The sequence below is a fragment of the Anser anser genome, assembly GCF_964211835.1.
Source record: "Anser anser genome assembly, chromosome: 1".
Lineage (NCBI taxonomy): Eukaryota > Metazoa > Chordata > Aves > Anseriformes > Anatidae > Anser > Anser anser.
In genome coordinates this window covers 44,653,887-44,942,244 of record NC_139720.1, presented here as the reverse complement: position 1 = coordinate 44,942,244, position 288,358 = coordinate 44,653,887, and the positions used below count along the sequence as shown (strand labels likewise).

At 45.7% G+C, this 288,358-nt stretch overlaps 1 protein-coding gene and 1 long non-coding RNA gene across 2 annotated transcripts; one reads left to right on the top strand and one right to left on the bottom strand.

The window, feature by feature from the left end:
• Positions 1-76,774: 76,774 nt before the first annotated feature.
• GRIN2B (glutamate ionotropic receptor NMDA type subunit 2B) lies at positions 76,775-276,144 on the bottom strand. The gene is made up of 13 exons (XM_083844055.1): positions 275,422-276,144; positions 241,300-241,728; positions 192,507-193,105; positions 152,415-152,529; positions 109,574-109,782; positions 109,096-109,267; positions 108,263-108,416; positions 106,586-106,711; positions 103,298-103,527; positions 88,416-88,576; positions 86,117-86,304; positions 84,125-84,363; positions 76,775-82,249 (listed from the first exon to the last, which is right to left on the bottom strand). Exons 2-13 carry the CDS (start codon positions 241,708-241,710, stop codon positions 80,342-80,344), a joined length of 4,512 nt encoding a protein of 1,503 aa, XP_083700181.1. The 5' UTR covers positions 241,711-241,728; positions 275,422-276,144; the 3' UTR covers positions 76,775-80,341.
• Positions 273,713-275,841, top strand: LOC310902481. The gene is made up of 2 exons (XR_014586739.1): positions 273,713-273,851; positions 275,014-275,841. It is a non-coding gene; the product is annotated as an uncharacterized lncRNA (long non-coding RNA).
• Positions 276,145-288,358: the final 12,214 nt, after the last annotated feature.

The window sequence follows — 288,358 nt, the reverse complement described above, 5'->3', positions numbered from 1 at the left end:
GACACAGCTAGCATCTGCTACCCAGAGAAACAAGGAGGGTTCTGCAGCTGATAGTAAAAGTCTCAGAGGGCAGTATGTACCCTTTCTGGGAGAAACAAAAAGCATACCTGCTACCAATTTCAGTACATCTATGGGCTGGGCAAAGTCACTCATTATCCCTATCACTGGAGTCATTATAGAGAAGATGATGCAATAACAAAGCAAGAATTTCATACTAATGCCGCCATCAACCTATCTGAGACACGGCAAACCCAAAGCAGGCCTGCCCCAGGCTCCCCCATGGTCACAGTCCAGGCACAGAGAGAGTCCATGCAACAGCTTTGGGGACACGGAAAGAATTCCAAGATGGTATTACTCAATGCCTAATATTGCTTCATAGCCAATTAGATTTGTTAACTTTCCCTGCCACCCAGAGTCTTTTGTGTGATGCTAGACAGATGTTCCCCAGGTGTTCGCAGACTGGCTCAGCTAATACTTCCGATAACCTGAACCTGCACAGCAGATGCATTAACAGATTTTGACATGATGTCATTAGTTTTGCAGCTAATAGCAGGGAGGGATGAGGAAGAAGAGAGGGAAGAACAAATAAATAAATGTTAAAACAGAGAGAGAAAGAAAAACACTAATTTGTAGGTTCCCTTCTCTGCCCAGAACACAGTCCTGGCACTGGCAGACAGCACTCCCATCTGCACCATTCCTAGGGCAAGGGGGCAGATTCCATGACTGGCTCCACCTTGCCAAGATCCCCTCCTTCCCCCTCCCCACCTATCCCCCTTCCTTTGAAGTGTAATTGCATAGACTCCTATCTGACAAGGAAGCCTGCACTTCACGAAGACGAGCACGCCTCGAGACCACAGCAAGAAGGGCATCTAAGGTACAGAGACAGGGAAAGTGCATCGCAAAAGGCATAGTGGGTAATACAGAAACACTCCCTTTATCTGTTCCTTCCGATGAGTCAACATGATGAGTCTGTTGTGTAAAACATATGCTGCTTGTACATCTGCATAAAATGAGGCAGCGAGATCTAGGAGCGTTCATTAAGGGGCTGAATTCAAGCCTTATTTTTAATCTGAAACTTACTCCCTACCCATAATTAGGCCTCTAGTCAGTCATTGAAACTCTATCTGTGTGTCTTTCCTCATCCTTAAGAGAGGATTATACCTTCTACCCAAGGAGTTGTAAAGAACAGATTCTACGTCCATAAAGCCTTGTGTTTTACATCTGTGTAGAGATAGACAAACAGTTTACATTTGAGCAGGATTCAAAACAGACACTTTAAGCCTTCCAAAATAAAACAGAGAAAAGCCAAGTCAAAATGTCTCTTCATCTGTCTTACTCAGAGTCAACACCAAAAGCAGGGGCAAAACAGTGGAGACATGAGAGAGACATGCCACCACCTTCATCAAAAATCGCTGCTTCATGCTGGACACAAGTACAGGAAGCTGGTGAGAGCTGCCCGTTTCCCAAAGAAGCTCAACAAATGCAGCTCTGTGTCTTCAGTTTGCAACCTTTTTATAACCACTCGTAACATGTCATACAAATGAAACTCATGAGATCTATGGGCTCATTACTGGTTCTAGAACACAACTCTCTACAGATAAAGCATGACCATTTCTGCACAGAGATTGTGTAGGAAACTGTATAATCTCTGCCCATATGTCATACTACCAGATGTTCATCACACCAGCTAATGTTTCCCTAAACCCATACAACCACAAATTCCCAACCCACCCCTTCAGAGTAGCAAGAACTTTGATGAAAATCAGCAGAAATTCACTGAAGGGGACAGAGAGAGAGTTACCGTGCTGTGGCTGAGCCAGGATGGCAGCTTCCCAGTCCCTAGACTCACGTATTCTCCTCCCCACCAAGTCAGTGGGGTGGGAATCATCCTCTCCAAAAAGTCCTCTCCCTCCACCCGAAGACCACACAGTAACCAAAACTAATTTCAGGGATATCGGCTGAACCTCTGCAAAGGCTTTCTCTGTGCCTTTCATGAGAATGTCACCTGCACCATTTCTCCCCCGCCTGGGAAGTTAAGATCCTTCATTTATCAAGGGATCATTATTTCCAGCTTGCACAGCTTTGCCCAGGCTTTCAGGAAAACAGAAGAGCAGTTTAAGGTACATCTGATTTATACATTATCAAAGAGGAAGTCACTTAGTCAGGAAAATTATGTAAGCCTGCGTGTGTCTAACCGCTCCATCTCCATTACACAGGAGTGGCAAGCAGTGTCCTTCCCAGCGAGATTTCTCGCCGCTCTGGAATTAGCGCAGTTTGCTCATGTAAGGCATCTCCAGCGCAGAGAGGAGAAAGCAAAGATCTTACGGGCCAGCCCCCTCTGCCACACATCAGGGAACTCGGTTTGAGTGTTTTATCGTATTTCAGCAGTAATCCTAAAATCAGGGCAACACTTTCTCAAGGCAGAGTTATTTCAGATGCAGGGGAAACTTGAATAGCAAGAGCCTGCATTCCTATAGGCCATGAATCCAAAGCCTTTCCGTCTCTAACATTAATTATATGAAATCACCAATATTGGATGGAAGAGATAATTTATGGGAACAGATGATTATTCAGAAAGGCATGGCTGACTGCTGGTTTATTAGCATCCTGCTCCACAGTTTCGGTCAACCAGGAATGTCAGGCAAGGGGGAGCAGAAGGGCCATGACCTTGTTCTCCCCCCTGCATTCAGCTGACTCTGAGGCTTAATGTTCACAGCAAGAACTATTCTCCCCAAGAACTGTGTGGAAAGAATACTGAGAGCCTTGTGAGTTTTCCTTTGCTCACAGAAGGGGGCTGATCAGAGGAAGGGGAGGCTTTGTACCAGCCTTTGGAGACACGGTGCATCACAGCCACTATGAATTAGAGCTCTTGGCTCTAGCCCTCCCCTAATATATTGCACTGGGTTGGTTTGTTTGGCACAGCACAGACATTCAGTTGCCTCTTGGCTCCATATACCCTGTTATTTCCCTTTTATGCTACCCCTGGCAGAAACATCACTACAGAGAGGGAGAACAAATTATTTGTTCCTGCATTGGAGAGGATCTGGAGGGGAAAGTGGTGGCAAACAATTACTTCTCCCCAGATGATAAGCCAAAATTCTCTCCCCCAGCCAGGAGAATGATCTCTGTTCTCATCTCCAGGATGGAGGGCGATATGCCCTGCCACCACACGCTGCCCTCCAGGATGTGCCATCCCCCTTACAGGACTGGTAGGTGGGCCACAAGTCAACCAAGAGCAGCAACTTGAGAATAAGACAGCCCAGGCATCATAGATGAGACAGCTAAATGATTGTCCCAGGAAGCACCCCAGCAAAGTCAAATACTGGTGCACAGATGATTAGAAAGCTAGAACTAAAGCTTTGGAGAGTGGAAGAATGGAGTATCAGTGGTCACCTGTTGTCCTTATCACATCAGTAATGCTATAGCAAGTGGTCTCTGTTCTGCAGGAGAAAGCCCTGTTTCACCCAGCTATTAAGGCACAAACAGCAGAGCATCAAGGTGTCTGGAGGCAGTGCTGAATAAACAGCACAGTGGTGTTTTTTTCATGGCATAGGTAGGTTTAGGCTTTATCTCCTTACCTCTTGACCACAGCCACTTGCATTAGCTCTGCAATTCACCTGAAATATGGCTCTTGGTTCACATGGTACATGGAGTGTGGTGGCAGAAGGTCTTCCGTAAGAGTCTGCACCAATTCTCTTCCTACAAAGAATATGTCAGGGATGGTAGCAAGGCAGAAGTACAGAAGAATTCATCTGCTGTCAGTGTTTGCATTGCACACTGCCTGGGGGGAGACAGAAGTCTCTGCTGTCCTACTCCTCCCCCAGGTGGAGTGTCTCAAAATAAACACCATCAGCAACTCACCCACACAGAAAGCTGTAGCTGTGTTCAAGCGACCATTCATCTTATCCTCCTGCGCAACAGGAGGAAAACACGTCTCCCTCCAGCCCTCTCCTGATTGCAAGCACATCTGCACCGCAACACACAGGTGCAACTGCGACCCATGCAGAAGCGTCCTCGCTAATTTTAAACCAGGCTACGTGGGTGATGGTCTAACCCCAACAGCAAGCCCTCCTCCACCAGCAGCTGAAGGCCACCAGCCCACCACAACTGGGATCTCTGCCAAGGATGATAAGGACAGACAGAAAATGAGCTTACTTATCAGCTGTTGATGCAGACTGCTATGATATCACAGCAAGGGTTCTCTCCACAACCAAGCCACACACTTTCTGAGCAGAGGTGCTGATTGTCCTTGCATGCCTACCTGAACTTCCTGCTTTCTGTTATGACATATCACGAACACATCACTCTTGTTTGGCACCTTTCTGCTAGGCTCTGCTGCTCACTGTGCTGATATACAAGGACTCTGTAAAGGTTTACGCAGGAAAACCTGACTTGCTAGTTCCGGCCTATTGCAGATAGACCTCGTTCAGCCATATCTGCTTCAGCGTTAGCCATAGCAGCAGCTGCCCTGAGTCAGGAAGCAGATGACTAAAAGTTTAAGAGACTCAACTATAGCTGCAATCAGGAGGTGCACGAAGAGACATAATCCTGTCAAATAGCTGATCAAGTGACCTTTGGATTGTATAGCCTCTAATTTAGGGCTTGGTCTCTCTATCATTAGCTCTAAGAACCTGCTAATTACAGAGGTTTGTTTTACCAGTCAGTCCATCTTTGATAGACTTTTTTCTTAGCTAAAATATCTTTTTTCCCTTGAGATCCTTGCTCAAGCCAACAAGGTGCAGACCGTCCATCTTTGCAGCTGGTAGCATCAGGAGTTAACTGGGAAAACAAGAAATGTGTGATAGGAAGATTCCATAAACCTTAAAATAGACAATATTTATAATTATGAAAATTGTAGGTTTCACAGTGATTACACACATGACTTTGAAAAGTGATCAGGAGTCACTCAAAGAAAATGAAATCTACCCATTAGGATGCAGTCAAACCATACTTATTTTAGAGCTTTTGCAGCCAAAGGATGTTCATTTTGGAAGCGGTAGGAATAACATACACTGTGTTAAGCGTGACCTCATCAAAACCATACTGCTCTTTCAGGCTGTAGAGCTCTGTGAGGCTTACTGAATTTTTCAAATTAAACATATACCAAGTCAGCAGGCGAAGAATCAGCAAAGCACCCCCCATTCCTGGCATCCAGTGGACTCTGGCTGCCCCGTATGGTTTTCATATTTGATTTGGCAAGGGGAAGAAGTCACATGTGTGTTCTCAGCTCTTAAAGATCCAGATTTCCAAAGGGATCCAGCAGGTTTTTGTAATAAATATTACTCAGAGCCTCATCAATTGTGCTAAGTACAAAACTGACAAACATCAAATTGCAAAGCTCACCAAAAAAAAGGGGGGGGGGGGGGGTCCTGAAGACTTCCAGCACATTTGTGGTTTTTTTAGTCAAGCTATTTGGGCTGCAGCAGGAAGTTATTAGTTGATCTTTTAATAGGTGACATTTCTGGGAGCATTTGCTCCAATTTGAAAGGTAATTTGTATCAGCTGTTCTGGTTCCTGTTCGTGACTCTTTCCCCCTCCCCTGCAGCGGGCACCTGAGCTGGCAGCTTTTATACTTGCTCTGAGAAAGCAGGAGAGTGAAAAGGGTCATCTTTTATGCAGGATGAGAAGAAGGTTTAACACAACGGGATCCTGAAAATGTCTTTACTTAGGCCTTTACCTTTATTGAGGTAGAGCCTGACCTCAACACACATTTTGCAGAAAGGGCTACCAAAGTACATCTCCCTTTTTATTCTAAGACTGACGATAAGATTTTAAACTTGCAACAGTTTAATTGTCAGTGCCCTAAAGTTATGCTCACTTGGATGGCCTAGAGCATTCTTCGTTCCATTTACCTAACAGTTTGCATTTAACAATTTTGAAAGTTTAAGTGCTGCTGCTGCTCCCAGTGCTTGTAATAAACACAGAGACTGCTATTTGAATGCCCAGATTAACTCCAGACATTCAGTGTTTCAAGTAGATCTTGCAGGTTTTATTATACTGAGTGAGCATGATTTCCAGAAAATTAAAGGAATCCATATAGATATAGGATACGATTAAAGGATTTGCTGCCTGCATCTCCTGTCTTGTGCTGCGTGGCCACCCAAAGCCCAACCAGGACTCCCTTCCGTTCAGGGTCTGATTGGAGTCCAGGCAGCCGCAATGGCCAGTGGCCCACCTCACCTTCAGCTGGGTGCCTGCTGGGGAGGCAACAACTGAATTTTAGCCTACGGATAAACTGTATCCATGGGCATCACAGATGGATTTCTATGTGGGAGAGTTGCAGGACACTTAAATCAGGGAGTATAATGTTCTCTAAGGACACAAGAGTCAGCTTGGTGCAACTTCTTCCCAAGCAAATCTCATAGTTCTGATCAAGATCCTCTCTGCCCAGGAGAGCAGCGTTTAGAGCAGCTGAGAGCTTCCTGTAGATGTCAGAGTGACCTTACAGCAGCCACGCGAGGCTTGTACAAGGTACTGGCTCCCAGTACAGCTAGGTTCTATGCTCACCTGCTTGCCCTGCCTCAGCTGTGAGGGAAACAGCACTGCCTCGCCGGGCTCCTTTCAGAAGGGAAATGGCAGGAGTGGCCCGTGGCAGCAGAGGTTTGGGCAAGGCAGGAGTTAGGCTCCTGCTTCTTCTGTCAAGCAGCCAGCCTTCCCTTGGACTGTTTTAACGTCAAATATTTATTTAAATCTATTTAAGGTCATCTAGGCATCAGCCCTTGGGAGAGACTGTGCTAGCAAAATGCACTTTTTCTGAGGTAAGGCTGGGTATCCAGGATTTGCACTCAGACCTGTAGTAAGCGCACAGCGGGTTTTTGGCATTCTCAAGAAATGTCTGGGTTCCCTACATATAGGATCTGCTGGATGAATCACCACAGTTGGCAGAGATGAGCCGCACACCAGCTACAGATTCCAGGACTATTCACACTTAAGAAAATCCTGAAACCCCTTTCAGCTTAACATTCTCCCTCTTTAGTTCTTTAAACTGGGTAAGTTTGGCTTATGTTACCAGCATAGCCAGGACACAGCATGTACTCCCCTAGTTCCTCACAGGCAAGGTTTGACATTCACATCTGTCAGTAGCCATCCTCACCCAGGCAAGTCTGTGTGCCCCAGGCCTGGAGTGAAACCACACGTACCTGTAGGCACCCAAAGGCTGCCTTCAGACACATTTTGCTGGGTAGAGTTCAGGGAGACTGAGAAGCTGCCACCTTCAGACTTTCCAGCAGACCAACATCACAGCTGTGCTAAAGCAAGCCAGCATAACCAAACAAAGTCAAGAGATTTGCCTCCCCAGCCCAGGAGCAGTTTAGGCAATAAGTGCATATGCACACACACACACAGTTACAGCAATAATGGATCAGAGAGCTTGGGATGAATGGGTAGACACCATCAGTAGCTTCTTCAACCAGATAGCTGCAGCCAGCACTGCAGCCTCCCTCTCTTCCCCATTCCTCAAGCTCTGAGCCACTGGAAATACAGCAACAAAAGGCTGCCAAGCTATTAGCTCTGCAGGGCCCAGAGCAGCCTCCCATGGGGCTCCCTCACAGGGCTGCAGGACACTGGAGCAATGGACAAACTCTAGAATAAACTAGCTTCACGAGGCCATCAGCTGAAGGGTCACCTACTGCTGTACTGCTTCTCTTTATACCATCCTCCTCAGGTCACCTCTCCAAGATGGTTAATACCCCCCTGATTTCAGCAAAAAAAACCACCCCAGAAGTACCATAAAACAAGAGAAACAATGAGGATTTGCCTCATCTGTGCATTAGTTTTTCTCTTTCTTGGCCTGAAAAGGGATGGAAGGGCTTTAGGTGATCACATGGTTTAAATGCCTTTCACCAGGAGGACAAGTCTCTTCTGTAGTTGTTGCTGTGATGATAAAGAATCCCAGAAGGGTTTTTTTTGTGGTTTTATGGGTTTTTTTTGTGTTTTTTTTTTTTTTTTTGTATATTCTGTGGGTTGTATACTTGGTATTGAAAAGTTAACGGCATTAAGTGTGATGGATTATTTGAGTATGAAATATTCTTAGTCACAGTCAGAAGAAGAGCTGAGCAAACCTTTGCCATGAAATAATATAAATTGTTTCTTTTTTTTTTTTTTTTCTTTCCTACCCTCATCTCTATGAAATTTGCCTGTTTGGGAGCCAGGAATAGTTTTATCAAAGTTTAGACATGAAGTGAGAGGCTGTGCGTGTGCGTGGAGGGACGGAAGCTGGAGAAAGAACCTAGCGCAGAGCTGGGAAGCAGTAGATCCTAAGCTCTGCTGCTAGCTGTGACCTTGGTCTGCTTAAGTAACACATTGCCCAGCAAAATCCAAGACCAGCCCTGAATTTGGGTCCATCACAGATGCCAGGGTGCAGCTCAGAGGTTTGTCACAGGCATTACATGAGACAAACACACCCAGGACTCCTGCTGAGCATGTGTTCAAGAAATTGTTTCAGGGAAAGCGTTGCCAAGGGAGGCTGCAACATATGGACTCTGCTATAAAGCTTGCTCCTGAATGTGCTAGATGTGGATTTTCTAGGGGGCAGGGGAGCTTCACCCTTTCTGCCTGCAGGGAGCACACACAAGGTTTGCAGGTTGTGTTGCCATTCCATGGAGGTCACAATTGCATCTGCCCATGTCCATAACTGTCAGCCGGGAATTGCTAAAACAAAATTATTTCATAGAGGAGTGTATGTACAGCATTGCATAGTAAGGTTTGCTAAATCACATGCTTGTAGTTGATTATAAGTTATTCAGGAAACATCCAGAGATTAGTCTTTCAAATCTGCATCTTGTGTGGACATAAACATTTCAGTGTGCATAAATAGTCCTATGGAAGAAACTGGAGACGGAAACATCTTCGCCAGATGACGTTCAAGTGTTCTGCAAATTACCACGTGTGCATTATCGCCGCACCAAGAGCTGGACAGAGTTAGCTAATGGCAGATACTGCTGCATGTTTTATTAGGTCATTTATCAATCAAGTGAAATGTAGCAAGATGTACTCCATGAGTGTATTTTCCTGAGAAAAATCTATATTTTCTTAAAAGGTCTGTTTTCATTTCTCTCTGCTGTTTCTATAACAGCTATGATCCAGACTAGCTAATTTTGTTCTGCCAGTGGCTGTTCAGTTCTCCCACCTCCAGCTAATTTGTGGTTTTTTTTTTTTTTTTTTTTCACAGTTCACTATGTATAAGGGTCTCTTTGTTCTTGTTTAAGGTGATCTCCTCATTCTTATGCAAATGGAACAGCTAGAGGCAGAATGCTATCTCTCTTCAGTTAATTTAGAAATTACATTCATCACCACAGATCAATGTTTCCTTACTTGTGGCCATATTCAAGACATATGGATCAAAGGTCTTTCGTCTGTTTATCATCTCTGGTGATGCAAGTGCCAGTATGGTGCTCTGGGAGAGAGCCGCCATCCAGAACAGCATTATCTAATACCACAGTAATGCAGCCCCACAAGACGCTCGTATCTTCACCACAGTCCACTGTAGGCCCAAACATGTATCTTCTTTCTCACTGCAGCCAGCAGCCTCTCCTTTGTTGTCTGGAGACACTAGCTGTCTACCCACTGTAAGAGCTGGAACAAGATGGAATGGTTTCAAGTAGCTTAAACTGGGTTACTTCTCCCAGAACTGCACAAAGGGAATAATTAAGAGGCCTGATTCAGACAAGTAATTTCATCTGGGCTGGCAGAATCTGGACATAAATATAAAGGGGGATCTGCTGAGCTGGACACATTGGTTCTTACTGCACTGCTTTTCTCTGTCATCCTGAAATTAGAAGAGAGCTTCCTCTCTGGCCAGGCAGCAACCACTTCGCTCCCCGTGAGCCACCCAGGCCTACCCCACTCTTCAGCCCCTTGACGAGCGGCCTGGTTTGTTGGTGGTGCAGCAGCAGTGACTCTTAGGCCCCAGGCTCTGACCGTGAATTTGTACTCCGCAGGCAGAGAGGGTTGTTAGGAATGCATGTACATTTCTGGGCAGAAATCATAGCTATACAGGGTCCCTGATAGCTCTGTCTTTGTCGTGTGGGTTTTAGCCCCACCATGTCCTTTTTCACTTGCTTAAACAACAGGGCACGTGTACGGCAGCTATTGCAGGAGTGCCTCCTGGCCTAGGCACTCCCATCTAATCCAACCTGAGACAGCATGTCTCTTCGTTGTAGATAGACCCAGGGAAAGCCAGGATTGCTAAAAAATTTAGTGTACTCTTTCACCCAGGGATACCATTGCTGGGAGCCATGCAGTTACCTAGCATTCTCAATTGCAGGATCTTCAAGCATTTTTTTTCTTTTTTGAGCACATCTCATTAAATTTCACATCGCCCACCCCTCCGTGTGAAGATGAAATGCGTTATTGTCCCCATTTCAAAGCTGGGGAAACTCAGGCATGAAGGGCTAAGCTTAAAACAGCCTTTCTAAATGGATGCAGGAAGGCTTTGGCAGAGTTCTGGCAAGAACCTGTTTCTCCCTTGTTGCAGGGCTTATGATTTTAACCTAAGACCATTTTTTTTCTCTCCTGTAAAGAGCCCTGACAGTCCTGTGAGGAATACTATGTAAATACAGGTTGTAGCTGTTGATATAAATCACTGTAAATCAGTAGCTGACATCAAAAGCATAAAGCTGCTACTTCTTTCCTAATGGATGGGCATTTCATATACCTGCCAGTGCTAAGGATCACGTCTTCCTGAAAGAGTGCTCCCATCCCTTGCTTGCTCTCAGTGTAACCAGAGGCAGGGCTGCCCCATCCCTGCATTCAGCCATATCAGCTGCCTTCAGCCCTGCAGGGGCTGCAAATATGACCATTTGATCTTCCTTCCCTCCTAAATAGACTACTCCTGGGGCTAAAACCTCGAGAAACAACAGCAGAGCGTAGAACATAACTGGGTGTAGGAAGATGGAAGAGCTGGGCCTTAATTTTCTTCTTGATGAGTTAATGCTCAAATGCAAGTATACACCCTTCAACAGACTGCCTAAAATGTTTCGTTGCTTTTTTTTCAACTTCCATTGGAATACATATATGCCACCAACCCAAACAGCTTTCTAAAACATCTCTGGTGCTGACATCAGCCTTCACCCTTTAACATTTTTCCAGCTCCAAAGCATTTCCTTCAGGGTCTCTGGGCAGAATTAAGATGGGAGGAACTAACATTTTAAAATGTGAGGTGGTACCTGTAGACACATGGAGGTCAGTGTTTCAGAGGACATCCCAGTCAAGGAACCCAGATCTTTTCCACTTTCAACACCACTTACTGGGATGCCACAGAACAGGATGTTTTTGTCAAAGTCAGGTTGAATTCACCTGAGGCATAGACAGCACTGCCCTTTGGTGTTGGACTCAGTATAAGAGTATGTAAAGGGCCAGCCGCCAAGCTGTGGTGTGGCAAGGAGCCTTCCACATCCCATCGCAGTCTTCTGTGTCTTCAACGTCCTGCTCTGGCCCTGTCAAACTCTGAGCACAGTTAGTGCCCAGCGTATCCCACCATGGTACCCCGGGTCTGCCTGGAGCTGCTACACCCCTTACCCCTGCAGTGCTTCAGCATAGGCTAACACTTTCTAGGGGAGCCTTGGAAGGTGCTGGGTGTCCTCACAGAACAATACACCCTTGGTACTACTGCACAGCCATCCCTTGCGCTCACAGAAGTGAGTGTCTCTAACCAGCTGCACTGATATTTCAGCACAGGCACCCTGGCAGCACTGACTGAAGGGGTGAGTAGTTCAGAGGAAAATTGTCCATCCCTCCCTGCACCTGTGCCAGATTCAGAGCCTGCTCCTCAGCACGGGGTGAGGGGAGGAAGAGCAGTGGGGAGACGTCACATGCAGCCTGGGAGAGAACACAGCTCAGGTCCCGGACAGCTGGGTTGCTATGGCTGAATAAGCTAAATCTGGACTGAGGAGTGTGGTGAGAATAAATGCGTCAGCACCCAGCAGAACGGGAAGGCTGTCCAGGTAGATGTCCATTCTTTCAGGCTGAGCTACACGGCTTTGCTCCACTGACTTGCAAGGCAGAAATCATTGATTTTGGAGCTGATTATCCAGCTAAGAGATTACAGGGAAGAGAAGAGCAGTAGCTCTCAGCCCCTGGTAACCTATCTAGGGAGTGAATGAAACTGACAAAAATCTGACAGCACGCTGCCTACACGTAAAGAAATTCTGTTTCCAGTCCCCTCAGGGAAACTTCTGAAAATCCTTTTTTTTGGGGGGTGGGATGGAGAAAGAAGAATCACTCCATGTGTGTGTCTATACATGACTTTTCCATCTGACACAGTCCTATGCAATCAACAGCACTATCACAATCACCACCATTGTGTCAAGGGGATGGAACCAATTTGCTGCTGAGGACTGCGCTAGATACATTATTGGGGTGACTCCAGTGCAGGGCGGTACATTCGTATAGACCACCAGTGCTCTGCAGGCACTGAAAGAAATCCATCTGTAATTGCCATCCGTGGACATGGGGACCACGCAGACAGAGGTGCTGAGGAGCTGCAGGAGGAGGCCATGTGCAGAGCTCACAGTGTTCTCTGTGTTTTCTCTCCTAGAGACCGGGGGAGAGGAGCCCACCTGGGAGCCGAAAATGCAAGGGAGGAGCATGGCATAGATTTTCTCCTTCAGACACCCTCCCTCTTGCAGTGCTCTGTGCGATTTACATATGAATGCTGTGGTGTTCTTCATATGCAAGAATTAAGAGAACAAAAGGGAACAGGAAGTGAGGGGCAGGGAAAAGGAAAAAAGACATGACAGTAGCTGGAGGTGGCGACAGGCACCCAGAAGCAAGGTTACTGCTCAGTTATTCAGCATTGTCCCTGCTGACATGCACTACAAGGGTATAATTTAAGAAAGAAATGCTTCCTCATGCTTTGCCCTCTCCTGCCTGGCCCTCTGATGCGTTTTGCTCTGATTTCTGATACTGCTGTGCAGCACCCAAACCATCCTCCTGGGGTGAACATGGCAGGCTGGGCTTTTCCAACCCAAACAGTACTTCTCTTAGCACTGCAGCCCTCCCTCCTGTGTGTTATGGGTAGAGCTTTGGCATGTAACTAACAGCCAAACAAGAATTAAACTGATTTGGTGAAATTAGTTCAAATAGTTCATACATTTTTTGGATCTCCAAGGTGTCAGAGTATCTAGCACACAAGCTAAGGTGCAGATTCCTAATGAGACACACACAGATCACCATATTCATAAATTCAGTCTTATTTGACAGAAAATAAAATTGAAGACCTCGAAGGTACAAGCACATATTTTTACAGAGTTCCTTAAAAATATTTGCTGGTAAAACAAGATTTCTACAAGGAACAAAGAATCATATTTTAATTGGTCTTTTGTTAATTTAACAACTCTCAGTTTCATCATATAGGGACTATATTCCCAGGAATCCTCTGACAAAAGTGTCCCCAAGAGTCTGGAAGATTTTCCAATTTCAATTTAAAGAAACGTGCAGCAAGAGTGACTGAGTACAGATAGATGTCTCTGAGAGCATTGTGAGAAGACAAAGAAAGAGGGTAAGGGAGCCTGTGAGAGACTGAGAGATGCACTTTCTCATATGAGTGAAGTAAGGAGAATTATACCTGGCCTTAAGTGTTGTAATGAGTGGGATCAAGGCCTCCAGTGCCAGATTTGGACCTGCTTGCTTTCTTTCCTTTCGTTTTTTCTCTTTCTCTCTCATTTGTTATGTGCAGGCCCTATATTTTTTAATGAAAAACTTACATTGCTTCTTATAGAGTTTTTTTTTAGATTTACATGTGATAATAAAAAGGGACTCTTAACTTAAAAGTGCTCTTCATGGCATTACCAGCAGAGGATAGCAGATTGCTGTTACTCCTGGGCTGAGTCAGAGGCATGGTAGATGAATTCTCCTGGGAACACATTGCAGAGACCCATTACCTCAGAAAACCCACCCAGTGCAGGATCACCAAGAGCTAACAGCTCTTCCTACCTCTCTCTAGGTACTGGGAGTTGTCCACAGAAGGAGACTGTACTATTACGCCTGGAAGGAGAACTGCATGATAAGGCATTCCCACCCCATGCCTATCACAGGTATTATGATCCCTGAGCTGGCATGGGAGAGTGTTGAATTGATTCAGAAGCTCTTGAGATTAATTGCAGATCAAACCCATCTACTCTTCTACATCGCTAACAGCTCTTCCTGCCCAACTCACCTTTAGGCACGGCTGGGCAAACCCTACTTTTTAAACCTCACAAATTCAGATGTGATCTTCTGCTTCAGCAAACATGGTTGTGAGCCAGCAGACTGCCCAGGTGCAAGCGTGAGATGCATGTAGCCCTGGGCTCTCTCCATGCGTGGCTGAGCTCTGACTCTTGGTTCATGTAAGGAGTATCCACCACGAGGTGTTGCAAAGTCTGGAGGTGAACCAGGAGGTGGTAAAACCCAAGGAAGACTTGGAAAAAAAAAAAAAAAAGGCAAGTGATACTCAGCTGTAATCATTCATTTCAATTACAAAATCATCTTGCACATTAGTAACCCATCTATGGTCATTTTCACCAGGTTTCAGGGAAATCAGTTCACTCGTGTGTGTGTTTGCAGAAGCAGCAACGTTTAAATGAGTCCTGCAGGAGACATGAGAAGAGAGAGTTCAGACTCACTGTAGTCAGGATTTGCATGAGAAACCTGATTCCGGGAATTACATCCAACAAGAGAACAAAGACCTACTAAGTGACCTACCTGTCCAGTCTAATCAGCTCAAACACTGAATGAAATTAATTACAACAATTAGAAATTGAAATGAATATGCCAGTGGTTCTCAAAAAGTAGAACTTGGTAACGTTTCAATTATTTAAACATTTCAAAATTATGTTTTCAGTTCTCATATTTCAATTTGATTTCATTTTCCAGTTTTATATTACCTTTTATAGCTTTTAAATGTACTATGATGTCAGCACATGTAATCTTCACCTCAAAAAATAATGTGAAAAAAAGAAGTGAAGAATCTATATTCTAAAATCATATTTTCAAATGCTATTCCAGCATTTTCTGCAATTAAATCTTTTTCATCTTGAAGTTTTCTTTTCCCACATCCTCTCAACAAGAATTTCACAAAATTCATTCAACTCTTATCCAGGGAATAGGAAAACAACAGAGAAATAAGACCCCCAGCCTTCAAGATGAAGTTTTCAGTGAAGCAGTTCTGCCTAGCATTGCTCAATGCAAAGTCTTTCTGGATGAGTGACGGGTCACGAATTATCTATAGAAATCACATGCCAAATCATTTCAAATTAAGTGTGCAAGGAAACCATGATGTGCTCTTGAATAATTCACAGAGTCACCTCTGCTCTCCACTATCTACGACTGCCCAGCTGTAACGAAGGGAGCGGCCAGCCAGCACTCAGTCTCGCTGTGCTGGCAAAGAGGAATGAAGACCTGGGAAGGAAGGGACACGACTAAAGAGGACACAATGGAAGCGCCATTGGAATGTTGAGATGGGAAGATAAAGGCACTGGGACTGGGCAAGTGAGTTTGGGCCTGTGGATGAATGAGAAAGGCTGGGGTAATGGGTACATTGGAGCCTGACCCCGGTGTTGCCTGGCTTGGGAGCAGGACAGAAGATGTGGAGTTTGTGCAGCAATTACAGCCTCTCCTGCCACCTTCCTCTGGTGGCCCTCTACTGCCAGCCAGCCTGTGGTGCAAAGGGTTTCTGAGAAAGTCATTCAGCCCATTGCAGTCAATTAATCAGAGCAAGTCCTACGCCCTGTCTGCTGTCACAAGCCATTGCAAAAAGTTTCCGTAATCCTGCCTTTGAACTCCGTGGTTATTGCCGTTTACAATGGGTTTATTAGAGGCTTAATTGAATTGGTCCTGCTCGCAGTGTTCATCGCTAACACGCTGGCCATTAGCGGCTGTTAATGAGGGAATCCAGAGGATTACTGCATCAATTATCAGGCCTGGTTTGGACTGGAGGAGCAGCCTGCAGCAGGCTGCTGTGAATCCAGCTGAGAAGCATGACACAGCGAACGTGGAAGCAGAGAGAGGCGTTCGCTGGCTGACGACCTCCCGGAGAGGCACACGGTGCTACAACCCAGAGAGCCACGGCTGAGGCTCAGCCTTTCGGGTGCTCAGCCCCATCCTGTAGCAGGCATGGTGGAGAGGAGACGACTAGCACCCCATGCTGCCACTGGAGGAGGAAACCAACAGAAGGAGCACGCAAAACTGTGGAAAAAGGAAGCCAAATGACTGTAGTCTTTTAAAAAGTATATAAACCGTCCATAAGCCAGTGATTTTGCCAGAAATGAGTGGTGGAACCTTGTGTACAATGACCCAGTTACATCAGAGAGCCAGAAAAGTTGGAGCGCATCCCAGGTAGGAAAGCTTCTTGCAAGTGAAGCAACACTGTGTGCACTGCAGTATGCAGATTTTTATGTGCAAGGTAGGTGAACATCCCCATTGCCGGAAAAGGGCTGAGCCTGGCAGTCAGGTCACACCTCTGCTCTCCCACTGAACACAAAAAGGTGCACAAAAGCGCACTGTGTGGGGGAAAAATGTCAGTTCCTCGCCACCTCTATGCTGAGTTATGCCTGGACTCCTTCTGCCTAGTTATGGGCGTGAACGAATAACCCTGCCTGAAAGAGTGCAGCCCAGGCAGGCTGAGGGCAGGCACACACTCATGACTGCAATGAGCTGGAGGCAGCCCCATGGCAGAGGTCACAGCCTCCCAGGGAGGGGACAGCACCCAGCTGAGCAGACGTGGGCTAAGGGGCAGCCAAAGCTCTGCCTTCACAGAGCCATGGAGACTGGCAAAGAGATGAAGCTGCTAGGGAAAGGAGGAAAACAGGAACAGGAAAAGGGAATAAGTGAAAAAAGGTTTGGGGACATGGTAGAGGCAGAAAAGACCCCAAGAAAGACTCGGGTTATTGTCTCTTTCCATGACACATAGCCTGGGCCATCAGGAGCACCAGAGGTCCAATGACATATATCCTTCCCTCTCTGCAGTTTTAGCTAGTTTTATAGCTGGGGAGCTTTGGACCTGGAAGGAGTAAATAATTCCTCTGGGGTCCCACATAGCATCTGTTGTAAAGCTGGAAACAGTTCCAGATTGTCCAAGTCCCAACACACACATGGCAGATCTTACTGTGTCTCACACCAAGGCTGATCTAATGCCTCCATGGGGAACAAATGCATAAGGGGGACAACACATGCAAAAATAGAGGCTGAGCATCTTAAAGGTTGAAATCAAACGGTGGACACCCACCAAAGCAACCCATCCACTTCCCAGCATTTCCTGAAAGCACCCGAGAGCAGTAGGCATTGCCAAGAGGTGCTCTGGCCAAAGATGTGACCACAGAAATAGTCCAACCTCCCTTCCCTTGTCCTGTTCCCCAGTCATGCTTCATCCTCACAGGGACAGGACTGGCCAGGCAGCCAGGTCCTGGGGCTGCTGAAGATGCCCTGTGGCTTCAGGGGTCCTTGGGCTGGGAAACAAAGACCTGAAAAAAAGAGCAGGAGACAGGAGGAAACAGGAGGAGGTTAGCAGGAGATAGGACCCATGCATGAACATCTCCACAGCTGGTGCTCCTCAGAGAACTGTATAACTCATGTCCCCTGTAACAAGTATCACTGGTCCTTCTGTCCTAGGAGAGAAGGGACTGTCCTGGAAGGGAGGATGAGAGGGAGGGGAGGTCCCCAAAGGAGAATGCCATATGCAGCCAGAGCTTCCCAGCAGGAGGAGGCTGCAGTTGTACCATGCTTCACTGGGCAGCAGCCCATCCTCCAAACCTGGCCTTGCTCCCCTGAGGGGCATCAGGGTCTGACCCCACCTGGCTGTAAGAAGTGCTGGGGATGCAGCGCGGGGTGGCTGGGCTGCCAGGACCATAGGATGCTGGGCTGTCCGTCTGCTGCTTCGCCTCGCTGCCAAACGAAAAACAGGGGGAGGGATTTTTTCCTTTTTTTTTTTTTTCCCTCTCTCTGCTCTCTCCCTTCCCGCAGCTCATTTTTCTTCTGCCTTTCAGATAAGGGAGCATGCCTGAGCAGCGTTAATTATGTTCTGTGGAGGTGAATACGGGGCTGATGGCTGGTGGCACCACAGCCTCTCTGCCTGCGTGCCCAGGGCATTGCCTGCCGCTGCTCCCCTCTGCTGACGTGGAGGTGACACAGGGAGATGTGAGCTCACGCCTGCCCGAGGAGACCCTGCACATGGACCTGCTGCAGAGCTGGGGCCAGCTGCTGGGAGGGACCTCGGGGTGCCTGTGCACCAGCCCGTTTTCTCCCTCACCATGGGAGCTGTGGATACCACAGAATACAGCTCCAGCATCCTAGGGGGTGAAAGCTACAAGGAGAAAGAAGGGGAAGATATTAGTGAGGGACAGGCAAAGAGGTGAGTGGGGTGGGAAGGAGATGACACCAGCGTCAGATGGGGATAAAGGAGTGCACACCCCTACAGAAACTGAGAAAATGATTGTTTCACATTAGATGTTTTCAAATGTCGTGACAGTTCCTTCTGTCACAAAATGTTAAAGGTAGAAATTGAGCTCTGCTTCCCTGCTCCCCAAACCCGTTCCCTGCTCTTGGCTTGCAGCTGTGGCAGGAGGACTCTTTTGAAAGGTTGCCTGAGGGGGAGAGATTAACACAGAAAAGCATCTTCTCCATGCTCCTGAGCTAGAAGAATAAAGTAATTGGCCTGGCCTGCCTTCAGGGTCTGCTGGTGCCAGTTTCTGGTTGGAAGACAGAAAGGCATGGAAGATGAACAATCAACCACCCCCAGAAGGGACCACCTTCATCCTGTCACACCAGAAGTGTCCCTGCTGGAGATGAACACAGCAGTATACTGATGGCAGGTCTTCAGAGAAGTCCATGATGGCAAGTGAGAGGCAGGAACCAAAGGTCAATGTCAAGGGCAGAGGTCCTGGGCTGTCTGTGCAGCCACACACCAGGGCGGGGAGAGGAGGAGTGGGCAATGCACACCCCCAGGCAGAGCCCTCTCTCCCCATCAGCTTCCCCATGGGAGGAATGGGAAGGAGACACGGGGATGTGAGGTTTGTGTGCTGGATTGGACCTTCCACCCTGAGCACACAATCACCAGCAAGTCTTGGGATTGGGTTTATTCTTCAAATACTTACCTGCATTTATCTGCACTAGCTTCGGCATCCTGGAATGAACACAATACCTCAGTGTCCCACACTACTGACGCCTGGTAGCCGTTCCCACCTCCCCGCTGCTGCTCTCTGCCACTGCCTCACCGGGTGCCCTCCAGATGTCTCTGCTGACTAACCCTCCCCTCCCACCTACACGATGCAGGGAAAGAGAAGACCTCAGTAGAAGGACCCAGGTAGTCTCTTATTCCTTCACTCAAACAGCCCTGAGGAGTATTCACAGCCTAAAGGAAGGAAATTGTGAGTCTTTCTGCTCTGAGGGGTGTCAGAGCTAAGCAAGCCCTGAAGGGCAGAAGGAGCACAAAAAAAGGGGGATCACTGAATAGAGGAACTCATCGGCAATGAGTAGAGCAAGCAGAAACTATCAAATTTGGATCAAAATGACACTGGGAGAAAGGCAAAGAAGCCTCTCGCTGAGGTGGAGTGGGCTGGACATTAGCTCTCCCGAGTGGCAGAGGGGGAGGGAGGCTGCCGGAGGATCTGGTGGGATGATTACTTGGGGACCTGACAAACCGACAAATGCAGCGATTTCCATTTCAAATGGGAAGGCGAGAGGAGATCAAACACATTTCACAGTAATGATTCGGAGCCTTTCCCTGCACACTGAGACACACAAACACTGAGCGTAATTGAAGCCACACGCAGCTAAGATGGAGAAGCAGAAATCTGCTCAAGGGGACTGGGGTAAGAACACCCACAAAGCAAACACAAAATCCCGAACTGCAAAAACAAACAGCTCGGCTGCATCCACAGAGCACCCGAGGAAAAGCCATTCCCCGGCGTAATGCTTGCCTCCCTGCAGTTTGCCTACCACAGGCTGTCCGTACACGTCAAGAGGTGCTCCAGAAAATAACGCCACCCTGCTCGTCCCTCCTCAAAATCTGCCAACACCTATTCCCAAGCCCATGAGTGAATGAGCCAGCTGGAAAATAAAAATAATTAATTAAATAAATAAAAGTGATAGTAATAAACATTTGTTATTGGGCCTTGGTTTTAGATGGATATAGAATAAGAATGTCAGTACAGAAGAAGATGAACTTGAGCTCTCTTTATTTATTCATCCATTTTGTAAAAAGGATAAGGTGACTCCAGTATGAAATTAGCGAGGAATGTAGATCAAGTATTCACTGGTTTTCATTCCTTTTTTCTCTCCTGCTGAGAATGCCTTTAGCTATTCATTAGTAGCCTGATACGGATTCTTTCTCCCTGCCTAAAAACCATCCAGAGATCCATGAGCCTACTTCAGAGGGTGAGACCTGTTGCTATTGCCCCCCCTAACAAGCGGTTTAAGAAACTGACTGTTGCAAGGTAATAAGGACTGAATACCTTACCCAGTCCCAGATTTCCCAATGGCATTTTGAGAGAGCAAATCTGAGTGCTTCCCAAGCACCACCTTACAGCCTCAGTGCTTTCAGACAAGAGAGAAAAGTGTTTCCGTGTTGGAAAAAGTATGAGTCAGGTTTATTTCATGTAGTGTATTTATTTATTCAGTGAATCCAATTTTGGTTAAAAATGCCTGCCCCGGGCTAGAAATGCTTGCTTTGAAACAACAGCATCCACAACCTGACATAGTATCAGTCACCCCAAAGATCATCCTCCTTCTCCACGTTGCCACCTCAGCCAACCTACAGCAGAACATCAGGGCCCTCCACGCAGTCAGAAGAGCTGGGAACCCCCTCATCGGCAGGGATAAACCACTCTGCAGAGCGCTGGGTCTTTTCTCCAGCCTGAGGCAGAAGCTTGCATGCCTCCTGCTACCCACTGCTTAACTTGTGCACAGCCAGGGGAGGAGGAAGAGAAAAAACAGTTTCTAAGGTAACCGCGCACCCAGTGCTCAGGGCTGTACAGGAGAAAGCAGCTGCTGGGAACGGCTGGGAGGCAGTGGACAGCACACGGGTGGGAGCTGTCCCCTGCAAGAAGCCCCACGTGGCACAGGGGAGATGCAATGCTTCAGCAACCTCATGCAGTGGGGACCAGGACGAAAGGGCAAGGTGATACCACGTCATCTGCTCTGGACATGCTGGTGACACAAAACCTTCTTGGAGAGTACCACAGTGGATGCTCTCTTCAAATCCTGTGGCGTTTTCTCCCTCCTCCACCTGAAGTCAAAAGGCTGCTCATCATCCTGTCTGCCTGTCTCCTTCCCCACAGACCCACACTGTGGCTCTGGCTCCCAGGAGGGGTTTTAGTACTTGTAGCCTGGCCTTCTCCAGGGCTCAGCTACTGTGGTGGTGGGAGACAAGGAGGGGTCTGCGCAGATGGAGCAGTTATGTCCCAGGACAGAGATGGGACAGAGCCTGGTTGCACCATGGCTGAGGGATCTCCAGGTCAGACCAAGAACCTTTCTCTAATACTAGGTGATGTGGCTAGTCCCCAGTACAATTAAGGAGGTTTAGGCAGCATAGGAGTTTCAAACCCTGCAGGGCCGAAATGAGAGAGCTGAGGTAGCTGGAGCTCATGTGCATCACACAGTGAGGTGCAGGTCTGCATAGGGTGCGCTGGGGACCCTTGGTTTATGTGCTTTTGGGACAAGGCAGTGAACACCAAGAGCCTGAAGGGAACCAGGCCTTCAGCTACGGCCCTTTGTCTTAGCACAAGGTAGATGCGGTTTGGTGCCATCTCCAGGGGAGGTCACCCAAGCCACAGCATGCCCAGCCCTGGAGGGGTTTTGGTCCCTCCTCCAGGGCTGAGGCTTCTGGCTCTTGCAGTGCCAGAGAGGGTGGCCTGGGGGAAAGAGGTTGAAGAAAAGCTCAGAGTTGGTAGACGAAGCAGCACTGAGGCAAGCACGGAGCTGAGATGGCAATGGGCAGCATGGGCTGAGAGGAGCCCTGCCCCGGGGAATGAAAAGAAGCACGTGTGTGCACCATGGGGCTGCACACAGGGGACAGGCCAGTGCCCTAGGCATGAAGGAACCTCTGAAAATGGGCAGTGTGAGACTGAGCACATGTGTCCAGAACAAAGGAGGGGCTTTGACAGCCTTGGGACTCTCAAACTAAAGCAACCGCAGTAGGTAGCCCTTCTCCTGCACACACTGTGTTGGGCCCCACAGAAACCCTCTTGTGATGCACAGCCCTGGGCATCAGCACTCCTGGCTGGAAGAGTCTCCTTTAGCAGCAGTAGCATGTACGTGCATGTGCTAGAGGCAGATGTGAGCTCCGTGTGCATTCAGAGTGGATGCAGGGGCACAAAATGCATATTCTGTGGCACTGTGTGAAAGCCCAAACACCTATTTCCGAGCACATCCTATAGAACTTGGGCAGCAGAGCTTCTGCCCGTGCATTACACAGGAGCATCTCAGCCAGCTGGCAGCCCCACCTTGTGCTTCAGCCAGCACCAACGCAGCCTTGCCTGATATTGAAACCATTACTCTTCACCAGCCCCTCACCCTGTGCTGCCTCTTCATCCCCGAGAAGCTTGAAGCTAAAATTATACACCCGAATAATTATTCTGTGGCTTGGAAACAATCTCCCTTCCTCCCCACCCTTTTCTTTGACGTGTGTGTTTAATATCAAATTATTTATAACCCAGCCTTGCGGTCAAGTTTTTAATGAAAGAGCTGCCTGAGACTTTTAAAAGCATCGTATGCACTCGACTGGCCGCATTATGCTGAGTAAGGGCTGCAGGGGCTTTAGCGAGAGGAGACTTGCTGCCGAAAATCCCCCAGTCCATGTGCACACGTGTTTTACTTGCTCACGCTGCCTCTTGTTCTCCCCATGTCATTTGTTCTGTCTCTCCTCCTCCCTCTCCCCTATCTAGATCTGCAGTCTCTGCCTGGCTATCATGAAATTACTGCCAGCACTGATGTCTACAAATAAAAGAATGATTAAACAGGGATTCTTCAATACCACGTGGATTTTTCCTTCCCTAGGATTATGCATAGCATAAGAGAGGTCAAATAAATGCAGGAACAGTTCCTCTAACACTCCCTCCCTCCTTCCCTCCTCAGCTATATCTGCTTTTTTTTCACTGCACTAACCTTTTCCTTCCCTACATATATATATGCACATGTACATATTTCTCTTCTCCTTCAGTGTGAAATATTGATGAATTCTGCTCCCCCAAATGAAGGTTTGTTGGAGTAGCAGCCTGCAGTTCATCTTCAGAGCAGAAGGGATGCAAATTTGCTGAAATCCTGGGAGGGATGGGGCAGTGAAATGCAAGGGCTGCTGCAGCAGCTGCCAGCTCACGTTTGACTCTGCGCAGGGGCACAGGCAGCAGCAGGGCAGGGATCTGCCCGAGCAGCACCCACCCTCCCAGCTCCCCAGCAAGATGCAGAAATGCGGTGAACGAGCAGGAAGCTTCCTATAATATACCTTGAATTATAGAGGAGGGCCAAGCTGCTCTTAGCACAGATGTAAATCTGTGGCTACTGAAGCTAAAAAGCAGTTATTTCACATTTACACTGTCATCGGGGGGCTTATAAATGTAGTTTTCTGTGGTGAATTCTGCCATCTCAGGCACCACTGCACATGTCCGGCTTTTGGGGGCACTGGCAGGAATAACGCATGCATAACAACTTGGTAATCAATTCCCTCCGGATCTAGTGTAAAAGACCTGTTCCCAGGGGATCCGAGTACTTGGAAGAAGAAAACCAACAACAACCCATAACAGTTCGGGAGCTGCGCTTTTCTTTCCGTCCTCCAAGGAGCAAACTGATGCCTGTTTGTCTCAGTGCATAATTGGGCTCTGAGCGCTGAGTGAGGAACATCAAAGAGGTGGTGTTTGCACATAGGCCTCCAAGTGGAAGCGCTGCGGCCCTTCGTGATCATCCAGCGTGTAGGCAGGAGGAGATGCAGCTAGAAGGGCTCCTGAGTCCCAGCTTGCAGAGGTCCCAGGACACAGCCTTTGCCCAGGAGAGCCACCCCCACCTTGTGGGTGCTCTTTGAACCCCTGTGTCTGAGGAGGCAACCTGTGAGCCGTGTCAGAGGCCTACTGGTCAGGCTCAGGCAAGGCAGGAGTGAGAAGGAGAACAAGTGAGCAGGTACAAGGTGCTAAAAGGCTTTTCCTAGTCCCCCAAACCACTACTGGACTCTATTTCCCCAGATGCAAAGGCTTCTCCAGATCAAGAGAGGAGACTGGCAAGAATTTCAAGAATTTCACCCAGATAGGTCTACCCCCTTGGCTCCACAGCCCTTCCCAAATTGCAGGCCCCTCACACCACACCACTCCCTCGCTCTGGCTGCGGTGAGCGAGAGTGCCTCCTGCTCCCCCTCCGATCACTGCCAGCCTCACGCTTTATTTTTCCCCCTCGCTCAGAAGGCAGCTTGGTGTGTCCCACTGTGTGGCTTATCTTGTGCAATTAGCACTTCCCGCCATATCTGATACGAGCGAAGGGCTCAGCTGCCCCTGATTAATTGCCGAGTATTTGCTTTCTTTTCCACTTCTGTGGCCTGGAATTAATTAGTTTATCCCTCTTATTCCTTTCATGGGCCAGAGAATTCTCCTTTTGTGCAATTATATATAATAGCAACGCTCGAAATACCCTGGGGAACAGTTGAGAGAAGCTCTCAATGGGGAAGAAAGGAGCCTGAAAGCAGGGAGATTACTAAAGGTCATATACCCTACAGCTTCCCTGTGGTCTTAAAATATATACCATCCTCTCACTCCAGCACAAATCCCGCTCCTTGCCACCTGCCTTACTGCCTTCTCCAGGCTTCTCAGTGAGTTAATGTCCAAACAGTAGGAAAAGCTTGCAGACCCAAACCCCAAGTGCAAGCAAGAGATGCCAAGCAAGGGCCCCCTTGGCTGGACACCTCCAGGTGATGCAGGAAACACAGATCTCAGGCACAGTCGAGCAGTACCTACCTGGCTCCTATAAGCTATGCAGAAATAAGGACATTGGCTATAATTTAAAGGAGATGCTACAGCTCTGATGCAGTCCATCCCTTGCTAACGTGGGCTGTACTGGAACCAGTGCTCACATCCCAGTTCTGCTCTTGTGAACACTAGTGTAAATCGGGAGTAAATGAATACAAAAGCACTGTTACCAAAAAGCATTCATTGCTCTTTGGCCAAAAAGAGAACACTTTTCTGCTATTCTTTATTAAGTTCTTTATTTTCTGCTAGTCTTTATCGAGTCTCTCCAAGCCAGGCTTTGTCTAGAAATGACAGCCCATGGGAATGATTTGTGGGTCAGCCCTCCAGGTTTTGTGGGGTTGAATGAAAGCATCTGGGAAGGGACGAGACAGGATTTTACCTAATTCCCACAGGAGTTGGCACTAGCTCAATTTAAGCCCTTATTTACTGAAGTTTATAGACCCATAATTGTCATCTTCCTTCCTATCTCATTCACACCCCTCATTAGGCAATTTGATCTTTACAGTCTAAAGCTCCTGGGCCACCTCACTTACTGCTGCTTTCTTTAAGCTGGGACTTGAAGTGCCAGACAACCATGTTTGACCCAGAGCAGTCTGAGTCTCAGGGTGCTTTTCAGGTGTCAGCATTCCCATGCTTAAGAAATCCATTGGTATCTAATCTAACTCATAGATGTGGCAATGCAGTGCAGCCAGGATGCTGGAAGTGTGACACTAGCCTCATCTGAGAAGGCGAGGGAGGGATTCCAGAACACTTGCAGCCAAAAATTTGGCAAGAGCTTGTTTTCCCACTGCAATACCTGCAGAGCTAAAGCTGTTCAGCTTTGAGCCAGGAAAGAGACAGCAGGGTGACTCTTCCTGGGTGTTTGCAGGCAGCTGGGGTGGTGGGGCAAAATAGGGTGCCTAAGAGACCCTGGCAGTCTGCTCTTTGGATTGACATTTCTCTTCCCCTGTTCCCCTGCCTCCCCATATCCCTCCTATTCATAATTGTTTCTGCCTTCGTTTGGCTATGTTAATTATTAGCAGTGCTCGGTCATCTCCTCTGCAATCATTTTGGGCAGACTAATAAATAAAGGTGATAAACATGTGGAAGGTGAAGCCTGTGCATTGCCAGGGCTGCAAATCAGTGGCTGAGGACGGCAGCTGGGGCAGTGTGGCCTCTCCTCCCCCTCCCTTTTCTCCTTTTCCCGCTCCTGCCTAGCAGCCCTGCCTGTTCTGCATCACGGACTCCTCTGGACTTGTAATGCAGGCTGGGTACAAGCCGAGTGCATCCATGCTCCGGGAGCCTGTAACGACACCGAGATGTGAGATACGTGTGTGCCAGGGCAGGGGGAATGGGTCAGGGGCTGGCCAGGCACATAGCATGGAGCTAGGGAAATGCAGCCACAGTAGATAGATTACACACACTCACACCCCTGTTATTTGCATCACCATCTGCACCCCTCCCTATTTTGCATGCTCTAGAGAGCATTTGCTGAGCAAAAGGCATTAGCATACAAGAAGGAGGGAGCTTGCTTTAAAGCAACTGTATGCATCTATCCAGAGCAGTGCTGCGGCAGACAAGTCATTTAGGGGACATGGTTGCATCTCTCTCCTTGAGAAGATGTTTAGCTTAGCACTGGTGGACCCTCCTTTGCCTCAGCATGGTGCCAGAGAAACAACCATTGCTCTACTCACAGCATCAGAAGGCAAAAGCCACTGACAGAGCTGTTTCCTTGACCCATTTCTCTGGGAGAGGACAAGGTGGGGTAGTTTCTTGCCTTCCTCTAGAGGGTGTATTTCTGGTCCTTGTGCTGCAGGAGCTGCTGGGGAAGATGGGTCTATAGACGGGGAGAGCTGTGCCAGTAGTCTACTATGGCTCAGAAGCAGCTTCTGTGGCACTGTGACCTGTGTGTTGGAGTCCCCCACAGCAGTCACAAAGTCCTTTTTACTTCTCTGCATGAATTCTCATTTATCACAGAAGTTCTTGGGCTGGTATCCTGGTCCATCTCCTTTGACACATCCATCCTCCAACTGTGCTCTGCTGATGTAAAATGGCCCATCTGCCTTGACTTGGGCAGTGCTGCAGTCATTTACATCTCCTGAACCTCTCTCTCCTTCATAATTAGGGGCATAACTGGTCTTATATGAACACCTCTAAATGGCTTTAAATGACAGGACTGCAAAACTGAGGAGTATTTACATCCCAGCACCTGCAATGCAATTCATGCACGTACACCAAGCATCATCCTTCACTTAACCTTGCAATAATCTATAGCTTTACTAAGGTGGTGCTTGCAGTGGTGACTTGAAAGCAAACCAATAAATATGACTTTTGAATTATGTGGAAAAGCCTTCAGTTTTCTGTCACTTTGCTTCACGGCTCTGAGTAACAGCGTGCAGGGAAGATATGCAATGTGCTGGCTTTGAATGACAAGGAAAGGCAAATGCCTGCCTGTGCTGGATCATTCAGGTTTGTAGAAACAGAGCTCAGAGGCACGTGCATTTCTGCACTGGCATTTGCAATTGCAGATCTGCCTGTACAAACCAAGCGTTTTGCACAGGCAGACTGATATTTACTCAGCTTCATTTGAATGCAAAGCTGCCATCATTACATACATACAGTCGGCATGCGACTCCTCACAAGCGGACACACTACCCCCAGTGTTGATGGACAGCATTCCCTAGCTTCCCATCAGCAAATTCCTTGGATTTCAGTGCTAGGCACTGCTCAATAAGAGCTCAGCATCTCATCAGACTGCAGACTGTTGTTACACGCTGGCTACCTCAAATTCTCCCTACTGGTTTCCATGCAAAGCATTTTTTTTGCTTCCTTCTGTACATGCCTTTACTGGGTTTCCAGACATTATTAAGCATCTGCCACAGTCCAGCCCAGAGGTAGCTGCGTTTTAGCTGTGGCTGAATGATCGCTGTGTACGTAGTTTGCAAAGCACTTAGCGATTCTTCAAGATGACAGGCGCTGGGGATGTCAGTCATTTTCATTAACATAAATAAGATATGTTTCATTTTAGTCACTCTAAAATCATTGAGTCATTTATTGATGTCTCAGTAATTTATGAGCTCTCTGTCTTGGCTGGAAATCTACCCATGTGACTGTTTGCAGTAAGGAATGGGCACAGTACAGAGATAGATCTCTGTTTAGCTGAAGTTCAGCTATTTCTACCCTGGGTCAAAGTATTAAACAAACGGGGATGACAAGGCACATGAGCCTTTCCCCTGCAGCCCACACATTTAGTCACAAAACACTTTCACTGCAATGCTCTGGTGTTCTTATTGGTGCTGTGGCTTACTGTGGGCACCCAAAAACTGAATCTAATTCCCCTTTTGCTGGCAACCCTATCCCAGAAGGCAAAGGTCCCATTAGGACACAGACCAAATTCCCTTCCTGCTGCTGGAAATGGCCAGCCAAGAGGAGAGGTGTTGGTGGGATGCTGGCTCTGCTGCTGCCAGTGCTGTATCTGACGGGGTGATGAAAGGGAAGTGTCAGTCTCCCAGGGTGTCAGTCAGGCACTCTCATCAGACTAATTTCAGACAAAAAATTTGTCATGCAAAAGAGAACTGAGTGGGTTCAGATGAGCTCTGGAGAGGCATCCAGATTTTCTGCTGATGAGACAAACAAAAAAGGGATGCCAGCTCTTCGTGGTCCGGCTCTGGCCAAGAATTTTTCTTGGGGCAGGAGAAAAAGGTGAGGAACATATCATGGCACCAGTGGGGTGTGCCGAGAGCCCACACTGACATTTTTTCCCATAATCTCACCTCTCTTGCTGGGAAAGAAACCACTTTAAAAACAGAATTTATCAGGCGCAGCAAGAAGGGGGACAAAAAGCAACCCAAAGCCCAAGCAAGCTTGTGTCTCCCTTTGTCTCCTTCTCACCTTGTTCTTTTCCTTCCTTTTTTTCTTTTTTTTTTTTTTCCCTGTTTCCATCATGTTTTCTTCTCTTCTCCCTCTCTTGGTTTTCCTCTGCATCCCTTCCTGCCTCTCCTAACACCACATCTCCTTCTCCTTTTTTCCTTAGCACACCCACAGGGATCCTGCTCTGTTCACAGGACTGCAAAAGCATCCAGCTCCCTTAAGCTCTACTTTTAAACAGGTGGTGGCAGTGTTTCAGTGGCTAGTCAGAGGAACTTCGGCACCACTGTCTTGCATTTAGACTCCTCTGTGCCAGCACACCCCTTCCAAACAGCCCAGGACAGCTGGGAGACCCCCAGCCCCACACTCACCCAGGGACCCTTCCCCCCTTGAGCAGAGAGGAGATGGTCCTGTCCTCACTGCAGAGGCTCATCACACTTGGGGGTTGATGCTTTTTAGAGAGCACCACCAAGAGCTGCCACTTGCAGGCTACAGCACAGGGTAGTCCTTGGTCCACTTCAGCTCCAGAACCATTTGGACAAAAGTGCAGGGGAGATGCTCAGGCACTGCTACATCTTACAGCTGGGTCCCATCGGAAGCTCTCACTTTGCATGGGCAAGGCACACCCCAAAGCCCCTGTTTCTCCTTGCTCCCACCTGAATGTCACTTCTGTGATGTACAACCAAGCCTTGAGGCTGGAATTTGTCAATTCTGCATTTGTCAACGTGTCACCCAGGAATGTTAATGATCTCCATGCATGGCCTGAAGACTCCAGAAGTAAAATAGCTCATCTGGAACATCAGGACTCCCATTGATTTACTTTTCCTGCTTCCAGGCAGCAAAGTTCTCTTGTTTTTGACCAGCTAATTGTATTTTTCAAAGGGGTTTTATCTACCTGTCACGTGTCAGCGGGACGTTGAGGGCATACCTGGATGGGCTCACACGCAGACAGGCAGATGGGCAGATGGGCACACACCAGCGAGGGGTGTTTTACACAGGCTGTGAGAGCCATTTCATTTCAACAAATGGCACAGCTTTCTATCCAGTGGATGGTACACGGCACTGAGGGTCCAAGTGACCACTGAAGATTATGCTGCAGAAGTCTAGCACTCACTCAGTCCACTCACTTTTGTTTAAATAATTGCTCTTTTGCAAGCTACCTAGTCTGCTAACCCGAGCAGAAGCTCAGTTACAACTGATGGCACTGAAGCAATAGCACAGCAAGTTTTTCTTGGCTGCTTCAATTTTCTCTGGCCAGTGGAAAGTTGTAGCTGTGAAGGTGCATCTCCGTGCTGATGGCAACTAAGGTGCTTTATCTCCCATCCGCACTGAGCTATTAACATCCACACAATTATTTACTGTGGCCTAGCTATGAGCAGTAATAGCAGATATCATGGTATCTCTACTGTGCATTGGTATCTGCTCTTAGTCAAACAGAGCAGCCACTCTGAGTGAAAGTGATGCATGACATATAGCACTGCTGGATGAGTTTTCTCTGGCATCCGAAAGGCAGAAACGCAAGCGGAGCACAAACTTACAACCCAGCACATGAACACACATCGCTGAATTGTTAAAGGCATGCCTAAGCTTGTCATAGATGGGACACTTCTCTGAACCAGGGCATTATTGCTTTCTTATTTTTTCACTTCTCGTAAGATTTATTGAAACTCTTTCTCACTAGGCACAATAAAGGAGCCAAGGCTGACATTTGAAAGCCGAGGCAGTTGTCTAAATGTAAAAGGCAATAAATCTATACCAAGCCGAAAGGCCAGAACGATCTTAGGACATCTGAGAAGAGGGTATATCTAGGCTGATCTCCAGAAGGGAATCCAGACCAGTCCCTGTTGAGCTGCCACTGTAGTTGCTTGGCACTTCAGACCTTGTATTTTAATATACATGTTTTTTAATTTGTAAATGTAATTTTTCACAGTCCCTTTGAACAGGTTCCACTGTAGCTCCCCAGAGCTCTTGATGCATTTTGGAGACAAGACTTGGCTTGTGGCATAAAAAAGGTGCATGTGTGAGCTCCTATGCTCTGGGCATCAGGAGGAGGAGGTAGGAGCCCTCCAGCTCGCTTGCCTTGCCTGTACCCAGCAGCAGGGTCATTCACTGTGGCCCCTTACGAGGATGAAGGTCCTGGCTTCAGCACTGGTTTCCTCCCTCCCTTTGGAACACGTGCCAATGTGTTTGTGGGTGGAGATGAGAAGGAGCCCCTATGTCCACGTTGGCAATGACTCAATATGCTATTTCTGGAAGCTATTACATGAGATTTTTTTTTTTTTCTGCATTAACATTCAAGAGCCCAGGAAGGTTGCTCAGGGCTATACTCCAAGGTGCCAGATCCTGTAACTTAGATCGATATTCAACTGTATAATAAAATATATACATATAACATAGAAAGACCACCCTTCCTCGATATTCTTATAGTGAAAACCTTGCAAATCTCCAGGAAACTATTCAAAATAAACAGTAACCCAAATCTCCAAGGACCACACAGCCACATGCTGTGCTGGTGCACCCGCCTTGGCCTGGCCTTTCAAGTCGCCTCCCTGCAGCCATGCCAGGCTGCCCCCAGCACATGTCCTGCCATGGGACTGGGTGGGCACCCACATCCTCCTCTCCCACCACCCGTGGCTGGGCTGCACAGTGGTAACTCAGCCACTTGCACCGCTGGATAGGGGAGCAGGTTGGGGGGGGGGACAGCAAGCACCTCTCCGAGTCACTGCCCTGCCTCAGGGGCTGCAGGTGACTCAGTGGAGGGTGCTCAGCCCTTTATTTTTCTCTGCTGTCTTCCAGGTGAGCCACCAAGCCCCCAGATAGCTGTGGACAGTCCGTCTGCTTTCTTTTGTGTCTGAGTTTTGCTCTCTGTCTCCCATTCACTTTCCTGCTTCTCTGGTTAAGTAGGAGCTTCGCTCAGGGTTGGCCAGGGTTGGAGCAACCAGCCGGGAGCACAGGGGGAAGGAGCAGAAAGCACAGCGGTGGGGCAAAGGCAGGGAGACAGGTGGTGGCTCCAGATGGCAGGGAGGAGACACCGAGGTCGGGGGCAAGGGCTGGGGAAAGGAAAACCTGGAGGGAGGCAGGGGATGAAGAGATGGGGTGGAATGAGTTGAATGAGGAATCTCAGGAGAAAGAGACCCGGCCGTTTAGCTGGGCATCACACACCTCACAGAGCAAGTGGCTTCTCTCTGCCTGAAATGGTTTTGTTAGTGCTTGGAAAAGGAATAAAATGTGTGTATGCCTTATATATATATATATATTGGTTAATAACAGTGATCTATTTATAGGCTGTAAATTATACACCATGAATGTTGCTCAGAGACAAGACATTATTTTGCTGCCAACAGGGAAAAAGGAAGGAAAGGGAAAATGAGACAAAGGGAGAGAAAGGAAGAGAGAAAGAGAGAGAGAAAGCGAGGAAGTTGTGAGCTTCTGCAGCCGTCCCCTTCCCCCTGCTCCTCACTCACTGACGGCACAGCGCATGCTGCATGCAAGAGGGACGATTCAGAGGAGCTGTTTGGGGTCAGCTCTGAGATTGTTTCTGAATGAGTCAAGGCATTTTCAAGGGACTTCTTAGTGCCAGAGAGAAATACCATGAAACATTGCCGAAGGGCTGATGGCACGTGGTATCTGGCACCTTCCTGCCTGCTGCAGACACCAGTGCACGGGCCACCTGGCAGGCTTTCCTGGTCCCCCAGCAAGTCATTTGAATGCTTCAGAAAAAAATTCTTTGCTAAACACTCTCTCTTTTCAGTACCCCTGCCAGCAACCCGCTCCCTCCTTTTGCAATCACATCCACAGAGAAGGCATCTGAAGCCAAATTCGCCTCGCAGAGTTAGAAACCCTGTCACACTGCCTCGCTTTGCAGTCAGTAGTAAAAGGGAGAGAAGGCAATTCACTTGCCTGCCCTCCCCATTAACTGTAAGATGGTCCTACAGTATTTAATTGAGTGTAATAGTTAAGTACCTAACATTAGATGAGACAAGTCTAGGCCTTATGAGAAACCCAACGAATTGCTTCCATCAAGCTTGCTGTGTACAGAATGAAACCATTCAGGAGTAATCCTGGGTCATGGCACAATAGGAAAGATTTATTTTTTTATGTAGTTTTAAAAATGTAATTATTTTTAATGTAAACTTTTTTTTTTTTTTTTAACTGTAAACTTTTCCAAGAAGCCTGGGGTTTCAGAAAGGATCAGGGGAAATCTAACACAGCTTCCTTTTTTTTCCTGAATCTTCCTGACCTCTTTCTTTGGATATCTGAGCTTTATCACTTAATTGTTCTTTTCTTTCCACAATAATCTATTTCTTTTTTTTTCTTTTTTTTTCTTTTTTTTTTTTTTCCCCCATCTAGAGTTTACACTGCATTTAATAATCAATTTCTTTTGTTTTTATACATTGGAAAAGGAACAAGGGCTTTTGATCCAACTTGCCTATACTATTAAAATACCCTCTGTCATCTTTCAGGTTTCCCCATATGTATCCTATATGATGGAAGTGAAAAACCTGGAATACAAAACCCACTTATTCTACAGGCCCAAAGTGAAAAGGGCCATATACCCATCCTGCTGGCACAACAAACATGGCCTTGCATAACAATCCATCACAAATATCTGTAATATCCCCTCTGAGGGATATTACAATCCAGATATGGACCAGAATCAGGTACTAGTCCATGCACAGCCTCAAATGCAAGGAGTAAGTACATGTGTGGAGGCACGCAGCACTGACATCTGAATTCAGTCCACCTGTGTTTTCTCTGGTACTTAGTAATTGGCTCAGATTTGGAGTGTCCAGGGTCAACCATGCTCTGCAGACCAGGCTTCCTGCATTTCAGTGAGGACAAGGGATGCCAATATGCAGAACTGGAAAAAGATGAGAGAGATTTCTTTGACAGTCCACTGAATCATGAACAGCTGAGTAACAGGTGGCTGAATAACTGGCAGGTAATGCTTGACATTGTTTCAAGCCATGCGTCGCTCAAGAGGAAGGAACAATTTAAGGCAGTCATCCTTGGGGTAGAGCTAAAGTGGGTTTGGGTCTGAATTTGCAGGGCAAAAAGACAAAGTGATTATCTGAGCTGCTTGTTAGGAGCGTTGGCATGCATATGCAAGATGGTGACATGTTCAGTGTCACATGAGGAAATCTCCCGTGAGCCCCCTGGAAGCTCCAGCAAAGAGCAGAAGAGCATTACCACACTTGACACTGAGAGCCTTCCTTTGGAGCCGCTGTTACAAGCCAGCCTAGGACACCGTCATACAGAGCAATCGTTTTCGTGGTGAGTGCCTGTTTGGTGACCTGTGTGCAAAGGGTCTGTCTAGTTCCACCTGACGGGGCACAGAAACACTATCCCAGAAAAATTCAAGGGTAACTCTTACACAGCGATGTTCAAAGTCATCTGAGCAGGCACTTAGCAAAATGTTACATCATACGGAGTCCCATAAGAGCATTGTATAGAGGTGCTGACCTCTGCCCTGGAGGCATTTTTTGATAGGGACTCTCCAGTGGTGATGCCGTGTTACCAAACTGCCTTTGCACCCCAGTGGTGGCTGTTCCCACAGCTGGGAGAGGACATCCGTGCAGGCAGTGATGTGTGGGAGGGGAACTGGCAAAGCAAACGCCGCTGCCAAATAAATAGAAACTTGGATCTCCAGAGCTTTCTGTTTGGCCTGGAGGACAAGTCAACCAGCAGAACGGATCAGCCTAGCTACTCCTCATCCGAGCTCCAGGGAGCAGCCCTACCTAAGCACAAGGCACCCTTCCCCCGCAAGCTCTGATCTTGCCATAGCTCAAATACAAGCAACATGAAAGAAAATCCCATAGTTGCTGATGAATTAGTACGTGCTGCCTCATCTCCAAGTCGATGCTAAAGCTAAATCTGTCTGCATCAGATTAGAGAGCCACATTGCCTCCCCAAACCCCGACACCTCTAATCCTGCCTCGCTCCTATCCCCTGAAGCTCAGAACCGATTCCTGGACCAGTGCTCCCAGCAAGCAGACTGGCAGCCTGTACCTTTGGCAGGGTCTCACAGCCAACCTGTATTTTCACTGGTGCAGCAAATCAGAACTGAACAGCCTCCTGATCTGAGCCTTGCAGGGCACAGCAGTCTCCATATCTACTGTCTGTAGTGCCTGTGCTCATACCCTTCCCATGCCAGAGACCCCCTTCACCTCCGTGCCTCACAGCCCGGCTGTAACTCCTGCTCCAAGGGCAGACCCCTGCCAGGGAGACCCAGCAGGCCTGAGGTTCTGCAGAATTACATCTGCTCCTGTGTCCTGGTTTCCCCCATCTCATCTATGATTTCATTCAACTGAAGTCACAACAGCTTTTCCAATCCTACGTAGGCAGGGCACATCCCTTGACAGTTACATTATTTTTTTTTGTGAGCTTTATTTTGGGGTGGGGGTGGAGGAGAGGGTGTTTAAATGCGAAAGTCTGAACCTATAGGATAAAATCTCCACTCAGCCTAAGGGAAGAAGCTGCCTGATTGATGGGGAGCGTCACCGTAGTGGGAAAGAATAAATAGGGTGAAGATGCTGCCAGATGGGAAACTGAATCCTCCTTGGCTCAGTGAGCATAGAGATAGCTGGTGGTGTACGTACCGCTGGCACAGTCTGCAAACAACCTTTAATCCTAACGGTAGCTAACATCAAATCCTGCCACAGCCTATGAGCACCAACAAAATATTGTAACCTAGCGATCGGGGGTCTTCGAAAAACCTTTCCCTGTCCCACTCAGCAGATTCACACCTCTGCCCTTACACCTGTGCCTTGAGCAGCTACTGGTAAAGGAGACTGGGAGGCTGTCCTCCTTGCCCACAGCCCTTCCACCTCTCTGACAGCTGGGTCCTCCGTGCAGCAGAGACCTGGGAGGGGTGGCTCCCTGCAGAAGGCAAGATGGTTTCTACGTGGGTGAGACTGTTGTTGTGAGGGCTCCGGAGAAGGAGAAAAATCTCCTCTGTTACTAAGCAGGGATCTGAAGGCCGTTGTCGGGGGAGAAGCAGAAGAATTCCATAAAAGGAAGAATTATTCTGCCAGCAGCCAAACCACCTCGACTCCGATCTTGTCAGATCTCGCCGCAGCAGGGCTGGTCAGCACGGGGAGGCGAGTCCCCTGGGGGAGCAGGGTGTTGCTGTGACGCAGGGGAGGAGGGAGGGAGCTTCTTGTCCTGTGCAGACAGTAAACACGTTTCCCCTATGTATTTTTTAGGTTTTTATTTTCTGACCAAAAGGAAAAGAGACCCTTATGATTCAGAGGGCGCCAAGGGCACATCAGGTGGAGCATCTGATCTGGCTTTCTCATCTGGTTCCAGCAGGAGGAACTGGATAATGCCTGAGTACCATCCCTCTCTTTCCACCTTCTTTCCATCCCCAACACTGTTTGAACATCTCTGAGTGCAAAATGTCCCTCAGTTACAAGTGATGGAAGGCCCTTGGGAACACAGTGACCCCTTGCTTGGTGAGCAGGACACTCCCAGGAAACCGGCGTGGGGATGGATGTGGCAGAGGAGAGCTTAGAGCACAGGGCGTCCACCATCAGTCCAATACCAGAGTTAATAGGAATCCCTGTGGTCTAGGGAAAAGAGGCACCACCGATCCCTGCCCCTTTTTCCTACAGCACCCGGGGATTACCTAAGGGAATTTATTTCCCTCCTTTGCCTCTGGACGATGCCCTGCACAGCCAGCAGAGCTGCAGAGACTGACACCACAGCAGCACACTGGGAAAGAGGCGGCGGCAGGGTTAAGCATACCCGTCGCTGCTTCCCCTTGGCTCAAGCAAGTTGGTGTTGATTTCTCTCCAAATGCCGGTTGTTTAAATTCACTGTATGACAAGTAGGAGGAAAAGAATAGATGAGGGGAAGGAAATAACCAACTCTCATCCTGCTGCTGCTCTTTGGCCGGTAAAGCGATAAGGCAGAACAGAGAGAGGAGGCTTTTCCCCTGCTTCATTATGAAGCTGAAAATTGCAGAGCAAATGAAGAGTATATTTGAAGATAGCACAAATCCTCGATAAAGCCTCTCTGAAACTTGATGAAAATTTTCAAAGTGTATCAGGAAAGCTGGGATTCTGTAAGGGATAAACCCATCAGACAGGATGAATGGAAGAGAGACACAGATGGTTGGTTTGAGTTTTCCAGAGCAAGGCAGGGGTGTAGGATGAGTTTTAACCTCTTTGCAGCCTGCTGGCTCAATGTCAGGGATGAAGTGCTAGCTTGGAGATGAAGCGCTCGGGGCCCTCAGTCTCTGGTCTCCTGTCATTTCAGGAGACAGCCCCAGCATGCTGGCACTGCAGACACACAGACTGCTGGGGCAACATGAGTGTGGCATGCTCCCCATCCCACCTTGCTGTCTTTCTTCCCTGCCCCGGGGACAAGCTGTAGACAGTGAAGACAAGCGGCACATTTGATGGTTCCCTGCGTCTCCAGGAAAGCAGAGCAGCATGCTCTTCTCCAGTCAGGGAAAAGGCCATGGCCAGGGTGGTTGTAAATGTGGTGTTCAGGTCTTTGGGAGGAGCTGTAGAGGCAGTCACGAACTTCAAACCTTGTTTTTCTCCAGTGTCTCCTGTAGGAGAGCAAGCAGAAGAGGACTCTGCCTAGTTTTTCAGATCTGCACTGACCCTAACTCCCACAATATGAAATTATTTGGCCTAAATTTCCTACCAGTTCTTCAAAGATTTCTCTTCTTCCCTTTTCCATACCCAATAAATTAATTCCCTAGAAAAAGGCCTGTAATTAAAAAAAAAAATGTACAAGACATTGTCATCAGGTAAATACAGAACATGCTGCCTGGAGACAGAAATTATTTCGATGAAGATTAATTAGGAAGAGTTGCTGTCCCAGTCTGTCTGGCAGTGGGGAAAACATGGTTTGAACATGGGAGGAAAGTGCCCATGCCCTCCCCTTGCACATCCAGCACCATCCACACAGCAAGCATTGCTCAGGAAGGCTCCTCAGACGATATGGGTGGTTTCTCCCTTTGCACACTTGTAGTTTAGGAAGAGATACTGCTAAGACCAGCTCATACAGCAGCAGGGAAAAAGGCCAAAAAAATATGTTTATCCTTGATAGGAAGAATGTGAAAGGACTGTATTTACTTGCCCCATGTGCATCTATTTCCCAAGGGGATGGAGACAGGAACTAATATTTGTGATGCTCTCAGCACTTGGTGGGAAGGCAGGTCAGACAGAAGCAATAGGACACAGCTATGCCTCTTCCTGGCAGATCATTCTGGAAACAGATGTTTTGCCTTAGGAGTTTGTGCTCTTCAGTGCCCACCAGGCAACAGCAACCTGACTGCAACGGCCTGAGAGTGTGAAGGGAGCAAGAAATATGCAGGGATAAAGGCAAAGAGAGCAACTTTGCTGTATATGTTGAGTGGAAAGAGAATATCCCATACAAAGATGGATGGATGGATGGGTGGGTGGGTGGGTGGGAGGGTGGGTGGGTGGGTGGGAGGGTGGGTGGGTGGATGGATGGATAGATAGATAGATAGATAGATAGATAGATAAAGCAGGCCACAGCATATACAGCAAAGTAAAGCATGGAGAGATGATGCAGATGTAGAACTCAACCCAGAAGCTGTGTTAGAACAGTAAGGAGAAAAAAGGATGGAGAAAGGTGTACCAAGTATCCATTACTAAAAATAAATGTAGACAAAGAAGAACAAGGTCAAGGTAAGGCAGGGGAAACAGGAACAGATCCTGATGAGGAAAGAGAGAAATTGGTGTGGGTAGAGAGGGCTCGCTCTTCCACCATGAGACTTGCACACGTAGCTCTTGCTAAAGGACAGATGTAGGCAGGGGTGGATTACCCCAAGCGAGGAGGCTTCTCTGCAACCATCTTGCACATCCACGTATGAACCTTTCCCCTCTGCCTGAGTTTCATGTACCAACTCAACCATCAGCACTGTCAAAGATCAAAGTGAAAAGGTGTGTGTTATTCACAGTGGTCCCATCCCCATCACCACTCCCAGATAGGTAAGTAATGTGGATTTGGTGGCTATCAGCAGCAGGTTTTGATCCGAGATGAGAAGTGTTAGGCAGACTGGTCACCTCCAATCATCCACCCCTGCCTGTAGGAAGCCAACAAGTGGACCACACAGCTCTAGACAATGATCTTAGAAAGCTCCTGGTTATACATAATAACTTGTTCTTTTAGTAACTGTGACAATACCTGCTTTTCTTTTAATATGACATTTAATGGCAGAGTCCCAGAAAGCTGGATTAGCTGGCTGGGAAGGCATGGGCACTTCAGGGAACAGCAGGGAGACATGCAGCTTCCAAGTGAGCTCTTGGCCCCAGGTAGCGATGGAAACACTAGGGACTTTCCCAGGAAGGAAGGAAGAAAAAATGTATTATGAGAAGAAGAAGAAAGCCTTTGATGCTCAGTTTATTGGGAGGCATAATACTATATGTGAGAGATTTAGCCAGCATTATCAAGAACTGGAGACTGCCAAGTCCTTCAGAAGAGTGACACAGAGCTGTTCAGGACGCATCCAGAGAATTTATAAGAGGCAGCATCACTTCTGGGCTCTTGTAGGAGTGCTGGGCATCTCCTTTTAGCTTGACCCCACATTGACTTTTGCAAGGACAAAAAAAAAAAAGACAACCAAAGAACTATGAGAGCATCTCCAGACTACTGTGTTCTCAAATCTTTATCCCCCACTTACAGACACATCGTTCTTGTACTATATATTGATATACTGAAAGCAATTAGTGATACCTCACAATGCATTCAGCCACAGGTAAATATTATTTAGTCTTGGTTTAAAGGAAAATCGTATCACAAAGACCTTAAAGGATTTCAGCTGCTATGGTGAAACCTCAAAGGCAATTACACCTTGGATTGCCAGGAGCTCCCAACAGAGGCAGGAAAAAATTCCTACAACCTGCACCCACCAGGCTGGCTCAATCTTCAGAAAAAGCTCCCAGTTGGCATGAAGGAAGGTTGATTTTTTCTCCCCCCTAGATGACTTTGTTATCACCAGCTCCAGGCTCCATACCACTTGCAGAGGCTGGCTATTAATTCAATGTGCATATATAAAAGTTAGGCCTGGGACATTTTGCCTACAAAGCTTCTTCCTTAGCAGGCAAAGGTCATGTTGTCATTTGGAGATGAGGACAATAGAGATGGCAAGAGTTCCACTTCTGATGAGAGGAAGAAGTTAGATACCCAGGTGGGATTAATGTCCTCTAATTTTTGATGTCCAAATACAGATAAAAGGATAACATAGGAAATGGAGCTAGACCCATCTGCAGTCAAAGAAGAGACAGGTACATTTACACTGGTTCTTCTGATCTATTTGAGATAGGTACATAAGGAAGAGCTGAAACATGCTCTTCCTCCCCCGTGGCTTTAAAGGAAACCTGACACTGTGGTAGACATCTATCCTTAGAGAGAGAAACCCACCACCGGGTTTGAAAGGCTCCAGTTCCCAGGCCAAGGCACAGCTAAAGTGGCAGTAATGAATAGCCTCGTCCATTTTCTCCGGGACACCGGTGTCATGGGCCTTTTGCTAAAACTGATATACTTTGAAGATGTGCACACTTTGCTTGCTACAGGTACAAGACCTCTCCACCACCCCGCTCGCCCCAGAGTGAGCCCGTGGGGCTGCCTTGGCCTCCGATCAAGAGCTCAGGTGCTTTCCTCCCAGGGCCCAGCAGAGCCACAGTAAACGGGCAGCTGTGGAAAGCAGGGGCTCATCACCCTGCAGACACTGCTCCAGACACATGGGGCCACCACCACCTTCCACTGAAGGGAAAAATAACTGGCAGTTCCCTTTCCTCCATGAGAAAACTGAGCTTGTTTATCCCATCAGACAGATGGTCTCACTGCCAAGCAGGAGCTACTGCTCCTGTCTGTCCAGCGCCATCTTTCTCATTTCTCTGTTTCTCAGGGTCTGCTAAACTTGGCCCAGGAAGGCTGCAACAGGGTCTATTGCTGAGGAAAATAGCCCAAAATCACAACCTGAAGAAAGGGCAATTGAAGCAATTATCTGCCTTTTCTCTGTCTGACTGGCAGCTAGGTGCAGGCAAGGAGAGCTGTGCCATGATACAGCACCCGAGAGGTACTTCACAGAGAAACTGAGAAGATGCTCTTAGGAAAAATATCTCCTTTTCTGGGTGACTCAGAGAGTTCTGTTAAACAGGAGCCACATGCAAGTGAACAGCGACAGCTCAGGAGCTCCCTCCCTCCTCTACATATAAGCTATCTTGCTGATTTCCAGGGGGGAATATTTGTGTGTTGATGTTGGAGAGTGAAACCCTGTATTGCAGGCATGAAGCAGCTTCCTCCCCCCAGTTCTTCAGCATTGCTCTCTGAGGGAAGAAGCTGGCTTGCTCCATCTCTGGCATCTCCTCAGAGACTGACGACAAAAATGCAATTAGTTCCAGTTGCAGAAAGCTGACAGTTTTTCATGTGTGTGAGCACATGTGCTGACCACATAGAAACAAGCTTACAAAGCTGGAAAACAATAATTTCCCTCTTGCATAAATCTCCTCTCCGTCTTCTGTGCAGATACAGTAGTCTGGGCAGTGGCCACAAGTGACACAATTCAGACAGGACCTGGAAAGAACCCTGACGGTCTATTAGGGATGAAGGAAAATTTCACTGCTAGGATAGGGCAGGGGGAAAACTGCTTTTCAGGGGGAACGATACAAGCCAGGTTTCCTTGCATAAAGGTGTCCGTGGGGATTCTCTGCAAATTGTGTGTGCTGTCCAAGGTCTGGCCACATGCCAGCCTGAATTATTGCATCTCAGCTCCCCTTACAGTTCACATCATCTCATCTGTGCAGGACACACGTGCTAGGGGTAGATTATAGGTGTCCTATTTTCCCCCTCTAAACCATTCAGAAAAAAAATCATGGTCTGATATGCATGAGTTGTTAGCACTGCAATCACAACAGCCCTCCATTGAAACAAGGCAGATTGAGGCCATTCATTTTGGATGTGCTTAAGAAAGTTTTAGTTCTTGTTTTGAAAACACCAGATCTAGAAGCTTACTTTCCAAAAGCCTCCTGAGATTTCCTGAAATCACCAGAGCCCAAGCCTAGCACTTTAGTAAAATCCTACGCAAGGCTAGGAAGCTTACTTCAACAACTTTCAGCAGTCTCTGATGTTACTGCTATCTGTAAGGCCCTGGTTGCAGTCTGTAACTTCTACTCCAAACAAATTACAAAAGCAAGCATCCTGCAAAATAAACACAGACCAAATGAGGCTGTTTGCCTTCTATCCTGTCCACAGCACATGGCTTCTCTGCCCCATTATCTTTCAGCTGTTGCCTTCTGTGAGCATGTACCATCTTTGGAAGCACCTCACCTGCAGCACCTAGACCAAGAGTACAAGCACAGCACAAGAAATTCAAACTGGCCCCACAAACCAGCTCCATCGCCCAAAGGGATTGCAGAAGATGGCAGCAGAGATATAAATCATGACTGACACTAAACCCCAGATGCATCACTTCACAAAGTCCCAGGGACTGGTGTTCAGAGCAGAGGAATTAGGGAGTCTGGTTTGGAACTAAGAGGCAGAAGACTTTGTGCCAGACTGCCTGAAGGATACTAAGTACATTCATCTTGTCCATAGATGAATGAAATGTTATCAGTAGAGCCAGAGAGGATAATTTGACCTTTCTGTCTTTCTCTCTCCCTCTCTCCCTGCAGCTCAAGGAGAGAAAAAGAAATCCTTCACAAGTTCTATCAATAAACTTCAGTTCCCTTTCTGTTCCCTGGGGCCTGAGAGTGCAGGACAAGCCAAAATACCCCTCGCAGGCAGGAGAGGCTGAGGATGCAGCACAGGGAGACGTGGAGGAGCAGGAGCTGGCACAGGGTTGCCTGGGAGTCAGGGCTCCTCATATTCAAGCACCTCATCTCATGCCAGCATTGGAGACATACCAGCAACACGCTGCAGAAAGCATGGCACTGAGGGCTGTGTCCAGCCAGAAAAGCAGGGAAACCAGAGCACCATTGGGACTGGATGCTTCTTGAGCATTGGCAGTCCTACTTAAAGATGTTCCCCCATCCAGCCCTAGTGGGACCAAACACTTTCTGAAGCACTAGAGAAGGAAGTGCACAGTGCACACAATGAAACGAGGAGCCTGCCGTGGGAACGAAGAGCATTGGGGCCCACAGGACATGATGATAGCCTGGCACGGAGCACACTGCACTTTGCAAAGTCGCACAAAGGCCTGGCAACCAGAACTTCCCTCCTTGGCTCCTTCTTGCAGCAAACCTGACAGAGACACAGCTTCATTCCTCCCAGCTTCACCCCACATCTCCCCCCACGTCGGGGTCTCCCATTTGAGTATTCAGCAAGTTCTTCCGGTAGAAGTTTTACTCTAAAAGTTAGGATATATTTTTTAGTTAGTTAGGATACATCTTTTTGGCTGAGAGAGGAGGCTCTGAAATGCAAAGAAAAAGCAGAAAATTTGCAAGCTTCTCTGAAGTCCAAGAGTGGGAAAATGTTCATCAGGAGCAGTACAAGCACTGCATGAGTGTGTCTCAGGAGTGCTGGGGGAAAAGAAAGAAAAATCCAGCACATCATCTCTTCTATCAAGACCCAACACACCATCCCTCTAGTGCCGGCACTGAATGTGAAATCCACTTTTCCTCAAAAAAACAGCCTAATTGATGCACAGGAGTGTGAGCACATTACCAGGAGGGGGAAGCGCTGTGGGTCTGTGCATGTACAGGAATCAATGGGAGCAGGAGGTGGTGGGCAGGGATCGATGCCCCCCAGCTGGGGGCTGGAGGGGAGCAAGGGACAGTGGGGGAGGCACAGGGGCCACAGAGAGGTACCCTCAAAGCACAGGGCAATGGCCCAGACACCGCTCGAGTTTCCCAGCACTCAGCCGAGCACACAGCCAACACACTTGATGGGAGCTGCTATTTAAGCAAGCCAGTTGTTAATAAGTGGAGACTTTTAGCCCTAATTGTTGGAGAACCACAAGCCAGCAAACCTCCCGGAGCTCTTCAATTATAGATCGTGCCCCAGAACTGCTGGGAACAGCTAAGGCGTTTCACAAGTCACCGCAGCGCTGCTGCTGCCCATCCCTGCTCTCTGCCCTGATGCTGCTCTGGCATGTCAGAGCTGGCCATGACCGACGGGGGGCCTGCCTGTGATAAACCCCCATGGGCAGAAACACCTACAGCCAGCCAGAGGCTCTGGAATCTGGGGGAGAAGGGCTTTCTGTGCAGATGTTTGCAGCTATTCTGCACCCTGTCCGCTGCTGGCTTCCCCCCACCTCCCACCCATCAGCTCAGCGGATTCTGTCTGAGTCACACGGGTTTTGCAGCCAAACAACCCCCAAGTGTTTCCAGCAATGGCCCCTTTGCTTGGTTCCTACATCTCTTATGACTTTGTGGGTCCTCTCCCATCTGAGTGCTGGACAAGGTGTTTGTTTCCACACCCAAGCAGAGCCAGCTCACCATGATCAGAGATTTATTCCTAAATTATTGCCATTCCTATGCCTTCAGTCAGGCTAAGGAATCTTTCCTCCTTTGATCTTTCTCTCATCTGCAAGATACCACCAGTTTTAACTACCTTCCCCTGCGTAATCCTGAATGCAAAGCTTACAGATGGGGACCACTGCCAGATGTACAAGTGATCCCGTCCCACCCTGCACCGCATGAGGCAAGGAGCCAGCACGCAGCATGTTGCAGGGACACAGTAAGTGGTAGCAACATTCACAGGAGGCAGCAATGGGCTCTGAAACCCCCCTGGCTCCACTGTTTGAAGCCCATGTGGCTCCACCAAATGAAACGTTCAAAATGTTTAATTTTGAAAATGCCTATGGGATAGCTACAACTTTGGAAGCCAAAATAATAATAATAAAATCCTATCCTGGCTATAGCTTTTGGACTCCATGGTAGAAGCCTGGAAGCCCAGGTGAGGGGCAGTATGGTAGTTGTCTTCCTGCTATTTTCCTGTCCCACCAAACAGATATTTAATATGACCAAGCCCCATGTGTGGTTTGGGATCTGTGGATCAGTGTACTCTGCCAAACAGCAACAGCCTCATGAATCAGCATTTTCTAATTAAAAAAACACTCTGTCAGAAAAACTCACCAAGCCACAAAGCCTTGCAGATCCTGGGAGATGTTATAATACAGGAGAAGTTTCAGGAGCGGCAACCATCTCATGGGTTTTAGATCCATGACTTGGACCTTCCTCTTTCTCCAAAAGTAAATATGTTTTCTGTCTTCTGATACCACTGTGTGCCTTCATTTTCAGAGCCCTCACTTGTAACTCACAAAGATAAATGGAGGAGTAGAGGGAGGAGGGAGCTCTGAAGGAGCACAGCAGTGCCTGGGCTGCTTCTCTACAGCCAACCTATTTGTCCTGTTGCCAGTGTCTTGCAAGGACTTTAACTGGCTGCTCCTGAAGGCACCTAGATGCTAATAAGCAGAGTAAGGAAGGGAATGCTATTTATTTATGTTTAGTTATGCATTTTTAGACTCAAAAGTGAGCCATGCTCTGGGTGACAGCCAAAATCCTTCTTCCAGAGCAATCTCTATGCACAGGAGCTGTCTGTCTGACCCAACTGGCAAGACCCCTCAAGGCAAAGGCATGCCAGCAGGGGAGGCATTGTGTGAGCAACTGCACCAGGGAGGGATGAGCTCTGCAGGACTACATGTGGGTCGTAGCCATGGCATGCATGGAGGGTAGAGGGATGCTAAGTGCTGTTGGTCACCTCTGTTCCTGCTCCTCGGACTGTGGTGAGGAGCTAACCTCTCAGACATGTTCAAAGGGCATGTGAGCACACACATGAGCTAACGGGCAGAGTTACTCCTTCTTTTTCAATCCCAGACCTTTTCTCTATGGCCATATTTGGTTTACCTAACTCCATTATCTTCTCATAACTCTGCAGCAAAGCCCTTCTCTCTCCTGCTGTCCCTTTCTTCCTAGGTTTGGGCTTTCTTCCCTGACTTTCAAGCTTTCCTTTCTGCTTTGCTCAGCAGTCTGTAGATCTGTTCAGGCAGCACTTATGCCATGGGCAATGGCGTTGCTAGTGGCTTGAACAATCAATCACTAACAAGGTCCATGGCAGATTGCAAAACAACTCTGGAACATGTTCATGCCAGGTCCTTACTGGTGTTTTCTGTATGTTTGGTGGTTTTACCGTGCTGGGCAGCTGAACTCCACCATAGCCACTCTCTCACTCCCCCTCCTCAAAGTAAAAAAGGGAAGAAAATATGATGGAAAGGGATCAAGGGTTGAGATAAGGACAGGGAGATCACTCAAAAATGTTCATCAAGGGCAAAACAGCTTCGGATTAATGTAAATTGTTGCCTACCACTAGCAGACTAGAGCAGTGAGAAACTAAAAGCAAACTAAAAACACCTTTTCCCCATTCACCCTCTTCCACCTCCACTCCCCAGCCACGCAGGGGAACGGGGAATGGGAGTTGTGGCCAGTCCCTGACGCTTCATCTCCTCCGCTCCTTCACGGTCCCTCTCTGCCCCTGCTCCCCGTGGGGTCCCTCCCACGGGATGCCGTCCTTCCTGAACTGAGCCTGCGGGGGCTGCCCACAGGCAGCAGCTCTTCAAGAACTGCTCCCACACGGCTCCGTACCACGGGGTCCATCCCCCAGCAGCAAACTGCTCCAGCACGGGTCCCCCACGGGCGGCAGCTCCCCCAGACCCCCTGCTCCTGCGTGGGCTCCTCTCCACGGGCTGCAGCTCCGGCCCGGGGCCTGCTCCTGCGGGGGCTCTCCATGGGCCGCAGCCTCCTCCAGGCCACATCCACCTGCTCCACCGGGGGCTCCTCCACGGGCTGCAGCGTGGAGATCTGCTCCGTGTGGGACCCGTGGGCTGCAGGGGGACAGCCTGCTCCACCAGGGGCCTCTCCACAGGCCGCAGGGGAACTGCTGCTGCCTGCCTGGAGCACCTCCTGCCCTCCTGCTGCACTGACCTTGGGGGCTGCAGGGCTGGTTCTCACTCCTCTCTCCCAGCTGCTGTTATGCAGCAGTTTTTTCCCTTCCTTCCTCTGCTCTCCCAGAGGCCCAACCAGTGTCGCTCACTGGCTCGGCACTGGCCAGTGGAAGGTCCCTTTTGGAGCTGGCTGGAGCTCTGATCTGACATGGGGCAGCTGCTGGGCTCTGCTTACAGAGACCACCCCTGCAGCCCCCCCTGCTACCAAGCCCTTGCCATGTAAACCCTATGCAGTATGCAAGTCCTACACTACAACATGTTTTTACTCTCACAACAGAGAACATGACAAATTAAATTCACACAGATCATCTCCTGCTCTTAGGTTTACTTCCTGGCTCCTGCTGTGGTGTGCTGTCCCAGTCTCCCACACACCTGCAGGCCTTGGGAACACCAGGCTGGACAAGGCAGTGGCGCATCCCCTCCTAGCAACAAACTGTCTCCAGTAGCATCCCTCCAGCTGGGCTTCTCCACACCTGCTCCTTCCTAGGCAGGAATCAGCCTTCGTAGTTAAGCAGCACTGAAGAATGATAAAGAAAATAAAAGAAAACAAAACAACGAAGCCCTTTTGGAACAAATATTTTGTTTATAATGAAGAAGCCTGTCAGGCTGCTTTGAAGCAATTTTGCTAAAAGACTGTGTGCTGTAACTTTTTGCCCTTGGTCTGTCACCTTCCCTAGCCTCCAGAGAAAGCAGAAGACATTGGGCTGGGGACCAGGGAGGAGACTGTTCAGAAACCCCTGGGTGCTGCAGAAGGCCTTAAGCTGGGGCCTGAGGTACAGGCCTGCCTTACCTGACTCCACAGCTTAGTCCCTGGAAGGTTTGCCCCATACCTACTGCTGTGGCGTTGGTCTGTAGCAGACCCACAGACTGAGTATTACTAGCAAGGTAAAGGCCAGCCCCCCAGATTTGTGGGTGAGATAGGGCAGCAAAAGCCACCAGGGCTTGGCTGTAAGAGCATGGTTGCCAGGGGCCAGGAGGATATCCATTCCCAAGCAGCCTTTTATTCAGTGAAAGTTGTCGACAGAGATAGAAAGCTCAAGCACTGCTGTATCAGTGGGTTGGTGGCACCACACGGGAGGCTACAGGACCCCCCCAGCACCGTGGTGTAGGAGCTCCAGAATCACTTCCATCTGTCTGTGTTATCCCCACCCCCAACCCCCAGCATTTTCCTTCCTGCCCAGAAATTACACATTTCTTCTGATTGTTAACATTTGAGCTAATTTTATTTATTTATTTATTTATGGTGTCTTTGCCATGACAGTACCTCCTCCTGCAAGCAGCACTGATCTGCTCAGCCCTGTGCAGGAATGGGGCAGCCACGGTGGAAGGAGAACCTCAAGCCTAAGCAGTCTGTGTTCCTGCTTGAATAACAGCCTCTGATGCCCTGCACCACCTCCACCAGCACTGAGTCAGTGCTCCCGTGTGCCAGCATGCACAGTGATACAGGAAGGCAGGTCACCTAGGGACTTACTCCTTCACACTGCTGCTGATAGCAAGAAGTGTTGTAACACAGCACAGTACTGGTGGCCCAAACTTGTCTGAACTGCTGCAGCATGTAATGCTGCAGACAGCAGAGCTGCCCTTATTTGATGCTTTGCAGCTTTTGAAATCTGCCAACAGAGGAGAACTGCACGTCGCTGCTATAGCAGCTTTTCATGCAAGCAGGTGATTAAATCCTGCCTTTTCCATCTCTGAGTCCTGCAGCCAGCCACAGAGGTGACAGCCCACAAGGGAAAGCTGCTGAAAGGCTCAGAAGATGGGAAGGTCATGTAATAGGTGAACCCAAGAAAGAACTGGGCTTTTAGATGGTTCACACTCTGGGATTTACACATTTGTATTCCTATTTCACATCACAATAGGGGAACTACTTCAAAATGCACATGTGCAGTAACACAGAGGAGTTCTTGTCATTGCCTTGCCACATGGAGGACAGGTCATCTCTCTTCCTAGAAGAGTAGGGAAGAGATGGGGGAGCTGGTGTAAACCACTGGAAAGTTGGGGATCACCAACCTGAGTGCCACTGTACAGAAGACACAGAATGCTAGAGCCTCCTGTAACTCTCCAGCTCATGAAAGCAGTTCTGGATTCAAGCATTTGATCCCTGTACTGGTGGATGTAATAGCAAAGTTGTCCCACTTCCAGTTTCTCCTTATACCATGGAGACTATGTGAGTGTAACTACATGGACAGAAGTGAGATCTGGCAAGTTGAGAGGCAGCGGAGGCCTGCAGTATAGATCACATCTAAAAATGCATAGGCATTGTAAAATGCTGTAAATTAGAGATCAGTGCAAGTGTGTGCATCTGGCAGGATTACAGTTCAACAGCAGCTGCAACCAGCAAGGCAAAAAATCATTGAGAACTTTCTGATCTGGACAAGAATGCCACTTGGGAAAGATGCCCTGTTTCTGCCAGAGTCTAGCTGGCAGTCTATACATCGATCGTCCTGTTAGAGAGTACAGCGGGGAAATAGAACAACATTATACAAATCTGATCCGAAGTGTTTTAAAAGTGAATTATTTGTGTTATAATTAATGCTACAAAACAGCAGTTATTTCAAGAAGTGGACTTGACCACTTGACCTTGAAGTGACCGTGCGTGCTTGTGATGGCAGTGAGAGCTGAGTGTGCCTCAACGGGCAGGATCAGATGACTGCCAGGCCTGAGCTGCCTTGTTTTTGATGTTACCTCTCTCAGCTGAGATGTGTTTGTAGCAATGATCACAGCAGCACTTGTGAGAAATAAATGTTTATAATGCTCTGGCTGAAAACTGCTAACAGTTCCTTACTGCCCAGAATGAAGCACAAGCAAACACTGCAGGAACAAACATACATCTAATTTAAAAAGCCACAGTATAAAGGCCAAATATTGGGGCAGACAAACAGCAGTGACTAGACCGACTTGCAGTAAAGCAGAGACAATCTCAACACAACGAAAAGGCATCCAGGCACAAGGACTCTGTGCTGTGCATGCTAGAAAAGCATTGGAGAGAAATATTGTTCCCAGCAGACAGAAATGTAAAATGAATTAACAAAATGTCTCTGAAGGACAAAGCCCTGCTGACGATTTAAATAACTGTTTTGAAACCAGCCTTTACCACAAACTGGTTTGTGACTGACAGAAAGAAACAAACAAAAAGGCAAAGGAAACATGACAGAGATTGAGCCAAGCACAGCTACATCACAGCAAGGACCTATATTGATAAAAATAATTTTCTGAAACAGCCACCGAGGGGGTTTATGTGGCAAAACTAAGCCTGACATCTTTGCATTACCAAGACCAATTACACAACTAGAGTTTGGAGTTAAACCTCACCTGGGCCTAGTTTACAGAACAATGTGCCAGTGAAGACATCACTGCTTGACCCGAGATATTACCCAGAGGAACAGAACTCCCTTTGGCACACAGCGGAAGGATCACTTCTTTATTTTCTCAAAACTGCTTTTTTCCCCTTTCTTTAAATCAACAGAAGTTCATGAATTTTTCTCTACTGCATGCTAAGAAAAGAGTATTTAGTAGAGCATAAAGAAATGACTGAATTAGTTAAATAGAACCTCTGTGGGAAAGGCAGTTGAGAAAAATCCAGGAATGTTTTTACTAATGGGAAAAAAATCTGCTAAAAATGCAGGACTATAAATAATGGATAAATTAATACTTAAACAAAGTATTTCTGCTTTGTTGCAATTGAGTTGCTGCAACAGAGTTCCTCATATGAGGAGGGGCTGAGAGAGCTGGTGCATTCCAGCCTGGATAAGAGAAGGCTCAGGGGTCATCTCATCAGTGGAAGGAAGGTACAAAGAGGATGCAGCCAGGCTTTTCTCTGGGGTGCCCAGTGGCAAGATAAGAGACAATGGACACAAACTGGCACACAGGAGGTCCCCTCTGTATATCAGGAAGCACTTCTTTACTGCTGAGGTGACTGACCATTGGCACAGGTTGCCCAGATGGGATATGTAGTCTTCATCCATGGAGATCTTCATGTCCACCTGGATGTGGTCCTGGGCAACCTGCTCTAGGTGACCCTGCTTGAGCAGGGGGTTGGATGACCTTCAGACATCCCTTCCAATCTCAACCATTCTGTGATTGTGTGAACTGAACTAGCAAGCGGAAAAGCTTTGGGGATGAAAAATACGTTGTCAAAAATGGCTTTTTCAAGATTAATAGTCCAAGGTGTTAGCTAGTGTGAGATCACAGGGAAGGGGTTGTTGGAACAGCTGTCAAACTGTGGCATCTAGAAAAATGTCTAAAGACAAATTGAGAAAGGATCCACAGAGGTCTTAGAGATTACTCTTTGTCCGTGCTCCAGGTACTGTTAAGAATGAAATGGGAAAAAAAATTGCTTTCATTACTATGAAGTCACCTGTTGCTCTGGATCTAAGGTTAATTAATAATGAAATTGCTACTACAACAACAACAAGCCCCACAAAAACAAATAAACAAAAACCTATGTGCCAGGACATACAGCAAACCTTTCTAAAAAAGATGGTCAGACTGTTACTTGCTAGAAAAATGAGAAAGAATTAGATGTGTCATAACCCACTAAATGGCACCATGTGGCACAAGTGACTGTGACATGTTTGTATAAAGATAAATGACACCAACAGTGTTTGAAATAGAAGGCTGGTCATGAGTCTGGGTTAAAACACAGCCTGCCAGTGGAGCAATCACAGTTTGATCAAGGGTTCAAGACCAGTGCAAATAGTTTTGGAAAGAAATTGTAAAGGCTAACCGATAAAACACCTCTTCCTACACACATCCAGGTTACATGTCTGTGATGCTTCTCAGAGGCACCCACATAAGAGAGACAGAAAATGGCACCTCCTTTTCCAGGACACACACAATATTGCTAATGCCGTTCTGTGTTAGCAGAAGGAACTCAATACCTCAGGGAAATGAACAAGGTTTGCCAGCTACCAGAACCAGCCAAGTGGCCGAAGTGGACAGAAAGACATGCAAATACTTTGGTCCCACTGTCTGACTTTTGTCTGCTAGCAGGATTTTATCTCTGGTGTTCACAGATTCAATATGTTTGCTTTTATCAAGTTAATAGAATGCCACATTAACAAACAGGGATCAAAATATGTTGCACTGAGGAGTCACTCACTTGTACTCCCATAGTACTGTGCCTTCTTCTCTGCTGAAAACAGACATATTTTCAGACATATTTCACACAGATACTTTCGGGGGTTTGAAAGAAATAATGTTGAAGCACTTGTGTGTCTCAAGGCCTCTTTGCATCCCCTCTACAGGATTATGTAAAGATACAATTTCTCCCCCTGTCAGTTCTGCCTCCTGCACATCCATAGATTCCTTACCTTTAAAACTGAAGCACCAAGTAAATCACTCATGTACATGGCAGATAAAGCCAGCCATCAAAAACAGTCTGCTTGCACTGGGCCATTTGCAGCTCTCCTTGCACAAACCCTCTGTCACATCCTTGCAGCTGCAGGGACACAGAAGGCCGTGGAAATGGCTCATGTTCCCTCTGTCTGTCACAGGAAAAGTGGAGCGGTGGGACGCACTGGCAGGTGATAGTTACCTGTGAAATATTTCATTTGTGTTAAATGCCTCAGCGTTTAAAAAAGCAAAGCAGATGAACTCTAGGTCTAAGAACAGTACAAGAGTCCCAGTACCAAATATGTAGCTCTATCCAAAGCCGAAAACCAACCCTGGTGCTCACCAACTGATTGCATTTATATCCTGCCAGCAGGACGGATTCCTTGTTACCCCTGAGAGCAGGGAATTCCCATGCAGGGCTGCCTCTAGCTGCTAACCCACTCTGTGAGTTTACTTTTGATTTGGGATTAATTTTCAAGAGTGCCCATGTGGTTTTGCATGGCTGTTTGTTCCTAAGAGCATTTAGCCTACCCTTTATAGTTCCTCTTTTCTTTCTCTGGAAAAAGAAGCCTCACTGGAGATGGAGTCCCTGCTCAAGTACTTACAGAAGTGATGTAGGTAGTGAAAACACTTTTATTTTTTTCTTTTTTTCTTTTTTTTTTTTTTATGGGGCTTACTTACACTGTGTTTGTACTATGGCATACACCTTTGGAGGTGACCTTACTACAAACCTGAACCCCACCTGCTAGACCCTGTACAAGCATAAATGACAGGAAGGCCTGCCCTGTGAATTCTGCATACAAGACATGGTGAAAAGCCGCTGGCACAGCATGGCTGCCAGAGGAAGCACGGTCCACCAGCTGCAGAAGGGGCAGGAGAGCTGCCTCAGCAGCCCAGAGCGGAGATCCCTTCTCAAGCCTTGCACCTGTGCCCTACCAGCTCCTCTACCTCCCTGACCACTCCACAGCAGGATAACCTGTGGTCATGCCATACCCACTGTCAAGGACTTATTTAACCATCATGGTAAAGAGAAACTGGAAAAAAGGGAGACTCTGACAGTGAGATGGAAGCAAGAAGGAGTAGACACATTTGCCTCTTCCAGCTACCTTTCCTCCCTCTTCATGGCTGAAATAACTAAGAAGCATGAGTGTTTTTTGCTGGGTGTTCCAGCACCCAAGGGTCGCCAGAGCATCCTCTTGCTAATGTCAGCAGTAACACATCTCATTATGGGCACTGGTGTCTCCATGCACAGACTTTGTGGTGAAAAGGCAATGAGAGAAATGCTGTGTTTTTTGCTGAGGGTAACTAACAGCAGTCAGCCTGCTTTAGGTGGCTGCTTGGGCTCATCCACCTCCCCTCAGCAAGCCTGGGCAATCCCTCCTACTTCTGCAGCTTGCCTTTGCTATGGCATTAGATGCATCAACTGGAGATGTCGCAGTTTCTCTCCGCTATCTGAGCCTTATACTACTCATAATTGTGTAATCCTCTAATGTCTTCCCATCCCTGCCAGGGATTAATTTATGTTTTTAATCATACGCTTGCTAAATTTCAACCAAGTTCAACCTACCTGTTGGGTCACAGCACTCCTATATAAATGTCTAATCCTTAAATTTACTAGTCCTTGCGGTAGTCTGTGACAGTGGTTTTGCTCTGGACAGGTGGGAATTGATGAAGCTGTTCCCCTCTGAGGGGTGTTTTGAGCAATGAGAACTCCAGCCAGCTGGAGCGACGGGGAGAAGAGCTGTAAGTCTCTCTGAGGGCATTGCCCAGAAGCTTTGTTGTGAATAAATACCCTGCCTGGCTTTCCACAAAAGCTGTTGCATTATATATATTTGATGTATGAAACGAGCAAATCCAAGGGACTGATTAATTGCAGGGTGAGAAATGTAAGTCCTTTTAATCTATAAAAAGGGAAAGCATGTTGCCTTTAAGACTTCCTCTCTTATACCAGGCTAACTTGGAGTGTCTGTTGGCCTGTTCTTGATCATTCATCATCTACCTGTTTATTGCCTTCATTTCAGTCTCCAGCATCCCTAGTCTCTCCATGTATCAGATCCTTACTCACCCCCTGACAGCTCCCCAGCCCCTCTTGCTTCTGATCATTTGAATTGCCCTTCACTGGACCTCTGTGATTTCTGCACTCCTCATTAATTACACCACTCCTGTTTTCCCTCCTCATGTTTATCCTTCTGTTTGTATCGGCACACCTCTGCTTGTTTTACAACCACCTGGCAACACATGATGACAGGGTGTTGAAACAGCTTAGCTGGTAAGGGCTGGATAGCCGTCAAAATGCCACGTTAGGTACACAGGTGCTGCTGACTGAGGAATTGGCTCAGACACCCAGTCACCTACAACAGCACACATTCAGATTACCACATTACTGAGCTGAGGGAATGGGGAGACGCGCCTGGCCAAAAGCAGCACTAGCTCCCATCTGCGTGGGTGAGAGCAGAGCAACAGAAACACTGGGGAGATAAAGAGAAGAGCTGCAGCCTCCTTCCTCCACAAAGAGGAGGACACAGGGCTTGGAACAGATGCTTAAACCTCTTTGTTCCCAACATCAGCAATGGCATCACAGTGGGGCTGTGATCTCGTGACTGTCCATTTGCTAAGGAAGCCGGGCACGGATGCTATTTCTGCAACCTACAGCTGTATCGAACAGCCCTCCCAGCCACTGATGCCTGGTGGCGGGAGCTGCTGTGCCATTGGAAATACCCTCTGCTAGCTGAGCTGCAAGCCCAAGCACCTCCTGTGCTTGCAAAAGGGTCACTGGCAATTCTGCAGGCTCAAATTCAAATCCCGTGTGACAGGACACACATGCAGAGAACATTTCACTTGCAACTGAGATGCACCAAGCTCTCATAGTCAGTGGTACCCAAGCACTCAGGATATCACAGCCTGTTATCAGACAGAGGTGGAAAAAGGATGTACAGAAAGATGCATCTAATCGCTCTGGGAGAGCAGCCTCAGAGCGCAAGCAATCACTGCTTTCTGGGCACATGTTGTCATGCAGTCAAACAAGGCTTCCCTTCACTGGAAAATGTTTAATGCTATCACTCACAAAGCAGATGTGCTAATGTGGACAGTTTCAGTGTTGGCTAGATTAGCTATACAGTGCTACTGCTGTACTGAGCCGGGCAGAGCACCTTTGCCACAACAACTCCGTGCAACGTTACAGGCTTGGGACAGAGTGGCTGGAAAGCTGTGCAGAGGAAAAGGATCTGGGGATGTTGGTTGATGCTCGCCTGAACATGAGCCAGCAGTGTGCCCAGGTGGCCAAGAAGGCCAACGGCATCCTGGCTTGTATCAGAAATATTGTGGCCAGCAGGACCAGGGAGGTGATTTTCCCCCTGTACTCAGCTCTGGTGAGGCCTCACTACAAGAAGGACATCAAGGCCCTGGAGTGTGTCCAGAGAAGGGACATGGTTTAGGGGGTGACAGTGGTGGTAGGGGGATGGTTGGACCGGATGATCTTGGAGGTCTCTTCCAACCGTAATGATTCTGTGATTTTATGATCTGAGCTGCTGAGTTCATCCACAGTTACCGAAGGGGCTACAGCAGGCAGTTCCCCTGGGCAGGGTTTAACTAAGACAATCTGCACGGCAGCCCTTCAGTCAGGCCCTAGAACAAGGACTGTGCAGTAACATTTTGGTACATTTGGGACAGACATTTTCCTCCACATTGTTATTTGAAGAATATGTCTGCAAAGAATAGGTATCGTCTCACACAATAATCTTTCTGTGATTGCATCTCCTGAGCTCAGACATATCCAAATGAATATGCAGTGCTGTGTATGTGGCTGATTACTGAATGAAGAGCAGCATTCAGATAGTTGGTGCAAGGAACACTATGCAGTAGTAAGAAGTCAGTCTATAAGAGGTTTGGATAGTTCAGGGTGTTTTCAATATATGGATGAACATTCTTTTATATTTTCTTAGAAGGGTATTATTGCATATAGCCCTATATAGTACATTGCACAATCATACAATAATTTAACAAAAGTGAATTACATCTTTTGTTGCTGGAACAACACAAAAGATAAAAAGAGGAAGATAAATATGCATGCGCACATATATAAAGGAATGAAAAGGTATTTAAAAAGTCAAAAGAAAAAAAAAAAAGGAAGTTGGTGGTTTGAAGTCAGGGTTGGGAAAAGAAATCCAGCTATACCCATTCAAAATTACAGGTAGAATTTTTAGATAAGAAGAAATTAATTATACAAGCTGGAACTGGGCCAGGACACTGTCCTTTTCTATACTACACAACGTTATCATGTTTGAACATGCTCGTATCTAATTGAGACAGAGGACACAATGCTGAGCACAACTTTCCTCTGAGAGCATGAGCAAGCCATCACCCCCCCTCTGGGTCACTCTGGTCTGATTGTAATGGGACATCATGCATTTCAATGCATTTTTTCTAAGGCCCTGCTGACCACTAAATCAGTCAAGATCCAGGCTCTGACTGAACACAGTCATCTTCAAGCACCACTGTCCTTCATGCTCTTGCAGACATCTGTGCTAATGTTACACCAGCTGAGAAGATAGCTCCGTAGGATTTAGATATAGAAAACACCCCTGTGCAGTTTACACTGCTGAACAATGCATGAGGACCTGCAATCGCTCCATTTGCACAGTGCTTTCTTTACATCTCATGTGTCAGAAAATGGGGGAAAGAAAGAGAAAACACAACATCACAGCTGTCTGTCAGACCTCATTCGGCTTTTTCAGTCCTGGCTCAAAGCGTTAAGCACATCTTACACCAACCTGCAGAATCCTAGTTTCCCTCTCCCATTAAAGCTTTATCCTATGCAAAGCACCACAGCAATGACTTTTGCTGTAGGGTCCTCTAATAAGCCTTCCTAATTTGAGAATAATGAAGGCTGAAGGGTTCACATCCCGCAGGCCAGCCAAGGAAGAGGGCAGCCCAGGATAGTAGAGGTTGGGGAGGACACTAGTACATTTTAATTGCCTGCTAAACTCTCACTTGTCCTCCTGGGATGGAAAGGAGCCCTCTCACTCCACGAATTTTACTGATGGCACATGATGGAGTGGTTTCATTCCCCACACCTTGCACAGGAGAACATGGCATCTGGCACAGGGCCTTTACTGGAGCAGTCGCATTTCTGGATACCTTGGGATGAATGCTGAAAAGGTCTGAGTAGGCCGTGCTTATGGAAATGGAGGCTCCCAGTCGCAGTGAGGGAAGGAGTCAGGAAACCTGCCCCAATCCTAGTGGGGTAAGTCCATTTGCCAGCATTTGCTGAGGGATGCCCTCAAGAGATGCTGCACCCAGAAGAGGAGTGTTGTTCCCCAAGACAGGCACAGGAGCAAAGCTCCTTCCAGCCACAGCTGCACTGACAGCATGGTAAGGACTGTCAGGATTAGCCCCTGGAGGATGGCAGAGTAGTCATATTTTGGGACAGAGGTGCAGGGATCTCCTTGCTGTATTTGAGACAATGTCAGGTACTGCACTCATATATATCTTTGATTCCAGCTACATTTTTTCCCCAAACACACACATAATTTTCTGACTCCTTTTACTACTTATTGATCTGCTGTTGAGTACAGGCTGCCAAGAGATGCATCAGGCAGTAGAGCTCATTACACTTTCTCCTGCTCCGTTTTTACATCACTCAGCCCTCCCCTTCCATGTCCCAGGCATTTTCAGCCACTCCATGTCAGAGAATTTGTCCTAGAAAGAAATCTCAGCCCCTCTCCCTCATGGTCTGGTACTCAGTGCAGCGCACCTGCCAGGGAGGCATATCTCCCCTACCATCTCTGCCGCCTTAACTTAGATACCAGGAGTGAACTTTGGTTGGCCTACCTTTAGCTGTCTTCCAGTAAAGGTGTCCATGGATCCAGGCTCCCAGCAGAGACCTCCCCAAGCAATGAGTTTAATGGGAGATTTGTCTGAGCCGAAAGAGGCATCTGAGATAATATAAAAAATCTCTAGAGTCCATTGGCTGGACTGAGTCTGGATGCTAATTGGTTTCACTGAAAACCTAAGCATATAGTTGAGATTTCAAGCCCTAATGCTTAGGTGAGACCCTCCACATACACACACACACACACACACACACACACATGCACATATACTCACACTGGTCTCAGTTATCTTGGCAATTACCAAGAGAAAGGCTCATCTGGGGACAGTTGAACCCAGCCACTGGCTTTAGGCAAGGCATAGCTTATGTTTGAGAAATGCCTTCTGCTCTGCCCTGAACACGGAAAGAGGCTTGGAGACATCCCTTGCTGGACACCTAATGATAGGAAGGCACATGCTTACCTAGGTGGCAAGGGTAGCAGGCACTGGATGTAGCAGCCAATAGCTTTTTCCTATCGTTGTCATACTGTGCTGTGTTTAAAAGCTCTTCTGTAAACCTTGGCTTTAGAAGAACAAAAGGTGACAGTGTGGGCTGATAACATCAGAACAAACATACTTATGAAACCTGAGTATCGTAAGGTTAGTGATAATGCGATTATATTCCACGCCCCCCCCCCCCTTTTCCCATTTTTCCCATTTTTTTTTCATAGCTACTCCTGAGCTACAAGATTCTGGTGGAGGTGAAAGTAAAAAAGGAGGAAAACTAATAAATCTTTTTCCAGTTCCAGTCTGTTGCTGTGCATCTAGGAGATTCAGAAAGAACCTGACTTTTTTAATCGCTATCTCATTCACTGATAGCATCTCCTGACTTCTTAAAAATTATTTGCTTCAGCTAAAGAGCTGCCAGTTGAGCTGTTTAAGTTCTGCTTGGATTTTATTTCAATGATATTTACAGAAATAAAACTTAATGAGAAGAGTATTTTTTCAGACCCTTTGGATGATTATCTTTGCTTTTCAGTTATGCGCGCCACTTAGTTTCCTGCTGGATTGCTTTTACTCTATTAGTAGTTTATAAGTGTGCAGTATGGCCAAAATTTGAATTTTTTCAGACTGGAAACTGTAAATTGGCAGACATTTCTTATTTCAAAGCAGAACTTGTCAATTATTCATTTCAGTAACAAAAAAAAAGGGGGGGGGGGCATACTATGAAGAATATTGAAAAGGTAGAAAATTGGCCTTTTTTGAAAAGATAAAAGATTGAAACTTTTTGAAACTTTCAAACTGTGTACATTTCCCCTGCACCTCCAACAAGAATTTAATTCTGTCTTGCAAGTGAAATCTAGTGAAATACTCCTTCTCCTTTGGCAGAGGAACCTGAGGAAAGAACTAAATCTTGAATGATCTATACTATATTACAGTTATGTGTTGGAGTTTAGTTAGTTTTGCTGACAGCGTCCTGCATTAATGCAACTCTGTCCCTGACCTGTTAAGAAAACAAAAATATCAGGTTCTGGCTGAATTGGCCCCAAACAATCACATTTCATTTTTGCACTATCTAAGCTAGTGTCAAAAGGAAATAAATTTGATTCCCCATCAAAATAGGGATGTTTTGAACTCAGAAATACAAGGGTGAACACCTCTGCCTTAGTAGCTAGCACATATGGGCTGAGATTGAAAATAAATAAATAAAAGTACTGACACCTCCCCCTCCCTTTCTGGTATCTAGTGTATTTATGTAAATATAATCCTCTTTACCTTTACATCTAATAGCCATAGATTTTCTTTCCCTGGTTCATATTCTGCTCCCCTTATCAATTATCTGCATTTACTAATGTTTAATTTCCATCAGCTGTTGTGCTAAGCTTCCTCAGCTGAGCACTGCTTTCTTATACTGAGTCTGGCTTGCCATGTCTGAGTGTTTCTGCCATGTTCCACTCCTTTTAATTGCACCCCATAGTTAGTCAAACAACCTCTGAGTAGCTCATCTGGTCCATTTTATTTATTTTGATTTCCCCTAAAAATAACTAAAGGCTGACTACCCTCTTACCATTAAAGGTGACCCACTGCTCTGTGTTTCCAAAACCAGATAATTCTTAGCACTTCTTCAAAAATATCCTTCTTGTCCTTTTCTATTGGTTGGACCAGGGCAACCTCTGCAAAGGTCCACTCTTACCTCTTGCCCCAACTTCCCTGCAGTCTCAGGGGCCATGACTCATGTGGCTGGTGCCAAGACAAACTGACATGGCTGGACAGTTCCCTTTGCCACCCTGTCCTCCTCTATAGCCTGGGCTTTGTTTTATGAAGAATAGGAATCAACGTCTTGTCACTTACTGGCCCGACAGGAGGTGTTCAAGACAGCTCCAAAATATGACACTTTGTTTAGTGGTTTTACCAACAGCTTCACGCTGGCCTTCGGTGCTCAGCCCCCATCCAGTTTCCAGGCAGTGCATAGTGAGATAGAGCCCATGGAGGGAGTCTCCCATCCATGCATCTTCCTCAGCATGTGTTTGTGCTTCTTGACTGGGAAAGATGCCAGATGTTATGCCCTTATCCACTCTCACCAGGTAACCACAAGACACAAGGCTCAATCTACAGCTGCTAGTGAATGCCAGGGGAAGAGCCCCTCTCAGGTGACGTTGTAGCCTAACTTCAACTCAACCCCATTTAAGACTTTTTAAACACCACAGACACAGTGCAAAATTCCCAGGCAATCTCCAGCACAAGTGTAAAATGAACAAAGACAACAAATAAAATGTTCTGAGTATGGGTTCAGATTTTTTTAACCCTGATATTCTGTGGTAGGTTTCTTTATTTTTGAATATAAAGTGACAGAAATAATTTGTTGTTAGAAAAGAGAAAGTATCTTTGACTATTTACAGATTTTGTACATCACAAAGGTTTTCATGTTTTTTGTTGATTTTTCTTCTTTTTGTTTTTTCTTTTTTTTTTCTTTTCCTCCACATCCTTTAAACAACGCTGAACTGGAAATCTCAACAGTTCACAAAAACCCTCTTCCCCAAAAAACAAACCGCAATGAAAAACAAGAGAAATCAAAGAGGGGGAAAATCAACTCCTTTCATAGTTTTCCAGGAAATCCATTTGCTTAAATATATATATTTATATATTTATATATAGTAATTTTTTTTTCAAGTTCAAACACCAAAATTCAAGAGAGAAAGGAAAACGAAACGAAACGAAACAAGTGTCTTCCCCGCCCCCCCTCCAGAATCTGTTGATCCCTGCTTGTCCAAAATCAGAAAGAGTTATTTACAGAAAGAAGAACCGGAGGGGGGTGAGGGCATAGGGAAGAGAAGGATAAGGTGGTGACTGGTGGAAGAAGGATAGTAGGATTAGGGCCTCAGAGAGATGAGGCAAGCCTGAGTTCGACCGCGCTTTCCCTTAGGAAGACGCTACACTGAGGAAATATCCACAGTGTCCCCTTGCCCCCGTGTTCAGCGCAAGGGTGCTGCCTTTCTGGGTCCCCTTCTCAGTCCCACACCAGGTGCTTGGTGGTCATCGCTGTCCTTCTCTCTGCACCCTCCGCTGGTCATCCCCACGCCAGCCGGCTGTGCGCTGTCCTCAGCGCTCACCTCTGTCCCCAGCCAGAGGTGCTCTGGGGAGCAGAGCGGAGCACGTCGGGGTCTCCACTGCACCCAGCTGAGCCCCTTCAGGAGAGCCAGGGCCAAGGTTACGAGGCCATGACAGGCAGAAACGTTTCTTGGCCCTTTCCCTCCCTACTGTTGCTGCTCACCCATATCACTCCAAGCCTCAAGTCAGCTAAACTGCTTGTTCACAGCAGTCTGACCCCAGGGCCACAGCATTGCATGAAACTCATCCTGTTACCAGCTGTCCTTGGCATCCTCATCTTCTGTTTCACAGCTGCAGGGCATCGGCAAGTAACAGGTGCTAAAGAAAGATTTCTCCATGGAAAAGCCACCTCTGATCCCTGTCCTTCCTTCCCTCCCCATCACATCCCGACTCCAACAGCAACCTGCTGGAAAAGTTTTGCCAGACAAGTCAAATATTACACTGCACAAAAAGAAGTTCATGTTGCAGGTGTGAGCCTGCAATTTACACATGATTTGTGTGTATTATAATGTATTAATCAGGAAACACTATGTAAATGTGTGTAAATGCAAACCACGATCTTAAATCAGTTTTGCATAATACAAGTAAACAAATTAATCTCCCAATGCACTTGTAAATGTTAATAAAAACTTGACATTAACCATTAAGCTTAGATAATGTTATTGGATGAAAAAGCAGTGTTGTATGTCACATGTGCCCTTGAAGTGCAAATGAATAAAATTTACATGTCCAAGACATGCATGTTCTTAAGAACTCAAATTGCTGCTTGCTGCAAGTCATGTAAGCTCTACTTTTCCCATCAGCAATTTCTTTTAAAACACTGTCTCCTCCCTGGAGAGAGTAAACCATCTGAAATTAAATGTAAGGAACCCTTGAATATTTGAAGAGTGGCAGTGAATGTGTAAGCAGGGGTATGCATAATTGAAAGGGGCACTGGCAAGACAGACCTAAAATTTTGGTGTGATTATGAGGCTGGAACTTGCACTAAGCTGAACTGTAACCTTAGGAAAACTGTTTCTATCAACCTAGCCTTTTGAAGACGGAAGGAAGATCGGTCAACCTCTGTCCAGTTGCATATTTGTTTGCACTTCAAAGCATCCTGCACGGTTTGGAAGCAAAGCTGGAGAAGAAGCAGTCTGGGAAGTTCAGCCACTATTCAGAGACCAGGCTGTCTTGGACGAACTTCATCGAGAGTTGGCAAGTTGGATGAACACTGTGCATGGTGCAAAGAGGTTCTTGATGAAGCCTCGCCAATATGACAGCCTGAGGTGTTACTGCACATTGGTGGAACTGAAAAACGAAATTATTTTCTATACAATGTTTTGACAGCCTCCCTGTAAAAGCTGAGAGTTTGTAGCAGCCTGACAAAAGCAGAAGAGGGATGCTCAGAACTACCCATGAGGTGTACACTAAGATTTTGATGTGTGAGTTTCCAAGGAAGGGACATGAGTTGTGTTTTGATTCGTGGTAGAGCCTCCATGATCAGCTCAGAGAAGTCACCTCAGGGTAGCAGAAGAGGCTGACCCCATGCACAGCACGTCCTGGAGAGTCTGTATTGCCCAGCATCTCCCTGGGTAAGGCCCATACATGCCATTACTTACTCTGTCTGTAAGAGCAGAACTAACTAGAAAAAAAACCTACCATAGCCAGTAAAACCTCTCTTTTGGCAAGACTGGGATGAGGTATAGCACCCTCAAGGCTCTGCTCAATGGAAGAAGTGGAGAGAAGCTAGAAAACCAGAACACTGTCAGAATAGCAAGATTTCTCACAAAACTCACCTGAAGCAGAAGCTGATTGTTTTGGGCATGGCTTTGCAAATAGCACTGTCCTCCCTTCATGACCTCCAGAGGGGTAAGAAGAAGACGACGACATCCTGCCAGGTACTGAAATGGTGACAGGCAAGTCTGGTGTCTGATGTGTGGCCTGCTGCTCCTGTATGGGTTACACACTCACCTCCTCACTGTTCCCCTGCCTGAGTATGAAATTCTCACTCCCTTACCATGCGAAGGGAGCTCAGTTGGGTGATGTTTGCACAGTGATGCAAAGAAGTGAGTATTTCTTTCTCAAAAAAAAAAAAAATCACACAAACAGAACACAAAAACAGGCTGAATCCCTGATTGTCCCTTCAGGCTGAGGTTCCAGCATCTAAAATCACGTCTCCCAGCACAAGTATCCTGCACTGCTGCTAACAATATCCCACATAAATTTGTGCACTTTCGTGCACTGTTTTCTCCAAACAGCAACCATGAATGTAGTACATGAAAATGTTAGATGTCTTTTCCCCCTGCTCCTTGGCTTTACCACAGTTCATACAACAGGCCCCATCAAGTCACCTAGCTTATCAGATCTCTGGGTGCTTCAGTTATTTCCCCTATAATGTGTACACGTTTCATCTAATCTCAATTAGATGCAAATACATGCAAGATTTCAGGACATTTGCATAATATATGTAAACCATGGCATCTGTCAATTAACTTGTAAATGCTAATATCAATGTATTTTAGTTTGGCATCAAAACTGCAAACTCTTTGAAGTAAGGACTACAGCAGTGCAAAGCATCGAAGGGACAAATCTTGTTTGAAAGCAGCACCTAAATGTTTTTGATCAATTTTATGTCAGGGTTTCACCTTCCTGGCAAAGCATCTCACTTGACTTGGTACTTGCCAGATTAATGACTGATTCCGACACCGTCCAATTCTGCAGCAACACTGTTGTTGTTAGGAACGATGGAGTCATTTTGAGCAACACAAAGCTAGCTCTGAAGCCACCAGCCACTGCTTGCATGCAACGTGCATCCCCTTTCTGACGAAATCCCAGCCAGTATGCTACCCACTTCCGACTGTCGAGGAGGGAGCTCCCGCACCTTTTTAGAGTTGGTGGTTGAGATTATTACCGCAGTTTTGTAGGCTTAGGAGAGCTGTTAGTCTACCTGACTGTTGAAAACTACAGCTCCCTTATAATGGAATTTTTAAAAAGGATAATCATTCTTAAATTTTGTAGTGGAAATTTTAGCAAGCATCTGAACAGCTAAGCACTACTGGCTTTCAATTAAATGGGGTTTATTTTAGTGTCTCAAGTGCTTCTAAAAACCCTTCTCTATTTGCTGAAAATATGGCACAAACATTAGCTAATGATTTCTTCTTCGCACTCAGTGCTGCTGGCCCCCATGCATCCCCCCATCTAACCAGGGGGTGTAGTCAGCATGCCATGCAAGCCACGCAAGCACTAAGTGTTTAAGATTCTGGACTTGAAGCTCATCCTTCAAGGTCAAGGAGGCAGAGAAAATGCCCCTGCCCTTTTCAGCAGAAGCTAGATTTTTCCTCTGTGAAAGGCTGTAGAAACATACTCAACACTTATGTGTGGATACCAGCTGAAGATCTGCCTTATTCTACCCCTGCAAAACAATACTCTAGTTTAGACAAAGATGCAATAGTCTGAGTTTCAAATGAGGAAAGAACCTTCCCTTTCTTCTTTTTTTTTTAGGAAATTTTCTTCTGGGGGCAAGGGAAATAGACAAGAAGTAAACCAACCTCCTCTTTTCTGCTTAGACATAAGTCTACACACAAATCTTGAAAGAGTGGCAAGCGTGTGGTGGAAGTCATTTAACATTTCAGTGCATGTCCCCTCTGCTAATAGCACAGCAGCAACCTGCAGCCGAAGGGCGATCATTTACCCAAAGCTTAACCTTGCAACTGGCAGACCTTGGTCTCTAGCCTCCTCAGCGAGGATAACTAATCAGAGAGCCACAGAGACAGGTCCAAAACGTCATGCTTCTCCAATTTTAATCTAATGCCTCAGATAAGAAAGCGGCCATGAAGCTTTTACTCTCTGCATATAAAGGAGGGGAAGGTCAGCAGGGACAGCAAGCCAGGCTGTCACTGCAGCATGCAGAGAGCCCTGAAGTGGCTTGGGGAGAAAGGAGAGCATCTGAACGGTTAGTCCCTAAGCAATATGAAGATGCAGAGCCAGCAGAAGTGGCTGGTTCATTACAACTAGCTCTCTTTAGTCCCCAAATGGAATGCTTCCACCTGTGTCTTAGCACAGCAAGGTTCAGCTGCAATAGCTGAAAAAGGAACATTTTGTTAGAGGAAAGGGCCACCAGAGCCAGTGGAAGTGGATTTACCACTTGGAAAAGTCTGTACTTGTGGAAGGCCAAAGAGGAGCTCTAAGCCTGTTTATTCCAGTGAGTGAAATACATTAGCAAATACCCCATAGGTATGGGACCTGCATACTTGCAGGTATCTTTTCTTTAACTACATTTCTAGGTCCCTTGTTCAAATGCAGAAAAGACACATAGAAAAGCTCTTCTCCTCTGACAGAATCTTGGCTTTGTGATGGACCATGCAAATCATCTGTGAGGGCAAACAAATCTTGCAGCACTCACATTAACAAAGACAGAGAGATATAGATATTTCAAGGAGAACATCTAGGGCTGGAGCGCTCAAAAACTCCAGGCTCCTGCCCATGCCATATGTGTGTACTGGAAGGATATTTGCCCTTCTTCTAGCCTTGTAAAATGTCTACCTCTAAAAACCTGGGAGATCTGAGCAGTGAGGTGCAGAGATAGGGTGGGCAAAGTGCAAGCTGCCTCCAGTGAGATCAGGATGAAATTATCTGCTCCATCACTACTGGCACAGCCAGCCCTTGGAGTCTAAGGAAAGAGATGAGCCTGCTGATGCACTCTAGGGAAAGGAATATGAGTGAGTGCAGAGGCTGGAGTGCAAGAATGGCCCCTGGCTGAACTTCCAGCAAGCGTAACACATGGTCAAAGCCCTGGTTCCAGACTCTGAAACATTATGCTTGGAAATCCGAGTCTTCAGAGCATTTGCCAAACGTTTTGTTTTGGTTTTGTTTGCTTTGTTTGTTTTATTTTTCAGCTCTATTCCCCTCCAATTCCAGGCAATTGCTTTCAAAAAGTATTCCACCCAGATGCATATATCCAGGCCACATTTTTACTCCTAGCCACCTGTGTGGCAATGTTACCTATTTTTCTCCACTACACTCATTCTGCTGCAGACATTTCCTGAAGAAAGTCCCCAAAGCTGAGATTTTCATTGTGACTTTTCCCTTCCTACCACCAGAGCCAGCCATGTGCTGGCAGGCCAGCAGCCTGGGCTCTGATGTGCAGAATGCATTTTCTATGCTGAAGATGAGGTCCCTCAGATGCTCACTCCCTTGCCTGGTCCACTGCCTCACATCCTCCATGGAGCACCCTGCTGCTTAGAGAAGAGAGAGTGATAGAGCACCTCTCAGACGGAGGAGACAAGAAGGCCTGGGGGTCATAGAGTTACAGTGCTGCTCTCGCCCCATACCACATTCTCTTGCTGGTGAGCACACACTGCACACTAGCACAGCATCCCACAGTGTAGAAGACTCTCAGACAGAAAGGACAGAGGTAACGGAGAAGGTCCCCTGGTAGCTGATGGTGAAGCGTTCTAATGATTGAGTGGAAGATGAAATCATGATGGATGGAAGATGAAATTCATATTCAGCTCTGATTCACACAGGCACAAGGAGTGTTTTTAAGACAGAATGGGCAGAGGAACCCACCAGACTCCATGGGACAGTCCAGAAACCAGTATCTCCTGTCCTCTGACAATTCAAAGGACTAATCTCTTGCTCCTTGGCAGGGTGGGATGGCTGCTACCCATCCAGTGTTCTAGCACCTAGCATCAGAGCCTCCCAGGAGGCAAAGAGCACTAGCACCCCGCTTCCTTCAGGGGAGCAGACAATCTCCATCATTTCTAAAAGGGACTGGAGTGCTAAGAAAACAAACTGTTTTGTTTGGAATTGGGAGAGACAGACTACTTCCTTTATTTTTACACTTGTATTTTGATTTTTTTTTTCTAAGAGGAATGAATGACAGTGCCAATATAGCTTGCAAAAAGACAGTACCATTTTGCCTTACTCAGGAGGAGATATGAAGAATTCCATGCTTAACTCCTGTGCTTCGCAGAGCAAAATTCAGAACTTTGTTAACCCTTCCTTACTGTCTGACCTTCTTCACACTTGCCTCTGCAGTACTGCAACCTCAAATGCTCAAAAAGGACAAATCAAGCAGAAAACGAATCATGAACACTGTTAACACTCAAAAGCAATTCATTATTATTTTTAATTTGCCTTTTGTTTTTTGAGTCTTTTGGATTCATTCCATTCTTATTTTCAAGACTTTCTCCACAGCAATCAGAGATAAAAACTTCTTTTCATATAAAATGTGAGTTGTGATTTTTTTCTTTTTTCTTTTAACATAATCACAAAACTCCTGTAACCAAGATTGAAGAAAAACATCAAATATTATTAAACTTGCTATAAAAGCCATAGCAGTATCATCCCTCTCTCATATAACACTGCTTCTCTCTTTCTTTTTTCCCTCAAAAACTAAACAAAAACACCCTCTGCACAGCTTTTGTTCTTGATCATTTTATTTTGGTGGTTTTCATGCTACATAAAAATTAGTTTTTATATCAAAAATTATTCACAATATTTCCAAAATAGTTCAAGTTTTTTTTTCCTTTTTGTGTTTTTTAAATATTTTTAATTTATTTTTATTTCTTTTTTTTTTTACTGCAGCTAGGGTTACAAAACATCCCATTTCCTCTCGCCACCACCAATTCGCTGTCAGTTCCCTTTTACATTTGCATATGTAAAAAACAAAAGAAAATGAAAACGAAAAAGAACAAAACCTTTTTTTTTTTAATCATTTACTTGAGAAATAAAAAGTCATTTGGCACTCATGTCTCTGTGGCTCTGATTTTCACCAGTGGAGAGGTTGGAGGTGGGCGTGTGTGTGTGTGCACGCGCATGCATGTGCATATGTAAAAGGGGATGAGGAGGAGGCAAAATTTAGGCAAAGATGGTCTCAGAAGTGGATAGGGAAATATCTGCTGTGCACAACAGCCTAATGGGTGGCCAGTTCACCACAAGATACTAACAGCTCAAGAGAAGAGGAGGTAGCCGTGTTGGGCAGTAGAAGACTTACACTAGAGGTGAGTATTTCTTTTCCTTTTGGTTGATAAGACAGAGCTGATCAAACATGCGCTCAAAAGTAAATGTACACAAGTTAGAAATCAAATACAGTCAAAGCTGACCAGTGTCAGCTTTAGAGACGCTACCTGCCCCAACCCTAGTAGACACAGCAGTCCTCCACTACAGCTCTCAGCCACTTCCACATGTCAAAGGATGAAGGTGCCGGGCTTTCTGGTAGGTGGCATGGCATCGAGATCTGGGCAGATTCACACGCCCCACCTTTAAGTCCTACTTCATGGTCTGTGAGACTTTGTTCGGCCCTGAATGGCATTGTCCAAGCTGAGGAGCAGCCCTGTGCAGTTGCAGATATCTCAGGGGAGGCAATGCTGGACAGCTCTGGCCTGGGCAGGGTTATTCACCTGTCTCCATGGCCTTGCTCCCACTCTGGCCTGGGGAGGCCTGTGTGGGGAGGAGGAAACAGAGGGCAGTGAGGGGGTGGCTCAGGCCACTCCAGATCACTCGGCCTCTTTTCTGCCTGTTTGTCCTCTTTTCCCCTCCTCCTGCCCACACATGGGTGGGTAAGAGTCTTTTTCCAGCTTACCCTCTGGCCTGAGACCAGAGACCCATGAAAGCAAGGGTTCTCCCTTGGGCACCCATGGATTTTGGGTCAGGTCCCTCGGCAGCCACAAGGCCCCTGCCCAAGGAATCACAACAGAATCCACCCAAAAGGGCCTCTTTCCCTCCTCACAGGAGCAATTCCATGTGGCCTTGGGAGGGAGGGACCCAGGGGTCAGATTCCCTCCCCACTTTCTCCCCACCTTCTCCCCACCTCACAGCAGCCTTGGGGGCAACGGCCAAAGCTTACTGAAGTAATGCACATTTTTTCAGAGAAAAATAGAGAAAAAGAAGAAAATGAAGGAAAAGAGAGGGAGTACCAAGAAAAAGAAAAACAAAAGAAAAACAAATAAACAAATAAAAAACAAACATCTGTGCATCAGTGTAATAGTTTGCCTTCTGTGACTGCATAGGGAAGTCCGTGAAAAGCTACTTCCCAAAAGGCTGCTGCCTCCTCTATAGACCAGCCCTTGCCTCCAAATACAGATGGTGCTTTGGTCACTGGCAAAGAGACGTTTCAAGATAGCCCTGCCTTTCAGGAAAAACACATACAAAGGAAAGACCCCAAACACAGCTGAACCATACAAACAATAACTGCACAGAACTGAGGTCTCGGAAAGTTGTATTGCTGAAAACACCTCCCTGCTCCCACTAAAAGGACTGCGGAAAACAAACAAACAAATGAAAGAAATCAACAACTAATCAACAAAGACATTATTTCCACATTAGAAACTTTGAAAATGCAAAGCTAAAAAGAGCAGTTTGCTGCATTTCTGACCGCATGTGAGAGAGAGCCTGCTCCAAAGATAAGAAAAGCAACCGGACAGGCAAAGAGTCCTTCAAAGCTAACATCTTTCTTTGCTAAGGTCCACTCTGACCGCTGTCTAGTGGGAAAGTCATTTCCTACAGCACCTCTTGAAGGCTCCAGCTTGCTAGGAGCTTTTAGGTGTATAGCATGTTGATAACAGTAATAATACATAAAATACACACATACATATACTCATACACACATATATCTTCTCTTCCATAAAACACAAGCCTGGCAGAGCACAGGATACAATGGGATGGAGAGGAAAGAGCGGTTGAACATGGTAGAAAGCAAAAGAGGTGAATGGATGTGGTCTGATTGAAGGAGTCACTGGAGTCCAAAGATTATTCTGTTACATCTTATATATATACATAAAAAGAAACCATCAAAGAGGCGCAGTGACACCAACACTAATGGGCTGGTTAAGCAGACTTAAGATGGTGTATATGATGAGGGCACTAGTCACTACGTGTTGCTCCTTCCTCATCTGATTAATCATGGCATCTCTTCAACAGGTCCTGATTGTCTTTTCTGGCTGCAGACAGAGGACAGCAGTGTCTTGTCCAGCAGTTTGGCCAAAGCGCTGTACTGGTTGGCACTGTAGGGCCCCCCTAACAGGTTTTTCTCTCTGGTGCTACCAGTGTAGAGATCTCTCTGTGAAATGAATGGGATGAAGGATGGCTGCAGAAGATTCACTCCCTCCCACCCTTCCTATTTACCATCTCCTCTGAAGAGACTGAATCCCCTCAGAACTGGGGATTTGCAAGATCCTTACCCAGATCCAAGAAGCAATGGTGAGGGTCTTCTATATAATTGGGCATGGGAGATCAGGCTAACACAGCTCAGCTTGTGTCTGATCCAAAAGCAAGAAAGGACAGGCTAGTGCTTGCTTGCAAGTGGAATTACAGTGCTTGCACTGCCCTGGAAAGCAGCAAAAAGACAGGCAAGGAAGCCTCTTGTTTGAGTCACAGGGCAGGATTGACCAGATGTCTCGTGAAAGACTTTACCAGTCAATTCAGGATTGTCTTCCTGCTCCACTTGCCAGTTAAGGCCTAAGTAGGTAATGAGTGTGGCACAATGGTTTGAAAATGTGGCACAGTGGATTCAGCACAGACGTGAATGAAAGCATGGAATAAGTTTATGGTGCTGTATTCAAACCATCTCCAGGAGAAGTCTGTGTCCCAGCTTTGTCACTGATGCAGACTGGTCCCCCAGACTCCTAACAAAGCAGCCATGCCAGGGCCTACCAGGTAAGCAAGAGCAATAACAGGGCTGCCAAGGTACCTATGGGTGCCCATCACCTGGTTTTAGCAGCATACAGCTTCAAACACTTTTTGCTCAGCTCAAAACATGCGTACACACACCTAAGCACATATACAGGCTGTGGCATCACACATACGAATGTGCGCAGGCTGCATAAATACACATACAAATATGAACCCACCCTTGCCCCCACAAATAGACACATGCAAGAAATACAGACAAGTAGCAATAGGCATGCAACATACACATGATGATCCCAAGCAGAGGGAACCCCTCAAAGCTATGTTCAAGCACGGTGAGTTCCTGGGAGATGAGGCCTGGCAAAATGTATTGCAGGAAGAGGCCCACACAAGCAAGAGAATCCACAAAGGACATTCTAGGCATCTAAACCCCCAGGTAGCTTTTGAGAAGCTTGAATTTCACAGTTATCTGCCTGTGTTGATGGATCTGGTTCCAAGGCCTGGAAGGAAAACAGAGGGAGAAAGCACAAAGCTATCATCCTACCCCTTAGTTAATTTTTGTCTGTTCAGGGGCAGGTATAATCTTTCTTTGGGTGACATGGGACTTACCAGCCACTGCCCATGGATCTAGATAGAAGTCCCATGCAATAGATGTGCTCTCTCCAGACACCCTGCAGATGCTGCAGGTATGTCATGTTTATGGCACATTGAATAAGCAGTGGTAACACAGAAAGGAACCTAGTGACAGTGACAAAGGTAACTCAATGTTTTGGCCGAAAGCTGATTTATGGGATGTACTCCTAAGGAGATGGCTGCCATACAGATGCACATTGTTGGGGTAGCACCAGACGGGCTAGTGGTTTCTGACTTCATTTATGTTTAGAGTTCTGCCAGGAGTCACTCAGATGCACAGTCTCAAACATACACCTCCTCCCAGACTGACTGGTATTTGCAGTCACGTATTCACAAGTACACAGCCCACTGTGGACCATGCTGGGACAGCCATGCCAAGGTCACAGCAAAGGTACATGAGGGGGACATCCACCCTGCTCACTCCTCTGAGTAGAGCACCATTCCCACGTGGCTGTAGTGGTTCCTCCCACCCAGAAACCAGAGATGCATGGTGATCAAGAGTTGGCAGAACCAGCTGGGAGAAGGCTACTGCTCCAGATAACCTCTGGGTATGCTGTCTCTTTCCATTGCTCCTTTCACTGCCCATATACTTTCACACAGTACAGTTTGAACCCGCAGAGACCGTGGCACATGGCAGTACATTCACATACACAGCGAGGCTGACTGACCCTTTCTCAGACTGTGACCAGCAGACCCAAATGTCTTCACAGATGAGCAGCTGGCAGCATGCATGGCAGTCCCAGCCTGCAGAGGATGGTTGGTTGATGGTGATTCAATAAGGACCAATGCAAGTTGTCCAAAACGGGAAGGAAGGAGGTGTCTTGGCATCTGCCTAGAGCCCCTACCCGTTTCACACTGGTTCTGTTTCTGCATATTCACCATGTCACACTCCATCACTCTCTTTCCTGGTGCTAGACCACAAACCCTAGTTATCTAGTGTCAAGTACTAGCTCATATTGACTTGCCAAACAGAAAGGGACAAAATACTACCAGACACTCACTCCCAGGTTTGCAATGGCAGAACATCATGTAGGCATTTAGAAGCCAATGGTGTCTAGTCAATAAAGGGAGGGAGCCCTGTGCCTCTAAAAAATAGCATACTTCTTTCCAGAAGCCTTACTTCATTGATGTAGAGTAAAAGGGAAAGACTCCACTGACCCTGATATGGGTCAAACTGGATTGGATAAAAACTATAACTCCCCCTGCTATAAACTCACCAGTCAGCCATCAAGAAAGGAAAGGATATTCTCTCGCTTGGCTTTCTCAGAAAAGACAATTTGTTTACTTCATTGCACTAATTAATTTGCCAGACTGATTGTTTCTTATTTCTTGAGCAAGTAAGAGCAGAACTCCATCTCAGTGAAACTGACAGAAAAGTCAAAAATAACTACCAAATATCACCATCTAAAATCCTGGTCAGGGCTAGAATTTTCCAGGAGATGAGAAGAAGAGGCCTGGCCTTTACTCTTCTGCACAGCATTGCACACTCCAATGAAGACAACAGAGCAACAAGACAGAAGAGGAGCACAGTGGGTGAACAGCCAGAGTAAGTCACTCTGAGGAAAGAGGCATAGAGATGAAATGGAAAAATCAACATGAGTAAAATGGGAAATAAGCAGATAGAAGGCCAGGGAGATGATGCGGTAAACTGCTGAAGAGATCAGAACACCTGAAAATGAGGTTCTGCTCAGAAGAATGAAAAGAGTACCTAAAGCAGAGGAGGTAAAGTGGGTAAGACTGGCACAAAGGGTCCGAGATGGTGCCACCTCCCCTCCCACAGGTATTGGGAAGGCCATGAAAAGAGGGAGATGGAAGAGTTGGCCAGGAGGAGATGAAGGCCCAGAGAGAGATCCCTGTAGTAACAAATGTAGTCTGCTGACATCCCAGAGGGAAGACAATAGGGACCAGGGAAGAGAAAGTAATCAAAGAGCAAAGCACATAGAGAAGGAAACAGCCCTGTGCCTCACACAAACAGTCCCTAGCAATCAACACTGCTTTTATTACAGGAAATTATTAACACCCTCTGCTACCCACCACCCCTCACCAATCCCAAACCTCCCCTGTTTGGGGACCCTTTCTTGGCACACACATATAACATCCAGATAAACTTTCCAAACCAGCAAAAGCAACCACTGAAACAACTTCAAACACCACAGACCAATAAAACCACAATTTAGAAGTTAACTTTCCCACCCCCCCATGCCATTATTTAATAAGGAAATACTGTACAGATATAAAAACCACCCTTTTCCCAACCTGAATATAATTGCTTGAGTTAGTTTCTGTACATATATACACATATATTTACACAATAATGCTGCAGTCAAGAAAGCAGATATGTAAAAGTCACAAAGTGAATACATAAATTAAATAACTACCAGAAGAACTTTAGGAAAGGTCATGTTGTTCCTACTTGGCAAAAACACATTGTGGGACAGAGTCATTAAGTGTACTGCAATGTACCATATATATGTGTGTTTATGTGCGTACGAGCGCACAAGCCTCACAGCTTCCTGCTGTGCTGGGCTTGTTCACGTGTGTTTCACTTCCCCAGTATGTTTCGTATGTGTGCACATGCCCAGAGGAACCCCTGTCCCACAGCAAGGAATTCATCTGACCTGTTGGAGTGCATACCAGCGCTTGCTGTGAGCTTTGAATGGCAGGAGGCCAGCAGGTTAAGAGATCTGTAGCTACTAACACGTTGCAGAGACCTTCCTTTACCTCAGCACCCAGGAGACTGTACCCTTGGCATCGGCAGACCTGAGTCCTGTTCTCTGAGATACAGTTTCACCGCCTTTTTTTACACAAGCAGATTCATGCTGTGTCAGTTATGTTGTCAGCAATGACAGAAGGGTGCCAGAATTCACTCAAATGGCATGGCTAGGAGAGGAATTCGGGGATGCTGAAGATATGAATAAAGAACTCAAAGCCAATTGCTAAGTGTTTTTTGTTGTTGTTGCTGTTCTAATGGCAGACACCCAGGTCTGTCTGCAGTCAGCCCCAGGGAGGTCCAGAGAGCCTGTGATGAGGATGAAGCAATAGCATTCATATTGCCAGTGAGACAGTCAGCGCCCCAGCTTGCCTTTGAGGGGGAAGGAGGGAGGGAGACACAGGGAGTATAGGTGGATGAATGCAGCAAGGGTCTATGGCTTGGAAATCTATTTGGCTGCAAATTGAAAATAAGCCCTTGTGGGGACGACAATTGGGTCCCACTAGTTACTATCTCGATGTGCCCTGCAGCATCCAGCAGCATGGTAGGTGTGTTCCAGGTGGACACGCCAGGTGTGTTCAGCAGCAGGGAAGCACTTATGGGAAAGAGTGGGTGCGGGGATCGTGGCTTGGAGTCTGTCCCCATTTGTTGCCAGCAATCCAGCTCCTTTCTTGCACACAGCTCCCAGGGGCTCGGGTCATAAGCCAGGCATATGCCACAGAGAGGCAGCATAATCAGACCCTACCCTCTGCCAGCTTGGATTGAGCAGGAAGGGTGAAGTGTATAATTCCTTAGAGCAGTGGCGCAAAGAGTCAGCACAAAGTCCCTTCATCAACACTCGTCATCTTTATCCCCTCCCCTTTTTCTTTTCTTTTTGGCAACCAAAAATACACGGGGAAGTGCAACCTCCCACCCTTCTCCATGGGAAGGGCTCATCAAAGGTTGCTTGACTGGAGTGGAGGATGTGTGAAAGGCCTAAGTCTGATCATTGGCTGTGTTCCCAGGCTTGCTTCCATCCGTTGATAAGCCATGGAGGTGGGAGGATATGCCACATTTGATAGAAAGCTCTAAAGCAAAAACTTGCCTATAAAGATCCCTGAGGTATCTCTGATCACTCTAACCTGTCACCACCATCATATACATTCTCTGTCTCCCCCTCTCTTTTGCTGGCAATGTTGCTGTGAGAAACAATCCTGATTTGAAGGTACAAAGGGGCTTTTTTCAAAATGGATGCTAGAGTCTTCTTGGAGTGAGGAGCTCAACATCAGCATGCATTACTGAAGAAGTCCTAAGCAAAGAGGGCCAGCTTGGCAACTCTTAACTCCGCCACGAAATCCTTCAGGACAACATAAAGGAGCCTTCCTCCCCCCATGCACTGGACATCAAAATACCAATTCCCTATGGGCAAAGTTCATACTTGCATATTGCTGAGCATTTTGAACCCACTGGGGTTCTCACCTGGAGAGTTCTGACAGCGCATGCTGGATTTCAGAGGGAACAGGATGAGTTTTTGCCGAGGAGGTGGGGCTGGTGTGCTTCATTGTCTCAACAGACAACAAGTCCTGACTGTAGCTTTTCTTTCCTATTTGTGATGTGACATGGCAAGTTCTGATAGTGCCCTCACTGGAAGGCATGATGGGAGACAGAGGACTGCTACACCAGCATGTGTTGTGTTGCGCTACAGTAAAAAGCTGGTGTGAATACTCCAAGAAGGTTTATGATGTGGAGATCCACGGCTGCAAGGTCTACCTGCCAGCTGCTTTCCACTGTGCATGACACATCTCTGATATTTTTGGAATATTTCCTCCGTCTCCTTCATACACATCTTCCTTCAGCTGAGTACATACACTCCAGTACCACTTCAGAAGAACATGGTTCATGAAATACCTCTCAGGGAGACATGCCTGGGGCTAGATTGAGGGGGCAAATGTCAGAAACATTGCCAAAGACACCTAATCTTTCCCAGGAGGCTGGCTGCAAATATACAGTAGAGGTCAACAAACTGTAGAGGACACAATGGTTTTTGATCGTTATTCTTGTGTGCAGAAACTTTCATAAAGGGGAAATGTTCCCAGCCACTACCCCAGAAAATTCTGGCATTTCCACAGGAGAGAGAGAGAAATGGCAAAGTACAGGATATGGAATATTGTCAGGCTCTGGTATGAAATCCCATTCTTTTCAGGACAGGTAATAAACAGCACATGGGTGGTATTCTAGTATAGATGATACCTGCTGCTAATATTACCTGATTGATTCACTTGAATGCTTAGAATGAAAATACACCAAATCTAAAAGTCTAAATATATAATCAGAGTTTAATAACATCATTGATTTATTTTCTGGATTATGAATTACACCCTCCCCCACCCCTCCCTTCCCCTCCCCTTCACCTCTGTCCCAAAGCTTGTTGACCTGTCAGAACTAAAATAAACAAAGCAACCAGAAAAGATCACTTATAGAGAAAGAATTAACCTGATGGACACGTGGCCTAATTTATTATGGGAGAAGGCAAAATACCAGACTCCTGTAGTTAGACCAGTGGTTCAGTCCAGAATTTCCAGTTCTTCTTTTCTGGTTGCCCTAGAGCATTCATTTGAGTGGTTTGTGGCACAGTTAATATTTGCAGAGCACTCCCAGTGTTAACAGTGCTACACAGTATCAACACTAGATAATGATTTTGGCAAACTATCATTTGCCAATCAGTGGAACAAGGGACAGACCAGTTCGGAGAAAATACGAACCAACTTTCACCCCAGAACACAAAAATCAGAACCTTTGAGAAGAGATTTGAAAAAAGTTCCGTTAACTTCTTTTTGGTTTGTTTTCGGCTTAATTTCCCTGCAGAGCCACCCTCCAGGTTTCCTTGTTCCAGGTGGGGAGGGATGTAAAGTACTGAAATAACCACCAACGAGATTAGCTGCCCTTGCCAGCTGTCAAGCTCCCCCCCAAGCCCTTAGGAAATACCAGAAATTCTCACAAGCTTTCCCAGGTCCAAGATTTCTAAACCAAAGTAGCATTGGAGAAGTCTCTTAATGTCAAGTGATGGTCCAACCTGAGCGGCCAACTTGATGGTTCACCCCACCACTATCAAGACAGCGTAGTGCCTTGAGGCCCAAACTCCACAGAGAGATGCTGGTACAGAGAGTTTATATGCAAAAAGGAATTGGGGGTGTTCCCATCAAAACATGAAACCCTGCTGGCAAGGCTTGAAGTGACGTTCCGGCGTCTTCCATTCATGAAGATAAGGTGACTGGGCGATACGGGGGGCCTTGGGGGAACACAATACACACAGGATTTTCCTCTCTCTCGCTCTCTCTCGCTCTCTCTCTCTCCCTCATTCATACGGCCTCGACCCGCGTAAACCGCTTCCAAAAACGCAGCCTGAAAAGTTGTAGAAAACAAACAGAACGGAAACAAACTCCCCTCCCTCCCACCCCACGACCTGAATATTCACGAGAAGAGAAACACCAATTTATACAAAAACGCAATAAAAAAGAAATATTTACAAATGAAAGGAACGCCTTCTTGGTGGCCGCTGTCAGAGGCGTCTGACAAGCTGCCGTGTGTTCTGGATTGCAGATCGCTCTGGTAATTTGTTTGGTTTCTTTTTTTTTTTTCTTTTTTTTTTTTTCTCCTTTTTGTCCTTGTAATGAGAGAAGAGGGAAAGAATAAGAAGTTCCCTTACCCCAAAGTTTAAGGGGTGGTATTACAAAGACTCTCCCCCTCTTCCCTCTTCAATTTCCTCAGTGAAATCTAAGAAAATGTTCCCCTCACCAATCCTGCCCACCTTCTCCTCACACTCTTTGACTTTACAGGCAAATCCCACCCTCCCCCCACCCCAGCTTTAAAAAATAAATAAAATAAATAGGTAAATAAATAAAAGGCCTTCTGTTGGCTTAAAAAGAGAAAGATAAAATCAACCAGGGTGCGGTGACAAATGCGAGAGAGGTGGCTATCAGCTCCAAGAAATGTGGCTTATAAAGGGGCTGCCATCTCCATTCAGAGTCAGTCCCCTGGAATGTCCCCACGTCCTTAGCGCAGGGCTCTCTTGACCCTCCCCCTGGTGAGCCGTGGTAATTGTGACATTGGGACAGACCCAGGAGAAACAGGAGGGACTTTGCCACATCTCTCGGGATGGGACAGCTTGGCCCATGCCCCCACCTCAGGAAAAAGAAGACATATGAAGGGGGAGTTCAACTTCTCACTCCTACCATTGCTCCCTTTCCTTTAGTTTAACTTGCATCTAAAATGATACAATGGAAAGAAAAAATCACTCTTATCGATACTAGATGCACCAGGAAAGCTGTCACTACAACTGCAGGGATGGGAAACCCTAGGCTATTCCAGCTTTGCACTTGTGCTAGTATCTCTCTTGCACACAGAGGCACACGTACATGTACACACACATCTCAGCCTTGCACGTCTTGTCTTCAGCCCTCAGCACAAGTTTCTGTGCTCTCTGGCATTTATTCAAGCACACCCCTTGCCAGGAAGACAAGCCATGTACTTCCCTTGTACATTCAATAGTAAATATACATATGTATTTCCCATGGGTGTGCACACCCTCTTCCCACTTCCACATGTCCAAGAAGGCATCAAAACAGTCCACCAGCACCACCGCCACCACATGCACCCTTTCATGGTGTTTTTTTTTTCTCTCTCCAGCACCATGCCAGCATTGGCAGAGGGCAACCTGTTCCTTTTGTTCCATCCTGCTGGCCAAGGGTAGGGAGGGCAGAAGGATGAAAACCTTTCTTGTCCTGCTCTCCTTGCTGAAAGGACATGCCAAAACAAGGTTGGTGTCCCCTGAAGTGACAGTGACAAAACTCCCCACCTTTCCCTACTCTTTAGCTCTGTTCCACTGTTTGTTATCCAGACACCTTATAGGATTGTGGGTTTATTTTGCTTTCTCCACAGACATTTCAAGTATAAGATTATTGTATATACTCGCGTATAGGCTAACCCATATGATATACTGCTCCCACCCTTGAAATAAGCCACAACTAGTGAGCAATTCATAGCTAACAACTCAGCTCTGCACTCCTTTCTCCAAACTCCTTTCATTTCAGTGCAAACCTGCATCCTCTGTCAGAGCTCCCAGAAGCCTCCCTGACTCCAGGGTTGCTTTTCCAGACTCAGACCCCACTTCCTTTCCAACTGTCCCAGTGGTCTGTCACAGATTCAGTGGCTGTAATAGCCATAGTGAAACCACTAACCAGACCTGCAGACAAATCTTCTCTCCCTCCCCCCACACCCCCAGCAAACAATTCAAAATTTTAGAGTAAAATTTCTCAGCATATACGCAAATATATATATATATTTCAGCCCTAAACCCCCATAGTCTTCACAAAATAATGTAACGAGAACCTCAGTATACCTAACATATAAGTGCATCATCAAGTTAATCATGTTTTTCCCCCTTCACTTTCTCCACATCTTCAAACATTACTCTTTTCTAGGCAGTTTTAGGAAGAGTTGCCTGAGCAAGCATATGTTCCTGCATGTCCATTACACTGCTTCTGCTGTCTCCTCCTGCCACACACGTTTGTGCGTGCACATGCCTTTCTCTGCTGGGAGCCAGCAAAAGTGAAATACTAGAGTCACTGCTGCTCCCCCTCGCCCCACCCCTTCCCTGTCTTTTTCTCCCCCTCCTGAAATCACGAGCGAGGATATCCAACTCTGACGTCACTGTAAAGTGCAATGGCCAGGAATGGAGGAGAATGGGAGGAGCGAGAACATGGAAAAAGAGATAAAAGGGGAGGGGTGGGAAAGAGGAGGAGGAAGAGGGGAAACCAAAGAGGTGGCACTTGTCACCAGTGCTGCACTACTCAGAACTCCAGTATCCCACAAACTAAGGACGACCAGGGAGAGTAGCCAATGGGAGTGATCCCACCCCACCCTCCCATGCTCCACATCCACCCCCAGTCCCTCCCCGCGCTCTTCCCCTCTCACTCAAACGTCAGACTCAATACTGGAGAGTTTCTCATAAACATGCCCGTTGCTGGAGCCATTGAAAGCCCTGGGGTTTTTGTTGTTAGGCACACAGGGGTTGGACTGGTTCCCTATACAGATGTCCTTCTGGAAACGGGCTGGCACAGCCCCATGAAGGGCTGAGACCACCGGCTTGTTGGTGGTGACGATGGCTCGGAAGTCTGGCCTGGCTTTGGGCCCTCCTGCCACCACAGGCTGCCTGAAGAAATAAGATTTGCTGCCGTGGAGCAAGCATTGGTCATCCCCAAAAGTGGGGATGAAAGGGTTTTGGGTGACCCGGTCAGGGTAGAGCGACTTGCTGAGCATGTATCCCCCGCTGCTGCCGGGGTTGTTGTGGTGGTGGTAGCTGGTGGCGGGCACTGAGGACTTGTTGTTGGCAAAGGTGGTCTCACTGGCTGGCATCTCAAACATGTGGGCGTAGGGGCTCCCCTCCAAAAAGCGGCCCTTGTCCTTGAGGCTGACGCTGCGAGGGGCCAGGGCTGAGTCATCCTTCTGCAGGTCCACAAAGGTGTCGTAGGAGTGCTGCCGGCGGAGCTTGTTGCGGTTCTTCTTCTGCACCTTGGAGGCAGAATTGGAAGGGCTCTGAGGATATTTGGAGGAGGAGGTGGCACTGGTGGCCACGGGCACAGGGGCAGGTGGCTGGTCCAGCTCTTGGAGTGAGTTGTCCTCACTGATGTCATACAGGTTGCCCGCTTTCTTGCAGGCCTCACACCGGATGCAAGCCTGGCGGGTGGAGTTCTGCCCCACCACTGACGGTGTGTAGTTGTGCACCTTAGAAGGGCAACCACGGCAGAAATTAGTCCCAGGCCGGTCCTCCCAGTCTAGGTTGGTCAGGTTCTTCTCCCACGGCGCCGGGACCCCACTTACAACACCATGCTTGTGCTCATTGCTTCCGCCGAACTCACCCGAGCCATGCTTATGGTGGGCCCTGTTTGTGCAGGATCCACCCCCTCCTCCTCCTGTGTCACGCTTAAACTCATCTCCCCGCTCCTTGTAGATATCCGTTAGGTCCACGTGTTCCCAGTGCGGTGAATTTTCCTTGGTTCGAAACTGATCCAGGTAGAAGTCCCGTAGCCCTTCCTTGTCCCTGAAGTAGCGCTTGTGGTCGGGCGAGCGGGGTGGGCGCCGGCGGTAGGCCAACTCTATCTCATCGAACTCCCGCCGGGACTTGGCAGAGGCTGGACGTTTCTTCAGGCTGTCCTTGTACTGCTGCTTCCGCCGCTTGGCTGCGTTGCCTTCGATGTTGCCATAGGTGACTGTGTGAGTGGAAATGTCAGAGACATCCGAGCGGATCAGGTCATCGTGGGCTCCACTGCCCCCGTAGCGGTCACTCTTGAAGGAGAACTTGCCATAGAGGTCACCCAGCTGGCTGTGCTTGGCAGGGGGTAACCCCAGGTCCAATGGCTTCTTCCCAATGGACCGCGACTGGGCATTGAAGGGTGGGTTGTCACAGTCATACAGCCCATCGATGGAGCTGGTGCTGCCAATGCTATGGGGGCGGTGGTGGTGATGGTAGTGGTCCTGATATACATTGCTGTCCTTCAGCTGGAGGTTGCCAAAGGTCCTCTCTACCTCACTAATATAGTCACTAAAGAGATTCTCTTCACAGGGGGGGTTGTTGTAGGACTTGCAGTCTGAGTGTGTGAAGCTGCGGCGGTGCTCAGAGATATCGTAAACCGATGACTCACGACGGATAAAGTCCAGGGCACTCTGAGGCGAGCCATTGACCCCTGACAGGTTGGCCATGTTCTTGGCTGTCCGAAGCAGGCGGAGGATGTTGGAATGGGTGTTGTTCATAGTCGCCGTGGGGGAGTTCATTGCTGACTGGCGTTCCTCAATGGCCACACCATGGATGCAGCTGTAGATACCCTGAAATGAGAGAAAGCATGAAGGTGAGTGGCCCTGCTATGAATACACAAAAGGGGTTTGGGCTCAGAAGCACCCTGTGCATATACAGCACATTTCTGTAGTGTACACCTGTCAGCCTTCCATCATGAGACACACTCAAATGAAATGAAGCTAGATCAGTTCCACTAACCCTAGCTGCCCTGCCTCTCTTTCTTGCCCCTCACATTTTTTTTCTTTTTCCTCCACTTACCTTCCTCTCCTTTGCTTCATGTCATATCTGCAGGATGTAGCAATAACTGCTAGCATCGTAAGAGTTACTCAGATTTAGTAGGTGTAACACAGAATTGCAAATGGGGGAAAATAATATCCTTGGGAATGAAAGCACCTAGACAAAGGATTCTGTGTAGACAAGAGGAAGAAGGTCTATTTTGCCCCTTGAAATTCATCTGGGCATCAGTGAATCAACAAGACAAGAGCTATCTTAAAAAGGAAACAGCTTCATTTGTCATAAACTTAGCTACATTAATCACCAGTACAGATTAGAAAAGGAAACAGAGAAAGAGCAGAACTGCTGAACAGGTATTTGGTTCTTTTGCATCTGGTTGAGCAAGGTACAATAGAATTTTTAATTGCATTCTGTTAAATTTAACGGTGATAACAGCCTCCAAATTGACATCCCTGAAAGTGAAAGTTCTTGATTCAACCTTAAATCAGACAGCAGAAGTGCCTGATTCCTCCACCTTCCCCACTAGCTCACTTCATCCAAAAGATCACTTCATCCATGATAGGCGGTTTGCAAGGACTACCCCAAGGAGCAGAAGGAAAGGGGCTCATTTGTTACCTGGCCTACCAAACAGAGCCTGCTGATTAATGTCAATTGTGAAATGGACACCACCACATCATGTTACCATGGTTTCTCAGCAGCTAGCAGATGATTAATGCTTTTCGGACTTTTCACCAACCTGAGCCAAGTCTAACAGATAACCCCAGAATGAAAGGATCTGTATTCAGCTAAGGATCACCAAGCACAGTCCCACATCTCATTTCCAGACTAGAACAGGTTAAAAACTAATGGTATAGAAGAGAGATGTGTCCCTACATACAAAAGGCTTATCATTTCTCCTAAACAATATGTTATGCAGCAATTATATACTCCTAGTACAATCAAAGTTAGTTCTGCTACAACAGATACCGAGGTCAAACATGCTAAGACTTGACCTCACTTCAGAATGGATCAAGAGAACAGACCAGTGACAGAAAGAAGAAAAAGAAGCTCCAAATGGGATGCTGCTACCAACAGTAATAGCAGGAAGATGACACAGAAATTACTAGAATCTGCTTTAAATGTAAATAGTATCCCCTACGGCAGATTTGCATAGAGCAATTGCTAAGTTTATGTGGTCATCCTCGCTGGAAGGATTTTTGCATAGTTTAGCGCATGGCTTGTGGCTGGGGGCTTCTGGCTGCCCCTGGTAGCACAGTTCTAGTTAACACAAGTTCAGGTGAACAGCTGTAATATAGGGGACAGTGAAAAACTCCTGAATTTCTAATCATTATCCACTATTACTCGACCTATTGTCCCTAAATTTGGCCTGCTTACAACTCACATTGGAGGAGCAGACAATTACAGTTGACTTCTCTTTGTATTGCATTTTCATGTCCATGTGAAATTTCCATTTCTGCTATTATAATGAGGCAGAGACCAGAAATGTCAGAGAAAAACAGTAAATACTTTTGCAACATTAACAGAGGAAAGACACCAGCCTTTACATTGCAGACCATCACTCTATACCACCTGTGTGTTAGACAGCCTGGGTGGATTTCCCCATCTCCAGGACCTAGGACTGTCTGAATAAAGCCTGACCCTTTTCCCCTCTGCTAGCTAATGGCACTTACCCTGCTGATGGAGAAGACCACGCCAGGCTTGCCAGAGCAGACGCCCATGAAGCAGTGGCGGAATTGCCAGTAGAAGAGATGTTCACAGATGAAGGTGATGAGACTGAGGGCCATAGCTGCTCCCAGCATGTAGAAGACACCTGCCATGTTATCTATATCCAGCTGGCTGCTCATAACCTCATTCTTCTCGTTGTGACAAATGCCAGTGAGCCACAGTGCTTCCAGCTCCTCCATCTCCCCTGTAAAGACACAGAGATGGAAAGAAACAGGTTAACCCACCCTGCAATGGCTAAGGAGCTCAATCTGAGGTAGACTGAATACAAGAAGCTGATTTAAGGTAGTTTCTGGTGGCCATACTCTTTTTCCACATTTGTTACATCTGTGAAATATCCCAACTGCTCTTCTGATAGGGGCAGGTGCAATTAGTCACTGGGAAGGCAACAGGATTTTTCCACAGTGATGTTAGGCACAAAAATCTGTGCTGCATGACACAGCTATCACTTGCCAAATGTCTGCAGTAGGACCCTGAATAAGTTGTCCACCAGATGACTGAAGACTTCGTCTCACAAACTTCCACTTTCATATTAGGTCAATGAAGGGAAAATCAGTGACTGATAGTGGTAGACAGAAACGAGTCATTTCTAAATGAAAACATTGGCAGCTCAAAATTCAAAATGTTGATTTTTTACATCAAAATGACTGATTTTGAATGTGTTTTCATCATATCCATAACTCACTAAAATGAGGTGCTATGTTCTCCAAAATATTTTTGCATTTTTACCTGGTTTTCTTCCCTTCAGTTTTGCCCATATTTGACACTTCCAAGCCCGCTGACCAATCAAAAATATTATTAATTTGTATCAGCTAGGAACAAACGTTCTGTAGTCTAATTTCATACCCCACTTACTCCCATTATGGTATTTCATGAGGAGAGAGAGAAGCACACACGAATACACATGCTCATACTGAGACATTCAGAAACAAACTAATTTTACAGGTCGGCAATTCTTTTCATGCTGCTAGGGAAGTTATTTCAACCTCCAGTCCAGTGTCAGGGAAAAAAAAGATCCATATATTTATATGGCATCATAGTACACTCTTAAAAGCTTTATGAAGACCCCATGTCTTTTTCTGAAATAATACATATTAGACAGTTTAGACACGCTATCTGTCAGGTGATCAATAGTCTGCTGAAGTATATAAAAGCTATGTTCTTTACATACTTATTACACCATGTTATTTTCAGGTTTCAGGAAAAAAAAAAGAAATACTGATATATAAAGTAACCTGTGAATTTTATTTATTAAAAAGAACCCAGAAAGGTGTAATATGGAATGGAAAGGGAAAGCCAGGAAAATATTTACTAAAAAGAAATTCCTTACCCCATGAATAATTTTTAATAACAGCTCTTTCTCAGTAAATAATGAGATGAATGAGGTAACTATACTGTTCTGATTAAAAATTCATTCCAAAATGTTCTTGTGAGTCTCAAGATCTTCCTTCCTTGTTTGTTTGTTTGGTTAGTTGTTTTTTGAGATTTGGGGAAATCTGAGTTAACTTTTTCATCAAGAAATAATTAGTCTGTTATTTTCTAAACTCTGCATGGCTTGGTCATGTCTAGAACTATGAAGCATGGGGCAACCATGGGAAGTCCAGTACCGTTTGTGGGTTTGGTCATAGCTAGCGAAAAATTCACAAAAGAAAACTTGTTTTCACAAGACACTCTTCTCACAAGATATTGTTCAAACACACATCAGAGCTGATTCCATGAATCCCCTAATGCTTTTGATAACATTCTGCATCAACAATATAAAAACAGGTGACTTCCTGCACACTTCTGGTGCAATGTCTCCACCAAACCCTTGTTAATAATCTCCTGTTCTCAGCTCAGATCTGAAACACCAGATCTAGGGAGACAGAATTTCTACTCCATATATGCAGGGCTTGTTATTTCTTAGGAAAACTGCAACTCCTCTTCTTCCTGTCACTTACCATCTCCAAAAAGCTGTAGAATGGCAAGATCAACCTGGCGCTTCCAGCCTGAGTCCTTTTGGATGGCAATGCCATAGCCAGTGGAGGCAAACACTTTCCCACTCCCAATCGTCACCAGCTTGCAGCCTTCATCTCTGCCAGCCATGTAGTTCAGCACTGCTGCATCATAGATGAAAGCATCCAACTTCCTGCACAGGTACAAAAAACAAGAGATGTATAGCACAGAAAAGATAGTATCTATGAGTGCAAAGGTGTTCTCAGCTAATTAAGGCAAAATTAACCTCTTGTACATAGAGTACAATAGGTTGGCATCTTCACCTTCCTTACAGTTAACTCAGCTCTGAGGCTAGAATCTTTTTCCAGGTGAAGATAGATTATAAATGACAATTGTCTATTTCTCTCTGATTCTTTGATAATTGTCATTTCTGATCTGAAAGGAAATTTGGAAGACAAACATAGCACAAGATAAAGATGAATGAAGAAAAAGTCCAAGGGATCTATAGTCCTAAGAATAGCTTATATTTCTGTACTGCCTTTCATCTGAAAGGAACCTTAAATACTTTATAAAATTTATCAATATTAGATAGCAAAGTAGGGCTTGAAGTAAAGAAAAGATTTTCTCCAATTCAAAGTGCTGGAATCATTTAGCTGAGCAAAATATATTTTTTTCAAATTAAATGTAGCCAGGACACCACGTTTAACTCCTCAGTTACTGTGAAAAGCTCTACCAGTTATTTACCAATGTCAAATGGCCGTGATAACAGCTGTATGGCTTACCATGCTAAGTAGCTCTTTTGTAAAGACTGTTCAGCTGAAAACAACAAATAAGTGTCTATTTCAACACAGAGAAATACCCTTTATAGTTTGGGATGGGCAGACAGCACAACAGACTGATGAGAACCTTCCTTTCACCTCAACAAATTGATTTGGGAGTGGGGGATTAGGGGGTTGTATCTTCCATACAGCCAGAGACAGCCGATGAGTAAATCCTCCCACTAGACCTGAAATGAAGCTCTTTCTGGTAAAAGACCAAAGACCCTCCACCTCACACATTCTCACACCCACAATATCTTTTCAGTCCACCTCCTGAACATATATTTCCAGGATGGTGATTATCTCAGTTTAAGTGCATATCTGTAGGGAAGTTTGTCCAAGGGTGGATATGAAGCCAGGATGACATCTACCGCAAGTGACGAGCTTTATTTCATCTATATATTTCCAGGACAGAGCATATTTATTTCCTGGATGATGACTATACTGGCAAATGTACCTTCCCAGGATGGTATCCAAAAATGGTACAATCATTTATAATGGGCTGTGTGCCTCTGAACCTGGCAAACAGGTTTAGGAATATTCAGTCAATCTAGTAATTAAATTGGCTGAACATCTTCATTCGTGCTTTGGAATGAACTTTCTCATAACACTGTGACATGGGTGTAAGAGAGAATGGTTTTTTTCACTGGGGCTGGGTTCTGACAACCAAAATGGTCAGCTCTAAGAGGAGGCTTTTAATTAAAAGGGACAAAGGCTTACAAAGACTAATTGGGGTTTTAAGTTAGCTCCTCTACAGATTCACTGCTATTAAAATAGAGTGAGATGTTTGAAGATACTTTTTGCTAATGATTTTTCCCACATTTCCCAAATTACCCAAGGAAATACTCCCTTTTTAATATAGTTCCTTAATATTCAAACAACATTTTGGTTAGCTCTCGATACTATAATATTCCAGAGAGAAGGGCTACTTGCAAACTATTTGCTTCAAGCACACCTTCCATTACACTATATGAGCTAGTGACACACTGGAGTGGGATTAGTCTAAAGATTGTTTCAGCGTCCTGATTAAACATAATGTTTTTTATATACAGAAGGAGAAAAAATAAAGGAATTTCCAGATGACAACACAAATGCTCTGAAAACAACTTTGCCCACAGAGGTCTGTGAGCTTTTCCTGTTTATGCATAAGGGCCCATCAGCATGAAAGAGCTTGCTGAATACAAGTGTGCTAGTACACACAAGGCTAATATACACAAGGTACAGATCCTTTTTTTTTTCTTCTTCAAATGGTCTTGTAAGTATAGCAAAACCAGAAACTCTTATACAGATGTGAATAAAAAAAAAAGGAAAAAAGGCTAAGAGAATCACAAAAATATTCTCCTGTGGTGTGTGCAGTCTAGCTACACTTGTAATCATGGAATGATAATGGAGGTTCACTTTCCAAAACCCACAAAAATTTTCCCAGACAAGCATGATAAGAAGTCATATTTCTGTTGTTAGTAAGTTTGGAAGAAGAAAGTCTCACCCAGTCTTCAGTGAGAATAGTGCATCATCCACCCCTCTCTGATTGAACTTCACCATGTAGCTGTGCATTTCAGGGTAGTTGTTGCGGATGTTCCTTTCTGTGCTGCCATTGGGAACTGTCCCAAAACGGAAAGGGGGCGAGAAGTCATTGGGTTTCTGGAACTGGAGAAACAGAAAAAGAACATTTCTCACAATCTTTCAGCAAGAAGCAGTCATCTGCATGGGATAACACTCTCACCAGAGACCCTGTGTCCACTGCAACACAGAAGGTAGCTCTGATTTTATTTTACTATCAGGTGGAAAACATTATTGAGAGAAGATACTATACTTCACTGTTTTCAAAGACAAACATCTTCTGTTAGTGTCTAAGAACGAAGAAGCAAAACTGAGCAATCTGGTCTTTTGTCTGCTCTGGATAAAGTACATAGAATAGCCAGTGATCAGAGATTAGAAGGAGGTTAGATAAAAGGAAGAAGGGAAAAGGAAAAGAAAAAGGTAACAGTGGCTTTGGAACACAGTCAAAGAAAGATTTTCAATAAAATCTATGTGAATTTTATCAACATAGTGTCATTTAGTTTCTAAGAAGTATCTTTTTCAGTTTTATCGATGCGTTTGCACTTCCTGATTCTGACTGAAGTGGAAAAGCAATTAACGAGGAGAGATGTCTCTCAAAACACCTCCCACCCATTTCACCAAATGAAGTATCAGCTTTCAAACTTTTGGGCAAATGTCCCAAATGAAATCCTATCAGTGGTTGCAAGTCACCAGTAGCGTTTGATGCCCAGAACACAGCTGGCAGAATACTCAAAACCTTTTGCTGCTCCCAAGAAATACATTCATCATAACATTCCCCTACGGCTGCAAGGCTGTGAGATTTTATATGCCACTTGCTTAACTCCAGTCATAATCAATGCTCTCTGGGGTTTTATGAGCAGTAAAATTTAGACTGTCAATTATCAAGACTGCTTAAAACCCCTAGAACCAGCAGACGGGAAGGAGCACAGAACTGTAAGCCAGGAACTGAATAAGCAGTATAGGAAAAGATGCACAGGTAGATCAGATGGAGGGAAGCCCCCCTCATCTTTTGATGCATCTAACAGTGTTAGTTTTTCATTCTCAACTGTGACTGTATATTTGGGTAATCTTGAGAAGCATGCTAAGAACATGGTAACAGTCAGACCAAACCCATTTAATGGTAACAGTTCACCTGAGACATCAATACATACAGTCATGCACTGCTGTCTTCTATGGTGAAAATCTGGCTACTGTCTATAGCTATAGCTTCAAAAGCTTGCAGTCAGGCCTGGTTCTTGAGTTCTGCTCAAAGCCAGTCTAAACCTCCTCAACCCAGCTGCAGAGTCCAAAGCTGCTAAAGCAGTGTATCTCATTCACAGCATTTCAGGAAACAGACCAGTTAGGACCTGTGTCTGTAGATACCTGAAGTCATGGTTCGCATCACCAGAATGAATTTATTGCACCTATTTCTCTGTATCAGTTAACTGATCTGGCTGTGCAGGGAATCATCTCTCCAATTTGGATGAAGAGATGGGCTGGCTCATATGTGCATATGTGTGTGAGACAGAACACATGTCCTACTGCTTTAAGCCAGTAAGAAACATCAGATCTGTTTTTTGAAACATGTGTTGGCACATCAGCAAAAAAAAAGGTTTCACATAGCATAAAACAGGCAGTAAGGTGCCTCTTAGAACCTTGTCACACTCTCAAGGGATGAAGACAAATTCATAGCTATCAAAACCTGTACTGAAAGCAAACTTTGATGGGAGAAAAATCACTGCAGCATAAAAAGTTCTTTAGTACCAAGCTGATTATAGCAGCAGCTTAGGGGACCCCTCATGAGAAGGGCATTGCCATATCAGGCACAAAGAAACACAGTCTTTCTCCTGGCATGCTAAAACATGAGTTTCTAAAGTAGGCAACTTTGGAAAAAGTGGCAATTTTTTTTCCCAAGACACTGCAGAACCCAAAGTTGAGGGCAGATGAACCCCCATCCCACAGAACCCTCCAGCAGAGGCAAGACAGCAGGGCAAGCAGGCAAGCCTGACAAACATTGCTGTGCCTTCAGCTTCAGCATGCCCTTTGGAAGGGCAGCAGCTGTGAGAGCCTCTCTATGAGCCCAAAAAGTGTTAGGAGAAAAATAGGCTCCATGCAACATTCAGTGTATACCTCCTCCCTCCATCCTGTGATGCAATCTCTAGTTTTGTCTGCTTCCATTGCTTGACTATGAAATGGAGCAAAAAAGGATTATAGAGTCAGGTAGAGCTGTGATAGGGAAAATGACATCTCTGAATGATCCTTCATTACGGCTCGTCTTAGTATAAACCAGCCAGGGGCAAAAGGACCTATATTTCATTTTTAACCTTCCAGGCAACCAATAAATAAATGAAAGCATTTCTCCCGAGGAAAAAGACTTTTTCTGGCAACTGGAAAAGTGTGTTTCCAGAGAAGAAAGCCAGGCTGATGGCTTCTACAAACCCATGTACTGCACATTCACTTATCACCCCTTACTCCCTGTTCATTCCTCAGTCAGAGCAAATCTGCAAATGCAAATTCTTCTCCACACACCCACATGCACACACATTTCAACCATAGAGCGGTGGAGAACGAGACAGGAAACAGTCTGAAAGGATCCACATGGGACCTACACCATAGATCTTTAGCTTTAATGTCTAAGGGGAACACATGTACTCATCCCCAGCCTCCTTGATTTGTGTTCACAAAGCTGAAAGCAACTGATGCCCAGTTGACTCCACAGTCCATGGAGACACTAAAAAAGTAGCAAACTTCTCCATGTCTCAGGACTAATACTGGTACCTGCATGCAACTTCCTATCAGGAAATGGCAGCTGAAAATTACTGATATTTGCTGCTCGACAGTAGCTGAGCACAGCTCAGTCCAGGGATGAAGGGATCTGTAAAGAGCTCTCCAGAGACAGAAACTGCTGCATCTACCTTAGCTCACTTGTGCCCCACAAAACTCAACTCATAGTGAAGGAGCAGGAAGGCATGTAAAGGAAAATGTATGGGATAGCCAGGGATGTAGTGTGTCCTCTCCTGGCAACAAGGCAGAGGAACTTCTGTGGAGGAACTGGAGAAGACCCATAAGGAGGAAAGTCCATTGGCACTGCTGTCCAAGAATTTAGTAATGAGAGACACTCACATGGCTTCTCCCAAAGGCTGGGAGAGTGTGTCTGGATCAAGGGTGTCAGCCCCAGGAAGCAGGGTGCTTTGGCACACTGATCTAAAAGGAGTCTGAGAGACGTGAGGCAGGAGCTGAGGCACACTGCTGGGGCCATTACATGGAGACAGCCTGTGCAGAGGTAATCTCAAGGCCTCAGTAAATATTGATAAAGGAATTAACTGCAGATATTGACAGAAATGGTCAGAATTTAGATTAATGAGAGAGCTCTCGCATAATTTCATGTAATCATTACCACTGCCAGGGCCCTAAGTCACAGTTACCATGCCCCAGGCATCTGCAAACAGGAGCTATTTGAGACTCTTGCAAAAAATACAGTGATACCAGGGGAAGGGAAGATAAGCAACCACACAGGTTGCTGAGCAAACCTGGCTGCAGAGAGTCACAGGGAGTGGCAAACAAGGTCTGCTCGTGTAGAAGCCCCACCTCACACCTGCCTGCAGCAGGACCTGTCCTCCCACTCAGCCCTACTGACCTCAAGGGGACACTGCCCAGGGGAAACCCGCAAGGCTCCACGGCAGACCTGCACCCAAGGAGCCCTGGGTGGAGGTGCACCCCAGCTGCAGCCTCCTGCTCACTGTGGGATCTCAGTCATGAGATGCTCCCATCATACACGAGGTGATATGACAGCCTCTCACCTGTGAGAGAAGATCCCTTAGACAGCTGGCTTCACATTAAATTTAGGCGGGAGGTGGATGCTACAGATGGGTCCTTGCCTCATCTGACCTGGGGGCGGGAAGCAGACACTGAGCGTGCCTGAGGGGCAAGACTGAAGGCAGCTCTGGGACAGGCAGTGACAATGTTCAGAGCCTGGAGGCTGCCCACCTCCTCAACCCCTCACTCAACAAATCGAAATCAAGGAAGATTAAGTCCAAATCAGACCACAGCTTTGTGAATGTAACCCCTCGGAGTCAGAGGGCAGAGATCTCACTGCTCTGGAGAGCCATAAACACACAGGCTGGGGGCTATTAGCACGCTCCAAGTGGAGAGCCCCTTTCCTGCTCCCTCCCCGCGGCTCACCGTGAGCGCTGTCGGCAGCAGCAGTGGGAGCGGGTTTAAGTGACTTGTCTGGCAGAGACGTTTCATTAGCAATTTGGAGCCGTGCCGTGCAGAAAGCAGCATTGTTCTCAGATGTTCGAATATCAATCTGCATAATGAAACAGGTGATAGGAGCTCTTCCCGTTCAGGCAGCCAGGATTGGAGGGGATTCAGGAATGAGGGGAAAGGGTTATAGCCAATTGGTCACAATTAATCTGATGAGATTTTTTTTTAAAGATATTGTCTATCACCAAATGGTTCATACAGAAAAGCGCATCTGCACTTATTTATCTGCCTGATGTAGGCCCTGTTTACACTGTAAAGTGTTTGCCAATAGCACTGAATGCAGTTTCCCAAACTCAGCAGGTCTTACAGCAAAAAGGCTCCTTTTCATCTTTCGATCCACTTTTACACTTCTTAATAAAAATAATCCTCTGCTGCATAACATAACAAGCTGGTAAAACTGGGTAAGTGTGTGTGTGTGTATGTGTGTGTGTGTGTGTGTAGTATCTTATACCTACACAGCTTCTCTGTGGTGGCTCCTTTCACTTTGTAAGGCCCAGACCCTCAGATTAAATTTTCTACTGCATGAAGCTCCACAGCTCTGACCCTCCAAAATAAGGTCCCTAGGTTCAGCTTCACTGTCACCTGCAAATCCAAAAGAGCATGAGCCCATGTTAGATACTCTGGGTTCAGTTCATTTGACCAGGCGTGTAAGTGCCATTTGAAATGCCCCAGGGAATTTCACCCTGGGAGCAGGTCCCTTGTAGCCCCAGTGTCAGATCTGCCAGATACCTGAGGGTATTTTGGATACTCCAGTGCACCTATATCGGTTCTAGACATCTGCATTTGTACAACCAAATTTAGCCTCTGGACCATTTGGACAGCTTCTCCCACCAAAAGCATAGGTAGCCAAAAGATGTGGGTAGCAGACAGCCCAAAATGCTCACCACTCTCTTGAACTTGCCCATCAGGGCATCAGTCACAAGCTTTTGCGCAGGCACCTATAAGCAGCAATCTGCTTGTTCTTTTGGCAGGCTTACAACCAGCAGATATCTGTTGTGACACAGGCCAAATATCTCTAAAAAAGATGGCATTTATTAGTGAACTGTAACATAAGATTTAGTGACATAAGGCTAGAAAAGCATAGTCCATGCTCAAGTGCATAATTTTAGGACAACCTCTCTGCATTGCCCAAACATCCTTGATTGTCCCCTTTTGCTCTGGTTCAGCTGCATGTCACTGCAGTTAGCTTGCACCTTTTTCATTGCCTAAGAGTCCAGTCAGGATATTTGCACAGGAGTTTGACCAGAACTTGTTAAAAATTAAAGGCTAGGTCAGTGGTTTTCAGGTCTAACTCCAAGGTAGCTCTGTCTCTACATTTACATCTTGACAGACTACTTGTGACTGCGGCAGCACATCTTGCCCAGGATGTTGTGTTTCTTTATCCTTTGTTTCAGCCAAGAACGGAACCCCTTCACAGCTAATGAATGACTCTCAAAGAGACGAGCCTTGTCCTTTTCATATCCCCCAAATACGTTATTGTTGTCGCCCAAGCCACGCCATGAACAATGCCACAAATCACAGAGCTGGAATTGGCCTCGAGAAGATGTCTGCTCTGCCCCTTTTTTCTCTGGTAGGACTCTCCTAGACACCACCATTCCTGACAGCTCTTCACCCAGCCTTCTGTGGAAGATGGCCACCACTGGAGATTCCCCATTCCCTTGGCAACCTACCCCAGCTTTGCTATTGGGAAGTTCATCCAAGCGTCTGAACTAAAGCCTTCCTGCTGCAATCCAAGTACACTATTTTTCTGTGACCTTCACCACGGATAGGGAAATCAAAATAGTCTTTTCCTCTCTGAAGGTGACTTTTATGTTTTCGAACACCATTGAACTGTTTTTCCCCCATATTCTCACACAGAGGATAAAGAAGCCCAGTTCTCTCAGACTTTTTTTTGCTATGTTATCTACACCTCCACCTGTTCTTGCTGCTGTCCTTTGGTTGTATCCAGTATGGCTTTCCTTGACTTGCCTTTGGTCAGTGGACCTGCTCCCAACCTTCATTGTACCAAGAACAATCTGATCAGCATCCCAAGATGCTGAAAGAACATTACATTTTAAAAGCTCACACCAAAATGAAGCCAAGGAAATAAAGGCAAAGTAAGAGAGAATGCTCACTATTATTCTCCTATTTGCCTCTCTATATTTTATCTTTTCCACCCTGTCCTTTACTCTTGTCATCTGCAGCTTGCAAGGTCTTCAAAGCTGTAACTGTGTCCCGATCCGCATTCAGGTGGTGACCAGTTTGTTTCCAGAATGTCAGTCATCACTGCCAGCACCATCTGCAGGGCTTTTCCTGTATTCTTTTCATTATCTAGCTTGACCATGCACATAGGCACTTCCACCTAATTGTGTCCCATCACCTATGCTGGTAGAGGAAGTGCTCTACAGATTCCCAGCTGGCTGCTCTACTGGTATGTTGGTTCAGGGCACTTTTATATTGCCACGACAGCATCCCAGCTAGGCGTGTGCCAGCACAACAGCACAGGCAAAAAATCATACTTCAAACCTAAATCACAGCACTGGTACAATAATCTGTGAGGACAGCAGACTAAAGAGACTGTGCTGCTCTTTCTTCTATTACTCATGAATCTCTTGTACAGATGTTTCTCAAGCTTCACTCCTAAAGCATCTTTCTCTCCTCTGCACAGTCACCAAGCTTTGATGTTACTGACATTTTTTTAACTCCCAACATGGAACTCACAGCTGCTTCCAAGTGACTACAAATTTTCAGACCTTCCTTTTCTCCTAGCTCCAATTTCTCCTCGTCTTCCACGTTCCCTCACGATATGACTCTCCCCCCCCTCACCAGTGGCTGAGACTCCTTACAGGTCAGAATCCAGTGGCCTCATCAGCTCTTCCTGATTGTCAGGCCCCAAAGGAGAAACCAGCCCTAAGACTGCAGTGGCGAAATCTCAGTTTCTTGTCTTCACCAGTCAAACAACACCCCTTGACTTTAAATAAATAAATAAATAAATAAATAAGGAACGAGCAGCATAAAATCCAATACAACTCAGTTAGTTTCGGAAGGTCATAAAAAATCCTTGTGCTTCCTCAGACCTTGATTTTGTTGTTTATTGTATTGTTAAATACCCTGTGATGTTTCTTATTTTGCATAGCACTTTCACCCATGAATTCCTCTAGATAAGTCTGAGAAAGGAGTTATCAGTTATTGCAGCTGACCGCAGCAACGCTGGCAAAGAATTAGATTAAAGCCAGTTCTAAAGGAAGATGTAGAGTGGGTCAGACCAGCAAAAAGAAGAAAAATGTCTATGAATGTTTAGTGGTGAAACAGTAACACATGTGGGTCAGGGAAGTGAACAGAGCAACTAGGGACAATGCAGAGGTGGGGGGGGTGGGGGCAGGTGAAAGTAAAAGAAAGGATTTCAAATATAGCAGCTTTAAAAATAGTTGCCCTTGTAAAATAACTGAGATGAAAGCAGAAACCCAATTGGTGGAAGAAGCCTCCACCACATGCAGTTATTGCCAGAGCAGTGCACACTGTAGGACTGTGCAGCCTCTTTGCGAGCTGGATTGCTCCGTGCAGACCTGCTCTGTGCTGCTTCTGCACAGAGCAGAAGACTGCAAACCTCAGGCAGGGCAGCCTGATGCCTCACAGACGGCATTTAAGGGGTCCCACATCTTCCGCAGCCAGATCTACAAGCACGTGCTGGGACCACACGGCCCTTCTGCTGGCCCAGGCCCTATGGACACCCCAGGCCTAGGCCGCCATTCAGGGATCGCACCCTCACACGTGGACAGAGTCCACCCACTGCCAGAAAAACAGGCTTCTCCTGAGACTGTACCACCCAGCTGCCGAGTGTGTGAGCATTATGTGGAACCTGTGCAGCCTCTCTGCCCAAAAGATAACGCTAAGGCTTTAAAACTTCCTCAGGACACGTTTGGCAGGCTACGGGCTTCATGGCAGCCACACTGTTAGGTGTCTCTCAAGCTTGACCAGAAAACAGCACCTGTAGTAGAATCGCTGAGCTTCACCAGCCAGACATGAAAGCTCCTTGCACAGCCCCAATACTAGTGGGTGTGGTATTAGAGATACACACAGTCATATCTGTTACAATTATGTGGGCTACGTGATATTACCTACAGGACACTTAAGTTTTGCTTGCATGTATGTAAGCTGGAGATAACCTGTTTCTCCCAGCATCAAATCATGCCATGTATTTCATCCTTGGAAGTCAGTTTCTTTGGAAGTCAAACACAATGGGGCAAAAGGCACATTCTGAATAATCTCAGGCAAGCACAAAACAGAAATTAGTGAGGCAGAAAGATGCTGGTTAGCACGCTTATGTTAATACTGTTGGAAGTGTACCTGTTCATTCAGAGGGAGAAAATTGACTGATGAAAAAGACCTTGAGAGGAGAGGTGGCAGCTAAGTACAGAGGAATTTGAAATCTGCTTTGTTTGCACATGAGACAGCTGGTTAACAAATTATGAAACTCTCTGAGAAATTCAGATGATGTAGTTTGGTGGGGGAGGGAGGAACTCTGGTTTTCAGCCATCGTTACTAAGAAAGGCAGGTCAGAGCCTCTTATCTTTCAAGCACAAATAGTAGCCAACCCGCTTCAGCAACCTGATGCTAGACTAAAGCAATGAAATTTGCAGCGAGTTGGGTTGTTATATATATATTTTTAATCCTGTAGATCTCATCCTTCCATCCCTTTCCCACAAGGATATCATCCCTGATCTTTCAGATGAGGGAGGTCAGCTCTCACTTCTCAGGCTGCCAAATCCTGGCGTCAGGGCCATTATCTTTTATTTGACTGCAGAGTGCCAAGTACATTTATGGCACTGTACAAATAATAAATAAAAATATTCATCGCCTCTTTCTCTGCTGACTTACACCAATGCAAGAAGCAGGACAATCCTTTGCTTCCCTCCCCCCTCCTGTTACGCAACTCTCCAAAGACAACGTTTTCCAGGCTGCCAAGCAATTAGCACAGAAGCAACCAAGTTTTCCCAGCATCTCCAAAGGGCAAGCTGCGAGAGGTGGTGAGAAGGAAGATGAAAAGGAAGGGCTGGCCATGGCTGAGGCTCGGGAAACACCAGGAGGAATGAAAAATCTGGAAGCTAAGGAATGCTCTGTGGCTATGTAGCTGACCTCCCTCCTCCAGCAGCCTCCACCTGCACCATGGGCAAAGCCAGCGGGGTTGTGCTGCGTTCTTCCCTTTCCAGCAAGGATAGACTCAGCCTACGGTCTTGCTTTGTGTATCTCCTCCCCTTGCATTCTACCTGCTCAAGTTCCCAACTGCATTTAAACTGCCACTAATCCTGAAGAGTCCCATTACAAGTTTTTACTGCTGCTAAATCCCTCCTGATTGACAAAAAAAGAGAGTATCCTGAGAGGCTGAGCCGAAGCTAAAGCATATCGCAGCCTCCTTGCTGCTCAATGCTACACAGCACTGAGCTTAAATAAGAGGGGGAATGACAAAGAAAGTAGAACTGAAGGGGGTGTGGGGGAGCACACACTTGAAACCACACTGACTTTAAACATTTATAGATTTATAGCCATAAAACTACTGAATCACTTTTTAGCACATGGACATGGAGGTTTGTTGAAAGGATTTCAAAAAACATAAAGATTATGTCAAGCTGAAGAATGAAGGATGATTAAATCTATGATAAATGGACTTATCTACAATTATAAAAGATTATCTGTGTTCATATTTATGTATACAGTAAATGTAAGTCACTGGTTAGAAAGATGTATTACTAATGTGATAAGCTGTACTTATTTATTCCTTTGGAGATTTTAGAATAATATGCAATTAAACTGCATATACTGCACTATTTATTATTTTTATATGATGATTTACAAATAGATAGGGAAATCATCAGATTTTAAGGCATAAAATTTGAGACTTTCAGAGGTCTGAATTTCTGCACTTCACTATGAACCAACATTTGTCGTATCAACCACTAGTCAGTACCGCTAATGTTATATATAAAGGTCATACAGAAACAAAAGACTGAACGCAGTTCAACTTATTTACAGGAAAATGTTACCCCCAGAGAAGCACTGTGGAAAGAAATTCAACTTTATGGTGTAAGGTTTGGGGACACTATTTTGTTATTTTTTGGCCAAGTAGGATGTGTCTCAGGCTAGGACTCTACGGATTTTGAAGAAAGGTTCTGCTTTATCACAAGAGGACTGGGCATGGTCTCCACTGGAAAGGGCATGGTTTTACTTGTTTCTAGCTAATTTGTAATCTCCACAGAGGTTTTTACAGTAAAAATCATACTGCTATTGAGAGGATTACATATTTTCTGCTTTTGGACATTGCCACATAAAATTTCCTTTGTGTCATGCAGAAATCTGTGAAAGTACCACAACTGTCCATGGACAGTAAATGTGTAATCCTGTGGAAGATTTGTGCTGCCTCCAAGCAATACACTTAGACAGTCTTCCCTCTGACGCACCTTTCTGGGTTGAAGACCGAGCCCCACTTACGGTCTCTTTGGAAAAATTTCTGGCTGGCAGCTATATCTGCTCTGCGTTTCTCCTAGCCTTCTCCAGAGCAGGTATTTGTTGTACAAAAGCTGCAAGCTCAGAAAGGCATTTAACTTCAATCATGTGAATAATAGCCCATTGACTTTAATATCACCACTCATGAGCGCAAAGTTAAGCACACGCTTAAGTGTTCTGGATATCTAGGATCCTTGTATAATTTACATTTAATGTGCCGCAGAGTACAATGTGGGAAATAATTCATTTTTCAGTTTCATGGCCAAGCATCTATTAGTGCAGGAATAAAGCAGATTCATTTTTGCAGTTTCTTCAGCGAGATTTTTGCTTTGTATCAACCTGAAATGCTTAATTCACCTCAAAATACCGTGTTTCTTTGTCTTTCAGTTATCTCTTTCCATCCCTTTCCTTCATTACAGAAAAATCTTTTTTGTTTCCTTTTTCTTAAATATAGGTCAATTTTATGATTACTGCCTTTAGAAAATAAGTAAGTAAAAAATACACATCAGAAATATCAAACAAAATGTTTTGTTAAAAGTATACTAAAATGGTCTACTTTGGCAAATATCAGAATTTCTCTCTGCCTTCTTGCACACTCCCAAGATTTTTTTCAGTAATAAAATTTGGCCAGTTTAAACTCCAAAACTTTTTTTTTTTTTTGGGAAATAAAAGTTATCAATTCAAAAAAATCTGCTGACCTATGCTGCATAGAAACAGACCCATTGTCTCAACATTTCATTAACTTCTTAAAAAGCAAATAAATCAAATACATGTGAAATTCCAACAATCTGTATTAATTTGCAGGCATACAGAAATCCATTTCTTTCCTTTTTATGTCAATTACAAAATTACCATTTTAATACTTTATTAGCTTCTTTGGCATTTTCAACTAATTTATAGGCACGGATACTTTTTTTTTGTTATTATTATTATTAACCTACTGCATTCTAAATTATTTTATTTAAATGTCCTGCTGGCTGTCCACATTTGCTTTTATTCTATTACTACTGTATATGAATGGAAATTATGTATAGCTATTAGATTATTTCACACATTAGCTCATTTTATGTAATCTTTCCTGTATTTATTGCCTTCGTTAGACCGAAATACCGCAGGCACTTGTTTCTCTAATGTGTCTGAAGCTCTCCGGTTATAGGAAATTGGGTTACATCTCCTGATTACAGACAGACAAGATCCAGACCTGGCAGCTGGCCGCGGTACCCTGTGACAGGCCACCTTGCTGTCCAGGCTTTTGCAGGGGGTGGTGGCCGCAGCAGCCTCCGGACAGACACAGCCGGGACCACATCCAGCCACGCTGTTGCACAAGGTGGCCTGGAGGAGGTGACAAGCGATGGTGTGGCGTCGGTGCAGGAGGAGGGCAAGCCAGGAGGGCATGGCTGGAAGGGAGATGCCATCAGACCAGCTCTTCGCTTGCAGGACACGCAGGGCCAGCGCTGCTGCCCAAGAGGAGCAAGTTTCTCCTCCCTGAACCTGCCCACACCTGCACTGGCTTTAAGAGACACAGCTTGATGTGTTATTTAGCAGCTGCAAGGGTTAACGTGGGGGAACGTGGGTTCCTGGGCCCGCTCTGGCATCAATTTTTGGCCAGCTGAGCACAAATGTGTGGCACTGAGCAGGGTGAACACCACCAGAGCGCACCTTCAGGGCTGGGGGGGGAGCAGCAGAGGTCGTGAAGCTCAGCACAGCAAGTCTCCAGGCACCATCCATCCAACCTACCACCCTGTCTAGCTCAGACAGGTCTGTTCAAGCATCCCCATAGCACAGCAGGGGCTTGACGTTAGCCCAGTCTTGAATTAGGAAGGAAATGCTGGGGCACAGCCAAGACACCATCCCAGTTCTTAGACAGCTGAAGCGTTTCAGCCTGCTCTTGTGGGTAAGCAGCAGGTCAACAGCTGTAGGCAGCTCTTGGAGCAGCTCTTCCTGGGCAAGGCCCACAGCATCCAAGCAGACCGCCTTTGAAAATCTGAAGTGGCTAATTTAAGCTGGCAGGAAAAGGGAGGAAGAGCACAACACACCTCCATCTCTGGGGTATGTACATTGAGGGGGTTGCAAGCAGTGTGCAAGCTTTGAAACAGGGAAAGAGAGGAGATTCAGAAAGGTGAATTTCCCAACTAGGGCATCCTGAAGCAAGGCAATGTATACCTGAATGACTGCTCTCAAATTCTGCAAGGCTCCTCTGCATGTACATAGTGGAAATCCAAGAGCCCAGCAGATCAAGCTCGCTCACTCAGCCTTTTGGATGGAGTTTTTCCCACCTGTCTTTATTCTCCAGAGGCAGCAGTTGGCCTTCAGTTTTTACCAGCAAATTTTCATCTGGTTCCAGATGCTGTGGTAGATCATAATTTTACCCATATGCTGCAGTTGCACTAGCAGCCGTGTTTGAGGCACATCACAACCATCTGAGTATGTGCTGTGACCTTTTTCTTCCCCAAGACACCCAGCACGTGCTTTAGGTAAGCAAAAGCAAAAAGAGGTATGTAAGCAAAGAAAAGCAAAAGAAAATTACCTCCGTCCAATACACACAGACAACCTTACAGTGATATTGACCAAAATAGGACTAGAGACCTATATCCAAAGCCTCTGTGAAGCTCCAGGAGTTACCACTTTCAATTGGTATTTCACACACATATCTCTGCAGGTATGGAAAGTATTTTGAAAAACATGAGGATGAAAGCATAGCTCTCTCCATGAGCCTAGGCACAGCCTGAAACAATAGACACAGGTATGAACTACCTCATTTAGCTCAAACAGTTGAAAACCTAATGATGACAAACTAATGTTAACTCTGGTAGGGCTGGTTGGTTTTGAACAGCGTCTTTCAGTCTGAGGGAGTCCACAGTTTCTCAGGTGTCTCTGCTACAACCTCTGCCTGTCAGAAAAACATCCTCCTTCTCACCCCCCCCCCCCTCAACACAGCACGTTGCAATTGTGGAGACACTGTGGAACAAATTGAGGTTGGAATTAAAACAAATAACAGGAGCACTTTTGCATGGATTGTATTATCTGTGCCATATTTCATTACAGGAAAAAAACAACAAAAGAGGAAAAAAAAATCTCTTAAAAATGAATCCATTACGGAATTTCCATCCTGCTGCACAGGACACGGTACATACAGGAGGCCTGGCCGCAATTTATTTCTAGACTGTCACGGGGGACTCAAGAGACAGTAACTAAAACCAGTCCAGCAGCAGCAAACTGACACCTGCATTCCTCTTCTTGCTGCCATCCTCAACAGCGATGTGTGTAGCCTGTTGCCATTTGGTTGCCCTACAATGACATGACCCCTTAAGCAGCCCCAGTGACTGAGTAACAAATTCAGCATGGGTAATCGAGCCTCGCACAACTCAATTCCTTGTGAGTAACCTTGCAACAAAACAAAAATAAAGCAGTGTGCACAGCTTCAGACCCTCATGAGCCAGACAGTGCTACCCTGAATGCATGAGCAATCTCCTCAAAATCCTCGGTGTGCAAAGCCCAACAAAAGCAAATGCTCTGCGAGAACAAAATTCAGTGCATGTAAACAAGGCAGTGAAACACATTCTGAACAGGGAACGATCTCTTGTGCTAAGCCTCCAAAGGCCTTGAAAAAATGGCAGTATAACTTAAAATGCAAGCAACAGTAAATCATCAAAGCCAAGCTGATTTACCCCCATGGGCAGAACTCGTCCCCAGAATAAACTAACAGATCATATTTGCTAGCCTAATGGTCACAGTTCCCACACAGACAAATTATTTCATCCTCAAAAAACGGGTTACAGACATTATACACGTCACTTCCAAAGCAGCATTAATTCCTTTCTTGCTGCCAATCAAAGTGTTGTTTAGGATCATTCAAGTAAACACAGTTCAGTTCAGCTTCCATAATTCACTTCTGAAGTGCTTAAAATGTGTAAAAATGCAATTGAATACCAGCAAAGAGCAGTTGTGCTATTTAAATGAGGGACTACAGAAAGGTCGTAACTGACAAAACCTGGACATTTTCCCAGTAAAAGCAAAGGAGAAAGGGTAGAGCAGTCTCTTCTGTGAAGAAGGCTGCTTTGGGGGTTTGGGTGGATCCATTACCTTTTTGTCGCTCAGGCCAGACACCTGGTCCACGTATTCTTCTTGGATCATGAAGGCAGCCAGATTGGCAGTGTAGCTGGCCAGGAAGATGACAGCAAAGAAGGCCCACACTGACACCATGATCTTGCTAGTGGTACCCTTGGGATTCTGCACTGGCACAGAGTTGTTGAACACCAGCCCCCACAGCAACCAGATAGCTTTGCCAATGGTGAAAGAGGGACCTCCTGGCTCTAGAGTGATTGAGAAACAAGACCCCACAGTGAGTATCTCAAAACAAGTGAGAGGAATGCATTTCTCTTTACATACATGCTTTGACTTCAGAGTTAAGAGCAGAGATATTCCCACGTGAGATGAATGTCCACAGCTGTGCTCCCATGTTCAAGACACTATATCTAAGCAAACCATGACCCTGAAAAGTGATTTTTTAAAATATCCTCAGGCTTCTGTATTTATTCTATCTCACAGATTTCCAATGAAGCCTTATATAAGGATTTTTTTGTACCTGATTAGAAAATGTAGAATTTGAAACATTAAATTTCAGTTCAAGTATAGTCAATAGAAAAAGAGTTTGGTTAAAAACACTCTATCCTCATTTCTAGCTGTTCAACAGTGATGTTGTTCTTGAACTCTCAATACACACCTGTGCAAAATATGGCCACCACTGTACTTGGACAGGTGCATGAAAGAGCACTATCTGAAATAACAAGGCTCTGCAAATACCTCTGCAAGAGCATTTCATTACCCAGTCTGTTGATGATGCACAAGCTAGAGAAGAACCAACTCCCTGTCTCCATGTGCTGCATCTAAGCTACATGTGACATATACTTCAGTCTCTCGAGAAAATCAGCAGCTTCAAGAGCAGATACAATGTTTACGAAGTTGATATTTTCCCCTTAACTCACTTTTCAGAGTAGAAACTCACTCATATCCCAAAAGCCACGTGTGCTCATGAAGCACCATGCCTGAAACCTCATGAAATCCTGGCTGACTCTCAGCAGTCTCAGATCCCCAGCATACGCCAGTGCCATTACTGGGAACCAAAACCAAAATTTGTTCAACTGGAGCGCAAGAGAAGCTGTCAGGGAGACTGCAGCTGGAATTACTGTAAGGATCCTGCTTCAGGCACTGAGAAGATTCTCTTAGGACTGAAGCCCTCTGGCACAGTTCAAGTAGTGCCTGTCACTTTTCCAGTGGTGCTACCCTAGCTCTGCAACCCCTTGGTTTAGCATCCCATGTTTTACCTCCTTCCTTGGGTAGGCTGAAGCCTGGTGCTGCTGCCTGTGGTTACAGTTGGCTCCAGCGCAGAAACAAAAGGGAAGAAAGTCTATTGATAGCTCCTCTCCAAAGTGCTGAGCAGGGAACCTTATGGATCATCTCAAAGCACTAACTGTGTGCACTCTAAATGCAGTTGAAAGGTTCAAGGGGCTCATTTTTCACTCTGGGAACTGCACGCCAAGTTCTAAGTAGAATCATCACCTGGCAAAACTGGAGCCTCTAGATGCCAGGGAGGCAAAGTTGCTATAAGAAGCATGGTTTGACACTCCTTGCCTTTTTTACATTCTGGAGCGGTAGTTTTAAATTCTTCTTTACTCAAATGAGTGAGATATCTAAGCCACGTGCATATGTAAGGTGCAGTACTGCAAGGTATGGACTTGCCCTAAGACATGAGTGCAAGCCCTGCAAAACACTAGTGGGAATTGTGGAGTGCGAGGAAATCTTGACAAGTTCCTTCTCCACCAATCACCCCATCTGCTTTCACAGTTACTTTGTCAGCCACAAACCAAGACAGCAATGGGGGTCTCCAGTCCACACCAGGGACCCAAATCATTCTGAGCTCTCAAACTTTGAGTGACCCAACAAAAACAAACCAACATAACTGGGGGCTAAGGCTTTAAGGTATGCCTGCCTGTCTTGGAAAGAAATTCTTGGATGTCCTTAAAGAGAAAATCCAGGTGTGAGAGCAGGGTTATACCATGGTAGATTAGTTTGAACGCAGCCAAAGAAACATTAGCAAGAGCATTCATTACCAAATAGGCACTGCAGTCTCTGCAGCTGCTTTCTACATCTTCACGTTACGTCTGTCAGCGATAATATCTGCCTGATCATGCACTACCGTTCCTAATTACTCAGAAATATTGATACTGCAGCTGCAGTTCAGCTAACTTAATAACTGCATGACTGCACACCTGTGTTAAAAACTGTTTCCAGTTACACACCTGTATTAACACCTCCCAGGAGACTCACAGGTTTAACAATATTTACTTGTATCCAAAGATCTGTGTGGTTAAGAGTAGTTGCCATGAAGGCCTTACACAGTTCCACGATAAGGGAGTTCTCCACTTCCCTGTGTACGTGGTTCTGCCTGCATTCCTATTAACACTTGTTTGGGTTTTTTTTTTTTTCAGTCCCCTTTAATCTGATAGTATGAATTCACTCAAAGTACTAGACTGGGGAGCAAATGAGTGCATTTTCCAGTAACTGTCTCCCACCCATCATTCTGGACTCTCTCCCATCATTGGTCCCATTTTGGGACCAGTAAGTCCCAGAAAGGTTTGAAGTGCTGACTTGTCGGGGGTGAAGATAAGGAGACGACAGCAGGTTAAACTTGCTAATTGTCTTCATGCCAATAAGGCAAAAAATGCTGTCTATCAGGCTCTCTCTTCATCCTCTCTTTAACTCATTGGGCTGTCTTCTGAAGTTCAGAACCACACAGTTAGGTCACTCACTTGTTCCCATCTTTCCTCCTGCCTTTACAAGATAATTCCTCGCCCACGCCCAGGGAAATAAGCTTCCCACTTTCTCAGCTGGCCTTGGCAAGCCAGAGAGCCAAGCAGGGGAAGGACGTGCCCAGCTGACAGATGTGGGCTCTGGAGGACAGCACTATGCCAGGGGGCCGGCAGAGCTGCTTGTTTTCTGGGTAGACGTAGCACTGAAGGGCAGATTGACAACAGAGAGCCCGCTGATTGCCTCAGAGAGAGCAGCGCCGCAGGCACTGCCAGCACCAGTTACCAGCACCCATTTCCCCTCAATGAGAAACAAATTGGAGCTAGTGTGTGCTTTAGAGATGAAAGACGCCACATTCAGTCTCCCAAGCCAAGCAAATTATCTATTATCTACATCTGTTCTCTTCAGAGCCGTTTTCCACCTCCCTCCCTGTCCTCTTCAGTCTGAACCCACAGCTCAGAGTGGGCTGTATCTGCATCACATTTAATACAAAGGAAATGCTGGTGCTGAAGGAGCCGGGATTGGAAGCAAGAGAGGTTCATGGCAAGGAGCAGCTCCCCTTACCTCTGCCATCAGCAAGGCACCGATTATAGCCCACAGGGCTGAAGTACTCAAAGACAAAGACGGCCACTGCAGAGATGATAAGCAGCATCACAAACATCATCACCCATACATCAGCACTGAATGGCTCTAGAGAGGAAGAAAAAAACATGTTGAAAGGCCCAACGTAGCGCAGCCACCTCGCCCCTCCCTTCCTTTGCCCCCCAGAGCACCCCAGTGAGAGTGTGTGGCTTGGGAAATACAGGAGTTATGGAGATGCCTTCAACCCCAGTCTGAGAAATGTCCTGAATTAGTAGAAGTGTAGTTTCCTTTTCCTGTAATGACTGCATTCATTCTTACAGCTACATCTGTGACACATGGCTCCATCTGGAACCACATGCAGCCGCTGTGACATGCATTGATAAAATAAAATGCATTGATAAAAGATTGTTCCCAGGAAGTCCTCCAGCACCATCTGGAGAGAGTGGGGGAAAATCAAACAGAACTGGCAGAGTTTCAAACAAGGATCCAACTTTCAAGATGTTATTGAGCCAAAGAGCATCTCCAAATTTCTGAGGTTCAGCCATAATGATAGTAGTTTTTCAGCTATTCCATTCCTGTAGCAACAGGAACACTGGCTCATTCTAGAAATGTTAGCATTCACATTCTGCAAGTGCTTGATCTTTGCTAGGTTTTCTCCATCTGCAAGCACAAACAGGTGAAGATGGTACTGTACCAGATCAAAGAAACCTAGGACGTTGGTCCACACTATACTCAATATTGCAACTTGATTTTAATTTTAATTTAAAAATTTGGAGTTTAGTTTATTGTTGGTTTTACACACCCCAGTAATATGAATGAAATATTGGAAGCCAATTTGCCTTGGCTAAAGGCAAAAATTGCTGAAGAGTAAGCAGTAATGAAACTCCTTCTTCAAGAGGAGTTTGGAAAACTTTCTTTGACCATATAAAATTATTTCTGTAAGTGTTCTCAGGTTCCTGGCAGAGAGCAGACGGTAATTATATAACTCATATGCTGTGTTTGCTGCATCATAAAGCATTTTGTAAAGCCAAATAGTAGTTACTGGGAAGGCATGGATGCCTGGGGGAAATGCAGTATCACTTCTGCATTCTCCGACCACCCTCCACCACTGAAGAGCAACAGGAACCATTTTACTGGGATGCACAGTGTCAGCAAAGAACTGACGGCTCAACCCTTTTTCAAAAGCTCTGTTAGATCTCTAACTTCCTCCAGTTGCCTTGTCAAGGGAGGATCAAGCTAATATTCTCTTTACAAATAATGTCTCTGAAAGCGCAGCAATTCTTTGCTAATTGTTATCACTAAGTACAGTCACATACCAGCTCTAAGGTTTGAATCAATTTTTTTTTCTGGCCTACACTGTTTGAACATGCTATTAGTTGAGTCACTGGGATACCACATGCTGTAGGGTAGATGACAACCCTGAGCCCGTTCTTTGCTAGGATTACTGAGAAATGCCTTGGAACTTCTGGGCAGTGCTTGTTTGCGTTTGCCTGGATTTCGCTTGCTTGGGATTTAGAACTAAAACATCACAGTTTATTTTTATATACCTGTCCCACAGGTATTCCCAAAAAGGGACTTTCAGGCTAAGAATCACAAGTAACCTTCACCTAATTTTTTATGAACACTGGGTGAAATTTTAATTTTAGACTAAAATGATACCTAAGAAGGCAGAAGGTGAGACAGTTCCATTGCTACGTGACACCATGACGCTGATTCCCGTCTCTATGAAGGGCACAGAGAAATCCACCACTTCTGAACGTTCCTCATTAATCGTGAGGGATCCCACAGCCATATAGGCCCGTTTGGTGACAACCTGGAAGACAGAAAAGAAGAGTTCACATGCACAGACCCAAGGCTAGCCCCTCTCAAGCACCACAACCTAGCCCCTTCTTACCCTCCTTTCTCTCCATGCAGTCCTTTTTACTCCTGTAATCCCATTCCCTATATTGTTTCTATCATTTCTCCTTTCTAATCTTTCATCAGGACACCTTTTTCTTTCAGTGAATCTATAGACATTTATCTTCCCCTCAAAGCTGGTATGCGTATAAAAAATAAATCCGCAGAGGTCTTAGGATAAACACATCATCCACCGAGAAGACGTCTTATCTCATTTTTCTGTCCTTGCTTTCTCCTCCTTCTAACACTGCAAAGTCTTATTTCATTCTTTATACATCTTATATATGATCTAAGCTTAATCTAGGTTGCAGCCTCTTTGGTGCACGGATATCACACTCTTTCTTTGACTATAAAGGCAAAATTTGTGACACTATAGGGAATAATAATTAATCGTCAAACAGGAAAGGTGGTCATGGTCAGAGTGTCAGAGCAGATTAATTCACACAGCACCCAGAAAGAATCCAAGCCAATCATTTCTATAGAGTCACCTCTGTCCTTTCCCTGGCAGGGCACACAATAAATGATGGGAGATTGGACCTGACCTATAGCACCCAGCCCAAGAATGAAGCCCACCATGCCCTCCCTTTGCTGCTGACCTCTCCAATCATTCCATTCCATGTCCCATTGATTTTTTTCCCATGCTTGCCGTTAGTCACCAAGTAGAGGTCATAGGTGAACTTGACAGACTTTGAGATTTTCTTGAGGATGTCAATGCAGAACCCCTTGCAACATTTCTTCATGTAATCTGGCTCCTCATCAGTTTTGTTCCTGAACAATCACAACAATAATGGGTTAGAAGGCTGGTGAATATTCCCTTAATTCCCCTCTGCTGTCAGTATGTGCTCCCCCTCCCACAACACAATGTGGAGAACTTCACTTGTGATATCTGTGCTGGACACACTGCAGTGACTTGCCCAGTGGGGCCAGCCATGAACGGGCATGGGCCAGACTGAGCAAAGCGAGGTGACTTTTCTAAAAAGGATTATCAGGGTGTGCCAGTATTGGCCCAATAGGCTCTACTTTCTGCTGAGAAGGGAGAACCCAATGGGAGGAGAAAAACCCAGGGATGCATACTCAGTCACAATGCGTTTTTGGCAAGGGACAGTGTTCCTCATGCAGGTGCCACTTAGGGGGTCCACATTCTCCACAATGACGAACGGTGCCTCTTCCAGGGTCACTATACTCAGGTGGTCGTCCTCACGTTCCTCAGAGTCAGGATACAGCTCAAAGCGGGGCCACACATAATACTTCATCTGCAGCTTTTTTTCCTTCCATTTCCCCACCTGTGGAGACACACACAACACAAAATAGACTTCTAGCTGCCCCGTCCCTCTGTATCAAACGCATTCCCCCAGGCCCAGGCAGGAGAACCACTCTGGAGAACCCAAGTTCACGGCTGTGTTGGACAGAGATATTTCTGGGGGGAAGGCTCTGAGGAAATGGGTTCAAACCAAGGGAGAGGGAGAGAAAGAGAGCAAGAGTCTGGGGGTGTCTCATCTCTCTGATGGTCTCAGCCTCTGGGCAAGTGAGTGGATGACAAAGGGGATACCATCACCCTAGTCAAATAGACATGATGTCTTTGAGCTTTCTCAGTCAAGCAACAACCATGTAGCTTGTTGTCTCCTGAAAAGTTGATTTCACTCTGCTAGCCACAATAAAAATAGTAATTTTTTCTGTAAAAAAGAGGAGAAATATATGCCAAAAAAAACAACAACCCTGAAACAAAATGCAATTTTGAAACAGAGAAATTGAAATACCTCACTTGAAAAAGTCAAAACATTTTTTCAAAAAAATTGTCTTTGCTTGCTTTCAGTGAAATTAATCAAATTGTTTCATTTTAACCAAAGTTGCCTTTGTCCAGAAATAACTCATTCTGGAAAAAAAGTTGCCAACTCCTAGTCAGGACTGAGTTCTTCCAAGTGACAGAGGAGATAGGCAACCAAAGGAGATAGGCTCAACTGAAGGTGTTCAGCAATTTCAGGAGTATCTTCACAGGAGATGAACATAGACAGAGATGCTTGTTTAATAGTTGTTCTCCCTATCCCCAGCTAAGGGCTCATTAAAATACCTGCTCTTGTCCTTTCACAATGACTTGGTTGCATATGTTAGCTGAAAACAAGCAATTGTTCTGTTTCTGACACATGAAAATCAAGCAGCATCTGTTATTTCTACTTTTGCTATTTTTCCATAATGACATATTGCCATTTTATATCTTTTCATTTGCCATTTCTTCAGAAAACAGAAATCACACCTTCAGAGACCAGAGAAGGGGGATGGGGACCCCTTCACCTTATACCTACTGCCACAAGCAAGAGTTGTTTTGAAGCCACTCCGTTCCCCGAAGAGTTGATGCGTGTAGCACACCCACTGCCAGTGGTAGACTGCTCCTTGCAAAAATTCCAGGAAAAGAAAACACCTGAACAACCACTACACTTTGAACTATCAAAGTCTCGCCTCTGTTCTCATTTCCCCTCATCACAGCTGACACTAATTAGCACCTTGGCTCGCAGCTCAGCTGGGAGGGCAAGAAACTAACTGGGCTCAAGAAGGAACTTTCCTGCTCAATCCTCAAACAAAGCCTCCCAGGCCAGGGCTGAGACGCCTTCATGGGGACAGGCAGTGGAGGGGGGGCTTGTGTGACTGGTTTTGGTGATGTACCTGCTCAGTGGGTAAACAGAAAAGCTTCATTCCACTGCAATCCAACACCACCTCCCACCACCGCCAAATTTCCGTCATTTATTTATTTAAATGACAGAAAGGGAGGGAGAAGCACTTATTAGAGGCTCATTAGGTGTCAGCGGTTATTCTGTGAAACTCAAAGCCCAGCTGGGGTTTGGCATTTGAGAGCAGCCAGAATTCACATAAAACACTTGTCACCTTCAAAACAAACAAACAGCCGCTTCATCTGGCCATGAAAGAAAAACCCACACTGGGGGCTGGTAGAGGGAGAAGAAAGGCAGAAGAAATCACCCAGAGACAGCAGCCTCCCCATGCATCCCTGCAGTGTGAACATGGCACCCCGGAGAGAGCAGGGCTGCAGTTTTTGTAAGAAGCGGGTGAAGTGGCTGGGCAGCAGGCTTTACCCTCCCCATGAACCCTTACAAGCAGCAGCTGCCAAAAATTTTTAAGGGAAGTTTGCCCCTAATGCTTCCCCCACCACCGGAATCATCCTGCTTGGACCAGCAAACAGGGTACATAGCTATTTTTCTTCTTTCTCTCTTTTTTTTTCTTCTTTTTTTTTTTTTTCACTTGATTGGGCAGGGGGATGTTGTTTTAATTTTTACGTACACTTTGAGCAGCAGGTGGAAGTTGGCAGACTGGGAGCCCAGGGAACTGGTGGCCTCTTCCACCCACAAAAGGCAAGTAGCGTTGGCTACCACAGCAGACGGTCTGTACTCACACCCCTATCTAAGCCTGGATGTGCAAAGTGCATTTCTGAGGGTATAGAAAGCATACACTCATATGCTCACCCAGGGTTTGCTCAACCCTGCCCTTCCTGCTCATTGACAGAGCAGATCAATTTATCATCATCTGAGCCAGAGATTTCTGCAGTGCGATTCTAGTCTTCAAGTAACTGAGCTCAAATCCCCAAAACCCGTTCAATGAGGCCACCAGACAAGCAGAATAACTACACACACAGGGCTCAGGAGGGACCAATGATTAAGATGCTGCACAGAACAGCCCAGACTTCAGCTCAATAACATTAACTTATCATAGAAATAAGCAGTTGATGAAAGAGACATCTTGCAGTATCTCAGCAGCACTTAGATATCACAGTAATAGGCATGATATAAACCCTTAAGTGATAAATTAGATCAGATAAGCAAACCCAACTCGTAATTACCCAGAAGTTCTCTGGGACAGAAAGGGGACTTTGTAAGGCTGCGTGCCAAGCACGTTTCACAGTGTTGTACTACACAGGCCAACATTATGAAATTAGGACAACAATGACAGTCCTACCATGGCCTCCTGCGCGCTGGAGCACCTCACCTGTAAATACAGTAGTACATGTCCTTTCCTTATTATCCCAATAAAGTCCTTATAAATTAACCAAGAAGGAGGAAAAATAGGATGTAAGGAAATGTGCCGGCCAACATTTTCAAATGAACTACAAACTGTCTCAAGAGTATGTGCAAATATTACATTTCTTTGCTAAGCTGAACAATCAGGCATGCCATATAATTACTCACACACCTGCAGGCATGTATTGATATGAGTCAATGATACGAACAAGCAAAGTCAGAAAAGGTTTATGAATTAAGAGAGGGCAGATTTCTTTAGATGCTCATGCATGTAAGGATCAAACATGTGTATACATGTAATTAAAGAGAGGACTTAAGCAACATGTAGACAGGGACAGTAAAGATAATAAGAAACGCCCCATGTGCAGAGGACAGAGACAATGCAAGAGAAAGAAAATAAAAATGTGCATTGTATTCTAGATAATCTGGCATGAGAGAGAAGGAGCAATTCACTATGGGGACAGAGGTTAGCCACAACAGAATTAAATGTCACAGATTTGTCCAGGTAATGATGCCAGCTCTTAAAGAATATAACCTGCCAAGCTGTGCAGAGCAGAGCAAGGCACTTCTGAAGTCTCAGGGTATTTGGTATTAACAGCTTGTAAACTGTTATTACTTAGGTTTTGCTCAGTGCTTGCCTCAGCAAAAAGAGGAAAAATAAACCATCCTGGGCATCCTACATATTGTCACCCTGCAGTTTCAAGACCCACTGGGTGTTCTTTGATCAGAGCCCAGTTATCCAAACTCCCGCCAGGAGTACTGGAGGGTTACAGAATCAGCAAAAAATGAGGATGCTAGGGATCTTAAAAAAAAAACACCTTCTAATCATGTTCTCCAAAACCCAAGTATGATCCTGTATGCCAGGGAAGGGTTCCTAAGAGCCAGAATTTCACCTTAAATCCCCCCTTCTGTGTCTGTACCACATCTGATCTTATCGAGAAAGGGAAGTCACTTTGGTTTAGGGATTAATTTGAAGGCATTGAGGGAGGGGAGCAGCTAACTTTCACCTTCAAATATAGGATCCTACTTTGGATTAACAAGCTGTTGGGAGAAGTCCAACGCGTTTGCGAAACAAGAAAATGAGAGCTATTGTAGAACAAAAAGTTAATCATATATGCTATTGGTTTGCCTAAGTGTATAAGCTATCACGGACAGACAAAAGGTAAGATTGCCTACAAAAAGTCAGAGCCTTCCGAAAACCTTCCAGCCGGCTGGCAAATTGCCTTAAACACAGTATAATGCAGCCAGAATAGAAGTGTTCTGCAGTATGTTAATGCACATCCTTAATGAAAGGTGCTGTAGCATGTTAGCTCCCTGAAACTAATTCTTAACAGAAGCTTTGCTCCCCTACCAAGAGAAGCTAAAACTTGTAACAGGCATTTCTGACAGATGTTTGTCCAACCTGTCCTTTTCACCGACAGAGCGCCCATGATCTCTGTGGGCAGTCAAACTATCTGTCCTATTTAAAAGGTAAAAAAAAAAAAAAGAAGTCCTGATTTCTAACCTAAATCTTCTTGCTGCAATTTATACCAGGAGAGTGTATTTCTTTATTCTTCTGCATGTGCTCTTTTCAGTGTTATCATGTCAGTAAGATGTTTATAACACAAGAGCTGGTAGTCTCTTTCAGTGGATACCTTAAATGCTACATTGGCAAAAGCAACCACCAAATGACCAGCACCCAGTCTAAGCGTTTACAAAGCTTTCACTCAGATTTGTAGTACAGACAAGTACAAGCTACTCCCATGAATCTCCAAGGCTGTCTGCTGCAGCCAAGGCAGAAACCAACCTCTGAGTATCTCCTAGTATGCTAAGGAAGGATCACAGAAGAAAAAAAAGCATCTGGAGAAACCTCCAACTAATGTCAATAGGTAGAGAAACAAAACCTCACAGAAATATGGCTTTCAAGGACTAGGCAGCAGAGTACAATTCTGGATGAAAAAAGAAGAGGTTCAGATACATTGCTTGTACAAGATACTCAGAGGCCTTGTGTTCTGATTTGGGGTTTAGGAGAACTACATCTGGGTGAAGATTCTTGATTGTTTTTTTTTGATTCAGGCTCCTATTTGCACCACATCTTGCACTACTCTTTACATCTCTCACTTCCTTCCACTCTTGGTATAGAAGAGACATAAGAAAAGGAACAAAACTTATTTGGTCTCATTTACAAAATAAAAGACCACTCCAAACTCACTTAGAACTCGAATGCTTTCTGCTTTTCCCAGAAAATTCAGTGTTTCCTCCCTTATTACATTTTGTTTTCCAGGAGCTGAGGGGCTTGTTCATTGCAGTGGGGAAGCACAAAGACAACAGCACAGGGCAGGGATTAGAAGGCACATTCCTTGTTTTGCCAAGGACCTTTGGGACCTGATCTGCAAACACCCTTGTCCCTCCACTCCCCATTGTGTAAAATGGAGACAATGGTACATTCTCATGTCTGGGTGCACTGGGTGGATAAATACAGAAAAGGTCATGAGACTCAAAAATAATATTGAAATGAGGAGATACACAAAGAAAGATGTGTCTGACAGATCTAGATGAGGGAACTCTTATAGCAAGCATGGAAAGCTACCTGCCATTTACCTTCCTGTAATATAGTTAACTGGAAAGAGCTTATGTAACTTTTACATATGATTTTAATACACGGAAAAGGCAAAATCAAATATAGAAAAGGTAAAGGTAAGATGTTGGGCAGCTGGCAGAAAATAGCAGTGTTATTGGCAATAGAGCTGATGGAAAAGCATACCTAACCCCTCTGGGAGAGAGGGAGGGTCTAGGGAGAAAGACGAGCCTTGTCAGTACAATTCGTACAGCTCCTAAATGAGGACATAGAAAAACCAGAACAACTGGGCAGGACCTGAAAAGGACTACTGTAGGAATAACTGAAACGCCATAGAAATAACAATTATAACTGGGACACTGCCAATGGGAGGTATGTGCTGATTAGGGTACATAAAAGTAATGGTAAACCTTGGGGTGCTGTTAGAACCTTAATGCTGAAGTAGATTATAAAGAAGTAAGTCATGCATAAATAAAATCATTGGGGATAAAGAGTTTTTGGAAGGCTGGTGCAAGATATTCCACTGGAATTGAACTATTGTAGATCCACAGGCTTGGCTTTTGGGGTGGATAGAGATGTCATTACTGTTATTAAATACAAACTATATCAGGAACCAAGTCATCATAGGAGGCTTTGGCTTCACAGAGATACGGTAGAGAACAAATGCAAATTTTAACAGCAGAACCCTGATATCTTTTTTTTCTGGATCTGGTAGCTGACGCTTTTCTTCACCTCAAAATTACTCAACAGACAATAGGTCATGCTGTTTTACACTCAGTTTGGGTGAGCAGCAAAGAACCTTACAGAAAAGCTAGTTATCAAAAATAACCTTGGCTTGAGTGATTAGGGGAAACAGAGAGCCTGCCTTGAAGGAGGAGATTAAAAAGCTTGTTTAACCTAGATAAATGAAAGCCAAGAGGGGATATGATTGCTCTGTATAAATAAAGGGGGGACAGATACACAAGGGAGGAAGAAAAGTTGTGTTTTTTTTTAAAAGCAGAAAAACAACATTGGCACAAGAACAACTGGTTGTGAGAAAAATTGCCTTGAAAACAAGATGTTTTTTAACCATCAGAGGAGGGAGGTTCTGGAACAACAAATCAAAAGGAGAAATGAAAAAAACTAAAATGGGGTCAAGAAGAAGAACTACTGGTTTGTATAGGGCTACGCAATGTCACTGCCTAGAGTGGCAGGGATGGGACCAGATGAGCCTTTGTAGTCCAGTGGCTTAACTAAGCAGGAACAAGAGGAGTAATTCCTTTGTAGAAAGCCTTTTCTCCTCACCTTTTCAGTCTGCAGATGTCATAACTCAATCTTAATCATCATATATCTGTCCCCCAGCTAATCCATGTGAACACAAAGGCTCCTATTATTGATGTCTTCACCTCCTAAGCTCACATTTCTCTCATTCATGGAATGAGGTAACCTTCTCCAGGGCCCTGAGAATAGAACATCCCTCTTAGCCTTCACCCAAGCTGGTTAAGTTGTGACTCTCACACTTACACTGCTGACTTCCCAGCTATTTCCAATCCCTGGGATGCTATAGGTCTCTAGCCTTGCATAGGCTGGTCTGCAGCAGGTAAAGAGATGCCACGGAGAACAAAAAAAAAAATCTCCTGTTTACAGACACTTAGGGTGATTAATTAGCCACATCAACCAAAGCAGGCAAGAAATGGTTGTGAATGCTCAACATGCAAAATTAATTCACACAAAAACAACACTCCTTCCTGAACCTCAAGCTCACCTTCCACCACCACCTGGGGAAGGCTGCTTTCTCCACTGCACCTGCAGAAGCAGGAATTGCTTCTAATAGCCATTCAATTAAGCATGTAGATTACAAAAGATGGTGCAATTTTCTTCCCTGTATATTTATACAGCACCTACCATAAACCAGGGAGAGGCTTGGTGCATAGTACAGACAGAGTGAAGTATCTGCTCTGGCTTTACAACTCATTTCTGAAGTTCTGGGAATAAAAGCACTTTGCAGGAACACAGTTTCCCAGCTCACTGAGGTCTGGCATTTACACAGCTCTTGCTATTTTTGCTGAAACATTTCTTTATTGGTGCACTTATATGCTTTTTGCAATTGCTGAGGTCCTGTCCCCTGCCATGATTAGAATGAGAAGGTTAATGAGATATACTTTGAGTGCTTCTGTCTTCTGCAAAGTCAATGAACTATGGAGCTCCACTGGTGTCAAGGAAAGGCCAGGACTGCAAGGATGCCAAGGTGTTTGCCTTGGTAAATCATTCTTCCAAAACAGAAGTTACCAAGAGAGCACTACAGGCATAAAACCAGCTAGGATCAGCTGATTGTTTTCTCTAGGTGATGGCATTGCTCCTGGTGGTAGCATTAACTTGGTAGTCCAGAAGGGGTTTATCCTGACAAGGCTGACTCAGGCAGGAGCTGTATGGTTTCCAGAGGGACGTATTAGCTCAAGGTCCTCAGTACTTCACGATGTACAGGTGACCATGATTTATGGAAGTCCACACCGCAATCAGCACAGGCATAACTGGGAGACATGAGGGGAGAGGTTAGAGAAAGCTGTTCATGGTAGTATGGACTGTGATCTGAGTAGTCTCAAGGATGTAACTCAGCAAAGTCATAGTTTCTAGAGGGAAAAATCAGGCGTTACGATGTTGCAAGAATTAGAGGGGGGTAAAAAAAAGTATATATGACAAACATTGCAGACTGACTGTACCATCCAACATAAGCCACCTCCAGTTAACAGGCAGTGACAGCCCCTGACTCAGGCTCTTACTTGAGTAATATTGCATCCTTTAGAGCCATCAAGTCCTTCTGAAATGACTCTAGGTGAGGCGAGTGGAGTTGTCCTGATGTCCTAAACACCAACATCAGGCTATTCTGATTCAGGTCTGGCAAATAAAATCTAAATCCAGAGAGCTTATATTGCCCCTATCCTGCTCATCTAAGGTTTCACCTTGAAGATCTCTACTGCTCTCCTCTGCAGAACCATGGGGTGGGGGGAAATTTAGCAGGGATACCAGTAACGCTGCATGATTTGTGTGACAGGGGTTCAGGAGTCACAAAGGTTTAAAGAGAAGTGTATTTTTATGTGCATGTAAAGGCATCTGAATGCTTTATGGAAGCATTTTGCAGTCTCTAGGAGGGCATCCGCATTGTGCAGGTGTGTGTCTGCATCCAGTACGTGTCCATGCATGTAATGCCCTATCTAATGATTTTTCCCCTTGGCTTTCCCTGTTGCGTGCTGGGCTTGGGTTTGCATTTTGCTGAGCTTTCATTTCTTTCACTCAGGCTTTTTTTCTTCCCCTAAAACATGTTACACAGAGGGAGAGATGGACTTGCCAATTCACACCGCAGTCTGGGAGATGGGTTAGAGCTTCAGCTGATAAGTGGGTCCTGCACAGCAGTGTGCAAACCCCTGATGCATGTTCCTCTGTCCAGTGACACCTCCTCTTGACACAGAGCAAATAGCTCTCACAGCATCTCTTGAGACCTATGGCTGAAGGCATGTTTAAAAATGCAAATCCAAAGGCAGCCTTGTGCTGAGAAAATTTTGGTGTCAAAGCAGGCCCCCACAGGGGGAGAGGAGTCAACATGAAGAGAGAGGGGGTGGGTTGCCTGAACCTCACTGCTCTCTGAGCTGTGCAAGCATCGCTTTGAGAAACATCTCTGAGAATGTCAGAGAGATCCTTTAACTTTCAGGAGCAGGAGGCCAGGGCAGGTGCAGCACCACAGCACCCAGCACGCACCAGCCAGAGCCCCTTGCCCTCTGCGCAGCGGCCCCACATGCAGAGAGCCCGGGCTGGCACAGACACATGCACACCCTCTGAACGCATGTTCAGCTCTTCTCTCGCTAGTGACAAAGGGGGACATGGCTCAGCTGGGCCATTGCAAGGGGCAACCAGCTGAGCCACTGCCTGAACAGCAGCCTCACCTCTGTCCTGAAAGCAAATGGAGGCCCAAACCAGAGCAGTGTCAGCATTGCACATCTCCACCAGCAGTGAGCACCACCGGGGTACTCCTGTCTGTGTGCTCTACACTGACCCAGCACACAGGCCAGCTGCCAGCTGGGGGTCTCCCAGGCGCTGGCATGGGCTGTTCCCCCCAGCTGGAGAGTCCTGCCTTAGGAGCTCACGCTTCAGCCTCTAGCCCTCACGGTGCCACCTCTGTAGGGGGTGAAGGCTCTAGAAGGACAGCCTGTGAGCTGCAGGACCCACTGCTACAGCCAAGTACTGGGCTTTGCCCGAAAACCGTGGCACTCTGCCCTGCTTGGGCAGAGCAGGAGACAAGACCCGCCAGCTCTTACCTGCACCCTACAGGCAAGGCCTGACCCTTGGACGGAGTCCACCAGTGGGACAGCTGGTTCATTGCACATGTGTGTGTTGCTGCCATGCTGGCTGGAGCCAGGAAGCATGCTGTGAGCAGCAGGGAGCTGCTCTGCCAGATTTCACTCCTTTCCAACCCCATACACAGGTGCAGACACACACGCACACAGGTAACCCCAGCAGCAGTTATCCTAAGCTGATCTGGGCTTGGAGTCCAGACAGAGCTGCCAAGGGCCCAGCTGAGGCCATCTGGGCTACAAGTCATCTCTGCGCAAAAGGAGTGCAATCAGATTTGAGTAGGTTATAGAGAAAGGTAACCTTGAAATCAGCATTTTGGGAAAGAGGCTATCTGCCAACCCTAGCCAGCAAGGAAGGGTTAAGCCAAGGACTGCTTTCTTGGGAGCATGGCCTCAGGAAGATAAAATCCTCCCATTCTCTCAGCACTGATGGACCTCAGGAGCACCTATTTTTCAAAGGCTTGTCTGTCATTTCGTGCCTACAAGTGGCAACACAAAGCAGGTATTGTGCTATTTCCTTTCTGCAGCTTGGAGGTAGAACAACAGGCATGGCAGGCAGTCTTAGACTCATAAGATGAAGCTAAGGCCCTCGGCAGGTTGCAAAATGTCTTTTGTGACATGTGCAAGTCCACACAGGGAATGACTTCTTGCAGTCTGGAATTAGCTGGATGACTTTGTATGCAAATTTAAATGTGTGTGTACTGTGTAGTTACCTCTATTATAGGGAGAGTTGGTAGTAAGCCTGTAATTAGGTTCTCTGACACTTTCCATTACAAGAGTCTTTAGGCTGGTTCTCTGAGAAAAGCCAACATCTCCACATTTTGCAACAGGCATTTGAAAGTCAGCAGGGAAAAAACCCCAAGGCTAAGGACATGATTTTTACTTTGGCCCATCAAATTTCATTCAGTTTTAACTGCATTATAAACTGTTAAATAATCATCATTTCTTTTCTGTCACTTTCTTGCAGAAATTCTGGCAGATGGCCCAAATGCCATTTGAGCATAAATGTTCTAAGAGTTAAGCCCATCAACCCAGTAAACCAGTGGGGACACCCCTGCCAGTACCAGTCAGAAGAAGGAACACCCCAGCTTTAGCAGAGCAAGGGAAAGGCAAAAGCCAGATCAGACAGCCCACAGAATGGGGACAAACCATCCAGGTTCTCCTCTGTCTTTTAAATGTACCCCACTGTGAAAAGGTCACTTGCACTCCACCATTTAGGATGCAGAAGAAAGTCAAACCAGTTTGAGCTGTCATGAGTGTCTGTGAAATAAATATGGGTTAGTCACTGGTTTGAGCAGTCAGACTCAGTGCCGAAGGCTCAGCGTGTGTGAGAATGAACAATACAATTCTACAGAAAAGATTTGGGGTTTTTCCCTTAGAAAATAATAATAATAGTAATTAAAAAAATGACAACACGAAGAAATGAAAAGAAAAAAACATCAATCAAACTACACTGAAAGGAACTTACTTAGGTTGAAATATTAGGAAACAGCAGCTTTACGGTTTCTTTTTCAACCTTTCTTCCATCCCACTTGTGTGTGGACATTTCAATTCAAGTTTTAATTAATGAGTGCATACAACTTTCTCCATGGGGTCCCTGCCTCAATCCCTGTGCTGGGAAGGTACCTGAAGCAACAGAATTAAGGTGGCCTGTGAAACAAGACTGGCAGTTCCTAGCTTGGCTTTGCAAGCTACAAATGAAATCACTGTTCTTTTATTTTCTGTACGTAATCACTTATATAGCTCTATGAATGTGCTCGAGCCCTTACAAAACCAATAAGCAGGCCAAGAAAGAATCAGTGAAGATGGAGAAAGAGCTGTCCGTGAGGTACTGAATCACCAAGCACTGGCAGAGGAGAGAGCGATGGACGGCAAACCAAGGAACCAACACAGAGATTACACAACCCCACTTTACGAGAGCAGCAGCCCTGACCTTGCCAAGGGTTTGAAGGGGCAAAGAAAGCAGAAGCCAAACTGGAAGGGAGCGCAGAGGGAGGTGGAACAGGGTGAAGCTGGCAGGTGTCTCATGGCCATGGTGGCCAGAAGGTGAGAGGAAAGGAAAGCATTAAGACAGATTATGTTGCAGGCAGGTTTCTCACGTTGCAGCAATAGGTGTGTAACTGGCTAAGGGAGCAGGAGACCTGCTCTGTATGGCCCTACAGCAGAGGCATGGGGGTGGAGGTACGTGGCACATGGACACCAGGAGGGCTGGATGCAAGCCAGTTACGGTCCAGATGCCATCTAGCCATAGTAGCCCAGTAGAGCTAAGCTGCAAGCTGAGGCAGCTCGCCAGGCTCACACAGCTGCCTTGTACCCTGCTGTGCTGCTGGGTCCCTGTGGCACTGCTCTGCGTGGCGTGGATTTACCATCGCCAGCCTACGCCAGCACAGGCAGTTCTGTGCTGGGTTTCACAGCACAGACTTGCCCTGAGCAGCTGCAGCAGCTGCACAGAGCGCAGATGCTTTCTCCCCAAATGCCCTGGAGTGAAGGGAACCAAGTGCTGGCTGTAATCTTGTCCTGTGCTTGCTGTGTGACCTTAAGCAAACCATCTAAGCTTTCTGAAGCTCAGTTTTCCCCTCTACAGAAGGCTCTTAAGAACCCATCCTGCATTGCAAGGGGGCTGCATGTTGTTAAAGCACCTGAACAGAGACATAACAGTGGGGAGCAGCGACGTAAGCCAGTACAGTAAGGGGATGGCTCAGCTCATCCACCCCAGAGGAAATCGAGCAGCTCGGGGCTGTCGCTACAGCACCCTCACACTCCGTGTCCGAGGAAGGGGCTTTGCTGCAGAAGGGTGCCAGATGCTGCAGGGCAGCCGTGCACGTCAGCAGTCAGCCATGGAAATCGCGCTGATTATTGAGAGAACGGCCGTGAGCAGGGCAGGCATGTGGATTGACGGCTGTAAAAGGAACAGCAGGATTTCATGCAGCACTCGCTAAGAACTAGTTTGGGATCAGGAGATTAACTAAACCTCAAGAGCACGTACTTGGGTCCTCTCCAGCTGCTGGAGTGGCACAAGTGACCAGGCAGCTGTCTTTCCTGGCTCTAGAGACACCGTTCTTGGAAAAGGGAGCACAGCGATGCTTGAGCTGGCACAACAGTGCTCAGCCCTGCCCCTTCCAGCCTCTGGGAAGCAGGCCCATCTGACCTCTGTGCTCAGAGTAAAACTCAACCAGAGCATGCCTTGGGCCACAGATCTCCCTCACCGCTCTGCACCACCTCTCTGCCCCACCAGGACCCTATGTAGGAGTTTCTGCAACCTCCCCAGAAGGCAGGATTTCTTCTCCTGTCCTGCTCTCCTATGAGCACTCCTCCAAAGCTGCTCCCCAGCTGCAGCTGAGAGCTGTGGCTCACTGTGTGGTGCTGTCTTGCAGAAGCAAACAGAGGGAGCATCCAAAAGCTGTGCAGGAGAAACAGTCTTGGAGAAGGACCAGGTGAGCAGCTGTCCCTGGCGGTGAGATGGGCGCTGTGGTGGGGTGGCCCATCAGGTGCAGAACAGCCCCGTGGCCAGCTGGAGGCATGTACAAGCACAACTGTGCCCTGGTGCCAACTTTAGCCCTGGCTGTTTATCTGCTGTGCCAGGAATATCCAGTGAGCCAGGCTTTACTTCTCTTGCGACAGACAAGATCGTGCTTGCGACTGAACATTCATCACTTCTCGTCTTCTGATTATTTCACCAGGCAACCTTAACATTCCATTAATATCGGTCTTTGTGGAGCTAAATATATACACTAAGCACATATACAAATACATATAAATACATCTCTATCTAGCAGAGAATCCAATTAAGTGAATATGTTACGCCTTAGCAATTAATGAATTCAACAAGCTGAACTGCCTCTTGCATATGATTAAAGTTCAAGCAATACCAACCACAACAACAAAAAGAGCCCAGATTTTCCTGTGTCCTATCTACAAGCAGACTGTTAACACTTAAATCACTGGGTAAATTCAAGTGTGTTTGCAAGCCCTGGGAAACTCATCTTCCCATTGATGTACAGCCTGTCCTTTAACTCGTTGTAGCCTAGGAGAAATTCAAGTCCAGCTGTCCCTGCATGCAGCCCTCAGACAATTGCTGAGCCCTTATGTATCTTTCTGCAGCGCTTTCTGGATGGCAGGTCTGTTAAAATGCTGGTGTCCTATGAGTTAAAAGAAAGCAAATTCCGTGACTGAACAGAGCCGACTCTCTAGACAACTTGACTGATGCAAATACTGTCTTTCTCCTTGTGCCTTTTTTTTTTTTTTGCCATTTTTTGTTTGAGTTTGTGTTAAGTGCTTGTGTGCACATGCATGTGCATCTGCGTTCTTTTGTATGTTAATCTTTTTCCAGGACAAGGGTTTTTTTTCATGCAGTTTCTGCAATAGACAGAATAGACGATACTCAGCAATAGACAATACTGGCCCCTCTAGGGAGTGCTCATTCCCTCCTTCTCTCACAATACCCCTCCTCTGCATTCATAAGACATTCCCTGTGGGCAAGTTCTACAAAAATAAATATTTAAGTAGCCACTAAACCAGAAAAGATGCACAAAAGCACGCAAAAGACTTGGCTGCAGAATTCAGGGCATGAGGGGGAATGAACAGAGGCACGGCTTGGAGGGTTGGAAGAAGAAAAGCGTTGCGAGTTTGAATTGGAAACACAAGCATCCCCTTCTCTTCCCTGTTCCAGTGGTGCTTTTAACCCTGAGACCAGAGCTAACTGATGTAAGATAGGTGCTGTTTCCATATCGACAGCACTGTCAAGTGTACCAGCTTGTGGATGCTATACCCCTGCAGAATTATTTGTGCCTACGCCCACAGCACCACAGATTTTACAAGTCTCTCTGAGATATCAAAGAATAAAGCTTGGATCATTTCTAGACTATGCAAGAAACACTGGTTTGAAAGTAGGTATTATGGGGAATAGCACATAAAATTGGCCACTTATGTCACCCATGTAAGATGGTAGTTTGAGGGGTAATAAGCAGATAAAATGTGCCATACCCCAGGAAGCCACATACTACTTTTGTACTTCCCAACACATCCAGAAGAGCTAGAAATCCCTCAGAAAATCCAGTCAAGAGCCAGGTTCATGCTGAGCTGTGGGAGCACACTGTGGCATTCACACAGAGCCCACAGCGGGCACCGGCAGGCTTGAAGCACCCCTTGGATGGTCAGAGCAGGACATTTTCTGTGTCCTGGCATGCAGCTGTCAGAGGGTGATGCTTCTGAGGGATTTGGAGATCTTTCCTTCAGGAGACTGTCCCAGATTTCTCACTTCCCCAGAGAGCTGAAAAGGTCAAGCAAGGCCCCCTTGCAGGATCACAAGTTTTATTTTCTGCTCTGGGTACACAGATGCTGGCTGCTATTTGAGTTTTGGTAGGAGGCAAGCCGTCAACGAGAGCTTTGGGTCCAAAGTGAATGCAACCAGCCAAAGCCACTACTTCACTCTGTTTCAGCAGTTTCTGCAGGTTTTCTTCTACCCACCAGAGTGTATCATCGTTTTACCCTGCTTCCCATCAGCGTCCTTTGGGGATGTCCTCCTTGATTAGAAAATAACATACCCGCTCTGTTTATAGGCATCAAAAAACAGCCGTTGCACATATGCAAACAAGTGTACTCTACAGGAATGACAGAGGGGATGTTTTCTTACCTGAACTCTGTGCAGTAAGAAATGTACCTTCTCCCCTAGGCAGCCTTCTTGTATCGCATGGAGAAGCACCCCTTCCCTCCGAAATCTGAACAGTGAGAAGAGCCAGCAGTGTCCAGCACAGCAGGAGATGGAGCTGCCCTGCCAGTGTGGCATGTACCACGGAACACAAGAGACCAGCCCATTTCTGCCATCCATTCCCACTTTGTAAGCAGAACAGAAAATGAAGACACCCTTCCCACAAATAGTCATTGAGATGTCAAAGCATAACTGCATTTGCGCAGTTGGGATCCCTTGGGATTTTCACCCCACACAGCTGTCACAGCTGATGATTCCCCAAAGTGGCTGCTGTATTGTCAGGCTCCTTGTAGCTTGCTGTCGCTGTGGCATCGAGCCCTTTCCACCCATCACCTTCTCCCCGTCTGTGATTACCACTGCCTGTCAGCACTGCAGTAAATATGTGTATGTTTCCGGGTCTCCCATTTCTCACTTTACAGAACACTCTCTTAAAAAGACTTTCCCATCAGAGCAGACACTAAAATAGAGAAGAAACAGGAATTTCTTGAAAGGTTCACCTGCTCCACTCACTACACATAACATTACCTGCATCTAAGCACACTTTTCTGCTTCTTTCAGGTTATTGCACTTCTGCAGCTGTAACTTCTTAAAGCAGTTGTCATAGGTGCTTGTGGTCTCATAAATCAAGAAAAAGTCGGGTCTCATGTGAGGATTGGACAAGGTGTCTCCAAAAACATTACTCTGAGGAAGTACAGACAGCAGATCAGTGGGACTGAGTGAAGGAGACTTCCGTGCTCCAAATCCTCTGTGTAGGAAAGCAGCCACCATACTGCTGGACAGACTGGCTTTTGGAGAGGAATATAGCCAAGTTCCTGACACCACTTTGTCATCAACAGTGCAGGTGTGAGGAACACGTTTAGGATCGAGGACCTTCCCAGACTATCGTAATCCTGCTCTCTCCCTTACTCTAATATCTTCTCTCTGGCCATGACAAATGCCTCTCAGACCCCCTGCACATCCATTCAAAAAGCTGTTTCACAGATCATTTGCCAAAATATCATCTTTCCCCTTTCTTTTCAGTCTCACTTTACCTCCCCGCTCAGCTGCACCAAGCGCTCCTTTTCCAAGCGGCTTGATGCCTCTAATCCCTCAGTCAGTATCAAGATGTTAACGCTGACCTGCTCCACCTTCTCCAGTACATTTTTTAGAGACCCATGTAGGTTTCTTCCATTTTGACCTTCTTCCTGAGGGAGGTCCCATGAATACCGGTGAAGTTATGACATTGTTTTTCTTCGTACCCTGCCATAAGTCTCTCTTTTGCCCAGATGGCTGCAGATAATTGAAAACAGTCAGGTTGCTGACACATTAAGTCCACAAAACATACAAACACTGACCAATTTTCCCCTTGTAGTCCCCTAGCAGATCAATGCAAAAATGCTCACAGCCATCAGTGGATAAAAAAACACCATCTCTTTACAGATTCTTCCTAAAGGAAGCACAGCAAGAAAATCGTGGCTATTTACTACTGTTCTTAACCTGCCTGTGTTCCCTGTGCGCTGACCCTCTCATCTGTCTATATACTCATGTTTTCTCAGCTGTTACTTACAGTGTTTAGTGGCTATGGCCATCATCTTGGTCTCTCGGTGCTGCTCCCAGCACAATGGAGCACTGGTTAATGGCAGGGATTTTCAGAGACTACAGTAATACAAATAATTAAAGTAACCATAAGCTTGTTCTGCACAGTTCATGAATCAAACTAACCCAGGATGCTTTTTTTGCAAGACAGTGAATGACAGCCATATTGCTCTGCTATTCATTACAGCCTTTCTCTTTCTAATTACCCCTCCATTTTCACATGTTGCCTAACTGCCAGTTAGAATGGCTCTGCACTGACAAACAGCTGCCACATCTCATCCCAAGGAGGTACGGCTGCTTCCCTACAGAGGGGAAAGTGATGTCTACAAACAGAGCTTAACCACAGAGAGCTCAGGGACCCCCTAGGCTAGGTTTGCAGTGTCACAGATCTTCCTCTGCCTGACCAGCACAAGATCACAGCGATGTGGAAAGTCTGTCCTGAATTTATATTAGTCCTTTATATATATATATATATATAAAATATATAATTGTAAATGAAAAAATGGCAGAAACTCAATAAATGGATTTCTCTTTTCTTCCATTCATACCTCAAAATCTTCCCTCCCTGTCCTTCCTTCCCCCCATCCCAGCACAAAACACACACTTTAAGGCACTAGCTGCTCACTCCATGCATTTGACAGACTCTGATTAAACTCCCAGATAATAACCTTGCAAGGCAGAGCCAAACTTGCAGCAGTACAGGGTGTTCTCATCATTGGCTCCCAAAAATAGTTCCTTGCCAATAAGTGTCAATTGGTTCTGGCTTTGCCAACCTGCACATCTACTGTCCCCCACATCCCAGGGGCTGCTGACATAACTCATCCCTTCCAGAAGGGTTGTAAGGCTCTAAATATGGCCAATAGCTATGTATCAGTTGCTGAAAATACCTCAGGTTTGTAATATTAATGTAAATTAGGCTTCCATGGGTCCTTCCTGTCTCTGTTCCCTTGTATAAGGGAGATATGGGAGTCCTGGACTGCAATACCTGTGAGACAGCATTTGCAGGCTTTGGTCTACAACATCTTCCACAGCCGCCTGAGACCTAGTGGCAATGATCATCCTGGGATGGCTATTTCAGCTTTGTCCCAACAACACCTGCTGCTAGGACTCAGCAGAGCTGGCTGCAAGGAGGGAGCAGAGGGTTGGGAATGTGCAGATTAAGGGAGTGTGGGATTGCAGACAAACAGATCTAAAAGGAAAGAAGACAAGTACTAGGAGAAGAGAAGGTCCCTGGACAGAAGGAAACAGAAGAGGGGGCTCTTAATGTGCAAGGATGGAGTGCAGTGCTGTCAACAAGCCAAATCAAGCACAAGAACGGGTCACTTTTGGGACAGAAATCACTCTATTATGCCTTAGTATTGTTCATTTTGATGTCTACATTCCAAAAATTTACTGCTGACGTCAAGCAGTGAAACTATTCTGAAGTCAATGGAATTGCAGATACTTATGCCAGAGGTGAATTTGGCTCCCAAAGGACTTTTCTATGCAATCATTTAGATAATGACCCTTCAAAGCTTATGTTGCTGCCATAGCATGACAGTGGGAGAAAAGGGGCCAAAAAAGGCTGCAACAGAATAGCCATCTGTCATACTCAAGTCCAGAGCTCAGCTAAACCATATGGCATAAAAAAGGGCAAGAAATACTGGAAATTAATGAACCCTCCTGGAGGAAAACTTACCCCCATCTAACAGTACGAAATCACACAGAGTGTTAAGACAGGCGCCTTCATGCAAACTGTATCCCAGAATATTTCACAAAGTTAAATACAAGACAGCAAATGACATGCAGCATAAAGAATAGCTGGTGCACTGAGCAATCAAGAGGCAGTGCAAATGGCCATATAATTTTGCCTTTTAAAAGCAACTGCATAAAAGCTCATTCATCTGTAAAAATGCTGCGTTTCTGTTTTCTGCCTTCCTAGGAGCTTTCTTGCCTGCCCTCCTTATCACCAACTACAGACTTCAGATCTTCTGAAAAGAGTAAGAACAAACACCTGCCCCTCAATGCCCAAACACTGCCTCCACACTTCAAGGCTGTTTTATATAGCTTCTAAGTTTTATCAGACGAGGCTAATCAGAGAGTTCACAGGGTCTCAGGCTCATAGTATATTTAAAGTACTACACATGAAAAGGGGCTATGAATAGACACAACAAAAAACATGGATGTCAAGACATCATGTGGTGAATACATTTTGAATTTGAAAATTAGGAATGAATGGGATATGGTTTCAGGCATGGAAGAATATATTTATTTCCCACCTCCTTTGAGATGATAGATACTAAATCTGCCACTCTGGCATCCATATGAAACCTAGACATCATTTTAAACACCATGAGATTCAGCCTTCAAACTCTTTTCAGCTATGATATCTACAAGAATTGCCAGCCCAGCTTACAACAGCTAGTCAGGCAGCAAGTTACAAGCACCATTCTTCATGCTAGAGTACAGATATTTGATTTCCTCATTGCCCTCAAGATCTCCCACTCCCTCTATACCCATATTTAGTTTATCTACTTGTAGCGTGCAGCATCTTCACTAAACAGTTTGAGAAACTGATCTCTGGAAGGTGTTTTTGCAGTGTCTAATACGAGACACCTTAATACTAAATTGAAAGATATGAGAGTTGAGATTTGGAAGTCCAAGGAAATTACAGTAGCTCCGATGGAAGAGGACTGAAGACAAATACAGGAAGTCCAGGAGAGTGGAAGACAGACAAACTAAACCACTGTGAATGTACAGTGGTGACAGACAGATAGACAGATATATACATACATAAAATGCAGATGGAAGAAAAAGGCAAGGTCCTTGGTAAGACCAAGTAAGGCAATCAAGAGTGAAGCCTGGCTTAAAGAAAGAAATTGAAGAGATCATATGAAGCCTTTATCCCTCTACCACGGTTACAGATGCTGTACAGAAAATGGCGTGCCCTCACCAACCTTTCATCTTCACCTTGAAGACCTCAACTGTTGTGCAGAACACACTGAGTTGCTCTAATGACTCTTGGAAACCAAGTGGCCCCTTGACCTCAGTGCACCCACATGCTCTGAGTGGGAGAAGTTCCTCGTGAGCCTGCTCATTTGCTCCTTGCCCCTGCTCTCCTGTGACAGCCTCCAGTGCTATCATGCTGACCAGAGTCCAAAGGAGCTGTTCAAACAGATGGGAACCACCTGGACTTCCACCCACACAAACCCCATCATAGAAATTCTTCCTCCATCGGGGACCAGGTTAGAGTCCTGGCACAGGACTTGCTAATATTGTCACGCAGTGCTGTCAAAGGCAGCTGTCAGCAAGGAAGCTCGGAGACTCAGAGTTCTTTGCCTGTTACCCAGTTTGTCCACCTTTCTCCCCAGTCCTCTCAACTTATGACTAAACAATCCCAATTCATTAAATCACTGCTTGTTTGCCTTATTTTCTATACCCTTGATTATTCTCGCTGCTTCCCCCAGCCTTACTCCAGTTTGTCCAGACCTTTCTTGAAGTGCTATCTGCAAAACCGCACTGAGCTTTTCAGCCTTACCATCGCTGAGCAGAGCACAGAGATTACATCATTCGCCTTGCAGGCTGAACTCCTATTTATACATCCAAGTACAGCACTTGCCTCCTTTTCAACAACAAACAACCATGTTGAGCTTGTGGTCTTCTTTTATCCTGCCCAATCCTTTTCTGCAGAACTGCGATCTAGTTGATCTTTCTCTGCACTGTATTTATGTAGACCATTATTCCTGCCAAAGTACAATAGTTTGCACTTGTCGCTATTGAATTACATCCCACTTTTTCAGAGTGTATTTCCAATTTGCAAGATCATTATGAATTCTAATCCTGTTCTCCAGCAAATTCACAGTCCCCCACTAGCTTGCTGTCATCTTCAAATTTGATATTCAAATTCTTCACCAAAGCTGTTAAAGAAAACATTGAACTGAACTGAACACCAGACAGACCCTCACAGAACCCCATTCAATGCTCTCTTCCATTTTGACACTCTTACCCATTTTGCAAGCATTTTTTATTACCTCTCCTCGAGACCTTGCCCCTCTAGATTGCTAACAAAGTGTGATGAAAGAGATGGTAAAAAAACCTTACTGTAGTCAAAGCAGATGACACCTTCAGTTTCACCTCTGTCCACGATGCCTGTTACCCTGTCACTGAAAGATATTAGATTGGTCTGACATGTCTTGTTCTCAGCAAATTCTTATGCACTTTTACGTGTTTCCTTGTAATTGTTCAGGTGCTGACAAGGAGTTTGGTTAATTCATGTTCACATTTGATTCATTTCATATTTTTTCAAAGAATCAGGGTTAAGCAACAATGATTCCACAAATCTGCAATTCCCAAGCTCCTTCCTCCTCTGCCCACCTCTTCTCTCCCCCTGCCCCAGCTCTTTTTTAAAGGCAGGAATTCAGGCTTCTCCAGTATCTGGCAGATACTACCTGGGGACAGCTTTACAGGTGCAGATCCATTGCAGTTTGTTCACAGAAAACCCCTTCTGTACACTTCCTTTAGAAATAAAGGACCAGGTTGTGTATGTAATGTGCTGCTGCAACAGGAGAAAGGAGGAGGTTACCTTGTCTTGGGAAACATGCACCCTTGCCCTTGAGCACATCTCCCTTGTCACGCTGACAGCAGAATAGAGACTGGTATTAACATGCCCCAGACCTCCTGTCCTACAGTCCTGGCCTGCCGCATATCCTGCCATTTCAGCCCTTGACAGCAATAAGCAGTTTGGCCAGTGCACCTTAGACCCCATCTGTGGCACTTCAGCTATTTTAGTGCTTCCTCCCATTCCACACATCTTGTCAACACGCCTCTGCCCTTCTCAGCGGCACCCCAAGCTACTCAGTCTCGCTCACCCCAAAACCACCCATGTGTTCAGGGACTGAAGATAAACTGACGGCCTACATCTTCCCTGACACAACAATTCTCAATTCTTCTTCTTCTTTGCCCTCCTCCAGCTCCTCTGAGACATTTCAACCCCGACTTCCTGCTCCCTCCTGCACCCACAGCTAAGTCAGTGCACCCTCCATACTGATGGAGAGCAGCTAATCCCAGGCCAGCAATGACTTGTGCACTGTTTCATGGCAGTAATCTGGGAGGTGATCTGAGCCCTGCTGCACTTGTTTCACTTATGACAGAGGACAGGCTGGACAGAAGCGGTTGGGAAGCAACCTGCTGGAGGAAGAAGTAGTCTGAGCTGTGCTCTGGTGTGCCAAGTGGAATTCAACAACCATGTGCTGGGAGCACGCACAAGCTGTAGGCTGAAAGAAGTCAAGCAGCTGAGACCTTTGGAGGAAGGAAGCTCCTCTATAACTACTGAGAGAACAATTAACTGGTATCCTGGGGAAATGGTGTTGTTCCAGGGATGAGTTCTGATGGACAAAATAGCATTTTCATGTACTAAATACCACGTGCACTCTTCAGTGCGGACAAGGACCCAGGTGCTCATCAATTATTGAGCTTGCTTGAAAAGGCATTTAGGAGAGTGCACAAGAGGCTGGTCTGCAGCTCTACCTCAATCCCAGCTGTGCTGCTTTTAGAAACTCAGCCAGTGAGAAGGGAAAGAAAAAAAAAAAAGGGAAAAAAAAAAAAAGACTATAAGGAAGTAGAGATGGAGAGGCAGAGAAAAGGAAAGTATCTAGTAGAGCCTTCCCCTTGCCAAAGGATATCACATGTGGGACAGGAAATGACTCCTTGCTGCCTGGTACTATCATTCCTGTAGTATCCCCTTCATCTTCCTACTTTCTGGGACGAGAACGCCTTGGATTGGAGGCGGGGGAAGGCAAGGACACACTGTTGGCTCAGCAGCGCTGTTCCCACATCCCCACTGCTCTGCTGCCCCAGACCTCAGTGGAATTTGCAGCCTTAATAAGAGGGCAATGTTTATGCAATTCAATGTGCTATGAAACATCCCAGGTTCTTCTATGCCAACTCCAATAAGGTAAATAGATGCTCTTATCCCGAACCAGCTGCCAGTATTCAAACATATCTTCACATGGACCTGCAACAAAGACTGTGCTCTGGGTAGAAATGCCCCTAAATTTTTTGTTTATGTTGGCCACAGACAGCATTTAATCTTTATTACTGCTTTGGAGACATAGTACAACTCTCCAGAAAGTCACATGTCCAGGTGCAGCTCTCTAAGGAGATTCACAGCTGATGCACATTGAAAATGAGAAAATGAGAATGAATCTCAAGGAACAGCTGCAATCTCAAGGAACATTCATTCACAATCACTCAGAACTTTTCTATTTGTGAACTGGATTTCCTAAGATGTGAACAGTCATTTTCCACTGAACAAGAATGTAGTTAAAATGTAACCAACCATAGAGCTATCTTACCACTAAAAATGGTCTTTTTAATAAAAAGAGCTAGTTATTTCTTTACAATAATATAACTTGAAAAATACATATAAAGGTCAAATTCTAAGAGCTTTTTTTGTTTCAGATTTTTATTGTTATAGTTTTGCGTTTTTGAAGAAACTTTGGGTCAAGTGTGTGCTAAAATAAGAGCATTTTGTATTATCATGTAAAAGTGAAAATATGGCTTCCAGAAAGGAAGAGTTTTCTCAGCTATGAGCTTGTGGAGGACTAGATACAATTATGGCAGGCAATACATTACGTCTGGAGAGTCAAGTTGTTCAAAGTCCAGGAAAGAAATGCGAGTCTTATCCTCAGAATCAAGAACCTCTAAAAGGTAGCTACAAGATGCTTTTTTTATTAGTTTCTTTTACTTAGGATCACACATACAGGCTTTTGAGACCCGGGAAATACTTCTCCACACACAGGAACATCAGGTTGTGGAACTTGCTGTCACGGTACAACAGTGAGGGACACAGCTTAATGCAGGTGAGGAAAGGACTGGGCATTCCCAGCATCAAAGGCAATGCCCAAAGTTGCGACGTCAGTGATTAGAAAAAAAGCAAATAAAGAAACTTGGAGTTACAGAAGCAGTAAAAACTCTTGTGATACAGGTTATAAATCAAGACTGAAAGAAGTGAAGGTGCATTAGGCAGTGCATGCACACGCAGAGAAGGAGGCAGTGCTCTGCACACACTGCAATGGACCAGTATCTCTAACAAATATATAGTAATACATGCAGGACCAGGACAAGTGCTTGTCTCTATCACTAAGTTTTTTTTCTTCTCCTGAGCCCCAGGAGATCATACTCAAAATATCCTAGGGACAAGGCCTTGTCCTCTGAATCCAAATCACTGGACATTCATATAACTCCACCAGCATTTTAAACTGCTTTCAGGATCTGTGGAAGAGACTGGAATGACATCCCAGAAATCAAACTCACTTTGCTCTTCAGAGAGCATAAGGCAGTCCTACCTTGTTTTTGAGAAAACAAGACGTCTTGAACCGCTCTGAAGTCTCCCACATCATGTACTGGCAATATTAAAACACAATGAACACATAACCTGCTGTGGAGGTGCTACACTCATAGCCAAGGACAGAAAAACCTGTTGCATAGAACAGAGCTTTCTTAGCAGCTGAAAAAAAAAATCCCTATTTCTCATCATCACCAGTGAAAGCCTCCTGGGTTGTGTTCGCCACGAAACCAAATGGCAGAGGCCTTGCCCCAAAGGACATCTTTCTGGATTTGACATGATCTGTCAAATAGTACTTCTCTCTGTCACCTCTTTTTCTTGCAAGTTTAATTTCAGCCGCCATTTCTCCAAGTGCCTCTTTCTCAGCAGCCAGTAAAGTTGACTCAGTGTCAAGAGGAGGTTAAGTACTGGAAATTGTCATACAAGGATAGCTTCATCTGTCCTCTCACAGTTTCTCATGGAGAGTTTGTACACAGATTAGAGAGAAAGGAGGAATGAGTTGGTGTATAGCACATGCCTTCCATCACAGACCCCAGGGGTACTACCAGAAAGACCTCAAAAAATTTAGCATCTCCTTCGCAGAGTCAGCTGCCACTTACACTGTTGCATTAAATAGTACCACTGAAAAACATGCAATAAGAAAAGACACTTGCCCCAGTCCACGGGCCAGAACACCATTGATACTCAGCATAGCTTCAGGACAGAGAATTATAAAATGCCAAGACGTTCCTTTTTTTCAAATAAATTAATTTGTTGAGAATGGGAGTAGGTAGAAAATTTTCATTCTTGAACAATAAATCTTGAACTTATTTATCCCAGAAACAGGTCCTTTTGTAAACTTTATTGTCAAAGACTGAAGATGGAAATCAAAGTAAATCAAATTGTCTCCTTCAGTAGATTCAGAAAAGGGCTTATCAACGACAGCTTTGGTGAACTGCATCAAAACAGTTTAGAGGTTTACTCTGTATGTGGCAAACTACAAGGGGCGTCCTTACGAGCTTTCAGCCAAATTCTTCTTCCATAGCCATGGTTATGCAGGTGCAGGTATCTTCAAAGGACCACGATATAATGGGAAGGAAAGTGCTGTCTCCATAACATGAAGCACCTTTTTCAATGGCAAGTGATGATAAAAGCAATCTGCGTAGATCGATCCATCCACAATCCAGAAGGTTCAGCCAGATGTGATTTTGCTGCTGGTGCACCAGCAGAACAGAGGAAACAACTTCATGCACTGCTAGAGCACCTGGGCTTGAGGATTTCCCCAGGTTGTTGTGCTGCTCCTCACTTACCAGTCAAGTCCCATTCCCTGGGACTTTTGATGTAAGCTGTCTGCGGTCCATCAGTCATTTTGCTAGGAAAATCAGAGGCATTGACCTAACCCAGAAGAAGGCCACTTTGTCTGATTGCCTCCTCCCCTCCCTTCCCCTCACCTCTCTAGCTTTTGTCGTCGTAATTAACAAAGAAGTCAACAAATCCCTCAACTTTGTTCTGTCACTTCATATTGCACATTTCCATTTCCATTTCCTACCTCCTACATCCCCCCAAGTCAAAATATGCCTCCCTTGTTCATTGCCTGGCCTCTCAGTCCTTAGCAGCATTTCTGGTGTTCACTGTGTGTAAGAGAGAGATCCTGTGAGAACCCTTTCTCCAGAAGAGAAGCCAGAGAAAGAAGGACAAATAGTTTATTAACCAACAAGGAGGCTCCAGGCACCACAGACGTAAGGTTTGCCAAACCTCATAAGATCATTGGCTTTATTTATTTCCCATTCAGTACTATGTATTATTTCAATCTCTCCAAGTGCAATAGCAATAAAATTGAAAAACACCCATGAAAACACTTCCAATTAACACAAGGTCAGAAAATGACATTAGAGACCTCCACAGCCCATAAAGAAGAAATATACTCAACACCTCCCTGTACTACTATTCTCCTCAGGAACAGCCTGAGCAAACAGGCAGTGCTACTTGTCTTAAAGGTCAACAACCTTCATCTGCATTTTACCAAGGGCATGGAAGAATATATCAGTATCTAGCACCATGTGCCAAGATCACACCACTGGTAAGATACATGCACAAATACACAGATTTTTAGCTCAATTAACCTAGCTAATTTCAATGCAGGCTGTAATATAAAGCTAAAAAATACTCAGGTTATAACATCAGAGAGGGATTTGGAGAGCAAATTCAGCACCTTCAGCTGCACCCAGCAACACAAAAGAGAGTAGGCCCACCACTGAAAAAGGGATGTGCTGTAGGATCAGTGCATGAGCATCATTCATTGAAATGGATTAACCTTATTATGACTTCGACACAGGTTCTTGTACAGTGCTCTGTGGCACACAGTAGCAAGAGAGACAATCACCTCAGCATGAAGGGCACAAAACACAAATCAAAACAGAGATGTCTTTTAATAGCTATGGTGCTATTGTTTGTCTGCCCAACATCAAAAAGATGAGAGGCCCCTGTACCTGGAGGTGAGCCATACAGGCTACACAGGCAAAGTGGAACATTGGCCAGTGCTTCTGAGACTCTGTGCCCTCTTCCAGCCAAACCTTATCCTCCTAAACTACCAAAAAGGTGCCCCTAGCACTCATATGGAAGTCTTCTTCCCCAGACCAAATGCCCTTGCATAGATAAGCAATTACCTCAAACTGCCCTGCAGCTAATGCAGGGAGCAGAAAATAGGTGTTTACAGAAGGTGTGTGTGCGATCCAGCACCTGAATGCTGGTTATTACAACCTTTACAGCCTTGCCATTCCCAAACTTGGCCTGATAGAGGTGAAGAAAATCAGAGTTCTTCAGATCTGCTTCCACACAGATATTTCAGCAAGCACCTTCTCCTGCAAGGAAGCCCTCTGGCAGGCAAGCAGGCAGAGAGAGAGCTCATCTACTTTAAAAAATAGCTCTGCAATATCTCCTAGAGTTGCTCCTGTGAGGCTGGTAACCTGCCTCCTCCTCTTTCTACAGAGGTCAGGGTGATGTTAGAAAATCCTTGAAGCCAGTTACATTTTCTAGCACTGTTTGTATTATGCTGCAGGTAGATAGTTGACTGGCCACATGACAAGCATACATACGGTTCACTGCTCTGCAAACTGCTTTGGAAAGAAATGACCAGCAACAGAAAAATTCTAAGCAAAAATAACCTCTTTTTAGTCTCTTTCCCAAAACATGGGTTTGCAAACAATGATGTAATTGATCTGCTTTCAACACAGATCTCATGAGAGTTGTTTATTTTAACCCTTACACTTCTAGTTCCTTCTCCCTTTCCTTGTCTGCCTTCATGTTCTGGAGCTGCTGAGCTTTGCACCACTGTTCGGCCCAGCACTATTTGGAGGTGTAATTTGGAAACAATCCTGATAAGGCATCCCAGGCCTGCACACTTCACATGAAAGAGCAAGGCAAGTGGCGCCAACCCACCATCAGACAAAGGTGCTGCTTGGCCCCACAAAGAGGGGTTGGGTGGGCAACTGCAGTACCAGTTTTACAGCATCATTACAACACAGAATAGTCCAATTTGCAGCAGCATAGAAACTTCTGGAGTAAGGAAAGGGGAGAGAGAGAGGGTGCAAGGCAGCAAAGAAAAGATAAAGGCTTTGCATGACACTCTCTAGAGGTTCACATTTAGGTGGCCCATGAGAGGGGCCTTTCAAACACAGAGCACCATGTTTTTTCTTTAATTTTTATAAACCATCTTGTAAAGTTGTGAGGCTGCATAAATATTTATCATTAATTCTTATACCCCATTCCAACCATTTCTATGTTTTTCTGCCACTCAGTTGTGCCCATGCTCACCATACCCTTCATCAGCCCTCAACAGGAAAGAGATTGCAGCTTCAGGACCTTGACCTTGCACTGGTATCTATCCTTAGCTGTTTCTTCAGAAAGCAAGGTTCAGTTATTCCTGTCAGTGTCTGCATGGTTTTGCATTTATCATTGCATAACTTTCTGGAGCAGAGACGGTAATTTCCTCTGAAGGAGGTACACTGGCAAAGAGTACGTTCTTTCTTTTAATACCAGAATCATCTGGTTCTTGGCTTCCTGAAACATACAGAAATATTCATTTGAATATAAATGAGAGGAGGTCCGTGACATCATTTCTTTTGCTGAAAATTTTAAAATTGTATACAAAAATTTGAGAACAAAAAAAATATAATAATCAATTTGTACTGGTTGTAGCAACAAAAGACTCTAGAGTAGTTCTTTCAAACTCCTCAGCTTTCTCACAAAAAGTTGGAATGTCTCAAGAAAAACAAGCACCTCATATGAAAAAGGTATTTTTTTTTTTTCACAAAAAAAGTAATCTCAGTTACTTTTGGACAGAGTCACTCAAAAATGCATGTCCCCTGCCTCCAGAGGACTACATATAAGCGTTGTTGCACACCAGCATCAGCAGTTCATAGGATTGCATCACTGAGACAAGCCCCAGTGAGCATGATAGACAAATGAGTCTTAACCAGTGCTTCTTCCAGGATAACAGTTACACTTTCATAATATTAATATCTTCATTATATTCCATTTGGTGCATTTCTCTAAATTAAATGATACTAGGAGCTTGCCCGCAGGGGACGATTTACCAGTAGAAGCTGTATCAGTTGACAAGTCCTCAGCTTGAAGTCTCTTGCGGACCTTCCATCATTGCTTTAGGAAACCTCTACTGCCTTTCAATTCCCCTCTGCACAGTTGTAATTTTCTTAGAGCCAGCAACTGAGGTGGGATGCAGCATCCAGCATCCAGCACAGGGGCAGATAGACAGCATGCAATGTCCCAGGAGCTCAAGACATGGGCTTCTTCACTCTGCCTCTCCATCCATCCACTGCAAACCTGGCTGCGTTCCTGGCCAACTCAAACAGCAGTCCTGCAGCATTCTCCTGCCGATGGACTCTACAGAAACATTCAATGGTCCCCAGTGCTCTTCATGCTGTAGCACCCCCAGGGACTGTGCTCACTTTTGGGGTAGAACCTATCACTGCAGCTGGCTCTGCAATACCAGCAGGAGCCTTGGCTGTGGACACACACAGCCTACACAGGAGCTGTGGTGCCAACAGTAACAGCACTTTGGAGGCAGAGAGGAAACCTTGCTGGGATCCAGGCTTGTCCCCACTTGAGCCTGCTGGGGCTGGTCTCTGCAGGCTCCCTCTGTATCAGAGGAAGCAAAAGGGTTTTTGAGCAGGGGTCTGAGTTAGCCACTCTGAATTGCCTCCTGGAGCAATCAGTCCCACCACTGCTCATAGGTCTGACCTTACTAGTATCTCCTCCCTTTCCCCTCTGGTCCCAAGCTCTGATCCTGCCCAGCAGAATTGGGACCAAACAGTGCCCCAGCTGCCAGTGAGGCTTTCTGCTAAGCTCCCCTGTCCTGTGAGTTTGTGCTTGGAGGTCCTGTCTTTCTCAGCTTCTCTCATCATCTTCCTCACCCTCCTCCTCTACCCACAGCCAATGCACAATAAAGGCAAAGGTACCACGCGCAGTAAGACTTGCTTTCTGAAGCAGGACTGCAAAGCATCTATTCCTCCACGCAAGTTTGCTTTCATTTCAGATCCTAACTGATACTGTGGGGGGCTTTTTCTCTCCCTTATCTACCCCTCTCACTGCCCTCTATCTGAATTTTTTAGCACTTTGAAGCACTACCAGATCCATTATATATGAAAGATACGGCAGAAGAAATTAAATTGTATTGTTAGGTGTCTATAATTACCCCAAACCATTTTTTTTCCACAGTGCAGCAATTTCAAATCTCTCGCAGCACTCTCTTTGTAAACCAGATGTTGACCATGTCAGCTGTGTGCTAAGAATGCATTTTCATGAGTTGCGTTTCTGGAAGTTTGCAGAGGGGTGGTGGCAGCAGAGGGGGACGCTCCTGGAAAATTCCACCCGCGCAAGCGCAGGATGGGTGGTGCAGAGCTCTGCCATGCTTGTCAGGGTGCTGGAGGGCTTCTCAGCCCTCTCCCTGTGTCACAGCACAACCTGGGCTCCTTAGCTTCATGCAGAGGGTAAAGGAAATGTCCTCCATGCTTCCACTCGCAGGAGGGCAGAGGGGGTGCCTGTGGGAAGAGCGTGTCTGGGAGAGGGAGGATTTCCCTGGGGGTGCTGTGCTGCTGGGCCTCCGGAGCCGCACACAGAGCAGCCTGGAACAGTGAAAATAAAAAATGCAGTGGATGCCTCTCCAATCAGTACCACTATGCCTCCCTCCCATTTGGTCTGTCTCGTCCCATATTTGATAGCCACAGCAACCAGGCTCCCACCGTGCTCCCCAGACAACTGGTTTGCGTCTCCTAAAAGAACCCACCCATACCTGATATTCTGCCTGAATGCACTTTTGCTTTACCTCATGCCTCCCCATTACTCTTTAATTGCACTCACTTGAATTGTCCTAAAGAAGTCCATCCTTTTCTTATTGACTACACCCTTCAAACACTTGCAGAAAATTATCATACTCCCTGTCTGGCAAAAATATAGCCTCAGGAAAATCTGTCCTCAGCAACCAGCTGAGGGTCCAGTAAAACACAGGCTACCAAGAGAAAGCAGGTTTTAACTAAAGTTCAAGTAACATTACACAGGAAACCCTGGGAATACTTCAGTGTTTATCTGAGACAGGGGACTTCTTAATGGAGAGAGTCCTCGGTGTGGATTTCACCAGACTGTACTCTTTTAATCTTTATTTGTAAGACAGTGTCTCCATTAGTCCCAGGTTGGAGCAAGGTGTCTGGGCAATGAGCAGGAAAATATATACACACGCAGGATTTATTCTGGGACCAAACACAGGAGACAAAGGACGAATGAGAGCAACAGTTCAAATACAGACACGGCCTGGTATGGGTTTGTTCCTCACTCATCCCGAAAGCCAGGACCTTAAATACCAACCTGCTGTAGGAAAAGATATAAGGTATGGAGCTGGAGAAACCTGCAGATGCAGGCTGATCTATGCACAGGACAAGCTCATGGGAAACAGCTGTCCACAGGTAGCCTCTCAGAGGCAGAAAAACTGCAGAATGTGATGCTGCTATAATACCAATAGTCTTTAGAAAGCAAACACAATTAAATGCGGTGATACAAAGAACTCCAGCCTTAGTGAAAAGAAAGATAACTGCAGAAGAAAGGACTCTTTCTATTGAAATTCCTGAGTGTCCCAGCTTGGACAGTGAAACTCTCGTATGATGCTGCTCAGACTGGTAAACTTCAGTCACACTGCCCACTGCTGCACCCAATATAAGTTGATTTGCCAGCAAAAGCTATTTCTTTAGAAAATACATCAGATTAAGTAATACTAAGGTGCACTTACCAGGAGAATGAAAGGATCTGCAGCACCTATTAGCGCTGCCTGCTGCAGCATGTGTCCTGTTACACAGTGGGTAGCAAGTTTCCCCACCCTTGCAAGTACTGGCCCTGCATGCTCCAATACTGACCACGACAGCACTCTGATTAGGCAATTAGTTACGCAAAAACATATTTTTTAAAGTAAGGTTTGAACAACACAGGAAAAAAATAAAAATAAGGTATTGCTTCAGCATAAAGCCAAGTTTGTTTGCTTTTTTTAATTTTCCACTAATCAAACTCTTCCATTCAGCACACACACAAAAAAAAGTATTGTAATCAGACATTATTAATAAAAGTGGCATAAATTCGGATGAAAAAAATAATCTGAAAAGGCTTCCACCACTCACTAGGAAGGGAATAGCATTTTTTTAAAAAAAAAAAGTCCCAGTCCCAAGGGTTAGACCTCTGTCCTGAGAGGTGGTGGAGACCTCAGTTTCAACCTTGGTTTTGAATCAGGCAGAATGGATCTGAACACCATTTTCCCACTGCCTAGGAGCCTGTCCTCACCGTCTGGCTAACTGGGATCTGAGGGAGATGCTGCCATCTCCTCCTCCACGTCGCCTCTCTGAACAGCATCTAAAGACTTCTGTGAGCCTACACGAAAACACCGAAATGTCAGTTTTCATTTACAGCAGTAAAACTTCCAAAACAAATCCTTCAGATCTGACCAAATTTAATGAATATTTTCATTGATCCCAAACTATGTTTCTTCACAAAATCATTTGTTCCTCCCACCATATTTCTGAGGTTTAGGCAGTATCATCTGGAAAGAGAAGGACAAAGGCTTTATCTTTCCTGGTCTCGATCCACGTCACTTTTTCCCAAAACAGACTTTGGGGATAAAATTGGCCAGAGTCCATTTAAAAACCCCTCACCTCCTTCTGTTTGAGACTCCTCTTTCTTATTCTAGACTGCTTCACGGTGCTGCTTTGCATCATTAAACAGCCTAACCCCATTCCACCACATGAGTGCCTGAACGTTACTCAGAGTGAAATGTTGCTTGTATGTTAATTTTGTAAAGTGCTTAAGATCCTTCTCGAAGGAAGGAACAATAGAAATGTAAGTCATTATTGGTACAGGAACTGAGGAAATAAACCTAAGGAAAACAAGCACTAGAAACTGTCACACAAAATGCAGACCAAGTCGAAAGCTTAAACGGGAGCAAGAAAGGCTGTCAAATAATCTTCCGGGCTTGGCATGGTAGGAGACATTGCAGAATGCAGCTAGCCCAGCAGAAGAAAATTAAATAAACCTGGCAAACTTCTGACGCAGCAGAAGGCAGCACAACCCCCAGCACACCTTAGAAATAAACCAAGGTCTGTAAACGCCAGACCCTTTCTCAAGGAAGAAAGGCCAAGGGACAGTGACAAAAACTCAGACACCACGGCACAGCAAGGAACGAGTGAGCACTGGCATCTAACATTACTGAAGGCAGTCTGAAAAAATTACATACTCAGGGAAAACACAGTTGAGGCAGAGGGAAAACAAGCGACGCTGAACATATTGTACGCTAAAATCGATGGCACCAAGCGCATGCCAGAGTTCATGAGCAGTGAGAGCAACTCAAGCACACAGTAGCTGCAGTGATAACCACCGTTTTAACACCGAGATACCTTTGCAGAGCAGCGGAGAAGCTAATACATAACAGCGCAGAGAAAACCACGAGGGAAAAGACTGTCCTGGTCTTGTAAAAAATACTGCCAAGATGCAGGTCAGCTTTAAGCCAAGCCAAGCCAAGCCAGTGAGCACAAAGAGGATTCAAACCCGAGCGAGAAGCATGTGAGAACCGAGCACAGGAACACTGGCCAGAACCAACACCAGAGGATTGAAACCAAGCCAAAGACACCACAAACAAGCTACTCCTTACTGAATAAAAAGTCTGAGCGGTTTCATATTAAGAAAAAATTGTTTCAAATGCTCTCGGAAGTAAACGTGGTCTGGCTTCTACTCCAGGAAAAGCAGACTGCCAAAGCCCTTGGAAAAAAATGGGGAGAGAGGAGGAGGAAGAAAAAGAAAGAGAAAAACAAAAAGAAAGAGAAAAACAGAAAGAAAAGAAAAAGAAAGAAAAATGTAGGGCCATATGAATATGCAAATGAGGGCATAGCATCACCTCCTTTCTCTCAAGCCCAATGGAAAGAAAACAGAGCCTCCAGATCACAATATTCAGGAAATATAAAAATAGAAAAAGCAAAGGAATCGCAGGCCAAGCAGAGACATCAACATGAGACAGAGCTTCAAGCAAATGCAACCTAACAGATGAAAACACTCCCTCAGGCAGTGGGGACACTTCCACCCCCTGCAAGGCTCCTTCAGCAGAAGCTATGTTAGTGCTTTCTCCCAGCTCAGTTTGGTTGCTTGCTTCCTCTCTACCCTGATGTCTTCATGAATTTCAAACCTTAAAGCCACCAAAATTCTTGTGTTTTTCTCAACTGTCTTTCTTTTGCATATTTGGGAAGAGTTTTGGCCTAAAGAGAGTGGAAGGGAGAAGAGTCTTAAAATGTCAGTATATATCACTTAGATATATCACAACGAAATACTTTGCTAAAAAATGGCCGTGCACAAAATGAAAGCTTTAGAAATTTTCATTTTTATGTGACATTTTTCTGTCAAAAACTGTCTATGCTACAAAATGGTTTTGATACATTTAGATGACCTGAGAAAAAATATTTTTCAGGTCCAAAAATATTTTGTGTTGACTCAGAAAGAAATTTGAATCTTTTTCATCCACCAGAAAATACAAAACTACAGCTATGTTTCTTTCTTTCATTTCTAACCCAGTCACACCTCCCTTTCCGTTTTTTTTGAGGATGTCACTGATTGATCAGGAATGATGGACTGGATTCTTGATAAGGCCTTGTGATAGAAGTATTTAATTACTACACTCATTCTTTAAAGCTCATCTTCCCACGGGAGCTCAGCTACCACCTGAATTAAGATATGGGTATTTACTGTCAGCAACCTGGGGTAACACATCCCCACAATCAATGAAACGCTCACAATGAAGTGGACACAGGTACAGACCAGCAGGGGACATGCCCCAGAAATCTCTAAGCCAGTGGCAAGCAAGAGTGGTTCTGACCACAAGCAATGCAGTTCTGGCACCAGCTCTGCAAAGACAGGAGGTACTGAATCACAAGGTGTAGCCCTACCCTAGGTGGTTTTGGTTCTCTGTAAAGTTGGATGATAACTGCGTGTTAAGAAGATTAAAAACTTTCCAGCAACACTGAGTATTTTTGAGTTGTTGAACCCTCTCAGCATCATTGTGTTTAAAGCACGCAAAAGCACCTTTACTGCTTTTTCCCATCTGCCCTTCACACTCTCGACGAGGCCCCGTAAGCCTGCACGAAGCCCGTTATAATTCTCCTCTGCCTATCAAACCCTTCAGAAGAGTTAGGCAGTTGGTGTGTAAAGCCTGCTGCCTACCATGCTGACTAATGTTGTCTGATTGTTCCCTTGTACTCCCCCGTTGGTCCATCTGTACCCATCTGCTGCCTTTTGTCTTCTAATTAAAGTGTAACTGCTTTGGGGTAGGAGCCCCTTTCTGGTTAGCTCTCACGCAGCTCCCTGCAGAGCAGAGTCCCAGGTCCATAACTGGGTGCTGGGGACAGTGACGACAACACACAAGAGGTAACTGCACGTAGAAGCAGCAAGGGGGAACAGTGAGCCCCTCGCTGTGTGGCACGGGCAAGTCAGCTGGAAGAAAGCCCCAGACTAGAGCTGTCCTCCCAAATAACAAAGGCAAGATCAGCCTTCCTTCTCCTCCGGCTGGACAGTGTTACAGCACCAGTACACCAGCCATGGTCCTTAGGGTTGCCCTGTCCAAGGAGTCAGGCTGGCAACCCCAGTAAAGGTCAGACGGCTGCAAGCACTCAGATCAGCTCTACCAGCATGGAAATGATAGGCAGCATCCCAATACTGGCTGTGTTTAATAAAGATCTCCATATTTTCCAATATCTGATTTGCACTAAAGGACGAGGTCTCTCCAAGAAGCTGTCATTGTTTCAATGTAAGAATTCCCTCTGGTAGCCAAAGAGTAGGGCCTGGTGGAAAAGAGCCAGAATATTTTTCTGCAGGCTCATGAATCATAAAAATATACTCCAAAATTCAAGCAAACAAAGTCAAGAACTGCTTCAGCAAGAGGCAAAGAGAGCAAATAGCTTACACTGTTGTATGGTTAGGAGGGGGCATCCAGCGAGTGTCCTCTTTGCTCAAAGAGACGGACTAGCTCATTACTGCAGGACGCAGTAATCTAATCTAACACTCTGATACAATCAGTCAGCAAAGATACCATTTGATAAGAATGTCCACAAGATTTAAGTCGGAAGCTTTTTCAGAAAGATCGTTGCATTTATCACCTGATAAGGAAAGCTTTGTGTCGCACTTGCAGCTGCCCTTTTCCTTAAGAGTCAGTGTAAGATTAACATGGCCATAATTAGCCATAAATCCATACAGTTGCATCCTGGGCAACTGCAAGAAGCCAGGCCAAATCCTGGCAGTGGGTGCAGCATAGGTGCACAAGTAAAGCCATCTGGTTGTCTGACTGAATCAGGGTCATCAACAAAGCCATCAGATGTGACCTAGATCAGGTATCTAAGGGACGCTCACTTGGGAGTGGGGCATCCATAAAATATGTATTCTTTGATGCAAGCCTGCTGTCTAATGAGAAGCAGGGGATTCAGCAAATTATGATCTCTTAGAGAAATGTCCAGAAAGAACACTCCACAAATAAGGGGGAAAATGCATGTACAGAGTCCCATTCTAATTTCAGCTACGTGTGCTTAAATCCAGAGTGGTCCATCTGCCCTAAGTGAAGCTATATCCTTCTAAAAACTGGTTCTATGGGAACAGAATCAGTCACTAAATCTGAGTAGGTTTAAGCAAACTCCTATGCCATTTCTCTTCAGGGACAATGAGTCATAAATCCCCATGTACACAGGGAAATTAGCAAAACAAGACTGATTGGCAAAAACAATCCAATCTTGTCTCACCATAAAAGGAGCTGGTGGGATAAAAAACGTTTCCTCTGTGAAGTCCATGGACATCAAGATGCCAGAGCTCTGCACACAGAGCAGAACCTGGCCCAAGGAAAAACTTCCACCCCAGGGAAACAAGCATACCTGTGCACGCATGTACAAATAATCAGAAAGGCTTGATCAGGTGGACACCAGACAACACGAAGAGGAAACTGTCTCAAACGATCTAGTCATCTTTCCAAAGGCAGAGAAGGGCCTTCAGAGAAGATGGTTACATTTGTACAGCTGCAGATTTCACCTCATAGCCCTACATGCTTGTTCCTCTCTTATTTTTAAAGAGCCTTCTTCAGCACATGAAATAATTAAATAAATCTAAATCCTTCCTTCTGTTGGGCAACTTGACATATACATGATTCATATTGGTTCTTCATGAAGTGGCCAGTACCACACAGATCCTTACTAAAAGCCAAGACTACCAATCAGATTTTCAGTCCTCTTCTCTCCTTCTCTGTCATTTCTGCCACTGGAATGCTGAAGGAAATGACTGTGAATACTTCTTTTAATGTGCAGGAAGACTTGAGACTAGGCCTATACATCTTTTTCCTTAACAGAGAGAATAATTCTCCTTTTGAGCTTGTGATTCACAGAGAGATGCTCCCAAACAACATTAGTCACGGTCACTACTGTCTCCTGGTCCCATAGAAGCAGGTGGTGTCTAGTTTCTTACCGCTCTGAAGGCTGCAAAGCTATCAAAAGCTACAGCCTTTTTAGCATCTCTGTGGTGTTCATCAGACCTCCAAAGCTGCAAACTCCTGGAGGTGACGTGCCTTCATAAGGGCTTTTGTTTGTGGCCATCAAACAGCTGCCTGCTCATATAAAAGGTACATGATAAAGGGTGCAGAAACGACGTCCTCACCAGGTCAGGATTGAAGTTTTTGCTGATCAGTCTATCCATGACCTAGATTTTCCTTCCTATCAAACAAGAGGTCTCTTGTGAGACACTCTTCAGGTTCATCTTGCTCACCTAATCACAGAAATGTAGGCTGCCAGAGAACCACATGAGATCATTTACTGCATTCTTCTGCTCTGAGGCAGGACAAGATAGAGACAGAAAAATACCCAACAGTGCAGGGTCTGTGTGTCCTCCAGCAAATGAGCCTCACCAGCAAATGAGCCTTGCCATGTCTCACCATGATAATGATTAGACAGCTCCCTACATCTATAACTGAACTATTTCTGCTTGAAAATTTAGCAAGATTTCTTCTTCACCCTACTCACTGTGGACATGAAAGGCAATCAGCCATGAAGTCCTTTGTCAACAACGTTTTAGATGTCCAAAGATGTATCTTCTTCCCCTCTCTCTTTTTTTTTAGATAAAACAAATCTTATTTTTCCATTTTACTTTCCTCAATCCTTCTTCCTTTCTGTAGCTCCCTCCTACATCCCGAGGGAACCTTTCCTGAGCACAGATGTGCATAACACATCTCTGTGGTAAGCAGGGAACAGGGTCACACAAGTTCACTGATTTAGAAACTCACCTTATGTGGACTATGACCCAGGCTGAACACAGCTCTGGAAAGCCCATGCGGCAGCAAGCAGTGGGACCACTTTTCACCCTGTTGCAATGTTGCGGTCACTGAGACTGCCGACAGAATGTCACAGCAAATGGCCCCATTCCCAGGGAGCACTAACGCGTGCAGTGGTGTAGGGGAACAGGCTAGGAGCAGCCAGTCTGTGAACTTCTAATCATGGCTGCACCGATGGCTACAAGAAGTGGAACAGATGCTACTAATTGATTTTCAGGAGTTCAAAAGTCAGACAATGATAATTACAGGAGCAGTGGGCAAACATTTTATCTGCAGAAGGGGCGAGGGTTGGTATGGGCAGAGGATTAGTACATGCATCAGGGAGAATGAAGCTTTCGGCATAAGCTTCCCATCTGTCCCCTCTAAGATGTTTTGTAGTGCTACCCTGGACAAACCCATCACCTGGGACTTTGCATACCCAGCAAGGAGCAGGAGCTACTGGGTTATTCATGGGAAGAGATGCCCTGGGAAACTTGCAAATCAAAGGGATCTTTTGGGCAGCACAAGAGGTTGCTGTCATTAGCATGTGGAGAGGTGCTCCAAATCCCCAGTGACACATCAGAGAGAAGAGGCAGAAAAGCCTCAGCAAAATGGAGAAGCTGAGAACAACCGAGCGACAGAAGTGATGCAAAACTCACAATTCTCCTATGTTAATGACTATGCTTCAGAAGGGAAAAAGAAACAAAAAAATGTTTGATGGGTAGAAATTAAAGCAGAGAAAGAATCTCAAAGAGAGCCTCAGAGAAAGTGAGGTCTGTGTCATCCCCAAGGTCACTGGAGGAAAGGGAGGCAGCAGACAGGAGGAGCTGGGAGCTCATGGGACATGACTGCTGTGCGTTGCCTCAGCAGAGAAGGTGGATGTGAGCAAGAGCTGGAGAGAAGCACCTGCCAGCTCTCACAAAGGGATCACAGACCCCGAAATAAGTCCTCATCATATGTGGGATTATAGGAGAGTAGAGGAAAAAGGCAATCAGTAAAGAGAAAGCCTGGGTGAAAATTATTCCTACACAAACACCACAGACACAAAAGTTAGTGCAGTGCCTAGCCTTTGGCTTACCTTACAAGACCTCTGGCCTCAGCTCATTGCTGTAGTGAGGCAGGGCCATGGGGTAGATCTCCTTCACCAGTACTTGCATGTCTGTCCCTCTATAGTCAATACAACAGAGGCATCCAAGCACCCAAAAACACACCTAGACTACATCTGGCCAATGAAACCAGAGCTCTACTAATCAGCTAATTAAAAGCTAGTGAGAGAAGGCATGTAGCCTTCTGCCCCTAAGGAACAGTCATACTAAGAAGTGAATGAAGCGCAAAACATTTGTTATCATGAGATGAATTGTTACTCATAGCTGAAATAGCAGAAGACCTCGGGATACTGCCCCTTTCCAGAAAATGGTTCTTTTGTGATTGTCAGCTCTACAAGGCTTCAGTCTGTCTGAAGGGCACAGGAGATTTGTCAGCATCAGGGTCTGGGGACAGCCGTAGCTCTTCTGGAAAATGAAATCCTGTTCTGAAATGACTGGTGCATTTTTCAAGATTTTTCTTTCCATATTGGGATGAAAAATCAAAATCTCGGCAAATTTCACAGATCTGAAATATGGAAATAGATTCATTCACTGTCTGCATCTTTGCTGCTCAGAAAATGGAAGGCTTCACACCTGTTTTAAAGCTTTCTTTTCGTATATATACACACAGCATGAGACATACACCTCCCAATCTATTTGCCATCTTTCAAGAATCATCTGCACCACCCTGTACAGAGCAGCAAATTGTGCCACTAAATCCAGAGGAGACTAATAAAAATGATCAGAAGACTACAAAACATGACCTACCAGGAGACTGAACAAATTCTTGTTTAATCTACAGCAGAGACTGGGAGACAACATGATAGAAGCTTTCAAACATACATATGGAAGATAAAAAGAGAAAGAGAATAAACAATTCTCTGTGTCCACAAGGGAGATGCCAAGTAGTAATAGGCTTAAACCGCATTCAGGGAAATCTAGGGTAGACGTTAGAAAAACTTTCCAGAGTAAGGAGAAAGAAGCCATGGAAGAGATTGCCTCAGGATTTCACAGAGCATCGAAGGACTCTCAGAACAGGTGAAGCAAACATCTGTCAGGAATAATTTCAGTCTAGTTGATCCTTCCCTTGGGCAGAGGGAGGAACTAACTGACCTCTTGATGTTCCTTCCAGGCACGGCATCTGATAATGGATAAAAGTGTGCAGCGATGTAATTAAAGACTGAGCTATTGTGAATGCACACAAGTGGACTGAATCAGTGTTTCCCATGCAGCTGCTTTCATACTTCATCTCCTACTGCCTTAGTGTTTGGGAAACTCTCCTGTTCTTTGTGCAGTTTCTCCTATGTATTACCTAGAAGGTGCTAGGACCAAACACCTTGCTAATTTAGCAAAAAATAGTGAGACTTTGGATGATTTTACACTGCAAAGCAATGAACTTACAAACTTATTTGGATTGTGTGCCAATAATATATGAATAATTTATGGTTTGTATCATGGCATTGCCTGGGAGCTGCTGTTAAGGGCCAGCATTCCACTTTGTCTGACTCTGTAAACATGGAACAAAATTATGATCATTGCCACAAAAGGCTGTTTCACCCTTACATTTTAATGCTTGCATTTCAGATGAATGGAGAAAATTAAGAACAAGGCTATGATGCTCCAGCTATGAAATGTATTTTTCTGTGATCAGAGCATGATGGAGATGACTTCTGTGTTTTCCAGGAAGAAAACATTTGAACACCTCAGAGTTTGATTATAACAATCTGATCTTCCCACTGAGTGGGACCCCACTTCAAGGTAAAACATTTGTGTTTAGAAAGTGCTAAGGGCTTTTCATACAACTAATACCATAGCTCATTATGATCTCATTTCAGTCCAGCTTCTACAAAATGAAGAGCTGTTCTGGCTTAATGCACACCAAGTGGTCCCCATAGACAGCAGGGATCAGGCAGGTCCTAGGTCCAATCCCCACCACTCAAGCCCACCAGCATCTCTTCCACTAATTGTCTGGCTCAGCTCAGAGACCCCAGATATTCTCTCACAGACTGAACAGGTTCTCTTACCGCTAATGAAAGACCCTGAGCCCTCATTGAGGGTGCAGCAGGGTAGTACATGTGAGAAGCAGGACGAAAATAAGACTATGTTTATCTGTGCCTCCTCAGAGGCCTGCAATGCATTCCAGCAACCGATTGCCCACAGCCTGCACTGCTAACAGTCCCTAGCTGGATTCATGCTGCAACTGCCTTGATTTCCTGCTATGATAATGGAGTTTTCCTCTGTGAGAATAAATCTGATGCTAGCTAGAAACAAATCCATTTTGCCTGGTGGGCTTTAGTGAAGTTATGCAATGGGCAGAGTTTGACATGAGATGCATCCCGGAGCAGTCCGTGCAATATCCAGCCAACCTGCCTCCAAACATGTCCAAAGGTTGTCTGCACATGCTACTGCCATGCTGTATGTTTCCCCTTGCTCCTGTCCCACTGAGACCTCTGCTGCCAGGTACTAATGTGATGGCTCTTCTGCTTCCTTCAAAACTTGCTCCTCCAACCCTCTTCTGAATGCACTTCTCCTGACAGCCTTCTATTTCTTTCTCATTTCTCCATGAATTCTTCCTGACTTTAGCCATGCAGGTTTCTTGCAAGTCCATAGAGGAGACAAGGAGCCAAGGAGAGAAGGGTTTCTCTGCCTGGTGGGTCAAGGGGACATTTTTCTAAGCCATATACATTATCGCATCCAGGCTGAGCTCTGCTTCATATCTGTTGAGTGCGTTGCTGAATTCTTCTTAGTTTTGCTCTGACTTCTCACCTCCATCAGTTTTTTATATCTCATAACTACCTCAAGCTACCCCCTCCACTTAGCTGATTCAAACCCTTTGGGAATGCTTGTTCTGAGCCTGGACCACTGACACTTATGTGGGAGGTGAAATGAACCAAAGCTTTGCACTAACACAGAAATCCACACCATTTCTAAAATGGTGGTTTGGGTTACATGCAAATTATTCAGATATATGCAAATTTAGATCTTTGAGCAACTTGGTATGATCTCATGTACATATCCTACCTAATGCACCATCCCATTGCAAATGACAGTGGCCAGATATATCAAGCACAGTTAACAGCTGCATATTACTAAGTGTGGCTATAGCTCAGTCACAGCCATTTAGCATACATAACTTCACTGCCTTCAAGCCGTGCAGAGAAGTATTTTCTGTCTCTGCCATTGAAACTCATAGCTCAAAGGAGGTCTTTTCTCTGAAAGGCAGGGAAACTTATGTTCAGAGGTGACAGAAGGGAAGCTGATTAATTCTTTATGCATGCTAATGGAAGAATGTAATGGCATCCTGCATGGAGATGACAGCAGCCTGGGTATTGGAGATACCAGTGGCCCAGGATGCAAGGAAGAGATTGCCAACTCTTCCCGAGTACAGAAGGCAGAAGGATTATTTGCTCAGAGCCTTCCTCCATCTTCCTCCTGTGTGGTACAGTTTGAGAATTATCAAAGATATCCTACCCTCTCCCACTTCCTCTCCTTGGTCAGAAGGATGATCACCAGCTTGGGATGCATCTGGTATCCGTCCTCACTGAATGACAGATTCCTGCCTTCAAAGGTGACATTGATCAGGTACCTGTAGGAGAGAGAAAAGAGCAAGAAGAACATTAATGCTTGGGAACTGAACCCAACACAAGAGCCTGCTTTCCCCTCTGCAGTTTGTGCCAGGACAGTAGAAGCACACTACAAACAACTGTTGTCCAGCTGGGGATAGCAGAAGAAAATCTAAGAGGAAGTGGGTGGTAGAAACAGGACAAATACTCCAGAAACTGGGACCATCAGTTGAGGCAGGGCCTCAAAGGGCCTAAGTTTCCCCCATTTAGGACCAGGATAAAAAAGATGTTGGTGCTCACTGAATTCCTGAAAGCACAAGTCACATGCATACACATGTGCCCACAGTCCTTGATTTCCCCTTTCCACAAAGGGCAGAGGGATCCATAGCAATTAGCTGTGTCAACATGCTCCACAGCCTACATTTTGCTCACTGTCCAAGGGGGATTTCACATTGCATTTGAGGACAGTGATGGCCCACAGGTAAAGCAGTGGATACAGCCTCCCCTGTTCAAACATGAAGGAAGCTGCAGAGAGCAGAGGAATGAGCACCTGTGAGTGCTCTGTCCTTATTAGAGCCAGCATGCCTTAGGGGGCCCAATGTGATCCTCTCAAGCAGCTTAGGAATAGGGCCAGGGGGTACTGGGATAGCCCAGTGAACGTCCTTTTCCCTAGGGACAGAGTCATGCCATGTACTCTGCAAGATCAAACTACAGGGTGATCAGCCCTGCAGATCCCTGCAGCCAATATTAACGATTCCCTTTGTCTGGAAAGGCTCCGTCGCTTCTGTGCAAGGCACCCCGCTTTGGGCCATCTCATGTCAGCTGTACAAATGGACTATTAAACAGTCCGGGCTTCAGTCTCATTTATCCTCAGGCCTCTTCACTCAGCTCTGGCAGTGGGGAAGACCTTTAAGTGGACCAAGATTACAGCTACACTCATTTCAAGGCCTTTCTACATTGTGAGAGCATGTTGAAGCGGTGTTGCTGTAAAAGAGAATCAAGTCTATTGTTTTCTTAACTGTCAGACCATCCAGAATGACACTGTGGGGAAGAGGGGGAGGCAAATATACATTTCACAGTTCATTGGCTTATAAGACATCTCCGTGGCACTCTGACAGTTTCCCCTGTTCATATATTTCACTTCAATTCACAATCCTGTTGCATGAAGTAGATTTTGCCTTTGTACACCTGCTCTAGCACCAGTGGCATCACATCACTGCGAGAGGCAGAGGTGAGCGAGCTGCCTGCAGGGCTAGCCCCAGGACATCGCCCGCCCCTGCTTCGCCCAGTTCTCCTAAAATTACACAAGCAGCATTTCCATTGCAGACACGAGAAGCTCTTCTGCTCTATTACACCACAACAATAGGAAATATTTCCTGATACCCAGCTTCAGTTTGTCCCTTGTGAACTCAGTGTGAACCAATACGGGGGGGTGGGAGGGGGTGGCACTCAAATTTCTGTTCTTTCAAGGGGTTCACACATTCCACCCGTCTGCACACAGAGAAGTCCCTACTAATTTAACAAAAGCACGGGTAACAGGCAAACTTCTTCAAACAAATAGAAAAGCGGGTCATGTTTTCAGCCTCTTCCTTTTCCTGAATTCTTCTGTCCTAAGTCCACTACCCGACGAAACCCACCCACTATTTCCCCATACATGCTGTGACCTTCAGGGGATGTGTGCAATGTAGGGAACAGCCATACGGGAGCCTGGGGTGAAACACTGCAACAGGCCTATCTATTTTCACAGGCAGACTATTTGTCATTTCCCAAAAGACAGACCCATTCAGCACCCAAACACTGAGCAAACCCCAGATCATCAGCCACCTGGAAAATCTTAGCCATGCAACTGTAATGGTGTAAAACATCGAGTGTTAGGATCACACATGCTCTTCTGGCTCTCCCTTCCCAGCTGTTTGCATTACTCTGGTACAGTGAATGCCAGACACAGACCGCCATGGGTATGTGCAGCCTACCAGACCTACAAAAGGCTTTGGCAGTGAGAAAGACCTTCCAGGGGACCAAGATTACAGCTACACCCCTTTCATGACTTCTCTGCACTGGCGCTCAGAGTTAACAACAAAGCAAGGCTCCGAGGAGATGAGGATGCCATTAGCATGATGAGAATTGCAGCTTTATGTGTCAGTATTTAGAAAGCAGTGCCAATATCTAATTAAACAAACAGCAATATTAGACAATTCTCGGTCCTCTTTCCCTTCCTACCCAAGAATGATGCCACTGTGGGAATCTCCCTTGCACAGCCTGACAAGAGTTCACATAAATCAGTGAGAGAGATGACACAAGAGGGTGTCATTTCTGTTCATTTTCCACTGGAAAGATTAGAACCACTAATAATAATCAAGGAGGGATCATCAGTGCCTCCGATCCTTGGAGCTGCCTTGAGATTTACACTTAAAGCGGCACTAAAATCCCTCACTTCGCACCTTAATGACTGAAATTAGCCTCCAGATTTGGTACAATAACTCTTCAGAGGGTTTTCTCTGTAACCCATTAGCAACATGTTTACCAAAGTTTGCAGGAGGAGAGCAGAAAAAGCAGCTCCCCCTGCAGCCTTCCCACATTCCCGCAGCTCACAGGGTCCTAAATTCTAGGGTTTGGGGCAAGTGGCACCCAAGGAGTTGCTGGGCTTGCTCAGGTGCGCTGGGCTCCATCCACCCTCCGTCTGAGAGCCCAAGTTGGTGCTGGGCAGCAGAAGGCACGGTGTGTGGGTGCTGGGGGATGTGGGCTTCCCACAGTGAGATGGAGGCACACATGAACAGGCAACTTGCACGCCCATGGTGGCTACTGGCTATTCTAGCAGGGATGCTGGACGGGCCTGGAAGGTAGGTCCGGGAGTGGGACAGGGGCAGGCTGGAGCCAAAGCATCAGGGCTTGAAGGACTCCCTGGCAGCATGCTGCAAGGCAGCCCTGCTTGGGTGGGTCTGCCCTCCATCACTGGTATGCCAGCATGATCACTGCCTGCTCTGGCCGGGGGGATTTATTTCCTCCCTACAGCCTACAAGTGCACCAGTCCCTGGAGAGGCAGCCGAGGGGCTAGGAGACTCCCTGACACATCTGCGCTAAGCCACACTGCACTGGGGCACAGCACGGAGGCAGCAGGCTGTGCTCGTGGGTGAGGTAACGCAAGATGAAGCTGTGCCTGTAAAACGCAGCGAGGGCTTAATTTGTGATTTCCTGAGTGTATGCAACTCCGAGACGGAGAGAGAAAGAGAGAGATTATTTTAATTAATCTCATTTGCTGGAATCACCTTTCAGCAAAGATTTTTGCTTGCACAGGTGTTTCTGGAGCTGCTCACTGCAAGCACAGAAGGGTCCGACCCCTCCCCAGCCCAGCGGAGGTGCAGTGGCCACAACGCCAGCACACAGCCACGTGGGAGCAAGATGCACATGACACTGTGGAAGCAGAGTGACATTGCGAGTCCCATGGCACAGATGAGCAGGCAGGAACAAAGCAGGACAGGACATGTCCTTGGGCACAAAGCAAGTCAGGCTCAGGGGGACTGGGCTCTGTGTTCTGACCATTAGGTAACATCACTCATCCTAGATGTGAGGTTGTCAGCCCTGTGAGCGAATGGAGAGTGTTTCCAGAGCTGGTTGGCATAGGAAATAGAGCATTAAAACCACATCAGATGGCCAATTTAGGACCAGCAGAGAGATTATGACATTTTAAATGGTTTCAGCTAGTGATGGGGAAAGCCTGGAGAGGCAAATGTGGCAGGCTGAGGGGATGTGGGGGGAGGCAGGGAGGGTGTTAACTGAGTCTTTCTCTGCCCTAGAGACAGCTCTGAAGGGGATGCATATGAAATTAGCACGAACCGCTCTGACTTCTGCCTCCAGTGCACTGCAGGGAATCAGCTCCTCCTGAAGCTACTGAGCGTGTGGGCAGATTTAGGCAATGCCCTCGTTCAGTCCATAGAGCTCCCTGCCTCGCACGTGCACACGCACACACATGTGCATGCACACGCACTCCCTTGTGCCCTGTCAGTGCTTGTTACACTCCGATGCGACAAGCGGTCTGCCTGAAAAGGCATGATCATCCTAACATCGACCGCCTCCCCGAGTAAGACAGGTCATATAAATAAACCAGCCTCTCCACCGTCAGCATCAGGGAGTCATCTCTGCAGCCCAGCACACAAACAAGGCATAAAAGGAGAAATGGAGTGCAGGTGGAGGGTGGGGATGAAAGGCGACAGGACACCTTTGCCGGGGAGTATCTGCAGGGTAAAAGGCAGGTGGAGATTGCTGCGGGATAAGGGGAGGGGGACACAGACTAGCATCAGCCTCTTTGGAAACCCACCACAATGTGAAACACTGAGGCCAGTTCAGCAGCATAACAGCAGTGAGGGGAAGGCAGTGCTAGACCTTTCCCCAAAAAAATCTGCATGGTAAAATAGCCTTTTTATTTCCTGACAGACAGGATTAAACAGCCACTGGCCAGAGGTGCCTGCCCAGCCCCACTTCATGCCCAGGGAAGAGCACGGATGATGTGTTGCTGCATCCCAGCACAGGTGCCCCAAAGCTCCAGAGCACGTTCCCTGCCTGCCGCAGCTCCTGCCCGCTCCATACGCCTGCTGCTAGACCAGGACAGACAGACAGAAAGGTGGGTGGCTCAGTGGACAGGCAAAAGGGGGCTTAGGACCAGTGTAGTTATCTACAGATGGGAATTCTGATCTTCAGATGGCAAGTGATCGACAAACAGGTTTAACCAGCGCTAACTATGCTGTTAATAGCTTCTCTCATCTGAGACTGAAATAGTGTAGATTTTTTTGTAATGAGAAAACTGCAACTGATCCCTTCAACTTCTAATTTAAACCTCCGTTCTCCAAACCCATGGGAAGCTTAAAATAATGCAGATATTATTTCTCCCCACTGTTGCTTGGCAGTTCCGTGGCTGCCTGTGCCTCAGAGGACAGCCAGTACACGCACCGCAGCCACCCGGACCCAGCTGCGAGCACATGAGGTCCCTGAAGATACGGCAGTCCCCAGGGAACGCTGAATCCAATTGCTCATTCCCAAAAAGATGAGAATAGGCTCTTCATGTGCCCTCGATCAGACTTTCCCACTCCTGATACCGACCCTGGCCAAGCCTTTCAAAGGCTGTCCCATTGCTCCTTCCCCTGCGCTGCTCCTGCTGTTGCGGTGCTCGTGGAGCTGTGCGAGGCGGGCACATCTGGCCACATCCGTGTAACATCTGGCCAGTGTCAGGTACGATTTACAGTGAAAGGATTCCACGCAAAGGGCATGAGAGCAGCTGATTTAACATAAGAAGGGGCATGGACTCTGTTCTTTCTGCGATGATGAGAACAAATTCAAAACAAAATAGACCAAAAAAAAAAAAAAATAGAAGCAGCAGCTGACTGGAAAAACTAAAACTTAAAGGAATAGCATCCCGCTCTTTTTAATTTGCTCCTTTCTCCCTCACTGTCAGTGTTACCACTGACTCTGGGGAGATGTGCTGCAAGAAAGAAAGCAAGCGTAGAAAAAAAGACCAAACAAATTCCAAAATACGCAGGTATCCTACACCAGAAAATCTGTCCAGGCTCCAGCCATTTTGTGCTGCCGAGAACCAACCTGACCGGCAGGCTTAGAGAAACACACAGAGCTTGGGATTGTTTTCATTAAGCAAAAAGGTTAAGAGAGCAACTAGATTAAGAAATATCCCTCAGGCTATAAGATAACAGAGATATAAGAGATTAATATGGTTCCTTCTTGCCATCCACAACTTTTTAAAAGACAAGAGGGCACATACTGGGCAGGAGTAAATATCCAGCTGATATCAAGGGGGTGATACTGTTTGGTCTGCTGAGGTTCTGGCCTCTTACCTTTAGGAATGTTGAATTTTCTCGGTGTTTGGTTCTGACCTGTGAAATATCTGTTTCTGGTGGAAGAGAAATTTCTGGTGATCTGTCTTTGCTGTTTCTCCATCATATTCGGCAAAGTTGTATTGAAAACAACTTTTGAAACGTACTTGTGTGCTGAAACTTCCCAGTAACACCTTCCATATACAGTGGAATGGTGAAACTTTTTCATCATTTCCCCCTCTTAAACATAAATGAAACGGTGCTTACACTTTCCCTCCCATTTCGTCTATTTATCTGCCATGAATTTGTCACTTCAGAAAGACTCTGAGCTGACAGTTCCTGAGGACTGCTAATATATCTATCTGCAGAGTGTGCAGGGAGCCAGAGCAATGGCAGGGCCACTTTCCTACACGCATTGCTTGATCCTAATGAGTCAGGACCATTCCTGAGGATGAGAAGTTCACTTTCCACAGCCTATGCAGTCCCAGCTCCCTCCTGAAAATACTAAAAGGAATGTCAAGCACTGCACCACAGGATTCTGCAGCACAGGCACCTGTCCAGTCAGGAAGTGGGGATCACTGCCCCACACTGGGAACTTGGGGTCAGCTCCAACCTAGGGCAGAAATGACACTAATGACACTTAGGTGAGAGGCTGTTTGTCCCATTTCTTCGGTAAGCTTCAGAGTTTCCAAAACAACATTTTTTTCCATGTACCTAATACTGTCACGGACCTGATCTCTCATTTGCTTTTCATCCTCTGCAGTCAGTGTCTTTAATAGAAAGGTGGAAAGAGATGGTGTCCATCAGGTCCCGTGGCATTTCACACTCCTTTGCCAGGGTGCTGCTGACAGTACCAAGGCCATCCTTTAAGTGCTAGGTCTCTTGAAAGAAATACATGTATAGATTAGGATGAGGTGACCTGTTTATGAAGAAAAGGGCAGGACAAATCTTCATTTCCCTCCTGTTTGCTATGTCAGTCCCAGCAATACCTTGAAAAGCCAACCAAAGCCAAATTTCTCTTACACACTTCCTGACTAACCTATTTTGACAAATGCCAAAGCCAGAAAAATTATCTATCAAAACCACCTTTTTAATGGGAAAGGGGGATAACAACTTGGCAACAACATTTTCTCACGAGGAGGTTAACGTTTTGTCAGAAAGACAGAACCACGAGATCTGAAAACTGTAATGACATTGGACAGAAAATGAAGCTCCTGGCATAGTTGTGCCCTCATACAGTCTTGTCCTTTGTGTGACACCTTCTACCCTTTCTTTTTTTGGACAAGAGTCCAAATGCATGTAATGGGCCACCATGAAAGAGTCCGGCAAGGACTAGTACCCTCTCAGCAAGGGAAGGGATATCACTGGAAATTCAATCTGTTCAGTTTTTGAGAAGGAGAAATACGAGCATAAAATTCCCGTGCTCCTAATCACGAGAGAGAGCAAATAGGATTTCCATGTCAAAATATTCCATTTTAAACCCAAAATATTTGATTTACAACTTTTGTTCAAAAACTATCAATTTTGCTGGCAAAATGACACAGTCCCAACTAGCTTGAGAATACACCTCTACACCTTCTGGCCTCACTGGAAATAAAACTGAAACAAGGAAAAGTATTAAGAACATATTCTGGTTAAAGCTGAAAACATCTATAAATCTCATAGGAAATCATCCTGTTCTCAGAAAGTTTTTTTTAACCAAAAAGCTTTGATAAAAATAAATATACTTCTGAATTGACTCATCAAACCTTTAAGTAATATAAAATAGCTAATAGAAAATAGCTTTAAGGTCAAAATTGTTACAGTGACTGGATAAAATAAAAGCTAAACATTCAGACCAAAGTTGTATCAAGCCACAGAGCTTTACTGAGTTACTAAATTCCTGCCAATTACTGATTAAATATATTATTTTTAATTTCCACATTTTCCCATCCTTCCTTATTCATCAAGAATGGGTAACATACCACTTTTCTCCAAAGCAAAAACATTGGAGAAAATATTCCAATGTATTTCTCCTGTCAGAAAGGACTACAAATCTGCTGTGATAGATTTACATGGGGCAGTAAAAGCACAGAAAATTACATTTGTCAGAACAGCTGACAATAGGTCATAATTAGGTCTTGGCATCCACCTAACAGGTCACTGATGGAAGCCACACCGCTAGGAACATTCAAATACTGAAAGGTTAAGCACTGTCGATCAGATCTGTTTATCCGTCTTAGGGCACAGTCACACAAACATCCATAGGACAAGCAGTCACAGGACAGAAGTCACATGGGGCTCTTCCCCTCGTGATTTTTCACCCAGGATGATGGTTTTTTGAGCTTTCTCAATCTGTACTGCCTTAAAAAATATCCCTGTTGAACTGCTGGCCTCATACAGTGAGTTTAAACACATAGACAACAGTCTTACTTCTTTCTCTTAATCATTTTTGGTCCACATGGCTGTGGCCAAGCGGCCAAGTGAACGTATACCTCAACAGCCCCTTTCATTGTCTGAAGGAGACTTGTGTGCTGGAAGTTAACCATAAAGATACCTCCGTACGCACCTAGAGTTCATTCCAGTTTCTGTCCTGGAAGTCAAGACCAATAAATGGGTGAGCACACCAGTTTTCCTCTAGAGTTTTCAGGACTTTCTTGTTTGCAGAACCTCCCCCCAGATCTGCCTGAGAGGTCCCCGTCACTGCTGCCAGAAGCCAAGCAAGGCTAAACTAACTGGAGAAATTGAAATAAATCCATTTATTATATTCTTTGGAACAGCAGACTAACTTAACTTTTTTGACCCACTGAAAAATTCCATTATTTGATGTTTATTGAGTGTTGAAAGCATCCAAAGTACTTGCAAGAACTATCAGAAATATCAGCATAGTTCAGCTGGAAGGGACCTACAGGGACCATTAGGTCCAACTGCCTGACCACCTGAGGGCTAACCAAAAGTTAAAGCATGTAATTAGGGGCATTGTCCAAATGCCACTGGAGTACTGAGAGGCATGGGGCATCAGCCACCTCTCTAGGGAGCCTGTTCCAGTTTCTGACCACCCTCATGACAAATATTTTTTTCCTAAGAAGAGTGAATTTGTGGCATTTACAAGAGAAGAGTCATTGCCTGGAAGGACACTTGGTCTGAAAACTGGATTTTCCTCAGTCCATAGCAGTTCTGCCAAGACGGCACCCTATTCGTTTCTCCCCTCCCCATCACATCTCCCAAGGGGAATCGATTAAAACAAACAAACAAACAATCACCCCTGTCAGTGACCGTGTAGGGGTTCGTTTGAATTCTGCTGCTCCTCCATTGTCAGAGGAGCTGCTCTCTGCTCACTCCCTCTCCCTTCCCTTTCTCTCCTCCGTGGGTTGATGTTTCCATGGAAACATGTTCTTTAGTGCCACTGAAATTACATCGCGTTTAAAGCATTAACCCTTCCTTGGGCTGAGGAAGGTCTCAGAACAATTTGGGTCTTTTTTAATTTTTTCCCTCTCCTTTAAACTTCCTTGTGATTTTTTTTTCTCTTGCAGCATTAGGAAAACCTCATTCTTCCTGAGGAGACCTCCCAGCTAGCATCTGTCTGACGAGGGGTGCAGGATGCATCAGCACTGGGATAGCATCTAATTTAAGATTGCTATTTTCTTTTTCATTTATTTTTACACAAAGCCATTAACGCATTTCTCTCCACACAACCCGCAAACGGGGAAAATGCTGCAATAGCAAAGAAGCAGCAAGCCAGCCACAAGCTGGCCCATGGGAAGAACACAGCTCCAATTAATACCAGAGTCGAAGCACTGAAACTCCTCATAGCACCGCACTGAGCAGCAGCTTCTTCATTTTAAATGTCATAATCGCAGACCTCACCACTCCTCGTCGAGCCTGCCTCCTCTTCCTCTTCACAATCATGTCTGTAATTAGCCACTTTTGTCTTTAGCGCTCCAAACACCACTGTAATGCTTGACGCAATCAGTACCCTCATCGCCACCAGCACCCGTCCTTCTGCCGCTGCTTCTCCACCCAAATTGCCATCTCTGACATCCTTCCATCGGCACTTTAATGCCAGCCACCAGTACTTCCAACAAAGCCATTACAAGGGCACTGCTGCCTTCATTGCAGCCAGCTCAATCACACAACCCTTTCTGTGACCCAACTGTGGGCAAACAAGGCTCTGAAACTCAAAGAATTCCCCTCTAGGTACTTCCTGGACCCCATGTCCCTACTCAAAATTACTCTACAAATCCTCAGCCTGGAGCCTTTGTTTAGCCTCACCCCAGTCACAGCCATAACCTCTACAAGCCCTTCCTTCACTGACAGCATCCCCTCTTCAAACACTGGGAAGACCTAAAAAGGAGATAAATATCAAGAATCTCCTTCCAGTATTTTGCCAGGGTACCTACATTCATGCATGCCCCCTTTCTGCTCCAAAAGTCCCATGACTTGACAGTTTTCAACCCCCTTTTATTACCTCTACCTGCACAGCTACAGGGTCCATATTCCCTTCCATCATCTATTTTGGGTTGCCCAACTCACACTCTGAACACTTCGAGCATATCTCACCGTTCTCAACTCTTGCCCCAAAAGTCAGAGTGTGAAGCCTCCTGCTTTGAGCTGGGCGCATATGTAGTGCCGTGAGAATGGATCGGTGTGGGAGGAGGATGCTATTCTGAAGTGAATGATAAATATGGATAATAAACTCAACCTAAGTCTTTTCTGCCTGTCTCTAGTGGGTTCCCAATATGGGAGATAGAAATATCATGGGTACATTTTGAACATGGCTGGGAAAACTGCCAAAGTCCTACTCAGAGTTCACACATTTACATCATTTATATCACATCCGACTTATGCTTTGTATTATTAACTTTGTGGAGTGTTTTGTGATATAGTTTGTAGTCCAGACCCTGTTAAATAAAGTTACACACCCTTTCTACCTTCTTTTTGGTGAGAGGGTGATATCTGGGGCTACATAAGCTCTTTCTAAACCTAAGAGGGTGACCGTGTCTGCTGATGTGGTCGGTCCACTCCCAGGTTCTCTAGAAAACCTTTGGGGATCCTTCCCTGAAAAGTACAAAAAGAAAGACAATATTCAACCCTAGGTCACAGGTTCTACTCCTAGCCCAGAGTGGTAGTGACTGAAGAGTTATTCTCTGCTGCTGGATGTTCAGGAACCTCTGTGAAACGCACAGATGGGGTCTACCTGGCAGGTGCCCAACACGGCACAGTGACTACTCAGGCTTCTTCCTCAGCAGTGTCAGAAAAGAGGTTGAAGACAGAAGGAGACCAACACCCCAGTTAGCAGGACTGAAAAAATTATGTTAATCTAGAACAGAGTAGAGGTACATTGACAGAGGAAGAGGTAGAGCATTGCTGATGCATCAAGCTTTTTGCTTTCTGCAGGACAGACAACAATCTGTGGCAGCCAAAAATCCATCGCCTTCCAGGAATTCATACAAAAGGAGTTACAATGACCCAACACTATGACTTTATGGTTTCATAAATCAATAATTTTTCCAACAGTCTGAAAAGACTCTAGGTTATACCCCATCACCTACTCCGCATGCCCTATTTAGACTCTGTGACTATTACGGCATCTGAGGCCAGACAAGCAGCAAATGACTCAGATACCTGATACACGCTGACAATAGGGAAAGGTAACCACAGTGTGCAGGTCAGGTGTCTGCAGTACACTGCCTAAATGTAGTTGTATATATATATAAAAAATTGCATCCTCAGTGTTTCCTGAACAAGAAGAGAGAGAGAGAGTTAACTTCACCCCCACTTGCTGCACCTCCAATGAAGTAAATGTGCCATTTTACTCTGGAGCTGCATTTGATCCTGAATTACTTCTCTGCTTCTTCTCTTAGAAAAGGTCAGTTTAAAGAAGCCCCAGGCACGATGCTAACATCGCCTCCAATAAAAGACTCTCAGGAGGTCTGAAATAAGTACAAGGTCCAAATTTGGCCTATATTACCTGAATTCTTTCCCTTCTCCCTCCTGAACAGTCAGAGTGGGAAATCTCCCAAAAATATTTCTTTGCTCAGGAGACTTCCAAGACTCCTTGGGCATAGAAATACTGTGAATGAGCTTTTGCAACATGCATCTGAAATTCCCAAGCCACAGTGCCCACTGCGGGAAGCCTGAACACAGCACAGATGGAAACAGCAAGTGTGCTGAGAGTGAGACCAGAACATTTCCATGAAGAGTGCAACAGAGGGTCAATTCCCATGTCTAGCGCCAGTCCACAGCTCTCTTCAATTCAACCAACTAGCAGCAAGGTTATCAGAGCACCCTAGCATTTATCAAAGATATCTGGGTGGGTTTATTCAATTTGAGCAGAAACCTGCACTTCACTGATTTCACCTTTGACTGGTGGTTAAGTTAACAAACTAAAACATAACCCACAAACCACACACTCAAGTCCTGACAGAGCGTGGACATAGCCTGGCAGTTTGGGAATTAGCATGAGCACCAGGTGGGCTGACATGAGCTCTGGTCCTGGTCTCATTCAGTACCTTAGGCTGCATCATTTCCGCAGTTCTCACCATGCACATATTGTGGCAGTGCATGAGTTGTCCGCACCCTTTTCTCTTGGCAGCACTCACTATGATCATTTCAGAAAAAGCAGCCTCCAAAGGAGGCATCTCTCAGAAATCTCTCACTCCTCCTTTCACTCCAACATGACTTGGGTGCTTAAACATCACAGATCCATGCTCCAGGCTCCAAAAGATGCAGTGCCTTGAAAAAAAAAACGGTCACAGCCTCCAGTGTCACGTAAGCACTTCTCAAAGCCATAATCCTGCTGGGCACCCATCGGCTACAGCTTCCCACTGCAGCCTCCCACCACCCTCCCTGCAGGAGGACTTCACCAAGACGGAGACTTCCCCCTTGCCCAGGGACAGGGTTTCAAAGATGCATCCAGAGTCGCCCCCCCCCCCCCAATATAATAAGATTGAAAAGCAAACTTTTAGCACCAAAAAAAGGGGGGAAGGGGCCATCTGAAATTCTTTATGGATTATAACTTTTCCATGGCAACATGCTTCAGAAACAGGAGGGCTGGGGAGGGGGGCGAGGAGAAGGAGAGAGGCAGAGCGCCGAGGAGGGAGCGAGGAGGGAGCGCGCAGCACTGGTACATTGCCATGGAAACCCTCTTGCATCGGCAGCCAACTGCCAAAGTCAGTCAGGATCCCAGAAACGGGCTTGGAAGGGGGCCCAGGAGGGGCTGGGGGTGGCAACCATCGCCCGGTGAGACCCAAGGGTGCCCTGTCCCGGTGAACCCGGGCCCTGCTCCTCTCCCCCTTCCCTGCCAGCAGCACCGCCACTCCCGGTGCCCTCGCCCCCGCCAGACAGAGCCAAATTTGGCCCAGCTGAAGAGTGGGAGGAAATACGGCTCGGCAAGTGAAGCAACCAGGGCGGGCGGTAAGGAGCGAGGCAGAGAGGGATAATTTTTCTGGTAGCCGTTGGTTTGCTTTCCACCTTTCTGGATCGATTTGGTCCACGCAGATGTATTTGTTTTCACACCCCAGATGGCTGTAGAAAGAGGATGTCACTCCTAATCACCAAAATCAAGATGGAAATGTTACTTCTCTGCAAACTTAGCTACTGAGGCAAGAAGGAGGGCTGTGCCTGACTACAATTTGCTGGGTGCCCATTTGTGCAGGGGCATGTCACTTTCAATCGTGCCCATCCCACACGGTAGGGCAAATGTCCCAGCCTCCCTCGAAGATGTGACAGATGTCACCACATTGTGGCCGGGTGAAGAATTCGTGGAGATTCTGCTAATGAAAACAAAGCACGCTATGAAAACAAGTTAACACTGCCTTCCAAGCCTCTTCTGCAGCGCTCAGAGGGCAAGCAGCTTGGTGAAATGAATGATCAGCCATTCACACCCCTTTGCACATTGTGTTTCAACAGAAGCCTTTTGCTGCCATAAGAAACTGCTAAAGACAGATTTTGGAGAAAGAACTTAAAAGGGAATGGCAACTTCAATGAACCCTTGCTAGTATTTATAGTTGTACCCCTAGGATCGAAGGGATGGATGAGTCGTTTCAGGCTGCAGACGGCTGCAGACGGCAGGAAGGAATTGACTCCTACTCCAACCACACAACTGGCTATGCAAATTGTGGAGGAAGATTCCCTTCTCCTGAAGCATCTGTTATCACCCATCTGAGTGCACAATGAATCAGTAGTATGAGGACAGGGCACTCTGAGGGTGGGGGGAGAAGGAGAAAAAGATTGCAAATCAGACAGCTATAAAACGAGGAGTTGTCAGTTTCCACTTTGTCAGGGCAAAGGACATCAACCAGATGAAGAGAAAGGGCACAGTTTTCCTTCTTTTAAACTGTGTTTGGATAACTACTGATAGTATACCACTAATGAAGTAACTTACCTTTTAATGCAACAGTAACTCGGTATTCCCACATGTATTTCAGAGCAAAGGATCCCAAAATGCTCTGTACCATTCATCTCTCTCCGTCACATGCACTGATGAAATAATGCAGACATCTTGCACAGGCAATTCTACACGGCTCATCAGCAAAAGCAAAATCTTTACCCTTAAGCTCCATGCACAGTACCCAAACACAGCTCTGTTGGACCACCAAGTGATTCATCTGTACACCTCTGCTTGTTATTGATATTAGAGCCCAACCCCAGGCCACCACACCACTTCTAAGCTATCTTCACTGCTGGTCATGTTACCTGGGATAAGGGGTACCGCAATCGCTGATGTCTTCAAGAACTCAGCATCAGGGTGAAAATTGTCACCATTGTACCAGGTTCCTACTTGGACGGTTGGTGGGACCCGAAACCAGTCACAGTTTTGTGGAACAAAGAGGAAATAATAATAATGACCCATTATGGACTTGCATAGTAAACTGCTCAATGTGCAAAAAGTCTGCATGTTTTGTTTGTTGTTTTTTTTTAATATGGGCAGAGTTCAGGCGGTAACCGACACATCAAATCCAACTTGCTGTTGATTTACAGATCTCTGAGAAGATCCTGTTAAGCTGCTCAACTGGGAACAGCTTCAAACAGCTAATATCATAAGGGCTGTTTCTTCTCAGGCTGAGCTCATTTAAAAAGTTGAAATAGGGTGATAGGTGTTACTCTGCAGGCCAATATGAGGGATGATATTAAGCAAGGTAGTGGGCCCAGAGAAGTTCAAGTTCAGTGTCATAGCTAGCAGTGAGACAGGGTCTGATTCAAAGCCTGGATAAGGTAATGTGCTCTGTGGGCAGGAGAAAGCTGTGAGGACTCCTTCTCTGCCCTAATTCTGACCCAGTGAGGTGACACTGTGACCCCGACTCAAACAGGCACAAGCATCCTTCTCCAGCAAATCTGAATCTGATTTCAGCAAAGGAGAGGACAGTACCCAAAGGACACTGCTCTCCTGCAAGGACAGCTCTCACCCCACAACTGTCTATTGTGAATACAACAATGAACCATGCACCAACAAAAAGAGCTAATCCCAAATGTTTTCTCCTTGACCTCACCATCACAATTACTCTTCAAGAGATCTTCAGTATAGGACACATGAGCCAAAAGTGGAAAGAACCATTTCTTGTGGCCCAAAATCTGGTTCCAGAGACGTTCTACTTCTGAGCTCCACTGGCAGCTCACCGCCAGCACCTCTGTTCATCACTTACTGGTCGGAGTCAGGACCAAACAGAAGCCTCCCCATGGAAGCTGGACTCCCATGGACTACCTTGTCCCTGTATCTCCTGCGTCTGTCTCTCCCTTCGCAGAAATGACGGGACTATTAAATACAGGCCCGTATCGCTTACAGGAGCTTGGCTGGCCCATCTGTGAAATTGTTCTCCGTCTCTAGAAGGCGTACGTAAGAGACATTCTTCCCCCCCACCTCACCCGCCCTCATCCTCCACTGATGGATTGGGTCTGTCAGCTTGTCAGCTCTCATTGGGCACTGTTTGACATAAGTCCACATCAGGGCAGTGAAAATCTGTTTGCAGTCAGCTCTTCCAATAGCTCCTGCAAAAGAGGGGAGGCTGACCCTCTCCAAAAATTGCTGCCTATGCTGGCTATAGGAAGGCCACAGATGACAGATATGTTAGAAAACAGATTGAGCCAGGATGAGAACACTAAAGGTTTCTTTAGGGTCTGTTGGTACAGAATAGGGGGAAGGAAGGCTGAGACCTGGGAAGGGAACTTCATGGCTCTTGGATCCCACTCACAGACACTGCCAGCAAGAGCAGCAGCCAGTGACTAAAGAAGAGGAGACCTACACACTGGAGGTTGTGCAGGAATGGAGCTCAGTGGTGTGGGCCCTGGAATAAAATTCCAAGAATCCCTGGACTCTCAAGTTGCAAATGTCATCTGTCAATCCTACGCTCTCTCCTTCCAGAGCAGTTCTGCCAGGGGTAGCTGAGAAGGGACGTCAGAGGCTAGCTAGGCCTGCAGTGCCTCCAAAGGGTAAATTGCCATGCTACATCAAGGAGCCCGTCATTCAAAATATGGCTTCTTGACCCTGCTTTCTTAATGTCTAAGAAAATTGCACAGTTTGATATCCCTGGAAATCCTTCTCAGAGTCTTTATAGAAAGAGAGAATTGAGGTTATGATGGCCATCATGGTGTCTTGGAAGGAAAATGTTAGATGATTAGGACCACTTAAGTTGCCACCATGACCCTCACATCTCCACTTCCCTTCAGTTTATTCTGACATGGCAAAAACCAAGCAAGAATACCTGGGTTTCTAGGAAGAAGCTGAGGTACTACAACGGGCAGTTCAGAGACTAAAGAGACTGAGTGCAGCCTGCAGAGATTCTCAAGGGGAACCATTTTTGTGGGGAAAGTGGGAACTATGTTGAAAAATTTCAGCCTTGTAGTTCCACTTCCAACAGTAAGCCCTCATTTAGCAAACACTCGCTCCAAAAACAGAGACTTTAACCCCATTTAGCATTGCAGCCCTTGATAGGGAAAACACTTCTACAGATGAGCTCTTCAAATTGTCATTTTGTGCTCTCCTGCAAAGTAAGATTTGTTTAGGCAGTAAAAGGAGAAACACTTGATTGGATTTCTATGCCTAGAAGACAAGATTCCATATACCATCCATTTCCACCACCCCATGTTATGTGAGACAAGCAAATAAAAACACAGCTCAGGACCAAAATACCACTGCGGCAAACTTTTAGAGTAACATAAAAATTCAGGTTGGAAGGGACATCTGCAAGTGATCTATTATAGTCCTCCACTCAAAGGAGGGCCAACTTAGATCATTTTTTCACACCCACTTTCCAATGAAATAACCAAAGATTAAACTATGATAGTAACTTGCTCTTCACCTATTGTTTCATGTCACAGTCATGTATGTATTCTCATATACCTGCACAAAACATACACACACACAGAACTTTTTAGCTCCTTCAAACACATATGAATAGAATCAATGGGACTTTCCAGTCACTCTAATGAATAGAATAATAAAAAATAATAAACAAACAAAAACAGTAAATCGTACTGCAGTCAGGTATGATGGGTAAGAAGTAGGAAGGAGGCTGGGCAAATAAAAGAAAGAGTGAGGGGCAAAAACTGAGATTGCCTGACAGGGATGGATGAGGAGGTGGACAGTCATGGTGCAGAGAACCTCTGGATTTGTTCTAGCAGCAGCAAGAAGCACTGGGAATCTTTCAAGCAAGGTTTAGTTTTTCTGAGTTTCTTCGCTTAGCACTTCTGAGCCAACATGTACGAACAGTTGAGCTAAGCAGCCATGTTTTGGATACTGAAGGGAACCTCCTTGCTTTCAGATACTCCTTCCCATGGAGACTCGCAGGGTGCCAGCTGCCTATTCATACTATCTTCTCTCCACCTCAGTCAGGAGCTACCCTGGGTGTAGGCAGAGGGACCCATGGCAGAAAGGACTCAGGTGCACATATACGAAGCTGAGGCAAAAGCTAATATTGACATAGAGAAAGGAGCAGTTCCCGTCCTCACACCAGGACACACAGAGGAAAACAAAGAGGAATGAGAGACCCAGAGTAAGCGACGAACATATGGCCAGGCTGAGTCACTTAAAGACGAGCCTGTTCTCCACCTCACAGTCCTGCCCCGTGCATCAGTTTCATCATTATCCATGACAATAGTGACAGAGGATTCCCATCCTGGAACAGAGCTATGAAAGCATCTGTGACTTCATCCCATCACAACCCAAATGAACTTCTTCCTGTCTCTGCAGGATTGATGCATCAAGTCCTATCGAGCCTTGTGTAATAGCTGGGACTAGTCTTATTTAGAGAACTAGCTAATCCATGCTGGTATCTTTTTAAGTTATTTGCCATAATATTCGCTTAAGGCAGTAATTTCCATACTTTAACTAGACACTTTACGTCTTCTCCTTTTAGTCTTTTCCCTTTCACGCATTTTACATTTGCTTTATCTTAACCCCAGGAAATACTATTTGTTCTAGGACTATTGAAGAAGGCATGGGAGGGTCAGGGAAGGAAATCTCAAGAAATTAATACTGAGATGGAAGAAATATTAGCAAACTCTCTCAAAGATAAAAATGGACCCTGCTGAAGGAGTGGGAAACACATATGAAAGAAACACAATGCTTTGAGAGCACCTTGCCAAAGGCATAATCATGGCAGGGGGGAGTAAATACGTGGGAGAAAGGGCGCGCCTTCTTGGTGCATGTGCTGGTCAGTGGCACTTGATGGGGAGACATTTCCCCACTGCTCCCATAGGAGTCCTGAACTAGGTTTGGTATAGATATATCTTTGTCTATTCCCTTTAATAGCAGGGAGCTCTTATCCATGAGTTTATGTAGAGGTCCCTCACATCCTCCTCTCCAAAGTGAAGACCCCAGGTGTTGATCAACACTGATGATCAACACTTTCTTGGTGTTGGCCACCAAAGTGCACAGTGAGCCAGTATTTTCAGAAATCTTCTGGCAGTGACCTCAATATCTCTTCCCTGAGCTGCAAGAGTCAGTCCAGCAGTCAGCAGGGAGTAGGCATGGTTGAGATGATTTTTCCGTAGATTCATTACTTCACATTTGTCTGTGTTGAAGCTCGTTGCCATCTTTTTGCCTAGTCACTGAGTTTTTCTAGAGTCTTCAGTGTGGCAGCTGACTATACGAAGGAATTTACTATAAACCACAAACCTGGAGAGTTTGCTCTTCACTCCTATCTCCCAGTCACTGATGGCTAAGTGGAATAAAAGGAGCTGGGGTTGGAGAGGGCTGTGAGACCCCATGCACAACAGAGGGTACCCCAGCTCTGACTGGCTCTTTGGGGGTATGCAGCATGCCTGAAGAACCAGCTTGCTGTTTCAGAAGAGAGCTTCAGGCAACAGCAAGCCCTGCAGTGAAGGGCTTGGCACTCACTTGGGACTAAAAACAGAGCACTTCTTATTAAGGAGGCTGATGTAAAGCCCATAGCAGGGAGGCGGGGGGATGATGTGTGAAGGGAGGACATGTGATATTCATTCAGTAGAAGAAAAGCAACAGCTAAAAAATGCGCAAGGTTAATATCAGCCACTTTTCCTGCCCTAGAGCTTCTTGGTACTAGGAAGCCCAATTGTCTGGGGTGTTTTCTTCACACACACACCACACGAACACACACCCTATCAGACTCAGCCTCCCACATTTGGAGAGGAGCAGATATCTAAACCATAGACTAAAGGCAAGACCTCTGTAGGGAGGAGTGCTTATCTCAGAGCAGGACTGGTCCTAGCCCAGAAATGACGACCTCTTCCAGCCCCCAAGCAAGCACACAGCCAGTCAGTGCAAAATGGAGAAGGGCCACACAGCCCCCGTGGGAAGTGCACGCAGATTGGGAACATCTAAATCCTTCCCCATATCTACCTCCCTTCTTCATTCCTGCTCCCAGTCGTCTGGCTTTTGCACTCTCTGTCGGTGCTAGTGTCTCTCACATTTCAACAATCTCTGTGATTCAAGAGACTCAGGGCAGCACAGACTCCAGTGCCGATGCTCCAGCACAGCAACATCACCCAAGGCAAGGGTCAAAATGGGAACCCTCTCCAGGTCAGGACAGCTGCTAAAAACCCAGTCTCCTCCTTGTATAGCTCCAGTTCTGGTCACTGCTATTGATTTGGTTCCAGCACACATGCCCAGAGCTATTCTCACTGCTTTCTGCCTGGTTTCTACCCTGGTTTCTACGTGCTTATCGTCATAAATTGGTCTTGCTTTGCCTTCCCCTCTGTCCAAGGCACAGTGCAGCCTCTTTGCAGTGTTACATAGCCAAGAAACCAGGATCACTGCTAACCATATTTGAAAGGGAGAATCAATGGGGGTAACAAGACAGTCCATTTTAGCTTCAAGTGACAGCCAGGGAGAGCTAATGAAGACAAAGCAGCAAAGGAGGCCAAGAGAGACAGATGGACAGACAAGGAAGATGGCGCAAAATTTTTATTTTCTATTACCCACATGTAAATGGATTTGTTGCCATGCAGCAATTTACAACAGCTGGAAACTGGTCCTCAAAGGCCCAGAGGGAATTAGGATGTTGTCACGTCCCAGAGAGCAGAAAAAGTGGATTCAATGCTGAGCTATTGCTCACTGGAAGCCCTGCTATGTTCACCGCACATTCAAAATATTGGTCTGTATTTTCTTCACACTGTGACCAGAAGGACAGAAGAAATCTGCTCCACTGACCACCTTCCTCCCCCCGCCTGACTCAGCCACGTGCAGAACAAACTAATAATTCAGTCATGCATATTCACCACGCTCTCACTGCTGCCCACGTGCTCACCCACCTGCTGCCAGAATAGGCACCCCCCCATCGCCAGGGTTGGTCAGGCATGTTTCTTCTCCCACTCACGCAGTCCCACTCAGCTCCATCCACACCCCTGGCTCTGTCTGCCTTTGACAATTATCTCCAGCTCTGGGAAGGAGCGCTGCAGATTTCCATCCTAGCATTTCTAACTTCACATTCGCTACATCACAAAATGCCCTGAACTGAAATGAAATTTTGCCATGTTGGTTGCCTAAGGGATGGGAAGAAGGCAGGAGGGTGTTAACAAGCTCTTTAACATGATACATCTTAGAAATAGAATGGCTACTGCTGTTTGTATCGCTATCTTTTACTTGAGTGAAAATCAGGCAATGGACCTACTCCTGGCTAATTTTCTATGGCCACATGGTGCTATAGGGATACACCAGGAATTTCGGCTCAGGTGCTGATCCATCATTTCTAAAAGATAGTTCTCAAACATTAGTCTCAAGTTTCACAAGGTGTGAGAGAGAAAATGGCTTCAGACACACTTCAGAGCTCAACAGAAGGTGATGCTCTTGTGTAGACAGAGCCATTTACAATTTGCATCGTATTCACAAGTCTTCAGTTGCAAATGTCCTCTGCTCTCCCTGCTGCCTTCCTGTCACTCACTAACAACTTTCCTTCCTCCTCCAAAGGCTCCAGTAGTTAAAGACATTACCCAAATGCATGGGGACCTCAAATCAGAAATGCTTATCTGTTCAGATAAGTACATTAACCAACCTCTCCCAGGGAAGGTCCCCTAAATTTGAAGATATCATATATACTAATACAGTTTCACTAAATCCCACCTTCTGAAGCATTTTCATATCATAGAAAATATTTAAATATCCCTTGGAGCAGCACCTGGAGCCTGAGTCCGCAGTATCCAAGGAGAGTACCCCCACAGTGGGGTATACCGCCAGCCCCAGTCTGGCTAAGGATAGATGTGATTGTACTGATACAGAAATATGTGTGCCACCCCACAGCGGCTGTTCCTTGGGATGACAGAATTACAAAGCAGGATTTCTTCCCTCAGTCCTGCAAACATCTTGCATACATAAATAATACCAGTCCAGGGGACCAAATCAGTCTTTTCTCTCTAAGGCTCTTCCATCCTTCTCCATCAGTATGTAGCCCAGACTGCTCAGGAATGTGAGGGGAAAAAAAAAAAAAAAGAAAAAGAAAGAAAGAAAAAAGAAAAAAAAAAAGAAATGCTCCAACATTTTTCCTTGGATACTGGTTCAAGAATATGATGCTGAGAAACCAGAATGATATCCTTTCACTCAGTTCACTGAGTTCCCCTCTCTTCTGCTAAAGCCATAGAGATGGATTTTATCTCTGCTCTGCAGGTGTAAATCTGCCATGGCTTCACTTAGTTTTCCTCTGCTGCCCAGTTCTTCTGTGGGACTCAGTCCTCCTCAGCCTTCCAGGCTCTGGTGTTACAGATCTACATCACAATAATCAAGGGAAGAGCTTGAGTTTGTCTCCACTAAGGCAGGTTTCCTGTAAAAGTATATAGGGAATTGTACTTCAATGGGCAAATAGTTTCTGTGTCCCTAAAGAATCCCACCTGAGACAGAAACCGTGTTTCCAATTCATCTGATTGCTATAGTTAAATGTTCATACCACTCCATTACACACATCTTAATTAATCTGCTGATTGTTCCCATACTCTCCCAGATTAGGATACCCTCTCCTAGAAAACATTAGCTTATTAACCCCAGCCACTCCTTCTAAAGTAGTCCCAGAACAGAACATTGCCTACCCGCTAAATGCCAAGGTATTCATAATGTTCTGGTTTACCAAGAGGCATTGCAAAATCTCTCAGAAGTATCTGAGCGGAGGAACAACACACAGGCTCTTTCAGTAGCATCATTAAAACCAGACAAACCTTTCAATCCATTTAGTGAAGTGCCTGAAGGTTGCCTTTTCAGAGAGGGGAAACAGCACACTGAAATTGAATACACGCAGTGCCACAGGCACCAGCCCTCTTGCACATCATTTGAGATGCTGATGTTTTTTCCTGTTTCATCTTTTTCTTCTATCTATGCTCAGTACATTTCAGGCTCGTGGAGGAGGCATCATAACAGCCCTGGAGATTTTTATTTATTCCTGAGAAAGATATAAAGTGGGCAGCAGGCAGGGAAGTTCCCTCTGCTATGTTGAATGCCAGCCGGAAAGGATTACTTACCTGCCATGAGAAGGCAGCTCGTAGTTAGTCCTACTCAAGCCCCTGCCCTTTCTGCTGTGGACAATTCAAGTGAACTAAATGAGAAGGGAACTGGCTCAAGAGAAGGGTAATGTCATCTCTGAACTGGACAGAGACTATCTCGTTCATCTCACAAGTCCCACCACATTGCTGGTGGTGAGCAGGAATGAATTAGTCAAATAGGAATTAATTAGTCGTTGAACTAGTCAATGATAACGGCAAGGTTCAAGGCTCTATCACCCATTCTCCAGAACCATGGTGTTTCTGTTCCTGAAACCATCTTCTAGAGAAGAGAATGCCTATCCCAGTATCCGTGCAAATGATGTTTCCACTAGGCTTTCTCCAAGAGTACACCAAGGGAGGGTGTGCCACGTGTCAGAAGATGTCCGGCCAGCTGAAGCAAATTGTCAAATCTTTCTTGGCATCTTGACCCCAAACTTGTCCCCTCTTCCAGACCACCACGCTCTGTAATGTATAGCCATAGCTTTCAGTTGCAGTCTGTAACCTCATCATGCCACTTGTCTCCTAGAAATTTTGTACAAAACGTAAGAAGAAACAGTAGCTCTGGTATTGCTTTCTTTCCATGAAGGTTTCTCATGTTAGGGGACAAATCATGAGCTGCATGGATTAAAGCACTTTAGGTGAATGCAGGACTGCAAAATACAGCCCCGTAGCCAAACACCCATGGCTGAAGCAAAGAGGGAGGGAGAGAAGGAGGAGAAAGAGAAAGACAGCCTGTGGAGGACTGGATTTTTTCCACTCTTTCGCTTGTTTGTTCTAACTGCTTGGCTGGTTGGTTTTAGTTCCACGCTGGGGACTGGCACTGGTTTTCTTTCACTGTGTGACATGAATTTTTAAATGAGTATTAAAGGTGCTGGAAGCCTGGGGTAGGATTTTTATTTCTTTTTTTTTTTCAGAAATTTTGTTTTTAATTCAAATTCAAATAAAACTAATCATTTCTCTGCTTGCTGACTGAGCCCCAGGTTTGAGCCCCTGTGTACAAGGACATGTTCATCCAGTGAGACAACCTTCCCTGACCTCCTAAAAATGCCCCAGGAAGCCCACAGACATGGGTGAAACGTGCATTTGCTGGGGCTTGTACTATTGTCTCGTCAGGCTGCCCTCTGCTAAAGCCTTCTTCACAGATTCCTCTGGCTATGCCAAACTTTATTTTTTGGATTGAAATTTTCCACGTGAGATGCTTATCCCAGGTTTGATATTTGAGGAAAATGGATGCAAAAAGGGTCTGTTCAAGAATAGACTAGAGGAAAGAAGCTGTTTTACCAATGTTAAATTGTGACCTTTTTAAAAATCTCTAGCAAGCTCTCTGCTTTCAAGGGACTTGAATTTTTATGAGAGTAGAAAGAAAAGGTTCCGTTTGTGTCACATGCTGATTTTTGCCATACTTGTGAAAACCTAGACAGGTCATAAGTCTTTGGAAAAACTGCAATTTACACTTGTTCAGCAGGGACTTAATAGAGCTTTTCAAACAAAACCTTTCTAAAAGCTTCTCCTCACTGAGCCTTCTGTAGGCTGAGGGACTTTGTCCACACACCAGCTCCAGAAAGGTCTATCTCTAGACTGGGGAAGCAAGAAGAGGAGGACTGCACCTCTCAGGTTTGCATCTCCACTCATCCAGCCTGCTCCCCACACATGGGGACAGCTGAGAGAGGAGGCTGGTGAATTCCAGAGGAAAAGGAAAAAGAGCTGTGAAGGTAATCAGGACAGATTGACCTGGGGCACTGGGAGAAGAAAGCAGGTGACTGAAATGCTGCAGGGGAGAAGAAAACTGGGAGGTGTGACACCTGGGGTGTTTGGGCAAAGATACTGGGGCTTGCTGGGGCTGAGGGTAGGGGAAGACAAGGACAAGGAGACAGAATGTGAGATAAATGGAAATGGATGAAAACCAGGGCCACATAGTCCAGAATTAATTAGAAGCTGGATTTTTCTAGACCCAGTGATGGGACCTTAGATGAGACGCAAGTGAGGCAGATCCTAGGTTTGCTAGGTAAAAACCAGACTGAGGAAAGGTGCCCAAAGGATGGAATAGATGAGGCAAGCTGGGGGAGACAAGCTAAAGGATGTCGGTGGTGGAGAGAAAGGCTGAAAAGTCCTAAACCATTAAACCATGCCCTTTGCCAGATCCTGGCCTCCAAGCCTTGTTCCCACGTTTCTTTGCAACCAGCACAGATGTGAAATGTGCTGGTTATGTGTCCTTTTCAGGACCTGAAAAAAAAAAAAAGGAAAAAAAAACAACACAGGCCGACATTCCCCCTCTGCTACTGAAGCCAGTTGACTCAAAGAGAAGCTGTCTGGGTAAGGCACGTGGCTGCTGATGCATACAGGTATCAAAATGATGCCATGTGGTGGAATTTCTGAGAGTTTCTTTTTTTGCAACATTTCTGCAAAACATTGGAAATTGTAGGCACATACACAACAGATTCTACATGAAAAAGATTATTCATTACACAAAGTCAGGCACTGCAAAATGGGAAATGTCAGCAGTACAGTCGCTCAAGCAACCTGAATGCAGCCCATTTTGCATAACCACTGCGAGTCAGTCCTGAATGATATAATCAACTACATTTTTTCTTGCAGGACCCCTGTCTTGTTCGGTGCACCAAATGGATTGAATTAGGAATCAAACCTACTGTTTGGAAAAGTGGGCATTAATCAAAGGAGAGGCACAGAATGGCTGGAATAAACAGTACAATCAGATGGCTAAGCCAACTGAAAGCTGCATCCCTACCTCTACACAAGGATCAGGGTAATGCCAGGAAAACCTCTTAAACCAGATTCTTTGCAAGTAGACACTAAATCTGTACACCTCATTTTTTGGATGCTTGACAAAAGATGGACAAAGCCTCTGGTTTCCTTTTTGTCTGGTGGCAATTCCAAACAATAATAGGTACTGTATTGAGAGTTTGATTTTTGGCAAACCAGGAAGTATTAAGTTTTGACTCTGTTGAGAGAAAACGTCATTCAGCCCAGTATCTTTCAAATCTGAACATTTTCAAATATCTTTTTTCAAATAAAAAGAAGAGACATATTGAAATGATAAACTAATTTGAATAAGAAATTAAATGTTACATCTAAAATATATTGAAAGAAATCATTCAAATTAAAATTTAAAAAGGGAAATAGTTCGGAGACTGTTCTGTTTTTCTCTTGGGTTCAAGATGATTTCTGCAAAACAATTAAACAGGATACAAAAAAAAAAAACAGCCCGTATAACTTGCATGCCACCAAATCTCCATTTTTGCATTAAAAAAAATCAATGAAAAATGGTGCTCAATATTATTTAATATTTGGGGGTGGGGACTCAATTCAAGGAATTGCTGAGTTGAAGTCAAAGAGAAATTTGCTTTGAACTCAGGAAGCATTCTGTAATGATCAGTACTTTGAATAACAAAATTCTAGGTGTCTCAGATGGGCCATAAAAAATTAATAGACATTTTTTGACCTTAATCTTGCTGTACCTCAGTTCTCCGCCTATACAATGGATTTACATAAAGCAGCTTTTGTCCTCTCATCTCACAGGAGTAGGGTGAAAATCCACAAACTTGACGATGTACTGAGATACCACCCTAAGGTGTGCCGCAGATAACACCTTGAGACGAAGAATTCTCTCTTTGCAGCAGCCTGTGAAAGCAGGCACAATACAAAGCTTAAGGCTGCACATTAAACACAGAGAAGAAAACAAAATACTGAATCACTGCTCAGTCGGGAAATGTCACCCATCCTGCATACAAAAGCAGGCAGGGGTCCTGTGTTGAAAGATAGTATACAGTCCTGAAACCCTTGCTCTGTAACGCGTAGACACATAAGTGCCAAATTAAGATTGCAACCTTAATTCTGGCATTTTCTTCTGTTTGAAGTGCTTGCCTTCGCAACCTAAATAATATTTGTCTGACACAGTTGTGTGTGCGTAATATATGAAAGGCTCTTGGCTCGGGGGCCTTGGACTTCACAGAACATTGCCGCAGTCCCCCTGAGTTTTCCTCCCTGGTTATTTTGCTTCCAGCTCATACCGGTTTTGCAGCACTGTATTAGAGCCTGTCTTTTCTGTCTCCCTCCTTTACTACATGTCCTTCCTCAGCCCTGCTTTCTCACCTCCAGCCACCCACCCCACCAGCTTAGCTCTCCTGCGCCTTCACTGCTGCATTGTTAATTATTTGCTTGGGCAACCATGATCGTTGGACTCCAAGCAGACAGAGGTCTCACTGCATTAGATATAAAGCAGCAAATACAATAGTTAGAGGTTCTCTAATTACAGGACAGAACTGCAATAGTGTGTATTGCCTTTCTGCATCCTTCCCCGACGTGGTTAATGCAGCGGAGGCTCCTGCCTCCACCATTTGCTCCTTTGTGACCTTCTACCCAGTAGCTATACTGGTGGGAGGCAGAAAGAAAATCCTTGGCTCACCAAATCTGCCTGCAACTGCAGTTCTCAGGCTCTTTCCAGCCCCAAATCCCCATCACTGTCACTGCTATCCAGCTGCTAATGGTCGTCGTCCTTTTCCACATCTCTTTACCTGAACAGAAGCTAAACCATCCCCTACTCCTCACCTGAAGAGGACAAAACTCTGGGCACTCCTGAGGGGGTAAAATCCCATTCAGAGAACTGCTATGGTTTGGTTTATCCTGCAAATGTAAAGACTGCATGCAATACACTTGCATCAAATGAAACAAAGGCACCATTTACTTTTCAGATCAAAAAGCTCCAGAGGTATTACTTCTGTTTTTAGCCACATCCAAACACATCAGAATGGGAGACTGGAGAAGACCAAACGCTGTTTCTGACCTGCTCTGCTGACATCATTTGCATATGCTGATGTTATTCAGGAAGAAAAGAAGAGTCAAGGGAAAAGCTTTAAAAAGCCTTTGGGGGTCCCCAAGGCTTCCCCAAGAGATCTGCTAAGCTCACAGTCACAACCACCCTGCCTCTCATCTCCACCTGCTCTTGTGGCCCCTTCTCCTTTACCACTAAGTTAACATCCTGCTGTCAGCCAGGGCAATACAGACACCCCTCGTATACCTATTTCTCAGCAAGGATTGAGAATCGCCCAGCAATATATTTCTTGGCTGCAATTAGGCAGCTTTGCCAAGCCTGAACACATTAGGGTGGGAGTAGGGGCTGATGTTTCAAAGACTCTGTGCAGAGGGAAAGACAATTTGGAAATTGCTCCCACTCCTGCCCCCCCCCCCCCCAAAAAAAAAGGAGGGACTACTTCAAAAATATGAGTTTATGAACTTTAAATTTTGAACTTTTTTTCCATAAAGAATGTTTCGGAAGCTGCAAAGATCAAAACAATATTAAAAGACCAAACCAGCCCAAAACAGACACACGAATAATCCTCTTCTCCCTGCCATCATGATGCCAGTAAGCACATGTTCCTCCTTTGCTTACGTGCCTTGTCCAGCCCTGTTGTAAACTATTCTACCCCTGTTTTCTCCTTATTCCTTCTTTCCTTTCCTCCCTCTCTCCTGGCTCTCCCTGGTGAACTGTGAGCTGCAAGAAACATTCCTAGGCTAGAAATTAACATATTAATGAAGAAAGAGCCTTGAAGAAGGGCTGAGAGATGGGGAGAAACACAGAGGCGAGGCAGGCAGAACAAAATAACAAAGGGAAGATATAATGAAGAAGGGACACAGAGCCAAAGCACAAAGGGAGAAAAAAAAAATGCCTTTCTCAGGAACTTGTGCTACTTCAAACACTTCTACGGGAAGAAGAGATGAAAGAGAGGAAAGAAAGGGGGTGAGGAAAATGGGGTGGTTCTTCTGTTTTAAAACAAGATTTAATATTTCTGTAGAAGAGAATCACCTATTGAAGGAAGGATGAGAAAGATGGAGGATGGGAATGAGCGAGGGACAGAGGGGAGCAACAGAGACACACAAAGGGGATAGGACTGATAACAAGAACAGTGGGCTCATCCCTGGCGGTTTGCAAATCACCATAAGTATGGATGCATGGATACATCAGTGCAGTCTTTGCCTATGGGTTATTACCTCCCCTGCAACCCTTCTGCTCTTTTCTTCTGCAACATACTCCTGAAAGCCTGCCCCAAAATTATGTCAAAAAAGCAGAAAATGTCAATTAGCAAAGACTACCGTTGATCTGGCAGGCTCACAAGAGTCCTGCTCCCAGCCCCTCTCAGCACTCTCTCAGGCAAACAGTGGGAAACCCATTAGGATCAGTGGGTAGAGGAGGAAGTCACAAAATGGTTAGTTCAAACATCTACGCACTTGCTCAATCATCTGCTCCTCTACTTGCCTACCCACCATTTATATCCTTGGTTAGATGCACTGCATAAGTCACAAAATTGCTCGTTCAAACATCTAAGCACTTGTTTAATCATCTGTTTGTCTACTAGACTACCCACCGCTTACATCCTTGGTTAGATGAACTGCAGAAGAATGTATTCTAAATTTGCTCTTGCACCCACTGTCCAGAACAAGCCCACGACTCACATACCTGCTAACAACGCGGGAGGGAAAAAAAAAAAAAAAAAAAAGAAAAGAAAAAACCAGCCCCACAACTCCTTTCTTCTGGGACACAGTGCTTTTTATACTGGTGAGAAGAAAAGGACCAAGGACTAGTTCTCACTCAACCATCTCCATATGAGACCCTAGGTACTACCACTCAGCTTTCTTTTCTGAGGCTTAAAAAAGCTTCCAGCAAATCCCTCTGTCATAAGCATGACGAATTTATATGGCTATTTTCCCTTAACTTCTCCTCAGACGATATCAGAAGGCTGCAGAAACTTACTGGTGTAACAGTCCTCATGGCCCAGCTTCAGCAGAATGGCCACAGCCAAGGTCACAACATCTGTGCAGCTCCTGGCTTGTGGCAATCGAAAAGTTAGGCTACAAACCACATGGAGGAATAAAGGTCAGTGCCACCCCCAGATTTCAGAGCTGCTGCAGCTGAGCACTACCATACAGGATGCCTTCTCCGTGCCTTGCAAGGATCCAGAAGGAGGTGGCAAAAAGGAACAGAACCGGGCAAACCAGCCTGATTGCCAACGGAATATGGTGGGTGCCTCTTATGTAAGCAGTTCTCCACTTTCCTGTGGCTTGAAGGACCACATACCTCCATACTGGTTTACATGGTACTGCCAGTACCACCCACTGTTGGGAGTGCTGTGGTCTTCTCATTTGGCTCCCTCGCTCTGCCAAACTTTTGTGTTAAACAATTTCATGGAAAAATAATAAGCTACCCCAAATCAATTTCACAGCCTTGCTAAGCTTGTGCCTTCATCAATTCAAACTTGAGCTTTCCATGAAAAATTGCTTGGAGAAATAAATATGAATCAGTAATTTTTTTTAAGTAAACTCATTCTAGCCAGTCAAACTTGAGCCTTTCCCAAAACTAGCATCTTTCCACAGCGACCAGAGAAACTGTGACTTGGCACCATCTCCAAGGCGCTTGTTTCATCTGACCAGTCATCTCACATTAGCAAGACCTCCTCTACCTCACAGCTACATTAAAACCAAAACAGATCTGCAAGTAGAGTCCCCTCCAGCCATCTCAACTACCTGTCTCAAGGAAAAGGAAACTGAGAAGAGGACAGCAGAACATGCAGAACCCTGAAAGACTGGCCCTGCTGCACCTCCTGGATTTGGGCAATTCAAGGGCTGGAGAGCCCAGCATCCCACGCTCCCCCCCAGAACAGCTATTTGACAAGAATACATAGAAGGCATACTGAAGAGCAGTTGCTATATTTTCAGATTTATTCAGAGGCTGTAAGCGTCTGTACTTTGCACCTCAAAGTCTTCACAGTCCCTTGGTGATACTGGAGGGCATTCCTTCATGGCTTAAGCACCAGCTCTTCTGAGCTCTCACCGCACCACACGTCACCACTTAGATGCAGAAGGGCAGCGTCAGCATCTTCGAGAAGAGGGTGGAAAGCGTTTCTTGCAGCAGTCTGTATTTGAGGTACTTCATGTCACTCATCGGGCTTAATCTGTCAGTGTCGCATTATTTTAAAGGGGAAGAGTGCTATAAAAAGCTTCCTTTCGGGGGACCATCTTTTATTTACAGCATCTATTACCTACGTGGCTGCATCCTCCCAGAGCTGCATTACATCTGACCCTTTTGCTCCCCATCTGATTCTGTTTCTCATTGTCTATGCCCTGTGGCAGGTACACAGAAGTCTTGTTGGACCTCTCCCTTTGCCCAGGGCTGAGTTTCCAGGGACAATAAGCAGACAATCGGTGTAGAATCTAGATACATCTGTCCAAAACCTGTCACAGTCTTGTGACGAAGGAGGTCTCTGAAAGCGCATATCATCTGCTGGTGAACTCTGCAGGCTGGAAAAGCTGCCAACCTCCCCCCTGAAACCACTTCTGGAACTGCTGGCTGCCTGCTTCACACAGGCACATGAGGAGCATGTGTGGCACTGCCACTAATCTCTTGTGCTTATTAAACAGCCCCAATGTCTTGGCTAAAATCCACCTCCAGCAATTTCATTCTGCCAGCTGAAACGCCTCTTGCAGCTCCAGTGAGGTGCAGTATTCATCTCTGCTTCATACTATGTGCTGTTAAACCGTTGCTCTATTTCACCCCAGAGATGGTTGAATTTTAGTAGTGAATTAAGCCATCCCTTTCTAGTTTGTAAAGTGCTTTGGAATTGCAGATAAAAGATACTACAGCCTGTCATAAATAAATGTTAAGATGCTGACACTGCTTCTGGAGGTAGCCATCTTGCTGAAAAATGATTTCATTTGTGACACTAATAATACAGGCAAGAACACCGGGCAAGACACTGAAAGCTCATTTCCATCTCGTTTTAATACTGCTTCAGAAAACAGAGAAAAAGTCAGCCTCGAGTCAGCATTTGTTTTTAACCACTGTCAGGCCGCAGAGGTTTGTGGCTTTTCAGCCCAGTGTGGCAGCTCTCCTCCACACCAGCTATACCATCAGTGAGTAAACTTCTCACCGGATTACCTGCCATCTTGCCAGGTCCTTATGCAGACCAACCCAAATCTGTTTTTCAAGCATTTTCCATGCTGCGTTACTGCAGAGAGGAGCTCTAATCACCTTACAATCTTTACTCGATCACGACAGGTGTGGAGACCTGTTAAGCGTGATATAGCAAGCTCAGAAGCCTCTCCACAGGGGTGGAAAAGAGTTTTCTTTGTAGAAAGAGGGGTGGCAGCATTCAGCCTGATTGATCATTTCAAGGGCACTATGGTCAGATTTTAATATTCATTTTATATTAAGGTGCTTGCAGGCTCGAGTAGGGACAGTCTGTTATTTAAATGAGGAGATAATATGTTGTAGGAATGACAGAGCAGGCAGTGGACTGGGCAAGCTGGCAGGTCTCTGCCATTTCTAGTCTCTTTTTTCCTATTTCGTTTGCATTTAAGCATTTTAAATACCACATTTTTAGATTATCTGTCATTCAAATATTTTGTGAAATATAGTATGCAGTGAATGTAAAATACACAAGAATGACACTAAGGTAACATACACCCCCTTCAAATGTTTATATTTGTTGCAAAATCTATTTTTCTAGCCCTAACAAAACAAGTATTCCTTGTCCAACACTACATATTGATTTTTGAAGTTTGAAGTGCAGCTAGCTTTGAGTTATTTGTCCACACCAACAAAAATCCCACTGCTGGATAATTATTTGAAAGCAGAACAAATGCATTCATTTCACACTTTCACGACTCAAAATTGGAAGAACAGGTTTTTTTGCTCAGGTTTTCCAAAACGTTCACCTTCAGACTGAGGATGAAAATGAAATTTGCTACATGAAACAAAATGTATTTTTAAAATTGTAGCTGTTTGAAAATAGGCCAGTGCAGAGGGCTGTGAGCTACCGAGAGGTCTGGATTCTGCACACTTAACAGGTGTTTGAAGCCACAGCTCGGTTTGGTCTATTTGAGATAAGTATTCAGCTGTACCACAGATATGCAGATCCATGTTTTCCCAAAATTTGGATGCAAAACTCGAGTACACCCTTAAAGCAATGACTCTGAGAGGAATTTCAGCAGCAGCAGCTAGTCAACAGCACTTTAAGCCTCGATTCAGCAAAGCACTTAACTGCGAGCTTAGCTTGAAATGCGTACAATGATTTCTTAGACTAAGCGCATGCAGCAAAGACCACTTCGCCCGCCCCTGAGCTGCAGGTGCCTCTGGAGGGGAGCACACCAGCTCCTTAACAGGGTTTGGCACCATCACACAGCAGTGTAGGGCAAAAAGGGGAGAAGAATATCCCATCTGAAGTTAAAACCGCAGGGATTGTCTTAAGGCTGCAAAATGTCACCAATAAATCTCAGCTCGGACACGCCAGGGTTAAAGCTTAGACTCTCTGCCAGGAAAGGCCATCTGATATTTTATTTTTTTTTTCCTTTTATTCATGGATTTCTGCCAGGGATGAACGCTGCCCCAGCCCCCCGGGACAGAGCCACTAGGCGGCGTGCCGGGCTGGTGCCTTGTCACACCGCATCGCGAGCCCAACCTGCATCAAAGCGATGAGATAGCTGCTCCGGAGTTGCACAGGGAGCCATAGCAACGCAGCAGTTCCTATTTTTAAAAACTTGAAAGATAGTAAGAACATTAAGTCTGAGGGTAAAAAAAAAAACAGCATTTCTATCAGGGAAAAAAAAAAAGCACGCATTCCTTACAGGATCCAGTGATGAAACCACAAGTGGCTAGCCACTGATTTGCAGGTATGCACGTCTCCGAAATACCCACAGCCGCAACAAGCCAGTCCCTGAAGGAAGGAGGCTGTTTCTCACCTTCTCTCCCCTGATCTGCTAAAGCAGGTTTTCACATTCCCTGGGGCACTTTAAAATCCACAGAACCCCGGCTGTATTTTGTGATCGGGGGAAGATGCTGCTGTGGCTGATGCCAAACCACAGCCAAAGCTGGGTTGGTGGTTTCACACCGCTTCCTTCAGCTCCACCACAGAGGAAGGATTTTTATTCACTTTTTATGAAGAGCACAGAGAGCTTGAGTGCACAAGTGAAAGCATATTGTCACCAGCAAGTGAAGTTGCCACAGTATTAGCACTAATTGGACTTGGCTGTGGAGCAGGAGATGTCTCAGAGGGCTGGAAGCAGAACATGGACATTTTCCCATCTGGAAACTGATGGCGCATAATGAAATTCATTCCCAGCTGGTGGATTTTGGAGGCCTTTATGAAAGGGCCTGTCCTCTAATCAAAAGATAACCCTTGCCTAAAGCCCATCACTTCACTTGAATCCTCCCACCTTCTTTTATTTGCAAAGATGATGAAAAATCCAGCTGTCCACACAGAGCAGGTGCCTCCTCTCCCACTCACAGAAAGTCCAGCTCTTCAGGATCAAGGCATCCTGCTCCGTCTGCTGAGGAACAGACATTTTGCTGTCCTCTTGCCCCCTGAAGCCAGGGGTCTTCAGTCTCCTACCAGCATGCCACGCTGGCTTGCGTTAGACCTCCCCGAGCAAGACACCGAGCAGGAGATGCAAGGTGGAGGAGCAAAAAATAAAGAGAGCCACGGCGCTACGCAAGCAACAGAGACCAAGGTGACGTACAGCAGGGAAAATGGGGAGGCAGAGAGACCCTGGCAGAGGCAGGAGGCACCGGCCAGCCCCGGCCTCCAGCTGCTGCTGGAGCGGTGACAAGAACAAGCAGATTTCAGCAGCAGGGATCTCTAATCCGTCAGCAGCGCTCACGCCACGTGCTGCCAGCCAGCACCAGCCTGACAGCAGCCGGGTACACGGACCAGCGGGGACGTAACGAGCTGCTAACAAGACCCCAGCTTAAAGGCTCCGAAAGGTCAAAAGTTACATATGCTCCCGCACCCTCCAAGCTTCTGAAAAGGGCGATTTCCGCATCCGTGGGAACATGCCATTTATATCTTCCCTCTCCTCCTCACAGGAGTTAAGAAGCGAGTCTCAGCACTGTGCCTCCCACCACTGGAGCGGCACGGGGTTTAAGGGCTGGAGCACGGCTTCCCAGACACCGGGCAAGCAGGTCCCGCCGAAGCCAGTGAGACATCAGGGCTGGCCAGTGCTCTTGGTTATAGCACAAGGTTCACTCATTAGTCCTACAAATGGAGAAAGGGCGATGGCACAAATACTCCTTTCTCTGTTCCTGCTCTCAGCTGCCTTGCTGAGCTGTGTGGAGGTACGTGGCTCACTTGGCTGTGAGACAAGCTCCATGACAGTATCTGCAAATGACATATGATAATCCTTGCGTCTGAGGTGACAGGCAATACCTACTGTGGCCGGAGAAAAAAGGGCAACAATCCTATTGTACAATCCTATTGCAAGTACTTTCAGTACTCACCGACTCACTATTCGGCTGTCCCAAGCCCCAGCGACTCCTAATTTCCACTTGGGGAACATGGTCCTGTGAAAACAGAGCTTGCCCTTGATGTCTCAGGAAAAACGGTTTCCAACTGTTCATCAAGGGTTCTTTTGCATTTCTTAACTGGTTGACATGGAAAGCTCCAGATGAAAGTATTTCACCCAAAGTGGAAGTATCATGTCCAAACAATGCACCAAGCTAGCTTACCAGCTTTTTTCAAATTTGAGGAAGCTGAGGTGCAGAATTGAACTTACCTTTGTTCCCCCCTTAATTTATTTCTTTGCAAAGGCAGTATAATTCCACATTTGTATTTTCATTCCAAAGCAAATGCTTCACTGCACTTTTTATTAAAATGAAATCTGGTGTGTGCAGCCTGGTGTTAAATGAGAGACTATTAAAGCCAATCAGTGGAGAACTCATTAGTAACCCTACAACAACAAACTAGTAGTTATGGCCCAGCATTCACAAGCAGTCATGACAACCAGTAGGAAGAACCCAGGTCTCGTTGAAGGCTGTAATAAAAACATAGCTTATGTAGTCCAACGTCTGAATATCCATACAAAACGGCTGATCTTCTACTTCTCAAATGATATGTGCCAAAAATCATATTCTTTTCTCATGACTCATCCCTGAATACCTCTCTCAAGAATACTCCTGTCATTTAGTTATTTCTTCCCATTTCTAAAATGTAATGAGAAGCACCCATCCTGAGCTCAAGGAAATCTGTCCCATCAATTAAAATAACGAAATAAACAGAAGGCTGCCTATAAACACATCCACCTCTGCCCACTCACTCCTCAGCAGCCATGGTGAAGGGAGAATAGATGAGTTTTGCAGAATGCCTAGAAGGTTAGCAACTCCACTTGGAAGGGCCAAGAGGGAAGAACTCCAAATCTGAGCATCTCTCCAGAGCAAAACCCTGTTAGAAACTCCTTCCCTCTGAAACTCTGAAACCTTCTCGCTTGGCAGAAGAGAGTAGAAGCACAGTGATTTGCTGAATGGAGAGGGAAAGACCAGCCATCAAGATAACTATAAGCTTGGTAGACTGGAATATTCAAACCAGATCACTTTCTGGGACAATGGAGGAATAAATAAACGGATACCTATTAAAAACAAAATAAAGAGTTAAAGAGCACAATTGAACTGGAAAACAGCATGTGGATAGTTAGACTCCAACTGATCACCTAAGCCTATTATTAGCATAAATTGAGATATATCCCTCACAGAGGAAAACTTCCTCAAGAATCCTTCAAAAAAAAAATAACAATACTTGTAGCATGAACCTTCCATAATGTATCATACTCCTACTAGTTAGTGGAGTTATCTTGTCAGCAGGTTCTTTTCTAGGACAGAATCTGCAATGTTCAATGGTCAAGATCGCACTTCTGTAGTTCCAGTCTAAAACAAAGGAGTATCAGCTTCAAGATAGACAAGAAACAGTTGCTATGAGACCATTATTAATATGAGAAGATGCACACCAAACACCTACAATGGTGAGAAATGGCATTTAGATAACAGTCCATCTCAATTTATTTATATTTTTGTGCTTGCAGCCATACCTCAAGGAAAGCTTTGTTAGCCCAAGCACTTGCAAAAACAAACAAAAGTGCCAATGAAAGAAGGGGCAAAAACATAGAGAAAATGAGTTTTCTTTCTGAATTTCAGCAACATTCAGTCCAATTCCTCCTCAATCCATTATACACCCATAGAGCAGGACCATTTGATTTTAGTTGCATCCAGAACCATTGCATGTTGAGGAAGGAAAAAAAAAAAGAAGAAAAGAAAAAAAATGTAACAAATGATCAGGGTTCAAAGGCAGATCTTGGGAAATGACTAATTCACAGTGTTAGTGTATAATGTGCCCAGCTGAACTAAATTACACATTTTTTTAGTTGTATGTGTCACTCTCCAAAGAATAAAATGGGAAAATTCTTTTATTGTACTGCCTCCCAGCTATGGATTTGAAGCAAATCAGACCTCTTTGGATTAGCTTCAAGAGCTTCTGAAACACCAGCTACATGGTGATGTATTATCTGAGGTCACACACACTTTGCAGTCTCCCCAGACATCAAGCCCACGTACATACATTTCTCTATTCTGTGTAGGCATGTGGAGGGGGAACTGTAAGTTGCAGATGGCTGAATATAGTATTGCCAGGTCCGGGGCAGGACTATAATTAGTTTTCCAGAACCTTCATTCCAGTCCAAAGTATATCAGTAGAGGTTTAAAGCTTAGGATATAGTAAATTCCAGTGGTTCAAAACGACTTGAAGGTATGAACAAAGATTATAACCATTAACTTCTGTGGACCTTAGTTCAGGTAGTGAGGTGAACTCATACCTTCAAGCTTGCTTCTTCCCACTTCCTTCTCGCTCTCCTCTGCCTTTCCTCCTGCCCAGATTCAATCTGTGAGGCTGAGCTTGAAGCTATCACATTTCTATTGAAACTTTGGATTTGTAAAAGCAAAAGCTAATTTTGGACACCACTAGCTTTTATGTGCCAAAAGGTGCCTGAAAGTAATTTCATTTAAAAAGAAGACCAAGCACACAACCCACTAGAGATCACACTGTTTAACTACCTCACCCAGAAGCACTGATAGGGTGGAAACATTTGCAGGAAGCAGAACCCCCAGACTAGCAGAGCACAGGTCAGCTCTGTGCAAGGCAAAGAAAGTATTTGCACGGTGATCACAGAAGCGACTGCAACACAGTGTAATGACTTCTGAGCTAGTTCAGGTGCCTGCAGCAATCTAAGCACTGGCAGAATGGAGCTTGGCATGGACTAATTGACTCTGTTTCTCAGAGAGACTGATGTCAGTACCCAAACTAAGCTGGGTATATCTACACGTATCTGCAGTCATTGCTGTGAATGTTATACCCCAAGTAGACAAGGGAGAAGGAACAGAATGATTTGGGCCATGAAGGTGAGAAGAAATATAATTCTTTCAAAAGTGCCAAGAGCTGCTTTAGTGCGGGGTGCCCAGGCTTCGGGGCATATCTATGCTGCACAATAGTGCTGTCATATCTAGAGGCTCAAGAGTCTCTGAGCCAGCGCCTCCTATCCAATGCAAAGGAGTGCTATGCAGAATCTGCTGAGTCCTCACAGAAGCATAGCTATATGGGTGTGATATTATGCACAGGCTAATCAGTAGAAGGTCTCTGCAGAACACAGCATCACACAGCAGGGAACAACTTTATTTTTTTTTCTAAAGAAATGCTGAAAAGTCACAACACAACTCCCCTCCAAAATCCCTATCCATTTGGAAAGGTAAAAAGCAGCCTGCCTTTATGCTACTTCTGACAACTTTGTATATATTAAATATATTTTCCCTGTTTAATCATTCCGGGGATGAACCAAAGGAGCAGCAGAAAACACCCCTTTCCACTAAGCCTAACTGCGAAGGAATCTGATAAAAGTATTGGGTACCTTTGGTGATTCCAAGGCTTGCAGACAACAAAAAGACAGTGTAGGAAAGAGGAAATCAAGGCAATGAGACCTGGTAATATGTCAATGGATCACAGAGACAAAGAACAAATAGCAGACACAGTCATGGGCAATCTAATGGGTCACAGAGGAGACTTCTTTCAATCCCCAACTTTCAGGCAAAGCAAAATCACGTTCTGCTTTTTTTGTCCATCAGTCCCTCTATTTGCCTAGTACAGTTTACAGTGAGAGGTCACAGCACAGAAACCAATCCATCACATTTACACTATTCCATGATTCATGGAACAAATGAATAAAGATGCTGCACTCTCTGTGGCCACCACTCTCAACAGCTACTATGCGGATTCCCCGTATCCTACTGCAAAGGAACCGATGTGCCCGAAGATTTTATATGTAAAACATTGGAGAATGACAGCTGAACAGGTCAGGGGTCATCTGGCTAATTGCAGATATCACCTCCCCCAATTCTTCCCATGTCTAATTATCTGGGTTGCTTAGCTACACACTAAAATTCTAGCTGGGACAAAAAAGGAAGATCTAGCAATCAGAGGTTGTTCCACCACATGCTTCCTCTGTGGCCTCAAGCAGACATCTTAGCACTGTTTCTTCAGAAAATTTGAATCTGAATTAGACAAAGATGATTAATTCAAATAGGTTTTAATAGGTTTTCCTTTTCTTCTTCTTTTTTAATGTCCTTTGCCATCTAGAAAAACTCCCAGTCCTAATGGAGGTGCTTAGGCTCTCTATGTAATGTGCATAGAGAATGGGACACAAAACAGCAAGCAGACACCAGCCAGCAAGATGCCAATGAGCAGGATGCACAAGTCCATCCTCTGAGTAAACTGGATGCTTAAGGCACCTGAGGGCTTTAAAAGCTTCAAGGATAAAGCAGGCGCTCACCAGAGTTGTTGACCCTAGCTCTTTTTACAGCTCTAGTTCTCCAGACCACTATGCACTTCCTTCTCTCCTGCAACTGAGGGGTAATAGGCAGCAAGACACTCAGTACGCAGACAACAGGTGCCAGGAAAATATCCCAGGTGGGTCACACAACCATCACCTCTAAAGGACACCCATTCATGCATCACTGGTGCCTGGAACAGTACCTGGGGCCATCTAGATATAAATACAAAAATCCCCACTGCCTGCAGCAAGAACCCACCTGACACCTACAGACCCATTTGTGCAAAGACTCTCCAAGAAGTTCAGCACTGTTATGGAAACAAACCTGTTATACATCAAGGGGCACACCCAAATATTTGCATCATGCCTTCATTGTGCCTTTGCCATGTGTTGGCTTCCTCCTCGTGTGGTCTGGCTGCTTTCAAACAGGATAACAGTACTGGCATTCAGGACTTACAGCAAAGCAAGCCCCACCATTAGCACAGCTCCCCTTGTCCAGATTCTAGCCAACACAACGCACTGCCCCAGCACACCACATGTCCTAGCAAAGTTATTCTAGTGGTCAGAGGTCCTTTGTGACCCCTCTTTTGTAAGGGTAGCCCAGCCCTCTCCCTTACCTGTTGAGCATGTTTGACTGGTAAATCCTTTTCTCCTGGGTGTTGTAACAGCTGCTCTTGGGCTCAGGGATGAAGCTGTGTTCAGACAGCATATCAGAAGCAGCCGTGGTGATTATGGCTATTCCATCCCTCACTCTGGCAGGAAGACCGTAGTCCCATTCATCATATGAGACAGAGATGAGCCCAGTGGGGAACTCGGATGGCACTGTGTCTGTATCCCCTGCCACCAGGCTGGGCACGATCCACGTGTAACCATAGCCTGTCAGACCTACAGAGTTGGCCACCTCAAAAATGTAGGTGGCCTCTTCCTTGGTACAGTAGAGGAGGATAACAGGGCTTTGGAGCTTCTTGAGCTGGTTCTGGATCTTTGAGTCCCCATCGTCCAGGGACATGTCCAAGAGGAGGACCTCCTCCAGTTCCCAACCCACAAAGCTGTGTTCAATGGTACTGCGGATCTTGTTCACGAAGTCCTGGTAACCAGGGAAGTAAGTAGTGACAATGGAGAAGATGTACCAGTCATATTCTTCCATGATGTTGAGCATGACAGAGGCTTGCTGTTCTATTGATGGGCCAAACTGGAAGAACATGGATGACTCATCCTAGAATAGAAAGCCAAAGAGAAAAAGAGAAAGAGAAAACAAGAATAGGTCAAAGGAAATATACAACATTGCTAGTCAACCCACTGAGCATGTAGAGGGAGGCATGCAGTCAGAATCTTGCACTTCATGTCTTGGCCAGAGTTTAAGGATTTTTAACAAAGTGAAGCAAGTGGAAAGGAAATAAAAGCCTTTTTATGACCAGCTGTCCTTAATTTATTTTTAAAGGCAGGTTGCTGAAATTACTTAAAGGTTTCAAATGTTATGCATGATTCTAACAGACAGGGAACAAGTGGTGCACAAGTGAGGCCAGAAAGAGAATATATGCAAAGTATTCCATGTTTGCAGAAATTAACAGCTTTAATCCCAGGATTATCACAACCACATACATAGGATAAACAGGGTACATATTAATTACAAATGCATAACCACATATATGGGATAAACAGCTCTGATTTTGATTGTTTCGGACAGTCACTCTAGTCTGAATATCCAGACTGAAATATACCTAGAGTAGGCAGAACCATTGGACAGAAATAGATCTGAGAACCTCTATTGCAAGTTCCTCTCAGAGCAAGCAGTAACACAAGGTACTATGACTGTGAAGACTCAGTCTTAGAACAATATAAAACCTACTAAAATTGAAATAGAATTCTAAACCATCAAGGGTTTTGTTTATACCATGTTTTAGAGAAATGTTAGCTTAATATTTCTCTTGCTATTGCCTTCATATCCTTCCACCATGCCATGTTCATCTTTGCAAGAATCAGAACATGCACTTTTTTATAACTCCCAAGACTACAAAAGGGTTATATACAGATCTCATCTCTTCAATGGCATAATGCAAGCTTTCTTTGTCCTGAGATTTCACAAGATACCAGGCTTTCAGTTTTTAACAGATTTGGTAAAATCCAAATCCCACTTTTGCACGGTTCCTGGTGGAAAGGATTGGAAAAGGCACTTCCCAATATGTTATCCTATAAAGTGATCTCCGCCTTTTAAAGTCAACTGCAAATTCCCACTGACTTCTGTAGAATAGGATTTGATCACAAAGAAGAAAAAAACCAAGCAAACAAACAAAAAAATGTCAGAATTAATGTTATCTTTCCACAGAGATTCACATTAAGATAAAAAAATCCAATCAATACTTTTAGGAATAAGATAGCAGCTCTGCCTTCTCTCAGTCAGCCAGAAGAGTTGAACCAGAAATCCAGAACAAGGTAGTCCAGAGTTTTAGATCTGGGGGAACTCATTGTGAAAATGCCCCAAAGCATTACCTCAGGACATTCACATTTAGAACAGCTCTCTACCAAATTCACTCTCCGACAATTTAGCAGGTAGAGATGGTTTTCAGCAAGGGTGACAGTTAATCAGACATCCATCCATCCCTTCTTTAGTCATGTTTTTTATTACCTATTGTCATTTTCTCTATTGGCAAAACATGCCATTGCTCAGCAACTCCAGGAAAAAAATCTCTGATCTTGTAACCAGCCTTCAGCTGTTTCTCTTTCCTGAACTCCCTGTGGGTCACAACCTATACCAAAGAGTCCTTGCTCCCAGATCCCAGTGCCTTTCCTATGAGGTTTGGTGATGAAACTCTATTCACTTCCTCCACACAGCTCACCACCCACTTGTGAAAGTACTCTTGGGCTGCTCTTTGCTCACTGGAAAAATAAATGTACACAAAAAGAAAAAAAAAAAAGCAAATTGGAGATGAGACAAGACGACAAAAAAAAAAAAAAAACAGGAACAGCAACTGAGCCTCACAATCTGTGGAAAAGAGCTCATATTTTCTAATCATTGGAATTCACCCCTTCTCCTACAATTGCGCTCAGGAAAAAAAAATACTTTTTCAATAAAGAGATATGCTTTATCTTTGAAGCTCGTGGAGAAAATCAGGAAAGCCAGATGAAAGATTAAACAGCTGTCACGGCACCTGCCTGATATTGAAAACAGCCTGAACAAGCATCTCCAATGCCCTTCATTGCACTGCGCCTTTGAAAGCCACCTGTAGCAAACTGAATGCTACAGTGTGAAGACTCAGCTTTACCATAACATTAGAATGCAAGACACCCACTGTGGTAACTAGCATTTATTTATATATTAAATTCAACAAAAAAACTTTTCTATTCTTATGCATAAGAATCTCTGCACTGAATGCAAGTTTCCAGTTTCTAGCAGAGAGTCTAAGAGTTGAAGGACCCGGCTACTGAATTATGGGAAGATTGGACACACAGGATCTTGAAGTCTTGTCTGAAGAAAATATTGGGTGCTTTCTTCAGTGACAAAGAGGGGACATGAGGTGGTAAATCCACTAGCATGTCAAGGTTGTGGAGACACATGCGCATACAGTAGTTACTAGACGTGGTAGGGAAGTGCAGGAGGTTCTGCCCTCACTGTGATTCAAAACGCAGTCAGATGCTCCAGCTAAAGCACGTGCTGGCAGTTCATTCCACATAAGTGCACAGCACAGTTGAAAGAAATTCGGTCCCAAAGGCTCAGGCAGAAAATTGAGCACTCCTTACTAACCAGAGCATATCAGAACATCAAAAATCAGTACACCAAACAGATAGATAGCTTTATGACAATCCAGCTAAACAATTCCTCCCCATCAAGAAACATATGCATCCGTCCTTAAATCAAAGAGCACAGACCACTTGGCTGTGCATGTAATAATTGCTCTTGAGCAACTGCTTGCATTTTTATTACAGAAGCAGCAAGAAGAGGCAACTTTATTCAAAATTCGAGCATTAAGAAGGTGCAAGCCAGTCCAGCTTTTGGCTTGGCAAGATGTTTCTTGGCACTTAATCACCACAATAGTTGGGTAGCCAAATGTTCTTCATTCTCTAACCAACTCAGCACTCAGAAAAAAAGAGGGGTAAGGGAAGGAGGACAGACAACAGCATGGAAGAAAGTGTCCCTCTCATAATAAATCAGGAGAATTGCTGATGGAGCTGGATGAGAATCTCAGTGAGTGTATTTTGGGGTACAGAAAGCTAAGAAAGAAATATTCCTGAGAGCCACAGTTTCCTGATTTTTGACCACACCTGATGGAAATCCAAGGAAAAAGAGAAGAAGCTGAACTGACAGAATACCACAGGGTTATCAGAGGTGGAATTTGACCTCACTGTGGTGTTACGACGAGAGACTTTAGATTAGGAGGCAGATCCAAGTTTTTTTACCTATAGTTCATTAATGCTTTATTAGTCTAAAACCAGAAAGGAGTATCTTACCCCTCCAGATATTAAAGACTTTTATAAACATTGCAAGCCCCTATTTTTCTCCCGCAGAAATTTCATATTCCACCCTCCCCTTTTTCACCCTGGAACAGCCAAAATATGGTTCAACATCGCCACTGGAGACAGATTTAAGTTCGGATTGGGGTAGGTTGAGTTAAAAGGAGACGTCCCTCACACTGCACATACCTAGGTTAAAAACAATCCCCTGGCTACAGAAAAGAAAAGCTTGTCTTTCTCCTACAGCCCTCCACCTGCAAGCCTGGGCTCCCTCATAGCTAACTGCTGCAAGATGCTGTAAGATGCAGCGGAGGTGTCCCTCACCCAGTCTGGAGGAAGAGAGGCTCCATTACAGGATCTCAATCCTCCAGAGATCCTACTACTCCCCCACCGTAACCCTGCAAGGTCAGGGATCTGTGGTTTGCAGAGCTGAGCTGGAGGTGGAGCCGATCGACTGACACAGCACCACTCCCCAGCTGACAGATGGCTTCCCACAGAAAATCTGCTCGGAGTTTACCAATGCTGGGACAAGTATTGCCTCCCCCTCCAGCGTGTTTAACCCCTCAGGGAAGGAGGCTGGATTGCACGTGGTGAGGGAGCAAAGGCACGCACACTGAGGACTCCTCTTTGAGAAAGGTGCCTAGCTGGATGGATGTGCTGGATGGGTGTGGTGCAAGATTCAGGAAATGACCGAGTATTATCATCAGCACTTCTAAGTTGTCAAATGCCTTCTGTCGCTGAAGGGCAGACCCATGTCGATGCTGCACTGGGGGCCAGATGTGACCCCCACCCCAGACCTGGGGTGACAGCCCCTGACAAGGCTCTTGCAGGAGCCCTCCTGCAGCTGCACCAGTTGAAACCAATCTCTGCTGTTTAGAAAACCATTTACCTGTGCCGTGGCAGGAGAGGTCCCCAGGGTGTTTTTCTCACAAGTTCCTTCCTAACAGCCTCTCTGGATTCCCCAGACAAGCAAAAGCAATTACTGCCTTGCAAACAACATCTTACTATTGAGAGCAAAACTGCTGCTCGGCATGGGACAATCTCAAGAATACCCCTAAAGCAGAAGAATGCCGGATCCTCAAAAACAGTTGCAGTGAGCCAGTCATCCTGAGGAACTAGAGAGCCTTCCACTAAGCCACAGCTGCTGACTTAGGAAGTAAGGAGACTGGCATTTTATGTTTCCTTCTAAGGTTCCTCTGTGTAGATTATTCAAATATAATCTGGCAGTGTGTGTCATGCTGAGCTGACATGATGGCTGAGCCTCAAACAGATCTTCGGTACTGGTAGCAAGTTGCTTAGCATCAGTGCAAGTGCCAGAGCCCACAAGGGCCAGGTGTGTCAAGTTATACACAAGGATTAAGTGTGTGAGGAGCGAGTCAAGAGCATATCTTTGCAAAATGCCCTCGGCTGCTATCTTTGCACAGGTGCAAGAGAAATACAGTTTGTTCTGCTCTGGGAGTGGTCCCTTTTCATTAGGCTTTTGAAAGCATCGGTATACCTGATACCCATTTACCACTGTATTAAAGGACCTGTGCTGCCATAATTTAATGACTGGGATGTGCCCTTCACCTTCTTTCCAGTACTCTGGTTTGCAAACAGGATTCTGTAAGATCCTCATGATCTCAGGCCACTATCCCTTTTCAAAGCCTTGTTGTCGTTTTCCTGATTTAGAAGAAAAGCTGTGTGTCTTTAGTACTGTCTTGATTTGCAAAATTCCTCTACGACCTACAGACAAATCATATAGGGCTGCCTCTTGTACAGACTTCAGCCCTACCTACCACAGATTTTGTGGGGGCAAAAAGGAGTGAGCAAGCACCAAATAACTTCTGGGAAAACACAGACCTTAATTTCCCTACCTATGTATTTCTTTTCTTCAAAACTGAGACACCACTGTGTACCTATTTGTCACAGTCCTGGTGGGATACCTGATTCAGAAGGAGTTTTATTGTTCGTGATGGAAAATGCCACAACAGTTCAAGGTCTTATAATTAAATTTTCTATATTTCTGAGTCCATTTATTATAACAAATCTGACAGGAAATCAGGATCTTTGTTGCTTAAGTGTTCATTTACTTCTGTTTATTCTTACCACAAATGCATCACTGCTTCAGGCTAGCCTGGAGTCAGAATCTTCTGCCTGTTTGTTTTTCCTCTCCACGTTTAATTTTTTTATTTAGTTTTCAACAACTCAATACAATAAAACTCTGTTTTTAATATTACCCTACTGCCTCATTCTGTTTGAGTCCTCTTCTTGAATGCTTGCACTAGGGAGCATGAGAATATAGTGGCACTACAGCCCTAGCACAATGTCCCCATGGTGGGACTGGGGACTAGAACAGCATCTCTGCATCCATCACAAACATACACACTCACTTTTCCACAAAAACACACATTCACATCAAAGCCTACGCAAAGTAAGGCTGGACTGTGTCATTTGTTAATGACACTCTTCCTAGCTGATACTATTCAGCAGGATTTTAAAACTCTCCTATCTTGCTACAGTAGGTTCCCTGGGTTATTACTGATTTTTGCGTGCACAGCAGATGGAGCAGATGACCTCTTGCAGTCCCCTCCCAGTGCTCTGATTCTCTGATGAGCAAATCGTTCTTGGTGTAAATCTTCAGAGCTGCCCTGGGAATGTTCTGTCATTGGGAAGTTCAAGTTTGTTAGATGCAGAAATGTGGTTGACATAACCATATTTATCAGTTCCCTCACTTGTTCTAGTAATAACTATCGAATGCACTGGCCTTATTTGACAGAAAGACACATCTCAGAGATGATGGTCACAGAGAAATTATTACAAATATTGGTATATGACTGAAAGGGAGAAATGTTTCAATGTCCCCGCTGAGCGAAAGGCAAGCAGAACTCAAGACACCATCAGCATGGCCATTGGGCACACATGGCACAAGACAAGCCAACATACCAAGGGACATCATAAGAGACAGGAAGGAAAATGGAGGTTGTCACAGCTGGAGAAGGAGTGTTTCAGGCACATACAACACAAAAGCAGAGGAAACCAGGCCTCATTCTTTCCACTGTTCACACAATTTGAAACTTGTCATAGCAGAAACAAAGCCCAGACTGACAAGGTACCAGGAGGCTTTGACAGAATAAATACTGTACAGAACCATTAAGCCTGTGACAAATTAGTAGAGGGCAGTAAGACCCCTCTTTTACAGGCCAGCATTTTGCTATCCTTCTGGTCCCTGCTGGAGCGCACCCAAGTGGCCAAGAAATGTCTGCAGCAGTCAGAATGGTTGTTGACTCTCTAGGTCTTCTCTAGAAGTAACCATCACTGGTGGCTGCTGCGAGTAATTGTGATACGGAATCTAGAGTTGCCAGTCTAGCTCAGTTTTGTTACACTGGTAAAGAGTAACAAAGGTACCAAGATTCACATGTATGGTGATATTAACTATACTCTTAAGTATCATCATATACACAGCCTCCAATTGTGGTTTGGGCATTAATCTCTCTGTAGCAGTGAAACTGATTTGTTGCAGAGCTTTAGCCCAGGGGCAACTGTGTAAGTGCTCTAGCACCAAGGAGCTCCTGAGAGCCATAATGAAAAGGTCTTTGATTAAAGATGACTCAAGGGCTGAAAACAGCTAAGTGATTTCCAGTTTCCACTTAAGAGTCTGCAGAAATCATTCGTCCGAAACATTTTGCAACAGAGGAAACAAGATACACTAGATTTTGTTATCTTGATCTTCGGAATGTTTCACTACCACATGCATTTAATGAACAAAATGAAAGAGTCAAACACATCAGGACCATTGTCCAGTGGAACCCTGAGGAAACACCAAAGGTTGTTTGCCAACAGTGAGGGGTCCACCACTTGTGAATTTTATACACAGCCACTGGTCAAAGCAAACTAGTATATGATGGTATGACATACCAGCTTCTCAGAGCATCACATATGGATGCCAGCACTTTTCCACAGAGGGGAAATGTCAGTTAGCAAGCTGCCAGGATAAATAATTTTCACATCAGGCATGTTGCATTTCCATTTTCACCTCTGTATGTGTGTGCTTCCTTGTTTGATGAGCTTACATAAAATGGCTTAAGCCACTGGTCACTCTGGGTAGATTCCCCCTGTCAGGTGCCATGTTATACCACACTGGCAATCTAGACAGTCCCAGCTCAGACAAACCCACTGACTGGCTTAATATCCTGACATGGCGAGCCCAAAACAGCTAGAGGAAATCCAGACTGCCCCATTACTCATCCACCCAATTACATCATGGTGTTTGCCCAGGGATTCTTTTCTGGCTGTCTTATCCTCCAGACTAAGGACTGAATTTTGACTGTAAGCTGAATGGTATGTCTTGGTATAGCCATATCAATCAACAGCAGCCATAAAACTCTCCAGCTCTCTTTAAAAAAGTCCAGTCACAGTATTTGGCAAGATGTCATTGAATAAATTTTGCAAATCAACTATCCAGGATGAAATACTATTTCTTTTTGTCATTTCTAAATTAACTGCTCTTCCATTTCATCAAATATTCCTTTGGTCTCTTATTATAAGCAAACCTGATTATGAGCTGAACGTGCAAAGGTTCACAGAGTCTATTTAGATAAGCCCTGGAAGTTCAGCATTGTGTCCGATGCCATCTGAGCCTCTCAGGAGCTGAAGATCTCCCACCGTAGCCCAGCTGTGTACTGTATCCAGGGAGTGTCTGCGAGGACCCTCATTCCCCTTCTCAGCCACGAAGTAGTGATATCTTCCTTCCTCTCAAATTCTGCATTCCTTATTAAAGCAGTAACCTTTTGTGGGAAAAGCTGTTGGTTCCTCTGTGTCCTACCACATGGCACCTGCAGTCCTGATGATGCCAAGGTCTACTCAGCCTTTATGGACAGTGAAGTTGGCTGTGCCCATGCTCCGAGCTGGCCAGACCACAGCCGAAGTAAAGTTGTCAATTTAAAGTAATGCTGTACCAGGACTGAATCTTTTCTCAGAAACTGTCCTTTTTAACCAGTTTAGACTACTTCTAATGTTCTAATATAGCTACATACCCTTTGGATCAGAGCTAGCTTGCCTCAGTTAGATCAGTGTACAGCATGTGCAAGCAGCTGAAGGCAAAACCTGTGTACGTGTGCCCTCCACTTTCTTAAGCTAAGGAGCAATAAAAGGCTTCAGCCTTTAAAAAATAAGAAAATAAAACTTAAAATGGAAATGCTCTCTATCAAGGGGACAAAACCAAGAGCTGAGATCTGACTAGATTACAGACGCTCTAGATTTCCCACTGCCCTACACACCTAGCTGCCTCTTCTGAGGGTCATAATCAAGGCTCTAAATGCGAAAAGAAAAAAATAGAAAGAAAGAAAAAAAAAAAAAAAAAAGGAAAGAAGAAGTTCCAGCCCCCACCACCTTGGTTCCAGTTCAGAACTAGTGTTTCCCTGGCAACCACGCACACGTAATACAGCCGTGGCCATAAGCTCCTTAGAGCCGGTTCTGGCAGCCAGAGAGGACGGCACCGCATTGCTCCCTGCAGTACCGCACGGGGTATGGCACGGCCCGCTGGTGTCGTGGCTGTCACGGCTGGGGCCGGGCGTTGTTACCCACATCCACACACCCACCCTGGCTCTTCTGTCAGCCTGCTGGGATTGCAGAGAGGAGGAGGGGACTGACAAGCTACCCGTCTGGACCTCTTGTGCAGGGTGACTGAGGGGAGGTAGCACCTGCAAGGACTGCCTTGGGGATGGTCACCTAGGTGGTTGGTCTTTCACAGTCTTTGAGGTAGGGAAATGGGTCGTTTCTGAGGCTCCTTGGAGACAAGGTCTTGGGTGAGATAGTATCCCTTCTCTTTTCCTCTTGTCCCACTCTAACCTGGATGAGCGGGAAGAGCTGTTGATCCCTCTCAAAAGGGACAAAGCCCACCCAACACCTTCACTTCCCCCCACCAGACAGAGGGTGAAGGATGTGATCCAAGGCTTCTGAAGTAGAAGGAGACTGCAGGATTCTGTATTCAAACCCAAATCTACAGACAAGAAAAGGCATCGCCTCTTTCTTGCAGAAACCAAGACTTCCCTTCATCCTTCTGCCCACCCAGGCTTCCTTCTCCACAGTAGCTCCTATCTCCCTCTATGCTCCTTGGCACTGTTTTCCTGCGTGGTGGGAGAGGAACATATGGAGCATATGCACTGCTGCCTTTGCTTCACTTTATTCATACACCATTTATATCCAGGAATTCAGTCGCACAAATACAGCAAGGTTTATTCGGTTAGCCCAGGTCATTGGCTTCCTGCCTTGAGGTTGCCTCATGATTCAGAAAGATGTGAGGCTGGAGATCCAGTCTGTCTTTTCTCCTCTTGAGCCTGAGAGTAAGCATTCAGCCATTTCATATAGCGTTCTGAGACTGTGAGGATCTACCCTATCTTCACTGCATGCTCCAGATTAGATCCTATCACTTTGGTAAGGAGGTGCTGCTTGCTCAGAGTACACCTCCTCCCTGCTCTGAACTCTCCCAAACATGACTCACCCCGGCTCACTCCAACCTGTGTGTTACAGCAGAGGCTGGGACAGGAGCAGTGTCAAAGCCTAGCTGTGCACAGCAAAAAGGCCAGCTCCCTGTGGTATGCTTTAAGAGGGCTTCTACCACCTTCCTCATGCTGCCTGGGCATAAAATGAAGAAACAGCACCCCGGTCCGTTTTTGTTCAGACACGCTTCTGGCAAGCAGCTGCCTCATTAACACATAATGTGCATGTCTGCACCAGGCAACAGGAGGCACGGAAACCCTGAGCTGGCCTTAGGTATCCATGCATTAGCATTGCATGGACACTCCAGCACAGGCCCAGTATAGCTGCCATTTCAGGAGAGCTAACTAGTTCAAATCCCGGCCTGCACTGCCCCGTGACACTCCTCCTGGCTTCAGATCTGGCTGGTGACTCTCAGAGCCTTAGGAGAAGAACCAGAGGTGGATACCTGAACTATAGGGTCTGGACTCTGGATACAACCCCTGCTTTGGAAAGCCACCGTATCACTGAAGTGTGTTACAAGAGTCCTTGGCTGAACAAGCAATAAGCAGTTCAATATGCAGCCTCATTTGTCATGCCTGAAGGCCTGATCCCCATCAGAACAGGCTGTGGCCAGAGCTAGTTACCTCTCATGCTCCAGGATGGATGAAAGCATGGCAATACCTGCCTTCTCCCTGTCCAGATCTCCTTCCTAGTCAACCAATGAGCAGCACCCCTGTCAGAAAGCTGCTGTCATTCCTGTCTTGCTCATCTAATTGATTCACAAAGTTTTAAACGATTATTGATTCTCCTCCTACCCACTGTGGAGACTTTGAGACCAATAAAGCACATGGAGTTATTTACACGGATATTAGAAAGGAAAGAAGCTCCCTCTTCAAATGTTCTTCTTGAGCTCCCATCTATTAAGTCTCAGAAACTCAATAGGAGGTTTCCTACAGCTTTACAGACAAAAACACTCGCAAATATCTGAAGTCCCCTGCATGCACACATGCCCATCCAAACATTTGCAGGATGTTCTGCCAAATTCACACCTGCTGAATTATTGCTTCCTATTATTTTGTTTTGGGATCATAGCTCTTTAGTTCCTTTTCTTTGCACTGATGATTAACAGCCATTTGCTATACCCCTTGCTGCTATGAGAGTGAGACAGAAATTATGGCAAACCTGCTATTCTAGGAAAAGCCATTTCTGAACTCCAATGAATTGGAATTTGGTGTCGGTAAAAGAGTGGATCACAGGAGAGGTAAAGCTTGCCATCTCCCCACAGTTCCAGAAACATTTCATATTCATAGTTGCTACAGTGACTGGTGCTGGAAGGACTATTATACTCATCTCCATGATCTAAGCAGATGAACATTTACACTCCTCATAGCCTGATGAAGAGGATTTAGGGGAGCGAATCAGTCAGCCTGACTTTGCAATAAGGATGCAGTAAGTTTCAATTCTGCATTTCTCTTCAACTGAGCAACAAAAGTCAGCGAGCTCGTTTTCAATCAGCTTAGCTCTGTGCCAGAGTACATGTAATTGAATACACTGTTTTTTTCTATACTTACCTGCATATTAATAGAAGGTGCCATCTATATAATCATTGTGCCTTTGACATAACTTAAAAGCAGCAGCATAATAAATAAGATGTTCTTTTTGTACTTGAATTCAAGTTTTTCTATCTATATTAGGTTTTCTGCTTTTTTAAACAAAACCTGAGGCTGAGCTTGAACTGCCAAATCTTTTTCAAGATCACAAATGCACATGAAGCACTGAGATTTCTGTTGAGGATCGGCAGGGCAGAGAAAGGGATTGACAGAGCAGCAAAAGAATTTGCCTCTGCTGGCCGTTAATAATAAGAGTAACAAAAGCATCTGTGAGAATGAAAACCAGGGTGAGGCATGTAAGGTATAGAAATAACTCTTTGACTGACTCAAAGGCAAAGCCAATGCATCTTGTTTTCCTGTATCTCCCGTTGTCTGTCCTCTTTCTTAACCACACACTCCGGCACAACGGGGGAGTGGGAAGTAGATGGAAGCCTCAGCAGGAGCTACCATAAGCCAGGGAGAAACGAGCTATTCAGTCCGAACATTGCCCTGCCAGGGCTCGTGATAAAAGATGGACAAATAAAGATATGAGAAGGGAAAGAAAAAGCCACATCCAGCACTGCACCTCCTGCAAGCGAAGAGCCGTTGGCTGTGATGCTTTGTCTTTTCTTTCCACTTTGTCTCACTCTGTCTCATTATTTCCTGTCGTCCTCTACACTGCTGCCTCCGGGTTCTTTAGTGAATGCAGGTAGAGAGAGAGAGAGAGAGAAAGACATGGGCACCTAGGCAGCTCTACATGCACGATGGCTCAAGGTAGGCAAATTGCCTCATCTCCGATGTGCCAGTTCCACTCCAGCTCAGGCTGGCAGAGCCTGGAGTGGATTAGCATCTGACAATGATCCCTATGAAGTGAGGTGATGGTGCAGTCCAGCCTTTCCGAAGATTAGCGTCTACATCACCACACATGCGTTCAGAGTTAATTAAGCCTCTGGTTAGTGCTCTCAGAGAGAAGCCAAGGATTATACAGGCTGCTTCACTACACAGCCCTGGTCACATCCCTGTGGAAGAGAACTCGTATACCTTCAAATTATGGGGGAAAGGAACAGGGACATGCTTTTAACAGACCGTATTCTTCCCAACAAAGTACTGCCCTTCAGGACTCATCTTTCATGGAGGCAAGTAGTTATCTGATTGATATACACCAGGAAGATCTGGGTTTAAAAAAAAAAAAAAAAAACTATCTTTCCTTTAGACAGGTCAGAATAACCAATACTTGTGGGAAAAGAATAGCCACAGAAAGGTCTATTTCAGAGTGCAGCTAAGCAATTCTGGAAGCTGACAGAAAGTCATCAGTCTGGTCATCTAGCTTTAGGGTTATCTTTTCTTTTTTTTTTTTTTTCTATATACACTGTAGAAAGAAGTGCCTTTTCTCCTTTCCATGCAAAACATCTGAATATGTGACTCCTGAGAAGTACTCAGCTGAAAACCATTTCTTTCAAGTCTGTTGGCTAGTGTAAGACACCCTAACCTTTTCATTATCTCAACGGATGCAGGATGTGTACATCCCTACACTGTGCATCCATCTGCACTGCATAGCAGCCTGCAGTGGTAGCTGTGCACCCTTCATCTCAAATGACACCCTCTTCTTTTCTGTGCTAAGAGAAGAAGAAACAAAGTTGAAGAACTACGCACATTCATCATCTTGGCATCAGCACTCTCCAAGACATGCAACCTTGCAGAGTGAATGAGTATACTGCGTAGGAGATATCAGCCCAGTGCTCAAAAGCTCATGTGGCGTCCAGCTGCTCTTGCTATGTTATCCAGTAACTTCTAAGGGCTGATAATAGATCTCTTTCTCCTCTCACTCATCAGGCTAATCCCATTAACTTCAAAGCCACAATATTCTCTCAAGGTGGAAGTGAGAGTATGGTCAGCCTCCTCGTGCATGCAGCAGTAGGTTATGGATACAACCTCTGTATTTATCAGTGGCAAAAAAAGGCAGATATCCCTCACTGCCCCTCCTTCCCATGGAATCTCTCTAATGTATCCCTAGAATAACCAAGGAAGGAAATGTAGCATTTTTACATATTTGCGTATTTTAAAACGTACATACTTCATCCATAAATAGACGGCTGAGGGTATTAAACCCCCTTTATTATAGGGAGCTTTATGAGGGGTATGAGTTCCCTTTCGGCTGACCACTGTGTGAGACTTTGCACAGCAGACTGCATATTCCCCAAATTCACTGCTATGCAGCAAGCAAATTCTTGGGTCCTCAGAAGATTTTCACTTCACTCCATAAGCACCAGCATGTCTGTTTCAGCAGAGACAAATCATACAAGCCCTCCCGGCCTTGGACTCAACCCTTCTCAGGGCTCCTCTCCACAGGGCAGTTTACTTCCTCACAATTGTGCTTCTCGGACATCAGCAGAGGAAGCCCTTGGTCCTCCAGGCACACTGACAGCAACATTTTAATAGCACACAGCAATGCTGCGCAACAGTTAAGCATCTAAAGTAAAGGTGAACAACATTTCAAACAGAAACAGCAGGAAGATGTTAAGCAGGCTGCTCATAATCCCTACTGCTGGGATGTGGACAGAAGACACAAACCGGTCCCATTCCAGGTGAGTCTCAGAAAGAGATTTTTCAGGACTGTGAGTGGACAACCCTCTCCATCCTACAGCTTGCACCAAACCACCTCCTCAGAGTTTAACAGCATTGTGCAGTATTAACAGGCTCAGAAAGGAGATTATTGCCTCTTGAAGTGCCAAAAGCTTTTGCTACAGCTTCTAGGTTTTCCCTGAAGTGCTCCCCTCCAGGTATTGAAGGGGCTAGGTATTACAACTGAAAAGACTTTCACTTAGCATTTTTTTCTTCTCAGTAGATGTACTCAACGCAGAGGGAATACGCTACATGGGATCTTTTTGCTCCATCACATCTGCATAAGCTAGTTTTTATCACACTGTACAACTGTTTCAACTTCCCAGCAACAGCCTCCTCACATTTCCAGACCTCTTCAAGGCATGCCAGGATGGTGTAATGCCGAGCCCCGTTGTCAGAGATGCCAGAGCTAACCTACTAAGCCCACAAGGAACACCAGCACCTTGCAGAGGTATTAGCTTGGATCCACAAGGAGTGAAGTTGTCCTGAAGCTGAGCTACGTGTGCGGTGACATGATTGTACCACCCCTGGAGTCAGCCTGCTGGGCACTGCCTAAGGGCCTACACACTCTGCCACGCAGTAATGCTGTCTGAGAGACTCTCTCCTTTCCTGCAATACCTGGGCACCCCGGTGTCTCAAGGTGCTTCCCACCACAGCCGCCATAGGACTTAGGCTTGCTGCCTAAGCTCCAAGGCCCCAGGTGCCCCCATCACCTCAGCAGGGGTTGTTCTCCACAACACAGGAAATGGTGAACATCTCAACCCCTGGCTCTCAGGTGACCTGGCACCTTTCTCCTGCACCCCCCAACCCCATGGGGTCCGGCAGCAGCAGCTCCTCTCCCACCCATGCTCGGTGGTGACCGCACTGGGCCTAGGGAGGCGGGAGGCAAGGCCAAGAGGACAGCAGACGGTGCGGTGCGTTCGCGTCCACGTTAACGCGCGCTTCCCGATTAGGGATCCGGCTTTGTTCCCATGGCAACGGGCAGAGCCGCAGCAGCATGGGCCTTTCCTGCTCGTGCAGCGGTGGCCAGCCTGTGTGCCACTAAATCCTTGTGCCACCACCGGCCACCACCGCAGCGTGCTGGCAGTGACCCGCTCGGCCTGCCGCAACTAATTCAGTTCACACGCTTCCTAAAGCCCCGCAGATCGGGACACGCAGATCTCCTGCCTGTGACGTGCCGTCCTGCAAGAGGAGAGTGAGGACGCACTAACAGCGGCAATAGAAACTGTAACCGATGGCAGTGAAGCTGTAAACCCCTTAGGACGGTATTGCAGAGAAATGTGTTTTCTTCCCTGGAAGTTGGCAATGATGACCAATGTCCCACAAGGACAAGCCTGGGCTGCCTGGCCGCTCCGCTGGGCCCCCAAAGCAAGGAGGTGAAATGCACAAGGACAGCTCAGACACTGACTCTGGGACCCGATGACCTCCTCAGAGCACAGCCAGATGTTTCTTCAGGCTTCCTGCAGTCAGAAAAGCTCCTTGCTGGCTTAGAGCTGGATCACGAGCAGGACTGAAGCGCTCGTGATTTCTTGGCCATTTCTACTATATGTCTTAAGGGTTGTCTACAGAGGAATTATTGGGAAAATTAATCCAAATTAACTAAAGTTGTGCGTTTAGCATGTATTCATTAAATCACATTAGCCTTGAATGGACACAGTTCTTCCAAATTAAAGCAACCCTTAGAAGAAAATTGAACTAAACTGAATTAAGGTCCTTTTAATTCTGAAGAACAGAGTGCCTGCATGGGGCTTGATGTAATTAAGGAACAGCAGTCTGGAAGGGACGGCCCAGCCCTGCCAGACAGCCTCTCCATATTACTCTTTTCAGGAACCTGTCATGCTCTCACTGAAGAGGGGTTAGGTTCTTTGATTTCCTTACACAGTCTGGTAGCTGGGGCAGAACCTCTCTGGACTGATGACTTTCTGCTGAAGCCTGTTCCTGACCAGTTAATATGCTCTTTACCTCAAAGAACTTTCCAACAGCCTGAGTGCTTTACCCCACTATGTTTTAATGGAAGGCAGTCTTTTATATTCCCTCAGCCCACATTTTCCCAGGTTAGACAAGCTACGTTGTCTTAGTCTCCTCTTGTAAAACGTTCTCCCTTCTCTGACCAACCAGGTGCTCTTCCGACTCCTTTTTGCTTTGGTTGGGATAACTGGAGTTATACGCAGAATTTTACGCAGAGGAAATTAAGGTAGAGCCTTTTACATTGATACTGATTCTTCCCTGACTTGGCAGGGAATATCCTGCCTGGCACCTAGGAACATAATTGCCTTTTATGCTGATGTCTCATATCGAAGGCTCAGTCATCACACCAGTAAATAATACTCCCACTTTTTCTCTTCTTCATTGGCTTCCAACTGATAATCCCATTGTTTTGGATCAATTAGTAGGAGTAAAAAAAAATTCTTCCCATATAGGCCAGCAGAATGTGCAAAGTCACCCAGACCAGCTAGAAGAAATGGAATTATGTCAGTGCTGCATTCTCCAAACAATTTCCCTTGCAAGTCCTTCAGATCTAGCATGGGTTCCACCCCAGGGACCCCAACCAGGCACTGGAGACCAGTCTATCTGCATGTCCCTTGACTTCACACCAGTGCATTTCACCCCATTTCTATTACCATAGTCCTCAAAACTGTCCAGTTCTTCCTGCATGTTCCTTGTTTCACTTTGCACTGATCATACTGCTCACAAGTATGCAACAATGACCTCATGGACCTAATCCTTCACACTCCTACAACCATAAACCGGAGCCAGACATTTGGAAATGTTTAAAATTCTGGGCCTTAGAAAGTTTCAGATTAACCACACTACACTTCATCTCATTTCTGAGGTGGGAGGCGGGAGTGAGGGAGCCAGTTTGGGAATGGGTAACTAGTGGAAGCAAGAGAAACAGACAAGCACTACCCACTGCAGGTCATGAGCACATTTACAGTGGGTGTCACATGAATATAGCCAATTAAAAAAACAAACAAAGCAATAAAAATAAAAATAAAAAAAACAATCTTTGTATAATATAGATCCAGGCTGGGGTCTATATCAATACAGAAAATCATGGTACTGAGCAGCAGAAAAGAGAAGAAAAGAGGTAAATTATTAGGTTCTTATTCAACATAACATTATTGCCATTTACTGAGGACCAGGTTACTTCTGTGTAAAATCAGATTTTCGTCCTGGTAATTCAGGCCCTTTAAAAATATTCATTCACATTTTTTATGCAAAATTGCTTAGACCTGGCTTGTCTGTGTTTGTTTGCTGTCAGTGCTGCTGTATACAAGTTTCACCTGCATATTCATGAATGGAAATGTGCAAAAACTTGCAAAAGTGTACATCTTCCATGTTCCTATGCAAGTATTCATGCCAGAAGTGCTTGTGTGCTTATTCAACAAGGGAACAGAAACAATACCAAATAGATCTCTCTGACCAACCATAATTAAGTAATGCAGCCTGTATCAATCCATAGAGTAAATATTTTCCAAGAAGTTCACTGAATAAATTCAAATAAATTTGAGGAAATTATGATCTGCACAATTGATATTCCATGAGCAGAAAAAGAAGCTAAATTCACTGAATAAATTATGTGTTGTGAATTAGTCCCCCAGCTCTAGCAATTACTATGGCTAGATTATTAAAATGGATGGATAATTTAGCATCAATAGTACTATTTTTTGTTCTGGGTACTCAGATAATAATACTTAGTTTTTCTATTGCATTGCTCAAATACATCAGTGTTCCCCTTCTTTACAGAGGAGGAAACTAAAGTACAGAAGCAACCTTCCTGGTATGTACCAGCTTGGCAGACTAGAGGAAACACAGCCCACATCCCTGAACAGCCAGCTAGATCCTTCCTCCACCAACAACTGCCGCACAAGAACTAGTTAGGAAGGGATCCCTCATGCACATCCCGTCCCTCTGTAGAAGAAGATGGCTGCATTTGGGATGCAGGAAGAGTAGGGATCCTATTAGCCTAAAGCAACAGGCAACAGTTATTGTTTGAAAGTGTCTCACCACATTCAATGGGCTAGTGAGCACTAGATTTGCCCTTTTAGAACAGGTCCTTTGGGAAAATCCATTATTAATTGTGATCTCTTCTGTGGTGTCACTGAACTATGACGTTCAGTAAACCGCTCTCCAGTCTGAGGGGTAATTTAGTTATTTGGAGAGCTAGAAATAAGACTGAAACGAGCCCATTACTGCTTTGGGATGAAAATCCCAAATGCAGGATCTTTGCCTAGTTCCCTATAGATAGGTGTCCCCCACACCTCTTTCAGCCCTATGTACGCTGCTGGTACCCCTTGCAAGGAGGGAAAGGGTGGGTGAGGTCTGAGCTGCACTCTGCCTCCTGGGGGGGCTTCCTTGGAGCAGGGGACAAACAGGAGGTGGCTGTGGGCTGTCTTCATTCGTGCTGCACCTGGGATGGTGATTAAGAAAAGAATTTCATGCTGCAAAAGCCATCAATTCGGCATCTTGCACCAGCCTCAGAGCTATTCTGGTTAAAACAAACAAGGCAATTTCCCAACGATTTCAAGGCAGAGGGCACTAAGAAAAAAATCGTGAGCCCTCCCAGTCCTCATGTAAAGCCGTGGGTTAGCGCTTGTCCATTACTCCCTTCCCCAGGTGCTGTGCTGCTGCCACACGCGAGATTAACAAGGAGGTTATATTTAAACTTCCAAGAGGAGCTGCTGTGCGATTATGGGTCTATTTAAAATCCTCCGGGCAGCTGCAGTACATAATAACAAGTCAGCGGGAGGGAGAGGGAGAGGGGAAGGAGGAGAAGGAAAGGAAAGGGGGGTCAGGAGCGTCACGGATTGTCTCCAAAAAATCGATTGCCAGAAGATGGCAGGGGATGCAGTCAAGTTAAAGATGCCCCCCACGGAGAGGAAAAGACAGAGGGGGGGACGTGCGAGAGAGGTGCCAGCACCGGAGGAGTGCGCTGATGGGGGGATTGGAGAGACCGGCCGTGGAAAGCTGCCAGACCTGAAACCTCACTGCCTCGGGCAAGGACGTCATTCCCTTAAACCCACTCCGCTCGCTCTGGAGGGCTGTCACACACCACTGGGTGCCTGTCCAGGCTTCCACAGATCACAGGCGTTTGAATGAGTAAATAGCTATTATTAGACTGTCCTCTCCAGCCCGCCCACACACACACACCTAACCCTTCAGGCCAGCACAAAACTACCCCAGAAAACAATCCCCCCAGGGCTTTACCCAGTCTTATGCTTTGCTATATCCCCTGGGGACCTGTTCCCCTGTCTATATTGCAACCACGGAGGAAGGGTTTCCTCACGGGGCAGCAGCAGGGACCCAGCTCTTCCTGCTTCAGCACAAAGCACATTTTCTGGGTTATCTCCCAACCCTCTCACCAGCCGCCTCCGCCACCCTCTGTCACCAGGCTGGGGGCGACACCAACCTGGTGAGGCCGTCTAGGTGCTCAGGGACAAATGTCCTCGGGTCACTGTGACATCGGAGCTCAGTGACATCACGGCTGCCGAGAGCCTCGGGCAAGTCCCGGGGGGGAGGCCAGGGGCAGGTGAGGCAGCAGCGGCGGTGGCTGGGCTGGTGGAGGACAGCCAGGTCCCGGCACTGCAGGAGGCTGTGCTGGCAGCACCAGCTCCCAGCTGAGCACAGGACAGGGGCCCTCAGTGCTCTGCATCACTGGAGGATGAAGGTTAATTCTTTTTTAGTTGCCGGAGTGAGACCTTTCAGCCACAGGTGTATTTTAGGTAAGTCCCATCCCATCGCACAGGCTCCCGTCTAACCTTTTCCCTTTGGTGGTGTCATAGCCGCCTGCCTTCTCCTAAACTGTCAAATTTCCATGTCCTTTCAAAGACTTGCTGCAATCCAGACAAGATGACTGCATTTCAGTGCTGACTGGAGCCTTTGCGATGCAGTCTATAAAACACTTTGGGAGCTTTCCAGAAGGAAGATGGTCGAGAAACATCAGCAATAGCGGTCCATGCACCTTCCCTGACACCGTCCTTTATGACCCTTTCCTACTCCTCTCTCCTGTCTTCTCTCTCCTCCTGTCCCTACACAACCATTTTCTGAACTGGAGGGTGGTGCTACCACCAGGCAGGGAAGGAGTGTCTCTTCAGAATGAGATCTGCCTCATTTTCCATCAGCAACAGAGAAGAGGGGGGGAAAAAAATGTCCAAATTAAGCTGCTTGATTACTGAAATTAATCTTGTCACTTAGCATCCCTGTTCCACGGAACGGGGCCTTTGATTAGCCTCCTTGTTTCAGAATATTACAAGCAGACGTTATTAAGCAGAAGACAATTCCTCCGTGGGGGGAGAGGGGCAGCTGATTCCCAAGGGAAGGCTGCTCCCAGGATAAGATACAGCCCCGGCTTTGCCTGCAACCCTGGCAAGCAGGGGGTGCTGCTCTGACAGCACAGCCAAGGGCTCCCAAGGGTTCTCCCAAATCCTCCCCTCGGCATACGAGTAAGGCCCACCCTGCTGTTACCGCCATGATCTTGGTATTTATAAGGCTGGCCGCTTTTGCGGGAGGTTATCGCTTACTATCACCGTCACCCTGACAGCCCTCCAAGGCTGCGAGGTGCCGCGTCCTCCCTGCCTGCTGGCTCTGAGCGCTAAGGGACCTCCAGCGCCACGCTTCCCTCCCTGCTGCCTCTCCAGTACTATGCAGCACCGCAAACCACGCAGCTATGACTTTGCACATCCATGCTGTCACGGGCAGCTATGTGCATTTCCGTGCCATAGGGTACACACTCAGAAACCACTGCCTCACCGCAGGCAGGGGCTGCGCTCACTGACCCATCACGGTGTGCCAAAACTGCCTGGGTGGCTGAAGGGAGAGCTCAGAGAGGGCAGTGGGATGCCCCAGGCACACCCCCAGGGGAATTTCAGAGCCTGCCCTCCTCTGGGAGGTGCCAGTCAGGAGCTCCAGAGCCCTAAAATGGCACTGATGGTACAGAACTGGGATGAGAGCCGGTAGGAGGCTATCTCCTATGGCTTCTTCTGACTGACCACCCCCAGCCAAAGGGTGCTTGGACCTGGCAACTGCCATGGGGGCATGTTCACCATCATCTTGGGAAAATCACTGGCAAATTTTAAGTAAGCTAAACTGGGTTTAAGTAAAATAATTACTGGGTTTCAGGCTACACAGCCTGTCAGCAAGCACTGAACAGTTGTAAAATCAAAGATCAACCCTTATGCTATTTTCTTTCTCCTTCCTATGCAAAGGAAGGTAAAGGGTTTTGGTACTGCAGACCTAGCTCACAGTATTGCTGCTAAAATGACTACATTCCAGTCTCTGTGTGCTACAGTATCACACTGCCAGTGCTTAGTCCTGCAGGAGAAATACAGATAAGAGGGAACATCAGGGTAAGGCCTCTATAAGTTTTAACTACAACTGTTTACAGGCTGTTGTCCTGGAAGCTGGCAAAATTTGGCAGTTTTCTAACCACTTTCATCAGAGGGCCTCAAACTACCTTCCAAACATTAACTAAATGGGTTTCACAGTAGCCCAAATCCTCCAAGCTCTAGCTTGCACTCACTAGCAAAGTTAAACTTGCCCAGCCCCTGAGGAGGTAAGCAGGTATCATTATCAAATCTGTTCTGCATATGTGCAAACTGAGGCACAGGAACCCACATGATTCAGAGATGATCACATAGAAGAACCAAGAGAAGACAGCTTTTCTTGCTTTAGGTTTTCCACATCCCCACTCCTCATGATGCAGCTGCTCAGCTTCCAGGCTGCATTAAGTAGCCCAGGTACAAGAGCAGATCAAAGATCCTAGAGCTGACCAAACTTTGAACCTCCAAAACTATTCTGAGGGGCCCAGCTGGAGGCTAGGACACAGGTGTGTAACAAGGTCTAATTTTATCTAAGATGATTTGGGCTTGCTCGTTCTTTCCTCCCCCGGGGTGGTGGGCAGAGCGTATGGGCTGCGTGAGAAACGGTGCTCTGATGAGGCATCTACAGGTTTGCTGCGGTTTTGTTTGCGGGTTTGCTGTTTCTTGGGTACCAGGGCTGTGCAAAGCATTGAAATTCCACCCTGAGCAGCAGTGAGCGGCAGAACCTGGTTTCCATAGCACTGCCATGGAAACCGCGCTCTGCGAATCTGTGCCTCCAGGCCCCTCTGCGGCTGAAGCATCTCTCGCTCATCCCCAGCACCCACCTCCACATTACAAGCCCCCAAACCTCGCTGCATGTCTCAGATCACTAAAGGGCGCAGCACAAAGGAAAAGTGGACCCTGTTTGGCTCCTTCCTGGAATATAATGTGCAAATTTGTCTTTGGAAGAAAAATACTAACAGCATACTTGTTTTCCCCCTCTTCCATACATAAAAAGTAGAAAAATGTACAGTTAAAATTCCTCAACTTGCAATTGCATGAGTAAAATCTTGTCAGGTAATATATTAAGGTGCAAACCCAATAATCTCATGCAATGGGTTCTTTTATCTTCCTTTGTCTGCCTGGAACACTGGCTGAAGGATTTAATTAACTGTTGGAATGTGGAACAGGCTCCCCTCAATCTTCTCTTCCTTTTTTTTTCTTCCCATTCTATGGCTCATATTAAAAAATCTCATGACAAGGGCTTGATAAAATGGAAGGAAAAGTCATATGATGTATGTACGCAAGATCTGTGCTATTTCTTCCCTGAGTCCGCTGACTGCTTGTGGAAGTGCATGACAAAAGGTTCATGGAAATGGCACACCTCTAAGAGTTAGAGCCTACGAGCATTAGAAAGCCACCTCCCCTGCCTGGGAGGCCACAGGTCACCCAGCAGCTTGATAGGTCAGTCCTTAACCATCTTGGCCATTGTGAATGCTTGAATTGCAGTCCTCTGACCCTTTACGCAGGAATCGGGTCAAAAAAATTAAGGTCTAAATTTCAGAAGGAAAGCACTGGAAAAGCAAGTAGGAAGGAAGAAAAGGAGCAAATGGCAAAGGTTTCTGCTGATGTCCCTGCACCATGAATCTTCAGGGAAGAACCATATCCAGAGTGAGAGAAAAATCTCGTCTCTCCTCTGCCAAAATCATGGTGTCTCATAAGATTACTGAAAAGGGTATGTTACCAGGATAGACCATGCTCAGAAATTTTGTCCCAGGTGTGTTGGAAATCACCCACAGCCAACGATACGGAGCCGCATTATGTACTGTCAAAAATAGCAGCTCTCATCTGACATGCGTGGAGCAAAGGGCCCTTGGAGAGGAGAAGGATCAATTCTAACTGACCTAGGTCAGAGTCCACCAAGGGCGCAGACCCTCAAACCCTCCTTTCCCAGGCAAGCATCAGAATAACAGCAATCATCAAATATCAAGATAATACCAAATTTTGCATATTTATAACAAGCATATTGCATTGCCCTCTGAGGTGCCCCATGCTGTCACATGAACCAGCTTCTCTCCCTTTGAGACCCATGTGCTGAGCAGTGTTGAGTGTATCAATCCTGTTGTGAGCAGGGCCACATCTCTATCACCTGTCCTGGCTGTAGCTCATTTGAGGGCTTGCTGAGCAAAGTGACTGATTCGTTGCATTTCATTATGGAGCGCAAAGAAGTTCACCTATCTTCCATCATGTGTCCAGCTGACCTGACAGTCTCCTAAACAACAGAGTATTTTCCTGTGTTACTGGGCCTACCTCTAGCTTTTCTTCTCCAGCATGTATGTACACAATATCCTTCTAATGAAGAAAGGAAGCTTCTCAGACCCCAAATGCATTGAGCTTTTCTTTTTGCCTTACTTGTCCCTTTGTATAACTAACTTAGAATCCCAAGTGACTTTGACTTCAGTTCTGGAATCCTGATTTCTACTGGACAAAGAACCTGCAGGAGGCAGCTCTCACTCCATTGATACCATGCTATGATTTTAGAAAGCTTAATAAAGACCAAACTACAGCCCCCCCATCCCTTTCACTCTGTTCTTTATTATTTTAGTGAGGTTTTCCACACATCTGTTAAATCACGGATGAAGAAAACTAGCAGCTACATGTCAAAACGCATGCAAACTACTTAAAATTCATGCCTGCTAAACTAGCCTATTGTCAGATGCTACTAAGTCAGGTGTACCATGTCTGGAAAAACAAATTTGGTATGCATGATCACCTACTTAGCCAATGTGTCTTCTGATAAGGTTAACTTGAGGAATTGAGAATAACAGCTTAGGACAAGTACACACTGAATTGTTTTATTTTGGGTTTTGTTTTCCAGGTAGTATGTAAAGATCAGTGGCTACTTTGGTGCAAGGGGCCAATCTTCTCCTACCGCTAACTCTTTCGCTCGACCTAGCCTACATTTTTTCAATATGAATAAAAAGCTTTGACAGCCTCTTCAATACCACTGCTCTTCTGAGCTCAGGATAAAACCTCTTTGGCCCCTCTCGAGTTCCTTTTAAATCCCTAAATTACCCTCATATAATCTTCAGTCTCTCATCTCATATTCACTGGACATCTTTGCACAGAAGCGCTGTCAAGACCAAGGCTGCTGAAACCAAATGAGGCACAGATTTGCTTACAAAGATCCTGGTACATTTTTCCATGTCAGTGGGGCAGTATTGGTGATACTGTGATCTACCTGCATTAACAAATCCTCCAAGTATGTCATTTACACTACATTGGTCCTGGTTCTCCATAAAGCTTCTCAGATCCTCTGATAATAGATTTATAGTGGTTTAAGGCAGCTCAAAATCTCCACTGTCTAAATGTTCATGCCCTCAGTATTAGAATTCTTCCTCTTGCAGTGGCAGGAACTGATCTATTTATAAACATTTATTTATTCTTTCAGATCCTATGTGTCCAGCTTTACACACTTCCCTTCTTCACCTGATGATTCCCAGAGGAATAAACCTTTTGAATTACTCGAATCTCTCTCTACTCACTACCAAAAGGGAATTTTCTAGGATCATGAATCATTGGCTGACTTTGCTCCTCCCACTCTACCCTATAGCCAGGCAGCTTTCCTCACCCTTGGAAAACACCCTCATATGGTATCTTGAAGAGATCTCTGTTTAACTGATTTTAACCTTAGAATGACATTAGTACAGATCATTCCTTCTCAAGTTCATTGGGTTTTTAGCCATGCTTTTAGTTCAGTCACTCCCCTACAAAAAACTAACTCACCCCCATACATCCTGAATTTCTCTGCTTTATCACTTCCTTCCATTAGTTTTTCTTTCAAGGGTAATGTCATTTTTTTTCCTGGCATCAGACTAACATACTCCCATGCAACTTCACTTCAAGCAGTATCCCACTTGCTTTGAGGGTGACAACAAAATCATCTGCTATTGCAAAACTGTCTTTTGCAGCTACAAGGAGCTGCCCAGTTTTAATGATGTTGGCATCTTCTTTAACTATATTGGGAATGCATTTGCAAAGTATAGCACAGCACTGCAGTTCTTACACCCTTTTCTCAGATGTCAGCCCTGTGTTGGTTATTATTTGCTGCAACATCAGTAGTTCCCTGTGCCACTCTTGGAGGATGCTGACTTTGAAGAAGAAAGGTGGCCAAAGCTCTTTTAGCAGATTTCTCTTTTTGCAGCATATTGGATTCCTCACCAAGTCTAATCTCTCTCTGGACTTGGTGATTTCTCCCCTCAGGAAACTCAGAGTATTATTCCAAGGTTTACCATGGAAAGTCCTGTATTTGTGATCTCTGTCATCCACAGAGTTTTGTCCCCTCCTATTTCCACCCAGTCTTTTACCAGGGACTGGCTTAACCTCTTAGAATTGCCAGACTGGGCCTTCAATCTTTCCTCTTTCACAAGCCCTCTTGAGTTTTCCTGTCTTTTTAATGCTCTGTTTCAAAACCACAGGTTGAAATTGCACTGGTTGTTGGGTCATTCTATTTACACGCTCCCAGTCCAAATGTAACCTCATACTATGTCAGAAGCCCCCAAGAATAGCCAACACCCTAGCATGGGAACTGCTCCCAGCTACCTGCTCTTTTCATTTTGCTTGCAGGTTTAGCGCCAGTTACCAGACAAGTCTTCCCTTGCATAACTGCTATTTCCACTAGCAAGGCTTTTTGTCTGCTCTGTTCTTCTACTCATGTTTTCTCACCTCATTTTACTCCCGGTGTTATGTGCTTTCTAGCAGTTGCTCAGAGCCAAAGAGCCCACCTCATTCAGCATCTATTCACAGGCCACTCACAGGAGTATGGAGAGCATCCCTGTCATACGACAACTGGCTTCAGCTGGCTCCTGCCAAACCATCTTAAAGTTGCATGTTCCCACAAACCCTGGAGAATAAGTCCTTTGTGCAAGGACTTGCTCAGGCAGCTCAAAAATAACTACCTAAAAGGCACTCAAAATGAAGCAGACATTACAAATCAACATTAGCCGTATGCAGGGGATTTGCCCATGCATGGCCTGCTTTAGAATTCATTCCTGGTAGTGGCCAAAGCTTTCTTGAAAAGACCTGATGATCATCCCATTTTCCAAGGTCTTCATGCAGAAATACAAGCAGATGCTACTGGTGAGTGACCGGCCATCCTCATTACAAACTTTGGAAGCAGATTCAGTCACCCACGCACAGCTGCAAAATGTGTTCCCTTCACCAGGCACATCAGGCTCAATTATTTCATCAGCTGTACCCCTCACAGAGCTGCCATTACTGTGCCCCATATTTCCTGGGTATTATACATAGCAATGTCGTGTGGATCAACACTGCCTTGCAGGGTGATCAAGAGGACACCATGGTGCACGCAGTCACACAATGTGTCCAGTTGCAGGTAAGACCAATTGCAGGAGGTAAAATTCTAAGCATCTTGGACAATCAGCACACAAAGTCCAAGCGAAGCACCTCTCCTATGCACTCGGCTACTCATCAGGCCTTGGAGAGGAGAACACAGACCTATATGGGAAAAGAATGTACCTGTTTCATAGCTACAGTTTACAAATAGACCCAGAGAGCAGCATGTCATATCCAAGTCAGAAAGCATCCTTTGTAGCTATGCTCCCAAAAAAATATTTGCAGATGCAAATACACCAGCGTGCCATCTTGGACCCACACAAGCTCACTTTGAATGCAACAGAATGAGGAGTTATGCAGGACACCAGCACTGAGCACCAAGCTCTGCCCCTCTCTATCGTGTGTCCTCAGCCTTTGCTGACAAGGGAGGACCCCAAGCAGCTTGTGTGGAATTTCAGAAGCGGGTTTTTTCTGGAGGGGTACATGTGAGTAACTGTGCTGCATTTCCTGCAGCAGCCAGAAAACCAATGCTGCTTTGTCTGCAGATAGAAAGTAAAAAAAATTCTCCCATTATCATGTATGAAAAGTCAAACATTTCACACATTTTATGAAAATATAAATACCTGAAAAACTCCATTTCAGGAGATCACAAGAAAATTCTTTTTTTTAGTCTGTCATCTACTCAGCTGGCAGGCAAGGGATCTGGCAGAGCCACAGCCTCCTTGCAGACCAACCAACCTGCCCCATTTCCATCCCCGTTGTGACAGGCCTGATGTGCTCCCAGGGGACTTTTCAATACTGTACAATCAACGTTTTCCAGCAGAAAATTGTTCCACCAGAAACCTTTCAGCCAGCTCTACTGTATATTTAGAAGTGTTTCATATATACCAGCACACTGGGCATATATATTCATACGCTATTCACATTCTGTAATCTCCAGATCTTCTCAATGCCTGTACAAAAGAAAGAAGTAAAATATGTCCCTTAAAATGCCAATCCCACATAAAATAGCAAATGATCAGCACAAGCTTTTGTGAGATGAACTCTAAGCTGGACTCTAATTTTCCTTCTTTCACTTCATCTCCATCCAGAGGCTCTGGTTTCTTCCTCGTTTTTGATTAGCAGCATTTAGCTGCTCTGGGCTCTGATCCCACTACTGACTGCAGAGCGGTTTCTGCCATATCTGTGAAGAGCCTCCCTGAAGTCCATAAGGATCTGCCAGGGAGCCAGAGACGCGCATTATCAACACGCAGAATCCAAGTGCGCCGTCCCTGTACGTTTTCTGCCGCACAGAAACGTGTGCACATTGCACTCGCACGCTGGATTGCAGTCTCAACTTCATCTTTTCCTGAAAGCTCTCCTCAGCCCCATGAGCTCTCTCCTGTGGGACTCTGTGGCTAGGAAAATTAAAATTTTGTTTCCTTCAAATGCTAAGTCTCTGTTTTTCCTAGAGGCTGCTACAGTTCTTTCTCTGTGATCTGAAATCGCAGCAATAATTATATTACCTATTTTGTTCACTGTAGTTGACTGTTTTGGCAGTCATCCTGTAGCAGTAATCCACACATAAAGAGTCATCCTGCATTTTTCAATCCAATTTAAAGGGAATTGTTTCTCAAGGAAAGCAAGGGGGTGAAAATGTTCCCTTCTGGCACCAACTTCAAGTACTTGGGTATTACATGCAAGAATTTTACCTACCTGTCTTATTCATCATTGCATTTTACAAGCACTGATTTAAATTCTTTGCACTTCTGGGGAGGCCTGAGAGTTTCTTCATGTTGCTTTTCCCTTAGTTCTCAGCCATTCAGGAAGAGAACTCTGAACATTTTGGTTCCTTCTTCCAGACGATGCTCAGAGCACTACGTGGTCTTGTTTTGTTCTTGGGCTATTTGTTTGTTCTAGACTTGGGGGAAGGATGCAGTAGGAATGAAGGCAGGGATGCAATAGAAGACAAGGGAATAATTATTCATTCTTGCCTTCAGCTCATTCCCTTGGTTTGATTTACATAAGTTGGCCCAAAGTTTTCTAATTATTTTCTCTGAAATAATCAGAAGCCTTTAATAATGCCACTTACACATATAATGCAGTATTAATGTTGAAATCCCCTCCATTTTGCATTTCAGAACAAATTCTTTTCACAGTAACCTCTTCTAGACGCAGACACAAACTCAGACACACACCACTGTTGCTTTGTTAAGTGTGAATACTTTTTCCCTTTCCCCATTTGTTTTCAATCCTGATGTTCTTTAAGACACAAAGATACAAGAGCAGCACAACAATGAAGACGTTGGGACCAGAAACAGTTAGAGTCAGGGTATACACAGTAAGGTGGCAAGAAATTCAGCCTTTAAAACCTGAACGTTATAACTGCTGAAGCTCTCTCTGCATACCAGACAGGGCAAGCAGCTGGAATAATAGCATTACAAGAAAGACAAATGTCAGAATCTCAGTAACAACTGGAAGAAGAAAATACTGAAAATTTAGGAGGCAAAGTTGGCATTTGGAATGCATCCCAAGTCCACATCCCAGCAAATCTGAGTTTTCTGCCACCTTTCCAGCTTGCACCACCAAAACCTGCTCATCACCTGAGGAAGCTTCAGCTACATCTGTTGCAATTACAGGAAGTCTTTGGAGCTTTGCTTTGTTCTTTTTAATTGTTGTTTTAATTGGCGTTTCCCTCTCACAGGCATCAGTGAATCAGGCGTCAGTGGTTCCTTACAAGACCTCTGCTGCATTCCCCCCTGTGACCCAGCTGCTGCTCTGCTCGGCAAACTACAACTGCTCCAAGCTATGCCCCATGCCTTGCTCTCTGCTTCAGTATCCTGGTTCAGCTGGACAGGAGGCTGCCGGAGACATCAGGGCCCATCCACAGCAGCAATGCAGCACACGGCAGCTTCCCTGGGATGCAGGATCTGTTCCTGGGCCAGGACTGCTAAATACTCGCCTGTTCAGCATCGCAGCCCAAAAGCATGATCTGTGTATTAGCTCCTCAGAGGCCTGCAGTGTGCTTGCTAGATGGAAGCAGGAATGGACTAAAGCTGAGGAGATCAATGCCAATATAAACTGAGCGTGCAGGGAAAGAGAGCGATAAAGAGTCTCTGTACCGTAAGGACAATTCTAGAAAGCTTCTGCATCTCAGAGTCACGTATCACTTCTGAACCTTCATGGCATCACAGAAATATTAGCTGGACATGCCTCAAACAGTCCCCTTACAGTGGGACCATCACCAACAGTAGATTTGATCAGCTGTGGCTGAACTCTGGCCCCTTGTTCCAGCTCAGCACTACCCTCTTAGGGTTTTGTTTGTTTGTTTTTTCCATGATGTCTAAGGAGCCATCTTTGCCTCTCATTACACTGTCTGGCACTGCCAAACAGTTTGACTCCATTGTTTCTATAACTGCCCCTCAGATAGTAATAGGCACCTACACCTCTCACCCAGGTCCATCAGCCTCTCTTCACAGGACATGTGCTGCAAGCTCTGACCATCATCTGCTCAGCAGCAGGAGCTCAGAGGGCAGAGCCAAAAACCAGTCCCTCAGGACAGAACTGGGCATGCTGTATCTGTGTCAGGACCAGCTCAGGTAGCCACTGCAATTAACACACCCATGGTCTATGGTCTACAGGTCTTTTTTTCCTCCTGAAAAGTCTCATGTTGAATTCCTTCCCCAAAGTGATGCAGAAGAGCCAGAAAAATAAAAGCATGAGGATGGATGACAACTGGAAAGGTCTTCCTGAGAGTCAACTAAATAAGTTACAATTCTCCTGCAGAAAAGTGTCAATTAGTGGGGAACATGTTAGGGACCTCTAAAATCAGGAGCTGGTTAACAAAGGTGAAAGGGTATAACTGTTAGCTGCTTTTTCCAGTAAAACAATGAGGAGATATCAAACAAGAATGTCAAGCAGCAAGTTTCCAACAAGGTACTTCTTCACCCCATGAGCAGTTAAGTGGTGGAACAGCTTGTCTCTTGGATGCTAAAAATTTACATGGGTTCACAAATACCAGGAACTTGCATGCAGGTAAATATCTGGAAGAAAAAAACATCCAGGACTACTAAATACAAAGAAGCACTTTCTAGCTTAAAAAGTCCAAAACCATAACCCACTGGATGCTTAAAGAATATTCTGAGGAAGTATCACTACTTGATCCTCTATCTGTTGGATAGAGAATACTGGGATAATCAGTCTTTGATCTAAACCTGTTCATATATCATTATAAAAAAATTTTGAAATTAATATTTACTGAAGTTTGGACAAGTTTAAGTATACTTGGACAATAAGGTGGTGTCCCTGTGGTTATGGCTCAGACCAATTCATAAGTCCACCTGCTTCATTTTATTTAAATGTTGCATCATTAAAGAGAATCAAGACTTTTTGCTTCCTGGAGAACAGATGTATGTCTGATCATACCATCAGTCCAGCGTTACACTACTGCCATCCCACAGCAGCCAAAGGTGCAGAGCACACGGGACTGAGCCCAAGGAGTTCAGCCATGGCACATCACTCTGCTATGCTCTTCACTTCACAGCCAACTGCCCCCAGCTCCAGAGCATCTTTTATGAAAAACAGCGATGCTAAAGCATGGCCAGGCTGGAACAGGCTTTGAGACCAGTTGTCTTCTCAACCAAAATTTACACCTTCATCTCAATTCCAAACATTAACAATCTGCTAATTTTGCTCTCCCCTGATTTCCTGCTCATGGCTATACATGGAAGTCCCAAAATATTCTACAAGGTTAAAAAAAAAAAAAAAAAGGTCTTGGGGTAGTAGCACATTTGGCCAGGGGAAAATAGAAGCAAGGAAACCTCATCCCATTACCTTTTCATTTGTGCCTTGGTGGTTAGAAAATGCTGGACTGTACTGCTCTGCCATGCATCAGTCCATGACAACACTCAGCCACCCCGAGCTGCCCACCACGGGCATGCCTCCATTTCTGCAAGTTTCCAGCACTGCCTATGCCAGCTCCTTTCTCTGCCTACTCCCTCGGTCGGAGGTGTAGCCCAGAGAAGGCAGTCTGGCTGGGGGCTGCCCTGTGTCAGACTAATCCCAGCTGCCACGGGGGCCTTGGGAATCTCTCGGCAGCCAGAATTAATTGAGCTGGGTCTGACTCACGCCAAATCCCAAGCCAGCAAGGGGAATATGCAGGTGCAGAAGTGGTGTAAAGGCACTTGACTGCTTCAGTGCAGACACGTACCAGGCGCAGCTCAGCCCATGTAAGGGACGAGGCCCTGTGTCACAATGCCCCTAAGAGATGGATGACTCCTACGGTGTCATTGCAAGTGCTTGCGCCATAACGGATCAGACCCTGGGAAGCTAAGGCCGCCCAGTAGATTTCAAGACATGCCAGCACATTTACACCCTCCCCAGGTTTTACTCTGCTAGCTTTTCCAGTCCTAAAATATATCTTAAGCTAAACTCAGCCGAGCGCCCAGCCCTGGCAGCACGGGTGGAGAAATGAGGTGATGGCGCAGGAGAAGGCAATTAGCACCCCACAGCCACACGCTGCCTTCCCCCGCTAACCTCCCTGCCTCTACGCCCCTCCTCGCCCCCGTCCTGCCACGCTTTTGTTGGGGAGCTCAAAGCTCCCCCTCACAGAGCCGGCACATGCAAAGTTGGCACGGGCTTCAGAGGAATTAATTCAGACAGGCAAAGTCTGATCCCTTTCACGGAGCGTGCGGGAGAGGAGGCAGCTCTCAGCACTTCAGACATCAAGGAAGAGGGGGAGAAAGAGATGAGAGAAAGCCTCGCAAGGAAAAGGCAGCAGAAAAATGTCCTAATTTGGAGAGACAGGCCTCATTGCCATGGCAACCCAGAATCGCCCCTCAGCGGCCAGATCTGACTTCGTATGTGGCGTTAAACGGTTCAACCGTTAAGAGGAAAAAAAAGAAAAGATAAAAGATAACGGGGCTGTGGGCTGGAATGTATTTGGTAGCAAAGAGGTTTTGTCTTAGGACTTTCTGACAAGGAACGTGAACCTTATGAGGCTTAAGTTGTATTTCTCTCCCCTGCCCTTAGGTGCAGACACATCTTGGTGCGCTTGAAGAACACATTCCCCCTCCCTCGCTGCACTGCCTTCCCCCCGCAGCCTGGCATGCACCAGCGGCAGGGCCAGATCCTGCCTCCTGGGTGACACGGGAAAAAGCCTGGGCCAGCCTCCGGTCCTCTGGTCCAGGGCCCTGCAAAGCACATACAGGATTGTTTGCAAGAGAGGTGAGGGCTGCTGAGCCCGACTGACCAGGGGGAAGCGGTGGAAGAATTGCGCTCACTTGAGGTCACACAATGCACATATTGCTGCCTGAGAGAGGCAGATGCACCCCGGAGGTTGTTAATTAATTATCCGATCTTGCCCTGAGGCCTTTCTGCCCACTTTATTCTATGAAGGACTGAACATCCCATCACACTTCCTCTCCCCAGCACCCTTGCCTCTTTCCACCCTCACCCTTGGGGTACCCCAAGCCCTCCCCCTCCACAACGCTGACCCTTGTCAAACATCTCCATTCAGTAGGTCTCCTCCATCCTTTTTGTATCCCAGACACAGTTCCAATACCTTTTCTCAGCCCCATGAGAAGACACGCTAATTTTGCAGGGGCTATCCTTCAAAGGTTGCTAGCACATGGAGGTGGATCACTACAAAGAAGAGGAAGGCAAGGCAAACAGCAAGGAAGGAGTACCATAAAATAGCTTTATCCTCTGGAGATTCACAAATTATAACTGAAGGAGCAAGTCCTGGGGGATATGTTCCCAGAAGACCATAGCCTACAGGTTCGTAAGTGCAAAAAGGTAAACTGATTGTCACAACAAGATCCCTATCACCTCGTAAGTGTCTAATCTACTCATGTCAGCTCATTTCCATATCCAATTTATTCATCAAATGAAAGCAAAACATTTGGCCAAAAGGATTCCTTGATAGCAAGGATGCATGCAGCATGGAGGAGGAGAGGACATGCTTCCACATGGACTCAGTTACACAGCAACACAGCTACACATGTTCCCCACACTGTTACCCCTTCCTATATAAAAACACTTTTCTCTGGCCACAGAAACCCTAACATGCCAATTGAGAAAATCCTTTTCCAAGTACTGAAGTCTAGACTGGAGCAGGAGATAGGGAAACTGAAAAAGTAACTCACTCCTCTACCACCAACCAAAAAAAAAAGCCATCAACGTATGATTTGAGAGATTTGTGTGTTTTATAGCAGCACACGGCAGGAGCTGCTGGCTGGTTGCTGGCACTCTGAAAGCACCAAATACTTCCCAACAGCTTGTATTGTATATTACTGAGTATTATTACAGGCATATCTCAAGCCATACAGCAACACACTATTGGACTAGCATAGTGACCAGTGAGTGACACTGTTGGGCAGAATTGCAGCCCTCAGCACAGCAGGAGACAAATACTGCTCACAACCTCCTCCTCCTCCAGTGGCCAGTATCACAGCATGCTTTTGCCAGTCCATTTTGCCTTTGTTGAGAAAGCTGACAGCCACAGCTTCAGTTTATAACAATTAAGGAGATGAAACGTAAAACCCACGCATGTACATAAAATCTTCCAAGGGAGCTGCAGCAAGGGCAGGAGGATTGGACAGAGAAAAAGGGTCTTAGAAGCCATGGTGAAGATGAGCCCTGTGGATTCACACCAGGACACGGAGACAGAGAAGGTTAATGGCACCATGGCTCATTGGGGGACAATGGACCGTGGGCATGAGGAGCAGCACAGCCTGGTGAGGTCTCCAGCCATTCGCTATATGAAGCTGTTCCACCATCTGCAAGCAAGCATGCTTTGGCATTAAACATTTTGCATGATGGCCTAATTAATGGAGCACAAAGTGACTTATTAAATCTAAATTAAGGAAACAACTGAATAACAAAAAAAAAAAAAGATATCTCTGACCAGGTAATGGCTGTATCAAACATTTGGATGTGCCCAAAGCCCAGCAAAACTCACCTGGCAGATTCCAAATAAACAGAAAGTTTATCAAAATATAATCAGAGATTTTTAAAATAAAAGAGAGGGAGGCCATGAGCGTATAGGAAGCCTGTAAATGACCAGAACTAGCAGAAATAGAAGGCTGGCTCATTACCATCTGTCCAGTTCCTCCCCATCTCCTTCCACCTCAGCAGTACTGTCTACTGCAGGTGTGCACATATTCCAAAACTTTGTCAGTCCCATTACAAATTATTTTAGCGTTGATATTGCAGCTGCAGGAGATTAGCCCATAGAGCAAAAGAGGACTCAGTGCTCAGAGATCTGCTCAATGTTTGCTCAGCACCTCCCTACCCCGCATTTCTTCACGTTACTCTTTCCAGACCTTCCTGTCTCTACCTCCCCTAGGTGTCCAGGCCTTTAAGCAAATCCCCTCCTCTAGATCAAGGGATACATAAATCCCTTGTTTTCACCTTCAGGTTGGCACCTCCTCAGCCCACCTACTGGCTAGACCATGCCTTGATCTCCTTCAGCGCCATTTGAGGTATGCAAATCACCACAGTTTGCTGTAGCCTTACAAAGAATAAGGCTATACAGAAAGCTCAGGCAGACCAAAGGCAGAAGGTGTGCAGAAAGAAAGTGGGGCAGAAAACAGATGTCTGCTTGTGAGTTATGAAAAGAAAGTAAGGCGTAATTCACATTTTAAGTGCAATTTTTAAGTCTCTGCATTGAAAATATAGTTAAAGTCACGCAACTTCCTCTTCCACGGAGAATACTAACGGAATAATCCAATTACTGCTGCTGTCATCAAGCTAATTTCTTTTCTCAAGAGGTCTGTTTCAGGATAGAAATATTAAAATCTTCAAGCCTCGTGCCATGTTCTCCTTCAAAATCTAACCGATAGGAGCATGAGACACTGAACAAGTGTCTGCTCATGATTATGTCTCATTTGCTTCTGTGATCCAAGCCACCACGGCATGTTAGCATGAGTCACAAAGCGCATACATGTGCGCTGTGCACAAGTGTGAACCGAACATCCAACCCCGAGAGACAGCGCAGCTCGCATTGCATGCTCGCCTATGCGAATCGCAGAGCAGGACAGCGCCGGGTGAATCACAGTGAGTCACCCTGCGAGCGTGTGGCAGCAAGGGTAAGCATGCTGCAAGCGTGTTTGGGACACGCTGCGCATGGGTCACTTGTGCAGAAATCACAGCTCATCAGACACTCCAACGCAGGGCTTTGCTCACCTTCTGAGTGTGTTTTTAGCTCGTTTTTGCGAGGAAATGAAGCTTTTGCAAACCTGGTACATGTGTTCGTGTGTACATGAGTCAGACTTCCCAGCAACTCTTGAACCTGCTGGCAAATTTCCACCTGATTTGACAAAGGGGCAGAGGACTCAAGGAGAATTAAATTCTTACAGTCCTGTACAAAATAGAGCCTCCAACTGCACGCAGTCCCAAAGCCTTTGTCTGGCCACACAGCAGTACGTATGATTCTTCCACTCACAGGCACACGCTATGGCTCACTAGGCAATCGGATAAATTTCATCTTGGCCAGGCAACATGTCTGTAGTGGGCAATCCCTATACACGCAGTCCTTGGGGGCACCACAGTACCTCTCCCTTCTTCCCAGACAGCCATAAAATACACAGAGTAAACTGGGGGAAAAAAGCAATAGAGGACCTGGGAGGAATGAGATTCCTGTAGGGAGGAGGTGTAGTCAACTCCTGGAAAAACTGAAGTTTCTATGGGCACACCAACTCCTTTGGACTGGACATATCCTGGTTGAGACAGGGTAGTGGGTGGAGAAATTAGGTCCTTTCAATGCCTCCAGTCCTCACCTTTGTGTAAAGGCTGAGCTCAGCTCTTCTGAAATCTCTTCACTGCTCAAGTTATCTCCTCTGTGGATTCTCTGGTGTCTACTAAAGGATGAGCTCACATTAGAGTCTCAGCATATAATTCAGTCAAAGAATCAATTAACCATGAGACATGTATCCACTGAAAACAGGATTCATTCATTTGGGAACTGACAAAACTATTTGTTCCATCATCCTTCCACTCACTCCGTCTTCTCAACAACCTATTCCAGTGTCGGGTCATAAAATTCACTTTTATGTGTACCAGATATAGGAAAAAAATAAAGAAAAGCCTCTAGCACAGATTCTCAAAAGTGATGAGGGACTCTGGGTGTCAATCAGAAGATACAACATGAAATAGCCAACTTCCAGAAGGTAGAGATGCTCAGCTTTTTTTCAAATTTGGGCTGCCTTAACCTGCCTCATGTTGGATGCCAAAAAAAAAAAAAGCACCTAGAGACACTGTTCACGCTCAAAAGACTTTAGCCTACATCTTCGATTTCCATTGCTCCTTGGAGGCGGGCAGAGCCCATCCAGATACCAGGTGTCCTGTGCCTGGCATCTTGGCACACAGTACTGCATGGAAAAGGCTCTCCACTCCACCAGCCCTAATGCCACCTGTTCCCCAACCTCCCTGCCGCCCACCCAGCGCTGCTGCGCTGAGGAACAGGCTGAGCCTGGCCCAGAGCCCAGGCCGTGAAGGAGCCCAAATGGAGCTAGGCAACTTCAAGAAACAGGAAAGCAGACACTTCAGAGATTCTCTCCCCCGCCGTTATCTGGCAAATACACCGTTATCCCACAAGAATCTCTCTCTCCTCTCTGAGCGACTATCTCCATTGTTAAGAATCCATTGACCCCCCCCCCTTTGTGTTTTTTTTTGTTTGTTTGTTTTGTTTTTTTATCTACAATACCTTTATAATAGGATCATCTTCCTTACATTTCTTCTGTGCTCTGCTAGGTGCAGGTTTGTTGTGGGTTTTTTTTGTTGTTTGGTTGTTGTTGTTTTTTTACTGCCTTGAGTAGATAACTACAAGGTATTGTTAACCATCAGCTCAAGTGTGTTCCCCTGAAAGGACACACACACTCCCCTCTCCCAACTGCTGTCCATACTGCACCAGTGACAGGAGATTCCCTGCTCCCGACAAGCCTTTCTGAACTGAAAGTGATGGAAACCACCATATTTCCAATGGAGTGAATCTCAGCGGGAGGAGGCCATTCCATTCAGAGAGAAAAATCATTTATTTCAATAGGTTCAGAATTACACAGCAGCTTGCATGTAAGAACATTTCCGGCTATAGTGATCTTACCTTGCACTCAGGACCATACAGAGTGTGTGAACCCCATGATTTGGCAGGCTCAAACAAAAGTTACGTCAATAAATACCTCCCAGATCACTGACTTCTAATAAATGGAAAAATGTGGTTAATGTAGCACACATAATATTGAAACTTCATCTCAAGCGGGTTCATGTTGGAAAGAATGTTAGACACATACACAATGGGTACTGAACTCACTGCGGGATTCCCTCTTAGATTAGCTGGGATAGAATTATATGCGTCATTAGGACAGGTGAAAAGGCTTAGAGCAAGTTCATAACATCTTTCCTCAATTCCCAACCCTTCACTAGCCCCTTTCAATCAAGGTGCAGACACACGGCCAGCCTGCTAAGCATGAATCCCCATCAGACGGGCACCACGAACCCTCACACAAGTGATCACCATAGCCAGGTGCTCACATCCCCATGGGCCGCCCCTAACTGAGGTGGCAACAGGAATCACCCCAGCAAGGCCCACAGAGGCTCGGCAGCCTTAGCCCTTGGCTGGAGGGAAGCAACAGGCATCATGCAAGGCTTTCCCCAAGCTTTGCCTCCTCTTACCCACTGGTCTGTGACGTGGTGCAGGCACCACCAGACTGCATGCTCGGCTGTGGTGAGAGGATCACCAGCCTGTCAAGCTGGTGATGTGAAGAACAGTATTAACTGAGTAATTAAATCATTTCTGTAATTACTCTCACACAGTTATAAATAATGTAGGCCCACACATTCTCTCTAGAAGCCACAATACCAAGAGAATAGAGGGTGAGGGATGCAAATGAAAATGAAAAAGCAGAAATAATAACAATAATAAAAACACTTAACATTTATACTATACTTTGCATTTTCAAAGCACAGCGCAAACAGTAATTAAGAAATGGGTAGAGTGACAGACAGGAGCGGGTGACAGAAAGGGAAGGAGGAAAAGGGAGGGGAGAGGAAGGGGGCAGGCGCGGCACTGCAGGCCCCAGCAGGCTGCCAGCCCGGAGGACACACTGTCCAGCCCTGCGGCCACGGGGCTCCTCAGCCCTCACCGTCACGCTTCCCCAGCGAGCTGGGGAGCACAGGCAGGGCCCTGCCTTGCTGGAAGCAAGCAGCAAAGCAAGCTGACAAAGCGCTGCACTGGCCCCGAGCCAGGGTGCTGGCAGGCCGTGGGGGCCTCATGCTGGCAAAGGGGCACCAGGCCGAGCATACCCTGTGCATGCACTGGGAGACCCGCTAGCCTTTCCCCAGGGGAGCATTGATGCCAGCATGCCCCACATCCCTGCAGAGACTTCCCTTGCTCCCTTCCTTACATCAGGTTTCTGGTCCTAAACTACTCACCCACAGAGGTCCTTCACACACTTGTCTTTTTCTCTGCTGCACACAGTTTCTCCTGGGTGGATCCTGATAAGATCTCACAGGAGAGCCAGTTCCACCCACCTCCAGCCCCAGCAAGGCCTGTGCAGCCCCCAGTCCACATGCAGTTTTGAAGCACAGCTTCAAAGGACAAGATCTCTTCAAGAGATTTGTAGCAAACATCTAAAAAGACTGCTGCATATACGCAATTTCTCATGGCTTATACCAAAGCCAAACTTGGAGCAACCTATGCCATGTGGCAGCAAACGCACATTTTGATTAAAAGTCCTTCCCTGCAAGACATCTCCAGACTTCAGCCCTTGCTCTAGAGGCCAGCGATGGCCAGGCAGAATTGCTGTAGGAAAACACACTAACATTTTCAACATGAACAAGTCACGTATCTTCCTTGCCACATTTTTAAGAGAGCTGTTTTATTCTCCAAATAAATAGAGAAATAAATCAATCAGCTTGAGGCATACACCTGGCATAGGAAACTTTGCTCAAACACTCATCGTCTGGCAAAGTTACAGGCAACCCCCAAGAGGATCTTATAATAGGGAATGCTGGGCAAGCTTACAATAGACAGTGCTATCAGCCCTGCATACAATAAGCTTTCCTGCATGCTGCAGCTATTCAGCCACCTCTAATGGGGGTTACAGCTTCTCCTCCTGGAGTCCAGATTTTCATATCAAGCATTGTATTTACTTCAGCTAGAAAAATTCATTAATTGCTCCCTGGCAATTAGGTAGCCTTTAGCTTTTGTACAGCTCAAAGTACTTTACAAAAACATCATTATTGTCTTCTTACAAAGGGCAAATTAATGTAGACAGAAGTTGAGTAGCTGTCTTAAAGTCATGTAGAAGGCTGTTTTAGAGCAGAGCTGCAATGAGCACTCTGGTTTACAGGACTTGATTCTGCTGGCCACAATGAACCCCTTAGATCACCCCTCCTCATCGTGTGTTCTTTTGTTTTGTGTTTGTTTTTTTTCCTGCTTGCCTTTAGACTCTCTACCTCCTTCATTCCTCCTTCCCCCGAAACATACACTTATTATCAGGAACCTCATAGATACACAGCTAGAAGCTATTACCAAAGCACAGAAAAAAAGTACCTCAATAGAGTATTTGGGGTATATTTTTTCCAATCACCTTCAGAACTTTATTTAATATAGTCTTCTTTTTCTTCCCTACACCCCATGATCCTAGATTCATAAGAAGTTTTCCTGTAACTGATCTTTGCCGCCTTCTTTCTCCACCACCTCTCCAGCCATATAACACATTCTCTAGCACTTTGTTCAGTCCTGGCTGAAAACCTGGTTGAAAAAAGCTGAAGCAATGTGCTTTCCACACTCTTCCACAAGGAGACTACAGCACATCCTAATAAAACTCAGTGTCTGAACTTTCTTCTCGATACACATACAAATGATATCTTTTCTCAATTCATCCTGTCTCTCCTTTTGGCAACTACCTAAGTATAATTTTCTCTAATTTTAGTCTCTCTCTGTTCACAGCATATATAAATCACACCCTGACTCATTGTTCAGCCTATCTACAACATACACGTATAGCTGTTCCAGTCTTTCTTCATACATAGTCCCTCCAGACCCTTAACAGGCTCACAGACTAAAATAATATTTTCTGTACTGTTTTTTTCCCCAGCCAGTGTATATTTAATTCCCTTAACTTCCTTCATAATCCATCCCCTCTAAACTTGGTTAATGAAGCAAATAAAAGGCAAAGAGAAGAGATTCCCTGAAAAGAATTGTTTCTCCCTGTCCCGCGGTTACAGGGGAATGATACACGGATCTAAAGCAGCAGCATTGGGCAATTTCACACTCCATGTTTTCAATTTCATTTTGAGGCCAGTTTAGGGTAGGGACTATTTGAGTGTAATTAATTTAGATTTTGTGAGACAAGTAACTGCTTGGGGTTGTAATAAAGGACTAACTGATCCAGAATGAAGAAACTAATCTCCTTGTCCAGCTGGGGATGGCACGAATTGATTTAATACTTTTGTGTTCTTTGGGGTTTTTGTGGTTTTGTTTGTTTTTGGTGTTTTCTGTTGGTTTTTTGTTTGTTTAGTTTGTCTGTTTTGAAGAAAGAGTAATAATAATTACAAATAATGATGAGTCAAGATCTCATCAAGCTCCCAGATTTTCTATGGACAGGTGCTCATGGATTTGGACATCTACCCAAACACCAGCAGCATGAAAGTCATGGTTAGAAATCTAGTAAGAACGAACTTTTCCACAAAAGCCCTATTACTTGCCAGGACCAAGCTGGGTGGGAAACAACATTTTCCTCACAGATATTTCAGTACTTCTATTTCCATGTAGACAATGACAACACCTCATTTAAACATTAGTAGGAAAAAAGTTAACAGCTTCTCTTTCCCCCAGGCAGGTTGCAGGGGTTGCATGCAGAGCTAGGCAAGGAAAGGTCTTCTGACACTCAAAAGAAAACATCACTATAACAATAGGAGAAAACTAACACTGAGTACTCCTGGAAGAAGAATTATATGACCCAGAATAAAACAGCTTATAAATAGCTACAAAAGTCTGATGTAAAGGAATCATACTTCAGGTTTGCTTCATGTACATCGTCTGGGACAACTTCTGCCAAGGGAAGGAATTGACTCCCCCCTGTAAGCTCCTTCACATTCAGCATCCTACTCCTGTCCCAGCACTGCCACTGCTCAAAAGCTCCACATGGCCATTTGGCAGGGCATGAGCCTCACTGGGGTCCCTCCAGATTTCCCCCTCCCCAGCCTTGTGCCATTCAAGCAAAGATGGTGCCTTCAGGCTCCAGGTGTTCAAGGCTCACGGCAGATATGAAGTGCATCAAATAGAAATGATTAGGAAAAAATTACAGGAATATCTGGGGGAAAGCTATGTTTACCCTAAATACGTACCTAATACATTCATACAAATAAAAGGGGGCTTTGTTGATTTTTTCTAAAAAATAAAAAAAAATAAGCTCCATGCTGTTCTCTTGTGACTCTCAAGAACACTACTCCTCAAAGAAGTGAAAGTCTTCAAACGGCATTCCCATTTGAAGCATGTAGGAGAGAAGGTAGAGGGAAGCTTGAAAAATTTAGAAAACATGCTGTTGTACTATGATATTTAGTAAAAGAAACAATACATTTCTTTGAAAGGTCTTTTTGTTTTTTTCCATTGAAATAATATTAACAAGAGTACTTGAGCTCTTGTTTAGGAAGTGAGAGTTAACATTGAAGGATTTAATGGCCCTGGGGAGAGGCTAAAGCTCTTAACAGTTCATTTCCAGGTTTCCTAATATCTGTGGGATTTTTTAATGCTGCAATTTATTTGTAAAGTAATAAAAAATGTTCTAGGGAAAGTTTGAGATATTAATTAAGCTCCACAGAAAAATGCTACCTATATTTCTTTATACAAAAGAAAATATTTTTATATGGGTGGATTCCACACACACAGAAACATAAATTACTGATCCACCTGGCCTATGATTACATGTGTATATTCAAGAGAAAAGCAACATTGACATACAATACAGGATTTTATTCTCTATATCTGTGACCTACCTTTTTTCTCCCTCCCCAATTTTTACAGCAGACTTATAGTTTGAGGACACATGAAATTTAGTTCATTATTTGTGAGCTACACAGAGCTTTCATTTGGCAGCAAGAGGAAACAAAGTACCAAAAACAAAAGAAGTAGATTAATCGTGTCCTGAATAAAAATACTAAAAGCTTGAAGGGGAACTGCTGATTTTTATTTATTTATTTTAAGATCAAACTCATCTTTGCTAATCACGAGATTAGTCTAAGAAACATTTAAGCTATTACTATCATCAAATGCATTTTCAGAGAAATGAAAATGCCTTGTGAAATTACATCAACTGCACATCATTTTGGAGGGGAAAAAAGGGATATAAGTCTTCTAACAACACTGAATCGTACTCTTTCAACATTTGCAGATCAAAATGCATCTTTCTTCCCTTCTAAGCATCATTTTGTTTGGAATTTATTTCACTTCCTTTTATATAACCATTCAAAAGGAACTTTTTTTTCCTTTTGTTTTTTACTGAATTTTTCACACAAAGGCTCTAAAAATTTCTGATGTCATCCTTAATGGAAATGAATCAAATTTCCATCTGAAAAACGAGGTTTGCATTCCCCATGCATCTCTATTATTTAACCTTTAGAAACCTGAGAGTGAAAGTGTTTTCCTTTTAATTACAGATGTTCTGCTTTTAGCAGCACTGTCCCAGTGTCTTTGACTTTGTCCTGGTTTTCAGCATATATCTAGGTGCTCAGCTTATCCAACTAGTTTTGGCTTCCCTCTACCTGCAGCATCATTTTGCTACACTCTGACCTATAGCTGGATCCCTTCTCTGGTGCTTTACACCCATTGACCAAGTTTCAACATGCTTGCTCCCCACTGAAATGCCAAATACCACCATTGCCGAAGCAGCATGGCCCAAGCATGGAAAAATCACCTCAAAGTTCAGCACTGAAACAGATAGAGAGTGTATCTTGGAAACCTGACAGAAAACAAAAAGAAAGGGGACAAGGACTTATAAAGCAGGGCTGGCAAGATGGAGGAAAAATTGTAGCTTTGGTGTGAATGGGGGGTGGGAATGCAAGGTAGTAAAAGGAGTAGTGGAAAATTCAGCTCTATGCTGTGTAAGAAAAGGAAAGAGAACCTGGCCCAGAAAGGATCAAGGATTTTAGATTTCAGGTTAGTTTCACACAGCTTTTATATAGATTTTATTATAGGCATAGCCTTATTTCATAGATTATTCTTCCCTATCATTTTGTTTCATCAGCATGGCTACCCTGTGTGAACAAGTCCCAGAGAAAATAACACGGGACACAAAGATAAAGGAAAATATAATCACATTCCTCTTCCAATACTTTTCCTGGGTGCTGCTTGTGCACCATTATGTTACTATAAAGCTGAACAGGACAAGCAGCTTTAGTAAAGCAATGAAACCGGGCAAAACTGCAAAAAGACACTTCTGCCAAAAATGATGGTCACCAGCTATGCTATAAGGCAACCCAAGACAATTTCTGTTCTTACCTTTTCTACTTTCATTATCAGCAAGTTGACTTTTCCTCTTATTAAAAAGAAAAAAGTCTGTCATTACAAAACAGACCAGTCAGCCAAATGGTGTGGTCATTTTTTTAGGCATGAATCTAAGTCTTTTCCAACACAGTAAGTGTCCTAAATCTGAACAACAATTTACTCTTCCTTTAAGATACATATAAATTTACACTGTTATTATTTCCTTTTCTGCAACTGCTCCTTTACCTCCTAGTTCTGGGAAGAAGCAATAGAAGGCAATATTTAAAGTATAATGAAGAGAAGCCCAGCACAGGTTTCCAGTCTCATGTCTGCAAACACAAGATACTGGTTTGAGTGCTTATCTGAACTGAAGCTGCATTTGCAGCCTTGAAGGTTTCCTCCCATCATCAGTCTCCTAACACAGAGCATCCTCATCAACCGACTACATCCACATTGTGATAGGACTGAATTTCTGCTTTTAAAAATAACTTGGGAGAGAGGAAAAGTAATTTTAAAAACTGGAATGGGAGCAGATGTCACCGGTCACAAGTGCTTTGCAGTCCTCTGGACATGTGGTCCTAATTCCTTTTCGAGGTGTCAGCACCAAAACGAGGACCAGATAAACGTTCATTTGTAGGACTCAAAACGGTGCGGCCATTCTTACACTCTGCCCTACAACTGCAGGACTTGCTTCTCTGAGAGGAGCTAATATAGGGGCTTCTGAACCCCCTCAGCCATCACTCCCAAGCCATCCAGCCCTATCAAAGTGACTGCTGCAGCTCCCAACGCCTGGCATCACTGCTGGCAATTTCAGACACTAAAGGGACTGAACCAGTGGCGAGGAGAGTCTCCCTCAGTAAAGTGGTCCCTCCAGCGCGGCACAGGGTGTCTGTGCCGTACCAGTTTCCTGGAACTAAACCCAGATCTCAGTGTACACACATCATCTGGTCAATTTCTTCTGATGCCAAATTAGACATTAAATGCAACGCTTTGTAACAGCTAAGCAGGTGGGATTAGAGACATGAGCACCGAGGAGAGAAACAGCAAAAACGTATGCAAATGACTATATAGTTATTGTACAGGGGAAAAACAGGGAAAACAGAAAGTCTAAATATTGTCTACAAAATCTAATCAGATGCAATATTAAAGAGCACAAATTTGAACAAAACAATCAGGAAATCCAGATGTTACATTTTCAGCAGCATACCTTCACCTGCTGTGTTACACCTAGGGCAAGATTTGTGGCACTTCACTTGAGGCTCTACCCCAAATTGCTCTTGATGCCTTCTTCAGGAATCAGTGTGGAGACACAGGACTGTCCTACAAACATTTCATTGCACCCCAAGGTGCATGGGGATGAACTATCCTCAGGTGATGCCTCCTTCCCCACTGATTGTAGCAATGCGATGCCTAGACCTACAGCTAGCAGGTAGCAAACTTTCAGATGGATGTTAACTGAGATGAAGGCAGCCTATGGTGCACATTGTACAATGTTTCTGTCGGGGGGGGGGGGGGGGGGGCATAAATTCAGGCTGGAAATCCTCTTTTTTTCTTTTATGCCTGTAGTTTCATGTCTCAATTCACCAGCTTTACAGAACATTATGAAGTTAATTTCACACATGGACCCAAATTTCCTCACAGACACACTTAGCAAACCCTCACTGAAGGTTAAACAGAATTTCTCATGCTCCTCCAGGGAAGGTGGTTCAACTGAGGAGGTTTTTGCTTTAACCACCAGAGAAGGCGTCAGTAGTTTGCACTCTTCTTTAGGTTTGCATTGGTGCTACTGATCGCAAATGCACAGGGAGCACAACAAAACTCTAAGTGCAGGTCTGAACCTGTGAAATGCTGAGCGAGTTCGATCACAACTGACTGCTGTGAGCATTGAAGGGATGCTGAAAGAAGCAATGTGTGCTTACAGGATCAAACCCCAGCCACACAACTCATTTGCGAGCTACATGACTAAGGGTCAGTAAAAGAAAAGCCTCTGTCAAGGCCCTCTATGGAAAATAGATTGTTAAGGACTTACCAGTCAGACTTCAGCATTTTCAGGAGAATATCAATGTATTTACTCTCCACCATATTTTAATTCAATTCATCAAACAAACATTATCCATTAAAGATTACGCACCTGTGAATCAGAAGCTCTAAAGGTCAGCCTTTTCGATTTATGCTGAAAAGAAATCTTGGCCTTTCCTAAAGCCACAGATCTTTGTATGTATCCTGCTTCTCCTGCCTGCAAAACTATGAAAAAGGGAGCTTGATAAAACAAAGATCTCTATTTATAAGGCTTCCACCTTTGAGCTCCCTGTGGGCTGCCTGCCTGCCAGAAGGCTCTTTAGAAGCAAGCTGGTGGAGTACACAGGGTGGCCGCATGAGATGCCACCTTCCCAAGGAGAGACGAGAGAGAGGTAAAAAGAAAAATCTTTGCCAAGTTCAATAGGCCAAATTCCTCTTTGAATTACAGAGGCGTAAATCTGATCTAATCCTACCATAGGCAATGGTGCTGTGCTGGATTTGCACTGCAGGAATCGGAAATCAGAACTTGGCCTGCCAAGCTCAAAATTGCAAGGACCTTTTCCCAGTGCTTAGGATGTCTGGCAACAGAGACACTGATGCTTGTTCAAAGAGGATATAAAATGCCACCATAAGGATGAAATGCAGCACTGAAAGTAACGCTCTAGACCTGTTTTGCACAGACATTGACAACCACGCAACGCAGGAGAGCAATGAGTTGTTGCCTAATTCTTCTCAAGAAAGAAAAGTCTCATTGTGGGTAGAATGGGGCATAATGACTTTATCACAACTGTAACTACTGAAGGACGGAGAAAGAAATGCCTGTGATTCTATTACTCAATGCCTACCTTAGTTCAAAGACTGATCTGAGAAAATAACCTGCATATTAAATATACATTTGGCAACTGAACAGTTGGTCAAAGAGTGAGAAAATATCTTGTGATTAACCTATTCCCAGCTACTCACCTATGATAACCTGCACTGAATTAGTTACTTACAAGGTAAATAGAACAGAAAATGCCTGATTTCTGAAGTCCACTAGATCTCTTTCTGAGAAAAAGTTGCCACATTGGCCAGCTTACTTTCCCCCCCTTCACTCAATTACACCTGATTCTGCCTAGTTAAATCTCTCAGATTTGCTGAAGAGTGACCTGCAAAAGGAAAAGACTGTCAGCTTGATCCCCAGATTGTTTCTTTACGAAAGTGTGGTCAAGAGGTTCTTCTCAATAAAGGGGCTTTCTTGCACCAAGCCTGCAGGGAAAAGGGCAGCTCACTTCTCTTGGAAATTCCAGCCAGCCCACAGCAGCTTGGAGGCCATTGTCAGCCATGCTGCCTGGCCCAATGCACGCTCAGGCGTGAATTTCTGGGTCCCCTGCTCCTCCTGCCGAGGAGATTTCTGTCAGGTCCAGCTGTACACCATGCATGCTCCCCTAAGCTGACAGTTACCAGCTGGCCAAAGATGGTGCTCTTTGCATCTTGCCGTGTTCCAAAGCAGCGGCAGGAAGGCCTGTTTGTGCAGTTAACTGCCAAGAATACTAGCTTGGGTTGGGGAAAACAGCGAAGTGTCAGTGATATGATGGAATAAAATAAAGTGGAAACAGCTGGACTGGTTCAGACCAGTTATTTGCATTAGCTAACACCTATTTAACTTCAGGAGCTAATGAACACTTCTGAGAGACGATAGCTTTATTAAAGATTCAATTATTTTTCAATTAAGATGTAAGAGCTGTATTAAGCATCTCTGAAAATGCCACAATGTCCTCCAGCTCCGTTCAGGGAAAACCCAAGCTAGTATTCTTGGCACTTCCCAAGGTAAAACACTAGCAAAAATAAAACCCTAAAAAAAAAAATCAGAATTGTCAGAGGCTCTTTACACTTCTTAAGGAAGAAGAGAGCTCATTCTTTTGCAGCTCTCTTCTATCTGCTCCTTTACCTCCTTGGTTTTTCCTCTGTTGCAGATAATTCCACATGATTAATAGGCTCTTCTCAGCAGTGCTACACACAGTTAGCTCTTTTAATCTCTCTTTGAATCTGAGTCTCTCTAATCCCCCAGCCCTTCGGCCCCAGGAGACTCCACCTGAGGATCACAGACTCATATAGCTCTCTCTGTTTTAAGTTTCAATCTGCGGGTTTATAACAGAAGAAAGTTCAAATTTACCTTATCTGCCATGATCATAGAGGAGCCTCCATGAATGCCCAGGATGGGAGTGAGGGTCTGGGCAGAGATGAAGTCCAGGATCTGAGCAATGGCTTCCTGGTCTGTGTCATCAGCAAATACCACCCCTTGAATCTTCCGATCTGACATGAGGTCACAGATGCGGGTGATGATGCTCTTGGGATCTGTCTCATTCATGGCCACCAGCTCCACCCGGGGCACCACTGAGAGGTGGTGGAAGTCATCTTTCTCGTGTGCATCTTTGATGGCCACTTCGTCTGAGGTCCCCACCAGGATGACTGCAATGCCAATGCTCGGGTGGCTTTTCTGGGCATGGGCCCCGCTCCCTGTTGTCGCGAGGACTGCCAGCACCAGCCAAAACTTTGGAGAGTAGCACTCCACCCTGGGCCTCATCTTCGGCTCTTACACTCCCTAAACAAAGAAGAAATAAAAGGAAGGGGGGAAAGTGAGAGAAAGAAAAAGTGATTAATTGATAAGCCAATCATGCACTCAACCCTTCAAGGCAGATCCATCGATCCTCCTCAGCCGCTGCCATCCTCCCACCAGCCCTTCTTGCTCAATGCCCAGTCCTTCAGCTGCATTCAGGACTCTATTAAATAGTCAGAGGGACTCAAACTAGAGTCACAGTCTCTACCTCAGAGTTTAGAGTCACCTCAGAGAACAGCTGTCAGCAGAAGATGGGATCATGTTGTCTCTCAGGTCCCATGTCACACTGAGACCAAAGTCAAAACTGATTGAGAATTGTCCTTTGACGGCTGTTCAGCTGTCTTTGTGAAACTAATTGCTTATGTCAAGCCCATGTCTAAGTGCTTGCCCTCAACACAAAGAAATTATTGATGCTTGTGATCTGTTTGGCCTTCAGCTGGAGGTATAGCAGAGAGGCTGAAGGGACCAGGCAGACAGGACACCCTTTTACTTTCTCAGCACAGTGCCTCTAGAATAAAGGGAGGACAATTGTCAAGGCCATTAGATGGATGTGGGTGTGAGTTACTCCGTGTATGCATTGCATGCAGCCTTCCTACTGAAGGAATACACACTGCTCCAGTCCATAGTAGTTCAGTCATATGCCTTTCACCAACACAACATCCATTTCTTTTTAAAATGCCAAGAACACAAAATTTCCTAATGGTCATAGCTAAAAATGGACCAGTGTAACATGGGGAAGACATTCCCTTCAAGACCAACATGCCAAGTCTTTTTGCTAAAAAGGAGAAAAAATCCACAGAGCTTATAAAGGTTCACCATTGGCTACCACAGCCAGGGATGTTACAGGGATCTTCTCCCTGAACACGTCCACTTTATTTTGTAATCACAACAGCAGAAATGGAAAAACCCGATGAGGTCATCTCTCCAGCCCCTGCCTGAGCAGGACAGCTCCCTGTGGGATTGTTCCTAGCTCTTTCTTTACTCAGTCTTGTTTTAATAATACCTCACATTTCCACAGCTCTTTTCATCCTCAAGGCACTTCACAGACACTAATGAATTAATACTTGCAGCACCTATGAGGAGTAAGCATTATCAAAATCCTCCTGGTCTGGGGACAAAAACAGAGCAGTGGCCGTTCCTGTGAGAGGCAGCACTGTTCAGCACGCTCATCCAGGGCCACTTTGCTGTCCCAGGTAGATGCCAAGCATTTCAAACTAGAAAAGACTTCCTATCAGCTCTTCATGCCCATAAATCTGCTCATCAACAGCCAGGTACACTTAGAATAAACACACCCGCCCTGCATTTCGTTGCACTACATCACTGACCCTCTCATCTTGGGAACCAAGAAACTGGAACCTTCCATACCGTTCACTGCTGCATGTCTCTCTGTTAAGTGGATAGAAGGCTGCAGCAGCAGGGACAAAAACAACAGGATTTTTTGGGGAAGTTGGAATTCCATCCAACAACCCCACCAAACACCAGTCGCCCCCAGAGAGAGGGCACAAGGGACTCCATCATGCCCTGCCCAGGATAACACAGAGGCTCAGCGCGTGCTCCCTCATTGCCATGCTAAGCAGAGAGAATGTATCCTGCATTATTATTACCAGATAAATAACCACATAATAAAATAGATAATAAATATGCACCGGAGGAACCAAATCCACTTAGGAGGCTGGAAGGAACCACGGGTACGAAGCAGCAATCGATTCTAAACTCTGACGGATCCACTTTCTGAGAGATGCTCACAAGAACCAAGGGACTTCAAGAGTTTGGCAAAATGAACAGCTAACTTCATTCCAGCAGGACTGTTATCCTCCAATTACGAGTCACTAAATTAGATTCCTTCACAGTGAAATGCAGTCCCCACTCCTGCAATGCTTTCTGCAATGCTTTATTAACTTTAATGCACTCTATACGCTCTCTGTCTCTCACTCTCTTGCTCAGTCCCTTTAATGCTATATTTGCTCTCTTTAAAATATGTCTCCTGCGATCTCTCTGCAGAGTCTCACACTGTATATTACGCTTGGTTAGGCAATGGCTAGCTGTGATGCCCAGGGAGCAGAGTGTAGGTTTTTCCTAGCCCCTCTCCCACCAGGAATACTTCACAGGGCCTTCCAACACAGGGCTCAGAGAGCAGCAATGCAGGAGCTATGCAGGCAAATGAGGCAGCTGTCTGCTTTCACACCCAAATACAGACTTTTCCCACAGGGAAAATTGCTGGCCAAGAAACTCATTGCCTTCTCTTCACTTGCACCAAAGCCAATAAATCTCTAGCATCTACCTTCAAGGGCCAGCAGATGAGAACACAGATCTTGAACAGCACTTAAGTGCCAACCTACTGCATGTCTGGCTCAGGGGATGTGCCCCCCAGACAGATCTTCTCTTCAATACAGGATGATAGGGTTCCCTGTAAAGCATCAGAAATTCAGCCTTCAGCCAGAGACACAGGGAGCAGCCAGGCCTAGGAAAAATCTAATCTAAAAAGGTCATCAGTGCCTCCACAGCTGACCTGGCATCTCCCTCCACTTTGGAACCTTGGCCATGAGCCCTCTCCAAGAGCAGGCAGAGAGATGCCTGTGTCCACCCAACCACCCAAGGCACTTTTCCTCTGTCTCTTGGTCATATACAAGTTCTCTGTCACACTCACTACGTGTTTCAGGAACACGGATGGCCCACATGCCAGGAGCCAGCATCCATCTGCAGCAATTACAGGTACCAGGTTCAGACTGGGCCCCCTGGCAGGACAGGACACAGGGATGTAGCAAGGCAGAATGCCAATAAATCACACCCAAAACAGGGCTGGTGGTACCCCATTAGCTCCACACTCCCACAAGGCAGCAGCAGGTTCACAGCACAGAGTTGCACTGCTCAAGTGCAGTCTGTTGGAGATAGGAACGGGCATCCTGGCACCAACCCCACCTCTCCTTCCTCCTCTGGTCTGGCTCACTATCAGCCCTTTTTGAAGGTATGCTAGTAAAGGGGTACACAACCACAGACTTATTGTAAGATTAAAGTGACCCCACAACGACTGTGAGAAGGTGTTTTTGCATACACAGCAGCAAGTTTTATCCATTAATTTTGGCAATGTTTAAGTGCAAAAGTCTGAGACACCCAAACAAGGAAACACTGGAGGCACTATAGGGACCCTCCTTGAGGGCTGTCTTTTTTCCAGTGAGCATTTGCAAATTCACAAGCATGTGACAAGGTTGCAGTTGTAAAACAGGACATTTGCCCCTAGTTGTTTCAAGTAACTTCAATATTCCTAGACTCTAATTTCACCAGTCAAGAATGACTTTAAAAATGTGCTAGGATGTTTTATGACAAAATATTTTACGCGAGTAGTTTTTTCCCTTGCTGGTGATGTGGGGCAGCATAGTGTCTGGGAGGCTTTTCTGTGCTTTTGCCACTCCAAAACAATTCAGCAATTCCTAAACTCCAGTCTGACCAGTAACGTCTTTCATGCGTTATTCCATGCTATTATATTCTCCCTTACTCCCTGGTATACAATATATGTCAGGGATATTAGATAAAGTGGTTTTACAGACATATCTATATTTAGGTATAAACATGCCTGTAAAACCATTATACCTCTATAATCTCATTTTACTTACCAATAAAACACATCCACCATTGTAGAGGAATGCAGCATCTACTTAATGCTGCAGAGCAGTGTTACACAATCACTGTTAAAACGAGGAGGGAGAGTTAACTTTCCCAGTTGAAAATGCAAGAGAAGTGTAGGTAGTCAGACAGTAATTATTCGGATTGGAATTTGGCCAGGACCAAAGGTTAGATTGCTTTAAAATATCATGAGAACCTTATTTGACACTGCATTTTATGTGGATCATATCTAAGATAAGTATTAATAGAAAATTATTAGGCTGCACAGGCAAAAATACAGCTCAGCATTTAGAGATATTTCTGGACTATATTTCAAAATACCGAAAGTACACAAATAGGTCACTGTGCATTCAGCCAGGCAAACTGTAAATAAAGTGCTGCTCAGTGTACAGCAAGGCGAGACGATCTTTAGGTGGGATAAAGAAACTGAGGCAGAAGGTGGGCTGGTCCCAGGAGCTTGGGGTCAGTTCTGTTGTGTATTGATGCTGGTGCCTCCATCTGCTGCAGCTTTGCTAGAAGGGCAGCAACATGCAATAGCCCCTTGGGAGGGTAATTGCAGGCCCCAAAACCCCACTTCCAAGCTAAATATAGCAAAAAGAAAGGAATTCCTGTAATACTGTGGTCTCAGACTAAAAGCTGCCTTAAAGGCAACTTTCCTAGTAAGGAGGAAGACAATGGTTGAGGTAGGAGGCTGAACAGCATCAGCAGTGTGAAGGGAACTTTGTAGGGATGAGGGCTCTACACTGGAGGAAGAAGAGCATCACCTACAACTTCCAGACTTTCCTGGGGAGCCATGGGGAGGTTCATACCAGAGTGCTTTCTGGACTCTGCCCGCTGGGAGCTGTGATGAGGTCACAGGACTTCAAGCCACAGAATCTGAATTCAACAGCTAGTTTTGCATCTGCACCAACTGTAATGCTAACTCTCAACCCTCTCCTTACCCCTGATCACTAGCCCAGTTCCAATACTTACCACCACACCTGTGGCCGAGCTACTACCTACAGATGTCCTACCATCTCCAGTGTTACTGGAGACAGTTTGAGCATTGTTGGACAATGAATCAGAAACCAACCCTCATGTTTCCAGCCCTAGTTGGGGGTAAGAAGAAATCCATCTCAGCTGTGAGATACTCTAGAAAGCTGGCAGGTGCTTTGTGCCTTGTATCCAACACACCACCAGGGAACAGCACAGCGCACTAGGAGCCGTAGGGAAGTTAACATTGCACTAGACAAGCTACTGGGCTGTCTGGCAAGAAAATACCTGTATGTCTGGACCAGAGAGCACTATTTCTGTGCTAATTAACTGCAGAAGACCATGGTTTTGGTCTGCTACCTGCCTTACAGGTAAGCTGCAGGAGCTGAGAAGACCCAGGAGAAGAAAGGTGTAGGATTGATTTAAACCCCATAAATTGTTACTCCTAAAAGCTGGGGTGTAAGGCTGTAAATCAAACCCTTCTCTAACTCACTGATTTTTGGCAATCCAATTTCAACTTAGGACAGCATCCCATTCTTACGGTTAATGCCAGCTCCCCACTCCAAACACACTGCGTGTAGTCTGCCTCTGAAGAAGCACTCCTCCCTTCCTAATGCTGCGTTGTCCTACCACAGCTTCAGCCCAGGCTATTTGTACACTGACAGCTCCTGCGCTGCTGTGCCACATATTACTGCTCACCAGGTAGGTGACATAAGTGTGCATAAATCTTCTGGCTCGTGTCCCTGTTGTTCCAGGAACTTTGTAAACAGAGACAAAGATGAGGATGAATCTGGGGCACAAAGGATGTGTCCTGGAAGCACCTGCACACTTCAGGTACTGATAAACAGAATGAATGACACTGCAGGAAAATATCCGTACGTTCAGAGCAGGAATATGGCAGTGTCTACAGATATCAGAAAGTTCCACGTCCAATGATGAATGAAAGAGCAATGCAGCACCTGGACCAGAAGGGTTCATTATAGCGACTCTGACTGAAATCCCTTGCCCTCCCCTGGAAGGAAAGTGGTATGTAGACTCAATTCTATTCACAATTTATTTTCTTTTAACCTGTCCGTTCTTTATTAAACCAGATAGAAACTCCTCCCCGGCCTGGCCAGTGTCAGATTCATCCCATAGATCACATATTTACTCCTCCCCATCTCCAAAGCCTAGATTGCTTCTGTTTAGGTCTATCCATTCAACAGGTCTATCCAAGGATAAGGTCCAAAAAGCACTTCCCTTTTCCTGCCCCACATAAAGGAGAAGAGTAGTTCTCTCCCTGCACTTGAGGCGGTACAAGGAACACTTTGATCATCAATTAGACCCAAATCATTCCCAACAGATTAAGAACTGTGTCTCATTATTGTAAGCTTGCCCAAGGGTAAATTCCCAGTGTCCTTCCCACTTCCTCCCACCCACATATTTTACATATCATGGGGATAGCTGATACAGCCACAGCCTCCGAGCTTCTGTTGAGTCCAACATCAAGTGATTCAGAGAAATTACACGTGAAAATCCTCTCCTTAATAGTCTTGCCCTTCCCCCAGTCATTTCAGTATCGCTGTCTGCAGCATCTGCTTTAGCACACGACCTGCCCTGAAACAACTCAAACAATAGGATTACCACCACTAGAAGATGACTCCAAGGATCACATTTAGAAGCGTTTCTCTAAACTCAGCCTAAATTTTCCCTTTGCTCAGCTATCCTGTTATTTCAATAATATCTCCTTCATTCAGCCTAAACAATTTCTCCCTCTTGACTCACCATTTCCACCCTGAAAACGCTTGTAAGATGGTTATCTGATCACCCCTTGGGACTTTCCTCTGCTGCAGTGGAAGTTCAGCTGTGTTCATGTCCCTCTTAAGCTGAACCCCTAGGGCCCTCAGCAGGATGAGGGAGGGAGGAGGAAGGTAGCAGCCGGGCCAGGGAGAGCAGGAGCAAGCCTGACCTGCTTCCCCAGCCTGGCATACAAGCGCAGAGCAGCAGGAGCCAGTGTAACACACAGAAAAGCCATTAAGAGAGACAGCAGGTCAGTCTGGCGTTGCCCGGTGCCAATTTCTAAATGCCAGGGCAGAGAGGCTTGGCACGGCCATCACTCTCTGCAAGGCTGGCTGGCGGAGCCGGGCTGGAGCCATCGTTCCCCTGCCGGGATCTCACCCCCAGCACCCCGCTTGGACAGGTTTAGAGGGACAAGACCAGCCTTCCTGCCAGAGGGGAGGAAATGTCCTCACCGTCTGGAGCGGTCAGCTGCCGCTCCATGCATGCTCCAGTTCAAACAGGGGTTTCAAGGCTTTCAAGGTCTCTTCACCATGCAGTTTCCCACTTCCGACCATTGCCTGGCCCATGGCAGGCTCAGAGCAAATCATCCAAAGCAAGGGATGCATCTCTGTGTGCACAGCCCCTCCAAAGGGATTTCAGCACATTTAAACCCAGCTTTGCCTCCTGGCACACAGGACTGAGGGAAGCTAGGTTTAAACATACAGCAGAATGCTGCACCCAGAACAACACCAGTTTTGCCAAATAAATCCAACTGGAACAAGTTGATGATCCATGCTGCAATCCCTTCCTTCCTTCCTTAATTCTCTGCTTCCACTTTTCATTTCCAAGCAGAAATCAACAGCATATTAACAACCTGAGTACATTAAAGACTAGGATTTCCAAAAGCTAGGGATTTAAATAACTCCAATCCATTAATAACCATGAAAAAAACACACCTTTAATTTTGGTTAGATGGTTTGGAGAAACACATACTCTGCATTTCTGATTACTTGCTGTATTAATTTGAGGTTTTCCAATAAACTCTACATTTTATGTACATTGGCAGATTGTGACACTGAATTTCAAAAAGTTTAAAAGAAAAGGAAAAAGTGTTTACCATCAAGGATGGAAAGACTTTCCATTCCCCAGACACTCTCATGCACTGCATTCAGTCCCTGTTCATTCCCTGAGTTATTTGCTTAAAGGCAAAGCACAGAGCAGGCAGGTGAAGGCTGCTCTGTCTGCTGAAGGCAGCTGCCAAACACCATGCCAAAGCTGAAATCCCATGGGCTACTTAAGACTGTCTCTTGATGTTCTTTGTCCTTTTATGCCACATATAAACACCATAAAAGCTAAATCACAAAGGTTTCTTAAAACATGAAATAAGTAGGAAATAATATGTTTTTTTTTTTTTTATAAGGCAACTCAAGTGATTCCTTGTCCTTCATACTAAGAATCCCCAGGACATCTGAACCAGAGGGATACAGCCTTAAACTACATCTGCACTTTGGATTCAGCCATCTAGTGTGCTGACAACCTCCTCAGATATAATGTATGACAGTGGGCAAAGCTTTAAAGCATTAACCAGCCTGTCTCTTAGAAAAGATCTTCATGGGTGCGTGAAGACCATGCAGCAAGTGCAGCAAGGGCAATCTAGGAGAAACTCCCTGCACTGTCTCTGCTGCTTGTGGCACCGTTGTAGCAAATCTTAAACAGCCTTAAGCAGAGTGCCAGAGCTCACCAGACCTGATCGGGCCCTCATAAAGGTGTCACAGACAGAAGGAACTGCAGAAACGGCAGTTGATGCCTGAAACATCAAGATATGAGAGGGTCAAAGAAGCTGCTACATGAAGGCAGGGGGTGGAGAGTGGGAATTGTGTTTTGTGAGCTGGTCTAGGGCAAAGCCACAGCGCTAGACACTGATGGGTACTGGTACGTGTTTTGCAAACTGCCAGCATCTCTCAGGAGCTTCGTGGCCTCTTGGTTTACACTGGTATGCAGCACTGTGGAAAGTAGGGTTTTGTCACCAAGTGACCCTGCAATAAGGTCAGCCTTGCTCATGAAATGAGCCAGGAAATTAACTGGAAGTTGAGAGGGGCAAAAAGGTAGACCACAGCAACCACAGCCAAAAGTGGTTGAGAGCTGGCTCTGGTGAGGCCACTAGAAAGGATGTATGAGTACTCAGATAACTTTGTTCTCAAGTCTGCTTCTTTATAATTGCCTATCCCTTGGCAAAGTCGTGTCTTCCCTTTTCCTCATTCTGATTCTCAGTAAAGATTTTTTCTGTTCTTGTTATTGCTACTTTAAGAAAAGCAAAACAAAATTTACCCAGGAGAAGTAACAGGGGATACCCAATGTGTGACACCAAAAAGAATGCCATGCAAGATGCTTGGAGTTGTATGTTCCCAACCCAGCAGTACCTTAAAAATCACTCATCCCTTTAGAAAAACCTGATCCTTACAAATAAATACTAAAGTCAGGATGAAAGTAGAATTGACAATTGCAAGTTAGGATTTTTTTTTTGGTGGCCTCATTTTCCTTCTCCTGTTCCTTTCTTTCCCTCTTCACTCTTCCCACCCCAGTCTCCCCTTTCCTTGTATTTCTCTCCCTCAGTTCAATAACTAGTAAGGCACCAGCCATCAAGCCACTGGATACAATATGTTTTCACACTACATTAGTGCTGTGCACCAGACCATGCAGCACCTGCGATTGTATGACAGGTCATGGCCAATTCGTCTTACGGAGACCTTCAATCAGTAGCATCCAGAAAGCATTCCTGGCTGGAGGGACCCAGCCCAGCAGTCACTGACCTCTCCCTCGGCTCAGCAGTCCATCATATTTATGGAGTTGCAGTGACAGAAACTTATACAAGAAAAGCCATGTCTGGACCACGGCTCGTCACTGACTGTTGATGCTGCAGGGATGGGAAGGCCCAATCCAGCACAAAAAAACAGATTAGATTTGGCTGAGCTGAATGCCATTTCCATGCATCTTTTCCCACCAGATTCCTCTCCTCTCTCTTCTCCAGCTTGTCAAATTCATTCATGCTGGCTGCTTCAGCCCCCTTTCCCAGCAGCTCACCTAGCTATTCATTCCTCCACAATGCATATGAGGATGTGTACCTGCAAATTCCTCCTCCCAGCCCAGCTCCATCACCAGCTTCCTCAAGGTGCAGCTCCACTCCTTTGGGACACATCTTTTTACACATAAGTTACTATAGGTTACATTTGGAGCAGGAAAAAAATGAATATTGACAGAAAGAGCAAGAAGGAACAACCTCCAAAACTAAATAATGGTCACAGTAAAGAATACACTGTCAGTAAATAAAAATTCATCCCATGAAAAAGTGTAGCTGGGAGTTACTTATGCTTTAAGGTCAGTTTACACTTTTAGAACAGCATAAAGGGACTTAAGTATAGAAGAAAACCTGGAATTTCAGTATCCCCATAAACTTCCTTCAGTCTACAATGCATGCCCAGATCTATTATCCTACTCAGCTTTCTGCATCCATCCATCACTTATCTCTAATCCATATTTTGTCCTACGTGGCTCCCACAGTCACTCCATTCCTCGCTCTAAGCACTGCTATACTTTTGTTCCATCTTAGCTCACTTGCATTGACACCATTCGGTATCTGTTTTTAAATCTTAAAAGCATGGAGGGAATGAACCACAGCAAGTGAAACCTGGTTCTAATCCCTTACACAACCACCCAAAAATCAATAAGCATTTTTTGAAAGTGTAAACACCGTTGTTTTCTTCCTCAGCCCTTTGCCTTAGTCTCCTCATCAGAAAGACAGAGATGCATCTTCCCTGCTTCACAGAGCTAGAAGGTTTAATTATTTATTGTATTTAAAGTACTTTTGGCTCTCAAGTGATAGAAGCTACAGGAGTTGAGATTATTATTATTGCTTTCCATTGCACTTCCCTGAAGGCAGCAATGTCTTCTTGTGAGATCATACCCAACATTACTCACAGGATCCCAAGAGAGTGTATTAAAACCTGTCTGTCCAAGATCTTCAGGACAATAAATCCTAGTTTAGCTAGGAGCAGAGAGAAAGGAATTGCTGTAATACCATAAATAGTTATTGGTTTCCAAGCAAAACCCTTGATACTCAAATATCGACTTTGCCACATTAACTCAAACTGCAAAATACTGCTGATCAGTGGTTTCTGAGGAAACAACACATTGTCAGCAAACGCCAGTTTGTTAAGCCTGTTGTCATGAAAATATCTCAACTCATGATACATTTTCACCTACTCCAAAGCAGCTTCCTGGCCAGGCAAGGAAGAGCAAGAGATAAGTGAAGCTTTGGAGGGCAAAGCAGAGCTGCAGTAGGCAGCCAGCCTCTGGGGTCTGATCTAGAGATGCAGCTCTTCGGGACATCAGGTGCCATCCTTCTGGCACTTTTAATCCAAACCTGAACACCTGTTTCATCAACAGATCTGCCCTGGGGGTCTGCCATGGATCCAAGGAGTCTGGTTCCAGCAGCTCCTGGACTGTGAAAATGTAGGGCACAGCTCAGTCTTAATTCACTTACAGAAACTCAAAGTACAAGATCTCTTCGCTGGTGGTCTCACAAGTGGAGACCCTCAGACCCTGGGTTTAACAGATCTGGGGAAGGTACCAGAGCAGTCACCCGGCTTGCATAGCATGGCTGGAAAGTTCTGGGAGCTCTGATCCTCTCCTAAACAAAAATCCTGGTCTTACACCAGCAAGCCTGAAGACTCAGAGACCTCGCTGGGACTACAATGTCAGAGGTCCCAGAAGTCTGGGATTCATAGAGAAGTCCTCAGATGTAATTCAAAGGGCCCACAGCTTCAGACCAGGCTGTAAGTGAAAGCACCCCACAGCTGCAAACCCTATGAAGCCCCAGGAGCCAGGATAGGAAACCAATAGGTTTGGTGGAGACAACATTCAATCGAATCCCTTTTACATCCAGGCCGGTCCTTAGGGAAACACAGCTTCCTAGAGACAGGAACCCAAACCTTGCTGCCATGCTGGGGGTCAGGCCCCAGCCCAGAGCAGCTGCTCTCCCTCCTGAGAGGAGTGGGGACAGAGGCACCGTTCAGCCAAGAGGTGTGGATTTAATGGATACGGTGGCAAAGCTGCTTTTACACTGCCCCTCCTGAAGCACTGGAGCAGCACTGAGATGCCAGTCCTGTCTCATGAGGAGCTTTTGTATAAACCCAAGGTTGTAGCACCATACAAGCGTCAAGTTTAAGCCGCAGTCAGCAGCAGTCTGGGGTCTTTGGCTAGGTCTCATCCTTGTTTGTATATGACAGTACCAATATTGACAACCTGGGCAGCCAAAGATTACTGGCTGCAAATACCACCCATCCCCTACAATAACGTGGGGAAAGCACACCAGGTCATCCAGGCCACAGGGCTGAGCTGCAGCCCAGCAGGGTCACAGCATGGCTCTCACCAAATACAGCAAGACCAGCACCGACCAGGTACATGCACACTGGAGAAACCTAAGACAAAGCCCCCATGCTTAGAGACAAGCATCTCGAAGTCCCATGAAAGGGGAAAAAAATAAAATCAGTCCTTGGATGCTGTGCTGGCTTCCTGCTTCCCTCTCCCTGACAGTTCCTGCTTTGGCGTCCCATAAGAAAGACACGGAGACAAGAGCTCTCCTCTGAACCAGGTGGTGTTTTTCCATGCAGCTGCATGGATTTATAAATATAAAGACGCCCAAGTAGAATAAAATTCACGGACACTTTTGAACTATTTCCATGCACCCCTGTGCTAAAGGGGTTTAAAGGCCACGACCTGATGTGGCAGTGTTTTAAAACCACTTGCCTGGGTTTTAACACCTTTGTGAGGCACTGGGTAGCATGGAAGGGATCTGTCGTTCCACAGGACTTTCACCTAGGGAGAGAGAGAAACTGCAACAGACAAGCTACGTATGCATTACCACTTGGACTGCATTGCCCCTGGGTTCTCTGGGATCCCTCTTCTCTGGTTTGTATTTTATCTTCTGAGTCTGTAAGACTTCTGGGATCCTATACCCCCTCCCTGACCAAACTCCTCACACAGCCCTGTCGCTGCCCCATCCAGAGACTGGCAATATTTCAGCAAGACTAAACACAGCACACATTTATCACTTCTTTCCTAACTAAAGAAATCAGAGGATATACAAGACCATGGCTGAGCCCCTGGCCCCAGAGCTGAGGTGAGCTGGTGGGCAAGCTGTGCAGCCCCTCCGGCCAAATCATGTACCCAGCCTGCTCTGCCATGTGGCTAAGGGACCACCTTCTCCAGATCCATCTGCCTTACAGGTTCCCCCACTGCTACAATTTTTATTTATTTATGAAGAGCAACGGCCTTAAAGTATACATACATACAGGGGAAAAAAATAAACAGGTGGCCTGACATTAGGGAAAGAAAAGCACTCAGGCAGTGCACAAACTCCCCAAGGGAGGTGCTCAGGCATGAGTTACTGCCAAGATGACATCTGTAGGGAAATAAGCCACCAGATGCAGGGGAATGGACTGGAGAGGCCCAGAGCAATGAGGAGGAAAGAGGAAAAAAAAGAAATAAAACAAGAAATGAAACAGGCTGGTTTGCCCATCAATAGTTATTACACTTTACAGAATTCACAGGTGTCTTTCACTCTTCTTTGTTGAAGCAGCTTTCCAAAAGCTCATGTCCCTGCTTCAAATCATCTGGCCTGCCATCACCCATCCCATCAGACTCCCAGCCAAAAAGGCTTCAGTGACTACTGCAGCAGAGCAAAGAAGTGCCATCTTATCCAGCCACTCCGGCCTGATGTGCCCAATCTCCTCTTCCTTCTATCTGAAGGGCCGCCACTTCTCTCATAAGCAATAATAATCTCCTAAACATGCACACACATCCCATTTTGTCAGCTTTCAGAGCAATGCACCTCCCCAGCCATCCCTTCGGAGAGGCCATGAGGAGACAGTCATCTCCCTCACACCCTCAGGTGCACACTGGTGCAACAGTAATGGTGGCATGAACAGAGGACACATCCCATGCCAACAGAAACATGAAGTGAAGATGAAGAGGACGATGCTTCACCAGATAGCTGGAAACTGGTCACAGTGGGGAGAAAAGCCCTCCTAGAAAACCTGGCCCTGGCTCTAATACACATCTCCTGGACCGGCAGCACAGGACTGCTGGGGCAGTCACAGCTGGGTACCCGTGAGAGAAGGCAGGGGGTGCTGAACAGCAATCACACAGAGGCGGTAAGAACCACACACCTTCTCTACAGGGCTTCTGGGCGTACCAGGGCCCTGGGCTACAAAAACACGTTCAGACAGGGACCTTGCTTTGTAGCAACAGCAGAGAAAAAGATGCACGTACCAGTGAAGGGAGCAGGATAATGAGTCAAACTATCTGAACAGCATTAAAACACTTCGAGCAATGGGTGAAGAGCAAGTTCTAAAGAAGACTCTGCAGCAGAAGACATGCAGAGTACCAGCCCATGTAGCTCACTAGCCCAGACTTTACCCTCTCCACCCCAGTATCATCTCAGAACCACTGCAAGTGCTGGTGCTTGTCCATGTTTCAAACATCCACTCTAGAGGGCCACCGCCTTAGACACCATGCCTGAAATTTCAGATGATGGCCAGCCAACTGTACTTTGCACAAGTGAAACCTGTGGTTGTCCAACACACTTAAGGAACTGGAGGAAGTTCCTTGCACCTTCTGCAGTGCTTTCTATGTTCCAGCAGGCAGACCTCTGGCAGCATGGAAAATACAATCACATATAGAAACCTCAGCTGGAGCAGTCCCACCTTCTCCCCCACCCCATCTTAATTGGATTTTTGGTTTTGGTGGTCCTCATCACCATACTATGAGTGTCAGCCAATTGTGTGGGCACAGCTGACCCAGAAATCTGCAAGCCCACCGTTGGTGAAACAAGGGGACACCACAGGGGATGGATGTGACCGTGCTTCCCATTGGATGACTGAGCCCATCCCCTCTTCTCCTAAGTTTTCATCCAGAAATGGACTTAGAGGCTGCTCAATAGTCACAGCCCTAAACTGGCTGACACATGAAGAGCTGTATGATGGAGAGAGGAATGAAGGAGAAAGTTTCTTTTTCCTTGTTCTCAGGGTGCTTCCCTGGCTCAGGTGGTACCCACTCTCCAGAAAGGCCATCAGCCTGCACCCACCTCTAGTCATGTTAGCTTTTCTGGAGCAGGAATGCTCAGCTAGATGCAGTCAGTGCCTCCACTCCTCTATCATACTCAGCCATCCATTCCAGGTGCAGCATACACAACCACGCAGCAGCAATAATGATTAGAGAAAGAGGGGTGAAAAGCCAAGGGGAAGGACACAGAAGGGCAGAAAAAGTGGAGCCAAGAACGAGGGTGAAGTCAGAGGAACAGTGAAAACAGGAGAGAGAAGGGAGAGGCAGCTACTTTGCAAACTGTAGCTAAAAGTCTCCCAACGTTTACAGCAAATGATGCATGAAAACACACTGTCAGGAATGTGATGCCCAGAACCTATTGCTGCTAAATATTTAATCTGATTGGCAGGGAGCTGTTAAAGCCTCCGTGTCTGGATCGCAGGCTTCTACAGAGCAACAGGTAAAGTAAATACATCAACACGTAGTGATTCACCTTGGGTGCCATCAGCTTTTCCAACCAGCAGCACTGCACAGGGAAAAAAAAAAGTTGTTGATGGATATTTAAAACCAGCAGAAAAAGGGTATGGGAAAGGCACAGCTTATGTACCTTGGCTCCCACTGCAAGCTGAGGGACACATGGAAGGTGGGTATAATGAGTATCTTCTTCAGAAATGACAAGACATTGCTCAGAGATCTCATACAATAAAGTCCACGCCTCTTGAGCATTATAAAGTCACACAGCAGTGTGTGTACGTTGACGCTGCAACTCTGATGGCCTGCACTTCCCTGCATGTAGATCCTGAAGCCAGTCTGGAGTAGACCGATGGTTGCCTCCAGCGATTAGCTTTACCGTCTGTCAGGCAGGAAGCAAGTCGGAACACCCTACATTGGTGCTGCCCAGTGCTCGCACATGCAAGCACAGCAGGGCTGGCTGGGTGCACACAGGAATGTGGCCCTTTGGGTGCAGGAAACCTCACCAGGCAGTAGTGCAGCACAGCAAGGGGACGACAGGACAGCCAGCTGCTAGCAGGGGCATGGGCACGCATGCATTTGCACATCCACAGCAGCTCCTGCTTGCTGACCCCACACACACAACCTCCAGAGCAGCTGCTGTCTGTGGCAGCTCTGCTCTTCCTAAGCCAGCACCCAAGCTGGATCTGTGCTCCCAAACAGCCCTTTCCTGGAGCTGCACAAAGGAGGAGGATGACATCTAGGCAAAGCTTTTGTATTTTCAAACGACAGCTCCACTCCAGCTTCTTCTCAGAGGCTTCTGGCCATTCTGAGACACTCTGGGGAAAAAAAGAAAAAAAGACTTTCTTCTTAACCCTCTCGTATTGCTTATACATATCCATTTCTGGAATGAAGTCTTCACTATTTTTCAGATATAACAGCTTAATTTTTACAAAGCTAACTTAAAGATAAAGATGCTCTTCTGTAGAGAGACCCAGACCAAGTTCTTTACTATCATGCAGCACATCAACAACAGGGGTGTAGTTCTTTGTACAGACCCTACAGATTCTGGGCACAGGGCAGACACTGCACTGGCACTAACAAGTCATGAATAGCACCAGCCCAGCAGCCACATTCCAAAGGATAAAAACATAGTATTACCTATAAATATATACATAGGTAGTTAAAAGTTATTACAAAAGCGTAGAGGAAAACAACATGCCCCACGGTTGTTTCACAGAGGGCACAGGATTTGGCTGTATCTAAAATCATGTATCATGTAGGACATCTGCAAATCTAACACTGGCTGCTGAGCCTTGGGAGCCTGGGAGGTAACACAGCACCGATACCTTCCCTCGGGTTAGAACTTGCAGGACTAGAGCCCCATCACAGAGCTCTATTCCCGAGCATGAATCTCCCATGACATTTCCCTTTTTGTATTTCTGGCTGCTTCCCTGTCCATGTCACAGCTGTTCAAGGAGCTGACTTCATCAGAATATGCTTTGAGAAGTGCTTTACTGCTCTGTACAATGGTCCTGCTTTATTTCTTTCAGAAAGTGCCAAACCACTGAAGAATGCCAAGGATAGAGCTCTGCAAGTCAAGACCAAGTGAAGAGCAAGTATTTTTCTATGGCATCATCAGCTGCGAAGTCCCATGGACCTCACAAACACAAAAGAAAGCACAACTTCAGAACACAGCTTTGCTATGTGCACATCCCTCATCCCAACCCACAGACGAACACATATGCTGGGCAATTTGTCCGTGGGCTCTGACAAACCCTGCTACCATGGTTTTAGATGTGGCTGCCCCCAGCTGGCCGCGCTCACAGGAGGCTGCTGCTTGTAGCTGGACAGGGAGAAGGAGAGGTGCCTGAGCTCCAGCCACATCAGTGACAGCCTGATACGCTGTCTTCAGCCAGCAACGACAGTGGGTTTGCATGACATCGCCAGACTGCTGCAAGAACAAACTGCTGGGGCAGGGAAGGGAAACAGCTTTAATGAGCACAGCTATTTATTAACTGAATAAGCACGATGAATAATGCATGGAAAAGTCCGATATGGGATCCCTCTGACCTGCCTCCTATCTATACTGCAAGAAAAGTCTTCTCTATAGCCCAGGACAGCATAACCCCACTTGCCTGCAGTGCTTCAGCCTTTGCCTTAAAAAGGTGCTCTTCTGAGTTTACAGCAAAAATCTGTTTCCTTGATGCTGGGTTCCTGTCACTCTTTGAACTCCTTCTTAAAATTGCCCAGGAACTAGCTGTGTCACTGGGACACAGTCGCTGTCACACAGGGAACGAATCTGAAGCATTTATTTTACAAACAGCCCTCCAATCGGGTATCACAAAAGAATAAATTTGTGATGCTCTTTCCATCAGGCACGACAGAGCCATTTACCCAGAGAGACTGGAGCCACCAGCTGAGATGCTGCGCAGACGCATGGCTCTTCTTCTCATCCTCACCTCTTCATTTCCCTCAGAGATTCCCTACTGCTCACTTTTAAAAGCTGTTCAGGAAATTAACATTTCCAGGCATGCGATATCCACCTGACATCTGAAAAAATGGACTTTCTATGAGAAAATGTGCAGGATTTCTTAGTTACAACTAGATGAGAAGCACTGTGAGAAGAGCTTCTTCTTCTTGATATTTTCCTGGGCTTGTCAAAACAAGGAGATATATTACTGCACAGACTTTTTTTTTCTTTAAGCTAATTAAGCTATTTCATACCTCAAGAAAGGTTCACACCAAAAGGGAAAAAGAACAGCTAATCTACTCTCACTGGAACTAGTTCCTCATTGCTTTTTTTTTTTTAATATAAAGTGTGCATTTCATCTGTAATCCCTCCACTGCAAAAGGAAGCATTCAAACAGATGCATCAAAGACGAAAACATAATTAAACAGAAACATTAACAAATGTGTCCTAAACAAATAACCTGTACGGAAAAAGCACCACAGCACCGGCTCATTTACAAGCCCAAAAGCCTTTTAAATACTCTGAAATCACTGAAATTAGATGAGCCCTCCATAGCAGAGCAGCTGGTTTGGGCACCATCCCCTTGCTGAAATGAGATTGATTTCCCGATGCCCATGTCATCTGCTTGTAAGTGGGTGTCTACTCTCACCCCCAGTATCTATACTCACACAACTCCCCTCCTAGCCTCTGTGCCACCTAACATTTAGACTCTCCCTCACAGGGATCCTCATTTTGTAGCTTCAGCTACAGGCCCACTTACTTCCAGATCTATCCTTAGTGACTAAAGAGAATAATTGCCCCCTGTCCTCTTTTTATAACAGTCCTTTTTGGATTGCTGACAGTCAGGTTTCCACCCACAGCTGCTGTTCCCCTAGACCGAACATGCCACTGAAAGACTCTTAGCCTTTCTTACAGGACTTGGTGTCTGACAGCATCCAACCCCATCCCTTTGGCTTGCTCCCCCTCCAGCCTGTAAAAGCTGGGAGGGCTTTTATTAAAGAAACCACACCCCAAGACAGATGCATAATCACAGCCAAAAGGACATGCAGATAGTTTCTCCCCATGCCCTGCAAATTGGATGGGGAGGACTCCTGTGGGAACACTGAATCCTTTCCCTCCTCTTCTCTTGCAGCAAAGCTCCTACGGCTAGTTTTGTTGAGACCACTATCGCTTCCCAGGAAGCAGTGCTTTACCCTCTGCCACGCTGCACAGCAGGGACCATGCTGTCTATTCTGCACTTCCTTGTGTTCACTCTTCTGCTATTGTTTGGTTACAGCTCCTTCTTCTCCGGTTCTGCTTTGGCACCTGCACCACTCCCCGCACTGCACAGACCGGGCATCGAAGCAGCAGTGCTCCACGATTCTTCGCTCCCTTTCCCTCTCTGCAGTGTTTACATTCTTAAGCGCACACTTTAAGGCAGTCATCACATCTCCCTTTTAATTGTCATTTGGCCAAGCTAAATGTAATTAGTTACTTTAATCTCCCCTCTTAGATCAATCCCTCCAGCATCTTAATCATTTTTGTTGCTCCACTGAATTTGTTCTAATTTGCTGCCATCTTTGGGGCACTGAGTTCTCCAGAAATGAACTCAATAGCCTAGGTACGCTCAGACCAGGCGCATGAAAACATGACTATAAACATGTAGAAAACATTCCCTTGCTCCAACATACAATAGTTCTGTTTATGCAACCCAGAAATCACATCAGCTTCTTTGCTGCCGCATTGTATTGCGAGCCCGTATCTCATTTGCTCACCAGTGTAACCCCAGCGTCATTTCTGGCATTACTGCTTTCCAGGGGTGTACCTCTCATCTTTGCTTTCTTTACGAGTGCAGTCTGATTTTAACTCCTACTATTCAATTTATTATCCACTCTGCTAATCCCCAAATCCTATTCTGAGGTATGACTGCTTAGCCAGCTATATATCTCAGATCTCTTTGATTTCTAATGGAAATACTCTCACAAAGAAAAGGCACGGGGTTTGTCATCAGAATGAAGCCACGGCGCATTCCTAAATTTGCGAGACAATATGGATTTTTCACACACCTCTCCTCAGCATCAGCCCCTCACCAAAAACTGCCAAAGGGTTTTCCGATGCTGCAGCTGGGCTTTGGTAGCATATCAGCATCGTGTTGCTCTAAGAGGGTTTCGCATCAGGTCCCGCTGCTTTCAGAAAAAAACAGTAGCCCTTGGAGAGCTGTGCAAAGCCCTGAAAGAGCAGCAGGGAGCAGTGGGCAGGTACAACTTAAGCATCACGCAAATGTGCCACTAGTATGCAGGCAGAAATGCTGCCTCTCTCAGCATGCACCCTCCAAGCAGCACAGCATCTTCCTATATAACCCGTGCATTAGCTTCCTAAATGGAGGTGTCCAGGCTCCCCTCCTTCATCCCAAAGGATGGGGGGAGAAGGCTCCTTCAAAGCCTTTTTGTGAGATTTCATGTTTGTGCAAACCACCCCAGCTGGTGGGGATGGCACCAAACTGTGTTTCTCCAGCCTGAAGGAGGGGGCAAAAGAGGATGGAGGAGCCAGGGAAAGGTGAGGGCAGCATTGATGCATCGCCTCCGCGGCAGTTCAGCTCCGTGCGGGAGATGCTGCTCAGCGCAGTCCTGCTTCCCCTGGCCACAGGGCAGCCGCAGCTCAGCGTGGTTTCTAAATGAAGCAGGCAGGGGGTCCTTGCTGCTGTGCCTCTGGTAGTCCCTGCTCCCCCTCTGCTCTAGGTCCTAGGTGCAGGGAGAGGCACCTACCCGCACCAAGCAGGCTGCAGCAACAGGCTCCCTCTCCCAACAAAACCGGGGAGGGGGGGGGGGGGGAGAAAAAAAAAAAAAACATGCATCAGCAACTCCCTCCTACCCTCTCCCATGCATATATATTGCTGGTGCAAGGAAATTTATGAGCCAGTTCTCTCAGTCCCTCACAGTCCAGGCTTTCCCAGGATCGGAGTGCAATTTACTGCCAGTGAAAGTCCAAGGAGGTGCATAAATCTGCCACCACCTCTCCTCATGACCCATGTCAGCCCACTTCCTCCACACCAGCAGCAAGGAGTTTTTGCTTAATTTCTCCATCCTATCTGCCAACAGAAAGGAGTGAGAGAAGAGACTTAGCACAACTCAAATCACTTGAGAAGCCACAGAGCATGTGAATTGGTTGGATTTATGACAGCATTTAGCACCATCGCAAAGATCTTAGCTACAAGTAACAGGATCGGTTTGAGCAGAAAGAAAATCAAGTGGACTGAACAAAAGTACGAAGCCACAAAGAGTACCCATTCCTTGGATGTTCAGAAAATGCAAGAGGGCACAGATGCACACTCTCACCTCTACAGTTTGCACTGACTTGAAGCCAATGGGTCCTCCTTGGAGGAGGCTAGGTCAGAAGATCTAGGGATGCTTTTAGGCCAAAACAGAGACTAGACTTAACTAGACTTATGCATGCATCTAGAGGAGAGGATCTCCAGCCAACCCACCTGGTTGTATCTACTGGCACAGACCAAGGATGGGCACTTTCTGCCAAATGCTGATCAGCATATACTGGACCAGCTCTGCTAGGATGGAGAAGGTCAGCTTGGCTTCAGCCACCTGGGAGCTGCCTATGGCCAAGAAAAATCTTAAAACAGCTCTCACCATCTTGCTTTAGCAAGAAGAGATGATTCTCAATTACATCTTCACTAAGCCCTCTGGTTTTGCACCAAAAAAACTTCATCCACTCAGCATACTGCAAGTGGTGCTCAAGGTTGCAAAGCTCTTCCCCAGTATGTTTTTCTGCTTACTGGCATGAATGTATAATGTATTATTTCCAGCAATATTAAGAGGCACAGCTTAACCTGCTGCTTCTACTCAAAATTTGCCCTCTCTATATAGAGAGTCTGTACAGTGAAATGACAGCATATCTCTAGATTCTTTTGTCCAAGTTACATTTTTTTTTTAGCAGGTGTAATAGACATGATATTTCAGTAATGCCAAGGTTCAAGATAAGTCTTCTGCATGTGAACTTCTCTAAACCCCAGGCTTCACCTAAACAAGGTGTAAGTTCATCATATTCAGGAGGAGCACTGGACCAAACACTGTTTCTGCTATTTTCTTCAATCTCACTGAATATTCTTACATTCTATAATAAAGGAAATGAGGAGTTTTAAATGGAATTTAGGTCTTTAAACCTTTATTTTTTCTTCTCCCTCTGGATCTCTGATGGTAAAATGAAATTATTTGATTTTCCAGCAAGTTTTGTCCTACAGCATTTAAAACGCTTTTATATTGTTCTTCCAAAGTCATTCAGATTATAAGAAAATACCATTAAGTTGCTTTAAAAGTCTCAGATTCTGTTCAAATGGAAAACACAGTGATGCCAAATACAGCCATTTTAAGCAGTTCTTACCAGAAAGTCATTGATTTTTCTCCTCCAGACATAGTCCATGAGGATTTGGGGGAAGGAACATGACAACTTAATCTGATCCCCAAACTGAATCTCAACCATATTCTATACTTACTGCTGTTTTATACTGCAGGAAAAGCAGTCCAATAGGTTGTCCTGAAAACACATGATTATTTATACAGCAAAAGAAACATTGATGAATCTGTTGGTTATCACTAAAAATCATGCCACATAATGCTAGAAAAATAAGGAAATTATCAAAAGCAAAAGACAAGACGTAGCAGCCACTGTATGTAGCTAATATCAAGAATCTATATGGCATTCATTGCAGGCATCAAAACAGCAACCTAGAAAATACTTCAATAACTGAGATTCTCCTCAGATGAAGAACACAAAGGAGTTTATAAACAATAATACTTTGAAATGAAGCTGATTCAAAATATATATATATATTGCAAGTACTTGTGTCTAGTACCACATAGCAGGCACCCAAAATTGGTCCAAACCTCAGCAGAGTCAATGCCAAGATTCTACCCAGTTTCAAAGGGGTATTGAGTCCAGCCTCTGGTCTGCAGCTAAATCCTTCTGTAGGTACACATCACAACTTGTTCTGCCACAGTTGCCAAACTACAGTATCACGGAAGACTTATTTCAGAGAACATACACAGATATCAATATTACCCTATGCACTTAAGAGGATACAGACTGCTGGGGCAAACTTTAGCGCTAATTTTCTGTTTTGTTCAATTTTTATGCTTCATCATGCAAGCAATATATTCTTATGAAACACCTGCCTTGGTGGAAACAGGCACGGCTTCTAAATACATGCAGGCAGAGATGTAAAAAGATGCATTATTAAATGTTATTCTTATACCAGCTCCCTCCCGGGAAGCATTGGCTAACGATGAAGTAAGCCTTGGCCATCTCTCCTTAACTTTCCTGCAGCATCCTGAGGGACAGTTCTCTGTGGGATGCCAAGGACCAGCCCTATGATACCTGGTCACATCAAGGGAGCTCTTCTGCTAACTTGCTACTCCATGGCTTGAAGTTAAGGTCAGAGGAGTCCAGAGATCAGTTCACACAGCCCAGCAACAAATCAGTTATATACACATTACCGTTTCTTGCAAATTCAAATCACATTTGGGAACCATTAACATCAGAACCAGACTGAGGGATCTCCAAGCCTTCATATTCAAAAAGAGATAGACTATCAAGTAGCCAATTTTCTTACAGTGGAAAAATACACGGCATAGGACCCAGGCTTAGTAGACTTTCGGTTCCTCCTGGCTCCTGACTGTTCCAAACTGGGTGGTGAAAGAGGGATAGTTTAATAAAGCTCATGCTTCTTCCAGCCCCCAACCTAGTAGTACACCCTTAACGCACACATACACAGAACAAACTATTGTCTTAAAGTCCTTCAGAAAGCTTGCCTGCATAGGCTGTCTTCATAGTCAAGAGAGATTAGTTTCTCCAAAGAGCAAGCTGGAGCACATCCACTGGGCTCCTGTTCTATGCTGCCCTTCAAAGGACTCCCCCTGCTCTTTCTCCCCTGACTCAGTGGAGAACCTCTGGAAAGAAGTCTCCCACAGTTAGCGTTAGCTTTGCAAACGCTCCCCTTCCTATATAAAAGTCAAACATCTCACCAAGCTTATAAAAGCCAACATATAACGAACAACGAGAGGGGATACACTAAGGGATACGAATTGCAGGAATGAAAATCTCAAGTGATTTTAAAGATCTAGAGACAGCTTTAAAGAGCTGCCTGCACATCACAGAAAATGAGAAAAATTTTCAATAACTCTGGTTTCCTGTCACAGAGTCTCTGTAGTTCTCATCCCTCATCCTTTGTTTAAGAGCAATTGCTTGAGGATCATGTCTTGGTTCCCTGGGAATTCACCTCCTCCCATCACATTTTCTCCCACCTGGGGTCAGCACTGGAGCTGGATGCAAAAAAAAAATTGTTGTGATTGGGAAATATGAACGCACCCAAAGCGGAACAAGAACAAACCTGCACTGCTAGTTTGAAGGAGTAATTAGCTCCTGTGTCTCCCATATCTCAGAGGACTCCACAGCCTCTGGGCTACGGAGACTGCTTCTCCATTTCTTTCATGCTGAAGTCATTTCCCTTCATATAAAGTAATTACTTTATACCAGGCCAAAGAAACAAACTACCTCCACAACCCAGTCTTTAGAGCGCTCCCTCTCCAGCGCAATGAATAGGCATTTATATAAAGTAGAACGGCTCCAACTGGAAAAGCTCCAACTGAGAAAGCATTACTGCAGAGGACCCAGGAGCCCGGGCCCTCAAGTTAGCTAGAATGCGTCCCCACTCCAAAATGCACAGAACAGGAACATATCACCCAAAACCTAGTCACTTTTCTGTTTACTAGGCTGCTAAGCATTCTGTGCTTTTCTCCATTTTTTGGTTTGGTGGTGGTTTGGTTTTTTTTTGTTTTTAAATGAAAACATACCAAGTGCTCAAATTAATTTCAGCACAGAAATAGCAAAATCTATGAAATTGATATTTTTCTGTGGGGCAGAAAATCCATTTTCTGCCACATTTGCTCCATTACAAACCTCTCGTGTCAGAAGTCTTAATCACCATCTCTGATGTCACAAGCAGAATTCGGGGGTCTCTCCGAGAAGCAGTGAGCAAGGAACACAATTTCACCTTAATGTCCTAACAAAAAGCGTGAGGTATGTCATTAACCTACAGTCATCTTCCACTGTACGCCTCCTGGTCTTTGAAAGTTATTCTTCCCTACAGTTAAAAAAATAAAAAAAAAAAGCGAGCATTGCACAGAAAGAGTTGATCATATCAGACACCACTGCGGGCATGCAGTTCCTGCCTCAGAGAGCGCAGAGGCACAGGCGTTTAGCTCCTGCAAAGTTCCCCGATCCCTGTGGTTCAGAGAGCCTTTTAGACCCTTTACTTCCCATTGAAATGGTTCAAATTAAAAGGGGATGAAGCACAATCCTTACAGCTCACTCTGAATCCCTGGTTTGAATGCTTGCAAAACTTTCAGAAAAGAAGACTTTTCAGAAAATAATATCTCTTCGCAAACTTTCAAACGAGGGATTCAGAGAGATCGTTCTGTAAGAGGCACTATATCTTTCGAGGCAGCCATCCCACAGCTATCCTATTTTTCTAAGCTACTTAGCTTTTATCTCCTCCTGTTTAGAGCACAGGCCCCCCATCACGTAATGAAATGATCTTAATGTCTTTTCTCAGATTCCGTTTATGCTTTTGTGGCATTTACCACTTTGATACTTCTTAACAGAAATTTAAAAGCTTCCTTTCAAAATACTTGAATATGTGGCACCTCAGACCACATCCAAACTGCTTTTATACTTTGACTTTCAAGGTTTCAGTACGCCATCTTTGCGATTGTAATTAAATATAATATTCACTTCTTCAGTAATAAAATTAGAAGAAATTTTTAAGCTGTACCAAAGACATGAAGAGCTGGAGAGGAAAGACTAAGAGAACGAATTACGTCATTCTGTCACTTTCATTAGACTTTCCTTTGGGGATTGTCAGCCTCTGATGTTTCAGCTTGACTGCTGAAACACGCCTGACACAAGGGAATCTCCCCTGAGATGCTTAGGCCAGTGAATACAGCAGCCAGCGATACCAGAGAAACATAGAGGAGGAGAGAGAGGGGCACAGGGACGTGCAGATCTCTCCTGCGTGTTTTCCACGCAACCTCATGCCTACGTACAAGTAGTTATGAGTTAGCGCATTTGTGCGCATTTCCTCCACCACAACAGACTTGAAATGCATTAATCAGCAAAGTCCAGTGACAAACATCCCCTAGTTGTTTGCAGTTAACTAACATTCTGCATTACCTGGCACTACTAGATCCGCAGCAGTGACCCTTCTCCTGGAATGGCTGTCAGCATACGTATGCTTTTCCACACATCACTGGAGCCACTCTTCTCACCACCCAAACTTCAAAAGCCCCCCTACACTGAAGATTTAGAATTGCCCCCAGAATCAGAGGGCATTTCCAGGGCCTTATTCCCAGCAGGGGATGCTAGTGAAGCAGAGAGCCCACACAACAGAAGGAACCACAGTCCCTTATTACATGAATCTACAACAGTAGATTTTGAGATTTTCTTCTCACCCGTTCACATCCCTCTGTGTCCTGCTCATAGCCAATAGCTGGAAGCAATACGCAGCCACAGCTGTCTCCAGATATCATTAGGCTATTATGCCTATCACCTGAAAACAATTTTCTGTTCATTAGGCAATCAGCTGTGGTGTAGGACATGGCATTTGTGCTAGTAAATTATCAGCAGGTTCATGACACAAAACCTTATCTGTCTCAGCTGGCTCCTAGTAACCATCTCACCTTCTGGTCTGCTTTGAAATACTGAACTCATAAGTCATGCATTTGTTTCCTTTTGCAAAATCCTCCAAATTCTTCAGAGGTCATACATGCAAGAAACAATACGTCCACAAAAACGAGTTGTGCGTACTAGCTCTTCAACAGTGCATGGCAACCCTAGCAAAGAGATTAGGAGAAGAGGTGAAATAAAAATGTTTAATCCAAGTGTAATAACAAAGACAGTTTAGCATGTCATTTCCTCCATTTGAGTTTGAGTTTGTCCTGAACACCTGCACAGAAAACTCCTGATTCTCACGAAAAACATCAGAGCTCAGGGTTACATACTTGATGCTTTGCTAAAAAATTGTTTTATCATATGGGGACTTGTATCATAGTCCCCCTTTCTGCTGATGCACAGGAGGATATGAACTGGCATAGGCTTAAGGTCACACCGTATGTCCCTCCAGTGCTAGCCGAATTCACAGTCTCAAAATGGCACCTTCATCTCTCTCAGCTACCTGCAGGGGAACCTCTAATGATTCAAAGTGAGGAGACCCTTCCCTGAACCCATTAATAAGACCTCCCATCCAAAACCCAATTCTACACAGGAAGATCCTCCAACTCAGAGCACAGAGATGCAACTGCAAAGGATGGCTTGAGCGAAGCAATGATTCTCAGAAACCACTATGCTTACAGCTCCCCAGAATCTCAAATTATCTTCTGGAAGCAGCAAAGATGAGTGAAGATAAGGCACCTTTAAACTGTAGCTCATTTTGCAAGACAGAAGAATGACATCATAGAATGGCAAGGCATTTATTTTCACTTTGTTCAGTACGCAATGATGTACGTCACCTCCCCTTGCGGTATCACGTTTGGGCACATGAGCATGTTTTACACCCTTAGATGTTGTAAGGGTGTAAAACCTTGAAAGCAATGGCTACAGAGGGGTGAAGTTTCCTAAGTTAAGGGACATGGTCTCAATCTAGAAGAGCTCAATTTATTCCAGGATTCAAGAATTGTACCTGCAAATTCTAAACATCACGCAGGACAGGTTTGGAAACCCCCCCTTGCAAAGACCGCTACATTGAAGCTCTAGCAGTTCCCTAGGTCTTGACATGCTGTCACAACATACCAGAGCTTTTGAAAACTGGACAGCTTTGAGGAGCTTCTGATACCCTTTGTGAATGGAAACCAAGCTGTGGCACCAGTCATCACTCATATTCACTCCTACACGTACCAAATGAGATTTAAAGCACAGGGCCAGTGTCAGATCCACTCATTTGGGGAGGGTTTCCACAAATGGGGCAGACAGTCCCTCGCTCCTGCACATAGAACAAATTATCTCATTAACTCTCGTCCAAAGTTATTTGGCTAGGCATGCAAATATCATGATCTATGGTTCACTGGAGACAGACTTTATTAGATACAAACCTGATAGTTCAGCACCTACATCTAGCTTTAAATAGCTTCAGTCACAGCCATTCTGCCACGTTTATCAACATCTTCTGCTATCACCTAAACCATTCGTTCAGTAATCATTTAATTTGATGTTTAATCTGTATTCTCCTTCCTTCATCTTAAACTCATTTATTTCCTGATCTATCCTCGGTGACTAATGAAAATAATTGGCCCTTGTCCTCTTTCCGTAATGGTCTTTTATATATTTGCAGACAGTTAGGCATACACCCACAGTTGTCTTTTCTCCAGACTGAACTTGCCTGGCTCTCCCAACCTTTCTTTACAGGTCTTGTTTTCTCTGATCTGTGATCATTGTCTTTGTTCATTCCCCCACGCTCTCCCCAGTCCTTCCCTCTCGTGGAACTGCAGCCCCCAAACAGAGTGCACTTATCCAAGTAAGGCTTAACCACATCTCTAAGTAGATTCTAGACATATGGCTTCACCATTTTGCACAAACGAAGATTGCATACAAAGCTCACACACAGACTGTAGAGCAGGTTCAGTGAAGGATGGTAGTACCTAGAGCGATTCGTTTCTTGATGGGTAGTTCAAATCCAGGCTAGGGGTGTGGTAAGAGAGAATTGTTCCCATCTCACAACAAGATAGCTACAAGCAGACGAACTAGTACAGGCTGACTGCTACCTTCAGAATTAATTTAGGAGTTTGGCACATGGAGAGTCAGCTGTGTATGAGCTCCTGTGTGCCCAACATGCCAGGGGTGAGCAGAACAACAGAACATTATCTCATGGATTATTCAGGTCAGACAAGGTGGTGGCCCCATGCCTGTTTTGGTGGTAAGCAATCAGCAGAGACAAGCCACCAGACCATGAAAATCAAATTCCCATTTTTCCCCATAAAGTGTTTCTTCCCTATAAATATTTCAGAACAGCCATGCACACCTACATCAATGACATTCTAAGTGTTGGGGGAATGGGGAAGCATCTTCAGTGTTCAGATCTGGCAACCTAGCACTTCACCTGAGCCACTTTCAGTGATTCTTTGCAGTTTTGAACTTTTCTTGTGAGTGGGGCTGGAGGTACAGTGAGCGAATGCTACAGAGGTCTCAGCTTACAGAGGCTCAGCTTAAGGTCTTCACCTTAAGCCGGTAACAATGCTCTCATTCGTAATTTCTCTTTTTCCCAGAAGCTTAATCAATCCATGCATATTTTTGGCTCTGAAACATTGTCTTTGATTACATTAGAAAGGAAAGAGACCCACCCAGCATACCTCACAGTCTGCAAGTACCCTCTGCGTTAGGAAGCATCAGCTAGCAGTGCGTTTCAGATTGCATACCCTTTCCCTCTCCCCTATTTTAGTGGCCCCAAGTACAGAGAAAGCAGTATTTTTATTCCCTGCACATGAAGTGCATTCAGTGTACGTGTAAGAATTAATGAAACATCAGTCAGCCTCTCCTCCTGCCCACAGCCGGTGTTCTCTCCTGCTTCTAAGAAAACCAAACACTAAACAAGACGCAGCCTTGCCTCGAGAGGTCCAAATTAGCCGTGGTTTGAATTGACGAAGATCACAGTGCTGTTTGCACACTGCCAAGTGCCACGTATTTGTTTCTGAGCACACGGATGATTTTTTTCTCTGCAGGTGACCTCAGGACCATGGAGGTACACAGCCTGGTTTGCACCGACTGTGCACTTGGTCGACTTTTACGGTCACCAGTTCAGAAGCCCATGCACGACTCTAGCTGGGAGCTGGTGGTTTGTGGCTTAAGCCATGAGCTCTTGAACTATAAGGCGTGGGTTGGTTTGGATTATTTTTTTCCAACACAAAAAGGGTAGTTTTGATATTAACCTGTTTGGGTCAGTCTCCTGACTCCCAGACAGCACCATGCCACTAATTTTGCCAGAACGAGTGCCAGTCCATACCTGCCAGAAACCTACTCTCCTGTCTTCGGATGAACAGAGAAGCAAGGCAGACAAAACAGAGGGGCACTGTGGCCCTCTTCATGGCTGGAGAAATGGTCTTTTTAGTTCCCATTACAATGCACTTAGCTGAAGCAGGAACACAAGGCTCAGAGGAAGAGAGGAGGCAATGGTAGCAGGAGAGCCAGGCTTGGCTTTTAATCTCTTATTTTCTTCTGGTTCCCTTTCCACATATTTCAGCGCTGTGATCTTCACGCTGCCATTTCATTTTATGCAGGGAGGCACCCAGGACAGTAGCTAGACTGTAGCAAAGCAACTAAATGAGTAAGTCGCATTCATGGTGGCTGAAAGAATTCTTGCGGACAGGTGGGTGAAGGATGGAGCAGGGCAAGAGCAGATAACATCAGCCATGTTTCTCCCAATCACTCCCTGCTTTTCTGTTAAGTACAAATGTATCTCAGAGAAGGCTGATCACAGAAGAGTCAGGCAGGCCAGGAGCCCAGATGTCAGGCTGAGTGGATACTACCAGCATCCCACTGTAGATTAGGCAGTCAGGGTACGTGGAACCATCTCTCTCAAAATAACCACCTAGTGCATCTCACCAATTAACTGATCCATCTCTTCGTGATAAATTGAGGCTTACACAAAGAAGGGAAAAAAAAAAAACCTTCACATATTCTCCAGATGCAAGACAACTCTCTCCCTGCTGCCCGCTCTGCCCACTGAGCCATGCTGAGAAGCGGAGTGCAGGCAGAGTGGAGCTGTGGCATCCCTAAAGGCCAAGCAGATTAAAGCTCTAGAGACCAGCCCTCGGACTGGACCATCTCACAGGCAGCTTTTGCGCATCTTAAGGAGTAAAAGATGGGAGCGGGGAATGGAGCCCACTGCAGAGGCAAGCAGCGCTGTCTGTACAGCTCTCCCATCCTCTGCCAGCTTGGGGGAATGAGAAAACAGCGCTGGGAATCAAACCCAGACCTCCCACATGCTACTGCAGAGACACCGAGCGCTAAAGCACCGAATCCCGGTGCCAGCCCAGGCAAGGAGAGTCCGGTGTGGGAACCGAACCCAAGCACATCTCCGTGCGCTAGCGCAGAATGGCTCCGGTGCTGGAGCCGGTGTCCACCTGCCCTCTTCCAAACCAAGCACAAGAAACAGCCCCAGCTGAGCTCCAGCAGAAGGCGAAAAACAGAAGCGAATGTCGCCATCTCTTCCCTCTATAGGCAAGGGTTTGGAGGTAGAATGCCGGTTTGTAGGTTGATGGGGGTTTTATAGGGGGGCCGTTGATAATCCAAAATGAAGATGAAACAAACCAAAGCCTCAATGATTAGATGAGGATGAGGGGTTAGGATTTTCACCCCTGCTCTGCATTTCCATCTCCTTCATGCTCTTATGTGCACAGATATAAAAACCCAGCCATCGATGCAGGCATCCCAAGAACCCTGCCCAGGCCAGGATGGCTGGGGTTTGCTCACTGACAAAGGGACCACAAGAGGCACCAGGACCGGAGCAGGCAGTGCTGGGCAGGTGCAGCAGGTGTGCGTCACCGGGCCAGGGTCCCCAGGAAGAGGAGCAGTGGCTGTGACCGTCCTTCTTTCCTTTTCCCTGCTGAGACCTACCTCTGCCTGCCAAGGCAGAGCCAAGGGAAAGCTGAAGTGGGTCTCACTTCGCAGGTCGTTGTCCAATTTCACCCTATCCCAACCCTCTGAGACCCCCACCCAGTGCTGGGAGACAGGCTGGTGTGGCATGGGACTAGAGAGAAGCGGGAGATGTGGAGGCAGCACGAGCTGCTGCTGCTTTGGGGGCGGCGTAGGCAAGCGCTTGGAAGTCGCCCATACCCACAGCTCCCCTCTTACGGAGCACCTTGCACCCACGCATGGCTGCTGTGCTCTCCGGAGCTGCAGCTGGGGCACGCCGGGTCACCGGACACCCCAGGGTGGTGAGCCCCTGTTCTGCTTCCCTCGGGCTTGGGCGATGGGGCAGCATGGGGTCCCCTGAGCCGGGGGTGCTGCGTACCCAGCCCTCCCTGCCTGCCCATGGAGGGGGGACCAGCCGCCACCCCTGCACTGCTTGCTCCCACCTGGGGGTGGCTGTGCCTGACAGTGGGGGGCAGTATTGGAGGGCTCCTCCTTTTGCCCACGCTGGAGCTTGCAGGGAAAGTGAGGAAAAATCCCAGGCGAAGGTGGCAGCATGAAAGACTGGGAGGTAAAAGGGGGTGGGGATGCAGCCCGTGCTGCCTGCCCTCATGAGCATCAGAGCTGTAAGACCCCTCCCCAGCCACCTCTGCCCAAACCTGGCCCAGGTCACCTCTGGGAAGTGCCACAGGGGGATGCAGGGCTCACCCAGCTGGGTACCTGCAGGCAGGGCTGGCATCACGCAACCCAGCCCAGCATCCTTCCCCTGCCCTCCAACCTCCCTGCAAAACCTGGGGCGGGGGCTGAGCCGGGCTCCCCCAGCACCTCCCCTCCTCTCCTTTCGCCCTGGTCATTTGAGGCGTGGGGATGCACCCCCCACACACACACCAAGGGTTGTGCTTTTGGAGGCTCTCATGGGGAAATGAGACCTGAGGGAGGGGGCAGCACCCCCCACCCTGGACGGTGCTGGGGTCTCCGGGGAGATCCGGCAGCAGCCACGAGCTGCGGGGCCTGAGAAATTCCTCCCAAAAATGGGAAAAAGGCTCCCGCACGCCCTCCTCGCTCCGCACAGGTAAACTTTCTACTCCCACTTGCGGAGGGAGAGGGAGGGAGGGAGCTCTCTGGCAGGGAGGATCCAGGCGCGGATAAACCCTGGGAAGCCTTAGATATTTATAGAAGCACAGTCAGAATATGGCAGGGTAGGTGGCTCTCAGCCCCTCGACAGGGAACGGCTCCTGGTTTTTAACAATAGCCCAGTGAAACCCCTCAGAAAAGGGAAAATGAGACACTGGCAGGACCAAGGCGAGCGAGGGGGCGGGCAACGGCGCGCCCCCACCGCAGGATGCTCCGGGTGCCTTGGGGGCCCCGCTGCTGCCCCAGCCCCCAGCTCGCCTGGCAGGGCTGCAGGGGGCTGCGGGATGCAGCCCCTCTCCCTCCTCCTCTTGCTGCTGCTGCTGCTGCTGCTGGGGGCCTCTCTCGCCCACTGAAGGCCTCCAGTCTGGTGGAGGGGGAGGCAGGGGGAGGTGGGTTGCGGGGAGCCCACACTGGAGCTGATGGTGGGGATAAAGGAAGGGGGGGAAGACAGCTCACCCCCGTCCCCCCACTGCTCTTCCAGTGTGGGGGCGTGCAGTGGGGGCACTTAAAACAGCCCCGACACGTTCAACACCTTGCGCCCAGCGCTTGTGGCGAGGCGAGGCAGCCACACGCTCCCGCACCCCACGGCGCTCCGCTCCCTTTGTCTTGCCACCATCTTACGGAAAGACTCACATGGCACGCTACGGTCGGGATGCACCGGTGTCTCTCGCGTACCGACAGCACGATAGCCATTTTGCATCCCTCCAGAGCAGGCTGGGGAAGGGGCTCCCAGCGTGGGGATGCAGGGTGTGCAGCAGAGAGGGGCCACGATGCCCCACTGCCACCCCCGCAGCCAGGGATAAATTAAAACCCGTGAAGTTGCCTGAATACGGCACCTCGTAGGCTGAGGTTAAGTCTCTTGACGTGCTTGGACTTAAAATAGCCCTTCACCTCCACGCAAGCAGGCGCGCTCGTCCCGGCGCTGGGCTGGCTCCTGCCGCGGTGCCAGGGGCGGCCCCGGCCCCCCGGGTCCCCGGCCCCCACATTAGGCCGCTCGTGATCGAGAGGTCGGCGTGGGTTTGAAATAATGCACCACCCTCCACGCGACAACCCGGTTTCCATGAACTGGTATTCCTAATGAGCTCTATTTTCTCATCAAGGCATGACAAGGAGCCGCTGAACCACTGAAGAGAAAGAGAAAATTTGCAGATGGATGGACAGGAATTATCGGCATTTTCACCCTTTTCCAAATCCGTGTTCCTTCTCCCGTGTCTTCCTCACCCCACCTGCACACCCCCCCCAAAAAAAAATCACAGGGGACTTTCTCCCGATTCACCGGCACGATATGCAACTCAAAGCATCCCTCTCGCCTTCTCTTCCCGTCCTATTTGATGAGCCTAGAGGGAATCAACATGTCTGGTGAATGTTTCTTCCTTTTCTTTTGCTGTATCTGCTGCTAAGAGCAGCAAACCTAAACCTTTTGTTCTACCGTGAGTGGTCCTCCCCGGGCAAACCTGTGTACAGAAAACGAGCTGCCACTAGAAACACAGAAACAGGAATTTCCCTACCTTGGTTTGTAGAAGCAGAACCTCTAGACGGACAGATCAAGGGAGAGAGCATGTTGGGAATGTCCAGTCTCCTCTTCTTGCTTGCATATCCACATAAGAAGAATAAGGGTCGGGGGACAAATGTGGGGGAATGAGTTTAAAAAAAAATCCTATTTGGCTGTAAAAAAAATAGAGAATTCTTTGTGGCAATCGTCTCGAAGCGGTGCAAATTCAAAAGCAGGAGAGAATCACTTCAGAGGGTATTCAGCGCGAGTGGTGAGGATCGTCAAATGCAGGTTCCAGAGTAAGCATTCCTTTCACCTTTTTAATGATTATTCTTGTAATTATTCTTTTTTTTTTTTTTTTCCTGGAGCCCTAGTGGAGGAGGTTGTGTTTAAAGCAACTGGAGGTCGGTGCTGTTCTTCTGTGAAGCATGATTATCCTCAAAGCGTCCCCTTCCTGAAGGGAAAAATAAGCATCAATTTTGTATTAGAGGGGTCTGAAGGGGATAAAAACCGCTCCCCAACAAAGACATTAATACATTGAGAAGAAAGGGAAGCAAAACGCATTTCCCAACAGTGCACACAAGCGGAATCAAGGAAGGAAAAAAAAAAAAAAAAAAAAAACAGCTGGCACGGGTCTATAAATAATTCAGATACGGGCTGACTACACCATTCCTGGGCTAGGCATGCATACGAGACGGGGAAGCGGGCGCGATGTGAATCGCGGCGAGCTAAACGAGCTCCCCCCGCCCCCCCGCCCCCCCCCCGGGCGCCTTGCCCACCGCCCCCTCCCCACGCACGCCCAGCATTTCGCCCACCCCCGGGCCCAGCCCCCGGAGGGCTGGCGAGGGCCGTGCCCACCCCTCTGCAGTGCTGCCGGCACCGCTGCCCGCCGCGCTCCGGCTTCAATGGGCAGCGTGGGGCGCGCTCCGCGCAGCCGGGCGGGCACACGCACGGACACGAGGGGGGTGGGTGAAAGGGGGGGGGGGGAAGAGGAGAGAGGGGGGGGCTTCACCTGCAACGTGGCCGCTTTGCACTACGCGGCCCCGCACACGCATCGCCCCCCGCAACGCATCCATTGGCTCCCTGCGGTTTGGGTTGGGTTTGGGTTGTTTTTTTTTTTTGTTTTAGGGGTGGGTTGGTGGCTGGGGGTCACCCCCCACGCCCCACCGGTGACAGGGCTTCTAGCTATGCAGGCATTTATTTAATGAACTCGCAGGTATTTTTTTTTTTTTCCTCCCCCTTTCCCCTCCCATCTCGCCCGGAGAACAATTCACACTTGGAGCTGTCACAAAACCCAGACCCACATACATACATACCCGCAAATCCTGCTTCAAGCACCCGGGCTGCTCTGAGCAGCTACTGCCCCCCTCTCTCTCTCCCTGCAAGGCTGCTCCACCTCAGACATGCTCAACTTCTTCACTCTCTTCTCTGCTACTGCCAGGGTAGGAGATACGGGGCGGGGAGGGGGAAGTGTTCAGAGCATCACCCTAAAAATATATGGAATTTTAAAAAAAAAAAAAGTCCTCTGCAATATAAAAGCACCCGGAGGTGGAGAAAGCACAGGAAGGCGAACTAATAAAGCGGCTTAATGATTAATAATAATAAAATATCCGCGCGGGTAACGGTGGGGAGGGGGAAAAATCACGGCGGGGGGGCGGGGGGGGGAGGAGGGACTCTGCGAGCGAGCAAAGGGAAAACGGTGGAAGAGGAGGAGGAGGAGGGAGAGGGAACGGGAGATGAACCCCTCCGCGCCGCGGGTCTCAAGCTCCTGGCGGGGGCGACGGGGGTGCCGGTGCCCGGGCTCCGGGCCGGGGCCGAGCCCGCAGCCGCCGCCGCCGGGGGGCAGCGCCCGGGGCTCCGCGGGTCCGGCCCCAGGGGAGGCGGCGTGGAGAGCTGGGGGCGCCCGTGGTTGGAAGCGAGCGATTAAAGGGATGCTTGGGAAAAAAAAAAAATATTAACAATAACCGTAAAATAGTAATAATAAGAAGAAAGGAACAGGCGCCCAGTCAGCAGGCAGGCAGCAGGATTGGATGTGAACGGAAAGAAAGGAGTGAGAGCGGAGATAACGCTAATATCCAAATTGGATGCTCCGCAATTAAGCCCGGTGCTTTAATTGCTATTCTCAGAGCCCCCTGGAAGCTAAGGAACGTGAAATCAGCCTGAACAGAAAGCAAAGTGCGTTTGCGCACGCCTCCCTGCCTGCGCTGCCCTGCCCACCCGCAGGTGTCTGCGCCCGTGCTCCCCGGGGTGCTGCAGCCTCGCCCCTGCAGTGCCATCCGCAGCAGGGCTCTGTGGCCACAGCTCTGTCCTTGTCCTTTCCACACCTGGGGTTAGCTCTGAGTGCCCGACGGGGCAGAGCGCACCCACTTGCCCCACACAGCCCCGCAACGCGGCCCTGGAGGAAGTCTGTCCCAACTGGGGCAAGCCAGTGGAGATACCGAGGCAGAGCCCCTCCAAGAGGACGTGCCAAGCGCATCCTTCAGGACACAGAGTCATCCTAGGGTCACAAAGGCTCACCCTGCCCCAGGTTGGGTCTTGGTAGGAGGTCTGGATGGGCTCAGACAGATCTTGGTAAACCCCTAGAGACAAGAGCAGTGGGGAAAGCCCTCCCCATCCTGCCCCACCAGCTATGCTCATCCTGCAGTAAAGCAGACCCCAAGTCCAACACCATGTGCTCTGCCTCAGTGCCCATCTGGGTGGCATTGTCTAGCCTTTGCATCCCCCTCACCAAAAGCACCCTTCCAGGAAAACGAAGTGACCTCTACCCATCTAAGCAAGCTCTGTGTCCAGGAGCAGTGACGAAGGTACCCCTCAAAAGATGGGCAAGGAGGGCTGGATCCCACTTGCTGAAGAGCTGTGCTCCAACAAGCAGTCAATCACTCTCTAACTCAATTCTGGCCCTTTGTTGCAGGTATGTATCAGCGTGGCAATAGATGGATAAGACAAAGGTCCACGCTAGCACAGTCAAGGTTCCTGAGGGAGAAAGGCCACTTGAAAGCACCACATCGTCTCTCAACCCCAGGGTCCTGCCACTTTGTACCTTGTGGGTCAAACAGGGTTTGCTGGTCTGCAGAAAAGGTTATGGATGGCAATGTGGCCATGGCATCACGTGCACATACTGATATGCGACATGGAGCTTGCTGTGTCCATGTACACTGGGTGTACAATGGTGTTTTTCCATGTAACTACAGTGACCACAAGCAATGCCAACATGTGCTTAATCTCCTTGCCAAAAGCATATACCAAGATTTTAATTTTGACAGCCAGGATCTTCCTGAGGGTGCTGGTGAGGTCTGTTCTGTTAGAAAGATTTTCCTAACATTTTTAGGCATGCTTAAAAAAAGTGACTATGATCTTTTTCATTCTAATTTCAGTAAAAATGGAAGACATATTAGCCAAAGCCTGAAGTAATCTGAAATTATCTCAGAACAGTTGGAGGAAAGAAATGTAGAGTGATAACTTACATACAGAAGTTGCTAATAGCTGAAGAGATTAGTCATTTGACTTTCCTGTTCCTTTCACTGATATTAGTGATACAAGAATAGCAGACAGGATTTGGCCGAAGGATGTTTTTCCTTTCTCTATGGCAAGAAGGGATACGCTGGAACTGTGCAGGTCCTCCTGCATTCTTCTAGTTGAAACAAGAGCAGGAGCTTGACAGAAATGAGAGAGAACGGTTTTCAGCTAGCACATTACATAGAAACACAAAATGGAGGGTTAAGAAGTATCTTAGGAACTATTTCTGAAAAGGGGCCCATCAATCAAAAGAGAACAGCTGCAATTATTTTCAGCAAGTCAGCAATATTTAAGATTATCATTCTCTGTGACCTTAAGATGAAGGAATTAATCAAATGTGAGTTTTCTTTCTGCAACACCACAGCTCCACGGTTGCATGCTACATGGCAGCCTGCGTTATTGCTTGCTTTTAACGATAAGACTAATTGCCTTTCCACTTAGTGGATGTATATAGAAACATTATATAAACATATTATGCATATACATAAAAATCATAAGGTCCAAGTTCCCTATAGGGCTCAGGGGTCTGAGTGTCTGATTTGAAAGGTGGTCAATTGCCCCTGCCAAAGCAATCAGGTTCACCTGCAAGTTTGAAACTGGGCACACAACACTTCTGATTGCTTCAGCATATCTTCTCCTAGCGATTCTGCACAGCATCTAAACCCCAAATTACTTTCACATTAAGATGTAATATTTATTATAAATAATGGGTGTGGAGATAGGAGGCACATAAAACTTGCTACAAAATCTCCAGCAACATAGTACTATGACAGGGTTTACTCTCACTAGCTGTGACTGACTTATTTTTTCTTCAATCAACTAAGATGAATGAGCAGCATAAAATGAAACAAATAGCATCTCCGACGGGAAATTGGTTTTTCAAACATCTCTTCAATTCAAAAACACTTAAATGTTATTTGTAAGAGAAATTGAGGGATTTATTTTAAATGTGTCCATGTTTACAATAAATTAAGGGCCATATTATTCTTGTCCTGCCTAAGATAAATGAATGTGGATGAAAGTTCTTATATCAAAAGCAACCAGGGCTGGATGTGGCAGAGGTGGTGTTGGGGTGGATGCACAGCAGCAGAGCCATTGGGCCTCTACAGGACAGCATCTGCCACCACTGACAGGAAAGTACCTGTGCTGTGTTTAATCCTCTGTAAATACCTCTGACTTCATAAAATCAGTGCACTACAAGTGGCCTCTATCTGCCCACTATGTTCAGAAAAGGGAAAAGATGGGCAATTCATGGGTCATCTGCACAAGCACTGACCCAGTTGCATCAGTATAAGAAAAAGGCATGTCCATGCAGAGCAAGGCCTTATGATCAGTGAAATGGATGGATTGCTCTGGAGAATTCACACCATAAAAAAAAAGGGGGGGGGAGGGAGTAGGTTGTAATAACATTCCTTTGGGTGTTTGCATATAGCAGAGCACAGTAACCAGATCTCCAGCTGCTTTTATATGGTGCTCTGTGCCCTGCTCCATCCAGTCAATCTGATTATAAAATGGCAAAATAAATCCATGCTCGTATCCCAGACCTTCCCACTCTCAGAGCTGAAGAGACACTGTGGCAATCCTAGTGTTCAAGTTCTAAGCCTATAACATCTTTGGAAGATCACCATAACAATGACCACACAGGCCCACAAACAAGGAAGCCCTGTCATACTGCATGAACAAGATTTATCAGAGAATTAAAGGGAAAGCAAATAAAGCAACTAGAAAAACAAACCTGACAGTGCCATGATCACCTGGATGAAGGACTGGGCTGGGTTTTGTCATGAAACCTTTCATCTTCGCTACTGCACATGGCTCAGAACCAAGAGATGCTAGAGAAGGATTGAACCAGGAGCCAGTGGTGGGGGTTCTGGTTGCTCTCCTTCAAAGACACCTGGACACAAGACCGCTTGTCTCATTTGCTACCTCAGAGGACACTCAGCCTGCTAGCAGCCTTGCAGAAAAGAATAGTGAGCACTGTTGCGTTTGCTTTGAAGTGATATACACGTTCTCTCAGCTGTCACACTAGTGCACTTAACTGAGCTCCCATCATTTTACATTGCAATAATTGCAGCATCCCCTACTGTCTCCGCCATGGCCAGTCTGTCCCCAGAAATCCTAAACAACTAGCGGACTGGTTTTTTGTCACACAGAATCAAAAAATGGGTGAAGTAGATTAAAAGAGAAATAGCTTTCCCTGTGTCTTTATAGACTTGTTTTATTCTTTTGAGTATGGAACGTCAGGCTCACTGAAATTGTTTTTTTCTGGATGGTCATTTATATGTGAAATACATACACATTAAACTAAGAAACTGTGCACTTCTTTCTTTCAAATGGAAATGAGTTATTTTTAAACTCCAGAAGCACAGACAAGATTTCAAACTGGCATTGTCACTTTTTTAAGATGGTGTATGGCTCTACTACCCATAGCACAAACAGACCAAAGAACCTCTCTGTTGACAGCCGCCACACATAATAATAACTAGCAATTATCATCAGATGCTGTATTGTACATCTCCAAAGCACTGTACAAACATTAGCCATGTATGTCACCCCTTTTGGCATGACATCCTACACATAATGTGCATGTAGGAAAGGTCGAAGCGCTGCCTCACACAGGTCTGAGAAAGAAGCCCTTCTCCTCCACCTCTAGGGTGCAAAGATCATTCCAGTGGCTGGAGATTTCGTCCCACCTCGTTAGTCTTAACAAGGCACGGTTTCCTGATACACTTCAATGAATGGGAAACCATAGCCCTCCAGGCAGTCATCTCCATCCTGTTCCAACCCTAACGAGACAAACAGATTATCTGTTTTCTTGTTTAAAATCATCTCTCTGCTTGATGAAAACCTTATTGGTTCTCTCCAGATTTAAGCGATGACACCCTTTCTTCTCTTTACTGGAGGAGCTGCAAAATGGATTAGGTAGATTGCCTTCATGGTTTAAAGGAAACTGGAAAACCGCTTTCAGTAAGAGATAAGGTGTAGCTTTTGCCAGCTTATCATGATGAAAAGTGAAAAAAGAGTCTCTTCAAGAAAGTGTCTGCATTCACCTATTCTCCTTAAAGGGTGTACAGCAGCCAGCAAAATCACCCTTGTGTCTGAAAGCTGTCTTCAATGTTCTAGCACAGGATCCATCAGAGCATTCAAAACTAAATTAAAATCCCAAGGAGGAATAGGGGATTTAATTCTAGGATTAAGCTTTGAAGTTGCTCCCAGGAAATAAATTATTATTGGATGAGAACCAACACACCAATTATCCAGTTTACTGCTCATGCTACTGAGAGCTGCTGCACACACCCTGAGGGATCGGATACCACAGCTCTACCTAGCCAGTCTTGTCTTTAACACAATATTCACATAAAGGCAAAAACTCAGCTCATTGCATTCCAAGAAACTTAGCTTCCCGGCTCCCATTATTAACAGAGAAACCGCCCACTACAAAATATAGGGCAATGTGACACAGTCGCTTAAACTCCCCGCTTTTCACCTTTTATCTTGCGTTGTTGTGGATAATAGAATAGTAATAACACGCCACTTCTTTGCTCTGTATGTTATAGTAGGGTCAAAGTATTACAATATTGGTGCTACCATAAATAAGCCCTTTGATTTTTCTTACACAGAAGGCCTACACGCTAGTTACACACCAGGCAAGCCCTATTCCATTCAAATGGCATCTAGATGAAGCAGTGGGACATATCCAGCTTTTCACTTGCTATTCCACAGATTTCTTCAAGCTACCCAGAATGCCTCAAATTCACTTATGCAGCCTATATACATGTCAAATCCGTAATGCTTGTTCAATGGCACATCGCTACAGCACGAACCACCTCCTGAAGAAGGAACAAATAAAGTGAAATAGCTCCAAGACAGATAGAAGTGTCTGGAGCAAAGAGGAGTATAGACATCAGAGCTGGTATTTCACTCAGACTAAATGCTAACAGTTAATCAGTGCTATTATAAACTCACTCAGAACACTAAGTTACAGTGGGTAAAAAATAAATTCTTCCCTCAGAAAAATATGCATGTGTCACCATTGAGGCAAAAGCTGGCAGTAGCAGTATACACAAATATTCGATTTTCTCCCAAGGAATGTATTTTTTGTTTAAATACCTTATGACCCTAAAAATACTGCCACCAAAGCATACCTATTTTTTCCCCAAACACATGGTTCGTATCTTCTGTCCGGGGCTTCCTTACACTCTTTAACACAGGAAAGTGATGTACGCAAAGCCAAGATGAAATTTCATCCACCTTCCGTGTCCTCCTTCATCCAGAAGCTGTACCAGACCTTCTGCTACCATTTAATACACACATGCATACATAGGGATCACCGGGTGCTAAGAATGCAGCTGGAAGCAGCCAGGGCTGCACATTCTCCACCTCTGCAAGGAATTTCTCAGTTTATGCGAAGTTCACCAAGACATGGGCAGCTAAACACAGGAGTCCAGCAGGTGAGCAGGCACAGAGGGCATGGCTCTGTTTTGCAGTGGCCTTGGGTTGTGAAGTGCAGATTTGACTCCCTTCTCACTGTACCCAAAGACAGCAAGATTGCTTTTGCTATAGGCAAGTGAGGGGACTCACTTTAATGGAAATGTGGCAAAGCGGAGGCACCGGTTATTGTCACCAGCCGGGCTCCCTGCTGGTACAGCCATTCTGACAAGCACTGTCGTTCACAACCTCCCAACAGACCCGGCCTTTTCCAGAAATGTTCAGGGTCGATAACTGCACTGAGTCTCTCTGTTCTTCTCATTCCTCCTTCAGGTGAAGCAGATGGCATTGCAAATAACTTGCTGAGCAGGAGTGGGGGAGAAATGGTAGTGAAGCAAAGTATTATTCGTACTGACAAAGATTCTGAACCAGTATCTGCTTGACGTTAGAGAAGCAGATCGCTTTTCTAACATAAATATATGGGTCTGAAAGCATTCTTCAAAACAGAAGAGTGATTTCACCAGAAAGCCAAAAGCCTATGAGCTGGGGATGTTCCCATGGGGTTTGGATTAGGTGCTCACTCCAGCATTTATTGTACATTTGTATTGACCATCTAATTTAAGACAAATGTTTTCTGTAGACACATTTTAAAGTGAAAAATGATCTCAGTTAGCATGCAGCTGTGGTCCCTGAGATAGCTCCTTGCCCAGGGGCAGAGTAGAAATGTTAATGAGCTAGAAAGTAGCTCCGAAAAGCAGTGTCCATGGTCAGCATTGCGCCAGCAGGATCAGGGTCACCCGCTGCTGTAACCACTCATTTTGTAGTCTCATTAAATAAAAAGTATGTGCTAAACCAGAATATTCACAGAGCAGGCAGAGAGTATCTACCCCCAGCAACTGAGGTTATCGTGCTGTCCCACCACCATCACACCTGTCAGGAAAAAGACAAGACACCCACCCTTAGAAAATTACTTTATGCAGATGGAGATAGATTTCCCTTGCTTGAGCTTTTTCCCAGTGAGCTATCTGACTCAATAGTTCAGCCCTCTAGCAGTAAGAAGCATTAAGATTTCTGTCAGATTGCTCTATATCCTAAAGAAAACTGCCACCTTCTTCTCTCCTTTACTCAAACATACCCTTACTTAGACATCTAGGAAGAGGCAATAAGCAAAATACCTCTGGTACACCTCAGCTGCCTCTTTTAATCTGCCATCAAGTTGAAATGGAGGACATTAACCTCAACTGCTTTGAAACCCAGCAGCCCATTTTTGCTCTCAAGTTAGGTCTGACTCAAACTCAAGCCTCAGCATTTTGATTGCATACGCTACCCACAGACTGTCTCATGCTCTGGGTGCTCTATGTCATGCAGCAGCTGTAAACCTGAGCCCACCAGGCCTTACTCAAATATAAGCTCTCTTTCATCTTCAAAACAATTAGATCTTCAACAGAGCAAGGCCTGGCTTCACCTGAGAAGTCTTTGTCTTCCAGCAAGCCTGCAAGAGCATCTCCTTTGCATTACTGCCAGGACCCAACTGCTTGTTGTGTGCTTTTTGCGGCCCAGTAGTAGGAAAATAAAACGTATGAACCCATCACATATACAGGGTGCGCCTTTTCTTCATCCTTTACCAAGTACTGCATTCAGAAAAGCACACACTGTTTCGTAACCCTTCCCTCATCATCTTTAGGAGAGGTCTGCCCAAAGCTTAGACCACACTCTGGCAACTTTCCCAGCCCAAGGACAGAGGCTGGGCATTAGCACAAGGCAACGTTTATTTCAAAGTACAGCACAAAGTGTCTCAGTGAAAAATTTGTTGTCTTCTGGCCCTTGTAGATAGGTTTGGCTGAGAAGGGGTTATATTCCATATTAAATTGGCTATATCCCATGTTCTTTTTATGCCATTCACCTGTATTTATGCTGTTGCATTGCTTAGTTTTTTGACAAGGCCATTTGTCCTTTGTTGTGCCCTTTAGAAACACACGCATAAAGCTCCTGTGGAGCTGTGGCTTGTTCCCCTGGCAAAAGAACAGTTGGGCATCTCTGCTCCAGCCCCTATGTCGGTCAGGAGTCAGTACTGTGAGCTTGCCATGCTATCCAGTTTTTTCGTGCTGACAAAGAGTAAGCCTGCAGGCTGTTGTGTCCTTGCTGGTCATGTCCTTATTCTAGGTCAAGGATGGCCATGTGTTTTCATACTACCTGATGGAATGGTACTTTTTTTTTTTTTTTCCTTTTGAACTGATCTGTGTCTCTAATATGACAACTTCCACAGACACCCATCTTCTTGCATTTGCCAGTTAACAGCTGTATTGAATTGGAGCACGCTCTCTGCAGAGGACACCGTCTCAGTAGAGACATACCCTCTATTTCACAAGGGACAGCCCACAACCTAATGAAGGAAAAGCACAGGAAAAGACACTGTCACTAACACCAATTTTCCCACATACTTTTCTCTTCAGCACCATTAGAGGAGGTCTGTATTCTCAGCTATATTGTTCCCTGGTGGCATCTCAGGGAATGTAGAGATAGGAAGAGATATTCTGGGAGAAGATAATGAGAACAGTGCGAGGAAGCAGTATTTGACAAATTCATGTATTGTCAATTATGTTCCAACTGTCAATTACGTTATCATATTCCTTTCTGCCATGGAGATGTGTTACATCAAGATGATCCTTTTCCTACCAGGAGCCATCCAGTGCTGGTGGCTCCATTGGGCTGAGCAAAGGCAGATCAGACTCCAGTGAATTCAGTGTTCATGGAATGGCTCCTGGTTGAACTTGCTATGTTGTGTTTACCACAACAGGCTACAGGTACATCAGCAAACCTCAGAATGCCGTTACTGCTGACTGAATATGTAAATTATGATAATTCATCAGGAGCCAAAGGTTTAGCATGATCATATCACAGCCAGTATGATCAGAAAGGGATATAAGAATTAAGATGTGTTGCATTATTTGGAATAGAGGTTGCTAGTAGTGCCATAAAAGTTTCTGTCAACAGGTTAAAAAAAAAAAAAAGCCTGATCAGGCCCTGATGACAAAAACAACTTCTGAAGATGTAGGCATAGATACATCCAGCATTGCCAAAATAAATGTCCACAGAGTTGGTCAAGCATCCTACACTGCTATCCACTTAATGTAGGGACTCCTACATTATCATGGTATAGGGCCCCTTTTTATTCATTTGGTGACTCATCAGCTCAGGTTGACAATTTGTAGAGCCACAGCTCCAGCAGCTGCAGAAACTATTTTGGGTGATACTGCTAGTTTCTGGAAAGCTACAAGGTATGCAGTGCCATGGGGGCACAGCGTGAAGGGATAAGAGGTATGCACCATGGCAGTGACTACTACTATGACAACCTCAGTGATAAAATTCCTTGCCTCACACTGGTTTGCCAGCCATTGACAGAAATAGTGTTATGTTTTCTGCACACTTGTCCTTAAAGGCTGTATGCCAGTAGTCTGAAATGTATGCAAGTTCGCAACACAGCATGCCAAATGAAGGTCTTCATATGTATACAAATCGCCCTGTACCCACTTTTGTCCATCCCAGAGGTGAAGAGCATGGTCCCATGGAATGTTGGTCTCCATCTCCTAGAAATGATGCTCTACAGCAGAGAGACAAGGATCAACCACAGCCCAGTCAGGTAAAAATCTTAACAATATCAGCAGCACCTTGTGGCTTGTGGCAACAACTGCTTTTCTTCTGTTTCCAGAGTTGAGAATAGATCTGACTGGAAAAGGCCTTGCTCCTGATCCAGAAGAAAAGCCAGCAATGCACACACATAGGATCCCTGACAAAAAGCATAATGAGGATTATATGAGGCCTTGGTGCATGCATATAGGCAATGCAAAGATAGCAGAGGAGTACAAGCTCTGTGTTCCTTAGGTAACTTTCACTGTCTCCTTCAACCTTTATCCCCCCAAAAATGCAAAACAAGCATTTCTCCTCTCAGGACATGCTAAGGAACGCATAAGGGATGGTAACTGCCAGAAAACAAAAATTTGATTTCAATTATCATCATTCCAAACACATCTCCACAGAACCACATAAGTGACTGCAGGAATCTCAGTCTGAAATGGTGGTATTTGGCACAAAGCATTAAACCCAAGTGGGCCATTCTTGTTTCCTTGATCTGGAGGCAGGTTGGTGTTGAGTACACGTGATAATACCACTTTGCAAACTGGTGCTCTGAAAGGACAGCTTTTCTGATAGGCACCAGTGCACTTGAACATGACATTGACATGCAGCAGAGTTAGGTATCTTCTGGCTTCAGGCTGACTAGTAAGGCTGCCAAGGAAATTGTGAACAAGGAAACTGGCTATCATCATCTGCTTCTACAGTACCCAGGCAAAGAAGTCCTTAGGTACACTGTAAATAAATAGGTTCACACAAAAGATACACTAACTGTACAGTTTCTTTGCTTAGTGGAAACAGGCTGGCAAGACTGCTGATGACTGGCTAATTTCCTAGGCCACAGAAGAACAACACCAGGCAGGTGACAGCCCCATCCCCTTTCAAACCATCACCAGGATCTGCATTACTCTTGTGTACTACCAGGAGCTGTAGCTCAGCTGAATAGAATTGAAATAAGTAGTCACACTACCTCAGGTAATAGTGGTAAGCCTTACAATCTAAGATTGCAAGCATCTAGCATACATAGAGATGATAAGTGTCCCCTGGAGTTACCACTCAAAAGACCAATTTCAGAGTTTACATCAGAAAGGACAAGCTCCTTAAAATTATGTTCTTACTTTTGAAGTCCAACAGAGGTCAGAACTGCTTGGTCTCTTGATGTGCTGCAATGAAAGGAGTGTAATTTCTGCCTTCCTTCACGGGGATGAATAGAAGCAACTGGCTTCATTATTAAGCACATATCTGACTGTCACTGCATCTGCAACATTTTTGTTTTCAAATTTCTCTTGATGGCCATGAGGGTTGGAAACTTAAGTCTGGACACGTTGTCCATGTGGAAGTGCTTGGCTCTGTGCGGGTGTTACAGTGAAGTGGCAGTA

What these genes read in the sequence shown, in the direction of transcription:
- GRIN2B (XM_083844055.1), bottom strand. Translation starts at nt 241,710, where the DNA reads ATGAGGCCCAGGGTGGAGTGCTACTCTCCAAAGTTTTGGCTGGTGCTG. An exon ending in CTATTCTCACTGAAGACTGG is followed by an intron (nt 86,305 to 88,415) that starts GTGAGACTTTCT and finishes GTACCTGTGCAG; the next exon opens with GAAGTTGGATGCTTTCATCT. An exon ending in TGGTCTTCTCCATCAGCAGG is followed by an intron (nt 82,250 to 84,124) that starts GTAAGTGCCATT and finishes CTCTCATTTCAG; the next exon opens with GGTATCTACAGCTGCATCCA.